At 35.0% G+C, this 283,458-nt stretch overlaps 25 protein-coding genes and 2 long non-coding RNA genes across 70 annotated transcripts; 15 read left to right on the forward strand and 12 right to left on the reverse strand.

Annotated features, from left to right (window-relative positions):
• The first annotated feature begins 7,945 nt into the window (after positions 1-7,945).
• Positions 7,946-15,201, forward strand: LOC111025733 (Tetratricopeptide repeat (TPR)-like superfamily protein). 9 transcript variants are annotated; one of them, XM_088125891.1, is made up of 10 exons: positions 8,592-8,750; positions 9,048-9,076; positions 12,173-12,424; positions 12,514-12,784; positions 13,344-13,494; positions 13,770-13,992; positions 14,078-14,169; positions 14,286-14,421; positions 14,501-14,832; positions 14,917-15,201. In XM_088125891.1, exons 2-10 carry the CDS (start codon positions 9,048-9,050, stop codon positions 15,165-15,167), a joined length of 1,737 nt encoding a protein of 578 aa, XP_087982017.1. In that variant the 5' UTR covers positions 8,592-8,750; the 3' UTR covers positions 15,168-15,201. The 9 variants fall into 9 exon arrangements, with proteins under 9 accessions (XP_087982015.1, XP_087982019.1, XP_087982017.1 ...); XM_088125889.1 differs by lacking the exons at positions 8,592-8,750; positions 9,048-9,076 and adding an exon at positions 7,946-8,066; XM_088125893.1 differs by lacking the exon at positions 9,048-9,076 and having other exon boundaries at positions 8,591-8,750.
• Positions 15,202-17,359: 2,158 nt separating this feature from the next.
• Positions 17,360-22,978, forward strand: LOC111024628 (uncharacterized). 4 transcript variants are annotated; one of them, XM_088125901.1, is made up of 3 exons: positions 17,360-17,549; positions 18,493-19,375; positions 22,279-22,978. In XM_088125901.1, the coding sequence occupies exons 2-3, from the start codon at positions 18,507-18,509 to the stop codon at positions 22,745-22,747; spliced, it is 1,338 nt and encodes a 445-aa protein (XP_087982027.1). In that variant the 5' UTR covers positions 17,360-17,549; positions 18,493-18,506; the 3' UTR covers positions 22,748-22,978. The 4 variants fall into 4 exon arrangements, with proteins under 4 accessions (XP_087982027.1, XP_087982028.1, XP_087982029.1 ...); XM_088125902.1 differs by lacking the exon at positions 17,360-17,549 and adding an exon at positions 17,556-18,130; XM_088125903.1 differs by lacking the exon at positions 17,360-17,549 and adding an exon at positions 17,556-17,917 and having other exon boundaries at positions 17,989-19,375.
• Positions 22,979-24,308: 1,330 nt separating this feature from the next.
• Positions 24,309-28,462, forward strand: LOC111024626 (alpha/beta-Hydrolases superfamily protein). The gene is made up of 11 exons (XM_022302356.2): positions 24,309-24,527; positions 24,626-24,845; positions 25,128-25,210; positions 25,342-25,442; positions 25,676-25,771; positions 25,892-25,945; positions 27,083-27,231; positions 27,483-27,600; positions 27,702-27,789; positions 27,869-28,102; positions 28,198-28,462. The coding sequence occupies exons 1-10, from the start codon at positions 24,407-24,409 to the stop codon at positions 28,063-28,065; spliced, it is 1,227 nt and encodes a 408-aa protein (XP_022158048.1). The 5' UTR covers positions 24,309-24,406; the 3' UTR covers positions 28,066-28,102; positions 28,198-28,462.
• LOC111024622 (uncharacterized) lies at positions 26,928-31,194 on the reverse strand. Of its 2 annotated transcripts, XM_088125906.1 has the most exons (4): positions 30,553-31,194; positions 29,913-29,965; positions 29,183-29,224; positions 26,928-27,065 (listed from the first exon to the last, which is right to left on the reverse strand). In XM_088125906.1, exons 1-4 carry the CDS (start codon positions 30,979-30,981, stop codon positions 27,011-27,013), a joined length of 579 nt encoding a protein of 192 aa, XP_087982032.1. In that variant the 5' UTR covers positions 30,982-31,194; the 3' UTR covers positions 26,928-27,010. The 2 variants fall into 2 exon arrangements, with proteins under 2 accessions (XP_087982032.1, XP_087982031.1); XM_088125905.1 differs by lacking the exon at positions 26,928-27,065 and having other exon boundaries at positions 28,543-29,224.
• Positions 31,195-35,814: 4,620 nt separating this feature from the next.
• Positions 35,815-38,595, reverse strand: LOC111024607 (protein IQ-DOMAIN 21). The gene is made up of 4 exons (XM_022302314.2): positions 38,386-38,595; positions 37,993-38,103; positions 37,157-37,453; positions 35,815-36,720 (listed from the first exon to the last, which is right to left on the reverse strand). The coding sequence occupies exons 2-4, from the start codon at positions 38,071-38,073 to the stop codon at positions 35,965-35,967; spliced, it is 1,134 nt and encodes a 377-aa protein (XP_022158006.1). The 5' UTR covers positions 38,074-38,103; positions 38,386-38,595; the 3' UTR covers positions 35,815-35,964.
• Positions 38,596-48,693: 10,098 nt separating this feature from the next.
• On the forward strand, positions 48,694-54,191 carry LOC111024618 (protein DEFECTIVE IN MERISTEM SILENCING 3). Of its 2 annotated transcripts, XM_022302345.2 has the most exons (8): positions 48,694-48,917; positions 49,218-49,364; positions 49,545-49,659; positions 50,013-50,253; positions 50,931-51,122; positions 51,249-51,569; positions 52,014-52,239; positions 53,765-54,191. In XM_022302345.2, exons 1-8 carry the CDS (start codon positions 48,894-48,896, stop codon positions 53,804-53,806), a joined length of 1,308 nt encoding a protein of 435 aa, XP_022158037.1. In that variant the 5' UTR covers positions 48,694-48,893; the 3' UTR covers positions 53,807-54,191. The 2 variants fall into 2 exon arrangements, with proteins under 2 accessions (XP_022158037.1, XP_022158038.1); XM_022302346.2 differs by lacking the exon at positions 48,694-48,917 and having other exon boundaries at positions 49,224-49,364; positions 50,000-50,253.
• Positions 54,192-57,148: 2,957 nt separating this feature from the next.
• Positions 57,149-63,612, forward strand: LOC111024609 (prolyl oligopeptidase family protein). 11 transcript variants are annotated; one of them, XM_022302317.2, is made up of 9 exons: positions 57,150-57,362; positions 57,843-58,046; positions 58,171-58,213; positions 58,805-59,261; positions 59,454-59,648; positions 60,199-60,225; positions 60,415-61,515; positions 61,888-62,442; positions 63,462-63,612. In XM_022302317.2, the coding sequence occupies exons 4-8, from the start codon at positions 58,806-58,808 to the stop codon at positions 62,437-62,439; spliced, it is 2,331 nt and encodes a 776-aa protein (XP_022158009.1). In that variant the 5' UTR covers positions 57,150-57,362; positions 57,843-58,046; positions 58,171-58,213; position 58,805; the 3' UTR covers positions 62,440-62,442; positions 63,462-63,612. The 11 variants fall into 11 exon arrangements, with proteins under 11 accessions (XP_022158015.1, XP_022158017.1, XP_022158009.1 ...); XM_022302315.2 differs by lacking the exon at positions 57,150-57,362 and adding an exon at positions 57,394-57,717; XM_022302323.2 differs by lacking the exon at positions 57,843-58,046 and having other exon boundaries at positions 57,149-57,362; positions 58,783-59,261.
• A 2,363-nt stretch (positions 63,613-65,975) lies between these two features.
• Positions 65,976-70,728, reverse strand: LOC111024627 (putative pectinesterase/pectinesterase inhibitor 61). The gene is made up of 3 exons (XM_022302357.2): positions 69,729-70,728; positions 68,777-68,913; positions 65,976-66,943 (listed from the first exon to the last, which is right to left on the reverse strand). The coding sequence occupies exons 1-3, from the start codon at positions 70,682-70,684 to the stop codon at positions 66,243-66,245; spliced, it is 1,794 nt and encodes a 597-aa protein (XP_022158049.1). The 5' UTR covers positions 70,685-70,728; the 3' UTR covers positions 65,976-66,242.
• Positions 70,729-89,201: 18,473 nt separating this feature from the next.
• BOB1 (HSP20-like chaperones superfamily protein) lies at positions 89,202-96,786 on the forward strand. Its single transcript, XM_022302354.2, has 6 exons — positions 89,202-89,750; positions 90,443-90,615; positions 90,718-90,766; positions 90,976-91,142; positions 96,326-96,409; positions 96,485-96,786. The coding sequence occupies exons 1-6, from the start codon at positions 89,324-89,326 to the stop codon at positions 96,521-96,523; spliced, it is 939 nt and encodes a 312-aa protein (XP_022158046.1). The 5' UTR covers positions 89,202-89,323; the 3' UTR covers positions 96,524-96,786.
• A 7,373-nt stretch (positions 96,787-104,159) lies between these two features.
• LOC111024606 (uncharacterized) lies at positions 104,160-107,591 on the forward strand. 2 transcript variants are annotated; one of them, XM_022302313.2, is made up of 4 exons: positions 104,160-104,512; positions 105,565-106,068; positions 106,361-106,507; positions 107,195-107,591. In XM_022302313.2, the coding sequence occupies exons 1-4, from the start codon at positions 104,408-104,410 to the stop codon at positions 107,282-107,284; spliced, it is 846 nt and encodes a 281-aa protein (XP_022158005.1). In that variant the 5' UTR covers positions 104,160-104,407; the 3' UTR covers positions 107,285-107,591. The 2 variants fall into 2 exon arrangements, with proteins under 2 accessions (XP_022158005.1, XP_087982176.1); XM_088126050.1 differs by lacking the exon at positions 104,160-104,512 and adding an exon at positions 104,915-105,376.
• Positions 107,592-111,801: 4,210 nt separating this feature from the next.
• LOC111024614 (LOW protein: zinc finger CCCH domain protein) lies at positions 111,802-119,516 on the reverse strand. The gene is made up of 6 exons (XM_022302339.2): positions 118,506-119,516; positions 115,562-116,435; positions 114,132-114,327; positions 112,970-114,046; positions 112,771-112,851; positions 111,802-112,523 (listed from the first exon to the last, which is right to left on the reverse strand). The coding sequence occupies exons 1-6, from the start codon at positions 119,089-119,091 to the stop codon at positions 111,918-111,920; spliced, it is 3,420 nt and encodes a 1,139-aa protein (XP_022158031.1). The 5' UTR covers positions 119,092-119,516; the 3' UTR covers positions 111,802-111,917.
• A 3,865-nt stretch (positions 119,517-123,381) lies between these two features.
• LOC111024619 (uncharacterized) lies at positions 123,382-125,853 on the reverse strand. The gene is made up of 3 exons (XM_088125878.1): positions 125,713-125,853; positions 124,007-124,176; positions 123,382-123,760 (listed from the first exon to the last, which is right to left on the reverse strand). Exons 1-3 carry the CDS (start codon positions 125,789-125,791, stop codon positions 123,743-123,745), a joined length of 267 nt encoding a protein of 88 aa, XP_087982004.1. The 5' UTR covers positions 125,792-125,853; the 3' UTR covers positions 123,382-123,742.
• Positions 125,751-131,310, forward strand: LOC148211000 (succinate dehydrogenase assembly factor). 3 transcript variants are annotated; one of them, XM_088125877.1, is made up of 2 exons: positions 125,751-126,425; positions 131,058-131,310. In XM_088125877.1, exon 1 carries the CDS (start codon positions 125,751-125,753, stop codon positions 126,414-126,416), a length of 666 nt encoding a protein of 221 aa, XP_087982003.1. In that variant the 3' UTR covers positions 126,417-126,425; positions 131,058-131,310. The 3 variants fall into 3 exon arrangements, with proteins under 3 accessions (XP_087982003.1, XP_087982001.1, XP_087982002.1); XM_088125875.1 differs by lacking the exon at positions 131,058-131,310 and adding an exon at positions 128,364-128,706; XM_088125876.1 differs by lacking the exon at positions 131,058-131,310 and adding an exon at positions 128,488-128,706.
• A 5,818-nt stretch (positions 131,311-137,128) lies between these two features.
• Positions 137,129-142,813, forward strand: SPDS3 (spermidine synthase 3). Of its 2 annotated transcripts, none has more exons than XM_022302352.2 (11): positions 137,129-137,402; positions 138,574-138,806; positions 138,924-138,968; positions 139,765-139,841; positions 139,958-140,080; positions 140,842-140,946; positions 141,037-141,109; positions 141,241-141,312; positions 141,601-141,796; positions 142,043-142,172; positions 142,451-142,813. In XM_022302352.2, exons 2-11 carry the CDS (start codon positions 138,605-138,607, stop codon positions 142,535-142,537), a joined length of 1,110 nt encoding a protein of 369 aa, XP_022158044.1. In that variant the 5' UTR covers positions 137,129-137,402; positions 138,574-138,604; the 3' UTR covers positions 142,538-142,813. The 2 variants fall into 2 exon arrangements, with proteins under 2 accessions (XP_022158044.1, XP_022158045.1); XM_022302353.2 differs by having other exon boundaries at positions 137,130-137,402; positions 138,574-138,794.
• Positions 142,814-143,495: 682 nt separating this feature from the next.
• Positions 143,496-149,835, reverse strand: CNGC1 (cyclic nucleotide gated channel 1). Of its 4 annotated transcripts, XM_022302344.2 has the most exons (9): positions 149,676-149,835; positions 149,046-149,174; positions 148,303-148,870; positions 147,565-147,774; positions 146,347-146,627; positions 145,401-145,512; positions 144,828-145,064; positions 144,017-144,728; positions 143,496-143,921 (listed from the first exon to the last, which is right to left on the reverse strand). In XM_022302344.2, the coding sequence occupies exons 2-8, from the start codon at positions 149,072-149,074 to the stop codon at positions 144,027-144,029; spliced, it is 2,139 nt and encodes a 712-aa protein (XP_022158036.1). In that variant the 5' UTR covers positions 149,075-149,174; positions 149,676-149,835; the 3' UTR covers positions 143,496-143,921; positions 144,017-144,026. The 4 variants fall into 4 exon arrangements, with proteins under 4 accessions (XP_022158036.1, XP_022158033.1, XP_022158035.1 ...); XM_022302341.2 differs by having other exon boundaries at positions 143,496-144,728; XM_022302343.2 differs by lacking the exon at positions 149,676-149,835 and adding an exon at positions 149,566-149,644 and having other exon boundaries at positions 143,496-144,728.
• An 8,880-nt stretch (positions 149,836-158,715) lies between these two features.
• Positions 158,716-163,949, forward strand: LOC111024623 (uncharacterized). 4 transcript variants are annotated; one of them, XR_002603375.2, is made up of 4 exons: positions 158,716-159,052; positions 159,663-159,783; positions 161,581-163,020; positions 163,704-163,949. It is a non-coding gene; the product is annotated as an uncharacterized LOC111024623 (long non-coding RNA). The 4 variants fall into 4 exon arrangements; XR_015791933.1 differs by having other exon boundaries at positions 162,912-163,020; XR_002603376.2 differs by lacking the exon at positions 163,704-163,949 and having other exon boundaries at positions 162,912-163,697.
• A 652-nt stretch (positions 163,950-164,601) lies between these two features.
• LOC111024612 (DnaJ heat shock amino-terminal domain protein) lies at positions 164,602-171,760 on the forward strand. 7 transcript variants are annotated; one of them, XR_015791931.1, is made up of 4 exons: positions 164,602-164,764; positions 165,757-165,819; positions 168,457-170,966; positions 171,347-171,760. XR_015791931.1 is itself a non-coding variant. In XM_022302332.2 (4 exons), exon 4 carries the CDS (start codon positions 168,584-168,586, stop codon positions 170,900-170,902), a length of 2,319 nt encoding a protein of 772 aa, XP_022158024.1. In that variant the 5' UTR covers positions 164,602-164,764; positions 165,757-165,819; positions 166,297-166,479; positions 168,457-168,583; the 3' UTR covers positions 170,903-171,288. The 7 variants fall into 7 exon arrangements, 6 of the variants coding, with proteins under 6 accessions (XP_022158024.1, XP_022158026.1, XP_022158023.1 ...); XM_022302332.2 differs by lacking the exon at positions 171,347-171,760 and adding an exon at positions 166,297-166,479 and having other exon boundaries at positions 168,457-171,288; XM_022302334.2 differs by lacking the exon at positions 171,347-171,760 and adding an exon at positions 166,297-166,479 and having other exon boundaries at positions 168,570-171,288.
• A 4,679-nt stretch (positions 171,761-176,439) lies between these two features.
• On the forward strand, positions 176,440-179,333 carry LOC111024613 (abscisic acid receptor PYL8). The gene is made up of 3 exons (XM_022302336.2): positions 176,440-176,990; positions 177,652-177,867; positions 178,710-179,333. Exons 1-3 carry the CDS (start codon positions 176,838-176,840, stop codon positions 178,926-178,928), a joined length of 588 nt encoding a protein of 195 aa, XP_022158028.1. The 5' UTR covers positions 176,440-176,837; the 3' UTR covers positions 178,929-179,333.
• Positions 179,334-180,304: 971 nt separating this feature from the next.
• FTSH11 (FTSH protease 11) lies at positions 180,305-213,044 on the reverse strand. Its single transcript, XM_022302328.2, has 17 exons — positions 212,105-213,044; positions 211,257-211,410; positions 211,019-211,111; positions 210,794-210,879; positions 210,555-210,678; positions 209,717-209,836; positions 188,898-188,948; positions 187,165-187,226; positions 186,135-186,192; positions 185,315-185,440; positions 185,158-185,238; positions 184,700-184,829; positions 184,174-184,322; positions 183,745-184,026; positions 183,579-183,668; positions 183,440-183,493; positions 180,305-180,853 (listed from the first exon to the last, which is right to left on the reverse strand). The coding sequence occupies exons 1-17, from the start codon at positions 212,836-212,838 to the stop codon at positions 180,698-180,700; spliced, it is 2,550 nt and encodes an 849-aa protein (XP_022158020.1). The 5' UTR covers positions 212,839-213,044; the 3' UTR covers positions 180,305-180,697.
• A 12,805-nt stretch (positions 213,045-225,849) lies between these two features.
• Positions 225,850-231,442, reverse strand: PTB2 (polypyrimidine tract-binding protein 2). 3 transcript variants are annotated; one of them, XM_022302349.2, is made up of 11 exons: positions 231,284-231,442; positions 230,130-230,336; positions 229,824-230,033; positions 228,581-228,643; positions 228,416-228,489; positions 228,021-228,116; positions 227,771-227,828; positions 227,419-227,523; positions 227,191-227,272; positions 226,678-226,790; positions 225,850-226,455 (listed from the first exon to the last, which is right to left on the reverse strand). In XM_022302349.2, exons 2-11 carry the CDS (start codon positions 230,313-230,315, stop codon positions 226,171-226,173), a joined length of 1,272 nt encoding a protein of 423 aa, XP_022158041.2. In that variant the 5' UTR covers positions 230,316-230,336; positions 231,284-231,442; the 3' UTR covers positions 225,850-226,170. The 3 variants fall into 3 exon arrangements, with proteins under 3 accessions (XP_022158041.2, XP_087981512.1, XP_087981513.1); XM_088125386.1 differs by having other exon boundaries at positions 227,419-227,535; XM_088125387.1 differs by lacking the exon at positions 225,850-226,455 and having other exon boundaries at positions 226,689-226,819; positions 227,419-227,535.
• A 2,493-nt stretch (positions 231,443-233,935) lies between these two features.
• Positions 233,936-237,829, reverse strand: LOC148211001 (polypyrimidine tract-binding-like protein). Its single transcript, XM_088125388.1, has 3 exons — positions 237,265-237,829; positions 234,913-235,164; positions 233,936-234,438 (listed from the first exon to the last, which is right to left on the reverse strand). The coding sequence occupies exons 1-3, from the start codon at positions 237,622-237,624 to the stop codon at positions 234,157-234,159; spliced, it is 894 nt and encodes a 297-aa protein (XP_087981514.1). The 5' UTR covers positions 237,625-237,829; the 3' UTR covers positions 233,936-234,156.
• A 2,799-nt stretch (positions 237,830-240,628) lies between these two features.
• Positions 240,629-243,687, forward strand: LOC111024605 (pentatricopeptide repeat-containing protein At1g06140, mitochondrial). Its single transcript, XM_022302312.2, has 3 exons — positions 240,629-240,867; positions 240,956-241,035; positions 241,397-243,687. Exon 3 carries the CDS (start codon positions 241,448-241,450, stop codon positions 243,647-243,649), a length of 2,202 nt encoding a protein of 733 aa, XP_022158004.1. The 5' UTR covers positions 240,629-240,867; positions 240,956-241,035; positions 241,397-241,447; the 3' UTR covers positions 243,650-243,687.
• A 614-nt stretch (positions 243,688-244,301) lies between these two features.
• SWEET3 (Nodulin MtN3 family protein) lies at positions 244,302-247,506 on the reverse strand. The gene is made up of 6 exons (XM_088124836.1): positions 247,342-247,506; positions 247,164-247,200; positions 246,278-246,500; positions 245,447-245,608; positions 244,827-244,946; positions 244,302-244,726 (listed from the first exon to the last, which is right to left on the reverse strand). The coding sequence occupies exons 1-6, from the start codon at positions 247,382-247,384 to the stop codon at positions 244,559-244,561; spliced, it is 753 nt and encodes a 250-aa protein (XP_087980962.1). The 5' UTR covers positions 247,385-247,506; the 3' UTR covers positions 244,302-244,558.
• A 6,805-nt stretch (positions 247,507-254,311) lies between these two features.
• LOC148211002 (uncharacterized) lies at positions 254,312-255,880 on the reverse strand. Its single transcript, XR_015791682.1, has 2 exons — positions 255,745-255,880; positions 254,312-254,815 (listed from the first exon to the last, which is right to left on the reverse strand). It is a non-coding gene; the product is annotated as an uncharacterized LOC148211002 (long non-coding RNA).
• Positions 254,766-256,162, forward strand: TRY (Homeodomain-like superfamily protein). Its single transcript, XM_022303685.2, has 3 exons — positions 254,766-255,478; positions 255,607-255,694; positions 255,844-256,162. The coding sequence occupies exons 1-3, from the start codon at positions 255,424-255,426 to the stop codon at positions 255,947-255,949; spliced, it is 249 nt and encodes an 82-aa protein (XP_022159377.1). The 5' UTR covers positions 254,766-255,423; the 3' UTR covers positions 255,950-256,162.
• Positions 256,163-256,945: 783 nt separating this feature from the next.
• Positions 256,946-262,616, reverse strand: MTM1 (manganese tracking factor for mitochondrial SOD2). 3 transcript variants are annotated; one of them, XM_022302359.2, is made up of 11 exons: positions 262,459-262,616; positions 261,979-262,258; positions 260,820-260,909; positions 260,164-260,292; positions 259,914-259,973; positions 259,626-259,796; positions 258,224-258,326; positions 258,056-258,147; positions 257,815-257,964; positions 257,551-257,609; positions 256,946-257,287 (listed from the first exon to the last, which is right to left on the reverse strand). In XM_022302359.2, the coding sequence occupies exons 2-11, from the start codon at positions 262,255-262,257 to the stop codon at positions 257,149-257,151; spliced, it is 1,272 nt and encodes a 423-aa protein (XP_022158051.1). In that variant the 5' UTR covers position 262,258; positions 262,459-262,616; the 3' UTR covers positions 256,946-257,148. The 3 variants fall into 3 exon arrangements, with proteins under 3 accessions (XP_022158051.1, XP_087981752.1, XP_022158052.1); XM_088125626.1 differs by having other exon boundaries at positions 261,979-262,280; positions 262,459-262,574; XM_022302360.2 differs by having other exon boundaries at positions 262,347-262,500.
• A 13,278-nt stretch (positions 262,617-275,894) lies between these two features.
• On the forward strand, positions 275,895-277,376 carry LOC111023926 (ethylene-responsive transcription factor CRF4-like). The gene has a single exon (XM_022301437.2). The coding sequence runs from the start codon at positions 276,210-276,212 to the stop codon at positions 277,005-277,007; it is 798 nt and encodes a 265-aa protein (XP_022157129.1). The 5' UTR covers positions 275,895-276,209; the 3' UTR covers positions 277,008-277,376.
• The last annotated feature ends 6,082 nt before the right edge of the window (positions 277,377-283,458 follow it).

Below are 283,458 nucleotides of genomic sequence, written 5' to 3' on the forward strand. Positions count from 1 at the left end.
AACCCTAAAGGTGCACTGAAAACCCTTTTCTCAGTACTCGTCAAACTTCCGATTATAACTTAGGCATCAAAGCCTGTGTGGCTAGCACCATGTTGCATGCTCACAACTGCGGTGAATACCAGTGCAAGTGTACACTATATTTGTCAGTTATAGTACAAACAAGGTCGATTCCACCGGGACTTAGTGTAAAAATTCAAGATTATGTTCAAGAATACCAAATATTGCAAAGAAATAAAATGGTAAAAAGTTGTATTGAAACTATAAGCGACTAAACATGAAAAAAAATATAGTAAATGACTCCAAGAGATAAGACACAACCTACGAATTCTGAAACAGGAAAAACTCTAGTACAGAGAACAAAATAAGGGGGAACTAATATAGAATTAAGATGAGGGAGACTCCTTAACTTTCACTCAACTTCAGGCTACACTCTAACATAACATTGCTACTGTTGCTCAAATCGACATGGTTCCTTTTGAGACACCCAAACATGAATTCTCAAAATTCTTGTTGCTAGATAACCCAAGCAGTAAAAACGAGTTCTAAACATGGTTAGGGGACCCTATACCTAAGTATCCACGAACCTACTAAAGAAAAGTAGTTAATCCACAAATAGAACAATTCATACTAATCGTATATCCTTCCGGATCATTATAGAAGCTAGCTAACTGAATAAAGTTGCCAAAAATGTTTATCAAGATGAAAAAATACACACATCTTTATTTTACAGCATACAAAATCAGCTAGAGTATTACTTGTTCGTAAGTTACAGCATAGAAATCTGCACCGAAATGAGGTTTAGTTCATGGGGGAGGGGGAAAATGAAATGGGGTAAGTAAAAAAAGCAACACATTTTTAAGAAGAAAACAAAAATGTTGTCTAAAAAGTCCCCAGCCACACGAAACCGACAACTTCCTCTTTTGTTGTCAGCTTCTTCCTAAAAAATGGACGATTCCCTTCCTTTTCATCAGCTACACACAAGGAATGTTTCTCTCTTGGGATTTGTGTGTGTCGGTTGGTTCCTCATTTCCCTTTTATATTGGGCCCTAATTTTAGGGCACTTAACTGGTATTTGTACGGACATGGTAAAAATTCTCGTGTGGGACAATTACTGCGCTGTGACCCTATGCTACCGCATCTAACTATTCCAACTCTGCATGCTTTGACATAATGATGCTTCTCCACTTCTCCTCTAAGTCTGATGCTCTTCTCTTAACTTCGTCCTTCAGCTTTTCTTTCTGCACAAAGGAACCAATAAAGGAGAAATAAGCATAAACTCATGCCAAAACATCAAATTAAGGGATTAGAGCTCATTCTTCAAATTCAATATCAATTTCTTACTCACATGAGATAAATCAGACACACAACTTCATTCTTTTGCACAAAATTACCCAAATCATTACCACAATAACTCTCTTTTGGAGAATTATCACACCACATCGGTGTTCAGTGCTATTTGTTTTGTAGGTTAACGTCTGTTCCTGATTTCATTATTAACAATTGATGCAAATTTGACGGAATCTAGAGAAGCCAAATTTCTACATCAACAACAACGATAAAGATATATGATGAATTTTATTTATAGTCATACCCTAACTCAATTATATGGATGATATATGAAATCCTTAGTTTTATTGTACCATAATAGAAAGAAGGTTGTTCTATCAAAATGGTGATGTAATTACATTTTCATTATGGATGTACAAGTAAAAATAACATCTTCATTGATATGTACGAAAAGTTTTCTATATTTTTTTAGTATGCTGATGCGTGGATTTCGGTCCTCCGGTTCACTACCGCACATCCACCAAACTTGTTGATCCGGGACTAGTACCTGCAAAATCAAATCGAGCTAAACCGGTGTGACTCTAGTCACACGGGCTCCGATGCTTAAGTTAGCAAGAGAATAACGTAAATGTAGTCAACTCTCTTCCCCCTATACCTCTAAGGCTGGATCAATACTTATAGCGTGAAGTTGTTCCAGAATCTTCCGTAGCTAACCCTAATTCACCGTTGCAGGGCCTGGGCGACATCGTCGATCGAAGACGGGGGATCACTGGCTGGGCCGTGGGCCGAGCACGGCTCGGGACCGAGCCCCGGGTCGGGGCCGAGCACGGCTCGGGACCGAGCCCCGGGTCGGGGCCGAGCACCGGGTCGGGGCCGAGCCCTTCGTGGCTCAGTGGGCTTCCCTCTGGTCGCTTTCCTCGTTCTCTGCCCCAGCGTTAGGTCACTCTTTTGGCCGGCCCGTTATGTCCCGGGCCGGTCTTCCCCAATCAGACTTCAACTCCTTGTCTCGTTTCGGGTCATTTTCGTTCTCCATAACAATGGCCCCCACTCTCAAAACAGAAGACGAATAATTGTGTAATGATCTTTGATTTGAGAGTACTTGTCGCTTTGTTGTTACCACGAGATCATTGTATATCAGTGGCTAAAAATGGGAAGGTTGCTAACGCACAGGGCTTCTACCAAAAGCTTTTGATCCAATTTTGGATCTTAGTGCTTGGTTCCTGCCACTGGTTTTGTACCTTGAACTTGTCGATACTATTCATGAATTGGAAGTTTTTCTAATTTTCGTTGACCATAATCAAGCCTCCTGAGCCTGGTTTTATTCTCATCTGAGTTTAAACCATTTTGGCCTTGGGATCTAACTTTAACAGAACTAATGTCGATACCTTTGGGTTTCTAACCTATTTGGTTTTTGCCCATGTTTTATACCTCAGAGTTTACTCTCGGGTTTCTAACCCACTTGGCTTTTGCCAATGGCCTTTATACCCTGAGTTTAGTCGGTACCCTTAGGTTTCTAACATATTTGGCTTCTGCCGGTTTTTTACCCCCAGTTAAATCAACACCCTCGGGTTTTTAACCTATTTTGGCTTTTGCCATATGATTTTCTACCCGTGGGTTTCGTTGATCGGTTAGGCTTGCCTGTTTTCTGTTTTAACCTTGCTGGGCCCGTACGCATGCCTTTCTCAGCACCTCGGGATTCTTTTCCCTGGTTTCACTGATTGGCTTTTAGTTTATCGGCCTGCTTCTAGGTCCGTCCCAATTTTGAGTTCCTTGATTGGTCGTAGATATGTAGATGTTCAGGTCGTAGATATGTAGATATTTATATGATGCCCCCTGCTTGAGAAATTTATTTCAGAATGAACATAAGAACTCAAGTATCACGTCGAACGTCGAATACTTTATTAGTAGGAAAATCGTCATGTCGAAGATTTGGTTACAATAAGCTTAGTTGGTCCAAATAATGGAGAAACATAAAAATGTCCAGAAATATGTCGAACTAGTGGTAGTATCTTTTGAGGTGTTGGGCGTGCCACGGGTGTAGTAAGGCCTTCCCCCGCTGGTCTTCTAAAGCATAAGTGCCTATTCGCACCACTTTAGTGACTTTGTATGGGCCCTCCCATGTTGGCCCGAGCGCACCGCTAGTTGAATCTTTTGTATTGGGCATAACCTTTCTTAACACCAGATCACCTTCTCTAAAGTCACGTTGCTTGACCTTCGAGTTGTAGTATCGAGCTATTCGATTTTTGTATTCAGTCGTTCGTAGTCGTGCTGTTTCTCAATGTTCTTCTAATAGGTCGAGGTTGAGCTTTACGGATTCGTTGTTGTCAAGTAGAGTGAACTGCTCTACCCTTGGGGAGGGGAGTCCGATCTCGACTGGCACTACCGCCTCAGAGCCAAATGATAATGAAAATGGCGTTTCTCCTGTCGAAGTACAAGGTGTCGTTCTGTATGCCCATAATGCGTTGGGAAGTTCCTCTGCCCACAACCCTTTGAGCTTTTCTAATCTGGTCTTCAGACTTCTTTTGATAATTTTGTTGACTGCTTCAACCTGCCCATTAGCCTGCGGATGTGTTGGCGAGGAACAGATGTGCTTAATGCCCAACTCCCTGCAAAATTCTCGAAAGGCAGCATTGTTGAACTGCTTCCCATTATCACTGATAATGGCGTAGGGTATTTCGAAGCGGCAAATTATGTTCTTCCAGATGAAGTCGGTGACCTTTTTCTCTGTAATTGTCGCTAGGGCTTTGGCTTCGGACAACTTAGTAAAATAGTCGACTGCCACTACTGCAAATTTGGTTTGGCCCTTTCCTAGTGGGAGAGGCCCTATAAGGTCTATTCCCCACTGAGCAAAGGGCCAATGACTCATTATGCTTGTCAGAGGCTCTGGCGGTTGTCTAGGTACTGTTGCAAACCGTTGGCATTTGTCGCATTTTTTGGTGAATTGCTTCGTGTCATTCAGCATGGTCGGCCAGTAGTACCCTTGTCGAATTATTTTGTGACTTAGGGATCGTGCTCCAGAATGGCTCCCACAAACACCCTCATGTATCTCTCTCATGACGTAGTCGGCTTCATCGGGCGTTAGACATTTTAAAAGCGGCAACGAGTAGCCTCTTTTGTACAGATTGTCGTCTTTAAGCACATATCTGGCCGCTCGTCGTTGTAGCTGCTGGGCCTCTATCTTTTCAGTAGGCAGGATCCCATCTTTCAAATATTTGATCAAAGGGCTCTTCCAGTTTACTTCTGGTTGCCCTTGATTGTCGATATCCATGGCTTCCTGAGCTTCTATGCTTGGCTCGGGTAGAATCTCGACCGGTACAGTTCTGCCTAAGTCGGTTTCATGAGCCGCAGCTAGTCGAGCTAACGCATCGACGTTGACGTTTTGAGCACGTGGAATTTGTCGAATCTCATATTTTGAGAACTGGTCAAGCTGGTTTCTTACCTGTGAAAGGTATTTCGCCATTCGCGGTTCTCTAGCCTGGAACTCCTCTTTCACCTGACCCACAATCAGCTGTGAATCACTAAGTATTAGTATGTTCCTGACCCCAACGTACCTGGCCACTTTTAGTCCTGCTAGTAGAGCTTCGTACTCGGCTTCGTTGTTGGATGCATGAAAGTTGAATCGCAGCGCATATTCGAATCTTTCTTTATCTGGAGAGATTAGTAGGAGTCCTGCCCCGCATCCCCGAAAATTTGAGGACCCATCTACGTAGAGTGTCCAGAGTTGTTCTTCCTCAACCACTTGTGGGTCGATACTATATACTTGAGGCTCTGTTGGTGTTAATTCCGCTATGAAGTCTGCCACAACCTGCCCTTTCATGGCTGTTCTTGGCTTATAGTGAATGTCGTACTCGCTGAGCTCTACAGCCCACTTTACCAGTCGTCTAGAAGTGTCTGGCTTTTGTAAGATCTGTCGTAAGGGAAAGTTGGTGAGGACCATTATTTTGTGAGCTTGGAAATACGGGCGTAGTCTCCGAGCTGAAGTGACCAGTGCCAATGCCAGCTTCTCCATTGGTGGGTATCTAAGTTCTGCATCTACCATTGCTTTGCTTGTGTAGTAAATTGGGGATTGTCGTCCATCTTCTTCCTTTATTAACGCGGAACTCACCGCAGTGCTGGATACAGCTAAGTATAAGTAGAACTCATCACCCACGATCGGCTTTGCGAGGAGTGGAGCTGCCCCTAGGTACTGTTTCAGCTCCTTAAAGGCAGCCTCGCACTCTTCCGTCCATTCAAATTGTCCTTTCTTCCTTAAGATTTTGAAGAATGGTAGACACTTGTCAGTGGAACGGCTAACGAATCTGTTGAGTGCTGCTATCCTTCCATTGAGTCCCTGCAGCTGCTTTAGAGTTTTAGGTGGATCCATCTCCAGAACAGCTTTGATCTTATCTGGATTGGCTTCGATTCCCCTTTGGTGCACTAAAAATCCCAGGAACTTGCCTGAGGTCACTCCAAACGTGCATTTGGTGGGATTCAACTTCATCTTGTACTTTCGCAAGATGTCGAACGCTTCTGCCAAATCCTCCTCGTGTCGCTCGTTCTTTCGACTCTTTACCAGCATGTCGTCTACGTAGACTTCCATATTTTTGCCAATTAAGGCTGCAAACATCTGATTCATCATTCGTTGGTAGGTTGCACCTGCATTCTTTAGTCCAAACGGCATCACGGTGTAGTAATACAAATCTCGACTCATGACAAAAGAAGTTTTCTCCTGATCCGGTACATGCATCTTGATTTGATTATATCCAGAGTAGCCATCCATGAAACTCAATCTTTCATGTCCTGCAGTGGCATCAACCAGTTGATCTATTCGAGGGAAAGGAAAAGAATCCTTTGGACAGACCTTATTTAGATCCGTGAAGTCGATGCACATTCTCCATTTGTCGTTTGGCTTCTTTACCAGCACCACGTTGGATATCCACTGGGGATAATGTACTTCCCGAATGAAGCCTGTTTTCAGTAGCTCATCCACCTGTTCAGCTACAATCTCGTTCCTTTCTTGGTTGAACGCGCGAAGCTTCTGTTTCACTAGCTTACAGCTCTCGTCGACGTTGAGTCGATGTACCATAACTATCATTGTATTTTCTTTTATTTTATATATTCTTGTTTATATTTTATATTATTATTTATTTTTCTCCTTTTTACTTAATATTATCATTTCCATACAAAACTTCTTTTTTTATATATTATTTTTTCTATTCTATATATTATTATTTATTTAATAATAATAATAAGTTTATTCTTATTACTATCATTGTATTATCTTTTATTTTATATATTATTATTTCTATTTTATATACTATTATTTATATTAAGTAAAAAAGAGAAAAGAGATGATTAATGGAATAATAATAATACATTTATTATCATCGTTATCATTGTATTATCTTTCTTTTTTATAGTCATTAATCATCTCTTTTTTTAATAGATTATTATTTATTTAATAATAATAATACATTTATTATTATCACTATCATTGTATTTTCTTTTATTTTATTTATTCTTGTTTATATTTTATATTATTATTTATTTTTCTCTTTTTTACTTAACATTATTATTTCCATCCAAACTTTTTTTATATATATTATTATTTCTATTATATATATTATTATTCATTTAATAATAATAATAAAGTTATTATTATTACTATTATTATATTTTATTATATTTTATATATTATTATTTCTATTTTATATACTATTATTTATATTAAGTAAAAATTATTATTGTTACTATTATTATATTTTCTTTTATTTTATATATTATTATTTCTATTTTATATACTATTATTTATATTAAGTAAAAAAGAGAAAAGAGATGATTAATGAAATAATAATAATACATTTATTATCATCATTATCATTGTATTATCTTTCTTTTTTATAATCATTAATCATCTCTTTTTTTAATAGATTATTATTTATTTAATAATAATAATACAATTATTATTATCACTATCATTGTATTTTCTTTTATTTTATATATTCTTGTTTATATTTTATATTATTATTTATTTTTCTCTGTTTTACTTAACATTATTATTTCCATCCAAACTTCTTTTTTTATATTATTTTTTATATATATATTATTATTCATTTAATAATAATAATAAAGTTATTATTATTACTATTATTATATTTTCTTTTATTTTATATATTATTATTTCTATTTTGTATACTATTATTTATATTAAGTATAAAAGAGAAAAGAGATGATTAATTGTTATAAAAAAAAGATGTGTGACCAAAGATGGAAAAGATATTAGAATAGCAGTACATCCACTACACCACTGAAAAATCTTTTACATTAAAACTACTAAATAATATATAATATAAAAAATTATATTTTTTTTCCAGAAATGAACCGACCGGATAGTCGTCTCTTGAAGAAACGATCACGATCAAATTTAAAAAAAAATTTACGCAACGCGTCTTCAGTTTTTTATTGTAAAATAAGTTTCAAAATCTAAAATATTTTTAATATTTTCAATTAAAAATTATATTTTTAAAATAAGTTTCATTTACAACAATATTAAAAAAAACCGATTATAAGTCATTTAAACTAAATTTGATGGTGTTGGATTTGGGCCTCATTTAAGGGAAAAGCCCAAACCTTGCTTTATCAGTAACTCGGCGGGTCAAATCAGCTTGACCCGCTCGATGACCCACGACTCAGTGGTCTCCGTCTTCTCTCTTCGTCCATGAGCTGAGCCTTTTCGCTCCTAAACTCTTTACAATGGCGGCTTTCCTTCTTCTCTCTTCTCCTTCCTTCTCCTGCCACAGGTTTTTTTCCTTTTCCCTCTCTTCATTCCCTTCTGAGTTAACATTTCGCAACTAGGATGCCTTCTTTTACTTCTTTCAATTCTTTTATGCGGATTTTTTTCCTATTCCGTTTATGTCTTTGTTTACTGGTTTATTGGTTGTTTCATTTCGTGTCAACTATGATTGACCGCTGGATTGCATTAGTTTGTAGTTTGGCCGTGTATTTTGCTTCTGCTACTTAATTACTTTTTAGCGTCCTTTCGAGGTTGGTGGCATTGCTTTTACCAAAATTTCCATGCTATTTAATTCTACTCGCACCAATTACGTGAAAATATGCCCCAATTTTAGACAATGTATGCGGGTGCTGATCTATTTCCACGAGTCAAATATTAGGATTACAGAGTTATTACGTTTGTTTTCAAGTCAATCTATGCATATCCACAACTATTAAATAGTTGATTAAGATGCTCCTTGCAATTTCAGGAGATAAGTTATTCTAATATCTCTCTTGAACATCTTAGGATGAGCGAAATCTGTATAATAATAATAATAATAATTTAGTTTTTAGCATTTCAAGTCCAGCTTTGCGCCTTTTCATTTTCTTCTTCCTCGCTCTTCCCCTCCTCTAGGGTTCCTCCAGAGTGCCGTCTTTTCGCTCTTCCACACTCTTCTTTTCTTCTAATCCCTTCAATTGCCCCAACCCAGGTAATGATTTCTCTCCCCTCTTCGAAACCCCTTTTTGTTATTGCTCATTTGATTTCATTTTGCATACTGATTTTCTGCCTTTTGATCTGTCTGTTTTTTATTCGATTTCTCCCGATTCATCTATGATTGTGTTTTGTATCCTCGATAGGATTCAGTTCTCGACGTATTTTGTAGTTCCTTTTCAGTATCAGTGTTTTTTCAACTGCGGTGAAGTTTGTTTTAGTGGTCTGTATCGTCACATTCAGCTCATTTCGATCTTGTGATGATTTGTTCTCATTTTTCTTTCTCGTGGTTTAGATGGGAAGGCTTCAATATGACGATACACGGTTGGTCTATGTAACTTTAGCGGTTAGATCACCTGCAGTTGGATTAGTTTTATGACTGCTTGGTTGTGATGTTGAGATCTGGGTTTTGACTCTAGTGCTAGTCCCATGGTGACAAATTTCTTTAGCTCTCTATGCAAGAAGCGCGCCGGGGATGCTCCAACCGCAATTCAAAAAAACTGTTCAGCAAAGATATTACTTAAGATTATTCTTGGATGAAAAAAAATAAATGTAGCCAGTCCCAACTTCCTCCTTGAATCATTTGCAAGGAAAAAAAAAACACCTGCACAGAGAACTTGTAAGGTATCCCCTTACAATATGATATTCAGATTGATTTCCAAAAGACAAGAGAGAGCTTGATTTCCAAAATACAATAGAGAAAGCCTAATGGCATACAAAGGAAGAAGTTCCAGCAGACAAAAGATCCCTTTCTAGGCTAAACTTCCTCCCTATATAACTAACCAGTACAGCAAGGTTTCCTAACCACAAATGGTAGGTGATTTCCCATCCCATCTTACCTTTCCTAGCATAGGTATTTACAATAGGTAACCTCATATTTTATCAGAAGCACTACATGAAATATGATACTTCCAAATGTTATTTTCATCTAAAATCAAGTTATACCCCAGATTCATGAAGTATTTCTAAATTTAAACTTAGGAATACGAAGTGACAGCTTTATCTTTATCTCATGGGGTGGGCATGAGGCTCCCGAAATTGGTGTCTCCTCCTTTAGGAGGCAAATCTAGATCAGTGGAGTTTAGGATCTCAGATTGAGAAACAATTTAGCTCTTAAAATTGGGGAAAGGAAGAATTAGATCTTATCTGGTCAGAGGGTTTAGGAATATTCTCTACGTAACTTGGGGTAGGAAGGACTTCAAACAAAAGTGGTACTGGTCTTGTAGTAACTATCGTGAAATTTGGCCTGCATGATTCACGGAGGAAAACAAAGGCTTGTTACTAGTCTCCACTTTGTTAGAATCTAAGCATTTATAATTAATTTGTTAAAGTTTAATCGACTTTCCTTTGATAACACTATAAAGTCAGCTTCTTTATATAACACTATAAAAATGTAATCTGAATGAGACTGTGCGGGCGTTCTATCCATAATTGCGTGTGAGCTCCAACCGCACAAATTTTAGACCCCATAACAAATTAGGTATATATACTTGATTTTAGGGATTTATGGATAGAACAAGTAGGAAATAAACCAAGGGTAACAAGTAAAAAATGAAAAATAAAATTTAAACATTCTCGTGGTTTATATTTTATCCCCAACAAATTTGGTCAGTAAAGTTTGTAAGGCAGAAATGCTGTAACTGTTGAAAGACAATGACACAAAGCGGCACAAGAGTACAGGAATCATGCCTGTTACCATCAAAGTGAAAACTATCAACCTCAACAAAGGGTGTAAGTGGTTCTACTTAAATTATCCAAAGTTAAAAATTACAATTTTCTTCCCCTGTTCACACAATAAGTACTTTTACTCCGTCTCAAAATGGAGTTGGCTGATAACATATAAAATATTTTATTTTAATAATATATAAAATATACATATATAAAAAAGAAGTTGGGATGAAAAGGATAATATTAAGTAAAAATGAGAAAATGAATAATAATATATAAAAGAAAAGAAAATACAATGATAGAAACTTATTATTATTATTAAATAAATAATAATATATAATAAAAAAAAGAAGCTGGGATGGAAATTATAAGAACCTGGGAAGGAAGGGATATCAGGGTAGCAATACATCCACTACACCTCTGAGAGGTTTTATACATTTAATCTACTGAATAATATATAAATATCAAAAAAAAAAAAAATTCCATAAATTAACATCCGAACGTCCAGACAGTCATCTCTTCAAGAGACGACTATGTGAGATGGTCGCTCTCGAACGACCACACTTCCGTTTTCAAATTTCGGGTAATAAGGAGCAAAAAGGAGCAATTAGGATATAACCTCAACCTAATTATATATGTAATCATTGGCTGAGACTTGGAATCAAAAGTGGTATAATTACAAATTAACCTGGTAAGGGTATTTTACTGAGATACCACTTTGGTATAATTACAGGCTTTACGGATGATTGTTATTTCATTCGGCAATATCCTGGCTCTAATCTGGAAGGTTAGATAATTATGGACTCATTATCCATTGTTTTACCAAAGTGATAGATTAAGTTGTGGAGTCCTAAACAATGGACTCATTATCCACGAGATCAGTTCTAATTCCACTGATTAAAATATAACAAAACATGGCAGTTCTAATTCTTCTTGCCATTTATGCCATTTGATAGTTTGGTCATTTATTTATTTTGGCCATTTCTACCGTCGACTTGGGCTAAGTTGGATGGTGTTGGATTTGGGCCTCGTTAAGGGAAAAGCCCAAACCTTGCTTTATCAGTAACTCGGCGGGTCAAATCAGCTTGACCCGCTCGATGACCCCCGACTCAGTGGTCTCCGTCTCCTCCCTTCGTTCATCAGCTGAGCCTTTTCTGCAACTAAACTCTTTACAATGGCGGCTTTCCTTCTTCTCTCTTCTCCCTCCTTCTCCTGCCACAGGTTTTTTTCCTTTTCCCCCTCTTCATTCCCATCTGAGTTAACATTTCGCAACTGGGATGCCTTCTTTTGCTTCTTACAATTCTTCTCTCCGGATTTTTTCCTATTACGTTTATGTCTTTGTTTACTGGTTTATTGGTGTTTCATTTCGTGTCAACTCTGACTGACCGCTGGATTGCATTAGTTTGGCTGTGTATTTTGCTTCTGCTACTTAATTACTCGAGATTTCAATGATGTTGCTTCTATATTCATTTCTTTTTAGCGTCCTTTCGAGGTTGGTGGCATTGCCTTTACCAAAATTTCCATGCTATTTAATTCTACTCGCACCAATTACGTGAAAATATGCCCCAATTTTAGACAATGGATGCGGGTGCTGATCTATTTCCACGAGTCAAATATTAGGATTACACAGAGTTATTACGTTTGTTTTCAAGTCAATCTATGCGTATTCACAACTATTAAATTGTTGATTAAGATGCTCCTTGCAGTTTCAGGAGATCAGTTATTCTAATATCTCTCTCTTGAACATCTTAGGATGAGCGAAATCTGTATGTGCATGCAGTCATTGCAGTTGCAAAAGGGCATCAAATTCACATGCACCTCTGTTTGTCTCCAAAGACAGAAATGTAATGTCAAGCTTTATGCGGTACCTGTTAGAGCTTTTTCTTGTCACTCTTCCTCAACACCATCTGCTTCTAGTAGAGCTGATTTAAGGTGGGGTCGGAGAAAACATGTTCCTTCAACCTTCACAGCTCCAAATGGTTATCAAAGGTTGGGATCAATTTGGTAATTTAATTACTGTCATTTAGAATGCTGTTAAGAGTTGCCTATGACGTCCAAATAAAATATTGAATGACGGTTGTTTACTTTTTTAGCAGTACTGGTCACGTGCATTACCGAACTGATGAGAACAACATCAGTGAACTTGAGAGTCAGTTGGAAGAATTATTCAATGAAGTTAGAATGATGATTATGAGTGGGAGGAAGAATGATGCTGTAGAGTTACTTGAAGCAAATTATGAAGCTGTAAAAGAACAGATGGAATCAGGTGCTAATGGAATTGAACAAGCTGCTGTCCTTGACATCGTGGCTTTGGGGTATATAACTGTTGGAGACTTGAAGTTTGTTGCTTCTATATTGGATATAGTAACTTCTTTTTCCCTAATCATCTGTACAATAATTTATTTGAAAAAATCATTGCTTGTCAGTTTTGTGCAACAAAGTTTTAACTTCATGGCATGACTTGTTAGGATTGTTTTCTGTTTTAGGCTATCATCTAACCATAATTGCAATCAGGGGGCTTTTAGAGTTTGGGCGATGTAGTGTTCACTTTATGATGGCCGATATGTAGACAGATGACATGCACATATATAGGACTCATAAACTCTATATTCTTTTATCTCTTGATGGCATTTTGGTTCTGTTTTCTAAATTACATGAGCATGTTTTCTGGTGCCTTTATCTTGCTCAAAGACACATGGTCATCTAGTAATGCAGTCTCATCTTAGGTGATTTTGCCGTAATAAAGAGGTAACTTTTAATATTTACCTCATTCTTACGCTCCAAAAGTATCCAATATCTTCTACAGCCAAATTTTAATTGCCGTTGTAATTGTTAGTTGCCCAATCTTCTAGTCTTTAATTTTCTCCCGAGTGGCATTATTATTTTTTCGTTTCCTTCTTCTGATGGGTTTTCGTATATGCAGTTGAACAAGGTTGTTGACAATCTGAAGGACGGTGAACCATTTCTGGATTCAGTGCTTCTGCATATGGGGAGCATGTACTCTACCTTAAAGAAGTTTGAGAAATCGATGTCTGTGTACAAGAGGGCTATTGATATCATAGAGAAGAAAAGTGGTGCGGTAGCTAGTGGGGACAAGTATTTAATTGTCCATCTGATGCTTTTCTTATGATTTTTCTCAAGTTCTCCTGTTACAGTTTACTTTATGATTTTATACATCTATCACCACCTTATATTTCAGGGTCTAAACTTGTAATTTAACCTTTTTTTATAAGACCATAAAAGAAGAAAATATAAGAAGCTATTTTCTTGGGTTGAAATACACTGCAATAATTGGGTTGGTCATTTTAGTTGATCTTTGTCTCGTTATCGTTAGTTCTCTCCTTTGCAGGAAAAGACAGTAGCTTACTTATCACTCCAATTTTAGGGATGGCAAAAGTTATTGGTACCATTGGAAGAACCTCAAAAGCAGTACAGTTTTACCATCGTGCTATTTCAATTTTGGAATCAAGCAGAGGCTTTGAGAACGAGGATTTGGTTATACCTCTATTTAATCTGGGCGATCTTTTGCTCAAAGAAGGAAAAGGAAAGGATGCAGAAGCTTGTTTTGCGAGGTCTCTCTCTCTCTCTCTCTCTCTCTCTCTCTCCTTCCCTCCTTCCTTTGGATTATTCACTAAACTTGTATGCTCTTATCCTTAGGATTGTGAACATATACAAAAACTTATATGGAGAGAAAGATGGAAAAGTTGGAATGGCTATGTATTCTCTGGCTAATGCAAAGTGTGCAAGAGGTAACTTCTGTGTATATGTGACGATACGAGTTCCTCCATTTGAGAGGTCTGTCATTTGTAGCATGTTGTTCATTTCTTGTCCGTCATTTGAAGCATGTTCTTCCACTTGTTCATAGGGGAAGCAGAGGAAGCTGTTATCTTATATAGAAGAGCTTTACAGATTATCAAGGATTCAAATTATATGGCTTTAGATGACAGTGTGATGGAGAAGATGAGGATTGATTTGGCAGAATTACTACATGTTGTAGGAAGGTAAGGTCATACTGATACTGGGATTATTTTCACAGTAAAATTTTGTGTTCATGAATTCCTGGAAATTGGTTTATTACAGAGGAAATGAAGGCAGAGAACTGCTAGAAGAGTGCTTGCTGATCAATGAGAAGTCAAAAGGAAAAGACGATCCTAGTTCGGTGAAGCACCTCGTAAACCTTGCATCATCTTATTCGCGGTCAAAGAACTATGCAGAGGCTGAGCGTTTGTTGCGAATGGGATTGAACATTATGGTTAAGGCAGCTGGAGCAGATGATGAATCAATTACGGTCCCAATGCTGCATCTTGCTGTCACTCTTTACAATCTAAACCGGGACGAAGACGCCGAGCAACTTGCGCTGGAAGCTTTGCGAATACGGGAAATTGCATTTGGAAAAGATTGTCTTCCTGTTGGTGAGAAAACTGAGAATTGCTTATTTTTGTACTTGGTTGGACAATCGTTTTCTGGTGACTTGATTTGTGATGTACTGGACGCAGGTGAGGCTCTAGACTGTTTGGTTTGCATTCAGAGCAGGGTGGGGAAGGATGAAAAGGAGCTACTGAATATGCTGATGAGAATTCTGAGGATTCAGGAGAAAGAGTTTGGGATGGAGGGTAAAGAGGTAATTGACACCCTCAAGAAAATTGTGTTCTACATGGACAAACTAGGAATCAAAGATGAGAAGTTTCCACTTCAAAAACGACTGTCAATGCTTCGAATGAAATTCAAGAACCAGATGCAATACTAAATACTAAATACTAATGGTATTCATCATTCATCCATCTTTCTGAATCTTCTTGTGATTTGATTTATATATTCAATTTCTCATCATTTCATTTTAGGTTATCTTTTCACCATCTTTTCAATCACTCAAATCTCAAGCCTTCTCCCCTCTTGCCTCTTGCCTCTCAATCTCGTTTTCTCCTCCCTTCTTAGATTGTTCATCGTCGGTAGTAGCTACTGGTCCACCACTCGTCGCTGATGTAGCATTAATCTCATCGCTCGTCCCATCGTGAAGTAGATCTTATTGTGTCGTTCCATTGAAAGTAGATTCTCCATCTTCGTGCTGCCTTTCTCCTCCATGCATCTTCTCCATCTCCTCATCTTTTTCATCTTCACATGATTCTCAATTTCTCACGATTTCATCTCTTTATGTCTCTCAGTGCTCTTTCTTTAAAAGTTCTCCTATTCATTTTTCTCAATCCAGATAAAAACAAAAACAAAAACTCGGTTACCCAACCCAACCATAATATTCGATTCTGTCGATTCCTTAATTTGACCAACCTAAAAATTCGGATTGGTCCAAAAAATTATTCTAACCCGACCCAACCCAACCCGTGAACACCCATAAACTCTACAATTAGACTAATTAAGTCCCCAGATTTAATAACTCTAGGTTAACAACTCCACCTTGAGGTTTGATAAATTTTATTGAAAAAAAAAATTCATGCAATTTCGTTGGAAGACTTGGTAATAGTGGAAACGTGCCAAGTGATTACGTGGCAGTTAACGGAAAAGTTGGCATTAAGATGAAACCACGTCATTTTTGTAAAGAAAAAAGAAAAAGAAAAAGGTAATCCCTTATGTCTTCTGCGTGTCATTTTGTTCATTGCTGAACATGTAAGTTTGAGAAGTAATAAGGATAAAACACTTTTTGAATCCAATTAATTTAATTTTTAAAAGAAAATAGACTTCGCCACATCATCATCGACCTTATCGGTTATTTCTTGGGAGATGACTTTGTGTTACAATATTGATAGATTATTTCAATAATAAATGAAACTTAAAATTAATTTTGAGAATAATATTTAACGTTTATAAAATAAAATTTATCTGTCTCGAATTACATTATAACTAATACATTCTACAAAATAAAGGTCGTCGATTATGAGATAGTTGTCAATGACGAACTCTTAGTGCTTTTAACTCCTCACTAGGATAGAAATACTATTAATTAATGCTCTCCACATCCGTGAACATATGTTACATACGTCGTCAAGAGACCCACCTAATAAGTATAATGTGGCGGTGGAATTAGCATGTGAAATTGTCTTGAACTAGTTAGGGGTTTGTATCATGATCATCAGTGTAGAAGGATCGACATCATTCCAGGTCTGAGAAAAAGGTGGCATGTCTTAGACGTGGACGATTTCGCCAGTTCTGGAGCTGACCTTATTATTATTCAAAGGGGAAAGAACATTTTTTTTTATGGAGAGGTTGAGTAAGGAGAGCGGAACTTAAGGCTTCTCAGTGGCAGGAATAGGGAATTGTTGGGAATGTGACCATTGTTTCACATTGGCTAAATAAGAGGAAGATCACGAGTATATAGATGAGGATAATTATTTCTATTGGTATAAGTAAAGTTGTGAGGGTTATGTCCAAAACGGACAACATCATACAATTGTGAAGATACTTGTATTACGAGGGTATCTTTGTCCTCAACAAGTAGTATCAAAACTAGAGTGCCGAACAAAGAAGTGGTGAGAGATATAGTCATTGTATTATTTAGCCGAAGGGAAGAGAAAGAAAGAGAAGAGGAAAAATGAGAAAAAATGACACCAAATTTAAAATAACGTAAAAAATTATTAAATGTCCAAGTCATGATTCACTAATAAAATTTAATTACCAAGATCAAGACTTTTAAACTTGGTGAGTAAATAAAAACTTATCTTCGATAAAAGTGTATTTTACCTTAAATCTAAACTAACTCTGCTAGTTAATTAACAAGTTAGTTAGTTAATTAAGTTATAAATATATTATTTAGTTAAATTAAATTAAAACTAAATCTAATTAACTAATTATTCAAATCAAATCAAATTTCTCCAACGACTTGGATAAGGTTTTGCTCATTTTTTAAATTACTTCCAAACCAATTATATTAAAATAATTAATTTGTTTAATAATAACGCCCCTTTGTATAATTTAGCCTTTTGCGCTGTTTGTTTGGTTGAGCATCATTTTGGGTAGAATTGAAGTATACTTGAGAGTTTGAAATTGCCTTGACGTCGCTGTAATGGAAGTTGAAGCCCCGAAGATTCCGACAAATATAGAGCCATCAGATTTCATTTTCGTCTCTGCTTTGTTTCCATCTCAAACCCACTGCCACCGCCGCCCTCTTCTCTGTAACATGGTAATCATTTTCCTCCAAATTTACGATTAAGAATGTTCTTTTCGCGATTGTTGCTGTATTTATTTCTGTACTAACTCAACTTCAAATGGGTGCTGCTCTATCTTTTCAAAACTTACTGAATTCTGCGAATTTTCCCTTTAGTTTTCTGTTATTTGGGGTTGTTTAGGCTTTGAGCAAATCATGTGGAATTCCCTTCGTGTAATTAGTTCTTAGTCCTAGCCCCTTTTGAATTCTGACACCCATTTCCAGAATTGCCAATTTGTTGTTTGAAATATTTTTGTTTTAATTATCAATCAAGTTGTATATCCATTTTGTCAAAGCTAAGAGAATCAGTTTTCTTAGCCCTAGCCCCTTTTGAGTTTCATGAGGTATGATTCCTTACTTGAGCAGTTCTGTCAAATGTTTATTTTTTTCCTGATATTTTTCCTAAGAAATCCAGGATTGAAGTAAAAATGTGTTCTTCAAGTAAAAGTTTCTGCTCTGAGTTCTCTTCACGAGACACCTCATCCCCATCACTAAATCGGCTGCTTAGACACCGCAAGCATACCGTTTTCATCTGCGGATAAGTTTCTCTTTACCTGGTACCTGCTTTAGAAGCAATCTATTCTACTGATATGTGAACAATATTGTACGGAAATATGTAGTTTAAAATATTGGGAGTAAGAATGAGTTAAGAGCAGTTTATATATTTACCCAACATTTCGTGGAAGTGCTTTGGAGTCTCTAGATGTGGATATTTCATTACTAGAGCTAGATAGCCTAGTTTTTCCATCTGAATTAAGCTTTGGTATTGTGATTACCGAACGATTATTATTAGTGTATTGTGATTGCTTTTACTTTAGTTTTTCCAGCTGCTTTATCTGTAACACAAAGTCTGTGAACTGCTGTGGTTGAATATAATGGCCAACTAACACTTGTCGTCTCCATATAATACTGATCGTAGATGTTAGAAGAGTAATGGCTGCAGCAGAAGCAAAGCCTCCAAAAAAGCATTTGGAAAACCACTTCCCTGCCCAAGATGATGGCTATGGAACTTCAAGATTATTGTCAACCACACCATCTTCCTCAAATTCAGAATGCAATACTTCACCTGATCGTAGAGCTCGTGGGTTTTATTCTCCAACCAAATCTGCTCACGTCCCAACATCCAATACAACAGTTGACATTGATTTGGAGCCTGATGTGCAACCTAGCTTTGAGCACCATAAAGATTTTACAATGAGATGGGAAAAACCCTTGCAGGCTGAAGTGGATGATTTGAGTATTGGGACTGCAGATAAAACAACTGTATCTGGTGAGGAACATCAAAACATAGAAGAACTTGAATATCAAGTTTACGAGAAATATGATGCCACTGAGAGTGTAAGTAATAATAAATCAGTAAACACAAATAAGAAAACAGACTGCATGGATGAGTTTCAGTACATAGAGGATCATTTTACGGACTTGCACACTTTCGACAGTCTGAAGCAAGGAGAGAATGTCTCTTTTGACCTGGAGTCACATTGGACAGGAACTGAGAAGACTAAACCATGGTGGCGTTCTGCTAGTAAAGATGAGTTGGCTTCCTTGGTTGCCCGGAAGTCACTTGAAAGCTTAGAAAATTGCGACCTTCCTCAACCACGAACAAAACACCACAGAAAGGATCAATCTGCCTATCATGAGTGTTTTGATCAAGATTGCTTTCTCACTTCATCTTTTACTGAGATGCAATTCTCCAGTTTGGATAGATATAGCAGGGGAATGCACCGTTCGGTTGCCATGGGTGAGAGACAGTCTACTGTTGGTTCTGTAGGTCACTCTCTGCATCGTCAAGATCATTTCAGGTATTGCTTGAGTAATAATTCTGCAGTTTTTTTTTTCTTTTTTCACTTATTTTATGTTCATTTAAGAAGTTTCTTTGATCAAGCAGTCTTTTAGTTGGTTTACTTGAACCATATGCTGTCCTTTTAGTTGCCTGACTCTAAGAGTAAGTCATCCTTATTATCTGTTAGAGAAAGAAAGTTTTCTACCGCTCTATTCTTTTTATATTTCTTTTTTAAAATGGAATATAAGATATTTGAAGATTGGATGGGATGAAGATGAATCACTAATTGGATAATGTAGTCGTAACTATTATTTGGATTAGAATTGTGTTGAAGAAAGAACAGCAAGATTAAGTGTCAGGAGATGCAAATAAGGTCGGGATGAGAATCCATGCATGCAGTAGCAAGGAAGAAATCAGAAGCTTTAGGCTCCGTTGGATAACCATTTTGTTTTTAGTTTTCTATTTTTGAAAATTATGCTTGTTAGCTCATAATTCTTTTGTGTATTTTCACCCTTCTTAAAACCACATTTGATCTCTTAAATTTAAAAAAATATAAATATAAATAAAATTTTGAAAACTACCCTTTTTAGGTTTAAAAAATTTGGCTTATATTTTAAAAATATTTTTAAAACGTAGATGCTAAACAAAGAAATACATGAGTGAAAGTAGTGTTTACAAACTTAATTTTCAAAAACAAAAAGCCAAAAATAAAATGGCTATCAAACGAGACTTTAATATTTTTTGTTTTCATGAGTATTCTAAATCATTTTATGTAACATGCTCCCATAAAGCTGGTGTCTTTTTTCGAGGCGTTATCAGGGCTTAAGATCAACCGTGGAAAAAGTTCGCTGGTGGGTATTAACTGTGATCTTTCTTTGCTGTCCTGTTGGGCCTCTGCGGTTGGTTGTTCTGTGGGTACTTTATCGACTTCTTATTTGGGTCTGTCTCTAGGCCAAAATCCTAAGACCCTTACCTTATGGAATCCAGTGCTAGAGAAGTTTCAGAAGCGTTTATCGTTGTGGAAGAAAAGTTTTTTCTCGAAAGGAGGGAGATTAACTCTCATTCAAGCGGTTTTAAGCAGGATTCCAACGTACTATTTCTCTCTTTTTAAAGCTCCTGTGGCGGTTTGTGGCGGTTTGTAAGACCTTGGAAAAAATCATGAGAGATTTTTTGCGGGAGGGGGTGGACGAGGGGGGTGGGGCTCACGCAGTTAATTGGGAGACAGTTGTCAAGCCGACTGAGGCTGGAGGTTTGGGTATTGGGAACTTGAGGCATAGAAAGATGCGCTTATGGCTAAATGGTTGTGGCGTTTCTTCTACGAACCTAATGCTTTGTGGCGAAGGGTCATTGTGAGTAAGTACGGTCTTCATCCCTTCGATTGGGTGGCTGGCGAAGGACTAAAGGCTAGTGCGAATAACTCCTGGAAGGCTATTTCCACAGGTTTCCCTTTTTTCTCTCAATTCCTAACTTGTTCAGTGGGGGATAGTCATGATACTTATTTTTGGGAAGACACGTGGGTGGGGGAAAAGCCTCTTTGTCTTGTTTCCTTGCATTTTTCATTTGTCAGACAAAAGGTTGCACTCGGTGGCCTCGGTGTTGGGGAATGGGGGGGATGGGTTGTCTTTATCTCTAGGTCTCTCTCGGTCTTTAACTGATAGAGAGTCTCGAGAAGTGTCTGAGTTGATTCTCTTGTTCTCTACAGTTTCTCTCTCTTGTGATAGGAAGGACTTCCGTGCTTGGTCTCCTAACCCTTCTAGGGGTTCTCTTCTAGTTCATTCTTTAAACTCTTATGCTCCCCTACTGCTCCCCTGGCGGCCCCGGTGTTTACCTCGCTGTGGAGAGTGAAGATCCCGAAGAAGAAAAAAAATTTTGTGTGGCAGGTCTTACTTGGGAAGGTCAACACCATGGATCGTATTCAGAAGCGCTCTTCTTCTTACTTGGGGCAGCAGTGGTGCGTTCTTTGTAAGCGAGATTCTGAGGACCTTGACCATATTTTATGGCAGTGCCAGTTTTTCCAGAACATTTGGGATCGGTTCTTTGAGATATTTGAAATTGCTTGGGCTCGTAATAGAGATTGGGTGTCAATGATGGAGGAAGTCTTGCTGTATTCTCCCTTCCATGAGAAAGGGAGTTTCCTTTGGTGGATCGGGTTTTTTGGGATTCTGTGGGGCATTTGGGGGGAAAGAAACAATAGAATCTTTAGGGGAGTGGAAAGGGAGTGGGAGTTTGTTTGGGATCTCGTTACGTTTAGTGTCTCTTTATGGGGTCTGTTTCGAATTTATTCTGTAATTATTAGCTAGGTCATATTCTTTTGGATTGGAAGCCCTTTCTCTAGGTTGGCTTCCTTTTTCCGGGCTGTGTTTTTGTATGCCCGTGTATTTCTGTTTGGTTTTCATTCTTCTCAATGAAAAGTTCGGTTTCTTATCAAAAAAAAAAAAAAAAAATGCTCCCATAAAGCTGTTAGCCAAATGGTATCTTAGGGGCTATTTGTGTGAATCTTTTACAAACATTTTTGTAGATTGACTTAAAACAGTTTTCTATTGTTTTTTCTTCATTATATTTGGGAACTGCAGTTTTTTCCCTTTAAAATGCCACTTTCTATGTTTCTCCAGGCCTTGTTGCAATTATCTTTATCTCCATCTGTATGTTATAGCTCTCCGGTCATTTCACATTCTCTTTGAGGTCTGGCAAAGATACTTGGCTTGAACATAGAGATTATCTGTTATATTGTTTTCCTGTTGCTTAAAATGTCAAAAGTGTATAATCAATCAGCTGCAGCATACCCATTTCTTCTAGATATTTCCACTGCTTTCATATCTTTGTTCATCAGTTGCACTGTTTGGAAAACAAAAAAGTAATCAACACATCAAGTTTGGTTGATTATGAAGTCATAAAAATATAATGTTCTATCTGTAATTACAGCAGTAGCAGATCTGGTAACGAAGAAAACAACTCAAGCAGTATTGCAAATGTAGATCCTAGCAAAGCCCAGTTGTTGGAAGCACTATGCCATTCCCAAACTCGAGCGCGGGAAGCAGAGAAAGCCGCACAAGAAGCCGATACAGAGAAGAAGCACATTGTCTCACTCTTTCTCAGACAAGCCTCCCAACTTTTTGCTTATAAACAGTGGTTCCAGTTGCTGCAGTTACAGAACATCTGCCTTCAACTTAGGAACAAAGATAAACCAATTTCCGGTGTGTTCTCAGATGTCTTGCCTTGGGTCCCATGTAAAGACAGACAGTTTAATCAACACAGGAACAGAAGGAAGAAACGGGGCAGACCTCGGTATTGGATTACAATGTACGACGTTGCTGTCGCTGTGGGATTGGGTCTCACTGGCGCCGGTTTGCTCCTCGGATGGACGTCAGGTTGGTTGGTTTCCATTTTTTGAGTTATTATCTGTATTACCTTGGATGGTGAAGGCAGCTGGTTTTCATGGGAAAACATAATTTTCCATATAAAAAATCAACTTTTTGTAAATATACCATATACAACCTTTGCATGTGTTAATACAGTTATACTTGACCAACTCTTGTTAAAACTTTATATTGTATACAAAATGGCATGGCCACATGTAAATCTGTATTTATGTGAGTTTGATGATAAGAATTTCTTAGTGTTTTCCATCTTCTCAGCTTGGAAAGTCTAATGATGTGAACCATTTGAAAGAATGTCTAATTTTTGTTAGCAATATACTATGTTGTAATATTAGAGTGAGAAAATAAATAATCATAGCCGATCAGTTCGGAAGATCGTTAAACTACTAATTCTAAAAGTTCAGATTTAAAACTTTCAATTTGCTTGATTGACCTCACAAATTTTCCTACTGTTTTCTATCTACGTGGCAATTAATTGGTGGTGAATATTATATTTAATTGATTGTGATAGCTAGCCATATCAGAGTTTAGAGTTAATTAAAACATTTAAAACTAATACAGTGAAACTCATTCCCTCCTAATTAATTCTAACTCCTTTGGATCAATGGATGGTCGTAGTTATAGTACAATTTGGAAATATGGATGTGTATCTCCTGCTTAAGCAATTGTTGAACTAAGAAAAATAAACAAAAATTTGACTCATCTATTAGCAAAATTCATTTATTTTTCTATGATGATCGAGGTGGATCATCGAGCCACTATATCAAAACCAAGAACAATGTTTTTTGACTGCAAATGGTTCCAACATAATAATAATAATCTTTTTTTTTGGGTCAAAATGAAGCTTTTATAGCTTTTAAGGAGCATAATGCCTTTTTGCACTTTGTGTAAAAAGAATGGTTCATAGAGGATGTTCGACAAATGACATATATTATCGACGATAATATCCAAATAACATGGTTTTATGCTCAAATCCAATAATGAAATCATAATCCAATCTATTTTTCTCTTAACAATTTTAAGTAGACTTTTTATGATTGAAGAAAATACGTAAAGGATAAGATTGAAAGTTTTAAAAGTTAATGGAATGACACTAAAAATTCCTGTCAATTTATATATTTAGCCTATACTACATTCAAAATGAGATTAAAGATAAAAAATATCGTAGAATGGGAAATAAACTCTAACCTTGTTCAATAAATTAAATTATAATAAATTAATACTATTTTGATCATGTACTTTCATTTTTTTTATTTATTTTGATCCATGTATTTCAATGTCCATTAATATTTATACAGTCAAAGTTGGTTCGTTTTAGTTATTTATTGTAGTTTCATTTTGATCTCTGTATTCTTGAAGAAATGATAAGAACAAATATTTAAAAGCAAAAAGATTAAAATAGATAATTTGAAAATTTATATATTAAAATGTTTTTGGATCTAAAAAAAGGGCAGTGTGAATGAAATAAATTTCCGTTTGACTTTGGTCGATTACCGACCTTGTTGACTGGTTCCCAATCAGTGTCTGCCACGTGTTCGCGCCAACCACTGAAAACCCTCTTTGGCTGTTATCAAATTCCGAATTCCCAAATTCCAGAATCCCCAATTCACCAATACGCAATTACATTCTTCTTCTTCATCTTCTTCTTCTTCTTCTTCTTCAGCTTCCAAAATATGCCGTTTATTGAGGTTAACAGCAGCACTGCAGGTTCGGAGAATGCAAGCATCAACTCATCAATCAATCTTTTCTACAGAACTTATGGACGCGGATCAACTAAGGTCCTTCTTATCATAGGTCTCTTCAATTTTTATTCTCCTGCTTTACCCTTTTCATTTCTGCTTTTCGGACTCCATGATTCTGATACCTCTAAAATCGATGAATCCGATGGGTAGGATTGGCCGGAACCCACGACTCGTGGTGCCCCCAAATCAAAGGCCTTTGCGGGACCGATGTGCCCAATGATGACGCCGATCGGGACGTCACCGGTGGCCGGAATGCGGCCGACGCCAGCCAAGAATCCAACTCCGGGGATGGGGGTGGGATCGAGGTTTGTGCATTTGATAACCGGGGCATGGGTCGGAGCTCCGTCCCCACCAAGAAATCTGAATATACGTGAGTTGTTTCATAATCATCAGAGCATTCTTTTATTTGTCTTTTTTTTTTAATATTGATTTATTTGTGGTTTATGAATCAATTTTCTTCCTTGCGCGTGTCTGAGAAAACAAATAAGAATTTTAGGGTGTTGGGTCTATTTTCTGTTCCCTTTCCTCCTTTATAAATTTGAGAATTTGTTTTACCACATCTTTTCTAATACCAAAAATGAAAAGAACTTCATTCTTATTTTCGTTTCTGGCAATTTTTTAGTAATCTGTTTTCCTTTTCTTCGTTGTGCAGAACAAAGATAATGGCCAAGGATGCCATTGCCTTATTGGATCATTTGGGGTGGGAAAAAGCTCATGTTTTTGGTCATTCCATGGGTGAGTGAGTTTTTAACTCTCTTCCATTTCATCACTTCTGAACAAGAAATAGTGAAAGTATCATCTTCTTATTGTTATTAACTCTTCGTTCTTTCATATGATCATCTGAATTTTCTCCCCTATATCAATAGGAGGTATGATAGCTTGCAAATTAGCAGCTATGGCGCCAGAAAGAGTCAAGTCATTGGCCATGCTCAATGTAACTGGTGGAGGTTTTCAATGTTGCCCCAAGGTATCTGAATAAATATTTATTACTGCCAAACTGAGTTGTTTATTTGTTATATAATCTGCAGAAAAATAGCATCAAACTGATAGAATGTTCTTATATTCAATCAGTGCCAGATACCATATGCAACATCAAGAAACAATATAATTCTCATTGACAAAAAAATGCTATTTTAGTTGTGGTGAAGCTGTTTCATAAGGAATAATGATAATCTCTTTCTTTTTACATTTTTCTTGTAGCTTGACAGGCAAACATTCGACATTGCAGTCAGATTCTTAAAGGCCAAGACTCCGGAGCAAAGGGCTAGTGTTGATTTGGATACCCACTATTCAAAGGTAACGAAAAGTTTTGGTGTTTATCTTCTGTTATCTTAAGTAGATTAATAATTGTTAAACATTGTAATACATGTAGACTGTATCTTTTTCTAAGAAATATTGTTGTATCTTATGGTGCAGGAATATCTTGAGGAGTTTGTGGGATTTGAAAAGAGAAGAGCAGTTTTATATCGGGTATGTATGATGGGAGGATCACTCTCAACTGGCTTTATGTACCTTCATAGTTGGATTCTGGATTCTCTTATCTTTTTAACAAGCCCGATCCTACCCCGTTGCCGCTCCCTCTTTTCAAACCACCCTCTCCTCCCTAATCCTCCCAAAAAAAGGAGGGAAAAGGGCAACAATAAGTTCTTTTTTTTTTAAGGCTTCTAAAACTTACTAATGGCGTTCAAATGTAGGGTTGGATTTTTTGCCATCTGTCAACTAGTTAATTCTACCATTATAAGTTGCCTCAGATTTTACTGATCTCTACAGTCTGTAGATAGTTTGGAACCGGCAATATCCTATCATAAAGATAAACATACTTCTGTTTAATGATACAAATCTATATCTACGCACATAGAAACCCAAATACTCATTCGATTGTTTCTGAGATTTGTTTTTCTTTAAGTAAACCTGATATTGAATAACAACAACCAAGTATTTTTTGGCAATGAGCGTTACATTTGGAATCTAACCATGAAGGAAAAGGAGGAGTCCAACATCCCCTCTTACGACAAACTTTTTAAAAACTTCCTCGCAAAAACTACTTTAATATGCAAAGCACTAAGTTACAAAGAACTAATGTCAGTTGTAAGGAGACCTATTTGAGAAAGGTCCATCTTCTCCCCGTTAATCAAGCTCCTTGCCACCACATTTCTGTAGTTATTTATTGAATCCCTATTCTTTAGCATAAATAATTCCCTGTGAATAGCTAGTTGTTTCCGAGATTTGTCAAAGTCGTGAAATCACATGTAGTTGTGTATGTATAAAGGGATGTATGTCTAGATAGGACTCTGCCAAAATGGATGCATTTTTCTTCAAACCATGGCCTCACATTGAGAGGCATCTTAATATTTGAGGAGCTTATTAATAGTTTCAGGTGTATTTGACAGTCTTCATCTATTGATCGTTTATATCAATTCCTTCTGTCTCTATTAACCGTTTTTCTGTTGGCAAACAAATTTGGATCCTTGGTCTCGGAACTTCTTTCCCCAAAATAATATATTATTTGGATCCTCCGGTATATAATCATTACACTCACACTCGCACATCACGCATAATACATTCATAAAGATTTAGAGCCCAAGTCAACCTGAAAAACCATTGCAGGAATATGTTAAAGGTATATCATCAACAGGAATGCAGTCTAATTATGGTTTTGTGGGTCAAGTCTATGCATGCTGGATGCATAATGTGACAAGAAAAGAGATCGAATGCCTTCGCTCTGCTGGAATTCTTGTATCAGTCATTCATGGCAGGTAAACAATCATGTCTCTTATTAGCTATCCAAATCTGCAAAGTAAGTTTGTGGAGATAAACATGTTTCTAACACCCACCATTTATTGCCAATGTTGAGCTATGGGCATAGCTCAACAGTAAAGGGATTTACTCGATCAGTAGTTCAAATCCCCACACTTCCACATTTATTGTAAAAAGAAACCTGCCGTTTATTGCATAAAGGTATTTTACCTTCTTGTTGATTGATGATTGTTTGATTTTCGATGACTAGGCACGATGTAATTGCTCAAATATTCTATGCTAGACAACTTGCAGAAAGACTGTATCCAGTTGCGAGAATGGTAGATCTTCACGGAGGTCATCTAGTAAGTCGCGAGAGAACCAAAGAGGTATATATATTTTTATCCGAATTGGAATACATCTAAATTGTACTTTTCACTATGTCTAGTTGACGACAGAAAATGACAGCTGAAGTGTTTGATTTCTACAGGTAAACCAAGCTCTTCTTGACCTAATCAGGGCCTCAGAAACAAAGATGAATCCACATGACTGGACCAACTTGCCAAAGAAAAGCTCATGTGAGCATTTTTTTCTAGTAGTCCTCTGTTTTTCTTTGTTCCTTTGCAAATGGTGAAGAAAATATCTTCTTTCTAACAGGGTGGATGGAGGAGAGAATGTCATTAGTAACACTGAAGACTGAAGCAGGAAGCAGTGTCTCCTCCAAACCTTTCTTGTTGGAGAGACTACATCTTTGCTTTTTGTATCTCCTTGGTCTGATTCTAATGGCGTTCGAGTATCTCCGAAACGCCTTCAAGAGCTTGAAATCAGTCCGAGTCGGAGCCTCCATTTCATGAACAAGCATTCCATTCCAAGGACTCTAAATTTTTACAGGTGAGTTGTTTTTTTTATTGTCCTCTATTTCCACAAAGAACTCAACAAAAAGAGGAATCTCAAGGTTGGTTTTGGTTTCAACTTTGTTGTTTCAGGGTCTGTCTGTTCATTTTTTCTTGTGATGGGAAATAACCAAATTATCAAAGTGAAGTTGGGGAATGAGTTTTCTTACAATACTGAGGACTTCTTAGATAAACACAAGGGAGAGAAGCCAACGAAAGGCCAATCTTAAAGGTTGGTGATCCCTCCCCTCTTGTAATCTGTATCTAACACACCTGCTACTGTTAACTACTTACCCTTTTGTATAATTTATAAAAATCTTCATTTTATACATTAATTGCATATTGTTCTCAGTTTAAAGTCGTGTTGTATTCTAATCGCTCCATGAACTTTTAAAGTTGTGTCTATCAGGTTTTGTACAAAGTTTGTAATTGATCCATCAACTTTCAATTTTATGTCAACAACTCACTAGGTTAAATTTGTTAGTTTATTGTGTCATAAATTTTCGTTCAATATCCAAATGATGTCAACTTGAGTCTAGTTCAGACATCTATTTTAAACCAAAAGATCGTGAGTTTGAATCTCCACTCTTAAATATTGTACTAAAAAGATACATACCTGAATGAAAAGAGTTAACCATCTTTTTTTTAAAATATATATAATTAATGTTATACTATCTTCAAACGACCGATCAGATGCCTGAAAAGAAAAATAAAACAAAATAGAAGGAGCATTTGACATACAAATGCTTGCATGGTTAAGAATATGCTTATCCTAATATTCTCCTAAAAATAAAAATAAAAACAATCCTACCTCACCAATTTGAGATTTTGGGTCTTCTAGAAATTATGAAATCTAAGTATTAAATCCGTAAATACAACTTCGTATCGAAAAACTCTTCGTTTGAAGACTTCGTGCTTTGATGCTATGTTATTTCACCATTCAACTAAAAGCAAAAAAAAAGTTTAAACCAAGATGAGAGACGAATGAAACGAAATAGAGATGAATTCTAAAGCTCATTTAGCAAACTCAGAATTGTAAGGATAAAAAAAAACACATTCATGAGAGAGAGAGAGGTGCCTGGCTGTTGCGGCGGAGGAGGCTGCCGGAATAAGCATCTGCCTTAGGAAGAAAATGGAGAAAAGGAGAGAAATGGGTGTGGATTATGGAATACGAAAATATTATAAGCAATGAATCAAAATATATGCCCACATGGATACCACATTAATTACCGCTCTTTCTTTTCCCTTCAGCAAACATCACTCACTCACTTCTACCCAACCTCAACCGACCCAAAGAATTGAACCAACTCAAATCGAGTTGCTTTGGTTCGGTTCGGTTCGAATCTCCGTATTAGTTTAGTTGGTTTGGTAGAGTGTGTAAGTGAATCCATAATATATAAAAAAAATTAAAAAACATACTCTGATTCTAAAAATTACTCTCGGAAACTTTTGTCAAATCATCTCTTTAAACTTCAAATATTAATCATTCCAAACCACTTTTGATTATATAAAAACGACCAAAAAAAGTATAGGTAACTAAACGTTAGGATAATTATATCAATTATTATAGGTAACTCGTCAATTCTAAAACCATTCCCAAACAGGTCCTAAAAACATCACTTTTATCCTGACTATGCATGTAACAAATTAAAAGCTAAAATGAAGTGGTCTCGATTAGAGATATCTCTCCAATTATATCGTCTAGTAATATGAACAGGAGAAAGTTTAAATTTATTTTTAACATATACAATTGCAAAGTTAGTTGTAAATTGTAATGGAAGTAATTTAGTTAATTATATAATCTTCACCTTCGTCTCCAACCAACAGTAACAACCTGTTTAAACCTCTCATAGATGCTCACCTGCAATTCAATTCATTCAATTATATCATTAATATATTTGTTAAAATATTTAAATTTTCACTAAAACTCAACGATTATAAAACAATGACACTTGTCATTTTGAAAATAAATAACATAGACTAGTTGGGTAAAAATTTTACAGGCAAGGAGCTGCTTCGTCATGGTGAAAATTTTTAGTACTACGGAGGTATGGTAAATTTTTAGTAGTATTTATGGTTGTGGAATGCCCTAAAAAAATGAGTATAGAAAATGTACCTTATGAAAAATAAAATATCATATTTCAGTTAATGATACGTGAAATTGTAAATAAAAGAGGTATTTATAGTTTAAGTACTAAAAATTTAAACTTTCAACTTCAACCTCAAGGATAAAATAGATGTCATTTACTGTTAAGTTAGGTTGATATTAAATCTGAATTCGATTTATCGATTTGAACTTAAATCTCTCCTATTAAAATCTTATTTAACCATGCAATTAGTACTTTTAATTACGAATAAAAATATTAAAAAATTTAAGACCAAACAACATCTATTTGAAATGTGTTTTGACTAATAAAAAAGAGAGAGGAAATGTTTGGAGCAGTTTACCAAGAAGTGTGATTTTGAATAAGATGAAACTGATAGCAATACATTTCTCTTCCTTCTAAGCCTCCCGCCGCCGCCGCCGGCGACGGCGATTTCCTTACACTTCCTGAAACTGCCCCATCTCTTGGAGTTGGATCCCCCTGCCCTCCTAATTTCCGGGCCGTCGAGCACCGTTGTAGGCGACGGCAGAGCGGTCTGCAGCCGCGGAGGCAGCTCCAACGTTCTCTCTCCCGGCGGCAGCGGTGGCGACGGCGGAGCTTGTGATCCGGCGCATTGGCGGGGCTTGCCCGGCGCCTCCTCCCACAGGAAGGGGATTGAGGCCAGAGTTAAACGCGGCGGCGTGGGCATCCACGGCGGCTCCGGCAGAAGCTGAGAGAGAGATAGCGTCGGAGTAGAGCTCGGTTCCGTCGCATGCGGCGGCTCCGACCACATGAGAAACGACAGAAAAAGAAATAAGAATATATTGGTTCGTACAAAGAGATCTGCGTCTACCCACTGATTTTTTGTGGGGGTGGGCGTCTCATGCTTTAATACACACGCACGATCAATGTTAACGACATTAATTGTTTGACGTCGGAACAATGTGGCTGAAAATTCTACACCGTCAAATTATGTTATATTTTTCTAGTACAACAAATAGAGATTGGGGATCTAGTTAGAAACAGGTGTCAATTATCGTTAAATTAAACTCATATGTGTATGTTATAAATTTGGTCTTACATGTCAATTATTTCATATCATTTTTTCCGTTAATTAACTAACGATCAAATAATGTTAGTGATCATTTAACCATTTTTTAAATGAGAACTAACTATCATTTTTTTACCAAATAGACACTTATCCTCAAATTCAAGACAAAAAAAAAATGTATTTTACACTTTAATATTTCAATTTAAATTTAGTTATTATCATTTGGGTTTTAGTTTTAATTAAATTGGATAGTTTTTAAAGTTTCAATTTTTGATCTTATAGTATAGTCAAACTTATGTCGTGATCCTACGAGGGTGAGCTAACTCCAAAAATCCGCCCTCAGTTCGAATTGTAGGCAGCAACTCGTCGATAACCATCTTTCGGGTAACCTAGCCTCCCATCCCTCGGGGAACCCCGCCCTTAACCCATTAACGAAAAAGAAAATATAAAAAGATAAGGTCATTCCATTTCGACAAAAGACCCACACCACGTATAGTTGTTTTCCATTCGGCTTATATTTGAGCTTAGGATGGAGTAAAAAATAAAAGAAAGAGACGTGAGATTTTGAGGCCAATAAAAAATAATTTGTGGAGTTTAATCAAAACATATGGACTAATTAAAGTTGAAATAAAGCCCAAATCATACCGGCTAAATTAAACCTTAATTTTAGTAACCAATTTGAAATTATATTACTCAAATAGTATGGATTAAATTTGTAATGAAAGATAATTAGATGCTTATCGATATGTTAGGGAGGGAGATTCGAACTCACAACTTCTTGATTGAAGATATATGTCAATTACCGTTGAGTTATGTTCGTTTTGACAGCTATTAAATTTTTGTTGGAAGTTAGCATGCAGGAAATAGACGACCGAAAAGTATCTAAATGTTATTCATTTGTGATGAGCTCAAACCAGCCCGTAAGTGAATAAAGAATGGGAAACCATCAAAAGTAAGATGATAAATTTTCAATTTAGAACCGTCCAATTTATTTTTATTTTACAGTTTTTAAAAATTTAAGCTTTTCAAAAACAAAATAAATTTTTGAAAACTTCTTCTTTTAGTTTTCAAAAAGTAAGATAGGAAATACAAGAGTGAAAGTTTTATTTACAAGCTTAATTTTTTAAAATAAAAAAATAAAATAAGTATCTCTTATTTATTAGAGTTTCGAGATTGAAGAACGGTAGATGTAAAAGAGTTAAAAAAAGAAAAATTTGTCCACTCGACGTTAGAAAATATTTAAATCTTAGTAAGAACGTATCTTTATATTAACCAACACTGAAAAATTGACAGTTCGTTATTAAAAAACAAATTCTCAGCATTTCTATTTCTAAATTATCGCACATTTAACAATAGAAAACAAAATAGATTTTCACCGATCAAGACCTAAATATTTTCTCTAAGTATCAAATTTGTTGATGCAGAAATTTGGCCTCCTAGGATTCGGCCAAATTTGCACCAATCTTATAGAATAAAATGGATCAACGAGACCTGCAAAACAAAAGAGCATTAAAGACCGGTGGCTTTTGCCACACAAGCTCCGATGCTTGAGTCAGAATCAGAGTAGTAGAATAGAAATAATCTAAGTATATTTGTTGCGTAGCAAATAGTAGAGACTTGTGGTGTATTTCAACATACCTTTAGGTTTGGTTCACCCTCTTATTTATAGGAGCCTAATCATTTTAGGATTTACACAAGTCAAATTCTAGTGTGCTTAGGAGATCTGGACTCCTGGTGGGCCTATTGTGGAATCGAGAGTCGAGACAAAGTAGGTTCGGGTCGGGTGGTACATATGTCGAGAGAGAACCGCCATGTCGAGAAGGTCTTAGCGTCGAGCAGTCGAACTCAGGTCGACCGTGGTCGACTCAGACTACTGGATTCTGGCTTATATGGTTTGTGCGTCTGAACTTCGGGCTCATCTCCCCTTTCGTCGCTTGGTCGGTTCTTTTTTTTTTTTTTTTTTATTTTTTTATCTACCCATACCGAAACGTGTAGATGATTGTGATGGTGGGGTGTGGGTCCACTAGTCGGCGGTATTGGAAAATTGAGTGCTTGGAAAAGTCAAGTGATGGAAATGGAGGGGGGTTATTTTTGGAAAAGCAAATTGTTTTTGCACTTTCGGGAAATATAAAATTGAAACTTTCCATTATTATAATTTGTAAATTTACAAGCTTAGAAATATGTCCTATGAATTTGACATCGATATTTTCACGATACTAAAGAAAATCGATAAAATATATATAAAAGAAAAAGAGTTGTTGTATATAATATGATATTTAAAATAGACAAAAGAAAATACATTGAATATTTTAGGAAGGAATCTCTTTCGTTTTAAAAACCTTTTCACCAATGAAAATAGAGTTGATACGTGAAATGAAATGAAAAATTGACGGCCAAATTAATTGGTTGAATTGATGAATACCTTACATTACCCCTTTATGGTAATTATAGGTCACATCAGTTGGAGTTGCGATTTTTTATTCATTGGGAAATTAAATTTCTTTTGATTAAAAATATAAGTCTTAATCGGTTGAGCTATACTTGCAATTTTTATTGAGTTGCTTGCTAGTTTTTTTTGCATACTACTTTTTGGGGGAAAATCAATTTCTTACCCCTAAATTATTAGTTAACGTTTATCAAAATTTTCACTCTAAACTTTCTATCTTATCCTATTCAATTTTCACATTATAAACTTTCAGTTTTTTCAAATTAGACTCTAGAATTAGATAAGTGTTGCAATTTCTACTAATAATTAACCCACTAATTTTAAGAAAAACAATGTAAAATCTAAAAAAATAACTAATTTTTATGAAATCGAGCTTTAATTTGAACAAAATTAAGTTTTATGGACGCACAAAATCGACAATTAAATCCCTCTCAAAATTCATAAATCTCGACAAAAAAAAGAAAAGATTGTTTTTCTTTGTAATTCTTTCCAATTTCCTATTACACATATGTTTTATAATATTGAGTGCACATGAGATTTTTTTTTATATATATATACGAATCTTTAAATAAAGACTTATCATACTGTAAAAATTGCACACACTATTTTTAAGTAATTTAATGTAAAGATTGCAACCTTTTATTAACAAAGTATGAGGTGCAATTTGATGATATTGAAAGTTTCGAGTGGAAATCGATACATCCCGTCTAATTCAAAATAAAAATCAATATTTTCCCTAAATTTGACTAATTATGAATGAGTATAACTTGATGGTTATTCACAAGTTAGCAGTTTGTAAAAGAAAAGAAATAGACCACTGATGAAAATGCATTGGGAGAAGCCAACTTTTGATCTATGCCAAGTTGTCAATTTTTAACCCTAAAATTTCAATATTAAATATTTCATTGAATTGGACCTCAAGTATTACAATTAATTCTACTTTTTACTAGTCTATTATTTGAAGAATTGTTTTAAAAAATATCCTCAAATGTATTTAATAAAATTATATAAGGCATTGTCCAAAACACAAGGGACTTTGAAGAAAGACCACACTTAAAATCACCAAATTGCTAAAATTAAAAAAAAAAAAAGAAAAAAAAAGTTAATTTTTTGTTGAAGCCAGTGAGCATGGGGAAATAATAATAATTAAAATACTATTTTAGTCTTGCATTTTTTACTTTGGTTCATTTTGGTTTATTTTTAAAGTTTATGACTACAAAACCCAAAATAAACCAAACCCAAATGGTATAGAAATTGAATTTGATGACAAAAGTTATATTAAAGATTAAAAAAAAAAAAAAAAAAAGAGGGTGAAGAAACAAGCCAACCACCGACAGCCACAGGATGAAATAAATCATTGGAGGCCTACCAATTTATTTGGTGATAATAATGGATGAGTTGGGCACAATGATTTAATTTTGTACAATTTTTTCCAAAGATCATTGTAGATTGATGGACCCAATTCCATGCCCCTCTTCAATTCTAAATATTCCCCAATTTTTTGCTATTGCTCTTTCAAAATAACTCAAATCCCAAAACCTAACCAAGCTCCATAAACAGGAAAAAAAAATCTCCTTTTTTAAAGTTTGGTATGAAATCAAAGTAGGAATCACAATAGGACAAAATTGAGGTTGATGGTAGTCTTAAAGCTTATACGACTTTGTTGACAGAATTTCTCACGTTCAATTTCTCAATTTCTCTTTACTTTCTCCCTCCTTTCTCGTCTGGTTTATCCATAATATTTTAAGTTGATGAAGTTAAAATTTATTCAATGAACTAAGTATAACGATTGAATAAAATTTTTCCTTTATAAGAAATAGAGGCAAAAAAAATTTCCTCTTATGCCTAAACTCACCAGTCTAACCTTAAACTTTCAATTTTATTGAATCCAACTTTAAAATTGGATAAATAGTAAAATTAATTCTCTCAACTATATTTATAAAAAAGAAGAAAAGAAAAGTTTTAGGGAGCACTTATTATTTGAGTTGAATCTAATCGATTAAATTAAAAATTTAAAGTTAAAATTTTCTAAATAAAGAATAGGAGTAAAGATGCTTTTTTTCCTTCATAATTATAGATGCAATTGAATAATTAAAAGAGAGAGAATTATCTAAAGCTTAACTCAAAAGTCAAAAACTTAGAATTAAATTTTTTTTTTTTTATTGAACCAATCAACCAAATATCTTAGTCTTATGTTTTTATCAACTTCACTCCCAAATCCAATAAATAACATCCTGCAAACAAATATGGGCCTACCATTTCAGCCCATTTTCACAAAATCATCTCCAACCATGGGCTCCAAGTGCAAAGGCCCAATCTTCGCCACTATAGTAATCTGGGTCGTGGCCTGTAATACTACTAGCATTAGCATGTAACTGAGAGTTTTTCACATTACCTTTGGGAGTTGGGCCATATTGGGCCCGGCTAACTGTAGAACTCGACGAGTCGGGAGCCCAACCTTTCCTCGCTGATGGGCTCAAAAGTGGGCTCTGTGGCTTAACTGCACTCAGATTCCGGGCCTTGGCCTTCGCCGATTGAGTTGGGGCCATGTAGCTCGGAACATGGGCCAAGTTTGGGCTGGAGTCCAAGTTCATTTCAACGGTCTTCTCCGACATGTCGTCAAGAACGTGGTATGGCTGAGACGACATCCAGCGGTCCAGCGAACTCCAACCCCATTGTGTCGTACGCCGGCCCTCACCTTCATAAACCGGACCAGCTTCATGTTTCCTTGAAGAAAGTTTTCTATTGTTCTCTGAACTTTGAGCTCCCATTTCATTCTTCTTATGAGTAATATTCCTCAGCTTCTCGTGTTTTTGTTTCCATCTTTTTTCTTCGTCCTCTTCCTCGGCACCTTCGACTTTTCTTTGAAACTTGTCGTGCGCTAATTGAAGCCTACGAGCACGAACTCGAGTCTGTACACGAACTAATGCTTGCATGCATCGCATTGTCATTTGTGCTTGTTTCCGTACGTTGTAGCCTCGCACCAATGCTTGTAGCCTCACTAGACCCTTTAATGCACGCAATGCACATCGAGCCTACAAAAAGACAAGACCAGTAAGAAAAATTGTTACGATGAAAGATTATTTAGAGAAAGCATATATAAATGGAGGAAAACCAAGGATCAGAACAAGTGTCCCAGAGAGAAATTAGTTATATTGTGAATTGTGAAATAAAGTAGCATTTACCTTTACAACATGAGACCAGAGATGTATATATATCTTAACTAATTGTATATTATTTTAAGTGATCTACTTTCATTACATTTACATTTAAAAGAGGAGTGAATTCTACTACTAGAAATAAGTGTTATATAGGAAAGTTTGTTGAAGACCCTACTCAAAGACAAATATTATGTTGTGTAAAAGGTATAATTAGGCGAGAAAAGAAGCATATGAGTGCTTGTGTAAGTTAAATATTTGGTTGGCAATGATATTAATTAATTTGTTAGAATAGAGGACGAGAATACATTACCAAGTGACCTCTATAGTAAGATTGAATAACAGTTGCAGCTCTTTCTTCCCTGGAGAACTGGCGCCCATAGCCAGCCAATCGAACAACTTTTGCTGCCGCTTGAGCCGCCGCCACGGCAGCCTCTGCAGCTGCAGCGGTGGCGGCAGCAACGACAATGGCATGGTTTCTATCTTCAGCTGTTAAAGGAGTGGATGTGGTGCTCTCATAATCTGCAGTTTCAGAAGTATTTGCCAGAAAACTTTTGAAGGTTACTACTTCAGGACCGCCATGTTCTTCACATTTCTTCACAATACTCTCCTGCATCGTGTTTCAAAATAGGCATAAACAAAATCTTCTTTCTACTAAAATATACTTGGAAAGGGTATAATAAAAGATATCGTCTATGGTTGTTCATTTTTATGTACTTCCAAATCGTCTATGGTTGTTATTTTGATCATGTACTTTTAAATCGTCTATCTTTTGTGATGGTATTTTTCAACTTTTAGTTCACCTTTAGTTCCTGTACTTTCGAAATTGGTCCATGTACTTAAAAAAATGATATTTTCGCTACTTGCATTCTTATTTTCTGTTTTATTTCTTTCAATCATAACTTTATCATAAAATAGGTTAATGTGTGTGCATTGGGTATAAATTTTGTATTAATATTTTGTAAATATAGACCGATGCTTTGGCAGAGTATAAGGACTAAAAAGTTGAAATTACATGGACTTTTTTAAAGAGCCAAAATAAAGATTAACAAATTCATAGCTTCTTAATCTCCAATTACACAAATCGACAATAATCCATTCTGATTAGAAACTTGATTCATCTAACGAGTTGAGATTACGAAAATTTACCTTAGTTTGAGGCAGGTTGGGAGGGGAAGGTTTGAAAGCTTTCCTCACAGCGAAGAACCAGCTGCCTCCTTTCTTCCCCATCGGCGTCCAATCTAATTATACATCCTTAACCTACATATATTGCGATAATAATTCTTTAATTTTAAGCAATTAGAGGCTAGAGCCTCGATTTTTGCTGCACTGCAAGGCAAAATGCTAACACTAATTCCTTAATTTTACTTTTGATCTACAAATGATGATGATGTATGCGGAAATCCGAAGTTTCGCAAGTTGTAAGAAAACATTAGGAATGAATATGTATAGTATACGCGCAAAGAAACGAGTACATTTATGAATTGTTTTGATCGGAAGAAAGGAGAAGAAATCGTAAAGCATATGAATCGAGAATGAAACCTGAGGCCGAGCGAAGCTGTTATATTCTCCTCTGTCGCATTTCTTCATACATCTGATGTGCGAAAAAGAAAACGAAGAAGAAAAATATGTTCTCCGACTCGTCTCGCCGGAAACTCTGAATCGGAAAAATCAAAAGCTTAGAGAGAGAGAGAGAGAGAGAGGATCGGCAATGAAAGAAAACGATGAGCAGTAAATAACAGAGGAATTAATCGGCGGCAACTGTATTTAACGAGCTCACGAGTGGAAGCGGCTAAAATTAATATTAAAATTATTAAATCTCAAGCTTTTTTTATTATTAAAATACTATTTTGGTTTCCTACTTTTTACTTCTTTATATTTTCAAAATGTTCATTTTGATTCGATATTTTCCATTTTAGTTTATTTTAATCACTACGTTTTAGTCTATATACTTTTAAAAAATTACCATTTTAGTCAATATTTACAAAATGTAACACAAATTCTGAACATAATGAGAATCTTTTGATATAAAGTCGTGGTTATATTTACTAAGTGTAGTGTCATATTGAAATTGTATTAGAAAAAATTAGATTAAAAAATCACACAGATTTTTATTTTCCTTTTCTAACCCTTAATGAATTTGTATATAGTTTATTTAATTTTTATCTATCAAATGTTTTCCTGTATTTTTTTTTATTGCCATTGAATTTTTTAGTATAGTATTTAATACAAATGGTGTGAAATTATGGACTTTGCTTTAAGTCTATGTGTATCAATTGCTCTCTCTCTCTCTCTTTTCTTTTTTTGTGATCTAAGATGTCTGTTAGTTTTAAGGAAAGTAAGATTTACTTAAGCTTGGATAATAGATTATAGGTTAAAAATCCCTTTTGGTCATGTAATTTGCGATTTAGTCGCTCAACCTTAATCGGTAATTATTAGTTGATGTATCTATAAATTTGTAACGATATAACTCATACACTTTAAAGTTCGTAACAATTTAATCTCTAAATTTTTAATTTGTACAATTTAGTTTTGTAGTTTAAAATTTGTAATGATTTAGTCCCTTATCATAAAAAATTTCTTAAGATTTAATGAGATTTCTTATATGTGTAGATCGATAAAATGATTAAGGACCAAATCATGTGTTTATAAACTACACTAAATCGCTGTATAATAAAAATATATACTTAATTTTGATGAAAATTTTCACAACAAAAATTAAATTATTACACATTTTAAACTACAAAAAAAACTAAATTGATATTTTCGGGAATAAATTTTTACAAATTTGAAAGTACAATGACTAAATCGTTTCAAACTAAAATTCAAAGAAAAAAGTATTTTTGTACCGTGAATTATAATTAGTCACAAAATTCTTATTTTAAAACTTAACAATTGAATGTAAAATATGGTTGTTTGAAAATTAAAATATCAAACCAAGATAATTTAAAATTAAAAAAAAATCAATATCAAAACCACCTGAAAATGCAATTTAGGTCCATAGTGTAGAAATAATTATATTATTTTTGTAGCAAATTTCATTTGCTTGGGAAACAAACATTACCTAATTAGGTCGCGAAGCAATATATGATATCTGTGTGAGTTGGGATGTCGTTTTATAGTATTCCATTGGTCCCATCCCTCATTATATCCACACTCAAAAAGTTAAATTAAACCACATATATTATCAATGACGACAAATTTAAATACAAATTTAATCTCTAAACAAATTTTATTTTAATAAGTCCATGTTTTTACTTCAATTAAATATTAACGAGCACATGGGAGGATGCTAGCTGGTTAAAATAAAGGTAAGTGAACGATGTCAAAGGTAATTGACATATATCTCAAAAATTGGTATTTAAGTAATTGTGTAAATAATAAAGACTTATTAGAATAAAAAAATGATGGAATTCAAAATCAAAATAAAAAGTAAAACCGACACGACAATCAAAGTTATCACTAAATTTATAACCTAATGTTATAACAATTATTAGAACATATAAAATTTTATTGGGTTAATTTAGAGATACACGATAAGTATCCTATACTATTCTACAAAAAATACATATCAAGATAAATAATCTTGACATGCTCCTTAAATTTATTTATGTCCTCAAGGAATCCTATGAGGTGGAAATTTCATGTACAATTTTATAATAGTAACGAGAACAGTGATGTTATTGTCGACTAAGATTATCTTGAAATGTTTATTTTTCAATTAATTTTATTTACTTATTTTTTGAGTTAATCAGTACAATGGATAAGAGGAGAATTTGAAATTTTAACCTACCACACAAAATTATTCTGCTTAACCATCGTCAGAGCTGACTCAGGTGAGATAATTTGTTTTTTAATTTTAATTTTTACGTTAATTATATAATTGATATTTAATAATTTGCATTTTGTTAGTAACACTATATTTATAATATTTTACAATAAAAAAAATTATGATTAGTTGTTGATTAAAATATTTTATAGGTGAAATAATGATAATGCGGGTGAGGGTTGCACTTGAACTTTAGCTACCTAACAAACAAACAAGATATCTCAACTACTTCAAGTGCAACTAAATCCACTAAAATTTTCAACTACCAATTTATTAATGAATTGCCACTATTTACAGGTAATTTGTAAGACACTAATAATATGTAGAAAAAAGACACATGGGATATTGAGAATTAAGCACATGGATAAGGGTCTACTTGACACTTGGAGAAACTAAGCAAAGGAAAGAAATTGACACACGGGGTTAGGGTTATTTAGACATCTCATATTTTGACACCTAAGGTTGGACATATAATTTTGGATAATGTTCATAATACTCCCCCTTAGATACCCATTGTTTATATGAAATATGCCTCGTTAAAACCTTACTAGGAAAAAACCCAGTGGGAAAAAAATCCTGAAGGAAAAAAAAATACATATTTCATATAATCTAACAAACTCAAAGAAATACAATATATATTGCTCACCCTCATGGAAATATCACTTGAGATCTCTGAGCCGCCGTATTCCAATATCGCTACCAATCTTTCAAATGTTGCAGTAGGTAATGCCTTTGTAAATAAATCTGTCAAGTTATCCTTCGAACAAATTTTTTGAATATTAATGTTGTCATTTTCTTCAAGATCATGAGTGTAAAAGAGTTTAAGTGAGATATGTTTTGTTCTATTCCCTTTAATATATCCTCTTTTAATTTGGGCTATATATGTTGTGTTATCTTCGTATAATATCGATGAAAGATTATTAGGAAACAAGCCACATGTTCCACGAATGTGTTGAGTCATTGATCTTAGCCACACACATTCTCGACTAGCCTCATGAATTGTGTTGAGTCATTGATCTTAGCCACACACTTTCCTAATAATATCGTTGGAAGATTATTAGGAAACAAGCCACATGTGAACAAATAACCTGTTTGAGATCTAGCTTTTTGTGGATCATATAAATATCCGGCATTTACATAACCAACTAGGTCAAAATTTGATTTATTTGACTAAAACAAGGCCATATCAATCGTTCCTTGAAGATAGCGGAATATACACTTAACTCCATTCCATTGTCTTTTTGTTGGAGAACAACTATATCTCGCTAATAAATTAACTGAAAATGTTATATCTGGTGTTGTATTATTAGCAAGATACATAAGTGCACCAATTGCACTAAGATATGGTACTTTAGGACCAAGAATTTCTTCATTATCTTCTCGAGGTCGAAATATATCTTTCTTCACATCAAGTGAACGAACTTCCATTGGAATGTTCAATGGATGTGCTTTGTCCATATAAAATCTTTTTAAAACTTTTTCTGTATAAGTTGATTGATGCACAAATATCTCATCTGCTAAATGTTCAATTTGCAAGCCAAGACAAAATTTTGTTTTTCCGGGATCCTTCATTTCAAATTCTTTCTTAAGATACTCTATTGCCTCTTAAAGCTCTTTAGGAGTTCCAATTATATTTAAGTCGTCAACATACACAGTTATAATAGCAAATCCTGACTGTAATTTATTTATAAAAACACACGGACAAATTGGATTATTTTGATATCCTTTCTTCAACAAATATCCACTCAGGCGGTCGTACCACATTCGCCCTAATTGTTTTAATCCATATAACGATCTCTGTAACTTTATTGAATACAGTTTTCGAGAACTTTGATTATATGTTTCAGGTACCTTAAATCCTTCAGGGATTTTCATATATATATCATTATCAAGAGAACCATATAAATATGATGTGGCTACATCCATAAGATGCATGTCAAGACTTTCAAACACAGTCAGACCAATTAAATATCTCAGTGTAATCGCATCAACCATCGGAGAATATGTATCCTCATAATCAATACCAGGTCTTTGTGAAAACCCTTGTGCAACCAGTCTTGCATTATATCTTGTGACCTCGTTGTTTTCATTTCCTTTTCTTACAAATACTCATTTGTATCCTATAGGTTTAATGCCTCCTGGTGTTTGGACTACTGGTCCATAGACTTGACGTTTTGAAAGTAAGTTTAATTATGCTTGGATTGCTTCTTTTCACTTAAGCCAATCTTTTCTTTGTTGACATTCTTTGATAGATTTTGGTTCAGAATCTTCACTTTCAGATAGAATGTCAAGAGCTACATTATAAGCAAAAATATTGTCAGTAACTATATTAGTTCGGTTCCATCTTTTCCTCGTCATGATGTAATTTATTGAAATCTTATTATTATCTTTAGGTACTTAACATTCCTTGGTATTTACATGAGTAGTATGTTGGTTTTATGCCCTAAACTCGTAGTTTATAATCATAAAACAAATATTCATTTAATAAAGTTGTTATTGATAGAATTGCATTAACCAAAATCCAATAAACTAACATCATAGGTTATGTGATGTAACTGGAACAGTATATAGATATACAGTATATATTTAATATACAGTGTGTATATATACAGTATATATTCGATATACAAGTGGATAATGTTCCAATCGTAACCTAAAGTGTCTATCGTGATGAGATGTGAATCCCGGAGCGAAAGCGAACCTTCGTTCATGATTTTTTTGAAACAAAATCAAAGGTGTGAAGAAGTAAATACAGGGGAAAGTCTTTACATTTGAAGAACTTTTCTTCAACGAATTCTACTAAACACAACCAAACGATCTTCCGTACTATCCTCTTGGGTCTCGAGAACACGTTTGTGGGAGCGTTTCTTTGGAACAAGATGGAGTATTGAGAGAGAGAGCTTGAGAAAGATTGGGAGTTCTTCCACTTTGTTATCCCTGTTCTGTGTTTTTGCAGAACTGCAAAAGGGGAGGGATAACAAAGACAGTGACGTGGGAAGTTACCCCACGTCACTTAACTGCCCACTCCCTTGCAGTTTTGCAGGGGAGTTTAATATTAATATTAATATTAATAATTAATATATATATAATTAATTAATTAATTAATTAATCATATTAATTAATTATTAATCTAATTAATAATTAATTTACATATATATATATATATCAAATAATTAACTCTTAATTATTTATCACATAAATAGAATCATATTCTATAACATTTCTCTCGTATAACCTATAGTTCTAATGTACATCTTATACACATTATTTTTAACCTATAGTTTTAATATGAATCTTTTTCATATTAATTTTATTTGAATCTCATTCAAATAATTTCTCTCATAATATATAGTTTTAATTTAGAATTAACTATATATTATAATGTATCAATATACATATAATCCCTTATATAATTTGAACATTTCAAATTATTTCATAATTCTTGATCCTCGTTTTACCCGTTGTGAGCTAGTAAAGAGACCTAATGGACTTACAGATCAGAAGCTCCAACGATATGAGATTAATCGGTCAAACTCATTGACCGAGTTAATCAACATTCATTAACTACGAGTCACTCTACTAAAGACCCGCAGTTGCACTCTTCTCACTGCAGAATGTTTTCGTGTCCACAGATATACGACCATTAATGACAAGTTAATCCTTCACGAGTGCTCGTAACTCAACTTGGGTCAAATTACCGTTTTACCCTTGAGTTACATCTTACTCCTTAAATACCATTGCTCTTCTAATGAACAACCCGGTTATGGTCCGACCAATAACCGGAAGTCCCTCTCGGGCCAATGAGAGGGTGAGACCCTTTGTTCAAGTCCCAGAGTCAGCATTTAAGAGAACACTCATCTACTCCCCTAAAGTCTGAGAGGAGTGAATTTCATCTTGTGAAGTTATGTTCCCAGCTCCTTACTCGGTCTCGTCCCCAAAATGGTAGGAATATTGAGTCGGCAACTTGGGCCACTCTCACCCATACAAATCAAAGGACGAGCCCTCAGGGCAGGAGTCTATAACTCACTCAGGATTGAGAATGAGTTGTTTGGTCATTCTATGAAATAAAAATCTGTTAATCAACGGCGTTACATCTAAAGATTGTCTATTTCGCAGTCCGGTTTTATACAAACTCATTGTACAGGATACCCCACTCGCATGTCTCCACACGAACGACTTGGATCGAGTCGTCTGTAACATTTACAAAGTGGGTCGTATCCATAGTGTTGTCAGGATAAGGTACCCAGTCTTATCCATATACTATAGACCCTTTAGGTTATTCACGGGACATTATCCACTTGTATATTAGGGGTATATCAAATATATACCTCGTATATGGGGGGGTATATCAAATATATACTCAGTATATATACTATCCCGATTATATTAAAATAACCTTGGATGTTTAGTTTATTGGATTTTGGACAATGCAATGCTATGAATTCAACAACAAATTTATTGAATAAAACTTTATTGAATATACATTTGTTTTTACACGAAATACAAACTACGAGGTTAGGGCAACACACTCAACATATAGTATATGGATAAGGTTGGGTACCTTATCCTGGTAACACTATGGATATGACCAACTTTATAATAGTTACAAATGACTTGATCCAGGTCATTCGTGTGGAGACTTGATCCAGGTCAATCGTGTGGATCCAACGTGAGTTATTTTTTACCAAAAGGTCATGAATTTGAAGATCTCCATCGATAGCACAATTGAGTACCTATTTCTAACCAAAAAGGTCCTAGCTATATCACATCTTCTGTATAATGACCTATATAAAAGTTTGAAGATATATTTGAATCCCACCCTAGCATGATGAAAAAAAAATAGTATCCCATCTTTACTATAAAGCTTACATTTTTTTTTCCTTATACTTGTGAGTGTCTGGGCCAGTTAGGATATTAAATCTCTGAGCACTTTGCTATTTATGTTGGTCATTATTGACCACTAAGCCACACCATGATAGTTGTATAAAGTTTACGTCTTTATTTTGAAAATTACTACTATTATGAACAAAAGGATAAATTGTAGCAAAAAAAAAAAAGAAGAAAAGAAATATTTTACCAAAGCAAAAAGTTCAAATATACTTTTTGTTCCCTCGTTATTTATTTGTTTTAATAACTATATGCATCATTATCATTATTGTTTAATAAATAAACAAAAAAATAATATCAAATATGTTTTTTAGCATTTTTTTAATTAAAAAAAACAATAACAGTTATCGAACACAATTATATTTTCATTTACTAAAAATGAATAGATGATAAATAAAAAAAACATGATATTACTAAACGAGTCCTCATATTTCTAGTTCTTATTGATTTAAATAAAGATGATGTATCAACTGTCAAGTTTATCTCTAGAGAGGACAACATGAGCTTAGATCAGTGGTTAAGACAACTCACTCATTTTCTTATAGTTTATCTCTTGAGATGGTGATAAATTTTCTTGGGGTTCATGTTCCTTGATGAATGAACTCTAAACTTAAAATTTGTCTTTCGTTCTGAATTTGACAAAAAGTGTCTAATAGACTGTGAGTTTATTTGACACAAATGTAAAGATTGGAAATCTATTCGACACCACTAGTAAAGTTGAGTATAACTAAATTAGCTAAGAATAAGATGTCTATCTCCCATCAAAAGGTCATGAATTCGAATTCTTATCCCAACTGAAAAAGAAGAAAGAAAAAAACCTAATTTGAGCATAAAGTCTAAGTAAAATAAAATAAAGTTTTGGTTTAAAGTAAGATTTTAAATGTAAAATGTATATATCCCAATTTTATAAAAACATCATGTCAAAGTCTATGAATATTTAAGGAAAAAGAATATATATTTAAATTCACATATACGTATCTTACATTTTTTAAAATGAGTTAAAAATATTTATTATTAATATTACCTCTATACTAGCGAGATTTTATTGATATTTTCTATATTCGATTTAATTGAATCAAAATGGGAGGATTAAGACAAGCCACAAGCACGAATACATATATATGAAATCAGAGGACGAAGATATCTGTCAATTACTATTGAGTTATACTCTCTTTTGCTAAATAGCTCAATAGTTACAATAAAATGATTTTTATCATGTACATAATTTATATAAAAAAGATTGGGACCAAAATAATTATTTTTAAAAGATTAAAATACTAGTTTGGACTCTCTACTTTCATCTTGGTTCAATTTGGTCCATGTACTTTCAAAATGCAACTTTGGTTCATTTTTGTTTTGTACTTTGAAAAATTTTCATTTTGTTCCCTGTACTTTTAAAAAGTGAGCATTTTAGTCCCTTAATTTTGTTTTTAATCTCATTTTTTTCTATCACAATTTCAATACAACGCTACGATAAATATATTTCTTAAAATATAAACATTACTTTATACAAAAGAGTTTCTGTTATTTATAAAAAATTGAGTTAAAATTTTGTAGAGAGAGGCTAAAATTATCACTTTTTAAAAGTATACGTACCAAAATGAAAATTTTCAAAATATAAGAATTAAAATGAATCAAAGTTAAAAAGTATAGGGACCAAAATGAACATTTTCATAGTACAGGAATTAAAATGAATCAATGACTTAAAAAAATGGAATAAAATAATACAACTCAACATAAGAAAAAAAAGAAATAAAATTCAAACCAAGAATGGCAAAAAAGAGTTGAAGATTGAAATATTTGAGTTATGATTTTAAAACTCGACGGCTGAAGTTCCATTCTACCTTTGCACTCGAGGGCCAATCTCCGTCTGGCCCGAGGAAGCCTTTGCACGCCTCCATTACCTTTTGGGAGGCCTACGCCCCATAGAAACTGTCTACCTAAGACTGTCCCTTGGCCCGTAGGTCGTGACACAAGGTTAGAATTCTAGCTTTTCTAGAGTGGTATCTCACTGATGGCTCGGGCCTCGGAAGGGGACCTTCTTCACCCTCTACCTAAGCTGTGCAGGAAAGGCCCAAAGTCAATTTTAGGGAACAGTGAAGCTTCATAGGGTCTTTCTATCTGTAGTAGATTAGGAAGATGGTGTGAATTAAATTAGTTAGCAATTTTATAAAATTAGAATGAAATATTTTGAATGTGAATTTAGAGAAAAATAAGGAAAACGAAAAAAATATCAATTGAAATTTTTTATTTAAAAAAAAAGAAAAAATAATGAAGATAGATGACAAAACGTAAATAATAAAAATGAAGGAAGAAAAGTAACAAAAAGAAAAAAAGTGGAAATTAAATTGTGTACCGGTAAGAAGAAATAAATAAATGACGAAAAAGTAATTTTTTTACACACAACCCCATATTAGAATAATAAATTTTCCAAAATGCGGTCCCTTGAACTAAAGTCGTTTAGCCCAATTTCCCAAAATTAAAGCCAATATTTTATAATATAGAAATCCATAAAAAATGAGAAATTATGAACCGGCTAGTTTTCGTTTTACTCGAATAACCCACTCTCAAAAATGGTTTTTTCTAACTATTGGACTATTTTAATTAATTTAAAAATAATTGAAATTATATTTGTACCCCTCAAGTCAAAAAAGATTTCTCCCTCCCCATTTTCCCCTCTTTCTCTTCTTCTCCTTTTTCGTTTTTTCATCTCCGTCTTCTATTTTCTTGAACACTGAAAGCGTCTGAAATATTGAAAGCTCTTCTTTTATGTGAAAGTCGTTTTCTTTGTTTGAAACCTGCCTTGAATAAGAATTGAACACGTACATATTAAGTGAAAGGTTTACATTCACACCACCGAACCATAGATAAATTCATGTATATTATGACAGTTAGTATATATTAATTTAAATTGACTTCGACCTCTATTAGTCGAATTTTTCTGTTCAAACTTTTAAAGTTTTTAAAATTATATTAAGGATAATTTTGCACTTTCACCTGTACTAACATGTCATAAAAAGTTGTTTTGGGTAGAAAAAAATAATTTTGGGTGGGTCATTCGGTCAATTTGGTCAATTTCCCGTCGAAAATAACATTTTAACCTAAACATTAAAAGAAAGAAAGAAAACAAAAAATACGAAAGAGAAGGAAGCATCAAATCGAGTTGGGCGTTTGACCTCGACTGTTACAGAAAACAGACCGAAGCGACGAAGACGAAAACGAAGACGAAGATTCATATATCTGAAATCCGCAGCGCCTTGGCGCCAATTCTTTCATTCTTCACTCATATCAGCAGTGACCTTTCTCAATTCTACACTTTCCGAACCAGCCGGCCATGTATCACGCAAACGATATGCAGGCATCTCTCTCTCTCCCTCTCTCCTACTATGTCTGTTTGGTTGCTGTGAAAATGTGGCGCAATTTTCCTTCCTAGGCTTATGTACTCGTAGAAGTAGAATTTGCAGCTGACTTGTTGAATTTCCCCCCTTCCCCTGCCTTTTTTGGGAACTTAGTAGCGCAGTGAGGGGCTGTTGTTGTATCCCTTAGTTTATGATGATTTATGAAGAAATTGGAGCTCGAGAGCTCGTGTTCTTTGATTGTTTGTGATTTTCCTGAATTCCTCCTCGGCGTTGGCCTCTAATTCTACTCTCTCTGGCAGCTGGCTATCCGGATACCGACATCGCCCGCCGCCCAAGATTCTACACAATATATGCAAGTCGATCAGGGCGACAAGTCTTTAGTTGTAAGGAACGATATGCAAAATGGGGGTTTCCCACATGCAGAATACATCATCAACTACTCCAAGGTATTATCATACTCTTTTGGGGGATCTTTCTCTCCCTAAATATGTTGCTTTTCAGATTACGGTTATATGGAATACATGATGCAGAAACGTGGGGGCATTTTTAGACTCTTAGTTGACTATGGTTTGCTTGAATTGGCGAGTGAATTACGAGTCTCATGGAGGATGACTTGATTCTTGCAGAAGCTTGAAGAGGATCTACAGACGTTCGGAATGAAAATAAAACAGCATGAGGACAACATTAAATTTCTCAAGACTCAAAAAAACAAATTTGACGAATCCATCCTTGATTTGCAAGGTATTTTATTTATAACTGCTGGGAAGTGCATTTGTCCTAAAATTGAGAGACATGGGCAATATGAAGTGCTTGCGGTCGTTTGTCATTTACCATCAAGGTCATTGGTCTTGCAAAGCATTGCATTAAAATGCATCTACTAATTTTGGTGATATTATAATATATGTGGTTTGTGGGTCTATATAATATTAGCCAAAATATTCTACACATTCAAATTCCATGCATGGTGTGATTCTTACATGATAGGTTCTTAGAAATGCAGTGTAGACTTTTTCTTTCCTCGCACTATTTGTGTTAGGACTTATATGTATTCCCTTTTCTTTCATTTTTTTTATCCAATTAGAATGTTATTTCAGTTGTCCTAGGCAAGTATCATTCTTCTGGCACAACACCTGTGGCTGAAAACGAGGTTCATTCCCATCCTCAGAGTGATGAGGAAACGATGGAACAAATTATGCGACAGGAAAACTCTGCTGCTGGCATTTTGTGTAAATTGAGCACACACCATGCTATTCAGGCTTACAACCTCATGTTCACCAAGGATGTGTTGGGCATTGTTGCTCGACTTGGAAAAGTAGATGATGATAATCTTAGCAGGTCTATCTTACTTCTAATTTAATTTAATTTAATTCTATCCTCAGTAATCTTATTTGGGAATTCGGGGGCATAGGGGAGGGGGTTGGAATTGGATAACATCATATTTGTACATGATAATGAGCTTAACTTTCCAAATGGAAACCATGGCCACATGTTTATGTGTGTCTGCCTAGTGCATGTGTTGTGTGTCTTGATGGTTTCATCTTCAGGGAAAGTTCAGGTACTGTAAAACAACTTTTGGGAGGTCCAAATGGATCAGATGTTTTTTAAATTGTTGTTGGTCGTGTAAATCAGAACATAGCTTTATAGCTTGAGTGGATAAAGATACCAATTACCATCTCTAAGGTTGATGGTTCGATACCCATCCTACAATTGCTAAAATAAAAAAAAATTGTTGATGGTCGTTAAAATGTTTGAAGAGTAGATTGATTTTCGTTGAATTTCTTGTGAAGATAAAAATGGTGAGGATTATTATATCATTTTGTTTCTATATGATATAGGGAGCTTCTGAAATGCACTAATTATCTGAAATCAGAAGTTGAGGATTGGATTACCTTCTGTTCCTTCTGTTATGAATTGCTTGCTATTATGAGATACACTCATATTAAATCATCAAACAAAGAATATAAATAGTTTTGCACTCAATTTTATGTGATTTTTTAAATTTTCGTTTGCAGACTACTCTCTGAGTACTTGGGAATGCAAACTATGCTGACAGTTGTCTGTAGAACGTATGATGGAGTTAAGGCGCTAGAAACATATGACAGGGAAGGTTGCATAAACAAAAGCTCTGGCCTTCATGGTCTTGGTGCTTCAATTGGGAGGATCTTGGATGGCCGGTTTATCGTAATTTGTCTAGAACATTTGAGGCATTAGTCTTACATGCTGTCTATGTTTGAAATTCTGGAGTTTAAGTTTGTAAACATTCTTCAGAGATTTTTATTTATATATATTGTTTTAACTGTGAGAATTCTAAAAGTACTTATTTTTCGCAGACCATATGCTGGTGGTTTTATTGCTAATGATCCACAAAGGAGGCTTGACCTTCTAAAGCCAAGGTTACCCAATGGGGAGTGCCCACCTGGCTTTCTTGGCTTTGCTGTTAATATGATCAATATAGATAGCACGCACTTGTTTTGTCTCACAGCCAATGGATATGGTCTCAGGGAGACCCTGTTCTATTCCCTATTTTCTCGTCTTCAAGTATATAAAACAAGAGCAGACATGCTGCAAGCTCTCCCTTGCATAAGTGATGGTGCACTTTCTTTGGATGGAGGAATAATTAAGGCTACTGGTGTTTTTTGCTTAGGCAATCAGTATGAAGCTCTCTTTCAAAATCGTATTCAAGTTTGCTTGAATCATTTAGTCTATTTTTTATATGTTAATTGCCTTTTGTCAGTTGATCTAATTGAATGCCCTATATATTGGTTGGACCATGGACCGAATCCCATTCTCGAATTATATAAAATATCTTTAATATTTTTGCGCTACTCTAATGTTTAAGATTCCAGCTTCCAAGTGACAATTCCTTCTTTAATGATATTGGTAAAAAGTAGGATGAAGTGTTATCTATCATTTTCTGAAAATCCCCCGAAACTGCATAATAGTGCTAATAGTGCTAGGCTTGGCCTTAAATGACACATGAAAGTAAGAACTTATTTTTTCGGAGGATTTTGTTGATTGTGAATTTATTTTCATTGTTCAATGAAAAGTTGTATTTCCTTTTGTACTAATCACTGATTTGACGTGTCTGATGTCAGGGAAGATGTTCAGTTGAGATTCCCAAAGGCCTCGGTGAAATCAAGCCTACCTGAAAACTACATTGAATCTGAGAGGCAGATCAAAGAGCTCAAGTGGAAAAAGGAAAAGGTGATTGAAGATATAAAGAGGGAACAAGCATTACTGGACAATTCTAAGCTCAGTTTTGATAGGAAAAAGGCAGAGTTTCTAAAGTTCCTGGCTGAAAGCTCATCATATGCAGCTCAGGTGAGATCTAAGATTTAAAAAAAGAATTATGATAATTGGTTTATGGAAGGAACTTACGTGCCTCTAATTCAGAGATTAGACTGAAGACTTAAATGTTCTTAAAGCACAATATTTCAAGCCAAATGGATTTAATTTATCTCTCCTTTGAGATTTTGACTCTCCTTATCTGTATTTCTCCCTTTTTCATATTCTCTCTCCCTGTTGAGTAGGGATCGCAGTTTTACCAAATGGTTAACTGAATCATTGATCTCCTATCATTTATGTTCATTTTTCTTTTGATAAGAAATGGACGATTTCATTCATAAAAAGGGGCCAGTGGAAGGGGAACCCCTTGCCCAATAAGAATTAAGAGGTTACAAAAGCACCCTCAATCAAGGTTGGTAAGGGACATTCAAAATTGCAAAAGAGATTGTGAAGAGCACTCCAATCAAAGACCATAAATTGTGCAATATCCCAGCTCTATAGATTTTTGTTTGTCAGTGAAACGCTATGATTCCTTTCAATGCAAATGGACCATTTAAGAGCTCTAGTAGCATATCTCCGAAGCACTCTAGCTCTATTGTTCTACCACCGTAAAAGAATCTCCACTAGCCAATCTGCAGCATCTCTTGGAAAACAGAAGGGGACCCCAGATTTAGTGAGGAGGAAACAAGAAGGAAATGTTAATGGCTCTTGGGTTTGCATTTTTTGAGGGCCTTTGTTATTTCTTTTGTTCTTTTTTGGCGGCCTTGGTTTTCAGCAGATTTGCTAGTTTTATTTGAGCTTTGAATTTTCCTTGTTTGTTCTTTTCGCTCCTCCTCAGAGCTTGTTTCCTTTTGATATGTCTTGTTTCTTGTTCTAAAAAAAAGGGAAAAAAGAAACACCACCTCCTCATTGCAAACAAAGTCATTCAATAAACAAATGGTTCATCTTTTTATATGAAATGGAAAATTTAGGAGATAGAGATAACTGAGGATTTCTTTTTTATATTCTCCATTATTGCCTTGCGATTTTAGGCCCTCTTAAGATAATGACCATGTGAAGAATTTAATTTTCTTTGGCACCTTACCACCCCACATTAACTTTCTAAGGGAATAATTCGTTAAACCTTGGCTGTCAGATTAGAATTTGCAGCAGGCCCCTTGTCTGAGTAGGTTTTTTAGTAGTTTTGGAGGGCGTTGGAGCGACCTCTCGCTCGAGTCTTCATGAATTTCTCTTCCAGAGTTTTATCCTTTGGGAAGTGATTTAGGAGCCGGTCTTGCATTTAGACGGATATGGTTTTACCTTCAGCGGCTCTTCAGTTTTGCGGTTTTTCTTCTGGGATGATTTGGCTTGTTTGTTTCTACCGTCGATGTTTTGTTCTTCAATATTTTATTTTTGCGATTGTAATTTTTGGGGACTTCTGCTTTATTGGTTTGGTTGTTTGTTCTTATAACTCCTTTTGGGAGCTCGCATCCTTAAACTTTTTTCTGTCATTGTTTTAATGAATTGTAACCTTTGTTTCAATGATACAATTCTGAATGATATTGTGATGGTGAAATGGCAGCAACAACTCTCAGCCAAGCCGGAGAGGTTGACACCACGGTGAAATTTGCCGCAGAGAACCAAGTCTTCCACTGAACAACCTTAGAGGAACAGTGAGAGCAGTCAGCTACAATATTTACATACTGTGAAAATGCATAAGCTTCTTATTGCATTTGGGAGGTAAGGTAATTTTATCTCATGGCGAAACTGAAGAATTTCAAGGAAATGGAATAGGCTGTGGCATGATCTCTTGTTCCTCACTAGAATAGGCATTTTTTAATGCTTTCTGTCCAGATTTATTGAAACTAATGTTATTAACAGAGGAGATAATGGTTCTCTTGCCTTGAAGTATTTTAGATGATTTGTGGTGGTCTGTATTGGTCACCTTTATCCTCAGTAAAAAAGGGCCCCTATTAGTATCTCTAAATGTAAGAGTTGTTTTGGTTAAATTATACGTTTCTGAACTTTGAACTTTTGAAGATTGTGTGTAAAGAGTTTCGAAACGTTAAAAGTATCTAATAAAGAATTATTCGACGATTTTTAAAGTTTAGGGACTTATTAAATACAATTTGAAAATTCAAGAACTAAAAGTTGTACGACAGTGTGAGAAGTCTTTCGTTTAAACCTTTAGGTAAGCTTAATACGAAAATTCTTGATGTCTTATGAGTTTGGGCCTTGGGGCGAATGTAAGTGCTTTCATTAAAAAAAAAAAGTTCTTTTTTTTATTAAAATGTCTTTGGATAACTATCTTTGTCTGAGAAGAATTGAAGTTGTTGAGTATAGTTTATTTGATAGATTCTAATGCTTAGAACTAAATCTTTATTGAAGTATTTATTGATTGATTAGTTTGTCTTAATTTTTTTTTAAATGATTGAGGTTGTTTTTCTTTTCCATCATTTCAAACTTATGCTCATAAAGTTAAAAAATATTGTAAATGTCATTATATTGTCAAGCTGACCTGGCCTTGCATATACCATCTCATTGACAAAACATTTGCTGTGGGACCTCATTTTGTCCCATTCAAAATCTACCCTTTTAATTTTTTTTTTCCCAACCCTTCAGAAAAAGAGAGAATAAAAAATAACTTGATGACAATGAATCTATAAAAACATACTTCCATCCCAAATCAAGTGTTACCCTCATATTTCGATTTTCACCTCAAAATAAATATTCAATTCAGTAATTTATCATTGTCAATTTAAGACGATCTATATCATGATAACATGATGGATAGGTCTTGAGCGGATATCTATTCAATCCTCTTATTTTGATACCATCAATGCAATAGTTTGAACTCAAAAAAGAAAAATCAAGTACTCTATCATTACTTAAGATTTCTAAATAAATGATATTAAAAATTCCAAAAAAATGAAGAAGTTTACAAATTGTGAAGTTTTTGTTCTTCACCCATGGAAATGTGTATTGTATAGATTTGATGAGAATATGAAACATATAATTGTAATAAATTATAAAGGAATGTACAAGTTTTAATCCATGTGGCACAGCTTTGTTGGGCTGTGAAGATGTGTTGGATTGTATAATTTCATATTCCTAGTGAGTTATCAAATTTATATCATAGGTCTTTGTTGTCACATTATCCATCTGCTTCACTTATTATCATACTTCAATATATACCCACATTGAATAATTTCTCTCTTCTCCGAATATTGAGGTTTTTCAATGAGAGCGAAAAAAGTGGGAGGGGGTGGCTAGTGGCCGACTCCCCTCCTCTCCTTTTTCTCCCCGTGAATCAGTCCTCTGGCTAACCTTCTTCCAGAGGGTGTTCCTCTTTGTTTTGTTACAGTTTTTTCGTGGTCTCTTTCAAGTGGTAAGTAGCATGGATCGAGATATTATAGGGACCTCTCTTACTGTTGTAAAGGCGACTTTCAAAGAGGATCTTTCTTTCTCGCTAGTTTCTATGATGGGGGACGGTGCCCAAGTGTTGGGGATCTCCCCGTTGGATGCTGATAATGTTGTTGCGGCTGACAAAATCAAAGCTGACGTTGTTATGTATGGTCCATGGTTTCGTCACTGGGACATTTTGAAGAATTACCAAGCACAAAATTGGAGAGGGCTCTTGCCTATGATCTCTTGGGACGACTCCTCATCTTCATTGCATTCTTAGGAAAACTTCCATAGTTCAGAGGTGGGCAACAATGGAGGTGTGGCAGCGGTCGGCTCAAACACCATTATTGGAATCTGTGGAAGCTATCAGTGTTACTTGTATTGAGATCCGTGACTAGTATGATTTGAGGAATTTACCTAATATTTCCTTACCTATCATGGTGGAGAATAAGACAACTTTGTAGGCAATTATTTCCCTTCAAATCCTAAATAGGAGTATGTTGTGAATTTGGAGAAAGTGTTCAGTGTGCTAAAATCTGTTCATATTTCTAGTTTTTGAACAGGAAATCTGTTTTATTGGCCAAATGTAATGATCGTTTTTCCGTCCCTTGGAATAGTTGTGTTGGCACCATCTTTTGATGTAACCCTCAGTGGTCCTTTTTTTTTAATGTAATGTTTTTTTTGATAAAAACAAATACATACCCACATGCAAAATCGAATTACTCATGGTTTCAAAAGAGAAAAAAAAAATCACCCATATATTAAACAATTGATAAAAGAAATAATAAAAGAAAAATTTATATGTAAAAAATTTATAAATTATCAATAAATAAAATTATGCAAATTTGAATAGTATATCTATTTTAGCCATTATAACTAAATTCACAATAATCTAATATTAATTTACCAACCTTTTTAGATATGTAATGCAGGTAATTTAGCCCATGGTTTTAAATATTAATGTTGATATCTCCCTTTTATGAAAATATTGATGTTGATAAATATTTCTGAGAGAATGATAAAATAAAAAAATATATAAATTAAAAAAGATATTTTATCTTTTAAAATAAATTTTATAAATTATTATTATAAATATTAGGCATATATTAGCAATATTTTGGTACATTTTCTTTTTACGATATTACGGAAAAGAGAGAAGAAAGGCCACCAAAGACCACTTAATTATCTTCAAGAAAAAATGAAAAAGACAAATATCACCCTTTCAAAATAAATTTCAAATTATTATTATAAATACTATATCTATTTTTTTTATTGAAATGCTATATATATTTTGTTAGTACATTTTTTTTAACAATATTATACACGTGTCATTTAACTTCTCATGTCGATGACGTGGAATGTATGTACATATAAAATCATATGAAATACGCATCTTGTTTGTATATAATATTTTTTTTGACCCAAGAGAGAGAAGAAAGTTCTCCAATGACCCCTTAATTATCTTCAAGAAAAAATAAAGAAAGGACAAATTAAAACTTCTCATGAAATTGCTATTTATATAAAATGGAAGAAAGCAAAAGATTTAAAAGGAAAAAAAAAAAAGGAAAAACAATCACTCTTTCTTGTTACTCTAGTTCTCTCCTCCTTCCCTAGTGTCGTTTCTTTTCCTTTGAAGCAAAACTTGTTGGAAATTTCGCCTCTTTTTGTATTCTGTATGACCTGAGAGAGGAAACACAGAGACAGAAATTTTCTATATCTTGTGATTAAGATGGATAATCAGATAATGGGTAATCAGAAAGAGACTTAAAAGAGAGGTTAGTGGAGGATTTATGAGCTTATTTTTCATTTACCAATCGCCATGGCCATGATGATCCTTAATTCTTGCTTCTCTGCAGCAACCCACAACCACAAACCCCTCTTTCCCACGAATCAATTTTGGGATTCCAATTGACCATTTTCTTCACTTTCTGTTTCTCTTTTCTCTGAATTTCTCTCTGTTCTCAAAGTCGTGTGCGTCATTTTCACTTACGCTGTGCGTTTACTAGTTCCTGTGGATTTGTGTGCTTTTTCTTCTTCTTTCGTGTAATACTTTGAAGCTTTTCACTGATTACAATCATGGGTATCTTGTTGTTCCACGAATCGTAGGTTCTCAATTCGGCTTAGTCAAACGTATATCCCCAAAGCAAAATATCTCAGTTTCCGATCTCTTTTCCCTGAATCTAGTTCCGATTCTTGAGTCTGGAATCTTAATTCTCATCTCAGGTCTGTCTGATCATTTTCGATTTGCTTCTCAGGTCTGCTGATCGATTGGTTCGAATCGAGGCCTTGATGAAAAAGTGATGTTGGGTTTCTGATTTTTGTCATTCATTCCAAAGATTCTTATTCGTCGTGGATTTTGTTCCCACTGAAAAAAGTGTTGGGTGAAACTTTCACCGCATGTGATTGGATCCAGTGGATGATCTCTTAACCCATTTTTGACTCTTGAAGCTTCTTAAAATGTAATAATTTGATCGTTAAAGCCATTCATTTTGTTTTTCTTTTACCTTACTTTGGCTGTTGAGGAAGTCAGAAGTTTAGGGACTACAAATCTTTAACTTTCCATTTGTTTTAATTTTGTCATAGGTTGTGGAGAATCATGTTCCATCTAAAACCGAATTTTGGAAAGGTATCTTATTGAAATTTCTGTAAATTTTTGGTTTGCACTATCATGTGATTTTTGCCCCATTAGTTGGTAACTAACATGAGTAACAACTAAAAGTTTATCCATTTTGAACTTTACTTGATTCCTTCTGCTGCTTTTAGTTTTAAAAGTTCTGCTTTGAAGCTAAGTATCAAGATAATCTTTAGCTCTACGAAATCACAGTTTAAAATGACTAGGTAGTTTTGTATCTGATATTGGGCAAACTGTGTTTTAATCCTCTTTAGGGTCCTTATATTTGATTTCGAATCTGAAGATTCATTTCAGCCTTCTTCTTTTGCTTCCCTGTATCAATCAGGCATTCTTTCAATCTTTCTCTCTCCCCCATTTGCTTCTCTCATTCTTCTGATTGATGTATGGATCCTTTCATATCATTTGAATACAAAATAAAAAAGAATGTGTTTCTTTCTTTTCATTATATATCATTTTCACTGACCAAATATAGTCAAAAGCAAAACATATTTACTTACGTCAGTTCAACTGGCATTTTATTAGATTATTTGTTTCTTCTTTCTTTCTTTCTTTCTTTTGGTAAGGTTCAGTTTGGTTGTAATCCAGTATGTTCGGTGTAACACAATCAGTTGACGAGGACAGGAAGCAAAAGAATCTGAAACGTTCAAGGCCACTTCCGTACAACATGACTGTCACTGACTCGAGTGTTGCACAGAGTTTGGATGATTCTTTCCTTTTCCCAGTTGAAGAGATTGTACAATATCCACTACCAGGATATGTTGCGCCCACTTCGATAACTTTCAGTCCAGATGATAGTTCAGTCACTTACTTGTTTAGTCCCGATTGTTCCTTGAATAAGAAGGTTTTTGCTTTCGATATCAAAACTTCCATACAGGAGTTGATTTTCAGTCCTCCTGATGGTGGGCTGGATGAGTGTAACATTTCACCAGAAGAAAAATTGAGGAGAGAAAGATTGAGGGAACGTGGTTTGGGAGTAACACGGTATGAATGGGTCAAATCAAGCACCAAAAGGAAAGCAATTATGGTGCCTTTGCCTGCTGGGGTTAGCTCTTTTATCTCTGACTTTTCATGTCAGTTTTCTACTAATATTTCGTATCAAGATGCCCTTCTAGTTCTTGTTCTAGGGATATATTGAAACATAATGATAATGAACCATTCATTCTTTAATACTTACAAGCACCACAACTTGGTATGTTTAAATATCCATGTACTTGACATTCCTTTCGTAGTGCAGATTTATATTCAAGATTTTCTTGGCTCAACACCAGAGCTTAAGCTTTCAAGTAAACCCTCTTCACCAATCATGGACCCACATCTTTCACCAGATGGGTCCATGCTTGCTTTCGTGAGAGACGGAGAGCTTCATGTCATGAATCTATCAAACACTGAAGTGAGACAGTTGACTGTTGGTGCTAACCAAAACATTGTGGTAAATATGTCATTCTCCATGAACTCTAATTTTCTTTTGAAGCCTATTCCGTCATCTTTCTGCTTTTGTCTGGCTAATTATCGTAGTAAATCGGACGTGAGTTGATGTTTATGATGTAGAATCCTAGAGCTTGGTTATATTTTCATATTCTTTACCACCCTTCATCTGTGCTTTCTTATTGATAGCTTCATTTTTAGTTCTTACTATTTAGTAATTAGCAATATAAATTTTTCCTGTTACCATTGTCTTGATGTCTTTGATTCTTCCTGTCAAAAGTTGTAAGAATTTGCTTTTAGATAGATATTAAATTATTATAAGAGGAAAAGGAATCTGGTTATGTTTCATTTGGCATCTTGGTTGAAGAAGTTTATCATTTAACTGCAATTTTTATCTAGATTGGTATGAGATGGTATTAATTATTATATAAAGTTTTGGCCCATCTGATGACCATTTTGTTTTTTTGTTATCTATTTTTAAAAATTAAGCTTATTAACACTACTTCCTCCCTAGAGGCTAGAATTTGACACTTGCGTTTTTTTCCAAACTGCAGCATGGCATTGCAGAATATATAGCTGAGGTGAGGACACCGACATCTGTTTTTCACACGGCTTCTTCGAATTATTCCTGCTTGGGAGCCAAAGGAAGTGAATTTTTCAATATCGAAAGAGAGTAGAAATAATCAGCAAGCTTCAATGATGCCTTATCTTGTTTTTCCGATATTGCATTTAGATGTATCTCACATTTTTATGAATGTTTGCTTTTTCAGGAGGAAATGGATCGGAAAAATGGGTACTGGTGGTCACTAGACAGCAAATTTATTGCATTTACACAAGTCGATACCTCAAAGATTCCTCTTTTTAGAATCATGCATCAAGGAAAAAGCTCGGTTGGTCATCCGGATGCACAAGAAGACCATGCTTATTCATTTGCAGGAACTTCCAATGCTGTTGTTCGTCTTGGCGTGGTATCCGTTGCTGGAGGCTCGATTACTTGGATGGATCTTCTTTGTGGAGAGATGGAGGAGGAGGAATATCTGGCCCGAGTCAGTTGGATGCATGAAAACATTCTCATCGCTCAGATTCTAAATAGGTTACATACCAAGCTGAAAATTGTCAAGTTTGATATCAAGACAGGCCAGAGAAAAGTTTTGCTGGTAGAAGAACAAGATTCATGGGTTAACTTACATGATTGTTTCACACCATTAGACAAAAGTATCAGTAAATATTCTGGGGGATTTATATGGGCTAGTGAAAAAACTGGATTTAGACATCTTTATCTGCATGATGGTCATGGAACATGCCTGGGGCAGATTACTGAAGGCGACTGGATGGTCGAACAAATTGCTGGTGTAAACGAGGCAACCGGGCTTGTTTATTTTACCGGAACTCTTGACGGGCCTCTTGAGTCTCACCTTTACTGTACCAAACTAGTTGCTGCTGGGAACACACCCTTGGAGCCACCAGTAAGAATGACTCATGGCAAAGGGAAACATGTGGTTGTACTTGATCATCGTATGGGAAGTTTTATTGACATTCACGATTCCCTTGATTCTCCTCCAAGGGTGTTGCTCTGCTCCTTGAAAGATGGAAGTGTCATTTTGCCACTTTACGAGCAAACATTTACAATTCCAAGTATTGAAAGCCTTCATCTTGAGCCTCCAAAGATTGTCGAGGTGCAGGCCAGTGATGGGACATTGCTATATGGAGCTTTATATAAGCCTAATGAGACGATATTCGGACTGCCACCATACAAAACTATGATCATCGTGTATGGTGGTCCGAGTGTACAGCTAGTCTGTGATTCATGGATAAACACAGTCGACATGAGAGCTCAATATCTGCGTAGTAGAGGAATCTTAGTGTGGAAGGTTGGTGCTTATTCATTTATTTTCTTTGCCTGATTTTTCTTTCTATCAAAGCCGAACGATTCCGATGTGTTGGATGCCATGCAAAAATTGTAAATCTCGGTCTTATTGATCTTTAATGCCCTGACCATGTTCATACCGGATTCTAGATTAGGACTTCATGTACGTGTAGACGAATAACATTAGGACTGCAGCTTCAACTCTTGCTCGAGTTAGTTTGTCTGTGTTTGTGTTGTTCAAAAACTGTTGATCATTAGTTTTTATTCTTTGAACATTCAGTAAGAGAGTCTAATATGTGTTCATACTATAGATTTTGATCCAAATATGCTGTGAATTTCTTGTCTGATGCCATTTTGAATGGTTTGCTGGTTGCAGTTAGACAACAGAGGATCTGCTCGACGTGGACTGAAGTTTGAAGCTTCTCTAAAATATAACGTCGGCCGTATTGACGCAGACGATCAATTGATTGGAGCGAAATGGCTCATCAGACAAGGTTTAGCAAGGGCTGGGGAGATTGGTTTATATGGATGGAGCTATGGTGGCTACCTCTCTGCAATATGCTTGGCGCGGTTTCCAGATGTCTTTCGATGTGCTATATCTGGTGCCCCTGTTACATCCTGGGATGGGTACGATACATTCTACACAGAAAAGTACTTGGGATTACCGTCTGGGAATCGAGAAGTTTACGAGCGCGGGTCAGTGATGCATCATATAGACAAGATGGCCGGGAGGCTGTTGCTTGTGCATGGAATGATTGATGAGAATGTGCACTTCAGGCACACTGCAAGGCTTGTGAATTCGCTCATATCGGCTGGAAAGACGTACGAGCTACTGATATTTCCAGACGAACGGCACATGCCTCGACAACACCGAGATCGGATCTACATGGAAGAAAGAATCTGGGAATTCATTCAGAGGAACTTGTGAGAGGTAATCTTCTCTCTGTTCATAATCTTTGTTGGTTGCTATTTATTAGTGCTTTTGAAATAAATGATGCTTAATCCTCTGAACCCCCATAGTTTTTGTTTGTTTGTTTGTTTTTTTTTTCTATGTGAAATATTATATGATAGTTTAGTTTCTTTCTTGGATTTGTACAGAATGGAAATCACCCCTCTTGATCTGATTTGTCCCTTTTTTTAATTTTATTTTCAAATTTTGTCCTTAGTTCTTAAACTTTAAAATCTTCAATTTTGTCTAACTCTTATTTAGTTTGAGCTAATTAGTGGAATGTTGATGTGATAAGTTAATGGACATGTCGCATCATGATAATAATTAAACAGAAACATAAGTTTAATAACATAATTTTTGTTAAGTTCAATATCTAAATAACATATATAATATTCAAATTATGAAGACTGAAGCCTATTGCTCTTATTTATTTTAAGAAAAATTGCATGAAGCACCCATAAACTCTAACACTTGCATCCCTATGAATAAGAACTTTTCATGGATTTGAAAATTGGTCATCTCCCAAAGTTATGAAATAGTTAGCATTAGTTGCAACAAATTTGCACAAACTACCTCCGAATTAAGATTATTACAATCAAACTATAGAATTGTTACAATTTAATTTAAAAACTATAATATTAATCATAAAAATGTCATTTTAAATCCAATAACCTCAATATTAAACTATAATACCAAGCAAGTTATAATTTCATCAAGCAAAGATGTGTGTTTGAGGTAGGGTTATAAGTGGGTCAGATTATATTGAATCTTTGCCAAAATCATCTATTCAAGAAAACAAAAATATTTATGGCAAAATAGATTTTCTAATAACCGAATGGTCCAACCATAGATTTTTGGTTGGGCACTTGATTTGGTTTTTAAAAAAGCGATTTTCACAATAATTTATTTATTTTTATTATTTTTTCTTTTTTAGTTTAGGATAGGATTTGAACTCACGACTTCTTTTATAATGTCACTAACAACAAGGTTTTTGGTCTTAGTACAACTACAACATATAGGGATGGGCACTAACGACAAGTTTAATGTCCATGACTTCGGAAGTTTGAGGGCTAGTTGGTCAAATTGAAGATTTGAGACTTGATTGTAGCAGATTCTTAGGGAGCTTTTGCAGATTCCCCACCGCCTTTTTTTTTTTTTTTAAATATATTATATATATATTTGGCATTATCCTTTGTACTTTCACTAAATTAATGATATAGTTCCTAAACTTTAGTCTGTAATGATTTAATCTTTGTATTTTCAAATTGATAACAATTTAGTTCTTAAACTTTAGTATGTAGTAATTTAATTCCTATAATTTACAATTTGTAACAATTTAGTTCTTATCGTAAAAAATCTTATCGAAAGTGTCAAGTTTTTATTATATAATGATTAGTCATTATATTTTATAAACACATTTGGTCTCTCGTTGATTTTTGGAGGTATATGCTCAATTTGGTCTCTCGTTGATTTATCATTCTACATATGTAATAAACTTAACAAAAAAATTTCATGATAGGGGCTAAGTCATTACAAACTTTAATTGAGCTAAATTGTTACACACCAAAGTTGAGAGACTAATTGAATTGTTACTAATTTGAAAGTATATGGACTAAGTCATTAGAAACTAAAATTTAGGGACTAAATCACTACTTTAACGAAAATATATGAACTAAATATGTTTTTAATTTTTTTTCCATCAGTCTCTTATAGTCTAATGGAAAAAGAAATGAAAATTGCTATAAGAAAAGGAGATGGAGAATTTTATTTTTGATCCAACATGATCTTTTCTCATTTCTACTAATAGGTTACAAAAACACAAACCAAAACAAAACACATCTACGAGGCAACATGTCAACTATAGATCATAAAGAGAACATGGGTGAAAAAGAAGAAAAGATATTTTTGCAAAAGAAAAATTAGAAACAAAAAATGCATTCTCCATTTATATTGATAGATAAAAACATCGTATATAAAAAGTTGACACATCGAAAGCAAATAGAGAGCGTATCCTCAATCCATCCTCAATCCTAATTAATGGATTAGTCTTTTCATCTCTAATGACAAGGTGATTAAAAATGAAAAGGGAATAAAGTAAATCATTATTAGCTATACCGTGAAAGTATCACTAATACTATCACGAAAGAGTCGTTCTAAATCAAGTTTTTTGAATCTTACGCAAGCTAATGCTTTTTTCCATAGCTACTTCTTTTTTATTTATATTCTTTGTATCTATATCAGCCTATGAAAAATGTCCATGTTGCTTGTAGATAGGCAAAAAATGATAGAAGTATGAGAAGATGAAAAACATAATTTTCATCCTAACACTATGGAAAAATAAATTACAAAAATCACTCTTAAATAATAAATGCATCCTCGATCCAAAACCGTGCTATCGTTACGAAGCATGGCGATCGATTTTTTAAAACATTAATTTATTTTAGAAAAGAAAAAAGAAAAAAGAAAAATAAATGATGGAAGGGAAGATGTGGGTTAGGGGTTGTGACGAAGACATTGAAATTATTCATTATTGGGTCCTTTAGCCCTGCCGACGGTAATGAAGAAATTGAAAGGGTTTTTTTTTTTTTAAAAAAAAGTTTTTATATCATTATTATCATTATAATAATTTCATAAGTGATATTCCATTTGCAATTTTGCACTTATCACTATCAACCAAAAACAATTAAAAATAAATAAAAAGAAAAAAAAAAAACCCCACTTGTGTACCCACCAACCCAACACTAACACCAATGGATAAGCTCAATTTCCAACATATGAAATGACACTATTATCCTCTCTCACAAAACTAATCATCAATACAATCCTTCATCTTTTCAATTTCCAACATATTAAATGAGTCTTTTTCGGTTTAAATCTCATTTTGATAATTAACGTGTAGTTGATGTTTGTTTAACAATTATCACAGCTTTATTTTCTTTTCAAGTTTAGGTTTTAAAATAGAATAATTTTGAAAGTTTAGAAACTAATACGAGAGTGGAACAAAATTTGAATCAAAACAAGCATTTCTTAGCGGTAATTGACATATATCTCCAACAAAGATGCTGTAAGTTCAATATCCTCATCCTCCACATGTTGTACTCAAACAAACAAACAAAGTTTGAGTTGATTTAAGATATTTGTTCAAATTTCGAATTCATGAATTCCCGCTCACTCAATTTGTCAAATATATATAATTCGTCCCATCAACAACATCTTACATCCTCACGTATGAGTATAATATTGGATTAACAATAAAGCATCAGTTGAACTTGTTGTTGACCAATCAGATCTAGCCGACATATAGACTATGAATTTACTTTACAAATGATGAATCAACTTAAAAATATTAATTATACAACGTGAACTTTATAGAATTGACAATTCAAATAAGATGACGACAAATATGAAAAGTAACATAATAGCACACGCTAATTTGTGATGATCAGTATATATATCTATCGATGCTATATTTATCATAATCTAAAAAGTAGAAACATTTAAAAGGACATATATAATTAGATTAAAAAGAAAAAACCAATTATTATCTTTTCAAAATATATAATGTTGGTACAAATACAATCACAATATAAAAATATAATATATATGATCCCTCCCTTAAACACCCTAATTCTGGGGCCCACATTTTTATCTTTATTTTGATCAAAGGAATGAGGTTGTACACGTGTCATCATCATCCACGTCCTAAAAATAAAAACAATTTTGTAATTATTTAAATACACTCACCAGTCACTCCCAAGTAAAATTATTTTTTTTTTTTGTTTTTAGCTAGCAGATAAGCCGGCGGAGAATGACACGCCGGTGGACGGCAGCCAAGCGGAGCCGTATATAAACTGCCCAACCGTGAACTTGCCCGCTTCAACGGTGGACGTTATGACCCGATAACCCGGCCACTTGACCCGTTGCCCGACCGCTGCACCAGGTCCAGAATTCATGTACTCACCGTAGTATAAAGTATCGAGCGCGAAGGAGCCCTGCCACTCGAGCCAGCCCCGCGGGTGGATGTGGTCACCCATGGATGATACCATGTAGACTACCCTAGAGTATAATTTCCACGGCCTCCCCAAGAACGTCGGATAACTACCTTTGGAACCTTCCAGATCAGATGCTGCAAGAATCTTGCAGGCGTGGATGGAGATACCGGTGTTTTGGTTCGGGTCCTTCCGATCTTGGGCGGTTATAGTGTTCTTCTGGCCGGGCATCGGCTTTCGAGCGTAGATGTTGCAGCTTTGGAACACCACTACGGCGTTTCCGAAGATGAAATCTACAGTACCATATATGTCACACTCGCGGTAAAATTGTCGATTGGAGTGTACATAGAGAGTGTCCTGGTACCCAATGATGTTACACCGAAACACGACCGCGTGGTCCGCACTCACACGCAGCGCCACCGCTTGGTGCCTTCCCGGCCCTGCTGTGTTCTCGAATGTCATGTCACGAAGAATGATCCCCGTCCCAGAAGCCGCTGCTCGCATCAACATTTAAATAATAAATTTACCACTACACTAGCTAATTATACTGAAAAACAAAACAACGTTGGTTGTTGCTTTTTTTAATCATTTTATTAAATCTTATAATCTCATCAAAATCTCTCAAACACTCTCTGAGTTGTTTTTTTTATTAGTTGGACGATTTTCCCATTTTTTCTCCCTCCCTAAAACTATGAACAATAAATTGCAGAAAGCCTCCCTCTAAAATTAGAATATAGTAAATTCGATAAACTTGAGTTGCATAAAGTTTAAAAACAAAATGGAGATAAAAAAATTGAAAAAAAATGTGGTTACACTCCTCTTCTTCAAGTTGAGAAGAAAATGAAGAAGATAGAGAAAAAGAAGGGAATGAGAAGTTGTACAAAGAGAGAGAAATGGGAGAAAGGTTGTCCAACCAATCTAAAAAATGAATTCAAGGGGAAGATTTCAGAAGATTTTGATGAGATTATAATTATCAAGATTTAATAAAATAATTATTAAAAAAAAACAACAACCAACACTTGTCTTGTTTTTGTAAGGCCACTGAGGGAGCATCACAGGAGCCAAATTTTTTCTTTATTTAAATATTTCAAAATTCAGAGACGAGTATTTTAACTAATAATCTCTGATGGGACCACAATAGATTCCAATGAGAGAAAAGGAAAATATATATCAATGTAAGCATGATGCAAGAATATTGAATACTATGTATTATCAAAATCACCATGAATGATTGTGAGATTCCATGCTTTTATTTTTGTCACACATCAAAATCCTTCCTACTTCATCCATCTTTATTTAATTCCTCCCCCTTTCTAAAAATTTCTAGTCTTATGATAATAATAATTATTTACTGGGACCTATTTCTAAATCTTCCCTATAATATTATTTATAATAAAGTTATACAAAATTATTACTCGTAATAGCAACCAACTAATATATAAAACTTGCTTAATTATTATATGGTACCATCTATCACGTATTTTTCAAAGATGATAAATTTTTATAATGTTATTAGAGTACGGAAGCGTAAGTAAGTCATATAATTAAAAGTATAAAATTTAATTAGTGAGACCACTTTACTAGTAAATGCACCACATAATCTAATTTTTGAATTATGATGGTGGGCATATTTTTTCCCCCTACAAAAATAATGATGCATTGATATATGGCAGTTGGCAAACACAGCTGGAATCTACTCTTTCTCATATGATTATTTGGATAAATCCCACAATTATTTTTGTAGCCCAATAAATGCTACAAAAGTAGCTTAATTTGTCACCATCTTCCCTATATATATATATTTTTTCTTTTTCTTTTTAATCTCTAATTATTATGTTTTTTCTCTGCCATAAAAAATATGCATCTAAAAAGGATAAATTAATATATACAAAGTCATTGTCATTGCTTCTAAAATTTATAATAATAACTTTAAAAATATATATTTTTTAATACTTACTATTAAAATTCTCTCACTCAAAATCTATAAAAATCAACCTCTACGTGACTCTAATACCAACACGTACATTAGCGAACATATAGAAACTCAAATTATTTATTTGTTAGATAACAGATGATAAAATGACATACAAAAACTTTGAAATATGACTAAAATATATAAGCTAAAAATTATATGTAAAAGTGGTGGGCAATGGCATGGCCACATTTGGTTTTATGACCAAGTCAGTCCTAGATATCCGGTGTCAGAAGGAGAGGGTTTTTTCCTGGACACGTCATCTTTTATTTATTTATGTCCAAAAATTGAAAGAAAAAAAGAGTTGGGAATAAAAAAGAAAAAAAAAAAGGAAAAAGAGAGGGAGAGTATATACCAAAGGTGGCGGTGCGAAAAGTGGTAACTTTGTCAAAAACACTTTTTCCACCTGAAATGACGGTTATGCCCTTCCCATCTCCCACGAACATCAAGTTTGTTTTCTTCCTTCCCACCTTCAAATTCTCCTCTACGTACCTGCCAAATTACGTTAATCTCCCTCCTTGATCCCATCCCAATTTCAATTATTATCAAATGCAAAATATTTCTCCTAAAATGTCGCCCCGTAACACTTGTGATTGATCGATAAACGATTTATATGTTAATATGAGTATAACTCAATTAAACTTAAAGAAAAAAAGAACGATCTTGTATTTAGTACGAACTTCACATCTATTTTTAAAATCTCATACGAATAAGAAATTGGACTAATTTTAATTATCATATATTAAATTGAATGTATTTAGTAGGAGAGCAACAAAACTGAAAATGACCTTAAATTAATATATGAAGTGACATTATTATATAGTTTTGGTTATTAAATAATTATTATGAAAAATGGACGACTATGGTACCGCACAAATTAACAGCTTTGCATGATTACGACACTGAAGTCAATGAATAAAACATCATAAAAAAGTTGTTTAAAAGAAACTTTAATTGGACTTGAGAAGATTAATTATGGCCTAATCACAACCATTTTCTTTCTTAATTTCCCAAGCAAAAAAAAAGTTGAATTAATTGATTAATAATCATTAAAGTGTTGAATAAAAACTCAAAACGACCCACTCTAATTTTTAAACATTTAAAAGAAATTACTTTAGCTCCATTACTAGTTAAGAATAACTTTCCCTCAATGCTGCTACTAAATATTTGACGGTTCAAAATAACGAATCGTCACATATTCCATGGTAAGAAAGAAATTACTTATTAAGCAGCTAAGCATTTTCTTCTATTTTTAAAAATACTATTTAATTAAAAATTTTGAATATTAAAAAGGTAAAGTGAATTACTTTCCAGCCTTGACGTAGATGACCGTACGGCGGCCACTGGACGACGGAGCCGCCGCGATGGCCTCCGCGACGGTCTTGTACTTCCCGGTGCCGTCCTTGGCGACGACGATATCGGCTTGGATCGCCGAAATCGGAGAACCCAGAAGTTGCCTATCCTTCCGGCTGACCCATTCCGGAAACTCCTCTCCGCCATTCTCCTGCGGCCACTCCGCCTCCATCAGCCGCCGCCTGTTCTGTACGGGCACACCGGAGAACTCACCCGTCCCGCCGCCGAACCCGGAAAATATGGCCAACGAGTTACTAATCAGCTGCGACAAGTCGGCCAGCTTGGCAGTCATCTGATCCTTGACCTGGCCGGCGCTGACGTCAGCAAGGCCCTCGGTACACGTGTCGTGATAAGTCAAGGCGGCGCTGAGCCAAGTGAGGACGTCGTGATTGGAGGCGGCGGTGGAGAAGAGAGAGCGGGAGAAGGCGTCGACGGCGTCGTCGAGAAGCTCGATGCAGTCGGCGAAGGCGGAGAGGAGGAGGGGGTCGGAGATTTGGGAGACGGGAATTTGTGAGGAGGAGTAGAGGGCCTTTGTGAGACGCTGCAGAGTCACATTCAGGGAGATGTGAACCAGGTCGTGGACGTCGGCGGCGAGCGCGCCGGGGAACTCCACCAGCGACGACACGCACACGGCCGGGTACAGGGTGCGACTGCACGCCCGGGAGATGGCCTGGCTCGGCTTGTGAGCCAGCCCGAGGCCGCTCTCACCGCCGCGGCCAATGTGAGAGCGGACAAAGACGACGGCAGAGATGGCAGAGGCCATGATGAGGAGGATGGAGAGCAAGGAGAGAAGAACAACTCTTGTTCTTGTCCGCCGGTTGGGGGAGGAAATGGATGAATTGGAATTGGATAGTTCGAAGTTGGCCGGCGTGTCGCCGGAGCTGGTGGAGTGGAGCTTGCCGTAGTTCATGATGATCGAGAATTAAATGAGTGATATGGAATTGCATGGCCGGAATTATATATATATATATATATATAAGAAAAATATTTTAGATTCACTCAAGTCGAAAATGCTAGCTCCTTACAATTTTGTATTGTCTTAATTTTACAGAGAGAAAAATAATTTTACATTAAGAGAGAAAAATGTAAAAGTATAATTTTTTTTAAAAAAATAATGAGTTATTAAATTTTTTACGTGAAGTTTAGATTGAGGGAAAGCACAGTAACATTTATTTTGCGTACTCATTCCATTAAATATTTGATAATTAGAAGGGAGAAATAAAAAAAAATATATATAATTGTTTTTAAATTTATTACATATTAAATTTTGAATGATCCAGAAGATAGAGATAATTGTGATCACTTTAAGTATTTTTATTAAGTGTTCAATGTTGACAACTAAAGAAAGGTAAAAATATAGATTTTTCTTTTTAAATAGCTAGTGAGGTGGTAATTTTTTAATGGTGGTCAAAATAACGTCAAAAGAGTCAAGTATTTTTTTAAAAAAATAATAAACTCAAATTTTCAATAATAATTTTCACCGGTACTGAGTTTTTTTATATATAAATTAGGAAGAGAGAAAGAATGTGTTCAAATCACTCATCAATCCAAAAATTTAATTTAATTAAACTCTGATACTATATTAAATTATCGAACGATCCAAAAAATAATTCAATAATTGTAATAAATTTAATCATTTATAGATATATTAACACACGGAGACGAAAGGGGTTGGTTGGGGGTCGATGTCAAGAGAGTTAGCTGGAAACGACTTGGAGAGTATCTCTTCTATTCTTCTCTTTTTTCTTTTTCTGTTGTTTGTGTGCAATATTTGCTTCCTTCTTCCACTATTATTATGTTTTGTTTTGTACTGTGGGGTTCCTTTTTTTCTTCTTCCAAATTCTTTCATTTCCCTTCTCAATCTTTCTACTCAATAAAACCTTTTATTTTCTGTCAATATGTGTAGGGGTTGGGATGCTTTCCCTACCTCCCAACCCTCCATCAATTATTTAAATATATCTCCTCCTCGTTCTCTCCTACATTATGACTCGACTCGGTAAAATTACAAATTTAGTTCTTCAAATTTTAAAATTAAAACGAGCATATCACAACAATAATTCTCCAACCAAAATATCCTAGGTTCGATCTCCAACTCTTACATGTTGTACTAACAAAAAAACTATATTTAATAATAAATATTTATACTAGCTTTTAAAGTTATGACACTTTTAATATCTACATATATTTTTTAAACAATTTAATATCTATATATAAAGTGTTTAATAGTTCTATTTACTTAAAAAGGTGTTTCGATTATGTTAAAAAAAGATGTTTGGATCTATTAGACATAAAATTGAAAGTTCGAAAACTTATTGATACTTTTTAAATTTTTAGTAACTCATTGATTTAAAAGTTTAAAAATCTATCTAGGAAAAAGGGAAGATCCATGAGATTTATAAGTATAAGACAATTATCTTTTTGGGTGAAATTAAAAGCAAAATCATGATAACTTATGTCAAAGTGAACAATTTCATACAAATTATCATCGTGGAAATGTGCACTATTGATTCCTAATAAAAACAAACTTTGAATTGATTGCTAAAGCGAGCTTAGCTCAGCAATTGACATGTACCTCACACCAAGAAGTTGTGAGTTCGAATCCCCTATTCAACGTGTTGTACTAAAAAACCTTGAATTGATTAATTTTGGAGCCTTTTAACTATGAAATAAATTTTATTCAAAACTCAAGAGATTAAGAGCATATATATGCGCTATCAAAAAAAAAAAAAAAGCATATATATACACTTTTTATTAGTTTAACATATATTTTGAATTTAAGGTTTTGGCGATATTATAATGTTTTTGTTCTTATACTCCATTTTATTATTACTATCATGCAATAGTTGAATTTACATATAAATGTGTAATGATTTTAGCATTGGATGACGTTTACAAATCTCATTTTTTTTTTATAATGTTGTTGTATCAAACGTGGATATATAGATTGGGCTATAAAGGGTTCGTTGATAACGTTTCATTTCTTCATTTCTTGTTTCTAATTTTCTTAAGAAATATAAGTATTTTATAACTAATTAATTATGTTTTCTTGTTTTTCCTTTTTTTTTTCGGAACACCCTCAAAACTGTATGGAAGTTTTAGAATTAACTAAAACAAGTTTAATTTTTTCTTTTTCGTTCTCATTTCCAATTCGTTCCAAAACATAAATAAAAAGTGTTTTATCATAGTTAAATTCATGGATGTTGGAACCACACAATTCATTTTTCTTTACTAGAAGTTAAGAAACATCAATAAAAAACATTGACGTTACCAAACAGGCTCAAAATATCTATACTATAATTATATGTTTCATTCATATGACTTGATTACACATAAACTTTCTATAAATATCAAAGACTTAAATAGAAACTTTATAAAATGATGTTCAATGGTGCAAAAATCTTTTTTTTTTTTTTAATGATACGGAATCAGACGATTGATTAACATTTTTCACTACAACGCGAATGACCCAGACTTGAGAGATATCAAATATTTTCGTATTATGCCTCATCCATAAGTTTGTATTGAGACCTCTAAATCGATATGATCAAGAGACTCCAAAGACGTTGCCAACAAAACAATCCCTTAGGTCTAAATGTTGCAAAAGTTGACCTATGACGCGACTAAAAAGGAGTTGTTCCATGTCTTCAGTTTTAATTAGTGACTTAATTGTGAAATAGACTAATTTGATCACTCCTATTCCAAAAGATTTTGGTTTCATATAATTGTCATTTATATGCATTGCAACCCATGTGCTACATCACCATCATGTTTTATTGTGTACTTTAAATTATATATATATCCTATATTATATGATGAATGTAGAAGATTATATCCCCCTCCTTCCATTTAATATTTTTTAAAGTCCAATTGATTGATATATATATATATTGTAAATATCAATATTATGAAAACATTTGTTGTTTAATAAAGTGTGAAACAAGGCATAAGATCTCATAAATTCATTCCATGTAAATAAAATGAATAATTTTATATCTTATTTTGGGATATTTATATTAGCCCCCAAACATTCAAACATTATGTTTTAGTTTTCAAAATTTGTACCAATGTTTTAAGTGCTTGAGGGTAATTAATTTTTAATAAATTATTTAACAAAAATACTGATTTAAAAAATATTTTATTTATATATTTACTTGATAGCGGAATGTTTACGCGTAAAAAACTATTTGATGTCATTATTAAAGAGGTCAATTTATAAGTTTTGTGTAGCAATAACAACTTTTTTAGTGAGGACCTACCTTAAGTTAGGCGGGAGAACTCCTCACTTTAATTAGGTTCGGAGGCGCAAGATTTTCACTCTCAATTTAAATTTCCATGATGAAAACGCGGAGTACATATATTATCTACACCGACTTCGTCTTTGAACCAAAAATCTTTTAGTTACTTATAATAGGTTAATTATCTTGTATATCTACATTAACGCAACAAAAAAGAATATAGGCCAATAGTAACATATAAATATTTTTTTAGAAATAAGTTTCTCTAAAATTTTAAAGTTCAAATGTAAAAAGTAAAATATATAGAATTTTATGTATGGAAAACTCAATTTTCAAAATATTGAGAATTAAGGTTAAAACGAAAATTAAAATTACTGTGATATCAAAGTTAGAAAAGATGACATTCCTACCCTACCCCACTTTTATATATATAATTTCTAATAAAACATTAGGATTAACCTAAGTTTAAATAATTAAATGAAAAGGGTTTAGAGGACTAATTGAGTCCCCCATTTGGTATAGTTTTGAATTTGAAAAATGGGTATTTTTTAAGCAAAAGAAAAAAAAAGCTTTAGATAATTAACATTAACCTTCCAAAGGTAGTTTGGTAGGGAATGTCACTTCCAATATTTCAAATTCAAGTGGAGCCCATTCTTTTTTGCCCTTTTTTTTTTCTTTTAACCATATTTATGGTTAATTCACCTAAATAAAAAACTAACCGATTATGATATTTTTAAGTATGAATAAGAACGATTAATACTAATCCTTTTGCAAAAAAAAAAAAAAAAAGGATAATACCAAATGGAATCATTTTGAATATAATTCCAAAATAGTTTTAAGTGTGTTAATACCTTTTCCCATTACTTTTTTGATCCCTCTTTCCAAATTTATTGTTTTTCTTAGCAAAGCCAACCCTATAAATCAAATTATTCGTTTTTTCCCATCAATTAGACATTAGGTGGATCAAATAAAAACAAAATTTTGCCACATCAGAAGGAAAAAAAATTGTAAATTTTATAAAGCAAATACAAAATATACTTTTGTTTACTTTTCTCTAACTCATTTGTAGAGTAATTTTTAATGAGTAAAGTATGTTCTTTTTGTATCCCAAGTACTCCGAGTATCTCTACAATGGTATGATATTGTCTGCACGGCTTTGTTTTTGCTTCCATCCAAAAGGTCTCATACCAATGGAGAGATAATTGTCTTCACTTCCCTAGCCAATGTGGGACTTTGTTTGCATTCCTTACAAACCCAACAGAATGAACTCGCATTAAGAAGCATTTTCCTGCCATTCTAATGCCTCGTATATGGTGTTAGTGGATTTTAAGTAGGTGGCATTCTTCAGATCACTATGCTACACTTATGTCGGGTAGCAGGTCATGGCAATTTAATCAGCATATCTCATCTCATTCTTGATTTGTCTGAGTTGAGGCCTTGACACGTATTTTTAGACGAGTGATCCACATGATAGACTCGGATTCCAAATTTATGTTTCAGTTCCTATTAGTGAGGCTTTTTCTTTTTCAATAATTCAGTCTCCATTACATAAGACTTGGCCGACCATAAATTTATGTAGCATGATACATGGTAAGTTGGAAAAGATTCTGATAATTAATTAGATCAAAAATTGAAATTTCTTCCGCTGTTTAAGATTTTTGAGGAAGAATTAAATATCAAAGTCCTATCAACTCAACATGCATGCGCTATCAAAAGAGGAATGAAGTTGAAAATTTTTAATCAGACTAAATTGAAAAAAGAAACACAAAAATAGAAACTAAAACATATATTTCGGATTTTCACAATATTTTAGAAACAAAAAGAGCTACCGAAGTAAAGAGATATTGTCTCTTAATTCACATCCATCGAAAATAAGTGGGAGACATCATTATATGATCATTTTATTTTCCTTTTTCCTTTTTTATTTTTCATTATGGTAGCTAAGTATTTCTCTTGATTTTTATAGTAAAAAAAAATGGTATTCAATTCTGTCAGTTAAGAAAATTTTCAATCAAATTCATACTACTTAATAGTGTCATCAAAATTTGAAATAATGAATATTAAATTTTTCACATTTGGAAAACATTAGCTAACATTTTTTTTTACGTAGAAGTAATTCACCAATTAACTACGTGAAATTCAAACTCATGACTCCTTGATTAGAGATAAGTGCTAATTATCGCTGAGCTAAACTCTGACCATTAGTATGATTATTGATCTTACCATTTATTTGCAATGTACCAATCGGATTGAAATTAAAGACTAAACAAAAACAATATTATGGATGAAATCTATAGATGTAACTTGAAAAAACACCCTATTTGGTAGGGGCCAAGTGGGGAATAATTCCTAATCAAAAATAATAAAGAGGAAATAATTCTCTATGGGAACTCATCTCGGCAAATTTTTCGCAGGAAATTCCCACCTTAGCCCTACAAAATTTGTGAAGATTTTTTGATTTTTTGATTTCTTTTTTTTGGGAGGAGGGAAAATTAAATGGGCGAGTAGAGACCGAAAAGTCTCTCTAATCCTGCCCCGCCCTGTGAACAATCCTAGTAGAGGGAGACCCAAAAGGTTGAATAGTATGTCATAGCGACAAAGGGAGGGAAAATAGGACTTGCTTTTTTATGGATCATGTACTTGCAACCCTACAACAAGTTGGTTCGATTACACACCACACATATTACACAATCAATTCTCAAGCTTTAAAAATATTTTTGGCATCTCTTTTCCCTACAAAAACATATCATATATTAAATGACATAAAATATACACACAAAAGAAAAAAAAAATGGAACCTATATTCAAATCCACACAAATTTCAAAGTGCAAAAAAGTACCAAGTTGATCATTAGGTACAAAGATAATATATATAAAGATTGGAGAGAAATCATATTGTATACAAATTAAATATGTGGTTGTTGGTGTCATATGTGTACTTTGAATTATTTTTCTTCTCCTTCATCCCCTTTTTAAAATTTTTCTTGTCATTTTAATTGCTTACTAGTTACGAACTTAGAAAACAATATATACTTTGCAATCGACAAATTTTATCTCTAAAATTTTTCAAAAATTGATTACTCGTCTTTATATTCATCTCTCTATTTTCGTCAAAATCAATTATGGGTCCAAAAGATTGTGAGTTCGATCCCCGTCTTGAAAAAAAAAACAAATGAAACAAACCAAGATGAACAAGTTAGTACATCCCGTTTTAAATATGTATAATAAATATAATATGTATGTAGTATAAGAGGTAGACTGGAATTTATAGTTGTCGATATGAGTATAACTAAACTAGTTAAGATATCAATCTCCGACCAAAAGGTCACGAGTTTGAATCTTCACCTCTACTTGTTGTACTATAAAACATTAGAGTTTGAAGTTATCACATGAGTATAGTTCAGCAATAGATGTCATCTCTACATCTTTCTTTAAGGTCGGAGGATTCTCATACTCTAATTTGTTGTATTAAAAAGAAAAAAAAAGGTTTAAAGTTGGAATGGAACGATGTCTTGAGTGACTAAACCATTTTTCATTAAATTCAGCCCTTAGTTTTTCTTTAAACCCAATAAATTTTTCCATCGTCAACTTGAACATAGTTCAACAGTAATGGACATCTTGACCTTCCCACTGCCGACTTGAACATTGTAATTTAACCGTAATTAACATCTCCTCCTTCTCTTCAGTTCAACGGTTCCAACCTCTAATTTATTGAATTAAAAAGAATTAATTTTCTCCCTCTTACTGTTAATTAGTTGAGAGAGAGAGGCTTAAAGATGTCACAAGTGGAATTGCCAAATCAATGAAGAAATTAACAGGCATGTGAATGGTTATGATGGTAGGGAACAAAGACCAAAATGAAACCATTTCCATCACATCATATTTTGAAGAGTCCAAATTAAAAACCCACAAAATTTAATTTAATTTATTGATGTTTTTTTTCCCATGCTTATCTCCATTCATTTTAAGCCCAAGAAACTTGATTTGATGCTAATTAATTGGCTCTCTACATTCAAACCACCATTTTCCCATCAAGATCATGACTTTAATTCTATTTATGATTTGTGGTTTACATGTATATAACAATTTTTTTAATTATGCTTATCTTAATCATATCAATTATTAGCAACCCTTTTTATTAACTATATTAATTTATTAATTAGAATTTATGGTAGTTATTTATTGATTTTAATAAGAAAATATTACATAAGAAATCATTTATCTTTTATAATTCTAAGAATATTTTACCTTTTTTTTAAGACAATTTATTTTACTCTTGTACTTACTTTAAAATTTAACCTTATATTTGTAATATCATCCCATTAAATTCTTAAATTGAATAAGTTGTAAAATTAACACCTCTGCAAAGTTAAATTATTGAAGATCAACTAACCAACTAATAGATTGCATAAAATTCAAACTAACTGATGAGCATACACAAATATTTGAACCTAGCCATATAAAATATATACGACTATCAATTAAGTAAAAAATAAGTATCAAAATTTAACAATAAAATGTCTAAACCCTAACGAATGGAAAACATACAATTACATCTGTCAAAAGAACTCATTATATCTACGAAACTAAGAAAAAATAGAAACTTCCTCACCCGAGAGGATTTATTTTCACCACGTATTTAAATTCATATTTAACTCAATAGAACTTAATTAAAGTGGTTAAAATTGACTAACCGAACCAAATATACAATGTTAGAAAAGAAACACTATTCCTAAATTTTATTTAAGATTAAATCATTAATCGATCGTTAGGACGATCATCTTGTTTTATTGTTTTATTTTTCTTTTAAAACTCAATTTTAAATGGTTGTATTCACAAGTGCTCCTATATTCATCAGTCAATATGTAAGTCAAATCATTTCTATTTTGTAAAGAAAGCTTTAGGAAAAATCCTCCCACCTTCCTATATCACCATCTAAAATAAAGTCAGTTTCCTTTCTTTGACTAATGGAGTTGTGTGTGAGAGAAAAAAAAGCTTATTATTGTCTCTAAATGAAGAAATTAATCAATAATATCATAATAATTATACTACTTGTGATTAGTCAGTACCCAAGTGTTGTTAACTTTTCTTAATATGCTTATCAATTGACTAATAATAAATTACGACATTCACAAGACTTCAAGAAGTAATTTTCATTTAATAAAAATAGTTTAAGTCGGGACACCTTTTCTCCACGTCTCGAGGTTCTAGATGACCATTATCTCAAAAAGAGTCTATTTTGCTAATCGTCTTAATTAGAAAGTGAACTTTTCACCCAACATATGATCTTTTACCTCCGTTACGGAGACAAAAGTTTCAAAATCAAATTTGGGAAACGCCCTTTCAAGAGCTTAACATGGAACTTAGGACAACAAAAGGTTAGGATTCTGAAGCTCGATTTGAATCAAAATTACACCTTAAGAGTGACGTTATTTTTCTTAATTATATTAACAAGTTAGAGATCCGAATTACGTGGTCCACAAAATGACGCATTGTGACCTCATCTAACAAATTTTTAATCCAAATAGTTGTGTTTCATGTGGGGAAGATTTTGAGCTTAGGCATCCCCTAAAAAGTAGTACCCTTTTGGATAAGTTTGGTATATGCTTATTTGGAAGTCACTATTATTCAGACTTTTCTTTTTCATCCCAAGCCAAATTTTAGCCCCAACTCCTCCACTTGCATGAAATAGACATCGGCCGTAGGTCACTTTGAACCATTGAAATAGGGTACCTTGCCCTAAACTTCCTCTAAATTTCTCCACAAAAAATAACTTTTGGAAACTTGTGTAAATATTTGATGGCTCAATATGTGTGGTCGTCTATGTATAACATAACACCGAAATATCATCAATTGGGCGTAAGTGTGAATATTTGGAGAGGTATATGAAAGGTATGCAGCGGAGTTGGTGAGGGCACCTCGTTTGAAATAGAGTCAAGGTCGAAGATGGAGATATTTAATGAAAAAACAAAGTATATTTCAATACGTAAAATACTAATTTTTACTATGCACTTTTAATATATTACTTAACTTATTTTAATTAAAAATAAATACGAGCTAGACAGTGACTTTTGTTTTGTTTTGTTGTTTTTTTTTTTTTTTTGCTGGAAAGCTTTTTTATCATCAAACAATTGGACGGATTGATTTTTCAAATTAGAGAATGAGAAGAACGTATAAATTAGGATATGCATCTGCAGCTTTGTCACATACGTTTCATTGCTATATCCATAACAACTCGATGTGTATTTCGATTGCAGTTGACAAGTACATCGATCTCACCTCGTCCCATTTCTATCCATTAAGAATTGATATGTATGGAGGTGACCTCAACTAATATGACTACACCGAACCACAATTCAATGATTATAAGAAAGGCTATTGAGACCCACTTTAATTTGGTGGGTTGTAGAGCCCATGCATTATGAAAATTTCCCTTCATTCTAAACTTCTCTAAGTCAATTGTGAACTAATTTAGCACTACCAAACCAACAATAATGTTTAAAAATCCCTATTCCAATACCATGCTCTCTTTACCCAATTTGGTTCCACTTATTCACATTTCTTTCCTCTTTTTTTAATTAAATTATAAATTCAGTCCCTAAATATGAGTTTTGTTTCTTTTTAATATTGAATTAATTAATAAGAGATTGATTTTGGCATAGTGTAGTAATAGCTAGGTGCTAGAAGAGTAGACCAACTCGATAAGACACGGAAATTTAATTAGTCTGATCATGCGTACTCTGGTCGCTCATCTTATCAAATTTTCGTCCTATTTATTCTTATTTTATTTATTCAACTATCTACTCTTGTGCTATCTTCGTGTTTGATCCAATTATCAACTTGTCACGTCAACAATCGACCCAATGTGACAAGAATTATTTTGAACTTTTTTTGGAAACTTAAGACATAAGTTGTTACTTTTTAAAACATGGGGCCTAACAAAAATTATTCTAGAAAACGTAGAGATTAAAAAGGTGTTTATACCTCGAAACAACTTTGGCCTTTTAATCAAATTTTAGTTTGATAATAAGTTCAAAATGTTGTCCATCTACTTTTGATGCCCTATGTACCATTTTGTTATAACAATAAATCTCAGCATAATTGTCAAAACGAGCATAACTCGGTAGTAATTGGCATATATCTTCATCCAACCAAGAGATTATGAGTTTGATCTCACACTCCTACATATACTAAAAAATAAATAATAATAATAAATATCAGCATAATTTAATTAGTCAAGATACTTTCTAAAGCTCGCAAGTTCAAATCTTCAAACCATTATTGAACTAAAAATAATAATAATGATAAACATCTTCGAATCTTAAAAATGATATGAACTTAAGCTTACGCATTTTACTTTTAGAATCAACGTAAAAGATCTCATATTATTAGAGGCACCCTTATTATTATTATTTTTTATCTTAAACCTACTTTTTACTAATTGTTTCCATTTATATCCACATATTTATTAGATTTTATCTCAAAATCAATTGATAATAGAAAGAGATGTATGTGTATATATTATAAACTTTTGTTAGGTCACTTTTATTCTCGTTGGATTCTTGTATGATATTATTTAGGGACAATTGCAAATATGTGATATAGCACTTTTTTTATAAAAAAAATGACAAATTTATTCAAATGATATACATCTATAATATAACTATAATATATCTTATTATTAATATATGTATGTGATATGCATCTGATATACTATTGATATGAGTGTCTGATATACTTATAAAATGTATATGATATACTACTGATATGAGTGCCTGTGGAATATGTATGTGATATACATCTAATATACTATTGATATAAGTGTCTGATATACTACTGATATAAGTAAAAATTTTTACTATATATAAAAAATTTTAAAATAGGTGACATATTTTAAAATACATAAAAGATTTTTGCTACCCACCATAATTTCACAATTATTTATTTTGGACGTGAAACGAGGTTTTAAATTTCTTACATCAAAATGATGAATGATTGACATAAAAAAGTAGCCATACTTTCATATGGAACAATTCCAAATTGCCTTTTAAATCTTTCCACCACTCATTATTGCAACTCATTGAGGTTGCTTTGGAGCTACATAAAAATAAAAATAAAAATAATAAATAAAGAAAAAAAAGATTAAAAATAATAAAAAAGTTTCAATTTGTACATCAAACAACATAAGTTTTGACATATTCCTAAATTTTTTTTTTTTTTTTGTCTTTTTATCGTCACATCTAATCTAATCTACTATTGTTTGTGTTGAAACTTACTCCTGCACGACGTCGTTGAGTCAATCTGGTGATGATCATCATCAAGCAACCCAACCAACAAGATTTGCAATATATATATATATATAAATTTGAGAATATTTTTTAACTAACTAAAACCGATTGGCTAATTCATGCATGCAAGATCAATGGTGTCTTGTCACGTATAATTTAATCAATTTTGAAAAATATATACTTTTTTATTTGTAAGTCTTGTTTGAGACTTCGAGACGGTTCATTTTAGTCTCTTGACTTTAACATTCAAATTTATTGTAGTTTTCAAAATGTTTATTTTAGTATTTAAATTTTAGAAAAGAAAACTTATCATTACTTTTCTATTTATTACTTAACCTAAAGATCCTTTAAAGTTCAGAGGACTATTAGACTCAATATTCAAAGTCTGATGAGCTATTAAATAATTTTCAAAGTTTAGAGGCTCATTAACAAATAACCTTCTCCTATACTAAAATAAATAAATAAATAACCTTCAAAGTTTAGAACCAAACTGGTGAAATAAGTACAAATTAATTTTCAAGGAAAGCTCACATGTGCAACTCACCTTTAAAAATGAGAAAAATTTGGACTTAAATATTATTATTTTAGTCTCTGCATTTTTCTTGTTTGATATATTTTGGTCTTTGTATTTTCAAAACGTTTATTTTGGTGCATGTAATTTAAATTTTTAATCATTTTAGTCATGTGCTTTTTAAACATCAATTTTGATCCCTATATATTTTAAAAGTTACCATTTTGTTTCTTAATTTTCTTTTTTATCTCATTTATTTCGAATCCCAATTTTAACATGACACTTAATTTACTAACAAAATTGCTCGGAATGTAGACATAAATTTATGTTAAAGGGTTTCCATTGTATTTAAAATATATGTCAAAATTTTACTAATAGAACCAGTTTTAAAAAATACATGGCCAAAAACAGATATTTTGATAATACATAGATTAAAATTAACAAAAACTGAAAGTGCAAGAATCGAAATAGATGTTTCGACCAAAGTATAGGAATCAAAATAGTATTTAAATAAAAAAATTTAAAGTCTATAAGATGGCGCTACTATAGTCAAATATTAATGATTTTGGAGATGATAAACATCTCTTTACTTACCAAACAAAATTGACTATTAAAATTTAAATTTTTTATGTAACAAACAACCCAAATAATTTTGTTGCTAACCAATGAAATGATTCTATCTTTAGTTACCTTGGTATGAAGGACTAATTACCAACTAATTAGTTGGATTAATAATTGTGGGACCCCAAAATACATAATCCCTCAAAATTGCCTAAAAATTACAATTTTCTAATAAATTGGTGGCTATAAAACAGAACATATGGATAATGGATAATGGATATGGCCTTTCACCAACAAGCAACTTTTATGTTTTTCTTGCACAGCAAAAGAAAAAAATAAAATAAAATTATTGAGCTAGGATTTGTATCCAAGCTCCACCATCAATGCTAAATTGGCACATCGGTATGATGTTAAATCTAATATACTCTGATGTCTAAGTTATCAAAAGAGTTCAATTGACAGTGTAGCTAATCTGTTATGATGGTTTAGATTGTCCAAACTTGATCGAGTTCAATCTACTCTATTCTAATTAACTGGGTTGGTTGGTTCAGTCCAGACGATTTGACGTGGGAGCTTGACCTATCTTGCTACCTTAACTTCAATTCAATGGAACCTAGTAGGTAATTTCACATGTGTATCTATTAATTTTTTTAACTTGCCATCATTTTTTTAATTTTAATTACTTTTTAATTATATCTATTAATTTTTGTGTATTCATGCCCAATAAAAATTACTTAACATTTGTATAAAGTTGATGACTAAAAATTATTACATTATAGAATACTAATTTACTCTAAATTTTAACCTTAAAAACGTTTCTTTTATGTTATTTAATTTTTAATAAAAATTTAAAAAAATTACGGAAAAAAGGTGAGAAAACTTTCTTTGGGAATAAATATTTTTTTCGTTACCTTATGATACTTATTTTTAAAGGGTAAGTTATGTTTTTTAATATGTTGAGATTTGGATTATAATTTTGAGATTTTAAGATTTTGAAATCTAAGAAGAAATAAAATCGAAACTCACTAGGATTTGTATCAATCTTTTTCCCATTACTCAAAAAGAACTACATATCCAAAATACTCAATAAATATACTTCTTCAATCAAACTCCAACAACTCCAAAGAAATAATATTTCTCTCTTTAAAAGCAGTAAATTTATCGCTTTCTTTTGTCCATCCAGCTAAATCAAGAGTTATTTTTTCGATCAATTATGTTTATGCAAAGGTCTGCACAACACTGTTTTACGAATCGAGCTCGAACCCGATCCCCGGCTCGACCTGCACAAGAGGGTAAACACTCCGACGCTCAAGTCGGTATAGGTCGGACTCAGTATTTAGCTCGATGTGAGATTCGATACCTGAGCGTGAAATGAGGCCCTCTATTTATAGGTGGTGGATCCGACAGTACTTACGACCGGCGGTTACATGTTCTTTTCCTCATGTCGAATCTGTCGGGTTCCGAGCAAATCGAACCCCAATTAGGTCGAACTTCGACATGTATACTTAGCCTTTTTCCAATGGGCGAACCAGACCTCCTCGACGGGTTCGAGGTGGACCTCGGATATTTTAATCATTGAACATCAATAAGCGTCCTCCATGTGTCCAAGGTATTTTTACCTCCAAACAACCATTATTTAACTTGAAATATTTATAACTATTTTCAAGAATTATGTAGTCTGATTTTGAAACTTAAGAATTAAATAGAATTTTAAATTAAAATCTAGTGGCTAAAAGTCCAAAAGGTAATATTTTCCATTTTAAACTAAAGAAAAAAAAAAGATAGTTACAATTAGTACAGTCAACCCATGACCAAGAAGCCTAGCCCATCTAGCTCATAATTAATGGGCTTGACCCAACTTCTGAATAGATGAATAATGAATCATATTTATATTGTCGGTCAAATTAAATAAGTTTTTAACTTTCAATTAATTTGGGCTTCTTCAAATTTCAAACTATGCAAGTCTCTTTTATGTCCTAGATTTAGACCCCGTTTAGTTACCACAATCATAATGGGAATTTAATTTGAATGAAAATCAATCGAACTGAAATAAATCAGAATGTTAATGTTATTCCTTCGATGTTGTTGAAATTTTCTGGAATCATAATTAGAATTTTATTGATGTTGTTTGCTAAAATTGTTTGGAATCGGAATTAGAACAAAATATATAGTAATTACTAACATACCCCTTTCTCATTTTTAGCTAATTACAAATACATTATTGTGCTAATTTTTTAAATTACAATAATAATAAATTTTAATTAATTTATTACTATATTATTGATGGTAAATATTTTTTATTATAACAATTGATTTAATATTAATAAATCATGAATAATTAAAATAACACTACATGAATAATTAAAATAAAATTACATCAAATAATATCTATTGATATTAATTAATACAAATTTATAATATTATATAATAAAATCACATCAACTAATAAAAATTAAAGTGTAAATGGTGAAGAAATTATAAAAGTATAAAAAAAATAATTAAAAATTGAATAGATCTAATTAATAGATGGGAGAAAAAGGATAAAAGTTGTAAAGTAATTATAATAAATATGTGAGGCCCACAGAATAAGGAATGAGAATGAGATTGATTGGGTTGTAAAAATGTAAATGAAAAACAACATTTTTTTTATTATATATACGTTTGAAACCAGAACTATCTAGTTACGAAGAGTTCCTTTTTTGAAAGCGAATAACTACGCAAAATCCTATAAAATAAAACTATTGTTAAATTAAGACAATTGACACCTTAAATTATTATTGAAATAAATGAAAATAATAATAAATACATTACATATATAAATATTAAATAAACGAAATCTGATAATAGAAATTTTTATTGGAAAAGCTCAAATCCCTATTTTGTTACCTTTAATTAAGTTTTATAATTTAAAGATAAAAGATTATGAGATTAAGTTTGAGTGAGTCTCACCATTTAATTCAATTCCTACAATTTGGTAAAACCGTCGAGAAAAAAAAGTTTTTATTACAATTTCTTGATTAGTTGCCGTAAGTAAACGTGACCTTAGATTATATAATCTCTTTTAAGTCTTAATTAGTTAATTTTTTTACCTAATTTATTTTGTTAGTACAATTTATTCATTTTATTAATTGTAAGGTTTATTTGTTATAAATTCGAGACTGCACTCTTGTACTCGCGAAAATTCTAACATCTCTGTTCAATTAAAATAAATGAAAGAGTGGATTTATAAATTAAAAAAATAATAATAATTCTACATAATACAGTAATAATATATGGCTAGATATAAACGGAGGGAGTACTGACTATAGAGAGTTGAATTTTTTTCCCATCAGATTATTATTATGTGCCTATAGTTATAATAATCCTAATCACATGGTATTAAATATCTGTCGACATGTTCATGTATCTATGGGTTCGACATCGACATAAGAGGTAAATAAACTTTTCTATAATATTACAAACAAAATCGACAAAATGTAAAAAGTTCAACAAAAGTTCCTAATGTAGACATAATTTTAATTTTAATCATTTTTAACTTATTTAGAAATGGTGAAATTTTTATTTGTTAATCGAAAAAATCGACAAGATGTAAAAAATATCAACAAAAATTCAATAAGACATAATATTAATTTTAATCATTTTTAACTTATTTAGAAATAGTGAAATGATTATTTGTTAATTTAAATATATATTTTTTAGTTTTTTAGTTTTTTAATTTTATAACTTTTCCAGAAATATCCATCAACATCGACATTTCTATCAAATTGAGACCTCGACAATCAACATCCGACATTTAAAACTTTGCTTGATTAAGAAAAACTTAAAATAATTTATAGTTACTATATGTACCAATAAAATTTATTGATCGTTCATAGAAACTCTTAAATAAAGTGTACTTGGTTTGGAGAAATCCTATATTGAGTGACTTCTTAAGAAATTTTCTAAGAAACATGTGATTAAGGACAAAACATGCTAAAAAGATTTGTGTTGGTTTGGTAAGGACAATCTTCACTCTCAAAAATAGCTCAAGTACCCCTTTGTCACCTACACCTTTGCAACAAAATTTTGGACATCCATCCTCAACATCTTTGGATGGTCCACGGTACTGCCATCTCCCTATTCGCATAGATTTCTTCAAAAAGGAAAAGGCTAAACTATGGGCAAATTTTATTTACACGAGCTTTCTTATGGACTACTTGTGAGAAATAAACCAAAGAACCTTCAATGATAAACCACAACCTTACGAGAGGTTTTTTGATGCTGTAGTTTATTAAGCTGTCGCTTGGTGTATAAACTCTCCTATTTTTCATCATTATAGCTACACTTCCCCTCTAGCTAATTGGGAGTGCTTCATGTAAACCCTACTTAGGACATTTTGTAATTTCATAAATCAATGAAATTGTTTCTTTCGTTAAAAAGAAAAATTAAATAAAAAAAAAGCAGCTCAAGTCAAACAAGTGGCCCGTCTAAGTCACAAAGGATGCACAAGAATGCAAGAATGATTAGTTATTGAATCTGGATTTTGAAACTTGACCTAATTCATAAACTTAGGCTGTTGCAAATCCTATCAAGGGACCTTTCCGAGTGCTACTTGGTTCAATAACGAATCATGAAAAGTTAGTAGACATGTGACACTTTGTAGTGAATGATCTAACATCACAATGAGAGAGATCCCAAGGCAAAACATAATTGATAATTATTACTTATATTAATAATGAAATAATGAATATCTTCCCTTTTCAGTGGCTCATTCATAGACACTTAAAAGTTAAGTGTGTTTGACTTTAAAAAGTAGGTGATGCGCAAAAATCCCCTACTTCTACTGCGGGAATAAACTGAAAATTTTAAAGAAAACAATAAAATAAAAAAACACAAGAATTAACGTGGAAAACTCCAAACCGAAAAAAAATATCACGGCCCACAAGGAAAACTCCACTATATGAAAAATTATTATCGTTCAATTAACTAGAATTGGTATACCAAACCAAAGTATTTCAATTGAGATGATTAAAACCCAAATCCATGCGAGTAGTTGGAACACACTTCCTCCTTGTAACTTTTATCTGAGACAACTTCTACTACTCTCTCGTTGTATATGTGAGAGAAACTTCAATTCTAATATTTGGCCAAAACTCAACAAACAAAGCATGCTAGAAGCATTTGTATTGATTTGTAAAGACAATTTTCATTCCCAAAAGCAACTCAAGAAATGTCTGTGCATATCGAATCCAATTTTTGATTCTAGGTTTCTAACAGTCAAATTAACAAAATTAACATCTTATTAGGAACATTATCAAATAAAATAGATGTCCAACCTTAGGTGTCAAAAAGAAAGATATCTAAATAACTCTAACCCCATGTATCAATATTCTTCATTTGCTTAGTGTCTCAAAATGTCAAATTGAACCTCCAAGTGCTTAAATTCTCAATGTCACATGTGTCTATTTTCTACGAATTATTAGCGTCCAATTATATCATCATCTCATGGTTGTACAAATTGCCTATAAATAGTGACAATTCATAGTTCCAAAATGTTAGTGGAATTTTTTGATGAAAAATCAATGTTGAATTTTTAAATTTATGTTTTCTATTTTTCAATTTTCAAATTTCAAATTTATATTTGGTTGAAATCTCATATTTATATTTTCTCGATCATTGTTCGTGACTCTGATGTCTCATTTTACTCTATAATTTTACCAGAGATCACACCCGTTAGATACAAAATAATAGAAAATTGAGGTAATAAAATTACAGTTGTAACCTAAAATATATATTTAACCGAAGGAAGAACGAGGGGGTTCGAGAAATAAATGGAGCTTCTAGAACTGTCTGTGCTCCACGCATAAGGCATGGAAATTTTCACACACATATATAATAGTCGCTTGAAAATCCATCTCTAAACCCTTGGACTGATCCTTACTAGCGATTAGCGAGCCGGCCAATTTCTGTCCGCCATGGCGATTATCTCCGATTACGAAGAGAAAGAGGAAATCCCCAAGCCCAAGAAGCCTTCCTCGTCGTCTTCATCGGCCAAGCCTTCTCAGTTCAATGCCAACTTCGATCCTTCAAACCCTCTAGGGTTTTTGGAGAAGGTGTTCGATTTTATTGCCAAGGAGAGCGACTTTCTTTTCAGGGATACAGTCGAGAAGGAGATCGAGACGGTAGTGCGTAGAGCTGTGGAGAAGAGAAAGAAGCAGGAAGACTCACTTGAGCATAGTAGAAAGGCTGAGAAGAGGGTGAAGGAGGAGCCGAGGACTGTCAAGGAGGAGCCCAGGACCGTGAAGGAGGAGCCGCAGACTGTGGCATCTCTGGCAGAAGAGAAGATTGATGTGAAGTTGGAGCAAGGCGCCGAGGAGAAGAAAGAGGACAATGGGCCTAGAGGTGAGCATTCTTTCACCCCCTTCCCACCTCCCCGTCCTCTACTTGTTTGCTCTTGGATTGGCTGTATTGATTTTCTACGATTCGAAAGAGTTAGAGGAAGGAAAACATTGAATAACTAAAATAATTGCCAGTCAAATATGGCAAGATTAAACTGACAATGGTGCAGTTAATTGGCAAGATTTAGCTTTTGGACTGATGATTTTTGCATTTACTTGTATACTCGTTTGGTTTGGATGTTGATGGTAGGTTTCTTAATTTTTCATTCTTGAGATAGTTTTAGCTTCAGTTCAACCAAGACAAGTTAGTTCAAATTTTTGGAAAGTTCGAATCTGATACATTTCCGATGTAAATTGAACTTTGTGGAAGATATTCTTTTGATGGAGAACCATGCCTTCATGGAGAAACTTTAATGGAAAATGTCACCGCTCTATGGAATGTTGATTGTTGAGTATTTATTTTATCCTCTAGAGGCGACCATGTTAATCTCTTCATGAATGATGAAGCTTCATGGTTGCAGTCTTTTTTTCATAATATATCTTCAAATGTGTCTAGAATTCCACCGGCATTTGGAACTCAGTATGATGATTACCCTACCAAATTTGTGAAAATAATATTTTTTGTCTTTTGAGTTCAACTGCTAGAATGTGTAGCTGTTTCCTAACTTTGTTTCTTACTTCTTATGGCACTTACAGTTCCCAACCACGGTAATGGTCTTGATATGGACAACTACTCTTGGACACAGACACTCCAAGAAGTGAATGTTAATGTACCAGTACCCAAAGGAACCAAATCCAGGTTTGTGGTGTGTGAGATCAAGAAGAATCATCTCAAAGTTGGACTAAAGGGTCAACCGCCAGTGATAGATGTATGTTTTTTTTTGCACCAGCTTGTTTCATCTGCGGAGATATGTGCACAAAGAGTTGCTTTTTTATTTTTCAGGTTCTTAATTATCATCACATGCTTGCAGGGAGATCTTTGTCAGATTGTCAAGCCAGATGATTGTTATTGGAGCATAGGTACGTCTGTTCACCAAAAAGAAAAAAAAAGTGAATGATATTAATATATTTTTTAAAAATATATGGCGTATTCTGATGCTAAAAGTCCTTGGAAATATGTGATAACATATATAAGAAGATAGGGGGCGTATAAAGTTAGTTGAAGTCACTTGAGTGACAAAGTTATTGCGTTATTATTTGTTTATGTTTTATATTCATACTTGTTGCAGAGGATCAGAGCATGATCTCTATTCTTTTGACCAAGCACAACCAAATGGAGTGGTGGAAGTATTTAGTGAAGGGTGAACCTGAGGTTGATACTCAGAAGGTTGAACCTGAGAACAGCAAACTGTCTGATTTGGATGCAGAAACAAGGCAAACAGTTGAAAAGATGATGGTATGTATCTTGATCTCCTGTTTTCTATCAATTACACATATGGCTTATTATGTCAAGGTTTCCTCCTTCACATATATTCACATGCTGTTCTTTTATTTCTTCCGAATAAGAAGCTTCATTCACATGCGCACAAACATGCAAAAGAAAAGCACATTCAAGGTTGAAGTGGAGGATAAACCATGAAACACTTTCCATTGCATGTACGAAAACTCACAGACATAGTTTGTACACTTCCGTTGGTTCTTAGCACACACTCTGTTGCACACAAAAACAAAATTTATACACTCCATTTAGGAGTTTACAAAAAAGCACCCCAATCAATGTTTAATTACTTAAGAAGTGTAGCTAAGAAAAGAACTTGAAGAAGTGCAGCCAAGAAAAGAACATGAAAGGATATGTAGGATTTTGCTGTGTCCATCTCCTCCCAATCTAAACACTTCCCTTCATAATTTCATACCAATCTCACGTGATTGGCTTCAGATCATTAACCTATATCACTTTAACCATACTCTTTGACTTGTGATGGAATAACAATCGAAGAAGATTATCCATGGCTGACTTATGAAGGATTCTTTAACAACCAAAGGGAAGAAATAAAGAAGTGTGACATTTCTGGCTACAAAAACAGAGGGGCCTCTTATTTGCAGATAGAATGTGCAGCAGCTTGGTCTCTGAGCAATAAGGGGGCATCTTATTTGCAGCCTATCAGCAGTATTCGGACCTTCCTTACTAACAACCAACACAAAAATCTCCACTGTCTTGGGCCCATTCATTTGCTATGCATTAATGATTGTGATTTTGTGAGCTCCCTGAATAGATATTTCAGTGAATATTCTCAATGGGTGTAAGAACACCTTCAATATAAACCCATAAACCGTATTAGTCTCTGATAGACCTTCCTTTAACTCCTCTATATTCATATAATTAATTTGCTCCTAGAAGTAATTCTCTAATGAAGACCTCCTTGAAGCACCCTTTATGGAAGCACCCTTTATGGAAGTTGAGATTTGGTATGCTGTCAAGGATCTTGGAACCAATAAGACCCCTGGCCCGGATGGTTTCACTGTTGAATTCTATAAAATGTATTGGAACATTCTCGAACAAGATACTTTGAGAGTGTTCCAAGACTTTTTTAGAAAAGGCATCATTAATGCAAGCCTCAATGAAACCTATATCTGCTTAATACAGAAAAAAGTTGATGCTCGAACAGTCAGTGACTACCGCCCCATAAGTTTGACTTCTTGTTTTTACAAGATCATAGTGAGAGTCCTTTCGGAGCGGCTTAAAAAGGTTCTTCCCTCTACCATCACTGAATACCAATCTGCCTTTGTTGCTAATCGACAAATTCTGGATGCATCGCTTGTTGCCAATGAACTTGACATGAAAAAGCTTTTGATAAAGTTGACTGGGATTTCCTTGATAGCATTACAGAAGCTAAGGGCTTTGGGCTCCTGTGGAGAAAATGGATTAGAGGTTGTGTTTCTTCAGCAAACTTTTCTATCATCATCAACAGGAAACCTCAAGGCAAGATCAAGGCCTCTCTGGGATTAAGGCAAGGTGATCCCCTTTCACCCTTCCTCTTTATGAACTGCTTTAGTAGAATGTTGATCAGTGAATCTGCTTACAAGTCTATTGAAGGTTTCTCCATTGGTACTCCATCTTCAATTTGCTGATGACACTATTCTTTACACTATTCTCTTCTCTATCAAGGAGGGTTACAAGGTAACAAACCTCTTCAGAATCATAAAGTCCTTCGAAGAAGCGTCTGGCCTTAACACCAATGTACAAAAATCTGAAATGTTTGGTATCAATTTAGATGAATCTGTCCTTCAGTCTTTGGCAACCAGATTTGAATGTAGAAAAGGAACATGGCCGGCATCTTACCTTGGCCTTCCTCTCAATGGCAAGCCTCATTCTGCATCTCTTTGGGACCCGGTCATGGAGAAAGTGAGGAAAAGACTTAGTTCATGGGATCACTCCACCATCTCGAAAGGAGGTCGGCTCACCCTCATCCAAGCCACTTTATCCAATCTACCCACATATTACTTATCCATTTTCTCTATCCCAACAAAAGTGGCAAAGGATTTGGCAAAACTCATTCGGAATTTTTTGTGGAAGGGTACAAACAACAATGGGGCACAAAACTTGGTTAGATGGGAACAAGTCCAGAAACCAATTGAAGAAGGTGGGCTGGGTCTTTGCTGTATTAAGGACAAAAATCGGGCTCTTTTAGCCAAGTGGAGCTGGAGATTCCTTTTGGAAGAAACTGCCCTTTGGAGGAGAGTGATTTTGGCAAAATATGCCTTCTCCGACCACCGGAATTCTCACCCAAACCGGATTTTTGCATCAACTAAGGGTTTATGGAGAGACATTGACAATCAGAAATCCTTGATCTTTTACAGAATCACTTATAAAGTGGGTACAGGCTTCCTCCCAAGGTTCTGGATTGACTTCCACCCAAGGTTCTGGATTGATGTTTGGCTCACTAGAGAACCCATTTGCCAAGCCTACCCTGTTCTCTATACCTTACACACCAGAAAGTTGGGTTCTGTACAAGATTTTTGGTCCTCATCGAATAATAATTGGGACATCCAATTTCGAAGGCATCTAAAGGATGCTGAGATTGATGAGCTGGCATCTCTCCTCCACTATCTTTCCTCCATCAGCCTTTCTACCAATCGGGATTTTATTATTTGGAGTTTGGAATCACATGGACAATTCACCACCTCCTCCCTCATTAAAGACATCCACCAAACAGCAACTACACAGACATATTCCTCTCTGTACAATTCTATTTGGAAAGATCACTACCCAAAGAAGATAAAGTTCTTCCTATGGGAAACTAGTCTCAATGCTATCAATACATGGGAAAAGCTCCAAAGACGTATGCCCGAATATTTCTCCTCACTGGTGCACTTTATGCAAAAAACATGGTGAATCTAGTGGTCATGTGTTTGTCTCTTGTGATTTAGCCTCAAGTTATTGACAAAAGCTCCTTTCTCTTTTGGATCGTCGACGGGTTTACCTACCGATTTATCGATGCTTCTGGACTATACCCTAACCGGTCACCCCACATCTCTTATTTGATTCTATAGTTTTCTTGGTGATATCTTGGTGTAAATGCTCCCCTCTATTTCATCACTATAGTTTCGCCTCTCTCTTATCTAAGTGGAGAGCTTTTTTGTAGCCCAATTTGAGCCCCTTTTGTTATCATATTTCATATATCAATGAAATAGTTTCTTGATCTAAAAAAAAGTAATTCTCTAATGGAGAAGTGCTTTCCTCCCAAACTTGACTGATAATTGTATGTTTCAGCACAACGAATGCATAAAATATGGGGAAACCATCATGGGTTAGCCTGGTGGTCAATAAGGGCCGATGTAAATAGTATATAACTTAGAGGAGGAAATGAGTTCAAACCATGGTGACTGTTTACATGGGATTTAATATCTTATGAGTAACCTTGACAATCAAACCTAGTAGGGTCCAGGTGGTTGTCCGGTGAGATTGGTCGAAGTGCGAGCAAGCTGGCTCGTATATGGATATAAAAAATGGATACAATATGGGGAACCTTTTAGAAAGTGATTGATTTCCAGCAAATTTATCTGTCCAAAATTATGTCCTTCCAGTTCCAACCCAATTTTTGGCATATGCCCTCTCATTTTCATGAAATCAGGGGGTGAGAATCTGATTCTTCCAGTCCCATTAGTTTAAATTATGGAGTTTTGTTATAGAAACTCTACTAAGAGAGCACCATTTAGAAACAAAATTCTTCTTAAAACCTACAAATTTCTTGGACACATCGGTTCTTTCAAAAGATCTTAGCCTATCCTTTGAAATGATAAAATCTTTTAGAATAGATGGCCAGCATCAAAGAAAATTAAATGAATAGAAAAATCTTATTCCCTCCTGACAGGTGTGGGTTAAAAGCATAGTCTTGTTCCTCATTCCTTCTCTTGCATATCAGTATAACACACATCAGTTTGGGGCTTAAGCTTGCTGCGTGGTTTCTTCTCTAAATAATATAGACTATAGGGATTTACTCTTTCCTGGAACAGCAAGCGAGCACATGGAGATTTTGATCTTTTAGGAAGCCTTGTATTTTTATAGCCTCTTGGTCATAACTCTTGGAATAACCTCTGATTGGAGGGTATTGAAAATTCAATCACGTGAGAAGACCCAAAATATTTATATTTTTTAGATAAAATTGTATAGAAATTTTGGAAACAACGAAAACAAGTTTTTTGTTTCTTGTTCCCGTTTTCAATTTGTACTAAAACATAAATAGAAAATATAGTTTTATCATTCTTGAATCATAGAGGTCATGCCATTCTATTTTTCTTTATTAAATACGAGGAAATAAAAACAAGAAACCGGAACGGTCGCCAGACGAGCCATAAAAGTTTAGGAAACCCGAAGCACAATGGTATGTTTCTCAGCCAATAGTGCTCTGATATCTTATTCTCCTCCCAATTTGGATGTTGCCTGCACCAAGACCCCCTTCAATTCAAGGAATGGACACTTCTTCCCACTCACTAAATGATTGACACTCCAAATCAGAGCTTTTTCCTCAAGAAGCTCCTCGAAAGTTTTTCAATGTGCCTGCCCTAGTTTTCTAGGAGATCTTAAGAAACGAAAAATGATATGATGGGACATTGGTAAAGAGTGGGTTGCATGAGATTCAATCTTCCCCCGAGGAAAAAAAGGATTCCTTCCATTTTGGCAGCTTCCGAGTAACTGTCAGTCAGAGGAAGCCACAACTCCTCATACTCGACTGTCGAAGACTCTTGTCAAATTGCGGACTGAAGAGTTTGGTATTATTATATTTAGGTTGTTTTGACAATATGATAAAAGGGTATACATTCTGTCAAATTTCAACTCTATTGTATCAACTTAGGAGCTGACGCCCTCATGCTGATGCTAATAATAATTCATGTTTGTGAAAATTTTATTTTATGATTGATCTGTAAAGTACTGTAAATTAGATCATGCATTATCACCATGTTCTTGGCATCCATCCCCAACTTCCAATAAATCTAAACCCCCATGCTTGATTATGCTACTGATCTCTTGTCATTCAATGATATTATAACTTTGTTCTTTTGCGGAATATCTGGTCAATCTAGTTTGGTTCATATTTAGCTACGCGTGCAGTCTCTAACCGTATTTGGAACACTGTACAGTTCGATCAAAGGCAGAAGTCCATGGGACTCCCAACCAGTGATGAGATGCAGAAGCAGGAGATTCTGAAGAAGTTCATGGCTGAGGTGATTATTTGGAAACTGTGTCCTTGTGTGCTTGTAATGATTCTCTCTCTACTGACTGACTCTCTGTAATTGCAGCATCCGGAGATGGACTTTTCAAGGGCAAAGATCTCATAAGCGGAAATTTTCTGGCTGATTCTACGACATATAGATAATAGAACCCCAAAAACAAAACAAAAACAAAAAAGCAAAAGAAGTCAAATAGATTCTGTTTCAGAGGTGGGAGGATTTTTTTTCCTTGTGTTTCTTTTTGAATTCTCTAGTTGGTTTTCTAATGTTTTGTTAGGGGAGAATGAGGGCTTTTAGAAAACATGTTCTCATTCATTTACTTTGCTACCATGTATGTACTGAATTAAGGTTTTACCATTTTATTTTTTTCACGATGGGCTTTCTATGATTGTGGGCCAAGGTCTATTCAGCAAAGTAAGATACAAGTTGGGCCTAAATGAAAGGCCCATTAGCCCAGCGTCAAATTCTGGGGCCATGGCTATGTCCAACAGGCAACAACTAAAGTAACTATTCTAAAATAACTCTCCCTGTAAGAGTGAAACTGTTTTTAAATGTCTTAAGAGTAGTGGGGAACAATCTATTAAATCTTTTTTTTTTTTTTTTTTTTTTTTTTTGTAGTGCAACGAGCGCTATTCAGTTTGGCCAATTTAATGATTTTTTTTAATCTCTCTTTTTTAAAAGGAAAAATTTATGAGATGTCATTTAGAAGATTGATCACACAGTTGATTGTTTGGAGAATCTGGTAATTCCCGTCAGACATGTTAATGTTTTATTACTTTAGAATTGTATTACTTTCCAGCATTGTCTTTAGACTTTTCAAAATCATTTGGTATCATGAACCTTGGTAGCATGATAGGAGTATTGTCATTCTAATTCTACTCTTGTTTCTAGCCGAGATTAGTCTAGCCACGTAGGGTCAATAATGAGGTAATGAAAGGAACTTTTGGACAAGATAGCCCTAGCCATTGGCCTCATCCTAGAGATATCCGCGAGGCAGTCACGTGACGACACGTGTCAACTTGTGCCACCCTGTGGCATGCCATTGGGGTCCTTCTCAGTGCCCTTTTCCAAGAAAAGGTAAATGGGCCTACAGCCCCTTTGTCATTATTGTCTCTTAGGCCCACAAAGGCCTATCAATGAAATGATTCTGAGTAGTTAAAAGGACCTCACATTCTGCAATCTGTTGTGGCTGTGGGGGACCTATAATTCCCTCCCATGTCTGAGGGACTCCTCTTCCCCTCTAATTCACTTTCTTTTGTTGTTTTCTGACCAATCCAACCAACTCTTCAAACCCAATAATTTCCATTGCAATTGTTTCTCTATTGTACCCATAAAATCCCATTTATGTGCCACTTCTTTTAAGACCATCTACCCCAAACTATGGCTGCAAATATCCTGTGCTCCCAAAACAAAAGGGGTTTTGAAGGTTTAGCTTCTAGGTATAAAAGTTCCTTTTTTTCTTCTTATCAAAGGAGAAAAAAGAAAAAGAAAAGAAATTATCATCAAGATTGAGAAGGACATGTTCTCACAAAACTTGACCCAAAAGAGGAAGAATTCCCCTGCAATCCTTGTGAAAGCTAGCTCAGATTTCCCCTTCTTCATCCTCTTCCATAGTGCGAACACCCACATGACAGTGACGTGGCATGCCACTTGTCACTCAAACTTTCTACCCTTTTTTTTTTTTGGGGTTCAAAATTGAATTGGCTCTCCACCTGCACTGGACCAACCCCAAGACAATGAATGAGTCCTTATCTAAAGCGATGGCAGAGGCCACTTTCTGCTTAATTTTTGGCTCAAACAACTCTTTTCTTCCTCATTGTTCTTTTCCAAGATGCGACGAATCATTTTTGTACTAATCTTGTACTGCAGGAAAAGCTTGTAGCTTTGCTTATTAACTAAAAAGCCCATTTTATTGACAATTTTTTCAGCCTGAATATCTGTCTAAATCTTGGTGTGTCAATGGATTTCAAACATCAGAATTTTGAAAATCTCTTTAAATAATGGAGAGTTCGATTGCCAAGATACCCTCCAGTTAAAGTGGACAATATCATATCATAAAATTTCTTTGTCTCTTCGAACGTTCAAGAGATAAATAAGAGAAACCAAAAATAAAAACTGAACTCGACAAGTTTTTGGATCTTTTCTTTGAATGAGGCAGCAACCAAAGAGAGGAAATTATGGAAGAGTAGAAGGGTTTTGTCAATCTACAGTTACAGATTTGTTTTTATCTATTATTAAGTCTTCAAATCTCTCTTCTGAAACCTGATGCAGACATCTAATGAGGAAACCAAAACAAAAACAAAAACCATACAATGGTTATTTTGCATAAAGGAAGTAAAAGAAGTGATATAAATCAGGTCATGATTGGAGATTTTGATCAAAGTAAAGATTTTTAACATGAAAATAGAAACCAATTTGTTTATGATCTTTTACAAAGCACAGAATTTGGGGTGTTTTGACTTGAATCCAAACTCTTGAGCTTCATCTCAGTGGCTTAGAAGACAGAAGTCCTGCATGGCCATGGACAATGACTGCCACTTCATCCATTTATGTCCATGTCAGCAACAATTCAAAATGTTGAGTGGGGCTCAGCAACCCAAAGCCAATTCACTTAAAATTTTCTCCAAAACAGACAAAATTTTGCATTATGGGACAAATCCCACTCCAGCTGTTTCTTCTTTGAGGCCATCTTTTTCTGTTTGCTTTGTTTTTTGGGCTTCCTGAAATTCTAACTTAAAAGTCCCACCAACGGTCATTATTTTTCTGCTTTGAAACTTTCTTCCCACCCTTCATTCAGCTGAAATGAAATAAAAGTCAGAGACTTTAAACACAGCTTCCAAATTCCACTCACTGTTTCTCTAGTTTTCTCTTGTTTGTTCTTTGTGATTTCTGCTAATTTGTTGGCCCCACAACGTGGGGATTGAAGGCAACATGATTTCATGCCATAAATTACTAGGAATAGTCTTTCCATGTTATGCCTAACTTTTTGTTCAACAGAACCCCGACCCTGACGTTTTGGTTGGTGATATATGCTTAACTTTCTTGTAAATCTACTCGCATGAATCATGAGGAAATATCTCTTTTCAAGGCGTTTGATATTCACAAACAAGTGCCTTGGTCTCAAGTTTTCTATTCTTAGATTTCTAGGTATGATGTTGAAATACCAAACGCCATTTCAAGAGTGAAATCCATGGAAGAAACTAAAAAAAACAAACATTTTGTTAGGACAACGAACCTAAAGGGTATGATGCTATTCACTTCAACCATATGAGTTAGCTTTTGGATTCTACTCAAACGACCTTATATTGATAAAGATACGGATCTTTACTTATATACTCAAGATCTTTCCCACTTCTAGTCGATGTGAAACTATGCCTCAAACATGTTTGTCTACCTTAAATGGACTATTTTACCAAGTGGTCAAGAGAAAACTCACTTCTTTGGAACTAAAAAGATAATGGTGAGACTTATTAGATGTCATATAGAATGCAAAGATGGCTAAGATGATGACCAAATGCACTTAATCTCCTCCACTAACAACATCTTCCTTTCATTCATTTATAGCCAACCAACTAAATTCAAAGTGGGTTTTCAAATTTGGCTTCTCACAAGGCTAGTTGGCATTCCCATTCTTTTCCACCAAAGGGTACTTTTGTGCAAGTTTTACAAGTCTCCCTCTCTTTCTAGATTTTTGCATCATTGAAAGAAAAGAAAACTGAAAAAAAACATGTGGAGATATTTGAGTTGAAACTCATGTTGTAATTAGGTCCATCAATGAATAGTCATAAAAACCGCTCTCGAAGTAGCCGAAGTCTTCTCGAGAATTAGTGAGAGTATACTATGAGTATGATATAAGAAATGAGGCTCTTGAGTACACTTGATTATCAGAAAACGAACGATATAAGGTATGTCTTGTACATGGTTAAATACTAAATGCATGGTAAACAGAAAATATCATGGAGAAAAGTTTGAAATCAACAATTTCAAAAGAAAAAAGAAAGAAACAAAGGGGAATTCTTCACCATTCTGTTTCTCACACACATAAACACAGAACACTCTGGTCCACAAGACCTGTTGGGATTTAATGGAAATACACAAAAACAAAGAAAAATGGATTCTTTTGGTTTCATTTAGTATCTCAAGTCACAACTGTACCAACCAAAATGTGACACGTGTAAGCAGGGAATTGGCTCAATCTCTGCTCCCTCTAGCAGCCATGTCATTTTGTGTGCAAGTTTCACAAAGTATCATTCTTTATTACAACTTTAATTTAATTTGTTGTTCCTTTCCCAATTGATGAATTTTTTAAGGTTTTTTTAAGTGTGCTTTAGAAGCCCCAAAGAAACAAAACAAAGAAAAGAAAGAGAAAAAAAAAAAGGAAAGAAAAATCTTCAAACTATTTGACTTCTGATAACCAATAATCAAACCAACTTCAAAAGTTAAATTCTCAAGTGGGATTCACTGTTTAGGTATTACTTTTCATTTCATACTGATTCTCATGTAAGTTATGGAAATTCATTTTTATTGGATTTCAAAAGTCATTAAGTAGTAATCATACTCCTTAATTTTTTGACAAATATTTATTTTTTTGAAAAAAAAAAAGAAGTCTCTTCTCTCTCGCAGGTTCATTCTTCTTATCTTCTACCCGTAAAAAATTTAGTGGTGAATAGTTGAAATTAAATCTCCTGCTATTCAATTAATAGAAAAGTATTTTTATTAGATGAAGTCTATGTATTGCTTTAATGAGCGGATGGTCCAACCTTAAGAACATACTACAATTCTAACCTTCCAGGTGGCAAAGAGTTGACAGCGAAATGTCAAACCTTCCCGTCAACGTTGAAGAGATATTATTATCATTATTATTATCTCTAGAATAAAGTTTTGAGTTAGAGGTTGTTTTTGCTTCTCTCTCATGTCCGAGTGCATTTAAGAGAGACATATTCTTTGAGCTTCACTAAAGGACAAGAAAGAAAGTTGGGTGGGACCTTTTTATAACTCAAATCAAAATTCCAATGTGGAGGAATAGGACTCTCCATATTGATGAAGAATTTTAACCATTTTTTTTGGCCAAATAGGAAGAATCTCTCTCTCTTTGATGACATCTTGTGAAGTGGGCATTGCATTTATATTTATACAGTGAAAGTTCTTTGCTAACTCACATCAGTGGACAAAACTAAGTAATTAACATTAAACTTATGGCCTTGAATTATTGTAATTAGGTTTAAGATGAGGTGTGTGTTTGCAAAATATCTAACTTTTTTGTTCTTATATTGGGTCCAGCTAGCTAAAACCCATGTCATTTCATTACAAGAGACCAGCAGATTTTTTACCTGGTCCTTGAGAACATGACATCATATTTTTTATCAAAGTTTGTCACAGTCTCTTGGTTTTGGTAGGCATGTTGTTATATTTGGGCAGACAGTCAACATTTCCTAAACTAATCTTCTTTTACCCCTTTCATTTTCCCTTTCCTTCAACTGCACAACACCTGGGGAAAGATTGGAAAATGCCTTTTAACATATTTATGTGTATACCGTAACGGATTAGCATGATCCTCCCAATAAAAAGAGTGATCCAGCCTGACTCGTTGGTGAAGAGCGAGGTAAATATCGTTGCAAACGATCAGCAAGTGAAGGACTAGTCCTTTTGCGACAATATCGTTGCAAGACTGGTACTTGGCCACTGATCGATCAGGTTGCCCATCACTCACTCGCTCTCCTTTGAAGGTCGTTTCTATTATCTTTCTAGTATGACGTTCCTCTACAAGAATACCGAATCTCCAATTTCACATAGACTTTTCGATTTAACCATGGTATGAGAACAAGAAGTACTGTGTTCAAATATCTTTGTAATGTCATTTCCTTCTTAGTTAACAATGACAATCATATATTGGGCTTTGTGCTAATTTTGGAACCTACAATTGAGAGAGCGTGTTAAGAATATAAATAAATAATGAAAGATGTTCTCTTTTCGATCCCAACCCTGTAATAGAATAAATCGAAGATATTTTTACTTCAAATCGCTATCTAACAAAAGGATGAGATATGTTGTTTTAACATTTTGGTCTAAAGATATTCTATGGAATATACTGAATATGTAAGCATAGAATTTAATTTTGGGAATAAGTTTTCAGAATTGTTGTTCATGACTTAAAAAAGGAGGTGTCATGCACACAAATTCAAATCCTTGGAGAAGGTAGTGGCCATCATAGATCTCAAAGTTTTATTATATTTTTATCACTACTTAATAGCTCTTAAATTATTGTATTGCATTTTTTTAGTGTACTTAGGCTACTTGATTTGATTTGATCTACTTGAGAGAGAGAGATATTATTTTAAAATGCCAAGTGTTAAAAATTATAATATTATATCAATAAAACAAAAAGAAAAGGAGTTTGTAATTAAAATAAATGGTAAAGTAAAAAAAAGCTTGTTGCTAAAGGTTGGGTTAGAGAATCAAAACAAAATAAGCCTGCCAAAAAAAATTGTTGACTTCGACTATTTCTTTTATCTGGATGGAACGTAATGCTAGAATTCATGTGGGTGGGATGAGTCGGTCTCCTTCTACCCTCTTGCGTGCTTTGAAAGCTGAGGTCGGTTGTACTACCTGGTTTGTGAACTTCTGATCTTATGTTTATCTTGGTCCGAGATTTGTTTTTTTTTTATTTACTTTTCTGTCTTCTTGTTTTATGTTTGTCCTTTGGGTTTTGTACCTTGATGAGATCCTCTGTTTTTTTGTTTAATATATTTACTTTTATCTTTTATCATATGTCGTGTTGAATCACTCAACATTTATTCAATAAACATGTTACATCATTACTTAGTTAACGATAACTAAAGTGATATTCTTTTAAGGTAGAATTTAAGGAAGTCATTCATACACCACCAAATCAATCAAATTAAATATCGACTAAAGGAGGATTGAATCTCTTCTTTCTTTACTCACCTTTTTTTTTTCTTTTTTGTCTGGGTGCACATAAGAAAATCTCATTATCACATTCTTTCTATTCTCATCCCTACCAACTTCTCCATCAAACATGGAATCAAATTTGTTCACTATTTAAGTAATAAATCTAAAAAAATATTTTGGTAAAAAGATAAAATTATGACTTTAAAGTTTAGAAACTAAAGAGACACAACTATGAAAATATTAATCAAGCTTAAAGAACCAAACAAATTAACAAATCAGTGTTGGTTTAATCTTTTTAATTATATATCTTGTCTTTTTTTTGCTTAATTTTTTTTTTAACTTTTACTTTTACTTCCTCAAACTTACTGCATTCCAAAAAAGTAAAGTTTCTTCATTTAAGTTTCTGCAAAATATTGAGAAAGAAAACAACAAAGAAAAGAAAGAAGGCAGATTGGAACTCATCAAATGCATAACAACGAATGTAAAGACAAAATTTATAAAATTAAAAAAAAATCGAGAAATTTGGGGGGGTGGAATCCACGCGCTCCCATGGCGCGTGGATCCTGTGATATGGGACCTGTTCATTTTCCTGACCAGCCCACAAACTTTTCCCCAGCATTTTGGCTTGGTGCTGAATGCTGATGCACCCTTTGCAAATTGCAAATTAAATAATCAAAGAAAAACCCCCAATAATTTTTATAATAATTAAAAGAATCAATTAAATGAGACATTGCAATATAAAATAATGATCAAGTTATTTTCTTGCTTTGTCTTCATATATGTTTTTTATTGCATCATCATCATCATTAGAAGGACAATATTTCCACTGCTTTTCTATTAATTTTCCTCTCTGTTTGATCTTTGATGGGTTTTTATTCAATATTATAACAGACCATATAAATTTGCCTTCTTTTTTTTCTCAGTTCCAAATCCCAAGCTTAAATACAAAACCCCCCAAAAAAAATTTCACCCATTTTGGGGCTGCTCTCCTCAGCTTATTATCTCCCATTTTCCTGAGAAACTGGAGAAGGGCTTTTCTTTTCCAAAGAATAGGGACTCGTTTTGCTCTCCCAGGCTTTGGAAATGTATGCAGAAACTGAGCATTTGATTCCTTACTTCCAGAATTTCTCTGATGAGTTTCAACTAGCTAGGGAATTCTGCAAAATCCACAAGCTTGACTCTCCATTGGTACTCTCTTTTTCTCTCTACTTTGTTTTCTTCCTAACCTTTTGCTGTTGGGCTGCATTGTTTTGGATGATTATGAACTGGGTTTGAGCTGAAACTTTCTACTGCTTTAGTTTTTGGTCTCAACTATGTGTTCTGGTAGTTGTTTGTTGTTACTTGATTTTCCTATCCACTGTTTGGTTCCTGAGAAAATGGGCGAGAAAGACTCAGAAAATACTTGCTCTGTTACCATTGTATCCCAGTTTTCTCAAAGTGCATAGGGAAGTCGTTTTGAGTTAGCTTTACATGCTGGATCTACAAAAGGATGGATGGAAAAAGGCAAAGAGAAGGAGAGTGGAAGAGATAACAGTTTCTTTTTAAGTTCCCTGCTCCAATCATTCTTCCTTTTTTCACTCATCTTTTGAGTTGAACCCATTATTCCACTCTTGTTTTTGCTTAACCTCCATGGAAAAAGGGTTTTAAGAAAGCATTCTCTCTCTCTCTTTTTCTCTCTCCCAAAACCCACTAACAATTTCTTCTGTTATAAGAAAGCTGGTGGTGCTCAGCTTCTTTTCACAGAGATTTCCAGTGATGGGCAAATTGTGTTTTGTATTTGTAAATGGTTGTTTGTGAGAGCATTTTCAGTTCTATAATGCCAGAAGCCAGCTCTCATCAGAGCTTTTCCACCATTTTTTCTCAGCATATAAATACTTGGCCTTATTAGCAAAATATTCTTTGTTTTTCTGCTTTTGCTTTTCTCCAATGATTTCTGTTAATTTGGCTGAATTTTGCAGGATCCTACAACTTAACATCCACCTTTACATTAAAATTATTTTTATTCCTTATCTTTTCATCCAAGAATATGTTCACCTGTTTCCCCTCAAATTAGTAAGCTCCTTTTGCCTTGGAACCATGAATTTTTGTTGAAAAATCACTTCTATTTTGCATTTTTTGTTAGGCATTAGTTTGATTTGTTATTAGGATTAAAGTAAGTTGGCAAAAGAGCTCTTCTTTCTTTTCCCACCTTCAGATTGGTTGGTTTCATTTTCATCATTCATCTCTTTCGTCTAATACAGAGTAACATGGTTCAAACATCAATTGTTTGTGAATACAACATGGGCGGTGAAGGCGACCTATTCAAAGCTCCAGAGCCAATTATTGGGGAATCGTTTTCAGGTCTCGATCCTATGACTGCAATTTCGATGATATCCTGCGGGGAAGCAGACATCTCCTTGGAAGGACTTAAAGATGCGGATTTTGAACCATTTCAAAGTGATCAGCTCTTGAGTGAGGTTTACTATGAGTGTGGGAAGGATCTATTAGAGAAAGCAGCAATACAAACACCACTAGTTGAAGTTTCCGACCTTAAGGATGCGATTATACAAACGAATGAACACCAAATTTCGGAAAACAAACCAGTTCCTGATGCAACACTTCAGAAGAGTGTCAGCTCAGGATGTTTAAGGTCAATGGACTGGATGCAAGGCCCTGCAGTGAAGTCCAGTCTTTTGGATTTCAGCGGAATGGATATGAGTGCTGTCTACGGGATGCGACGGGCATTTAGCGAAGGAGATATCAAGGTCAGACTTCATTTCTAATGTTTCAGGATCAGTGTGTTGCAAATTTGATACAGAAACTGACACAGGGAAGAACTGAACATTCATGACTCGAGTACGATAATAAATGTTGGGAATCTCAGGTGAACTGTTGAAAGGCTAACTAATAATCAGAAACGCATGAGCTAGAAATAAGTGCTTCCTGAGGAGTGAATACTTCTCGCATTATGATATATTTATATAGAAGTGTCTCGATGTTGTTTTTGATCATTTTACAAGTTGGGATTTTGTTGTTGATGCTAAACTTTTCTTGCAGACTCTTAGCAACGGCAATGGTAGCCAGTTCCATTCTCCTCTCGAGCGGCCGCTGCTAGTCAGCAACTGCACTGCTGAAGAGCGCAAAGAAAAGCTCTCAAGATACCGAAATAAGAAGACGAAAAGGAACTTTGGCAGAAAGATCAAGGTAATATATTTGACAATCAATGTTCCATAAACATGTCAAACGAGTTCGCTTGCGAAAACCACTTAAGATTTTAACATAGTCACCTTTTTTGAAAGTGCACAAGTGGAGCTTTACATGACAATGGCATGGACTCTGACATTTTACACCCTTCATGCTTTAAAAAATTCTTTGTAATGCAAAGTTACTAAGACTTGTTCATTTTTGATGTATTTTGGTAAGAAATTCCTGTCATTAGATGTCTAAGTCAGCCTCTTTGCATCTATAAACTACACATATTGCACCATGCCATATTACCAACCATTTTTCTTAACGAAGTTAGGAAGAACATTTTTAAAACAATTAAGGCTGTGTTGGAAGTATTCAAAAGTACTTTTACCGTAGCTAAAAGTACTTCCAATTCAAAATCATGTTTGAGAGTAATATAAAAATACTTAAAATCACTTAAAAAACTTTTTGAGAGAGTGAGAAAGTCCTAGTGAAAGCGCAGGTCTGACTGCTTGACCGGAGTATACTTAAAAATATTGAACCAAACATCAAAGTAGTTTGTTATCAAAGCACTTTTTACTTGTTAAAGCACTCTTAACCACGTCTTACACTTAAACATTAAGAACTCAAACGATCGGAATAAAAAACCGACCTTTAAGATCATAAGATGAAGGATAAAAGGAGAAGCTTTTTTGTTGTCAGTATGCTTGCAGGAAGGCCCTGGCTGACAGCCAACCAAGAATCAGAGGAAGGTTTGCCAAGACTGAAGAATCTGAGATGAAAAGGCATTGATTTCTATGATGGAAAACCAGAGGTTAGAAGAAGAATTTGCTGTTAGTTTCTTTAGAAAGGCTGGGTAGAACATAGATTTGTAAATAGTGTTTGCTTAATAAAACAAAAAGAAGAAGAAGAAGAAGAAGAAGCAGAAGTTATTTGTTCATATTAATGCTGCTGCTGCTGCTGCTCTGTAATGTTGATGTTTGTATTTCCTAATTCAAGTGTTATGATCTGTATCACTTACAGTTCTAATTATGGTACCAGAAACATTGCCTCAAACAATGTTCTGAGTTCATTTTATTTAAAGCTCCAGATTTGATCATGAGGTTCTATATTTATACTTTCAAAACGTCTATTTTGTTTCATGTACCTTTATTTGATTCCTATTAGAAAATTTTATATACAATGAAAACTCTTTAATACAAATTTATGATTACATTTTAAGGCTAAAATTATTATTGAAAAAAATGAGATAAAAGAAACATAAAGGACTATCACTTTTTAAAAACAAACCGAAAGGAGAAAGGATCAAAATGAACAACATCTAAATAAATTTAAACCGAGATTTTACGATCTAAAGTTTGCAAGGTATAAAATCAAGTAATCTGTGTTGGAGAAATTTTGATATATTATCCTTCGAAGAAATTAATTGTTTATATTCGAATGGAATCTCTCTTTTTAGTTTTAGTTGAAGATAAGAGATAATAGTGTTCGTTAAGATTTAGATCAAAACTAATATTCAAATTGTAATTTGATAAGATGGTGATTAATTTTCAAAAGGCATATATATTTATCCAAACTTTTTAAAAGTTAGTTAAATTATACTAAATACCTCTTATCAACTTTCTGAGCTCTTGAAAAGTGGAAGATTCCAGTCTTCATTCTTGGTTGAACTAAAAAATATAATAATAATAATAATAATAATAATAATAATTAAAATTAGTTCGTTTCAACAAGTTTTACTCGACTCTTTCATCAACTTCCCTCTTAAAGTTAAAAGGAAGAAAGGAAACCGTCACAACGTTAAGTTATAAGAATAGAGCTAGGTGGTAGGTGCCAGGTGGCAATGAGTTTAAAAATGGAGGTTACACTGATTTGTAAAATGAGCCCTTTCGAGTTGGTCACGAGGCAACAGCCTCTGACGCCCCATACCATTGCAGTTGGAGGGGTCTTGCCCATCAACCTACTCTGCCAAACGACCTAATCCAAACCCACGACGATGAAGCTGCAAGGTGTATGAAGGGAGCGACCTCCCTTTTTGAAGATCACTCCAAAAGATTGACTGGATTATGACATGTTTAGAATGATCTAATAATGTGAGAATGATCCATGGTATTTTAAACGTGTTTTACTATTAATTTTATTCAATAAATTCAAAAATAAAAATCAATTTACATTAACTTTGGAAAATAAATCACAAAGTAGAGATGGAAAGGAAATACTACCAAGTGGAATTTACAAATTTCTGTCAATTTTACTATTAGACTTCATTAACTTTATTAGTTTATTTTTCTAAAATTGATATGTGAATTTAGCATTAGTTTTGAATAAAAATCAAGTTAAATTGATCTATTTGTCCTTACAAATATTTAATAGAATGAATAACATGAATCTCAAATGTAAAATAGAATTAATAGTTAGATTATTTCGTGAAGTAAAATTTCCTAAAATATAAAGGGTTAGTTAATTGAAGAATTTCAAGTAGATATATTCTATGAAGATAGAAATTAAAGAATAAGGATAATATATTGAAAGAAGAGACCTAAGAACTAAGAAAGGCAATAATACCCCCCAAAAAGTATATATATCCTTCACCCACCATCGGAATTATATAATTTTGTGAATACATAAAAGTCACAACTTTTATTTACAGAAGAATTAACAACTAAATAAACAATTAAATAATTATTTAAAGTAATTTACTGTATCAATTATTGTCTTATGGATCTGATATAAAGAACAACCAGATAGATTATAGGAAAAATACACTTTTAGTCCTTGAGATTTGTGGTAGGTAGCTATTTGGTTCCTAAAATTTGAAAATGAACGTTTTTGTCCCTTAGATTTGAGAAATGGTTCTAAATGGTCCTTGAGCTATACTTTGACCGTTGGATTGTTGAGTGTATTTTGTTAAATATATTAATTTAATTTTTTGGATGACTGGATCTTTTTTTATTATATTATTAAAAAAACATACAGTCAGCAAAAAAAATTTAATTATTAAAAAAAGATCCAGTCATCGAAAAAATTAAATTAATATATTTAACAAAATACGCTCAGCAATTTAACAGACACGTCATTTTAACGTTAGTCAACTAATGATCAAAGGATAGTTCAAGAATCATTTATAACCATTTCTCAAATATAAATGACACAAATAGGCATCTACCACAAACCTCAAGTACCAAACGTGTATTTTTTCCTAGATTATATGTACTACCCTAGCGTTTCATAATATGGAAAGCTATGAGTAAGGATACTATGTTAATATGTCGGAAGACCAAGTAAAACTATGTATTTGTAATATATTTATTCAAGTAGCAAACACTCGACTTGGATGATTGATGTCAAACTCAGACATAACTTACTTGATAAAAGAATCGTGAAGCTCTTTAAAAATGAGAAGTTTAAATGTCCATTCTTATCCTTGTTGAGAACTCGAATCATTGTTTGATGGTCTAACTATTTTAACTACCTATTTACTAAACCAAAATGTAAATTTTGAGCCCTCTTAATTATATACACTTTAAGTTTTCACTAATTAAGTTGGAAATTCCTCCAATCCTTCTTACTCGAAGAAAACTTTTTTTTTTCTTTTGAGGCAACTCAAAGAAAACTAATTATTTAAATATAATTTTTCAAAATTTCGTCATATATATATATAATTTCTCAAAATCTTTTTAAATGAGACAACATCATGTCTATCAGACTTTGATACTCGATGAAGAAGATTTTTCTTTTCTAATCCTATGCTATGTAATTTGAGACTATAAATTTTATTTTATTTATATAAATATGAAATGTTATTCTCACAATGAATTAAAATTTTTAATTTATAGAAAAATTGAAAATAAATTTCATTTATTATCAAAATACTAAAAATAATGAATCAAAATATTAGTAATTTAAGGAAGCACTTCAAGAGAGAATTTTGATCGAAGTAAAAACTGCCACATTTTGCAAATGTTGTCTCTGCAAGAAATTCTTGTTTTGCCTGAACTGAAACTACAATATTTCAAAAATTAATTTTAATAATTATATTTAAATAATGTGTTTTTTTTTTCACAACGTTAAATATTATACACAATTTTCATACATTAGAAAATTAATTAATTAATAATAAAATTCTTTTATTTGAAAATCTTTTTAGTCTAAAATTCAATCTCCATCCTATTAAAAAATGCTTTTGTTTTAAACCCTAGGTTTAATCTTCTGCAATTTGTTCCATCTCTCATTTAGAAACCCATGACTTGTATTTAAAAGCAAGCAATCAGATGTTACTATATTTGGTCATAAATTAAGGAATCAAGTATAAAGACATTTTTGTAACAAGCAGATATAAACTTTACTCGGACTTGGTAATTAAATATTTTTAAAAAAATTACAATCAATGATAATTTTCTTTTAATTATAAAGGACTTTCAATTAAATTATAGGTTTCCTTGTACATCTCTAGTTTAAGAAGTAAAAGAATACCCCTATATTTCTCTATTTTAAGAGCTAAAAGAATTCCCCTATATTTTGCATAAAATCTGAACAAGGCTATATGAAAACCAACTATATCAGGTATATAATAGAAATTTCAAAGAACCTTTTTGAAATGTGACCTTTATAAGTATCACTGTCATCTTACTATTATAATTAAAAAAAAATAGAACTTAGGAAAATGCTTTCGATCACTTTAATCCACCATTCAATTCAATACCTTTTTTAATAGGATTACAACAGAGAGATGTTTAAACTTTGTTTATAATACCAAGTTCCGACCATTTTTGTTCATTTTGGTTCCTGTACTTTTAAAACATTCATTTAGTTCATGTACTTTTAAAAGGTGAAACAATCACTTTCTTAAAATACATGGACCAAAACAAACGTTTCAAAAAGTTGAGGAACAAAAATAGACAAAAATGTTGAAAGTACAAAGAAAAACAAAATGAACATTAAAAAAGTACAAAGACTAGTGAAAAAAACAAAAAGTATAAAAACCGAAATAATATTTTAACCTTGAAACTTATAAAACTTTAGAACTTGACTGATGACACCAAATTGGGACAACGGCAAAAAGGAAATAAGATGTTCTCTAACACTACAACCTGAATTTAGATATTACCTTAGCAGGTTGAAGTTTCCTCAGCAACTCAGCAAATTTGTTTGGCTCCTGAAAATGGACAATTTGCTTGGAGAGAATTATTTACTATATAACCAAAAAAAAAAAAAAAAAAACAGAGGAAACTTCCATTTCTGGAACTTATGAAGCATAAAAATATAAACTGAGGAAAAAAGAAAAGCACGCTCAAGACAAGGCACCAAGGTGCAGAACAGTAGGAAATTTTATTCCTTGCAGGAAGAAGAAGCAACAAGAATCGAAATATCAATAACTTAAAAACTAGATAAGAAATAAGAAAAGGTGACGGATATTAAAATTGTTTCAATGTGTACTTTCAGGAGAATGATGTATCCTATTCAAAATTAATGACTCAGACCCAATTGAAATAGGCATAGGCATCAAACCCTCACAAGTCTCGGGTATTTCATCCGCAAAAGATAAAGGACCACTCACAGTCACTGCATTGTCAAAACAAGAATCTTTGCCATTCACAATCCCCTTATCGGTGTCATTGACCGATACATTGTCGCTCGGTTTGACAGTATCCTTTTCCACGTCTAAGTTCACCTGCTCCTGCTCCAAATCCATCACATCCATTTCTGTTGATTTGGTAATTGGCAATGTCTCCTCTGAGTTTTCAAGACACTTCACCTCCTCCTGACTGGCAGTTGAAGCCAAATCCTCCGATTTCCCCAATGCAGCAGTCGACTCAACGACTGCTTTATCACCAGTGGCCAATATGGGCGGTTGCACCATTTCCGCACCAACAGTTGAAACAGGAACCTTAACTTCTTCATTATTGAAATTCAAGCCTTGCTCTTCAAGTCTCCTCTCAGAGGATGCCAAAATACCATCCAATTTTCCCCCAGAAACAACTTTCATTTCCTTCATTTCCATTCTCTGCTTTTTGTACAAGTCCATTGCACGCTGCAAAATTTTCAACACCACAATTATGAAGTGCTATATAACTTCTGAGCATCATTCACAACCATTAATATCTTTAACATGTACAAGTCAAAGTTTTACGAACAAAAGAAGCATAGAACCAATCAGGACGATGATCAAATATCATAAACTATAACTAAAACAACAGTTATGTAGCCGTTCAACTTTTGAACACATGAGGAAAACGGACACTTATAATGCTTACAAATAATGCAGCCATGTATTATACCTGAAAACCTGGGTTCTTGTTTGGATGGGAAAGAGATTGATGCACACCATTTGAAGAGATGAACACGGCTCTCATGCCCCCCTGTCAAGAAGATAATAGTGCAATCATAAATAACAAATTAAATTCATATAATCATTAGAAAGGCATAAACAGACATAGGTGGTATTGTGGCATGATGAAACTTTGTCCAGGACTTTACCTCGAGAACTATGTAAGCAGCAGTTTCCTCATCTGCAGTTGCACAGTTCTCAATATCCATTAACCTCTGACACTGGTGGTACAAATCAGGATGTGCAAGTTCTGCGGAAATCTTAAGCTTAGAAAGGTAAGAACAACTAAGTTTAGAATTATCGTCCATTGACCGTCTAACTGGAGCCGGTGTTTCAGAGAGAAGTTCAGGAGTGTTGGGACTTTCTTTTGCAGAAGGGATATTAGGCCTCATTTCAACAGTTTTTGTCAAAATAGTATTGGTGCTCTCATCACAAGCCTCTCTACTAGATACATCATCAACAGGATCCTGCACCAAACGCTCATCCTTCTGGAATTGGGAAGGCAATTCCCTTTTCGGGCCACCACTCTGTCTCTTCCACATGTCAGCTTTGGACTCCCATCCTCGACCATTCACCATCTGCCTGTTCTCTTCCCATTCAGCTCCACCATAAATGTGAGATTCATCCCTAAAGATACCATTGTTTCCATCCCATCCATGTAAGTGAGAAGGGCTTGAACCATCCAACATATTCTGCCACCCTAGTGGATGCATGTGACTGGAAAATCTTTCAGCATCAGGCATCCGATAGGGAATTCCAGAGTGATTGATTTCAAGTGGAGGTCTGATACCAAACAAAGGGGGAGCTGGAAACTGTGGCATCATTGACTGGAAACTTCCATGAGGAGGAGGTCCGTGCTGGAAGGGGATAAAGCCATTTGGTAGTGGTGCTGTCCAGTTTGGAACACCTCTCCAAGTGTTGCCATGTACTCTGCCCAAATTTTGATCATTATTCCTTCGGAAACGACCATTAGAATTGAGTCTACTATCATCTTCTAGTGAACCATCAAAAGGACTGTCAAGTCCACCCCTAAAAGCAGGGCGTGGATGGAATGGTGATGGATGGCTCTGACTAGCTTTGCTATAGAAGGACTCTGCCTGAGGTGACTCATCCATCAGAGGCTTCTCTCCTGGTAAATCCCAGCTAAGCCTATCCTTATTAGAAGAGAGGTCTTTGTTATCAATTGAGGTACTGCACCTTCGTCCACTTTCTTCAATGTCGATATTCTGCAAAACATAAGATCTGTTAGCATGTCCAAGGTCATTCATCAATGAAAGAGATCTTTCCAATGAGCTTGATGGTGATAGATACCTTAGAATTTAAAGACCTTTCTCGTGACAGCTCAATAGCATTGCCACCGTCTGCTTCACTGGGTTTCTCCACATATGTGTACTTGGAACCCTTTTCTTGTACTCCTGAAAAACCACTTTTATCTCTAGTAGAAATGGATTTGGACCTTTCTTCTTTCTTAGGGTATCGGTCTCTCAAATCCTCCTGATCTTGATGCCTAAAATGGAGAAAAAATGGATAATATTGCTTTGTTAACTATTGCAATATGCAGTCAAATACCCACTTACAACAAACCAATTAGAATCCTTAAAAATATAATAAATCCTTTTGACTAACTCATGACAAAATTAATCAATGAACTTTTATGGCTGAGACATAGTTAAGGAGTTGAACAAGGACGCATAGCACAAAATCATGTCGTTAATCGTTGCACCGTTTCATATCAAGAAGAAATCCTTTGGGAAAAAAAGGAAAAAGAAAACTCGTGCCACAAGATGTAAGGCACAAAGAATTTTTCATAGACAACAAGGAACCCTGTCTTTTCCTACCCCAGATCCTAACCAAGATCAAGAATAACACGATGCAGGAAGATGTGGTAAGAACTCCTTTTATAAAAATAAATAAATAAATAAACAACAAAGAGCTTCTTTATGGTTTACTACAGTGAGGACAGAAAGTTTCACTACTACTGTCTGTAAGGCACCCCCTTGTCAGTACCTTTTCGGATCCAACTAGTGTGCATTAATTCCTTTGCCTTTCACAAGGAAAAATAGAAAAAACAAAAGTTTTGCTCCATTTTTGTGGGCTTGACATGTTCTTTGTCTTCTCTCTGCTCTTTCTCTTGATAAAAAAATTAAAACTCAAAGCCAAGAAAATCCAAACAGCCTAGCTCTTAATATGGAACCTAGCAGGAAAAACTACCAGCTATTATAATTAAATCCATAAAAACAATAATTATTAAAAAAAAAAACACCACATAATCATAACAGATTTACAACTACAACCCTTTATCTTAACGCAAATGAAAATATGTTGGAGAAGAAATTGCTCAAAATATTTTGCTTTCTCCTTCTTTTGAAAAAATTCCTCGCTTGAAAATTTTACATTTGTCAATGACAGACGACCAGAAGATAAGTTATCAAATATAACTGAAAGAAATTAGAAAAGTCATTCTATTGCAAAAGCATAAAAGATGTGAGGTACCAATACATAGTTGCTTATTAACCTATCAATGCAGTACAATGAAGAATGTAATACATAGAACAATAGAAACTAGCTAGAGAAAAATAGATGCAAATATGCCTTTTTTCATGCCAACACGTGACAGAGAACTTCAAACAAATAAATGAAGAAACATCGTTGAACAATTTTTTTCATGCAACAAGGACTTCAAACACACCATATACCTAGAGTTACAATAAAAATAAAATAAAATAAAAAAGTGCTGCAACCTGTATTCATCCATGCCAACACGTGACAGAGAACTGGGTGAATTCTTCCGTCTATGGCTGCTTAAACTAACATCTGCATGACGTGATCGCGATTGAGATCTTCCTCTCTCAGCATCTGAGTCCACTTTATCATTGCTCAAAGACTTCTTTTCTTCGTTTGAATGGTGACTATTCTTCAAACTCTTAGATCTAGCATCAACAGAATCAACGTGATCATTTGGAGATCTTTTCCTTCCCCTACTATCAGCATATTTTGTGTATTGATCCTCAAAATGTGAACCATCACGGTCAACATCACATTCATAATCAGAGTAACGGTCACGAGCACGACTTCGACTGCGATTTCGCCTCCCATCTCGATCATAGTCACGGTCACGGTCACGACCACGATCGCGGTCGCGTCTACGCCTACTCTCTTGATCATGATCACGATCACGTTCATATGCATGATGGCGATCTCGATCGTGATCTTGATCACGCCTAGCATCTAAATCACCTTCATGTTTGGCCTTGGTTACCTCTCGATCAGGATCACTATCTTGAGGCTTGTTTCTCTTATGATGCATATCTATAGCATCTTTCTCATCTCTCAGATCTCTGTCATTTGACCTGCTAATGTGATCTTTTACAAGTTGCTCATCTCTTTGCTTGCCATCCCTATCAGCATCTTCCCGGTACTTCTCCCTATTTCTCTCATCCTTGTGCTTCTCACTCTTTCGTCTACCATCCTTCACAGCATCATTCTTTGAAGAAATCTGTCTATTTTCAGCATCTCCTATATCATCTTTATGCTTATCCCCATCAAAAGAACCAGCTCTCTTCCTAACTCGTGTCTCCAGGTGATTCTCTAGTCCAGGGCTCTGCAACACATTATCTGCATTTAAGGTGCAACACGTCACAACTTAGATGGTTTACACAAGTTTCCATAAAATGATAATAAGTTGTAAACTAATGCTCAGTTAATGATACAATGGTATCAAAGAAGATATAGACCATGGGAAGAAGTATAAAAAGAATAGTTAAGACTTCTCCTAAGTATGAAAACCAGCACTAAAAATAGAGCATTTCAAAAAATGTAAACAAATAATACCAAATTCATACGAGATTACTTTTTAAGGGTAATATTTCAACTAAATTTTAGAAAAAAGAACAAATAAAAGATGAACAGCTTGATAGGAGATATTTAGCATGACATGTGACTCCAAGTTGCCTAGGAGCCAGAGTATCATAATGTTAAATAATGCAAATGATAATTTTTTTCAAATAAAATTAGATTTCTTTGACCAAAACGAATTAGATTCCAAAAGGAAAATAATATTTCCAATAGAGCCCCAAACAATCCATCGATACCATAAGCAAATGATACCAAACAGGCACAATCAGCTCCGGCTAACACAAAACCTGATAAATAAAACTTTTTCACCTATATCCTAGTGCAGGAATATGTGCATGAGAGAAAGAGGGTAATAATTGGTTATCCTGATATATGGAAAGTAGGCAAAGCTGTAGAAGAAAATGCAATTAATTAATCCTTCAGATCCGAATTTTGCACAAAATTAAAGCACATTAGTACAAATTGAAATTAAAAAAAAAAATAACAATACTTCTTCGAAACCAAGTATAATCCAATCCCTAAGACTAACCAATTTAGCAAATCAGGAACATACACAGCTCAAATATGATGAATATTGATCAGTTTGTAAAGTGACAAAATTGAACATTGATCAAACAAAATCAGAATTCTACAGCCCCAATGAAATGCAAGGAAATAGAAATTGAAAACATAGTTAAAAGGAGAAATAGAATTTAGACTCTTAAGCTGTACATTATACATTACATTAGAAAATTGAGACATAAGAAGAAATAGAATAAAATCTAGAAACTTATATCCCCACTTAAAATTAACTCAAAAGTCACCGTTAATCAATCAAACCATTATGTGTGCTGGCATAAGGTATGTCAAAACCTGAAATATATGGTGCCATTAACAATGACACGATTGTAGGCAGAAAAGCTGTATACTAAGAGAAGCTTTCATGATGACTTACGAAAGGGAGGGTAGGGAAATTCCTTTGTATTTTTGTAGGATTGAACACACAACCTTTGGCTCTAAAGTAGTTGTGAAAGAAGGGGTAAGATTGTCGAGCTAGAGGAGAGGAGTAAATCATACAGATCCAAATTCCCTTGGTAGTGCTTGCAGTATGGGTGGTAGATTATTTTGCTGACCTACTCACTCCCTAGAACTTGACAGGGAGAAGACACTCTTTGGGTGCAGGACTCAAACAGACAGAGCTTGGTTTTCTATGTGAAGTTTCCTGCAAGAAGGAAAAGCAACCCAAGGTGTGCCTTTAAACCATTCACGACAGACAAAACTCTTCTTTCCCATGGGAATGCAGAGGCGGCCAGAGGGTTGGTTGTCCTTCCGTAACTCCTCCTCGAAGTTTAAACAATGGTATGATAGTCTTCACAGCAGAATCTCACCAAAGCACACACTCAGGAGACTTTTACATTCATACTTCACCAAATCAGCAAATGAGAAGATCTTACTGTAATCCTACCATCCTTTTTAACTCCACACCACGTACAGAAATCTAGGGGACGGGGTGTAAGACCACCCCGTAAGGGGTCGAGGAGGTTACCATCATAGTATCCTAAGTACCCAAAAAATAATGAGCATGTAAAGCCTAAAATATGGCAGCCTAAAAACAAAAGTACAACCATATCAGTAAATTATGGAACCAACAGAGAACACTACAAAACCAGCGTCAGCAAACAAATCAACCCTTTATACCCAGAAGCGAGACTTAAAGAATCGTGAATGCTAATCAGTAAAGATAAAGAGCATGTTCAATGGAAAAACGCATGGATGCTTAAGTTGGGAAGAGAAATGGATACATGAGTTGCGACTGTGATGATAGAGTTAACTGGTGATTCGATGCCTGACCTGTGTTCTTTTCCACTTGCTTTTCTACACGGTGTTCTTCACTTCTGTCACTTCTCCCTTCTCTTCCTTTCCTTTCCTTCTCCTTCTCCTTCTCCCTCTCCCTCTCCCTATCCCTATCCCTATCCCCTCCACCATTCCTGCCCTCCTTCCGGCTGGACTCCCGATGCCTTCCCTCACCCTTACCACTACTCTTCCTGAGTTCTTCACCATCACACTGCAGCAATCCCACACTCTCGTCCCTTCTCTTGCTCTTTGAATCCACCGATGGTTTTGACTTTTTAGAAGGAACACCAAGCTCATCGTCGCTTCCCCCATTCCACCTATCAGTGGTTCCCTCATCATACCTTTCCTTGCGCCGCTTGGAATGTCCATGCTCTTCCGTCTCGAGATTCTCCGAAGCGTAGAAGTCTTTTGCATCCTTTGAATCGAATCTGCGTTTCTCACTAGAGGCCGAGTCCTTGAATACCCTACTCCCACTCTCTTTGCCCTTCCGATCCCTCAGGCTTGAATCATTCTCCGAGTCGGAGGAGTCCCTAGCATCCTTCAAACCATGCCTAGTAGATTTGTGCCTCGAACCCCTCGGCATATTGAATCACACTGAAAACCCTAATTCGAAATCCCAACAAACACCAAAAGAACCCCAAGTCAAATTTTTCCCCCCCGAAAAAACCCTAAATTTCAAATCTTCCAGCGGTATCCCCCACTCAACTGCGCAATCAAAACCCTAACAGCAACGCATTACCCACAGTAAAAGGAAAAAAGAAAGAACAGCCGAATCAGGGATTGAGAGTGAAACAGCAGAGATAACCCGGCGAAGACGAAATGCAGAAGGAAAGAGAAGAAAAGAGAAAGGGAAGGCGTAGAGGAGTGGATCTCGGAGGAGGCGGCGGCCGGAGGTAGGGCAAGGGGCGGATGACGGCGGAGAAGAGAGGAAAAAAGCGAGCAGTTGGTGGGGGAGTAATTAGTATTGGATTTGGGTTATGTCTGAGTCTGAGTCTGAGACGAGACCCGGAGAGGACTAGCGAGCGGATAATTTGGTCCACGTGATTCATTCTAATTACTCTCCTGCCATTATCCCTTGAATTAAACCATATATTTCTGATAAAAAAGAACGTGAATTCTAATTTTCATTCCCACGTGTTATAGTCGTTATTTTTATTTGAATCGATTTATAATTTCATGAGTTTCAATTTATAATTAACATAAGATTTATCATTTATTGATTAAAATGTAACCGTTTGAATTTCAACTTCACATGTTCCTGAACTTTTTAAAAAATAGTTATTATAACATAGCTCAATGCGTTAATTTAGGTATATATTTTCAATTAAAATGTTCGGAATTCGAATCTTCACTCTCATATGTTGTTGTATTAAAAAATATATATTATTTTAGTTGATTTGTAATTTCAAAATAGTTTTCGTTTGAAATACCTAAGGTTACAGCTCTATTTTGATAGAAAGGTAAATGTTTCAATTTGTAACTCCACATGTTGCTAAACTTACAAAAATAATAACAAAAATGTTAAAAAATATATTTGGTAACTTTTCCTAAAGTAACAATTTAGTCCCTTAACATTAATTTGTAACGATTTAGTGTATGTAGTTTAAAATTTGTAATAATTTAGTCCATGTATTTTCACTGAAGTAACATTTTAGTCCCGGCCTTAACATTAATTAGTAACAATTTAGTCCCTGTAATTTAAAATTTGTAATAATTTAGTCTCTATCGTAAAATTTTTTATTAAAATTAAGTGTCAAATTTTATCCTATAACGATTTTATCTCTCTAATTCATAAACATATTTGGTCCATCTTTAGTTTATCAATCTATACATACAACAAGAAACTTAACAAAAAAAAATCACAATATTGACTAAATCGTTATCAAATTTAAATTACAATAACTAAGTTGTTACATTAAAGTTCAAAAACTAAATTGTTACCAATTTGAAAATACAAATACTAAATCGTTACGAACTAAAGTTCATGGACTATATTGTTACTTTAGCGAAAGTACAGAGATTAAGAGTGTTTTTTAACCTAATAAAAAAAACTTAATTTAAAAATTTTCAATTCCATCTTTATAATTTTAAAAAAATATTCTCAAACTATAGAGGACAACATTTATAATTTAACTAAAAAGTATACTGCATTGATTATTCATTTAGGGTCTATATAGAAATATTCTCATTTAGTTTTTTCTTTTTTGTTTATGGTTTTTGTTTTTCTGTTTTTTATTTTTTGTTTTGTTTTTTTTTTTTTGTTTTGTTTTTTTGTTTGGCTTAAAAAAAACTGGATTTGGGCAAGGTTCCCATTTATTCTTTTAAGGAAGAAAAAAAGAAGCATGTTTGGTAGCTTTTTTGGTTGTTTCCTTTTTATTAAAAAAATAAACTAAAATATCTTCGGCTAACATTTTCCAATTTTTTGTTCCCACGGATATTAAAATTAAAAATAAAAATTTTATATGATATTAATTTGTATAATAAAATATACAAAAATTTTATGTTGTATTTAATCTTTTAGCCTTTTTTTTATGAATTTTTAAGGAATGATATGATAAAATAATGTTATTTTATAAATTATTTATGTGTTCGAAAAACAAAAAATGAAAATCAGAAATTAATTTTTGTTATTTCTAAAATTTATATACAATACTGGTAATATTTATTGAAAATGAGAAATGATAAATAATTATCAAATATTAGCATTTTCCAAAAACTGAAAACAAGAAAAAAAATTATCGAACCATCCTTATATATTATGTAGTTATAATTCATAATAATCACTTATTAGATTATTATTGATTAACCCTAACCACTAATTTACATATTCTTATTTATACTATTTTTGTAGTATTTATCTAAATTATGCTAAATTTATTGAATAGTATAGTTAACGGCGCATCTGTTGAATAATCGCTGAGTTATACTTATGTTAATACGATAACATATGAGATGAAAGTTCAAACACATGATATTTTAGTTGACGATATATGTCTTAACCAGTTGAGCTAAGCTCAGGTTAATTATTCATTATTAGTCTATTAGAAACTTTGCTACATCGTCAACTACCACAAAGATTGTCAGGAGCTTTATGCATATCTCATTTGAACAAAGTGAGGTCATGTTTTTTTTTTCGAAGATAAATTATATTGCAAGAAAAAGATGAATCTCACCGTTTGGACACAAAAAAATAAAAATAAAAAATACTGCACAAACACGAAGAAGAAAGATTAATCTTACTTCAAGACATTATAGACTTAGAAGGTTGGATTCAAACTATTAAAAACTCTCATTTTCTCATTGGGTATTTATTTTACCTTATACATCTACATGAATGATAAATCTTGAAAATAGGGTTCTTATTTGTTCAAATCTACAAATTTGAGCTACGAGAGGTCAAATTTCTAACCTCAAATAAATGTGTAAATGTCAATTACTGGTTCATGTTGACTCACAGTATATACAAGATTAAACTTTGACCTCAAGAAAAGTAATTGAGATTTTATTCCCCTATGTTGGAATTGACAGTAATTAATTAACTATATTGTTGATATATAATTTACTAATCTCGGTATTTTGATTTTATTATAGTAGTCATAATTGTTTTTTAGTGGTGGTTTCTTTTTAATTTTTGTTTGAAAAAAAAAAAATTCATTAAGCAACCAACGGTCCTGCTTACCAAACCATAAAGCCAATCAGAAATAGTTACATCCCAAATACCATTTTCTCGTAAATTGCAAGCTCTTTTTGCAATGAAATGAGCACATACATTTGTTGTTCTATCCACCTTAACAAAAGACAAAATGTTCAAATATTTCTTGCATACACAGGATTTCATTTACCACCTACGTAATTTTATGCGAAGTCTTCGTTTTCATTATATAGCAAAGATATTACTTCTAAAGAATCTGATTCCACCCGACCAAATCGGGTAGGCAACCATGTTCCGAGATTGATTCAGTTCTTCCAAAATCGCCAATGCCTCCAGAATAGATATATAGTACAACATGTGGGGTGGGAGTTTGAATTCATGACCTTTTGGTCAGAAATAAATGTCTTAACCACTTGAGTTAGGCTCGGTTTGAATGCCTCCAGAATTTTTACAGCAGGTTGTGTCGTGTGGTGGTTTTTTTTTAATGTTTTGCTATTCCGTGTACTAATCTTAAAATACCCCCAAAAAAAGTATACAACTAATTGAGCATAGTTCACAGTAATTGACATATACTCCTTCGTTTGAGGTCGAAGATTTGATCCTCATATCCCAAATTGTTGTAAAAGAAACAACTATTTGATAGAACATAAAAGAAATCATGTAACGAAGAGGGTCCGTATTTGCTTTGCATTATTAAAGTAAGAACAAATCAGTTTAATAGTAAATGAATTTTTAACCAGTTACTTTAATTAGTTTTTTGTTTTAGTTAAATTATTGCAAGAGTGAGTCATCCAACCAATCAATCCTTTGAATGATATTAAAGTGCCCATTAATTTTATGAGCTATATCCTCGGTTAATTTAATAGTTGAAATGTGTTCTGAACCACGGTGATTTGATTTGTTTCAACTTTTAGAAGGGAGAAAGTTACTTTATGCTCACTTTTGTTACATGGATTAAAACAAGTATATTTTAAACTACAAAACTCATATTCCATGGATCATTTCAGCTCTATTTTTCTAAAACTATTTTAGAATGCATGCATATATATTTCCCTTAATAAAGAAAATAAAGAAAATGAGAAACGGAAAAATAAGAAACGAGAAACAAGACGCTATCCCACGAGACCTTAAACCATTGAGCAAGTCCTTACAGACCACACACAGAGAGGACAGTACCTGCAAATGCATTAACTTCTGCCACAACTTGTGCACCTCCCAATATTAGTGATTAAATATCACACCATTTTTCATTTCATATTTCATGTAGAGAATCACTCATTGTTGTAGCTTAAGAAATCTTCCATGGATAAATTATGAAAAGGAGACAAGAAAGAAGGTCGAAAATGTCTGCTCGGAGTTTCGAGCAACGAAATGGCCGTTTTGTTCTCCACCCGACCCGGGGCGGGTGATTTAACAGTTCCATACAAGAATAGAATCTACATCGAGACGATTCTGATAACTTTCTAGGTGAATGCAAAAGTTTGCCACAAATGTATGGGTCAATGTCTTTGGCTAACAACTAAACCGACCCAGATATCGAACGATCACTACGCTTTCTTTCCACGACATCTGATGGAAAAGATCAAAAGCATCCACCCAACTGCATTGTTACAAAACAAAGCAAACAGAGAAATCATGGGTTTTAAAAGCTCAAATGCTTTAAAGTACAGTAATTGCCTTTGTGTTTATGCATGTTAGAGTCAGAACCAACATATCAGAACAAACATCAAATATTTCGAACCTGCTGTTCGCATTTGAATTCAAATGGATCTTGCAGTGTTAACTGATGTCATAAGATTTGTAAATTCAGGAATCATATCGACATAAGACAGACTAGTTTGCTTACCAATATGGCCTCTATCTCTCGGTCCGAGACAGGCGTACGCTTTGGCAGGAGTGATGCTTTGCCTCCCACGGCAGTGTTTTGGGGTGGTGCTGGCACATCGGAACCCGAAAGTGCATAGTAACCAATGTCCTTAATTGTGGAGGGGTTGTTCTGAGCCTGGAAAGCAGAACCTAAAGAGAGAAATTGTAGGACTTGTCAGGCTAGCAAAATGAGCTAGAACTTGGCATGAGAAAGCATCTGCAAACGATTACAAATGAACTTGTTTTGAATTTGCGATAATGATTGCAAGCAAGTGAAGAGAAACTCGTCAATTGTGATCGATCATCACCATTAGAGTTGAATGCAAGGTAATCCAACAAAACTCATTCAATACAAGCACTAAGTGGAATAAATTCATACAGCAACTCTTATTAGAAAGAAAACGTATTTTGTTAAATTACAAGTTTAGTCCCTAAACTTTCAAGGTTGTGTCTATAAGTTCCTCAACTTTGAATTTTGTGTCAAATAACCATTGACCTATTCAACATTTCACGGTCCTACCAAATACATTGACTTTTCAATTTTGTGTCTAATAAGTCCGTAAAGTTTAGAAAATATCTAATAGGATAGAGGTTTATTAGACACAAAATAAAGAAATTCAAGGACACATTAGACATTTTTAAAGTTTAATGATCTATTTGACATAACATTAAGAGTTTAAGGGCCTATTAGATAAAACTCTGAAAGTATAGGAGCTCAAGTTGTAATTTGACCCAAGTATTTCTTGGAATTTGCCAGCAATATTCTAAGAAGAAACTGAATATGACACTTGATAAGAATTAAGAATGTTCTGTTCATATTAACATGTTGGGAATGCAAACTAGTCCTCCATTGAACCAACGTAAAAGTTCGAACATTTAAATCGGTAAAACTAAAGGATTGTACAGAGTTTACTTCCATCAAGTAAAACTGAATCTGTCCCAAATTTTCTAACCCAAAGAGTTTCTGTTTCTACACGACCAAACAGACAAAATAATCATCCACAGGAACAAAAAAAAAAAAAAAATTGCCTCAGTTTTTAAACCCAGTGAGTTTCAACTTCTTTACAACAAAACAGACAAAAGTCTTCCACAGGAACAAAAAAATTGCCTCAGCTTCTAAACCCAGTAAGTGAATTTCTGTTTCTACACAATGAAACATACAAAAAAAAAAAAACTTCCACAAGATCATAAGTTCTTAACCCAGTAAGTTAATTTCTGTTTCTATACAACTAAACAGAAAAAATCTTCCATAGGTACAAAAAATTTAACTCAGTTCATAACCCAGTAAGTGAATCTCTGCTTCTACACAATTAAACAGACAAAAATCTTCCACAGGAACCAAAATTTGCACCAGTTTCTAAACCCAGTGAGTTTATGCTTCCATACAATCAAACAGTCAAAAAAACCCTCCACAAGAACAAAAAATTGACTCAGTTCATAACCCAGTAAGTGAATTTTCTGTTTCTATACAACCAAAAAGACAAAAACAAATCTTCCACAGGAACAAAAAATTGACTCAGTTCATAACCCAGTAAGCGAATTTCAGTTTCCACTCAACCAAACCAACAAACAATCTACCACAGAAACCAAAAACTGATCCAGAAGATGCTAAAGCTACAGACAATGTTATGAAATCCAGCTCATAAACCAGTAAGAAAAAACTTGAGAACTGAGAAAGAAAGATGCCTGAAGCTGAAGATTTCGGGTGTCTTTCTGGGAATTTAATGCGTGGAATTCGCTTCAACACATGCCCTTCCACTCCCATCTTCTTCTTCTTCTTCTTCTTCTTCTTCTTCTTCTTCTTCTGCTTTACTCTTTCTCTTTTGGGTTTCTTTGCTTTTGGTTTGGCTGATTGGCAAATTGGCAATAAGGCCGCGTTTACTATCAAAAGAGTTTGGTTTTCAGCCAAAAACGGCTCAAGCCGACCGTGTGGAACAATGACACGTGGTGGTTCCACTGTTCTACACGACGTCGCATTGCAGCTCCATAAATTCCCGATTCCCCCCACCACCAACCGCCGGCCGTTCGCAGATCCGATCGAGCGAAGAACAATGTCGAGCAATCTCAGCCGTTTATTCTCGTCGCTGCAGAGTCTCTCAGCCCTACCGGCGGTGAGTCGCGTCACTTCCAACTCGTTGAGCCGACTCGTCAGCTCCTCGGCGAATCAGCAGCCTTCTCGTTCGCAGCAAGGCGTCCCCGGCGAGGAACAACGTGAGGCCGGGAAAGAAAGCTTGCCAAATCAACACGAGCCTGCGGGAGATGAGCAAGACGACGACGACGACGGAGGAGTTGATTTGAATGAAGCTACCGGCGAGGTCGGTGGACCTAAAGGCCCTGAGCCCACCCGCTACGGCGATTGGGAACGAAACGGCCGGTGCTACGATTTTTAACATTTCGAGGTTAGATTCTGAAGAAAATCATAGGATTGATTGATTGATTATTATACGGTTTCCGTAACTCAATTTCATGGCCTTTTCTTTCCCGAATTCTGGTTCCTTTTCTTCTTTTAACTGATTTCCAGTACTGTATGCATGCATTTTCGAGCTAGAACGGAAATTAGAATAATGTTAATAATCTTTTCTATGAGACTTGATTCTGGTTTTCTTCTTGTATTGGGGTTTTGTTTTGGCCAGGTTGTATGTAATTCTGTCAAAATTTTGCTAGGAACAGTTCTGAATTGTTTAGCTAGTTGAACAAAATTTCCAAGAGAGTGAAGAAATGAGGTTTATTGATTAGTATGGTGCAAAGATCTGGTTGATCTGTTATTATCAAACAACCGTCGGACAAAATATTTGGTGTTCTGTTACAGAATCATTATAATTGTTCAAATCTATTTGAACTGTTCTGTTCTTATATCATATCAACTTCGCAAAAGTTTGATTCAAGCTCATTGTGATGATTCAATAGATGGTCCTTATTTTAACTGTGTACTTCTAGCAAGCTAGTTCATTTTAATTTCTTCAAACTTCATATCTTCTCCAAAATCAAACTAAAAATTAATCAAAACATTAACTATCTGACATAAGGGAACAAAACACCCAAATCTAATCACAAATATGTCCAAATTCAGCTACAAAAGCACTCAATTCATCAGACAACCAAAAAAAAAAAGTTCAACCGAACACCAAAACATCAAAATCTAGCAAAACACATACTCAACTAACTGAAAAATCAACACACAAAAATGTCTTTTTAAGCTGCAGGAATGTCTTTTTTTTTTTTTTTGTCCTTCTTTTGAAAGATACTAGCCTCCTTTGAAAGAATACAAAGGGCATATAGAAGATAGCCTTAGCGAGAGGAGCCAAACTAAACCAAAAAAGGACTAGATAATTATAGAAGTCCTTCACCACCAAATAGAAATATGAAATCTAATTAAAGACTTCCTCCTCCCAAGATCTCTTATCACTTAAAATTATATTGTTTCTCTCCATCCACAAATCCTTAAAATTCTATTGTTTCTCTCATCCACAAATCCTATAAAATAGTACAAATCCCAACGAGGCAAAGAGAATGCCCCTTATCACGAAAGAGTGAAATAGTGAGCAACTCCTCTACCAGTGCACTACAGTCTCTAGGATGAGCAAGGCTGAAACCAAGCTCATAAAAATATATATATTGAAAAGAAAATTTCATATCAAGTAGGCAAAATGACATCTCCAATGATCAAGATCCTCCGCCACCCTTTACAAAGAATACAACACTGCGGCCCTATCAAGTTAGTGATAGTATCAACAAAGATGACTTCCTCAAAATTTTAACAAGCTACAAGAACGTTCAAACCTGGCCACATAGTATTAATTCAAGGTGCGGGTTCTTGCCAAAGTTTAATGCCTCTTTTTGAGGTCTACGTGTAAGGACTTCTGTTATCAAGGCCCTGTTCTTTTGAATTAGAGCTTCTTTTTAGCTTCAGCCTCTTTTTAGCTAGTTAAGTCCTTGGGTGTTGCTTTGATTCCCTATCTTGGGCTGTGATTTGTGTAAACTCTTTGTTAATGAAAGCCTGGTTCTTCATAAAAGATATTGTTTTGAGTTTAAAGTTGAATTTAAACAAGGGACAGAGAGTCTTGCTGATGATAGAGGTGTGATATTACACACACTTCTCCTCAATGTAAGGAACATGTAGGAGAGAATGAGGATTGCTAGATGAGTTATAAGATGGGAATTGTATGCAAAACTGTCAAACAAATTGATGGCTTACGGGTTGGAGTCCATTTTTATAGAGTTAGTTGTTTGGCTCCTTTGATTTCGAGCTATTTTTCGTATCTCCTTTAGTTTGTTCTCTTTCATTGTTTCTCAATAAAAGTTTGGTTTCTCGGGTTGAGAATGATAATGAATTGCAGGGTAAGAAATAGCTGCTATAAGATGAGAACTTGAGAAGTGTCTGCTAGATAGGTTGTGAGATGGAAAATGACTCCAAGAGGGTTATGAAGTAGATGGCTAGAATAATTGCACCATTCATTTCAGGATGTCAACTTGTCCAAGCAATATTGTCGAGATGCCTATGTAGGAGGCGTAGCCATGATGCTTCGGGGCGATGCCCCAGATCCCTACAAGTAGAGTATGATCAAACCCGCTATGCTAAATGGAGTTGGTAGTTGATATATAATTGAAAACAACTCTTCTGAACAATGGTAACACTTTTGGTTTTGGTAAACTTAGAATAAGTTGGGTAATCTTTTCGTTTATGATTTCTCATTTTTTTAAGAAATGTTCCCATAATTTTATACTAAATTTTAGAAATAACAAATCAAGTTTCTTATTTTTTATTTCCGTTCCCAATTTTTTTTCCCAAAACATAAAATAAAAATTTTATTTTATCATTATTTGACTTACAAAATAAATATTAAAAGTAACAATAATATAAAAAATTAATTTTCATATAAAATTTTTATCTTTTAAATTTAAAATTTAATGGTTACCTCCTTATAGTTATTAAATGTAATTATTTTTTTTAATTATAAAATAAGAAATAAGGAACGAAAAATAAGAACATCAACGTTATTTTCTTTTCTACGCGTAATGGTTGTTTTTTTTAATTTTTTTTTTTGAGAAACACATATTCTCCCTATTTAAGTTTTCGACTAACGGCCATTTAATATGCCACCTGGATTACTTAAGAAAAAAAATGGGAATATTGGCCCAACTCCGATCGCTCATTGTTTATAAATCATTTTACATAATTATTTTTTTTTTGTTCATTCATATGATAGAACCATATATGAATTAGAAAGTGCTATTTTATAGTTAAGAATAAGAAATATTTATTGCTCACTTTCTAGCATGTGTTTAATCCTTTATTTTTCAACTTAGTTAAGTTAAGACAAATAATATTCCCAACTAGAAAGTAATGAGTTCGAATCTCTACTCCTATATTCACATGTTATCATAATAAAATAAATTTTCTAATCATCTAAGTTATCATCAAACAAAATTTGAATTATCGAAATATTCTTGGAAACTTCAACAATTGAGTCAAATATTCAAAAGAAAGAAAGAGTGGGTGAGAAAAAAACAAGTAAATTTGAATTATCGAAATATTCTTGGAAACTTCAGAGCCAAATATTCAAAAGAAAGAAAGAGTGGGTGAGAAAAAAATGATGAATTAAATCAGGTCAAACACGCAAAAGTAAATCATTTTGAGAATATATGAAATCATTTTGAGAATATATGGACTTCCAAGTTTGCTCAAGAAATCTTTAGAAGCCACTAGGTTAGGTGGTTTCCCAAGCTTGCTCAAGAATCTTTTCCGTGAGAGTTTAAGCAATTAGAAGCTACGTGGCAAATATATAGCTACTAGATCATCATCTATCCAAAGCTAATATATGGCATATTTGTAGTCGTAGAAATCCGTTTGATGAGCAAGTATGGATTCGGCACTCATGCTTGACAATCCATCTAAAAAATCTTCAATTACAAGTGAGCTAAACTGTGAGTGTGAGACTTGGTGATATAAAAATAAAGAGAATTTATTCTCATGAGAGATTTTGTTCTCTATAAGAAAGCGATAATTTGTAATTCCTATATTGAGTGGAATTCTCCTTTCTTACCCGTGGTTTGATTTTCCACGTAAAATCACCATGTCCTTTTTATCTTCTTTCCTCACTACTTCTTCTCAATACATTTTAACTGTGATCTTACTATATTCGGTTCCAATCCTTTTTATAACGAGAAGCATCCATTTCACTTGGCCAAAAAAAGGGTTTTTTAGCACCGCTAATAGTGTAAGGGTTTTTTTAACATGTAACATCATAATCTTATAATAATAAAAGAAAGAGAGAGAAATGAAATGATATTAGATGCTTACTATTTTGACACATGAGTGTAAGGCTGACGTGAAATAATATGGAATCGAAAAAGAATTAAAACACAATAATATGAAAATAAAAATTAGAATTTGTTGATGCATGATTCTAGACGAGGTCATGACATGTTAGTTTCATATTCACGGTAGACGTTTGATTAGTCGAGCTGAGTACTTGCACAAGGAACTTTTCACTGGTATGATACTCAGCCATGCATACTCTGAAATTTAAATTAACTGTATTTCGTCCGAGTTCGTGTCAAGTCGTACTTGGTTATGTTGCATAGAAAAATCGCACCTTTTGAGAAGGAGTGACTTTGCATCTTATAAGGAAACTTTAGAAAGTTCGATATACTATTCTGATGTCTCATATCTTGCGAGTGGCATCCGTTATCTCCAAGTTCGCGATGAGCTTCCGCTAGACTAGTCGCACGTGATTTAGTCTGTCCAACTTTGTCTTCAACCGGTCATACGTTAAGGTCCGGACACTTGTTACCAAGTGAGTGGTCCATTATGAACCTACCTATAACATAATTTACTCCAATTAATTAGTTCCCTTGTTCTTTTTACTGTTTGATATGAATGAATATGTTAATATGGTATATTTTAATGATATTCTTAAAAATATTGTACTTTTTAAGTAATTAAAGAAAAATGATACATTTTTAAACACTATCTAGAAGAATATTGTAGTTTCGATTAGATGGGATATCTGAATTTGTGAGGTTTCCAGGTCGATCAGAGGTTCGGCTTGCTTCTCCCCCCACCTTTTAGCGTTCTGGGTCCCTGAAAAAAGAAAGAAACCCGGAGTTATTGTCTATCATTGGCCTCTATGGTAGAATCAGTCGGGGGCCTGAGAGGCGGTGGTTTACCCTGTGGCGAATTAATCGTGTGGAGAAACCGTGTCTTGATTCATGACTTTTAATTAAAATGGAATACGTGGATGATATGAAATGAAATTTTCTTTCAAGACCTATTTTCATCATTTTCAAAAGAACATTTCATTGTAATTTCATCCACACGTTACCTTGTTCTTTTGGTTTGTTTGTTTGTTTTTTTATCTATAAATCATCTTTTCCATAGTGGGAAAAGTTTCAATCAATTTGAATAGACAACTTCATTTGTTGACAAATACTACTATAATTTTACATTTTGATTACGAGTGGTTTGAAAAACACTATATTTCTGCCGTTGTGTTTTAGAAGTAGATACTTTTTCACCATATCTTCCATGAATATTTGGGTAATTTATATGTGTTTTGATTGATTTAATCTCACAAGGATAACTGCTTCAGCTTGTACCTCATTATTGTTAATAAATTCATATGATTTCTCATTTTATAATGTCACATAGGAGCGTAATATTTTAATTTTATTTTGTCTTTGTGATGATATATTAAAAAAAAAAGGTGAATAGATTTAAATCCATTATGAAAATCATTACATAATTATTAAATAATAGAATAAGTTGGCCGTTTTTTAAATTGACCAAATAAAATATTATTTCTCTCTGGGTCGTGACTCGTGCCCTTTGAAGTTGACAGTTCAGACTTTTTTAAAGACAAATTTGGATTATTTTACACGAAAAATGAAAAAACAAAAAAAAACCCTAATTTTTAAATTTTATATTTACCAATGACGGAAATAAACTTAAAAGAGAGTAAATAGAACTTCCATAATTTGTGAAATTATTTTATGATTCCTATGTTTTCAAAATTTCAACCAAGTTTTGGAAATTTAGACACATCGGTTTGGTAACTCATTTGATTTCTTAACAATATTTTAAAAATAAAATAAGTTTTTTAAAACTATTTTTTAGTTTTTAAAATTAGACTAGAGTTTTAAAATAGTTTTAAAAAATAAATAACAAAACGAAAAAATATCTAGATGGAAATAATATTTAAACGTTGGTTCTTGCATTTTCAATTCATTAGATTCTTACACTTGACCCATTTTTAAACAATTTCATAATTAAAATTATATATATAGATGAGACTGGAATGTGTTATAATTTATAACCAAATTATTAAATTATCATAGATAGTTAATGGACCCAACATTGTTATCATTTTTATTATATCGTACAAAATTTAAGAAAATATTAAAATAAAATAAAAATATTATTAATATATGCATAATGTTACTAACAATAAATTTTAACTTGTTTTAAAATCGCGAAATTTAAATATTTTTCAATGAATAAATTGATATTTTATGATTTTCTAGAAATATATATCATCATCAATATTTATTAAAATTGTGGCATCAACAATTTTGTCAGTATTGTTCAGCATTTACATCTAAAACTTTGTTAATCTAAACATCTAATATAAAAATAAAAATATTAGGCTTTTTTTTCTCTCTCTCTCCTTTTCGTTTTCAGAAAAATCCACTTAGTTTAAGTAAATTGCAGGTTTGGACCAATCACGAATTGACAAATCACAAACTTATTATTATTATAATTATGTTTCTCCTTTTAAAAGTAAACGTGCTTCAGATCTTGCCACGTATACATCTTACCTTTCACTTTTTTTTTTCTTTTTTTAATGAAGACTAGAATTTTTAAAGATGTGCGGTAACTTTATTTTATTAATTTTTTACTCTTACTCAGATTATGTTCTAGTTAACCTACAATATTAACTTATTACCCCTCTATCATGTAAATTTTAAAAAATATTATCAAATAAAAAAACTTTAAACATTTTGTTTAGCTAACCTTAATACTTTTTTCTTTTCAATTTAATCCAACTATAGAAAAAAAATAAAACTTTTAAAATCATATGAACTAAATTAAAATCAAATTCAAAAGAGATTATAATATTAATTTAACGAGATAAATAAATAAAAAGATTTAAAAGAATAAAATAAGATCCATTGCCCACGAGATGGAAGGTGGACTTAGAATATTTGCTTTTAAAAAGAATGTATTTATTTTTTTAATTTTTTTAAATAATCTATTGATGCTATATAGTTTAAGAGTTTACTTTGTCTTTACTTTATTTTTTCTAAAGGACCATTATACTTTATAATATTATATTCGTAGTGTGAGATTGATGTTAAATTTTTTTATTATTGTTGTTGTTATCGTGATTTATTAAACGTTGTGTGAAAAACAATGGCGATATTATTTTATATGCGTAAAAAATATAATAAATTAAGTGTGATTTTAAGGTTTAAAAACACTTTTTGACTGACAAAGCAAGCATAGCTCATCGGTATAATAATTCTAGTCAGGAGGTTGTGAAGTTTCATCTCCCACCCCACATGTTGTACTAAAAAATAAAAATAAAAACACTTTTGGCTAGGACACTTTTTCATTGAAGCAAGGATTTCATACTTGTAATAGTAGTTTAGTCCCTAAATTTTATTAGGTAACAATTTAGTCTGTGTAGCTTAAAATTTGTTACGATTTAGTCCCTATCATAAAAAATGTTGTTAGGAGCATTTAATAGAATTTATTATACATGCATATAGCTAAATTGATAAGGAAGCAAGTGTGTTTATAAATTGCAAATATTAAATAATTATAATCGACACTTAAATTTGACAATATGCTTTTTGCGTGACAGGGACTAAATTGTTTCATATTTTAAATTTCAGGGACTAAAGTTTTACATGTTAAAATTCGATGACTAAATTATTACCAATTTAGAAGAATAACAATCAAATCAAATTGTAGGAATTAAAGTTCATGAATTAAAATGTTACTTTAATGAAAATTCAGAGAAAAAAGGGCATTATTTAACCTAATTTTAACTATTATTAAATAATTTTAGATAGTAAATCTATAAATATTAGCTACAATTATATATATTATAATGTTTCAAGGCTGGCCACTAAACTTTTGCAATTGTTTTGATTTAGCATTTACAGCTTTAAATGTTTTAAAAATATTATTTCAAACTTTGCAAAAGAATTTGTTCTTGTCTTTATTTTTATATTATGTTTTGCATTAAATAGAAATATCATATGGTATCATATGATGCTATATTTTAAACCACACATATTGGATTTGATATCTAGTTGGGAAATAGATGAACTAAGATTTATAATATTAAATATAGCAAAGAGAATAAATAAAACAATAAAAAAATTAAAAATATGCAAAATTAAAAATTAAAATATTTAGAAGTATAAATAGTAAAATGAAATAAGCGTGAAAATTACTAAAAATATAAATTGAATTAAACTTTATCGGCTCATAAGGTAATAAAAGCATGAAAATGTTAGGCAATTTTGGCCGTGTGCTTAAAAGCAAATATTTTCGGTATTCATCCTTTCATGAAGTCGAAAAGAAAAGCAAATACTTCGTTTGTTTGGAATAAAATCCCGTGGGGGAGGGATTTGCTTAATGAAGGAATTCAAGAGAGAATGGGAGATCGAAGTAGTGTGTACTGGGATGCATAATTGGATTCCTTAGTGGGGTGAATAGGAACAAGCGAAATGAGAATCTGATAAGTAAATTATTTTACCCTACATATGCCAGGAATATTTCATCTATCCTCTAGCGAACAAAGGTTACAGATGTCCCAACATGGGATGAAATTAACCTGATATGAATTGGAAACCTCCATCAAACTTCATCGAAGATGTTAATTTCAATTATTCTTATTTTTGTTAGGGCTAAGCCTTAGGCCTTAATTTTTTTATTTGTAGGACCAAGTTTAGTCGTAATATTATTGAATTAGTTTAGTTGATTATTTTATTTATTTATACCAAAATACATTAGGATTAATATTTGTTGCCACTTAAGTTATTTTTATTGGTAGGCCTTAATCATTTTAGGTTGTGTGGGGACAGTTCAGTTTTAATGGAAATTTGAGTCTTTGAGCCGTTTCTTTGAAGCTAGCCAAAAACGTTGAATTTTGCAATCCTTGATCTAGGTTGCAATCCTGGATCTAGGTTGCAAACTTGAACATTCAAGAAGGGTTTGATCAGCCTCTCTTGTGAGTGTTCAACATCGAGTAAGAAACTAGTTCTCCTTGCCTCGGGGTCTTCGATCAACAGGGTAACCTACATCTAATCTTCCTTGGGATTGTGCTAAATTGATTTTGGGGGATTTTAGTGTTTGTGAATTAGGGGTTCATATACCCAAAGATTTCCTAAGTCCAATTCGCTAGGGTTTCCATACTAGAACCTATTATGTAAAGAGTGGTTATCATGTTTGTTTCTCTCAAAAAGATTAGACAGATCAATCGTATAGTGAAGAGATGAAGAAGTGGTAGTCTTTTTTCAAGCACCTCCAAATTCCTTCTAAAATTAAGATCTTCTAAAGTGGATTTTGGGAAGAAGGGGAATTGGAGGGGCTAAAAGGTGCGAATAGTATGGTCATTTTGGAGAAGATTCTATTTGTGCTTTGTGGTTGTGTAACTATCCTCCGGAAACAAATACCTTTTTTTTTTTATCACACTTTATGACAGGAAACGATTACTACCCTATGGTTCAAGGATAATCTGGAGGAACGAAATTTCAACTGCTTTCTAATTATGTTATGGACCATCTGAAACAAGCAATATATTTCTACCACTTTTAGAGTGTACAACCAAAGCTTTGAGGTTGATGTGATTGAAGCAACGACAATTAGAGATTATTTGGACATGACGATTGGAGCTGGTTTTGGTAGCATTTTGGTGGAAACAGACTCATGGCGGGTCTATACGATTCTTCGAGCTAAGAAGGAGGAGAGATCAGAGATGGGAACCATACATTCAAATAATGGTCGCTCTGAGAGAAATTAACCTCATGCAATGTCGGAGAGACGGAAATATAGCAGCTCACGCGGCTACAAAAATGTCGGTGGAGGCGGTCGTTGATGGTGTTTGGCTGCAAGAAGCACCACGAGATTTGGAGATGCTTTTCTCGCGTGATTCTAGGGCTCAAAACCCCATTTCAAGTTTGATTTTCTTTAATTCCTATTGTAGTTTTCACATTTCAAATAAAAAAATGGACATGCTAAACCGAATGTAATATATTCCGTTATTTTTTACCCCACAAAATTGCCTATTGAATAAGTATCTTAAAATTTGTAAATTTAAATAAAAGTATAACCATCGACATCATAATTCAATAAAGGTATATATTCATTTTCTTGATATCAGAATTACACATCCCTAACGCATATTAGTTGTACTAAAAAAAGTCTAATTCTAGCGACTTATTAATTACCTGGAAGTTCCATTAATTTCAGATAAAAGGTGCAGCAATACAGCTAATAATTTTATATGATGGAAGACAAGGTTAGAACATTACATTTTTAAGACATATTTTTAACTTAAGTTAGTTTTTTTTTAAGAGAAAACTGAGGACAATTACTTCTAAGTCAATTTTTTTAAAATAATCACCTCTCATGTTTCTTAAAAATATATATATTTTTAGAAAGATATCTTTTTTATTTAATTTATTACCAAACACCACAACAATTTTTCAAAAAGCATATGTAGTAATCTAAAATCATTAAATACACTAAAAATGAGTAATTCTTTTAAAAAAAAACTCTAAAGACAAATATTTTTATTTCAAAATCAACCACATCCAGTATAAGTATCTTAATAAGTGACTGTGTGATAATATATAACTATAATTTCGATAGAACAATTTTTTTTGAAAATGAAAGTATCATAGTAGTTCGAGATAATTTAGATACAACTCGACCATAAAAATATATATCTTATTTAAAATTGAATCCATAAATCTTTATCCTTCAATATTTGTAATATTAAAATCAATTTTATTCGAACTCATGTTCTTCCTTATCCATATGGACAGTTACAATTACGATTGAGTTAAAATGGTGCTGCAAAAAGCAAGGCAGGACTCGTCGTTTCGTGGCACATTTTTCTGATCCGTTCATCGAATCACAATCTCTCTCTCTCTCTTTCTATACGATGCCTTCAAAATCCAGTCCCCCAATTATATAAATATTCCCCAAATCGCCATTTTCGCCACTCTCTCTGCAGCAATCAAAAACCAGGAGGCCCCGTAGCCCACAGAGAGTTCTCTTGGTCCTTTGCCTTCTCTTTCCTGCTCGCTCGCGTCTTCCCCTCTCGAGGAAAGTTTCCATTTCCAGAAATTAACGCCTGGTGATCTCCCTCTGCTCTGCTTTCGTTCTTCTTGCTCTGTAATCCATGTCTATCTATCTCTCTGCTTGCTCTGATTTTTGCTTGATCATTGCTTAAATGCATTTTCTCCTTCTCGAAGCTTCTGGGTTCTTGAGTTTTGAGGTTTTTTTGTTGAAATTTTTTCCTGATTGGCGATATGGTATGTATTCTCTCTCTCTGTACATTTTTGTATGCACATGGTACTTCTTCTTGTCTACAAGCCACTTAGCTTAAACCCACTTGATTCTGCTCCAAAGCGAGTGTTACGTTGAGTTTAATATTGCGATCATGTTTAAACTATGCCATTATTTTCAATTTCTTGGTCTCCAAACGAAAACGTCTGGCCGTATAATGATTTTTTAAAAAAAAAGTATCCAAAATTTTGGGATTACGATATTTTGTCCCTTTTATTTTTACAATCGTAGAGCCGTATCGTTTCAGAAATTGTTGGTTAATATTATTCTATTTCTGTATTTAGCGCCGGAAATATACTTTACACATTAAATATGGTTTTTCAAAGATTGGGCCCAAGAGACTGATAAGTGGTGAAGGCAGGGTGTCGTATTCCATATCCAGTGTCCTAATTTGTTGGGTTCAATTTACTTGACATATGTGGTTCTTTCGAACGAAAATTCGGACGGAAACTCGTATGGGGAATTATGGAGAATGAAGATTTCATATAATATTGTTCATAAATAGGGGATTAATGTTGTTGGTTGACTTGAACCCATGATCTGGAAGTTATTATTATTTTTCCATTCGGAGAAGATTCACCAAAGTTTCCTTTTACAACAATGGGTTATTTAGATAAAATGTTAAAGCCTTTAACTTTCATTTGGGTTTGGGTTTATGATTAGCTGGTATATTTTCTCAACCTCTGGGTCTACGTTTTGATCAATCTTTCTCTTCACTCTGACTTTATTGTAACTTGGTTGTGCCAAATTAATGATTTCTTAGAATTGTTGGCTTTATGATGAAGATCAATGCTCGTATCATTGTATGTACTACTAACTTCTTACTCTTTATTTAGCTAGTTGGTTCTTTTAGAAGCCATAGCTATATGTAAATGCTAGAACCGGATGCAGTGTGTGTGAAATTATTCACAACATTTTTGCATTTAGTACCCTTCTCATGGATCAATTTGAATCTCTAGAGACTGGAGCTCGAGAAGAAAAGGATCATTTATGGAGGTCGACGCAGGAAGAGGTTTGGGATGCCAGAAGACTATGGATGGGAAGGCGAGTAACGGGTTTGTTTCAGATAAGGGGATCCCTTCTTGTTGCTTAAAGGCTAGGGCTTCAGCCCCTGAGCTCGAGGCAAAGTGCCATTCTACTGTTGTCTCTGGGTGGTTCTCAGAACCTCAGTCCGTTTCTGGTCATTATCTATGTTTGTTTCCTTCTTAATTTAATTTTGGTTCTATGTTTCACGTGCTCTACTGAACTACTTGATCCTTTATTGATTTTTTAAATTTTTTTTTTTAATTTCTATATCCTCTAAATTCAGATAAGGGAAGCAAAATGGTCTACTTCAACAATCCCATGTGGCCCGGTATCCTTCTCTAATTTATCCTTTATCTTTTAATATCTTATGTTATTGCCTAACTGATGAATACCATTATCTCTATTAGATAGAAGACTAAAAGCATTGTGGGGGAGGGTGGTCGGGGGAATTGCTACAGTATTGCATATATTTGGTATTAGTAGCAATATAATGATAAGTAGTCAGTGTTGCGATAGCCTGGAAGAAATAACATTGACATTCTTGCATTCCCCTAGGGAAATATAAACTGTTGATACTTTTCTTCATGATGGTTCGTATTTATAAATTAGAGTTAAATCATATTTTAGTAACTTCATGCCCATTCAATTTTTGTACATAAACTTTCGAACAGTCTGTTTTGATCTTGAACTTTGCCTAAAAACTTGTCGTAGTCGTTAATTTTTCATTAAATCTCTAATAAAATACCAATGTGACATGTCCTTTATTCATTTACATGATAAGAAGATGTATATAATAAACAAGTATTTGAAGGCTGAAGCCACATTCTGTGTGTGAAGTTTTGGGTTACAAAATGAGTCAAATTTCTATCAAATGATCAGTATAAAATTAATGGTAAGGATTGAAATAGATTTTTGTGTCCACTAAAATATAATATTTTAATGTTTAGGGACTAAAGCAAAATAAATATGAAAGTTTAGGGGTCAAAATAGAATTTAAACTAATAAATTATCAATTAATATTATGTTAGTGGTTGCTAGAATATTCTAATTGAAAGTTAATCTAAGTTTTGCATTCTTACCTTAGTGTATGACAATATGGTGTTTTTATTTATATTTGCTTTTAGGGGAAGCACATTCCCTCCAAGTAGAGTCTATATTATTTAAGAGACAGTCGGAGTACCAAGAAGTGGTCGTTTTCAAGGTATACTTTCTTTTGCTTATCGATATTTTTTTTTGCCTTAAATGCATAAGATTCTATGATTTCCCAAAGGAAATATTACAGTAGAGCTAACTAATGCCGTGGTTTTTCATCTACAGTCTTCTACATATGGAAAAGTGCTTGTTTTAGATGGTATTGTCCAGTTAACCGAGAAAGATGAGTGTGCCTACCAGGAGATGATAGCTCATCTGCCCCTCTGTTCAATTCCATCTCCCAAAACGGTGATTTCACATATTCAAACAATAGTGCTTTCACCAGTTTTAATTCTTCCATTTTCTCATGAACAAATGTCAGGAATAGGATAATGGTATATTTGTTGTTGAGAGTTTTGATTTCATAAATAAATCATGCCCCCATTGACAATTATTCGAACCAATCTTCTAATTATTAGGTTAAAGGAAAAAGTGGGTACTAGTTTTGGTGCATAAATCATTATCAGGTTATAGCTGCACTGAACATTTTAAAACGAGCTGCTAGAAAGGTGGTTTGATAACTAGAAGTTAGCTAACATTTGCCATCTGATTTGTTCCAATTATATTCCATAAATAGCAAATTGCGAAATGGTAATTACAGTTGAATTTGGGATTTGCTATTCAGTCTGAACTGTTTTGATTATTTTTGTTCTCTGTGTTGATTGTTATCAAGGGTTACATAGTTGACTCGATAAGCACAGTGTTGGCTTTTTCTTTCTTTTGAAATTTTATATTACGTATTTGTGTTTAGCAGTATGGATTTTTTCTGCAGTTGCAGATTAAGTTATGTTAAATGAAATAAAAGATTGCAGAATAACCAATCTTTAGAAAACTAAAGTGGCGAAAGAGACTCTTCAATGATGATGTATACAGCATCCCTTGTTTTTTTTAAGTATGTCATCTGTGACGGTCTGTTCCTTTTGATTTAAGCATTTTCTGTTGTGAATTTTTCATTTCTTATTGAATGGAAAGTGAAAAGGAAAATATAAACTGATGTTTAAATGTTGCAGGTTCTTGTTGTTGGTGGTGGTGATGGTGGAGTTCTAAGAGAAATCGCTCGCCACAACTCTGTAGAGCATATAGATATATGTGAGATAGATAAGATGGTCATTGATGTATGATATGTTATCATCGGCTTGTGATAATTTATTACCATGTATTCTCTCTAGTTAACGACCTCGTTGCCCTGGTTTCTTCACCTATAGGTGTCTAAGGAGTTTTTTCCTGAGTTAGCTATAGGATTTGAAGATCCCCGTGTCCACCTTCACGTTGGTGATGGTATGTCCAAATATTGTTTATCCTTTGTCTTATTTTATTTTTTCAATTTTCCAATATTAACTAATTTGACACACTTGGAGGTTAATATGCTATATGCTCATTGTTATCTCTTATTGCTGTGATCCTTACAGCTGTCGAATTCCTACGGCATGCACCAGAAGGGAAATACGACGCAATCATTGTTGATTCCTCGGACCCTGTTGGTACGTTTGTACTTCATTTGACATGGCATTTGTATCACTCATTTGTAACAAGTACATGCCGTTGTATGCTCACAAATATTGGAGGTTTTTGGGTGCATTGGAGTATTGGATGTGGGCTTGGTAGAGGGCTACAGTATACCTTATTCTTTAATTTCCCATTACTTTATAGCTCAAAAAGAGGGTTTTTTTGGAAAAAAAATTAGCTCACTGCTCTATAAATTTAAGTGTTCTAATATTTTAGTTTATGCCAGTCCACTTGTCACAAGGCTCCTTTTACTGCTATTTCAGGTCCCGCGCAGGAGCTAGTTGAGAAGCCATTTTTTAATACGATAGCTAAAGCATTGAGACCTGGTGGTGTCCTTTGTAATATGGCAGAAAGTATGTGGCTACATACACATCTTATTCAAGACATGATCTCTATTTGCCATGAAACTTTCAAAGGATCTGTTCATTATGCATGGGCGAGCGTTCCGACTTATCCAAGGTCACGATTTGATGAACACTCGATTTAACTCTCTGCTTTATGCTTTTACTGCTTTTCAATTTCTTCTTTTTTATTATAAAATCCGCCTGTGGCATAATCTTAATTTTGAGTGTATTAAGTTGAAATGTACGTGAAACTAAACCTTTATGTCCAATTTAAAAATGATTCATTTCGATATTACTGAAGATAACTAAATTTTCAAACAGTTATTGCTCTTTATCAATTCTGGGTTTTTGTATTCTTCAGTGGTGTCATAGGTTTTGTGCTGTGCTCAACTGAAGGGCCACCTGTTGATTTTAAGAATCCTATCAATCCCATTGAAAAGTTGGAAGGTGCAGTCAAGCATAAAAGAGAACTTAAGTTTTACAACTCAGAGGTACATTTACGTTCTGATCAACTGCTTGCAGTCACTTGTAGCATAGAACATGTGTCTAAATTCAAGCACTTGAAATCAAACTCATATCTGAAATGTACTTTGTAAAGATAGGCCAGTATTTTAGGTGGAAAATATCTCTTCAAAGAGAAAAGCACATGCAGTTCAACTGATATGAACTGTTGTTAGAAATGAGCAGCAGACAATACCATACTTTTAAATTCCTACATCCCTTTATTTCCAATTTGTTAGTGAGCAACAAAAACGTTTTTATTCAACAGATGCACTCGGCTGCTTTTGCCCTGCCATCATTTCTGAAGAGGGAGGTGAAGGCGCTTGGTGATTCTCCGAACCCTGCGCAAAAATGAGTATGTTATAGGAGGCAACATCGAGTCATTTTCTGTTCAGTTTTTACTAGTAATGAAAACGATCCTACATGGCAGAGTGTATTCTTGGTATTTACGGTACTCGGGGATTAGAAGAAGCCCCAAAACTCTACTTTTGTGGCATTATTATAACTTATCATAGTAGTAATTATCTTCTTTGAGGATAAAACTTGTGTATGACAACTTATTGCTGAGTTGATTGGTGATATGAGGTAATGCATTTAAAATATAAATGTCTCTCTCTGTTCTGCTTCTGCATCATTTTGTGTTATTCTTTGGTGAATGGAGGATATTGTGGGACTTTTTCCAACAGATCGATTCAAAGGATAACATGATTTTATGTTTGCTTCTCTGCATTATTATGCATGTCAGGATGATGTTTTGCTTTGGCAGGCTGCTGAACTTGATAACTTTTACCATAGGAACTCATGATTGATGAGTGGTATGTTTGATGGTATGATTTAATAGATGATTTCGTTGAAATCCATGGTATATAATTTTTCTCTTTTACAATTGAGAGCCAACAATTATTGAAAATTGAGTAGTTTGTTTTAGAGTAAAATATACTTTTGGTCTCTAAAGCTTAGACTTAGTTTCAAATTGGTCCCAAAGTATTCAAAACCATCATTTTTATTTTTGAGATTTGAGTTGAATTTCTATTTGATCCTAACATGATTGGTCACTGAAACTGTGACCTGATGTGGCTGTTGATATGTTGATGTGTATTTTTTAAACGAGTTAGACAAATTTTAGTATTCTTTATTCGTTTGAAACTTATCCATTTCTGTAAATTTACTTGCACCAGTCCCTTCCTCTTGCCCTTTTCAGAAAGAGGATCAATCAATTTTTAACCGTGTATTAATAGTCTAAAAAACAAAATTTCTACTATTAAAGCATTCCTATGAATTATGCAAAAATGAAAGATGGGATAATTCTAAAGTAGGGAAAAAGAAATTCCTAGTCCTATATCCAATTCTTTTGGAGAACTGAACTTCATCTATTACATTACCAGAGAGAGTTTGCAGATCAAGAACAGAAGTTGCAGGACATTTACAGGGAATGGAAGTCATACAATTGACTAAAATCTTACTGAAACCCAAAAAACCTACTAATGTGATCTTCTAAAAGAGGGGGAGAGAAAAAAAAGACCATCATACAAAGAAAAACATCGACCTACACGGCACTGACCATTTTACAGTTACAATTATAAATATTCACAAATCTTGTTCGACGAACTCGTAGCGAACTCAACAGCATGAGATCAGCAGCCAGGCATCTATCAGTGATCCCAGATAAACTTGTAGTTCAGGCAAAATGACCATTTGCTTGGGATTCTGCCTAATTGTGACCTCAGGTGGCTATCAAGCTATTAATGATACAGTGGCAGAAACATTCTCACATTCTGAATGCCAACTAGTAGTGATGAATAGAATAGACATCAATTATGTATGCAAGAAATACCTTTGTTCTATCAACTATTCTCCTCAGAGGTGAAATCAGGCTCTGCTGGTTTCTGCAGCAACAATGGCGGTATTCTCTCCGGTATCCTGGCCTTCCGAGAACTTGTACGTCGAATTGTTCGAAGGATGTTCGCTGCAAATCTGGATGCATAGATGGTGGCACCTAAACTAGGAGAACTCCCACCTGTCTTGGCCAATGCATCTTTCAACCTGTTCTCTTCTTCCAAGAGAGACTGTTCGAGCTTCTTTCTGCTGTATCGACGCCATGCTGCTTGTATAAAGCACGCTGCCCATGTTCTCCATTGCTGCGAATAAAACCTGAAAGTGTGCCGCAGCTGCTTGCTGTGAAGCCGTCGGAACTGTGAGGCTACAAACTTTAAGTTGTCGGCCTTTAAAGCAAATGCTTCAACTTCAGAAATGGTTAGAACAGTTCTCGTCGAAAGTGGCAGATTGGACGAGGAATGTGGATCCAGAGCCCATGTCAGTAACTCTTCACCACAGAAATCGCCCGCCTTGAGATGTTCAGAATTAAAGAAACCAGTTCTTCCACCGTTTGTAGTCACAGAGGACAACTTGCCTCGCATAATGAAGATCATCTCATCTACTGGGTCTCCTTCTCTAACAATGTAACTTTCTTCCGTGTATAGTACCGGCTTAAGACGGTCACACATTGCATCCAACAATTGTTCATCCATTTTTTCAAATATGGGTACCTTAAACATTGAAAAGGGAGAAACAAATCGAGTAAAGCATGGAAACATTTACGTTTGATGATGGTGACCATGAACGTAGAGAAGAGAGATATTACTCACCCTCATTAGCAGAGACAAGCAGAGATGGCGTTTTATGTCCCTTCTGAGATCTTTGGGAAGATTTCGAACCAGATTCTCTTCATCAACACCTCTTGTTTCCTGCCATTTGTACTGTTCGTACCTCCTGATTCGCTCTCGGAGGCTCTCGGGGAGTAAACGATGGGACATCCACTGTTCTGCATCCCTCCTTCTAACCCTCATTTCTTCCAATCTTGTGGTGGTTGATTGCAGATATGTCTGTTTGAAGCAGGTAAAGAATGAGGAATGTGAAAACTTTGTAGCTTTCTTAGTATGTTTTAGATGGCTTTTGAAAACAACGCTTTTAAATAAAAACACTTCTTCTGTAACCACTTTTGGAAGAATTACTAATTTAGAGTGTCTAGTATAGGTTCCCAAGCGAAAGAATTCTAATGTATTTAAAAAATGCTGTACTGATCTTGCATTAAAAAAGAGTTTGCATATGATCAATCTCACTAGGTGTTAACATGAAGGTTCAAATTTTGAATTTGTAAAAAGTACATATTCCCTATGAGAAATGAAAATAGTACAAGTGATATGGACAAAGATTCAAACCTGCATGTTCCCTATGAGAAATGAAAACAGTACTAAGCCAGAGATGGAGATGAAAACAGCAAAGCAAATTTCCCATACGTATGTGCTTGTCTGGAGATTTTGACCCAGGGAACTGCATCACAATAAGTACAGATATAAAAGCTTAAAATGCTTGTCAAATGAAATATGCTTCTGATCAGATGAATGTCCACAGTATACAACAAAATACACCAAGAAAAGAGAGAGAGAGAAAGAGAGAGAGAGAGAGAGAGAGAGGATCCATGCAAGTATGAAAAGCTCGGAGGAAGCAGTAGAAGCCAGTTGATGTGGCTAGTATGAGGCATTGATTTTCGTGTTTACTTTCATTCAAAATGGGGTCAGGTGAGAGTATGAGATTCTAGGAATAGAATAGCAAGCATCCATCCAAGTCTAATGTTTGAGCCTCTGGAAGTTGGAATTTGCATTCCAGAAAGTGTTTCAATGGTAGAAAATTTTCGAATGAGCAGGTTTTTTAGTCTTGATTTATAGCTAAAGATCAGATCCTTCAAAGTCATATTATAATGGCGTGTTCATGCAAGGACTTGGAAGAAATCACTCTTTTTGCGCATTGCAGGAATTTCAACAGGATTCTCCTTTCAAAGTGGATGACCTCTACAACAATTTCAAGTTTTTGTCAAAGGATCATTAGATCAAGATATCAGTTCCAACTTAGTGTGTTTGGAGATATGGGGAAAAAAGGTGATGGGAGAGTTTTTGGATTACACATAGGAAGTATTGATACAATAATAATCAAGTATTGGAATTTGGTTGAGTTAATATATACTCATATTTCTGTTTTGTCTGTGATTATTCCTTTCTTCATTCCCCATCACTCTATTTTCTTTCTCCTCACATGTCTGACATCACAAGATGACATATATACTAAAGACAAATTTATAAATGAATGAAGGCTGAGCAGCGCAAATACCTTAGATTTCTCAGACCCCACCAGAAACAGTAAAAGAACTTCTGTGGAAAATCCATGGACTCCACAACACCAGAATTGAGAGCATCAAGAAATATTCCAAAATCAAAAACTGTTTTGTCTTCATCTAGTATAGGACACGAGCTATTCAAAAATGAGTTATTTCCTGGTTTGACATCACAATACAGTGAAGTAGGAACACAACCAGTGTGATTATGACAAGCCCTCTGCCAGCATGTAGTTTCCCGTTCTATAGAAAACAAGTACCAGAATGCTCCAAAGACCTGAGAACACGAACAACCTTAAGTTCAGAGAGCTCTGTGATGACGTAACAGCCCATAATAGTTACAATGTTTAAATACTTTTTTTTTTTTTTTTATAACTGGGAGTTGGAGCTTTGCTCCCCTAGACCCAGAGGCACCCGCGTCCGCCCCAAGGCTCGGACTAGGGAGACATCAAGGGTTTTTGGTATTAAGCTCACTAGAAGATTGGAACTTGAGACCTTTAAGCTAGAGAGTTTAAATACTATTTTATCCCTGTACTTTCAACTATAGTTCGTTTTGGTTTCTATGCTTTCAAAATATATCTTTTTTTTTCTTTTTGGAACAAGAAACAAACTTTTCATTGATTAAAGAAAAGGAACAGAAAATTGATCAAAGACTCCCGAAGGAGTGAAAGAAAAAGCGAAACGAAATAACAGAATTTTAGTCCCTGCACTTTCAACTTTTATCCATTTTAGTCCTTGTACTTTGAAAATGCCTACTTTGGTCCTTGTATTTTTTAAAAGTGAAATTATAACACAAAATCTAAACACAATGAAAATCCTTTAATATATAGTTATAGATACATTTCAAGAAATTTATTGAATGTGTTTCCATGCTGAAATTGCGATTGAAAAAATTAAGATAAGAAAGAAAATGAAAAGAGACCAAACGGTCACTTTTTAAAAGTACAAGGACTAAATCAAAGACTTCGAAAATATAGGAACTAAAATGAGAAAAACCTGAAAGTAAACAGATTAAATGGACGTTTGAAAGTACAAGGAACCCATAGATGATTAATCAATTGATACTTGTACTATGCCTTATATAGAAGGATGCTAATTTCTAACCCGTATACGATTAATAAAAGTCAATAAATTAAAATAAAGAAAGACATTTTTCTCCCTCACATGTACTTTATGGCATATTTAAACAAAAAAGATCACAAAGCAGAACTCACATGACTTGCCAGCATGTAGAGAAAGAGGTTAAATGCAGCTCCAGCCCATGCAGTTTCAGTGAGTACAGAAGTTCTTGTAACTTCCTTATATAAAGGATAGATTCTAAGAAACCGAGGCACATATTGGAAAAAAACAACAAATTTCAGCAAGTCCTTGGTATTCAACGATCTCGGGCCTCCCATTTTTGGAATAATGATCAGAATCACTATCTGGCATAACTCAGTTAGTTAATTTCAAAAATTAGTATTAAATCCAATTGCATAAAAATTGATCTAGAACAAGTTACTTATATAAGTTGGGAATGGGAATGTACAAGTCCATAAACAGTGAAATAATGTAAAAGGAAACTCTTGATTGCAAGATTATGTTAAAGTATCAGAAAGGAAATAGTGAGAATATTATTAGAAACATTAGTGGAGACATATTTGTAATTACTTGGAAGTTGAATTGTGTTGACGATTATAAATAGAGGGAGTTAGAGAGAGAGAGTTCAGTGTAGGAAGTTTCTGAAAATAGTTTGTGGGAGAATCCAGGACTCTCGAAGTGCTTGAGATATATTGTAATTTTCCTTCTTAATACCAATATTTTTTTCGGTTAATTTTCATTTTGGTTTCTGGTTCCTATCAGAATACTAGTAGAAATTTAAGATAACAAACAATCAAATGTTGCAACAAAATTCAAAAGGCAATGCTCGTGACAAACAAAAGTTAATGACCATTGAGAAAAAAATGACATACTTGTGGAAGTGGGAGGACTGCAAGAATGTCAATCAGAAAGTACGATGACAGATATCTCTTTGCTATTGCCCAAGCATCTTCAACTAAAACACCTCTTCCAAATACTCGAGAAGAAGGAGCAATAAATCCCGTACGAAATTGGAAAACAATATGTAAAATATAAAATATGTCTGTGAAAGAACGCAGCACACTAGCTGTAATCTCCATCTTCGTGTCCAGCCCCAGACATTTCTTCTCATCATCAATCACAGGGACATAAAAGAACAAAGGATCCAACGAGACTGCAATTATACAAGACAGCACAAATATCTTATTCCACTTTTGGAGAAAAGACCCCTGTGGGTCAAGTACTTTTTTTCCGGTTCCAAAACCTCTGGACATAAATTTATTGAAAGAAGATGATTTCAAGGATTTCTTAATTCTATTAGTCCTGTAAGAACCAGTATCCAAGCCTTTGTGAGGTTTTTCTGAAACTAAGTCGGCCCTTGTCCCATTCTTTCCAGAATTTAAAGTGTTATCTGTAGAATATAAACCCCTTGAAGTTTTATCTGAATTCCAGTCCTGAAACCTGAAGGAAAAAGCATAAAATTTATGAGTAAATATGAATGTAATCAATCTATAGAGAATCTATCTACGACACTTAAAAGTTCATTCAACCGAAGCAGTATTCGACAGAACCTATGATTTGTAACAAAACGATTCTGGTCACCATCACCACTCTGTAACCCGACGTAATAACTAACCTCACAATTTTCTCTTGCAGATAAGTCATGATTACTATCTGAATTGCAATGTCAGATGGAAAAATCAACTTTGGAAACTCATACAGTCCAAGTACTTCCTTAAGTGACACACGTTACTTGTAGGAACTCCTGAAAAGGGGGAAGAACCGTTAGAGAACTTCAAGTAAGAGAGCCACTGTACAGTAAAATTCAAGACAACCTTCCAAAAATTCCAGAGAAGGGATGTGACCATAGATTCAAAAGGACAACAACCGAAATCTAAATTGCTCAATTGCCATCAAACCATCAAGAAACTTTAACATCCCAAATAATCAAATGGGGTTTTCACAAAATCAAACAAGATATTCATTTGTCGGAATGTCCAAATATCTGCACAACCCCAAAAGTCCAATTCTTAAAAAGTAAAAACACAATTGAAACAAAGACAATTCGATACCCAATTTCTTCTCGCTTATCAAAGCAAGTTCAGACACAGATGAACAAACAAGACAACTGAAATAGAGAGTAAATTCAGTACAACCAAGGGAAAATAACACCCAAAGTGAAGCAAAGAAACCCAAAACAGGAACCGTAAAATGAGAAGTAACTGAAAAAGAGGATTGGGTTTGGGAAGAAGGAGAAGAAATTTACCGAAATGGGAAGAGGGGCAAGGAAGAAAATCGGAGAAGGAGCGATGATTGGTGGGTATTAAATCAAACAAAGCAAACAAAAAAAAAGTTTTTTGGAAGAGAGAAAATTGATTGAATCCAGCAAGAGAAATGCGACTTCTTCCACTTTATACTACGAAACTTCCCAGAGACTTCATCTTGGATTTTCAATATCCGTTCATATTTACGAATAATTCACAAAAATAAAAATAAAATAAATATTTTTTTTTATTTCTTTTGTTTTTTTTCCGATGAGAGATGAGTTCCATTGGTGCTGTTGGTGTCTGACGCTGACCGCGACGAAGACAAAGACTTATAAAATCCAATATTTTAATAATAATAATAATAATATTAATAAAGTTCAAAAGTAAAATGATTTTCAAAATAATTTTATAACGATATTTAATGTTTAGAAGTTTTTTTCTTTTAATTTATGGCAAATTGACTTAATTAATATATTTAATTTTTTCCCATAATATTTTAAAAATTTTCAATATAGTCATTCGTTAAAAAACAGTTAGAATTTATATACGAGAAAAACACTTCGTGTCATTAATTGATGTTTATTTGTTTGGAATTTTTGGTGATTTGAAATATTGACAGATTTCAAATTTGTTGCGTTTTTTATGATCACATGAATTATCAGTTTAACAAAAATTTTGGTTTAATTTTGTCATATTTTAACAATCTAGTAATTAATTAAGATTAAAAAGCATATATTAAACAATTTTTGTTTCTTTTTGAAAAAACATCCCAACAAAAAAATGTAATTACTTTAATTTGAAACAAGATAAAATTATTTAAAATTATTTCTTAAAGTTCAAATCACATAATTTAAAATCATTTGTTAAAATTTTCAACCTTTTTAAAAATTTACGAACATAACACACAAAAAATTAATAGTTTAGAGTTTTATTAGACACAAAAATCATATTTATATCATATAGATTCAACTTATTAAACACTTTTAAAGTTTACGACAAAGTTTAAAGACCTATTACACACATTTAATATAGATTTATTGGACACGAATTTAGAAGTTCAGATACTTGATTTATAATTGAACCTAGCTTTTAACATGTTAAAAGTAATTTTTACCCTTCAAAAGTTCATTGCAAATTTACCATGGTAAGGTTTAAATCATACGGTTGAGTATATGCTATATGTTTTCGTACTCATTTCGTTTTATCTCTAATCAGATGTCCTACTTCTTAGTAACAAGTTTTCATTAATCAAGAACTCAAATTCAAATGAAAATTAATAGTATAGGAGAATTCAAATATTTGTCCATATAAATATTTATTTATCGAATAAATAAAAGAAAATATCTAACTATGTCAAAGTTTCTATTTATTAATTTATTAAAAAAACATGGCTAATAATTATTTATCGAAATAATAAATAGAAAATATCTACCTATGTCAAAGTTTCTATTTATTAATTTATTAAAAAATACGGCTAATAACTAAAATATTTGCTAGGAAAGGTTCAATAAAAGCATACAAACTAAAATAAAGTAAAAATAGGAAATAACCATGTTTATACCGGCACTTCATCTTCGAATAAAAAATCGTGAGTTTGAATCCTCACCTCATATCGTACTAATATATATATGTGTGGCTTAATAATTCACTGCAATATAAAACAACTGTTATAATTTTTACCAACATAATTATAATGCTATATTTATTTTTAAAAATAAATTTTTAAATATTAAAAACATCAAATTGGGATGAGAGAAACCAAAATAAAAATTTTGAAATGTGAGAACATAATTAAATACAAAGATAAAAATGAGAGATCATAACTATATATTTAATTTTCTTAATAAGAGAGTAATTTTTTTAGGGTAAAATATATTTTTGGTCACTGAGTTTAAGGATAGGTTTCAATTTAGTTTTAAGTTTTAAAGAGTGACAGTTTGATCTCGACCTTTAGAAAATAATTCTAAAAGGTCCCTCGAGTAAACTAATTAACAGAATGCTGATGTGGCAATGATGAGTTTGATATTTTATAATATTTATATTATTTTTAATTATATGGATTTTTTAATCATTTTCCTCCTCATTTTCTTTCTCTCTCTTCCCCCATCTTCTATTGTTTTCCCTCCCCAATCTTACAAAATATCTTTCCATGAAAACTAACTTCAGAGATGTGTAATGCTTGAAAACGAACTTCCTTTATTTTTCTTCACTCTCTATACCTCCTCTAAGCGTTCAATAATCAAACTATATTCGAAAACTTCTCTTCCATTCAACTTACTCATCACTTTTTTATGACTCGTGAAGGGATGGGTTATCTTGAAAAGGATTTTAGGGTAGATGACGACAAATTAGCCGGGAATCATTTTGTCATTTTCTAAGTTATTATATACAAGTGAATTAATATGAAATGAAACCAACTTAAAATTTACAAATAGACGTCATGGAATGATATTTTTGTAGAGAGAAGGAAAGATAGGGGGAGGGGAAACAGTTGGGGGGAAGGAGGGGAAGAGAGAGAAAGAGGGGAGAAATTACTGCATAAAAAAATTCCATATAAATAAAATAATATAAAATTTATAAAATATCTAATTCACGTTATCATGTTTAATTTCAGGATCTTTTAGAACTATTTTTAACGGTCGAAATTAAATTGTCAATTTTTAAAATTTAAAGATTAAATTGAAACCTATATTCAAATTCAGTAACCAAAAGTATAATTTGTCTTGTTTTTTAGCTGAAAAAGGGTGAAATTCGAATTTCCTATAAGAAGTGTCTTAATGTCGGCTATAAAAATAATGGCTTGAAAAATGTGGATTTTTCTTAAATTATAATTTTTAATAAGTTGGATTTGTAATTAATGAGATGGAAATAGTGGAAAGGATACCGATGTGGAAAAGTGGATGCCACGTGTGAAACAAGGATTGGTTGAGGGAGAAAATTTAGGGAATTTGGAAAACCCGTGAGCATGGTTTCAAAGTCAAAGGGTGTTTAGGTCATTTCACTATCTCCCTTTCATGACTTTTGTCCCTTTTTTCATTTTTCAGTATTATTTTTAAAAATGATGGTAAAATTAAAACTAAATATCATATTTTTTGCAAATCTCTGCAAATATAGTGCTCGAGGTAATTTTTTGGACGCCATGGGTCTGCGAATCATAGATAGGAAAGTATTGAGTCATCGTAATAATACAAGACCAAATCTTTAAAGAAATAATAAACAACTCAAAATTTTGTAAAAGTCGAGTCGATCGATCAATGAAGATCTCAATAGCTTACCCTCGTAAGGGACGAGTTAAGGATCACAACATTGCCTGGTACAAACAGGCAACCATGTCATCGACAACGTATCATGATTTACATGAAGGTTATAATCGCTCCCCAAACAATGTCGAAAACCAAAAGCTTATAAATAGAGACTCCAGTTTACTTTTGAGGTACGTAAAACTATTATCTCTTTGGGTATAGATCGAACTTGACCTAACTTGAGTGTTGGAGCACTATTTTCTCTTTTTATGCAGATTTTATGCGTTCGCTAGTCTTCAGATTTCGAGCTTCGCAGTATTGGTCATTTTTCTAACCAAACATATAGTAATTTTTTTCTTCACATTTGATATATATATTTTTACTATCATTATTGATAAAGTATATTAATGATATATCATTTATGTGATATATGTATCGTCAATGTTTGGGGGTTGAAAATTGTACTGCCACGTGGAGGACAGAAAAAATGTCCAACTTTGGAGGTCTTCCCTTTGGTGGCCAACCTGAAGTGGCTGACTTGAAGATATTCCTTTTGGTGGCCGACCTGAAGTGGCCGACCTAAAGAGCTCCACTAAGGGTCGACCTAAAGAGCTCTACTGAGGGCCGACCTGAAGGCTTTGCCTAATGGCCGACCTGAGGCCTTCCCTAAAGGCCGATCTGAAGGTCTTCCTGAAGATCATTCATGGGAGGAACGACCTTCCATACTTAGTCAAATTCCAGATGACAAGAGTATGAACTGGAATAGCTACTCCCGACAGGCCGACCTTGGTCCCGACATGCTCAACTGCTGGTCGGATTCCTTGTCGGGTACCTCAACCTATAAATAGAGCACTTCACTCTTCAGTCAGGTTTCGTATTCTAGCTCGGCCTCCATACTAAGGTCGGACTCAAAACTGACTTGAGCGTCAGAGTGTTTGTTCCCTTGTGCAGGTCTTTCCTCGCCAAGTGGCCTTTCAGCTCATTCTTGACACCAGCTCATCCCAGTCAGCCGACTTTGACCCTTTGAGCTGGTCATCCCTTTCCAAGGAAACCCAAGCTCTTCCCGCAGTCATACTTGAAAAGCAGGTCATGCTCTCCCGACGGTCATACTTGGAGTAGTTTGAGCTCTTCCCTGTGGCCGACCTTGACCAGGTCATACCCCGTCACATTTTTTGCATAAACAGTCAATATACATAATATATAAAATATATCATTAATATACCTAATTTAAAGTACTTTACCTGAGTTCTTACGTTTGTGTCATTTTTAAAAAATGTTGTATCAGTTGACAAATTTGCTATTATTTAGGCTGTATTTGCTAGCAAAACTCTTATTATTTTGTCGCCAAATTTATACAAATAATTAGGTTAAATTATAAGTTTTTTAGAGTTTGTATATTCGGTATTTGTACTTAAAATTTTTTTTAATAGCTTTCTTAACTTACAAGGTTATGTTTATTTAGTAAATCTTTAGACAGTTTTTAATAAGTCTGTAAACTTTTAATTTTTTTTTGTGGTAAATGTATCATTGTTATTAATTTTGTTCTGATATAATACTTGTATGGCCTATTGACTGTTATATTTAAAAATTATGTGACAGTTGGTTATGATAGGTTTAGAGATTTGGCTGCTTAATCGTGAAACCAATAAAATTAATTTAATAATGACACAAGATTGAAAGTTCAATTACGTATTAGAAACTTTTTAAAGTACAACTTAGACTAGATGAGTATAAGGTTGAAAGTTTAGAGACTTATTTGAAACTTTTTAAAGTATACCTATGAAATAAACCGGATCAAATATTATGATTTAATTGCTTACTTTTATGTGATATGTTATCGGATAAAATCAACGAAGCAACATGGACACTGCTACAAGGCCACATAGGCTTGGGCTTGAGCTCAGGCTGATGAGAAGAGACCTGTGTCGTGCAATGAGCAGGTCAGTTCGATCCCTTCGTTGGAAAAAAAATTCATTCAATGAGACGATATCCACTGACATTATGCAATGATGATTCTACTATTAGAATATCTCCGGTGGAAGATCATATGGCTGATGGTGACGAGTACGAACTATGAGTATCCAATCATGCACCCCAAATATTCCTCCTATAGGAAGGAGAGTCAAACTCTTGTTAAATGTAGGGGTGTAATAGTTAAATAGACAGAGATAACAAAAACTTTAATATAGGATCGTAGGCTAAAGAACTATAATTTATTTCGAATTACCTAGATTCCAAATTCTTATAGCAATATCTGCGTTGTTTGGATCTTTCTCAACTATACAGCTTTAGATCAAATTGACAGTTTTATTAGAACAACATATTCTGACTACGAGGGATATTAATAACAACATGACAACAACGTCCAAAATTATTATTTTCTAAATTTGCAGGGACTAAAATAGATATTGTCAAAGTTCAATAACTAAGATGAAATATGCTTATAAATTCAATTATCAAAATAAATTTTAAGAGGCAAATTACGTTTTTTTGACTTGATGTTTGACCTTGATTTCTATCTGGTCTCTTAGATTTTGAAACTGATGCATGTGATCCTGAGGTTTAATGTCATACCTCAAAGACTAAAAAAAGGAAAGTGTTTGGTTTTGAAATATTAGGAGCTAAATAGAAATAAGTGGAACTTTAGGAACTAAAAGTGTAATTTGACCAAATTTAGGGCGTGGGAGTCATGGTGGAACTAAAAGTGGGAATCATATTTAGAAAAAAAACAAATTTAAGTATAATTAATTTTTTAAAATATTTTTTTAGTACATCAAATGGAGGGAAGATTTGAACTCAAAACTTATTGATCACAAACCAATTACCGTGCTACGCTCATGTTGGCTCAAATCACTATCTCAAAAGATATAATCTCGTTAATCTCCTACATATTTATCAATCTCAATCTTATCTCTTATTTTGTTTGCCACACACCTTTTCAATAATTAATTTACAACTTTTACTTAGGTTCTCTCATCTCTAATGAGACTGAGTTAATTGGTTTACCGTTTTATTTATTTAAACTATTAATAATTTTTCTTATAATAAAAATATATACAACTTTTTTTATATTAGTTGATGTAATTTTATTACGAAATATTACAAATTTCATTTAATTTATCAACCATTAAATTTTTCTTTACTTTTATTAATTAATATCAATAAAATTGAAATTCGAATTCATTATTATGAAATATTAGAATAATACTATCTTATATTAATGTTGTTGTTGTAATAAAGAATTATTTTAATTTTTTTAGTTAAAGTAATTTTATTTTAATTATTTATCATCGGTTAATAAATTGTTATAATAAAAACTATTTACCATGCCAAGATAAATATAATTTAACTTATTAATGCATGTGAGTTCAAATTCATCCTAGACATATATATTTACTATAAAATAGTAATAAAATGATTTAAAATTTATTATTATTTTAATTTAAAATAATATTAACTTTCTCCAAAAAAAAATTATTAAAATATATTTTTCAATTAATGTATTTATAATTAATTAAAAATAAAAGAAGATAGACGAGTAATTATTCTATATCTAATCCTTATTTAGATTCAAGATACTTAGTAAATAAGTTTTTTTTTATTTCGATTTTAGAAAATTTATACTAAACAACATAAAAAAGAATTTCAATTCTTATTTATTTTTATTATGATTTCATCATTCTAATTTTAAATGGGCCTAAATTTGAAAAGGTTGCAACTAAACGCGATCTTTGCGGTTACCGCTCTCTAAATTAATTTCTTATTATTCTTTGAATGAATCAAATATCTGTTTATTAAATTGTTGGACTGTTATAATTCAATCTACAGTTTACCCAACCAGAGTTGGCTACTTAGCTTCCATTTGACTTTTTTTTTCCCTAAATTTATTAAACAATCTTTGGCTGCTGAATAACGAAAATTAGAACTTTTCTTTAATATAGTATTACAAATTAGGGAGTATATAATCAAACATTTAACCTATGAAGAATAATATTATTAAGGTGTTTTTTGTTTTGTTTTATTTATTTTTGTCGCTTTTTTAATTGAAAAAACAAAATTATATTTAGTAACGGTTTACTATTTATTTTTTTAAAAGAGGAGTAAGAAACATATTTGGTAAGTATTTTTTTTCCGATCTCTAAGATTCTAAATTAAAAAAATTAATTTTTAAAATTTTGTATGTTATATTTATCTTTTTAATATTTATTATACAATTGATTGGTCAAGAATATCAAAATAATACTTTTATTTATGTTTTTGAAAAATTTAAAATAAGAGACGAGAAACTTGATTTTGTTGCTTCCAAAATTTCTATACATTGAATTTTGAAAACGTTTCTTAAAGATGAAAAATGAAAATAGAAACAATACTGCTTTTTTGATAATGATACTATTTCTTGTTTCTCGAGAAAACTTATGATGTGTTTGGTTCGCGATTTGAAAACAAGAGATTTAATGGAAAACAAAGTCGTACTTTTGTGTTTCCAGTGTTTTCAAATATGTATTTAGTAGCAAATTTGAAAATTGAATCTTAAATTAAAAAATTTTGTTATGAGTTATTAAGTAATATATTTGTAAAGCAACAAGAACTACAAATTAAATATTTAGTTAACTTTAAAATATGATTGATTAATTAATTAACATAGATGTTATAAAGTTTGTAGAATTATTATTTTACAATATTATATAATTTATAATATATAATTTTTACATATTTTAATTTTAACAAAAATAAAAAATAAAAAATAAAATAAATTTATAACATGAAATATTATATTTATCAAAGTTTTCTTTAATGTAATTCTGCATTTTAAAGTTTCAAATTTAAAATTTGATAACAAAAGTAGAAATGAGTGATTGAACTTTCGACCCCTAGGTAAGGAATCATTTGTTAATTTCAAATATAATTTTGAATTACATATACTATATCTTATGAAACTAAATTGCATTTTGCAAACTATAAACTCACCGATCAAAATATATTTTATACAAAATATTGTTTCTTTACATATGAACATACGTTATGAAAACTATATTATTTCTCAATTTTAGACTTCATAAACTTATTTCTCAATTTTAGACTTCATAAACTCAAGTTTATAAAAATCGTGAATCAAAATTCTTCTTCTTTTTTTTTGAAACACAAAATTATTTATCTATAAATAATGTTAGTGAAAAGTATTGATAATAGATAGACGTAAGACTATGATTAACTCAAATGTAATTAAAAAAAGTCATAGTTACGTTATATTTGGAAAAAAAAATCTATGATACTTTTTTTAGTACAAATCTATGATACTTTTAAAACGGATTTTTTTTAATAATGTTTTTAATTAAACTTATTTTTAAAATAATAGAAAAAATGGAAAAAATACAACTTTGGAAACTTATTCCAAGAATATTGCTGGTGTAAAAAAAAGGGAATTTGGTCGTCTCTGTTTTATCGCCTAGATACGACCATCTACCAGCGTCAAATTTTTTTTTAAACAGAAGTGTGGTCGTCTCTTTAAGAGATGACTATCTGATCGGTTTCATTTCTGAAAAAAAAAATATTTTGTTATATTATATATTATTTAGTAGTTTTAATATAAAAAACTTTTAACGGTCTAGTGGGTGTACTGTTATCCTATCAACCCTTCCATCCCAAGTTTAAATCTTGAGACACATGTTTATATCCGTAAAAATGTGCATAGTTTAATAGTAATTGATATATATCTTCTATCTATGACCAAACGATTTGGACCTGGAACCAATCACGTGTGGTAGTAATATAATTTTAGAAAATTGAAAATCACAAACTTCAACAACAAATGGAGAAGAAAAAAAAGGCTAAATTTGAAAGCGGTTTAGGAAGGAGAAGCCATCCGACGATTTATTTTGCTACATCAAAGCGGCAATCTCCCTACGCGACCCGGAGTATGTTTCTTCAGTCCCTTTCGGCGGCAAGGTAATTTAATTTCTCTGTTCTGTTCTATGCCTCACAATTGATATATTCTTCATCTCTTTCACAATTTAATCCAATTTTGCCGTTCCTCCGTTGATGATATGAATTCGTGAGAGCCCGAATCCAGGAGGGGCTTTAGAGACGGTGAATGGAGTGAGAAGCTGGTTTGAATTGGATTCGATATTCTAATGGTGGGTGCAAAAAATTATGAGAGTTTTGTCCTCTATAGTTAATCCACTTTCACTCGTTTTCTAACTAGAAAATTAGCAATTTCGTCATCGCGTTGCTTGATTGTTTGCAAGGTTCTTCTACCGATCCAACTGCAAATTACGTGGGTTCTTTTATTTTTTATTTTTTTTAATTTTGTTTAAATTGTATTTTGTTGTCCATGCAATTCAGGTTTTCCATTTGGGTGTTTGTACTTTCGAAATTTTCATTTGGGCAAAACGTACATTTTGGTTATTGTGTGTTCAAAACATTCATTTTACTATCTTTACTTTTCTACTTTAAAATGTCACTGGTACTTTTTTGAAAAGTGACTATTTTGGTCTTTTGTTTTTTTTTATCACTCAAACGCTACACCCAATGAGTTTCTTGAAATATTGTCGTAATTTTGATTTAAAAGACTTTAATTGCGTATAGAATGTGTTATAATTTTGGTCCTATTTTAAGAGTAGAAGGACTGAAAATGGACAAAAGCTGAAGTGCAGATCAAAACAGATTTTTTTTTTTTTTTGGTATGTGGGTTATGGATTAGGAACATGTCTTCTTCCATGTCAAGGTATAAATTTTCCATGTCAGGCCATTTTAGAAGGATTGCAGAAAAATGTTAAGGTGGATTTGAAAAAGTGAAGTGGAGCACTTTTTACTTTCTTTCTGTTGCAGTTTTCCCCACCAGCCAGTAGCCATAACAGTATTAGATGTGAGTATTTCTGTTGTTGATTTAACTTTACATCCTTTTTGCTGATTTCAGTTCCATCTTGTCTACTTATTGAGAGCATGAACTTTTTTTGGATTTAAAATGAGCTGCTCATTCACTTTGGACTGCGATAGCTCTACATGGTGATCTTAAACTTAAACCAATCAATACCGATGAGGTTAGAAGAGAATTAGGTGCTTTTTAAGAACAAATGAAGGTTATTCGGGCTATTTTGAAGATAACTCAACCGAAAATAACTTCAAAAGTTTCGTGATTTTATAAGGTCTTCTATATAAAAAGAATAAAATTGTGTCATTTATTTAAAAACTTGAATGAAACCTTTATTTACACCATTTCAAAACCACACGTAATTTACACAAGACTAGTGGTTCTCTTGTCTGTTCAGGATTTACTTTGTCTCTTTGAATTAGCATTTCTCAGCATGTTTTTGGTTATTTGAGGCCCTAGTTGTAGTTTTAAGCTGGGAACTTTGTCATTTCATGGAATATTGGAAGAGGCATCTTGATGGATTATCAATACTAAGAGAATTAGAAGTTTCTTGGCTTCTTCTTGGGGAACCAAAAGAGAAAGGAATGGTCCTTTTGCATATTAATCTGTGGCAGGGCATCCAACATCTTTTCCTCCATTGTCCTTTCATACTATCTATTTGGGCAAAGATTTTAGCTATCTTTGGCATAAGCTGGTGTTTTCCAAAGAAAATTGAGGAGGCCCTAATCCAACTTCAAATTGACCCCCTTGTTATGCCAGCTAAGCTTCTTTGGTTCAATGCTATCGTGGCAACCTTTTGGAGAACTTGGTTTAAGAGAAATCATAGGGTCTTCAAAGAGAATTCTAATCTTGATACCCTTTGGTTGGGACTCGGGCAGACTCTTTGCATCCATCTAGTGTTCTATTTCTAAATCTTTTTGTAATTATGATCCAGTTCAAAATATGGCCAATTGGGAGTCCTTTTCTTACCTTTTGGCTTGTGGCGATATCTCATCTCCCCTTTTTTTGATCTTGTTCATTAATACATACCTTGTTTCTTCTCAAAGGAACGGAAAAAAAAAAAAAAATCTGTGGCAGGACATCCATCCTTCCTCATTGGAGTTGACAGTAAATCTTCATTCCTCAAAAGATTTACTTAGCTGCTTACTTTGGTGATATGTGAAGTGAAGGATCAATACATGGCAATATCCAATAAGAAAGTGCATTGCAAAAAAATTCAAAGTGGGGGATCTCTATAGGCTTTTTACCTTCAGTACTTCATTATGTCTTAATCTCTAACCTACAGAAAGGTCTTCTTCAGCTGCTGGCTACTGCAGTCTCTCCAAACCTTCCACTTTATGTTATGTGCCTTTGATTTTTATCTATCACAATCTGGCTTCTCTATGACAAGCAACAAGCAGCAATATTTAGGAAAAAAGTGTCGGTGTTGCACTGTTTTGTGATTTGTTTAATTGGTATTAAGTGCTGTATTCTGTTAGGATTTATGTAGACAGAAAATTGATCTATGTAATATTTGGTGCATACTGTATTTTGAGCTGCTTTGTGGCTGATGACTGTTGGATCTCGTGTTCGATAATGATGCATCGGACTTACATTTCTTCCCAACATAGATAATTAATCAGAGATTCAGTGGGAATTTTGAGTCGTGGGCTAGATTTGTATAGTGTAGAATTGGGAGCTGGAGCTGGTATATGGTGTCAAGTTTACTTATTCTAGATTACGAGTTTTCTGATTCTTCAAATATGGACTACATAAAACCAGTCTTTTGAACTCCATTACTGTCATTTCTAGGCTTTGCAGATTCCAGGTTCTCATAGCATTCAACCATCCATCAGGGTGGGGCCAGAAATTTTTAAAGGGAGCAGCGAAATTTCACTTTGGAGCTTTTTTTTTGTACAATCATTCACTCATCTAAGTTTAGGGGGTACAAGTTAGAGATAAAACTTTGAAATTTTTGTGTAGTTTTTTTCTAAACTAAGATGGACTGTTACCCCTTCGACCCTTTGTACGCTTCTTTGCTCGCTCTGTCCCTGCCATCCTTAACTTATATGATAAATGTTAGCCCCAGATTATTGGTATGAAAATTCCAGTGAATTGGGATTAGGAATATATGAACCCCTAATTCACAAATACTAAAACTCTCAGATCGATTCGATTTCAACCCTAAAGTGGGTTAGACCCAGATTACCTTGAGATCAAAGCTCTTGAAATAAAGAACCGGTTCCTTGGTTTAATAGTTGAACACTTCACAAGATAGGATGATGAATCCTACTTGGATGTTCTTGACATGCAATTCAAAGAAACAAATTGCAAAAGGTTCAAGCTCCCCACTAAACTAGAAAGGAAAAGCTCGATGGCTAATTCATTGTTAAAACTGATCTATTTGTAAAACAACCTAATGGCAAGATTCTAGTTAGCCTCCCAACTAATTCCGAACTGCCACATCATAAATCATATCAAAAAGAAAAACACATCCCTTCTTAATATGCTCTAAAAGGATAACAGTTAGAAAGCAATAAAATTTCATTAAAACTATTGAATAAAACATAGATAATAATTTGAAGTCCTACGAGGGCTCATATCAATTACTGTAAGGACAATATATCCTAACTAGCTATGGAATCCATTATTAAACTAACATGAATTGATCTAACATTTCTGTGTTTTATCCCTTTTTCAAGAGAAATTTTGCGGAAATTTGTATGATACTATTAAAGTAAAAAATTTGTTAGCCACAATTTGACAAAAGTTAGCTAAGTTCATGTCAGTTAAAATGGATTCTAAAGTTGAGCTAGAATCTATCGTCGGCATGTTACACCCTAGGTGGTATGGGATAACTTGGGGCGGGTGTGTCATTTGCCTATAGCACACCACATATCTTTATATCCTATATGAGGCCTATATGAGTTTTTATCAAAGAGCAGAGGAATCTATGCTCAAGTTACATCAGTCTTCTCTGATAGCAATACACCAGAAACACATGAAGTGCATTTTGTGTTTGGAAAGATAGATAAGAAGGTCCTTTCTTCTTGTCCAAAAACTCATTGGGTTACAAAAATCATATGCAAAATCAAGTTAGCTTTTCTTTCATGGCGGTGTTGAAAACATTGTAATTTATGCAGTATTCAGGATCAGTTTATAGCGGATTAACTGGAGGACGAGGTGAAAGATGCTGCTCGAAAGCGGTTCGAGTTACTTTCTCTCATGGCAACATTGACAACATAGAATCGAGTATCCATTCTCATTAGCTTCCAAGATGAAAGTTGATATGGTTTAACAATCTAGATCTTGATAATAATTTCATTTTGAAGCAGGTGGTCCATTTTCAAAATCTAAGTTAAATTTCGAAAAAAAAAAGTAGTTTTTGATATATATATATATTAATTTGATTTTGAATTCAAATATGTTTTTAAGAAATGTGAAACTATACTGAAACAATTGTAAATTGTAAAGAAGTAAGTATAATTTTTAAAACAAAATCGTTATCTAGGTCCTTCCAAGTTAGATATGAAGCATTAAATAAGATTATTCTCTTCTCTTCCTTTTTAGTTTCTAAATTTGGTATGAAATTTGTGAACACCATAATGCCATAACCAAACAATCATGTGCTTAGTTTAATGTTCTTAATTCTACCATAAATGTGGTGAGAATTTAAACGTTATCTTTCCTTTTCTTATTGAGTATTGTTATATGTAGTGAAATTCAATAAACTTTTCGTTTTCTTTTTCAAATATTTTATTATTGTTGTGTTATCCATATGTTTTATTCAAAATTAGAGATTCAAGTCAAATTTTTTGGTCCATTTTTTTCTTTTTTCTTTTTAGTTTATTCATCTTTTTCTTTTTTGATAAAAAGTTTATTCATCAATTAGTTGAGTTTCTTAGGGGATTAAAGAAAATGATTTTTTTTTTCAGTGCATTGATGTTTTGAGTAAAGAAACAGGAAAGTTCCTTTCTCTAAATCTCATGGTGTGAAGCGAGAGAGACTTCAAAACTTTTGGTGGCGGTAGAACTTATAAGTACAGTTGACATAAGTTTTCATTTAAGATTTAAATCTCTGTATCTTTGTATATCTTTTGTAGAAAAACAAGTCATTCAATAAATTGAATGTTGTAAATGAAGTTATTATGATAGTAATGCACTAAACCATTTTCAAGATTATGAATTTTGAAATATTTTCGATTACCTCCTATAATAGAAGTGGAACTTGAACCATTCTTTGGTGCCTACACGAAGAGGAACAAAATGAAGTTGCCTACTCTTGTAACATCTCATTTAGACGTTATCAACTCATTTTTCCATTTCTTAACAAATTTGCCTAAAAAATGGAAATGACCAATAAGTATATGCATTGTATGTGTGCGTTCATGTTAACATACACAATGACACATTCATACCTAAAATTTAATAAAAAAAAAAGTAAAAGTTAAAAGTTAAAAAGGAAAAAAGATGGAAGAAAATAAAAAACCAAGGAACAAAAGGCAAGTATCCTTGGAATATTTTGGCATTATAATTTTCACTAAATTTATTTCCATGATTCTCTAATAAATATAAAAAAAAAAGAACAAGAATAAATTTATACTTTAAAAATTTATTTTTTTCCCCCTCCCACTTTTATAGGGAAGAAAATACATTATAGATGATTAACCATATTTAGCATATTACAAACCTTATACTAGAGTTAAAAGTTAACTCTAGTTAGGAGAGGGTTTTTTGTTCTCCCATAAAAAAAGTGCATCATGGTTAAACCAAAAAAAAAAAAAAAAAAGAAGAGGAGAGAGAAAAGTTAAATATTAACCAAACCCATACTTGCCAATTTTTTGTCTCCCCCAAAAATTCAGTTTTTTTTGGGGCATTTGGAAAATCTCTCAGGCTCTCAGGGGGTTTTGACAAATGGGTCACTGTACATGGTGATGGTCTTCTCAGATTCAAATCACTTCAAACTCGGAGCCCTTCTATTTTTTCTTTCGTATTCGGTAATCTTTCTACCATATTCAAATGTTTGATTCGTATGGAGTTCAGTTTCTGCATAAATTTTTGGTTCCCTCAATTTCCGTTGTTCTAGGGTTTCATTTTCACTACTGGATTCCTTCAATTCAAATGGTCTTACTGAAATTTGACCGTTAAACCTCGTGTTCCAATCATTTGCTCTTGGATCAGTCGTTAGCTGCTTCTTGTTTCGATTCTTTATTATTATTATTGTTATTATTTTTAACTTTCGTTTACTGTTGAGTGGCGGTCAGTTCGGCATCTTGATAATTTCATTTCTGATTTTGCGATGGAATTTTGAGGAAAATGTGGGTTTGTAGTTGTAAAGAATATTGTTAATTGAGAATTTAAAACTATTGATGTAATGTGTGATGGTTCGACTGGTAGTTTTGCTTTGAAGAGTGTCTAAGGCGTGTGTGAACAACGGGACCTCCCTAAAAAGAAGTTTTTATCTTGTAAGAATGGTTTTGTAAGTTAATCTGCATCCGCAGAGACTTCGTGTCTTGGTTGCATGTATGTAAATTGTAATTGGCAGTTTGATTAGTCAATACAATGTTTTACGAGCTGTAATTCATTTTCCTTTCAATCTTGAAATTTTAAGGTTGAAGATTAAGATATTGAATATAGGAAATAGAGGAAATTATCCGAAGATCCCAAGAACTCACAAAAAATTGTTCCAGTTGAAGTTGTTAAACAAGAGGAGGTATAATTTAGAGAAGATCTGGATAGGTTGCATGAAATAGAAGCTTAGGGTTCTGCCATGTTGTAAGTCTCTTCCCAGTTTCTACAGTGTCTTTGAAAATCCCTTGGTTACTCTTTGGCCATGTATCCCTTCGCTTAGCAGTGTCTGTATTCTTCCACAGGATCTGTTCTTTCGTTTTCAAACTCTGCCCACAAGTGATTTTCTCAATTAAGTCCCAGTTTTGTACGGAAAAATGAACTTATAAAAATACCTAAATAATCTTTTCTAACATTTCAGGCCGAAGGGACACTGACCAAACAGATGCTGCACTGTCTAGCTCTAGAAAGATGAAGTCCTGAGGTGAACAAGAGTGTATTATCTTTCTTCAGAATAAAATGATATGCATGTCTATTGTATCAATTTCATGACGTTTTTGTTGTGTGTAATAGGAAAATAAATTGAATAGTATATTAGTAAGTTCATTTTAAGAACCTTGATCTCCATCATCTGGCAATTTAAGGATCTCTAATGGTACTCTCAAACTCGATATTCGAGTAAAATAGTACTTCAGTTTTAGACTTTGCTCTGGAACCGTGTGGTGTTTTAAATAACAACCAAATAATTAATAACTATATGGAAAACTTAAGGACAGGACTATAAGAAAAAGTATCCAGTTTACAAATAAAACAGTCTGGGAAATAATAAACTTTTTGTCCTTGGACTCGGTCATCATATGGGATGTTGGCTGGCTTGGGTGGTACTAGAGAATTTGGGGAGAAAATTTTAAGACTTAGATCTTCAACTGAACTGGTTTTAATTCGTCATTTGTAATTGTAGTGATTGAAGGCTTTGAAATGCAAACTTATCTTGATGGAATCGTTGGATGATGGTGATGTGATCATCCTATAGATGTTTCTAAGTGGGCAATATTTGTCAGGAGACAGATGGATGGAATAAAGATAAAACCTAATGGTGGGGGTTTGGGCATAAAGGTCTAAGATGTTTAGATTACACTAAAAGGTAATGTCAAAAACCGGGGCCACCTACCCATGGAATATCATCAGTTTTTTGTCTTCCAATGATTCTATGTACTAAATATGCTTCCCTCCTAATTTTCACTTCTTTGATGTGGTGCCCAAGTGGATGTCATGTTTTTTCCTCGTTACATATTTATTTTGTTGACTTTTTGATTGAGAAGAAGAGGGGACAGAGGGAGTGTGCGAAGAGAAAACAATGATATCTACTTGAGTTGAATACTGTCAGCAAATAATGAGGAGAGAGTTGTGTTTATATAATTATCAAATGTGGTTATATATACATATATACATATGCCTTTCAAAAAAAAAAAAACATACATATATACATATATACATAGATCTATAAATATACACATACATATATACATACATCTATACATATATAAATAAAATATATATATATATATATATATTTTTTTTTTTTTTTGATAAGAAACAATTTCATTGATGGATGAAATTACAAAGAAAGAAAGGAACGCACAAAAAAAACAAAGGAGTTACAAAAGACTTCCCCAATTGGTTAATAAAGAGTTCATACTAAATGAGTGAAAATAGGGGGAAGTTTTACACCAAGACATAGCATGAAAAGTAATATTGTCAAAAAGATTGATGAAAGGCAACTCCTTGTCTAGAAAGAGTTTATGATTCCTTTCATTCCAAAATGTCCGTAGAAAGGCTCGAATGAAGTGCTTCCACATGATCCCTTTAATTTTCTTGAAAGGGTGGCCCACTAGAACAAAAGTAAGCAAGTCTTGGATGTCAATGGGGAGAACAACTGTCCAGTCAAATGCATGGAGGATCAAGTTTCAAAAAGCCTTGGCGAGAGGGCTTGTGTGAAAAATATGGGAGAGGGATTCCCCATCTTTTTTACAGAGTATGTACCAATGTGGGGAGAGGACCATGAAGGGTAATCTTCGCTGCAGCCTATCTGATGTGTTGATACCCTTGTGGGCAAGTTCCCAAATGAAGAACTTGGTTATTTGGGGTATAAATCTTTCCAAATGGCTTTAGCAAGTGCTGAATGCAGAAGAGATCTCTTTGGAGCCATGTCAATGAGAAGAGAGTTGATGGAGAAGGAACCATTTTTGTCTAGTGGCCAAACCCATGAGTCCTCACCTGCAAGGAGGGTGGAATCTAGTTGATTGGATAGTGTTGCCCAGTCTGCTATTTCCTCTTCCTTAAGAAAGTGCCTATAGCCCAAATCCCAGAAATTAAGATTTGGGTTTCAAATCTCTTTTACAGAGGCTGTTTATGTATGTATATATGTATATTTATATATGTATAGATGTATGTATATATGTATATACGTATATATGTATGTACACACACACATATATCTATATACATATATATATTTGAAAAAATCATGAGAGATGTCCCTGTTAATTTGTTAAATACATGAATATAATTTGCCTTTCTCCCAAAATTTTGAGCGACTTGTATGCATATTGTCGAAATGAGAAGATGTATTTAAAGGTCTACTACACGCTATTTATAAATTATTTCTCAAGATATATCTACATTTATTTAGAATCTTACTGTTTGAGGGAGTCATAATTAATGTTTGCGTGAGGTTCTCTCTGATGAAAATGGAGGTAAAATTGATTGGAAACCACTTTATTGCTGAATTTTCACTCTAGTCAATCCCTTAAATAATCAGATTATGTTATACTAGATAGGGTTGGTTTTATCATTAAATGTAGCCAGGAGTAAGAAAATTAAGGGAATTTATGATGACTAATAAGATGTATCATAGAATTCGCCTGTCATCTGAGTTGAATTTTATTAGGTATGTGCATCATGATTAATGTCGATATACATATTAGTGCACAAATGTAATAAATCCATCTCTAGGTTTCTTTAACAATTCTCTCTCCTCAACCTTACCCCCCAAAGAAGACCCATTGTACTGCTTACTCTTGCAGGTTTACTTATAGCTTTTTATTTGATTTTGTATCAGGTATCTTAACTTCTAAAGTACTGCCTACTTAGAGCAAAAGTTTCTTGAGCTCTAGAACCTGATATTATTGGTTGAACTGAAGTTTTATACATAGTTGTGGTACTTATATTCAGGTTATTAGGTTATTATGGAGTGCAACAAAGATGAGGCAGTTAGAGCAAAGGAAATCGCTGAGAGAAAATTTACAGAGAGAAATTATTCTGCTGCAAAGAAGTTTATATTGAAGGCTCAAAATTTGTACCCTGGACTTGATGGTCTCTCTCAAATGATGACAACTCTCGAAGTGTATATCTCTGCAGAGAATAAGATAAATGGGGAAATGGATTGGTATGGAATACTTGGTGTAAATCACTTGGCTGATGATGAGAATATTAGGAGACAATATAGGAAGCTGGCTCTTGTCCTCCATCCTGATAAAAACAAGTCACTTGGTGCCGAGGGTGCATTTAAATTGGTTTCAGAGGCCTGGAGTTTGTTATCTGACAAGGGGAAGAGATTGGCTTATAACCAGAAGAGGGATTTGAGAGGCGGTCGACATAAGACTCCTACTCACACTCATAGTACTTCAGTGCCGCCAAGTGCAAATGGCTTTCAAAATTTTAATAATGTTGCTTCTAATGCTAGGAATGTGCAAAGCAAGGTCCGGGTAGGGCCCACCTCATTGCAGTCTTCTCATAGAAAACCAGATACTTTTTGGACTCTTTGCAACCGGTGCAAGACACATTACGAGTACCTTAGAGTCTATCTAAATCATACTCTCCTTTGCCCTAATTGTCATGAAGCTTTTTTGGCTGTAGAGAAGGCTCCACCTCCAAATGTGTTCAAGTCACCTAGTTGGTCTTCTCAGCAGCAGCATCAAAATTCTAAACAGCATAGTGTTAGTGGCAATGTGTATGGTACTGGAAGAAATGCTAAAAATCCTGATACTGGGCATTCCGTGGGTGGCAATTCAGTTGATAATACAAACTTTCAGTGCGGTCCTTCCTCCAGGGCAGCTGGTGTTGGTAGCAATTTTTCATCAGCTTCCGCTCATTCTGCAAATGTGGTTCAACAAGCAAGTGAGAAAGTGAAGAGAGATCGTGATGAAACACAGCTATCGGCTGAAGAGAGGAGCCACTTGCCTTCTTTGAAAAAGAAAAGAAATGATGACAGAATTAGCAGCTATGGGGTCCACATGGCAAATCAAATGGCTAGAGGAGATGGATCAGCTGGTGTTGGTTTGCATGAATCAAGGAAGAGTTATCCTGAAACTCAAAAGTTTCATGGTCTTTATGGTCCATTTATCAGGGCCAATAGCCAGAGAGAGTTGTCAATCTTTGAAATTCGAAACATGCTAATTGAGAAGGCTCGAACTGAAATTCGTAAGAAACTTGAAGTATGGAGCTCATTAACTGAAAAATCAACTATGAATAAACAGTCCAAGAAGCAAAAGAATGCGGCGAGTGACGAAACTCATTATGTAAAGGTTAATGGTAAGTCTTCTGCAAATAGTAAAGGATGGCATGACAGGAAGAAGCCTGAGTCAGGTTCTTTAGCTGATAATAGTACAGGCAGTGAGAACGTACCTGTTTCAATTAATGTTCCAGACCCAGATTTTCACAATTTTGACTTGGACCGAGCTGAGAGTTCATTTGGGGACGATCAAGTTTGGGCTTGTTATGATGATGATGATGGAATGCCTCGTTTCTACGCTCGAATTTACAAGGTGATTTCCCTAAGGCCATTCAGAATGCGTATCAGTTGGCTCAACTCAAGAAGCAACACTGAGCTTGGCCCTATGGACTGGATAGGTTCAGGGTTCACAAAAACCTGTGGGGATTTCAGGATTGGAAGACATGAAACCACAGGATCATTGAACTCATTCTCACATAAAGTTTGCTGGGTGAAAGGTTTACGAGGGGCAATTAGGATATTTCCTCAGAAGGGGGAAGTCTGGGCGGTTTACAGGAACTGGTCTGTGGATTGGAATAAAGATACACCAGAAGAAATGATACACAAGTACGATATGGTAGAAGTGCTTGATGATTTTAATGAAGACCAAGGCGTGTCTGTTGCTCCTCTTGTTAAGGTTGTTGGTTTCAGGACAGTGTTCCGTAAGCACATGGATCCAAAAGAAGTGAGGAAGATCCCTAAAGAAGAGATGTTTCGCTTCTCCCATCAGGTCCCCAATTACTTACTTACGGGAGAAGAAGCTCAAAATGCTCCAAAGGGTTGCCGGGAATTGGATCCAGCAGCAACACCTTTGGAGCTCCTCCAGATTGACACAGAATCTAATCAGGCAACAGCAGGGGCGACGGTGGTAAAAACTGAAGAAGAGATATCTCATATTAACCAGGAAACTGTAGCTAATGAGGTGGAGGACAGTTTGGAAGCTAGGAGAGTAGAAATAGTAGCCCAGGACGATGAACAAACTAAGATATCTGATGATGTCTCCCAGGGTAGCTAAGGAAAGCTGTCATGGCAGATGATGCCAACAAAAGTAAATCAACTAAATGTGGAGATTGCTCGAGGTATACCCAATAGGTGCATTTTTTGAATTCTGTCTGACCAAAATTGTAGAGAATTTCTTGCTTTTGTTTGGACTGGATCCATAGTTGCTCCAATTGTTTATTGGTTTTGTGGCGTTGTACTTGGGACAGTGGAATCTCTTTAGTCTTATCGAGAAATTCATCGATGATGACCACCATACTTGGGACAAAATTGAGATCCAACTTTTCTCTAATTACTTGAAATTTTTGAGGGTCCAGTTATATGTGGCTCCTTAGCACTTAACTGATCAAGGCCCAGTACTTAAATGCTTCATTTAAGGCCCACGTTTATACTTTTGGTTCATATTCCTTTCTCTTGTAAGGATCGTTTGAAAAGTGTTTGTTATCTCTTCCTTTTACAGTATCTTTCAGACAATATGCAGAATGAGAGCTCCATCAGTATATCTCTTTTTGTTGGTTAATGGCCTTTTCCCCTTCTTCCTTGCTGGAACTTAGACTTACAGATGGGGGTGATTAAGTTGAAGTAAAAATTTAAAGGTACACACAAACCAAAATTAGGTTCAGAAAACCTTCTTATTGAGGCAGTCATATATTCTCTGTCATTTCTTCAGGATTATAGTTATTGGCATTTCTACCAGAAAGAGCAACTGTATGGGTATGTCCAATGATTTTCATGTACAATATGTACATATGGTTGCATACGCATGTAATAGTCGTCAATTTACATACAAATTTATCTATGCATAAATGTACTTACCTGTAAACTATTCATGTGATTGGTACAATATAGTCTAAATCTATGTTTTTAGTTTCTATTGGATGTTTTTTCTATTAAATCTCTGTGGTTTAAAAAGTTCCAATTTTAGTCTCTTACGTTTTAGCAACTTTCATCAATATCCTATCCATTAGTGGAGGTTAAGGAGGGGAAAAATGATTTTTTATCAACATCCTAGAATTTAGTGAGGAATTAAAATTTTTCTTCTAGTATAATTGAAACATGTTAAAACGTAAGGATTTAAGTTGGAACTTGTTAAAGAAATAGGGATGAAGTTGAAAAAAACACATATTTTTACCCTTCAACGTACATACACACCCACATGCCTCCTGTCTGTGTACATCCAGACGGGGAATTTATGAGCTTTGCAGGTATGTTTCAATTCAATTGGCTTCTTGGGGGTCGTACGGAGGGGAAAAGGTAAGAGCATCTTAAAGGATAGCCAACAGGCAACCTTCAGAATAAACTATTTATCTTCAGCTAATAGGAGTGGAGGAATTACATAATGGCTCTGTGGCAAAATATCTTTATGTTTGTGACTGCATGTGTTGTACTGCCTATCTTTCTTTATATTAGTTAAATACCAAAATCTTCCTTTAGTACAAATTATGACACGTATCAGTTTTTGTTGGGCACTTTACACTAGTAATCACATGGATGAAGATTTGCAGGGCTTATAAAAATTGATACTGATCTCACTAGTTTGTATCTGATTGGTGCTGTGAACTGGAGAATTGATACTTAATCTTTGTGCGTTATAGTGATTGTCCAATTAGTCACAGGCATGAGAATCATAGAATGCATAGATGATTTGTTGCTTCACATTTTCTATATGATTGCAGAGACAAGTAGTCAATTCAAATCCAGTGTTGTAGATTTCCTTTGAGCGAATCAGCTATCTCTTTGGCTTGAATAACCAAGTATTGGCCACCGTGTTGATAGCATTTTCTCTGCCTTTTTCAATAGTGGCTTGTTCTCATCTGTGCTCTTAATTTAATATGTTATTCAGCTTAGATTTTTATGCATTTGCTGTATGTGGTAGTGCTCTGGTAGCTCTCTTTTGCTCCTAAATAATACATGCAATTATTCGTTCAGCATCCATGCTAATTCATCAAAATCATTCAGGTGTCGATCTGAATCTGAGCATTATGCAACTAGTTGAATCATGTATCATCGACCAAAAGGTTAAAGGTTTGAATCTCTAACTCACGAACTAAAAAAAACCATTCAAACCAGGCGTTGAATATTGTGAGAATTTGTTTTTTTCCCTTCTTTTCTGCATCTTATAACAAAATAAGGCCAAATCATTTACATTTGTATCTTTGGGAATGCTGTTGCTCTTTAGTTTTATTAGAAGAATTGCACTGGATCATTCTATTTTGGATTGTTGCATGTATATTATAATGCTTCTCTCTCTCCCTTTGATATTACTTTTTTGATACTTGTGAGAGTGGAATTGCTGCACTAGTTTTTGTGGAAATTAGAGATTGACAGGTGGCTGACATGAGGAATTTGAAGTACAATAATGAAAGGGTTGGATTTTTATTGTTTCTTATTATATATTAGTGAAAAATGCTTCATCTTTAACTCTGGAGAATGGTGCTTTTAGTTCTGGTTGGAGAAGAAGAGTGAGGATATATGGCAACCTCCCTTTGTCTGGGGAGCCATGCCTCCAATTTCTTGGTAACATTGATATGACCATCCCTCTATGCATTAAAAAAAAGTAGGGTTTGGTTGTTTTTTTTAGCTGTCCTTTTGAATTTTTTTATTCAATTTTCTAAAGCCATTTTGATATTTTTGGCAATTCCGATTTCATTGGTGGTTACACTTGCCATGGTGGGACCTACATCTAAGGTATCTTGTTTATATGAGAATTTCAGGACGTTTGGTTTCTTTTTCTTCTTTCATCTGCCTAGATACTTATGAATGATTAAAGGAATCCACGACTGACTTAGTTTATTGGATATGACATCTATCTTCATATCAAAGATTGATGGTTTAATTTATTATCGGCAATGACATTCTACTTTGTCTCGTGGAAATGTCTACAAAATATAATTGACAAAATATCAGTAATATTAGTATAGATAACGGCAGCATATAAATATTGACAGAATATCAGCAATATGATATATATAATTGTGACAATTTATATTTTGTCTAGTTTTTATGTATTAATTCAAATAAATTTTTTTATTCTGGATTTAAAAACTTTTTTTGGGTCTGATGACATGTGGTGGATCTGTGATAGTCCAATTTTTTTTTCTCTCTTTCCGATTGTTGCTCGTCTTCAAAGACGACAACCAAAGAAAGGGAGTGGTGTGAAGAAGAAGATAGAGAGGGAAGCGGCAGCTTGGTGCAAGTAAGAGAAGAATGAGGTGCGTAAAATTTTGTTTTCCAAACGAGAAAATAGATGATGTCACCAAGAAGAAAAATAGTATATACTAGTATATATTAAATAACATATTGGAAGTATATTATTATTATACTATAAATTAGATAAAAAGATATATATTATATACCCTGTTAATTCATTATATAACAATAGAAAGTATATCTTATATAATTATTTGGAGAAGTATATGTTTATTCATACCGTATATAAGAATATTTTATTAACGGTTGTTGAAATATATTATATAATCTAATAGTTTAGTATATACCAACAAAAAGTATATTTTATATAACTTTTTTAAGAGTATATATTTATCATACTATTGAAAAAGAAATACACGCCGGAAAAAAGAATAATAAAGGGAAAAAATAATTAAAATATTTTGAAGGAATATATGTTTATCATACTTAGAAAAAATAATATACGCTGAAAAATTCAAACAAGAACCGCGAGAAGATTAAACAAGAATAAATTTGGAAATATAAAATCTGTATAAATAAATGTAGGAATATTTTGTCTTAATTGAAAAAACACATCAATAAAAATAAACAGATGGTTGAAATCAGAAGAGAGTAATATGGTCCCAAAAAATGTTGGAAATTTAAAAGTGAAAAATTTCATCTAAATTGATTGTAAAATAATGCTCTAACAGAATTGCTGTTGTATTCATTTACATTTTGATGGACATCCTAGATTATATCAGTAATCTTTCAATGAGTTTTGTAGCATCAACTTTTCCCCACTTTCATAATTGGACCTTTTTTTAGAGACTTTCAATTGGACCGCTATCTCTTTTTATAGTCCCAATTTTATTTCCTACCATTAAAGATATTTAGTTTTTTATTATATAAAAAATAATATGCAAAATCTCAAACCGAACATAACTCAAATGATTAAGGCATCTATCTCAAATGAAGAGAGTATATACCGTGTGAACATTAAGGTCTCATTTCACAACCATTTTATCTTTTGTTTTCTGTTTCTAAAAATTAAGTTTATAAATACCACTTCCACAAATGTGTTTCTTATTCTTTTTTTTTTTGGTAACCTACTTTTTGAAAATAATTTCAAAATCTAAGCCCAATTTCAAAAACTGATAGAAGTAGTTTTTGTTTTTGACATTTGGCTAAGAATTTAAATGTGTTTTTAAGAAATGTGGAAAACGTACCAATGAAATTGTGAAGAAGCAAATATAATTTTTTAAAATCAGAAAACTATAAACAAAATCTTTATCAAATGAAGGCCTAATTCTTTTTTTTTAATTCAAAAATAGAAAATTAGTTTTAGAAATTAAAGTGGTTTATAAAATACACAGATAAATAGCCTTGGACGGGCGCAGTGCCCTTAAATATAGGGGAGAAAGCTCTTACTCCTAGTTATAAAAAATAATAATAATAAAATAAACTAAAAGATACACAACTAGATATTATTTTGATATCTGTACTTTCAACTTTGATTCATTTTGGTTCTTATACATTTAAATTTTGGTCATGTACTTTCAAATTTTGTTCATCTAAATCAACGTACGTTTGTTTTTGTCATCGTACCTTTAAAAATTGACCATTTTAGTCCTTATTTGTTAAATTTAACTAAAATTTTATACACATTAGAAACCTTTTAATATAAATATATGGCTGCATGTCAAGAAATTTAGTGAGTGAAATATCATGTCACAATTTTGATCAAAATAAATAAGATAGAAATGAAAAATAATCGCCTTTTAAAAATACAAAAACTAAAATAAATATTTTAGGAGTACATAGACCAAAATATACGTTTTAGAAGTATAAAGACCAAAATAAACCAAAATCTTAAATTCAAAGTACGGAGAATTAAAATAGTATTTAAACTGATTTAAATTATAATTTGATTTGAAAATAGCATAAAACTTGACCAAACAAAGCAATTTTACGAAATTAGCAAAAAAATGGCTATTTTCAAATAAAAGAATTATGTAGGACATTAAAGAAAACAGACAAATAAATATCTCACTCAAAAGAAAATATCCAACTGCATGGGCTGCAACTGTGTCAAAACGGCGCCGTCTGGGCGACGGTTGCAACTTCAATTAACTGCCGACAAGAAAAGATTTTTCTTTTTTTTTTCAGTTAAAAATAAAATTCAACTTTCTATTTTTACCCAACGGTTAAAGATAACGACGAAGCAAGTCAGGGGCAAAAGCGATGGCATCGGACGTATTAAATGAAAAATTCAGGGGTAGTTTTTGGGAAACAAAATTTGTTGTCATTAGCAAGAGATTAATTAATATACAAAAATAGGAAGGAAAAAAAAAGAATAGTTAATAAAATTAATAAATTAATTAAGAGAGAAAAATTATATGAAGCGGTGAGAGGAGATGGAGGAGAAGAAAAAGCTGTTTGAGGCAGAGTTCGGGTCGGTCGTCTATGGCGGTGAGTCTCCGGTGGCCGTTTCTCGGTGAGGCCAAATCTCGTTTCCGTATCTGACGGCGATTTTCTGTTTTCTGAGAGTCTTTTATGCCGGCGATTGGATCTTCCGGTTGCCGGCGATTGAGGGGGGAGTTGGGCAGTATAGGTTGATGTGATGGTTTGACCTTAGTTTCATTGTTTATGGTTCTACACAGAGAAAGAGAGAGAGAGCTGAATTTTTGCAATTTTTGGTTAATTATTAACGAGAAGGAAGGAGAAACGAGGGAAGACAAATTGGTTTAGCTTTTGCGGTGGTCTTTGATTTTGTAGCGAGAATGAATGGGCATAGCTCAGTGAATCGGAATGGGAATGGAGGAGGATTCAGTAACGTGGAATGGGAGCTCATTCGGAGGTACCACAGGAACGAGCCAGCTGAGAATCAGTGCACCTCTCGGCTCGTCAAGCGGATTAAAGCTCCTGTTCATCTTGTAAATCATCTCCTCTCTCTCTCTCTCCCTATCCATTTTAAATGTCTGTTAATAAAGATGACTTGGTCTGGTTCATTTTTTGGTTTAATGTGCGTATTTGTCGTCTCTTCGGAGACATCTGATGTGCCTAATTGTCTTCTTCCTTTTTTTTTAACCCTGTTTTACTTCTCACCATAATGGTCTAGACGTTCTCCATTCTAGAGGATGTAGCCGATTGGTTTGGCATCAATAAGTGCTGTGTCAATTCATAATTTTTTAGATTGGCTTAATTGTTTCTGTTGGTTTCTGGCATGGCATTCTTGAATGTTTATATTGAAGTCTGAATGTCTATAAGGTCAAGTGAACGGATGGCATTTAATTTGAGATGGAGTTTGGCTCCTCCAGGTAGTTTTTGCAATAGAAAGTGAGGGGTTAGTTTTACACTCTACCAACCTCTAGAAATAAGTGTAAAGACATTGTATCACTAGCGAACTATGATTGCTTTATGTTTTCGTTTGTTCTATCTCTGATCATATGGAGGGTTTTAGGAATTATTCAAACTGGAAAGTGAACCATTATAGAAGGTTGTACGATCCTATTGAATGATAAAGATTATCGTAATTTGTGTTATTTCTTTCATGCCTTAGTGAATTGTTTTCTGAATTGGATTATCTCCCTTCAGGTATGGTCTCTGGTAAGGAGGTTTGATCAACCACAAAGATACAAACCCTTTGTTAGCAGATGTGTTGTGAAGGGAAACCTTGAGATAGGGACCCTCAGAGAAGTTGATGTGAAGTCGGGGCTTCCTGCCACAACAAGTACAGAGAGATTGGAACTTCTTGATGATGATAGACACATCCTTAGCATCAAAATCGTTGGCGGAGATCACAGACTCAAGGTACAGGTCTCAATGTATTTTTAGTCTCTATTTCATTTGGGAATTCCATAGTCCTGATATTGGCTGAACATATGCGATTTTTATCTATCTTTCAAGGTAAAAACAATTGTCCTAGGTGTTCACAAACCAAAGTAGGTGTTCATTTTATGAGAATATTTTGTGATATTTATAATTTTCTGAGCCAATCATATCCATACTGATATTTATCCTTCAAAGTTTGGAGCCTAAAATGATCCAAATGTTAATCTAACTTATTTACAATGACTTCGAATCAGTAGTTTGAGAACTGTGATTTCATATAGATCAAAAGGAATAACTATTAGAGCATTTCTTATTGAAAGTGCACTATCACCTATAACAACGAACCCTTTTGTGGATTTGAGAAAAGATTTTATTCAAATGTGCTTTTTATAGTCATTTGTGCCCATGGATAATGCAGGGGATTTCCAAGTTTAAGCCAAGTTTGAATATAGTTTTTTATTATCCATGTAATGTCAACTATTTGTTGTGGCATGTGCTTTGGGTACAACCGTACAAGAATGATGAGTTTCTCATGATACCATTCGTTTGTCTGTCTGATTAAGGGTTTAACATGAATCAAAGCTCTACCATGGCACCAGCTTTATGATTGATGAATGAAACTGGAAATTTTACACAGGCTTTTTGCTTCTACTATCATCACTTATCGGTTTCTGTACTAGCAATTAAAGACTCATAGTTCTTACTTTCATGCTTGGGGATGCCTAGTTAAAGGCTTCATTTCTCTTTCTCAATTGGGCGATCGATCTTTTCTATGTGACTAAATCAGTAACAAATCTAAATTACCGAAATCTTTCTTTCAGAATTACTCTTCAATCATATCCCTGCATCCAGAAATCATTGATGGAAGACCAGGGACTCTGGTAATTGAATCATTTGTGGTGGATGTGCCTGAAGGAAACACAAAGGATGAGACTTGCTACTTTGTGGAAGCCTTGATCAAATGCAATCTCAAGTCACTTGCTGATGTTTCGGAGCGGCTTGCAGTGCAAGATCGCACTGAGCCTCTTGATAGGATCTAAGAAATGGGAATAGTAACCGTGTGATGCATGCAAGGGCTTGCCATGAATGAAGCTTCCTAGGCTCTCATATCTTGGAGGCTTTGGAGATGGACTGGCAAGAGGGGGTATATTGTACACACATTAGCACCATCTTGTATCGGTTGATATTATTTTCGTTTTTATTTAAGTTCTGCAAGTCTTATCTAGTACCTGGAGCACCGAGGGTCTTGTAAGGTTTGAGAAACTCTTTGAAGAATTGAGCTACTTAGAGAGAGAGAGAGAGAGAGAGATAGAGCAGAGAGGGACAGAGAGAGGGGGAAATCTACATTCCTTCATCTGATTTCCAGGGTTTTGTCCATGGTGATGTATGCTTATTTTGCTGTGTATATTTGTGATAGCAATGAATGGTTTCTGTATATTCGCTTCCCTCTCTGTTTCAGTTTTACAAGCAACAGTTAGTTGAAATCTGATGAGAGGCTATGTTAACTTGAGGTAATGTAATGCTATTTCTTGGTGGTGTTCTGTGTTGTTTCTCTGCTGTCTTCACATCACCACAGGGTATTTCTGACGATTTGACATCAAAAAGCTCCCTGTGAGCTTACACACACATGCATTACTATTTACTACCGACTTATTATAAATCCATCTATCTGCCAATGTCCCCATCTTCCCTCTGAAGAGTGTGTAATAATGTTAGCTTTGTTGCATTTGTTGTTGCTTCTACTGTACATACAGATTAAATTATGATGGTCATCAGTGTCAGAAGTTCATGCATACATTATAATGTCCAAGTTTTTTAATTTATATTAAAAACTATGTATTGGAATTATTTAGATATCTGGCGAGGGTGAGACATTCGAACTTCCTTCAGAAGGGAGTGGGACAAATTGTTGCGGCTTGGATTTATGCAAAATATCAGGCTAATTGGCAAGTGTTCGGGTCAGAGTAGATATTTTTGTGGGTCCAAGGTGCAGCTCTCTATCTAACCAAACCCAATTCAATTCACTTGACCTATTTTTGCAGGTGCAGCAATATAGATTCTATGACATCACTGAAGCTTTTCTCTCTCCATGAATCTGTCAGGTTTCTGGGGGACTGAATTTACACCATGTTGTCATTACAAGCCTTGACGCTCGGCTCGATAGCAGCAAACTGTGAGTATTTACTCTCTTTCTAGCTTTCTGTCCTCTGAGGCGTGCAGAATCTAAAGGGACTGATTCACAGCACATATACCAACAAATATAGATACTTTGGAACACCCGACAGTGGAATAATAATAATAATAATAATAATAATAATAATAATAGTAATAAAAGAAAAGTTTCAAACAAGTTATAATTCTAAACATTCATCTTGGTGTTAATAATCTTTTTACCCTACATAAGAAAGAAGAAAAGTGAGAACACCATGATTAATCTGGCTTTATTAGAGATCTGATAGTTAAATCGATATCAAAGAAGAATAGATTTTATACAACAGTAACATTGATGACTGAACATCAAAATTACGTGTGCTGTCAGAAGAAAAAAATGTCAAATATTACAAAGCGTTCTTCCTGAAAAGAAATATATTAAGAAACTGATTGTTGTGTTCAAAAATTCGCCCCACTTGTGGAAAGTGGCAATAATACACAATCTGCCTGAAGAAGTTGCTAAGAAGATCCTACATTTACTATCTATAAACCCATCATATGTATCGGAATAAATTATAAAATATCACCTCTCTTTCTTGGTTGATTCAGGTACTTTACAGTGATGGCAATGGGCTGCTGCAACGTCAGTGAACTTCAATCAAGCCAACACAAGATCCCCTTGTTCTTCTTCTACTTGTTGGTCTGGCAACGGCCCTTCTCTACTATAAGGAAGTAAAATCCTCTTTATTTCTTCTGCATTGAGTGTCTCACATTCTAAGAGGGCATTTGATAGTGCATGTAATGCCTTCTCATGCTGAAAACAAGAATGCCAAACATTAGAACTTCAGCTAAAGTTGTGTTAAAATGTAAGACAGCTGATGTTTAATGTATCATTAAGGGATTGAGATTGTGTACCGTTTGGACAACTTCTTTGTAAATTTATCCCATATTGATTAGTACCGATTCTTGGACTTTTAAAGTTGGTTATTTTTGGATTTTAATGTATTCTAACCTAATTTTTCAGATCTGGTTTTGTAACATGAAATCCATATTTTCCAAATTGTTTTATGTGAAAAAGTATTTAAAATTAGGTAGATAAGATTTGCTTAGTAATTAGATGGATTTTAAATCCTTGTATAGGATTTTAGAATTTATTTTAAATATTGGTTGTATTTTAGGCTTCTAAAAAGGTTCACAAGTATTCAAGGAAGAAGTTATTTTCGATAGAGGTAAGTAATTTGTTGCATCTCTCCTAGAAATATTATAAATTTGTAAGTAATTTTCCATATACCTTCTGAAAATTTGTGATTCCCACAACTTTCAAAAATGGAAGATTTATTATGGTTTTGATAAGTATTTTTTTAAATTGACCTTTTATTTATTTATGAAATATTTTAAGGTATATTTGGTATGATTTGATAAAGTTTTATTTGGAATTATTTTTATGTTTTGAAGTGGTTTACTACTAAAGTATATATTTGTGTTGCACATCTTTTAAAGATATTTTAATTAATTCGATAGGGCTATCAGGATATGCGATTTTTGTTTTGAGAATGTTTGCTTATTAGGTTTAATAGCCTAATTTGAAATATGGATTTCTGTTATGAGTCTCCGACTTATTTGTGGGAGGCACTTTTGTGGTTTGACATTCCTTGGGAATGAAGATTCATGTGTGTGTTATTCACTCACGTGGTCTCACATTGAAGTAATCATTTTGATTGTTCTGGTCATATTAATTACCACATTGAAGTAATCATTTTGATTGTTCTGGTCATATTAATTCGATAACTCTGATTGAAGCTTCTGATTGATTGATTGGTGTTACCAATAGATAATCATATATGATCTGTAAGCTACCCAAATAATGCATCTTCCCATTCTGATTTTGGAAGTATGAATGAATGAAAGTTTGTTTTGCATGATTGAATGATTTGATCTCTTGAAAGTTGCGATGTTTGTTTTATAAGGACTTTCGTAACTCCGTTTTGTTTGTATTTCGTGTCGTTTGTTTTGCAGGAAAAAGTGAATTTTAATGTTTGATATGAAAATCACTTATTGAGTATTTTTGTATTCATTTTTGTTTTCTAAATGTTTTCAAATGGAGGTTCGAGTGAATGTTCGGATAGTGATCGAGGAATAACATGTTTTGGTATGAGTTATAAATCTTTAGTCTTTTCAATATTTTTGTTAGATTAGGAGAACTTGGATTATGAGAACTTTATATCATTCTGCTAGTTATTTTTTTTTGTCATAATATAGGTTTTCTGTTTCGAATTTGGACTTGTCCTTATCTTTAGTTTTTAACTTTAAAGTTTAATAAAGAAGTCTTTCCTTTGATATAGTGTTTAATTATTTACACTGCTGCATTATTATTTAAAATGACCATATTAGAAAATAAGGAGTTTTACACTAACTAGCAGACCTATATTCTCACACATTCTCTCCCCTGGCCGTTGTGGCTATAGGCCTCCAATTCTCCTTTTTACCCCTTCTAGCGTAGGTACGAACGATAGGGGCCTTATATAAACCTAATGAGATCCCACGTGGACTCCAGGGACCTCTCCATACCTTTAATTACGATCCAAAGTGTTAACCTTCCCATGTAAGACCTGCCACCCAGAATTTAATTTTCTTTGGAATTTTGACCTCCTAAAGCGAAGCGAACACTCTACGTATGGAACATAGAACTACATGAAACACCCCCTTAAAATGGCTTGGGGACCAAACCCGAATATCATTTACTCCCTCACGAATATGAACATCTGAAAGCAAAAGGAGCAAGGTCGAAGCCTCCATGGACTCTATCTGTAAAGGGACAAAGAAGACCTAAAGAACAAGAAGGCGACGACAAGGAGCACCATGGACTCTATCAGTAAAGGGACAAAGAAGACCTAAAGAACAAGAAGGCGATGACCCACTGTCCCTCGACTCTAGAATCGAGGCTACTGAATCTAACCTCTTATTGGAAAGGTGGTAAAGACGAGGGGATAAAAGACAAAGAGGATTGTCTCCCACCCAAAAGTCCTCTCAAAAGTAAGTATCAGAACCATCCCCAACAAAACATCTCGAGCGGGAAAAGAAGGGAAAACTAGATGAGATAGCCTTCCAAGGATTTCTAGCACAATTCAACTGACCACCTGCGACTTGCTTGCGATAACCTTTCACCACAGGGCGTTAGGCTCTTGAAAGAACCACCATAACTATTTAGCCAACAAGGCCTCATTCCTTAGCCTCAGACTCCCAATTCCCAAACCTCCCCACCTCAACAGGATAGTATCGAAAATTTCAAAAAAGTGATTTTAACTGGTAAAAAAGTACTCTTAAAATTTTTAACCTAATAATTAAAAAAAACACATTTGGACCCCATTTACTTTTATCAAAGTTCAAATGTTAAACGAACCTCCTTTAAGAGGGCTTTCACACGGTCATATGCATCTCTAAGGAGTTTAACCACCTGTAGAACAAATAATACAATTTCAGGTTTCAAAGGAATTTGCTTGGCCAGATCATTCAAAGGGCAGAAGGTACCAAAAACATACTTCAGCATCGATACGGGATTGCAGTTCTGAGCTCGGACGTTCTTTGATATGAACCGGTCCAATTGCATCACTCATCCCGCAATTTGACACCTTCATTGGTATTCAAGAACAGCATTGAGGATAAGAAATAATGTAATAGTTTTAGAAACACAATCTAGTGAAGTACCATATATTGGGCAAGTTCTGTAGCTGTGTGAAGATCACTACTTGCTCCAGTGGTGATATGGTCCTCCCCAAATATGATCTCTTCCGCAACTCTTCCTCCCATACAAACGTCGAGTCGTGCTAATAGTTGCTTCTTGCTAATAGATGTCTCGTCACTCGAAGGAAGCTGTGTGACCATTCCTAGAGCAGATCCACGAGGCATGATCGTTGCCTTATGAATTGGATGCGCACCCTCGGTATTAAAAGCGACAATTGCATGACCACTCTCATGATACGCAGTGAGCTACAATGAGAGATGTGCATCATCAAGCATCCATATACTATTTGGGAAGATAAAACATCATTTGTCGATGAAAAACACTATCTAAATGTAGTTGAAATAACTGAAAGTGCTAGTGACAAAGAAACCAATTTCTTCAGAAATTTATACCTTCTTTGACTCTTCTGATAAAAACATTGTTTTCCTCTCAGTACCCATAACTATTCTATCTTTTGCGAATTCCAACTGCGTAGAGTTCAACTTTTCTGCACCTTCAACTGCAGCTTTAATGGCTGCAATGTTCACCAGATTTGCAAGATCTGACAAGGAAACAAAAGTTGGTTGCTAAGAAAATTCAGCAAGAAAAGGAAGATTTAAGTCGAAAGAATTTAAGCAGTTTTTGCGATAATAGTAGATCAATAGTAGATATATTCAGTGATGTATTTTATATTAGATATATTAGTGAACTTTAAGATATGTATTAAGTATATCAATCCATAGTACAAGAATAGTACATTTTCAAATTATTTTTCCGTGTAACAAATTTGGAAATATTACAAGTAGTTTTGTCACCCATTGTAATTTTCCATTGAGTAATCATTCCAGATACTTCTCTGTACAAATAAAAAATTTTGCTTTCCTATTAATAAAAGAATTGGAATAATCATACTTAAGTTACACACAAGTGAAGACTTACCAGCCCCATTAAATCCTGGTGTACCTCGAGCGATTGCTTTAACATCTACATCATCAGCCAATGGTTTATCTTGTAAATAGAGCTCTAGAATCTCTTGGCGACCGCGTACATCAGGGTTCGGGACAACAATCTACAAATAGCTGTTTGTTAGTTTTAACTACTGGAAGAAACTATAACAGTATAGAAAACGGATAAAATTCAAATATTGGCTTAGAATGATACAAATCCTGCTTTAAATAAAGTGATTCAATATAGTCCAAAAGCACTATAATTTTTCTTGAAGAGAAATAAAAATTTCAACTAAATCAAATATCAATAAACGTCACTATAATTTATCAACTAACTATGATACAAATCACTATTATTCAAAGAATTCTGCACTTCATTAATAAAATGTCTCCGACTTCTCTAAGAAAAGAAGGGGAAAAAAAAACTATGACAGCTTCAAAGGAACTTACATGCCTGTCAAATCTACCAGGCCGTGTCAAAGCTGGATCGAGAATATCTGGCAAGTTCGTAGCAGCCATCAATATGATACCCTGCATAAAATAAAATTAAAACCGACCCCTTAATGGATAAGAAAACTCACAAATGCAGCAAAGTGTTTGGATGAACCTCATTCTGTTCAAAGCCATCCATTTCAACAAGCAGTTGATGCAATGTTTTTTTTGTGTGGCCTTCCCACTGTTTTCTAGTGGACCCAACAGCATCTATTTCGTCGATAAAAATGATGCAAGGAGCCTGCAGAGGATGGGGACAAGATAAATAATACAATTGCACTTGGATGGATGTTTTCACCCTAAATCTGTCTATCGATCAGACATTTCCATTTTTTATTTTTTATTTTTAATATAGGAAACCAAGCTTTTAATGAAAAAAAAAATGAAAGAATATAGGTAAACAAAAAACAAGGAGTACAAAAAAAACAGCTTGTCAAGAGGACCCAAGCCTATAGTATGGGGCTCCAATCCAAAAGAATAACATCTAACTTGATAATTACAAAAAAACCTTAGAAACCTCATATTAGACATTTCTTTGAGTTTACATGCCCCTTCAAGTTAGGTGATTAAGCCCTCGTTTGAAGACTATTAGCTTTTGATTTTCAGTCTTTTAAAGTTGGGCTATAAACACTATTTCCACCCGTATTTCTTTATTTTGTTATCTACTTTGTAAAATCATTTTCAAAATCTAAGCCAAGTTTTGAAAACAAAAACGAAAAAGTAGTTTTAAAAACTTGATTTTGTTTTGTCACCAAAATAAAAATAGATAGTTGATTTTGTTTTTGAAATTTGTCTAAGAATTCAAATATCTTTATAAGAAAGGTGAAAAACATACCAAAGAAATGGTGAGGAAACGTGCATAATTTTTAAAAATAGAAAATTAAAAACAAAATTATTATCAAACGAAATCTAAGTCATCACTAAGAGAAACAAACCTTTTTCTTGGCTGCTTGAAATAATGATCTTACACGCCGAGCACCAACACCAACAAACCTGCCAATTGAAGACATAAGAGTCAGCATCACTAATGCTAAAGTAATGCTCAGATAATCCCACAATCCTACAGGCTACAGCTGATAGTCCCTACTCTACGGTAGACATGCAATGCTCATTTATTTCTTCATTGTCTGTTTGCTTTCTGCATGGTCTTCTCTCCTGTTTGTGTTTGATTTAGCGATTTTCTTCCATAGAAAGTGGATTTGTGGCTTGAGCTTAAGGGGAAGTTTTCTTAAGGGCAAAGCTAAAATCTTGTGGCAATTTGCAGTGAGGGTTATTTTTTTGGATGATTAGGGAAAGAGAGAAATTAGAGGATTTCTGAAGATAAACTTAGCACAGTGGATCATTTTTAGAGTAAATGTAATGTACAACATATTACATCGTGGTAGTGTTCAAACCACAAGAAATTATGTTGTAACTACTTCTTCACTATTATAAATGATTGGAAGACTTTAATGGTTTAGTTCTCTTTTGGGAGGGGATTATTCCTCTCTCTCTCTCTCTTTTTTTTTTTTTTGATATTTCAGCTTTGGTTTCTTGTCAAAAAGAAAATAAGAAAAATAAGAAAAAGAATTAGGAACCAAAATTGAAAATAAAAGTTTACAATTTACATGTATAACCAAACATAGTAAATAAGTTAAACAGTTCAACTAAAGTAGCAACTCATTCACCTTAGTTTATAGGTTTAAATCATACTTTGGTGTATGAAATTCCATATTTTCTTCTTTGGTCCTTAAGCTTTTAAATATTCTTTTTTAATCCCTGCACTTTGCATGAAAAACTATTTTAAACAAGTTTTTGTTAAACATTTGATAGAAATGACACTACAAGGCAAATTCTCGTTAATTCTTTTAATTAACTAGACTATAATTACATGATGACGTTAACATATTCATGCCTCACTCCAACAAGGAAAAAGGGATGTTTTCTAATACAAGACCACCAATACAATAAAAAAATAAGGCTTACATTTCTTCAAACTCGGATCCTGCTTTATAGAAAAATGGTACACCAGCTTCACCAGCGATAGCCTTGAGGACACAAATTATATCAAGTCATCGTACAAAAATAATTAGACGTTGTAGATTGAACAATTAACTAAAAAAGGGAAAAAAAAAGTCTTGTATAAAATTTTCTGAGATGATAAAGAAACCAATACAAAAATAATGATATCATGAAACTACCAAACAAATGAAAAATCCTTAAATATATCAATAGTTTCAAGATTATACACGGCAAGTAAATCTCCATTAATGCATTAATAGGTCAAACCTTATATAATTATGCAAGCATAGATTGTGCTGCCATTTCTTAAAACCTACTCCATATAGAACCTATAATCCAGATTGACTAAAGAATGAAAACACAAGGAGGTCGCTGAGGATTGAGGAATTTGAATATGGCAAGAAGAAAGATAAAACCAAAATTTTAAAAGGAACTAAAATTGGGGTTGCCCTAGCATCCTAAGTTAGTATGAACTGACTTTGAAGTTTTCACTCCATTCAGCTAAGCGGATTGATTTACCCACTAAACTGAATGTAGATGCTCTTAACCATAATGACGATTATTTGGTGAGTATGTTGGACACCTCAAGGGTTTTCCTGTTTGTTTTTTCCACCCTAAATGGCTCCTATCCAAAGCTGGATAAGCACCCAAATAAAACCCTACTAAATTCTTCGTTTAGTCCTTAGATTATAAAAGCCTGAGAATTCAAGAAATAATATGCAGAAAAAGAATCCCTACTAACAATTATGCTCACGTTTGCTTTTACTGATTAAAAGGTAGGAAGACCATGGACCATTTATCCACATCACACTCAGTTTGCTACCCAAGCGTTAGAATGTTATTTTTCAAGTTTTAGGTACGGCCTGGTGCTATCCAAAGGATGTTTCTTCCCTTCTTCCTGAAACTTTTTTTTTTCTTCTGGATATCCGTAAGTGTCTAGGTCAGCTTGCTCACACCTGAAACATTTTTCCATTGGAAATTCTTTTGAAAAGCTATGGTTTTGATGAAAGCCTCTGCTCAGTTTGATCTGTACAACATAACTTTAAATGACTTAGCAGGCCCTTTGCAATTTTTCAGAGCTGGTACAGTATATAGCCTCACCGCTGGAATTTTGTAATATTCTATCTTTGATCAACTAGGACTGGTGATGATTCTTATAATAAACCCTTGTCCCTTATAGGGGGCTCCTTAGCTCCCATGTCCTTTTTGTAAAACTTCCCTCTTTGATGATTATCTCATTCCTTATTGAAAAATCGAAGAACTTGTTGGGTCTTCTTGCAATTCCAAGCCCACAAGTGAGAGAAAGTGTTGAGATATCTATATATGAATTAAATTTACTCGACCTATCAGCTTAAGCTTTTAGGTTGAGTGGTGGTTTATTCATCCTTAACAACTATTTCCCTAATCTGTCTTCTGTGATGAAAACAACCAGGTTAGATCATGAAAAGAAATATCTTTTCTAAGAAAAAAGAACCATCTCGTCATGTCTGGACCTTCTTCTAAAGTACCTACTATAGAGATCTTATGAGAGCGGACGTCCACGTTACCAGTCAGCTGTCAGCCAAAATATTGAACAAATTGTCCAACAGAAGAGAGCAAATGAAAGCCAAAAGTCATGGATAGAACATAGCATAGATGACAGCAATTCTAATAAAAGAACATAATATTTCATATAGGAAAACTGAGTGAAGATTTACCTTGGCAAGTAAAGTTTTTCCAGTTCCTGGGGCTCCTGTTAAAAGAATTCCCTGTAAATAAATATTTTAGGCAGGTACCATGTGAAATAAATACAGCAAAGATCATCAAAATAAGCAAGACCAGACGAAGAACTTCTTGTCAAGAAGTTCTCAAGAGGGAAAAAGTTACTAAAAAAAACCCAGAAAGAAAAGGAATAAAGGATATAGAATAACAAAAGCATCAGACAGCCCATGATTTTCTAATGAAAAAGGTTGCCTTCTTTTTTAGTATGAAAAGAAACCAAAGTTAGGCCCTGGAAGGAGCTCGCATGTGCTCCAACCATGGTTTAAATGTTCAGTTACAAAATCTATGGGTCTCAAAAATAAATAAAAGGAAATGATTCATGGGGATCTTTTTGTGGAACCTCCCTAAGAAGGCTAAATTTTTGTGGAATTGTGCTTCAAGAGCTCTCCTATGGCATCTGTGGTTGGAAAGGAACTCCTGTAGGTTTTTTTTTTTTTAACAAGAAACGAACTTCTCATTAAAATAATGAAAATGAACATAAATGTTCAACGATACAAACTCTCGAAAGAGTGACAAAGAAACAAATGCAAAACACAAAAACTAAAAATGGGAACAAAAGCACCCCAATTAGAACAAATAAGGGTAGGAGAATAATTCCCAAAAAGATTAGACATAGAACACCATGGTGATGCTTTAAATTTAGCTATGCTAAACCGATCAAACAAAGATTTACACCGGTCCTCGAAAATTATAAGATTTCTTTCAAACCATAGAAAATTCTTTCTGAGATTAGACATAGAAAATCCGAAAATCCAGTTCAGATTGACATTCAAATCGAGGTAGCCAAAAAGATATTTACACCAAGTAACAACCATGAAAACTATAGTTCAAAAATATGGTCTGTAGTTTGTTCTTTATCTTGAAAGATCCTGACGAAGATTCTCTTGATCAAAGTAAGAAAATCTTAATCTGCCTTTATTAATTGAAGAAGACTCCTATATATAGGGATTACAACTAGCAAAACTAACAAACAACAGTAACTTGTAGTTACCACACGGTAAAAGGATTTAAAACCTACGACTAAGCTTATATCATTAAAGCCTTTTTTAAACTACCCAAAGCCATAAACGGCTACATCAATTTCCCCCACCTAAGAAAAAAAAACTCGTCCTCGAGTTAAGCCGCTAAATCAAACTCATCAGGGGGGTGGAATGGGTGAATATCCGCTACATTGAAGACCGGATTGATATTATAATCGCTTGGGAGGCTAATTTTGTAAGCATTCTCCCCAAACCTTTCCAGTACAGTAAAAGGTCCTATCTTCCTTTTCTTCAACTTGTTATAAGTTCCCACTGGGAAGCGATTCTTCCTTAAATGGATCATAACAAGATCTCCCACTTGGAATTCTTTGAATCGCCGCTTCTTATCCGCAACAGCCTTGTACTTAGCATTTGATATCTCCGATTGTTGTCGAACTTCCTCATGTAGTTGAGTAATTCGAGCTGTCATTTCCTCGGCCTCCACACTAAGATCAACAGAAAGAGGAATATTAGCGAGATCTACAGTTAACCTAGGGAGTTTAGTATATACAACCTCAAATGGGCACTTCCCTGTTGTTCAGTTGCTCATATTGTTGAAAGCAAACTCGGTTTGTGCAAGTGCCATGTCCCATTGTTTTGGACGATCCCCACTAATGCATCAAAGGAGGTTGCCCAATGAACGATTAGTTACTTCTGTTTGTCCATCTGTTTGCGGGTGACTCGTAGTGCTAAATTTTAGTGTAGTATCAAACTTTTTCCATAAAGTCCACCAAAAGTGACTAAGGAACTTTACGTCCCGATCGGATACAATGGATTTTGGTATACCATGTAGGCGTACAATTTCACGAAAGAACAAGGTAGCAATGGAAACTGCATATGAAGTTCTTCGGCAAGCTATAAAATGGGCCATTTTACTGAACCTATCCACAACAACCATTATAGAATCGAAACCTCTTTGGGTTTTAGGAAGACCAAGTACAAAATTCATCGATAGATCCTCCCATATATTTTCGAGAATAGGTAAGGGTGTGTATAACCCCGTATTTTGAGATGTCCCTTTGTAGGATTGGCAAATATAGCATTTATGAACAAAATTAGTAACATCCTTTCTGAGTTGGGGCCAGAAAAACCGAGACATAACAATTGTGATTGTCTTGTCTCGACCTAAATGGCCTGCTAACCCGCCTGAATGTATATCTTTAACAATAGCTTCCCGAAGGAATGTATGAGGAATACATAGGGTATTTCCTTTGAATAAATAACCATTGAAAATATGATAATCAGGTGAAGCTATATGTTGTGTACAATTATGCCAAATATCCGGAAGATGGTCAAAAGCTATGATTTCACCTTTGAGTAATGTAAGGAGGCTATGCTTCCTACTCAAAGCATCGGCTGCTTTGTTGCTACTTCCCGAAGTATGTTTAATGACAAAGTCAAATCTATGTAAAAATGATAGCCACTGTGCATGCATTCTACTAATAGATTTTTGGGTATGCAAAAATTTTAATGAAAAATGATCGGTGAGAAGGACAAATTCTTTCCCTAGAAGGTAGTGTTCCCATTGTTTTAAAGCTCTAACCAAAGCATAGAGCTCTTGTTCATATACTCCACTTTTGTCTTGAAGGACTTAACTTTGCACTAAAATATTCCACTGGATGACTGCTTTGTGAGAGAACAGCCCCTACCCCAATACCTGAGGCATCCACGGATACCTCAAACGATTGGTCAAAGTTCGGTAATGTAAGGACAGGACTACTGCTTAATTTGGCTTTTAAGATTGTAAAGCAGTCGGTTTGGGGTGGTCCCCAAAGAAATGGTCCCTTTTTTAGGCAATTAGTTAAGGGGACAGCTAGAGAACTAAAGTTTCGAATGAATTTTCGGTAGAAGGAAGCAAGGCCAAGAAAACTTTGGACATCTTTTAGAGTTTTTGGTTCTGGCCATTCAACTATAGCTTTAATTTTTTGCTGGTCCATTTTTACAGTATTGTGTCCTATAAGGAAACCAAGAAAGGATATCTCAGATGTGACAAAAAGACACTTTTTAAGGTTTATGACTAGCTTATTAGTGGCTAATACCGAAAAGACCTGATGTAGGTGTGTGATATGGTCAGACATAGATGGGCTATATATAAGTATGTCATCAAAATAGACTACAACAAATTTATTAATAAAAGGAAGTAATACCTGGTTCATAAGGCGCATAAAAGTACTTGGTGCGTTGGAGAGGCCAAACGGCATGACAAGCCATTCAAACAGACCTTCATTTGTCTTGAACGCGGTTTTCCATTCATCCCCCGGCTGTAGTCGAATTTGATGGTATCCACTCCGAAGATCTATTTTTGAGAATGTTGTAGCGCCACTAAGTTGATCCAAGAGGTCACTGATGCGGGGAATAGGAAAGCGGTATTTTATAGTTATTTTATTAATGGTTCTACTATCCACACACATCCACCATGTGCTATCCTTCTTAGGAGTAAGCAAAGCGGGCACAGCACAAGGGCTTAAACTAGGTTGGATGTGTCCTTTATCAAGGAGCTCTTGGACTTGATCGTGTAAAATTTTGTATTCCTGTGGATTCATTCGATAATGGGCTAGGTTAGGCAAGGTAGCCCCGGGAAAGAATTCAATATTGTGTTGAATATCTCTTAAGGAGGGCAAGCCCTTAGGAGCTTCTGTAATGGTCTTGAATTCAAGAAGTAATTGTTCCACCTCGGTTGGAATAGAGTATGGTTGTTCGATAATTCCAAAACTTTTGACTATAAGACCAAGAACAGGCATATCTTTATGTAATATAGTTGTTTTGCCGAGGATAGTGTTAATAAAGTACTGGTTTTTGAAATACCGTCTGTTGAAGGTATAGGTTTAGATGGAGGGAGAGGTAATAAACCCACCCTTTTTCCCATCCAACAAAATTCATACGTATTATCGCGTCCCCTATGGACTGCTTGTATATAGTATTGCCACGGTCTACCAAGTATAATATGGCAAACGTCCATATCCAAAACATCACACACAATTTGGTCCTTGTAACTAGCTCCAATGGACAAAGGTACCGTACATGTGTGTGACTTGAGCCTCCCCACCATTTTTTATCCAAGAGACTTTATATGGCACTGGATGGGGATGTAACGTCAAATTTAATGTTGAAACTAGTTTACTAGCCACAATGTTTTCAGTGCTACCACTATCAATGATTAAGTTACAAACTTTACCATTGATAGTGCATCGAGATTTGAATAAAGCATGTCGTTGGTAAGCTGGTTCGACTTTTGGAGTGAGAAGGAGGCGTTGGACAACGCAATTGGTCTCACCTTCATCAGGACCTATGTATTCAATGTCCTCTTCTGGAGTTTCTTCCTCACTATAATCCGGTTGGTCCTCTTCTTCGATGAAAGTAACAGCTTTTCGTTGTGGACATTCATTCGAAAGATGTCCCACCTGCCCACATCGAAAACATTTGCCCAAGGTTGGGCGGTTATAAGTATTACTTACTTTCTTTCCAACAGTAGGGTCCGTGGTTTTGGTAGCCGGAGAAGTGTCGTTGGCTATTTGTTTTCCTTTGGACGACGTGCTCACAGGTGGTGCGGTAGGTGTGTCCGCAGGGATGGCATTTCTTTTTGAAGAAGCCCCTTGATCCCAAGTGTTTCGCTGTGCATATGTTTTCTTATACCGGTTGTTAATTTGTTCTTCAATAGTTGTGGCAGTAGATATGGCTTCATTGAGGTACCCAAGAGGCTGCAATGCAATCTGTTCTTTAATGTCTGCCCTCAAGCCGCCAACAAACCTTGCGACCAAATACTGCTGGCTTTCCAAAAGATTTGTTCTTGCACCCAGGTGATGGAACTCCTCCGTGTATTCAGCTATGGAACGAGTTCCTTGTCGACAATTTTCATACTGATTATATAAAATCTGCTCAAAATTGATGGGAAGGAACCGTTCCCTCATTAGTTTTTCATACGTTCCCATGTCCGAATAGGGCGCTTACCATATCATTGTCAATTGACCTCTAATTGATCCCACCACGCCGATGCGCCACCTTTGAGTTTAAAAGCAACAAGCCGTACCTTCTTCTCCTCCGGGGTGTTCATGTAAGAAAAAAAAATTTCCACGTTCCGAACCCACTCCAAGAATCCCTCAATTTCCATCTTGCCGCTGAAGGATGGGAGGTCGATCTTCATCTTAAAATCGGGCGCCTCATGGTGCCTAACCTGTCGCTGTTGAAAACCCCGTTGGTTGTCATCCGTCTCCAAGTAATCATCTTCTTCATCACTAGAAAAATCCAAGTAAAAGTCTTGGCGTCTTTGGAACAGAGGGTTGAGGTTAACTTCTTGGTGATGCTGATGATAATCTTGATGTAATCTTGGTCCTCTGTTATAATCTTGATGAACTCTTTGAGGTGCTGCCAGCTTTTCTTGGATACGAATACCTTGTCTATCATCCTTCCGAACATCTTGACTGAATCTTGGAGGCAAAGGTTGGTCATTGTTTGCTGAATTCTGGCTCACATTCAGCGTCTCCAATTGCTGATGAATCATCTCCAGTATTTGCTTAATCTCACCCACATCACTTTGTAGATTCTTGATCTCTCCGTCAACCAACTGCAAGCGTTTGGTGACTGTCCGTGGTGAGAGAACGGCTGGTAGATCCGCTTCTTTACTTGTTATGGAAGAGTTGTCTCCCATTGTCGGTTTCTTTCCTGCCATTGAGTGCCCAGCAAAGTTTTGGGAGCTCTGATACCAATTTGACGAAGATTCTCTTGATCAAAGTAAGAAAATCTTAATCTGCCTTTATTAATTGAAGAAGACTCCTATATATAGGGATTACAACTAGCAAAACTAACAAACAACAGTAACATGTAGTTACCACACGGTAAAAGGATTTAAAACCTACAACTAAGCTTATATCATTAAAGCCTTTTTTAAACTACCCAAAGCCATAAACGGCTACATCAGATCCCGTGATTCCTTTTCCATCCATATCAACCATAGCAAAGCTCAAACAAAATGCATCCAGAGGATTTCCTCCTTGGCAAAAGGGTGTCCCATGAGAGAATAAGCCAAGAGGAGGCTTGTATCAAGGTTGCCGAAAAGATACTGATCTTAAGAAGATTTGAAAGCTTCCCTAGAGAAAGGGTGGAGAAAAGGATAGTTTCATCAATGAATTGGAAATCATGTCATCAGTTCCCTAGAGAACTGATGCAAAACTTAGGTAGGTTAATCATTGTTCATCCCTCGTGTTCTCTCCGTGAGGTGATTAATCCAAGTCCGCAATTCCTATGGCTTGCTCATCCATCTTCATCCCAAAATCCAAGTCTGCAATTCCTATGGCTTGCCCATCCATCTTCATCCCAAAGGAAATATTTTCATCGAGTGACTGTAATTGCTATGCATATTCTCCACTTAAAAGCCCTCAAGGAAGCCATAATTATGACCTGATTAAGCATTTAAAGAAATCTATGATGAGGGTAAAAATAGAGGGAGAAAGGGAATTATCCCAAGTTTTGCCTCTAAGCCTCCCATTGATAGTAATGGACAAATTGACACCAAAAAATGCAACCCATGATCCAAGATCTGTACCTATGCCCTAAGCATCCTGTTTCACCTTTCAATAGCATCAAAGTAACTCCAATAAACCTTATTGAAAGGTTGTTTCAACATCAAGCTTAATAACAAGACAACCATAAAAATTTTCTGAAATTAGATACCTTTTAGTCTAGACAGAGGCAATAAGATTAAAATTCCTAGAGTTTTGATCTTCTTCATTGGCCATTTGATTCCTACTTCTTGGTCTCCAAAACATTTTTTGCTCATGAGGTCCTGAAACTGAGATCTGGAGAGAACTTAAGGGTTCTTTAAGAGTTGTTCCGGGAGAAAGATCTTCGGAATCAAGGGCATTAATTCTGGTAAGGAGGCCATCCTTGCTTCTAAAAGTGCTGTCAAAGTTTAGCTTTTCCAGTTTTTGAGATAGAGAAGTGTCCCAGTCAACCAAAAAACGGAAGAAGATTCCAGCAATGCTGAAGAAAAGGAAGAAACTCTCTGTGGTCAAGCCACATATTTTCAAACTTAGAAGAAGTGCTACCCTATAAGCAGAATAGAAAAGTGGTTAGACATAGATCTTTCTAACCTTACAAATTTCAGCATTTTGGAATTTATCAACCCACATAGGAGAGACAAGAAAATGGGGATTCAAGTAAAGGTGGGGTTTTCCCTCAAATTAGGCCAAGTGAAGATGGCATTATCAAGGGGAATAATCGCCAGAGAAAGATTGCTGATGAGGTAGTTGAAGAGTCTCATGCTTCTAGTAGAAGTAAGTGACTAGATTACTCCAGGAACATCTAGCCACAAGTCTCCACCAGACCCAACAATAAGCACCCAAGTTGTAGAGGTTTTCAATTTTGGACGAAAAGGCTGCTTAAAGTTAGGAGGCCTTGAATTCCAGAAATCAACAAAGAGGAATCGTATGTCAGAAAAATTTGAAGAGAGAGTGAGAAAGAATCTTCCACCACTTCACCATTGGAGAAATGGGAATCTTTGCACATAATGAGAATACCCCTTAAGAACTATTGCAGTCAAGAGAGGCCTAACCAACATCTTTGGAACTCCAAATAGATTTGATGAAGGATTGATAAAGGTTGCTCAACTTTGTTTCTTAGAGAATAACAAAATCGGGCTTGCTTTTGAGATAATACTTCTAAAAAGGGCTCATATTTTCCAAGCATCTAAGCCCCTGATATTCTAGATAAAAATAATCCATGAATACAAGGATGGTACCCTCAGATGGAGGAAGGACTGACTTCACTCATGGATGATCAGCGAGCTTCTTAAGTTCTCTGTACCCTCTGGAGTGCTACCCCTTTTCTTTTTACCCGCTAGAATTGGCCTGGCGCAAAGGTCCAATAGTTCTGAGCCATTGAATGATATCATCCAAGGAGGTGTTGATCATGTGATAAGTCAGAAACTTGATCAATAGAGGGGATGTCAAAAAATGTAGGAGAATGCAAAGAGTGCACTTCACGCTTAAAAAACATTGGGTGGGTCGAAAATCCTTTTTTTATCATACATTCGAAGTTCTATTTTAAACATGAGCATTCATGTTTAAAAGATTTCATGGTGTAATAAAATAAATAAAAGATCTTATGGTAGCCTAAATCCAAGCAGCATAAAGAGGAAAAACATCTATTTTTTTAGAAACAACGCTTTCATTGAGAAAAATGAAAAGAGATACAAAAAGTACAGAAGAGGGCCTACAAAAAAGGGGCCTGCAAAAAAGGGCCCTAAGACAGGAAGTCCTCTAAAGAAAAAGACTCCAATCCAAAAGAATGAGGCCTAACGGACAATTACAAAAGGCCTGAGAAACCAAGTCCCATAACGAAGTATCATATCTAAAATGAGATCCCATACATAGTTCACAGATTTCTCCACCCCCTAAGCAGTCTATGATTCCTCTCCAGCCAAATACCCCGTAAAGTAGCTAGAAAACAAACCTGCCACAAAAAACGTCCTTTATCATGAAAGGGAGGGTATAACAGCACCTCCTCCGTCATCTCCTTACACTCCCTAGCACGAACCCAGAACATCCCAAAACACGTAAAGAAACAAGGCCATAAATCTTGCACAAACTGACAAGTCCACAATAAATGCTCGAGGTCTTCCAAGGAATTCCTACGGAGAACACACCACTGCGGGTCCAGGCAAAAGGAAGACCTCTCCTAGATACGATCCAAGGTATTTACTTTCCCAAGTAAGACTTGCCACCCAAAGAACTTGATCTTCTTCAAAATTTTAATCTTCCAAAGAGAGTTAACCAAGAGGGACGATGGGGAAGAAAAAGACGGAACATTCAAAATATAGAAATAGAAACTACCAAACAAACCCTTCGAAGGGCTGGGGGTCCACACCCTCACATCCTCCCTCCCATAATAGAGGGACACTTTAGACACCAGAACAAGTAAAGCAGACACCTCTAAAGTTTCTCAATCCGTCCAGGAACGAGTAAGGCCCAAAGAGATAGAAGGAACCGCTCCCCTAGGGTTCAAGAACTCAACCACTGAAAGAAGCCTCTTCTCAGAAAGATGGTAAAGTTGAGGCAACGCAATGCACAGAGGTTTCTCTCCTACCCAAGTATCCTCCCAGAAATAAGTGTTATGACCCTCCCCCACAACAGAATGTAAAGATTGAGAGAAAGTGGGGAAACACAAAGCAATAGCCTTCCAAAGATTGTAATTGCCTATCTTAAACCCACCTACCGAGACCCAATCAAACGGATACGACCCATACTTACTCACGATAATCCTTCGCCACAAGGCACTAGGTTCATGGAGGAAACGTCACAACCATTTAGCCAAGAAAGCCTCATTCCTAAGCCTTAAGTTCTCGATGCCAAAACCCCCCACTTCCAGAGGCTTAGAAGCCTCTTTCCAACTAACAAGATGAGCTCCACCCCCCTCCTCCACAGCTTCCCAAAGAAAATCCCTCATCATCTTTTCTAAACCCTCACTGACTGCCACCGGGATTTTGAAGAGAGAAAGGTAGTAAGTCGGAATACCCCTCAAAACAGCTTGGATTAGAGCGAGTCTCCCTCCTCAGAGAAGAAAGCACTCTTCCAAGAGGAAAGACGCTTCTGAAACTTCTCACGCACCGCCATCCAAAACGTCACACTTCTAGGGTTATGGCCTAGAGGGAGACCGAGATAAGAGGAAGGAAACTCACCAACTTCACACCCAACCAAGGTCGCCCAATCTCTAAGCTTACCAATGTCATAATTAACCCCCAATAACGAACTTTTACCTCTATTAATCTTAAAGGCCCGATAAAGCTTCGAAAGAACCTAGGAGGCAGTTCAGGTTATTGAACACACTATCTTTACCGGAGCAGAAAAAGATGGTATCATCTGCAAATTGAAGATGAGAGAGGCACACTTTCTCTCTTCCCACTTCAAAGGCGTCCAGAGCCCCTTTCTCCACTCCAACGGAAATTAATCTACTAAGAATCTCTACTACCAAGATAAAAATGAAAGGAGACAGAGGATCACCTCGTCGAAGGCCCCTTAAGGTCCCCTAGGTCTCTCATTCACAAGGATGGAGTAATTAAGGGACCTAATGCAACTCCACATCCAAGCTCTCCATTTGAAACCAAAGTCTTTCTTCCACAGAACCTTATCTAAGAAGTCCTAATCCATGTGATTGTAAGCCTTTTCAAAATCAGTCTTAAAAACCACACTCTCCTTTTTGCTCTTTCTATAATCCTCAATCACCTCATTAGCTATCAACACTTGATCCAAAATTTGCCTGCCTGCAACACAAGCCCCAAGCCCCCTGCGTCTCTTAAATAGTAGGAGGTATGACAGCGAGAGTTTTAGCAATAATTTTATAGAGGTTTGTTATCAAGTTAATAGGTCTAAACTCTTTGACTCTGACAGCATTCTCCTTCTCTGGGATGAGACACACATACGTCTCGTTCATGAATGCATCAATCACACCCCTCATGGAACTCCCAGAACACTTTCAACTTTAAGACCATCCCAGTTATCTTGATAAAACGCCATGGTAAAGCCATCCGGACCAGGGGATTTATCTCTATCAAACCCAAACACCACTTGGCGAATTTCTTCTAAAGAGAAGGGAGCTTATAGGCTAACTTTCTTCGACACAGAAATAGGACTCCAATCCAAACCTTCCAAGAAAGGCCTAGAACACAGAAACAAAGTGTATCATAAGGGATTTGCCTTTTCTATTGATTCCTACCGATTGGATCAAAAACAATTCTTGGATGAGGTATTCAACTCCAGGGATGCGTAGAGATTCTTAAAAAACGAAATCACATCCCTCTCAATCTGTTGATCCATACGCAGCACCTCACAAACCTCATTAACCAAAGAAGAAATGACATTCTTATTCGTTCTACCGTTAGCCAAATTATGGAAAAACTTGGAATTACAGTCCCCTTGCTTAGCCCATTTGAACTTAGTTTTCTGTCTACAATTTTGATCTTCCTTGCGGATCACCTCCCCAAATTGAACTTTCAATCTAATTTGAACTTAGTTTTCTGTCTCCAATTCTGATCTTCCTTGCGGATCACCTCCCCAAATTGAACTTTCAATCTATTTCTTTCCTCTAACTACTCCGGAGATTCCACCTCGAGACTATCCGGGGTTTTAAGCGTCTCGAGAATCTCCACCTTTTCCAACCTAATGTCACCTTTTCCTAAAGAGGAAAAATGTTTACCCTTAAAGATATTCCTCATACCAAACACGTAAAATTTTAGCTCACAAGTATGAGGAATCTCCTTCCAAGTGGTTTACCGGTAGCAATAACTTTTGTATCTTGAGAATCCTGAGGTTCAACATCACTACATGGAAAAACCTCTTCTGCCAAGCTTACTCATCCAAAATTCAGTCAGATACTATAGTCCCTTTTTGGGAGGATTTTGGAACCTTACTCTTCCATGCTGTCCAGATGTCACCCAAAATTTGTGGTATAAATGCTTCTTGGGCATGGATTTAGGAACGAACTGAAATTCTTTTTTGGTTGGAGAAATACAGGCATGTTGCTTAGTATAGGTGTAGAAATGTGGAGGAAGTTATTGATTCTATGGTATTCCGTATTCCTATCTCTAGTCTAAATGTTATTTTACTGTTTCTTTCTCTCTAATTCAAATAAATTAAAGAAGCTCATTACAGTTTGGGAATCCTGTACATTTTTTTCGTCTTAATCAAAGCTTGACTTCTTATAAAATAAAATAAAAATAAATAAATAAAAGTTTGTTGTGATTCCTTACTCTCCCATTTTGTTGTACATTTTTTTGTGTTTCCATAAACTTATCTCCTTTTTAACCACTTCTTATAAGAGACAAAGAATATATTAATACAAAACAGCAAAGATATAAAACAGCTGATGGAAAAATCATTTCAAATGCCAAGGGAGTCTGAAAAAATTCTCCCAATTAGCATTAATATAAACGAGGATCATAATTATCTCATTTTCAACTTAATTTAGATAGTTAAATATAATGCTCATTTTTCTAAAGAAGTTCAATGATCTCATGAACCACTTTGTTGAGTCATGAGCTATTTCTTTAACTCAAGTTTAATTTTCAGGTTTTAAATCTTTAAGTTTCTTTTATTAGATTTAATTTTCTATTTTTCATCTTTTAAATTTCAGTTTCATGACTGGTAAGTTTTTAGTTTTTTAATGTTGTTTTAAATTGTATGTTGGTTACTAAATAGGGCCAACTATTGTCCCTATATGAGGGTGAACTTCCATGAGAAGTTTGTATCACTAAGATTTGTATCAACAATTTTGTATCACTTCAATTTGAAGTTGATTTTTTCATCTATTGAATTCCACTCTCACATTTCATATTTCTTCATTATTCATCAAACATTGAGAATTTTATTATTTCTGCTGCAGTATTTTATCTCACTCTCATTCTCTCAACATACTTGAACAATAAGTACTACAAATAAATTCTACAAACCAGATAGTGTTGAGTTGTGTTAGAGTATATATTAGTATATTTTATATTCTTGTATTAATATTAATTTGTCATTTACCTTCTCCTTATAGGATTAGGTCAACCTTGTATATTTGTCTATATATATAGACTTTAATAATGAGAATACTGTACATTGGACTCTCTCCAACCTTAGTCTCTACATGGTATCAGAGCCCAAAAAGCTCAAAAGAGCCACGATCTTGAGGGGAGATCAAGGGACCTAACCATGGTTTATAATAGACATTGGCTACTCATTGCCAATTGGTTTTGAGATAGAACCCTATGAACATTAATATGCTCCTCCAATGTAGCAGCCCACCAACCAGGATGAGACAAAGCTTCATGAACAGTTTTAGGAACAGATACAGACTCAGGGGATGCAAGAAACGAACAAGTAGGTGAGGACAAATGGTTATACGAGACAAAAGAAGAAACAGGATAAGTACATTTACGCTTACCTTTTCTAAGAGCAATTGGAAGGTCATCACTTGTTCCTGGATCCTCGGGCGAAGAAGCTGCTGGTATAGGGCATGAGTCCGTAGGAGGTTGCCGACGAGAATAAACTTGAGTCTGGTGTTATCTTACTGGTTGTATATGTTGATGATATTGTGATTACTGGTAATGATTCATCAGGCATCCTATCACTCAAAACTTTCCTTCATAGTCAATTTCATACGAACGATTTGGGAGTGCTGAAATATTTCTTAGGAATTGAGGTAATAAGGAGCAAGAAGGGGATTCTCTTATCACAGAAGAAATATGTACTTGACCTGTTAACTGAAACAGGAAAGTTAGCTGCTAAGCCGCGTAGTACCCCAATGATACCTAATTTACAACTTACAAAGGAAGGGGAGTTGTTGAAAGATCCTGAGAAGTAGGAGATTAGTAGGAAAGTTGAATTATCTTACGGTTACGAGGCCAGACATAGCTTATCCAGTTAGTATTATGAGTCAGTTTATGAGTTCTCCTACGATTGACCATTAGATCGCATTGGAACATATTCTATGTTATTTGAAAGGTGCTCCTGGACGTGGTTTATTATATAAAGATTACGGTCATCTTAATATTGAATGTTTTTCAGATGTTGATTGGGCAGGTTCTAAGGAAGATAGAAGATCAACCTCAGGATATTGTGTATTTGTCGGAGGTAATTTAGTTTCTTGGAAAAGTAAGAAACAAAACGTGGTGTCGCGTTCGAGTGCTGAATCAGAATATAGAGCTATGGCACAGTCGATGTGTGAATTAGTATGGATACATCAGCTTCTGACTGAATTGGGATTTGGCATCACCACTCCAATAAAACTTTGGTGTGATAATCAAGCAGCTCTTCATATTGCATCTAATCCAGTATTTTATGAACGAACCAAACACATTGAAGTTGATTGTCATTATGTACGTGAGAAAATACAGCAAGGATTGGTGGCTACAGGGTATGTGAAGACTGGAGAGCAGCTAGGAGATATCTTTACTAAAGCATTGAATGGAGCACGAATAGATTATTTGTCTAACAAGTTGGGCATGATTAACATATATGCACCAACTTGAAGGGGAGTGTTAGAGTATATATTAGTATATTTTATATTCTTGTATTAATATTAATTTGTCATTTACCTTCTCTTTATAAGATTAGGTCAACCTTGTATATTTGTCTATATATATAGACTTTAATAATGAGAATACTGTACATTGGATTCTCTCCAACCTTAGTCTCTACAAGTTGCATTGACATTAATAGAGTTATTTTTTTTTATAAGAAGCTAGAATTTCATTATCAAAGAGGAGGTACAAAAAGGGGAGATGAGATATCCCCACAAGCCAAGGAATTACAAAAAGGCTTCCCAATTGGCAAGGATTTGAGAAATACTATGATTACAAAAAACTTTGTTAATAGCAGGCCAAGAAGACACAAAAATTCTAACATTCTCCCAAAAGACTCTTCTTTCTGACTCTTGGCCCATGAAGCACCTCTTGTGGCATTCAAACCACAATTTCTAAACCAACACAGCTACCCCCAAGGGACCAAAGGATGTTTGCTTGTCCTCTAAAGTGTGATCCTTGAAAAAGCTGTAGGAGCCAGGAGGGCGTCAGAGGCTGTATTTGGGAAGCACCAGCTTATATTGAAAGTTCTGAAGAGATCCGACCAACAAGCTTCTTAAGAATGAATAAACTACCACCAACCCAAAAGCTTAAGCTAATGGGTTGGGTAAATTTAATTCATTTATATGGATTCTAACACTCCCCCTCACTTGTGGGCTTGGAAAACAACATCAAGACCCAGCAAGTGGAAATCATAATAAGTGGGGAGGAAACAACTATACAAGGGTTCGAACATAAGACCTCCCGCTCTGATACCATCTTAAGAATTAATAAACCACCACTCAACCCAAAAACTTAAGATAATGGGTTGGGTAAATTTAATTCATTTATATGGTAACTAACAAAGCTGAGGCGAAGGGGCAACTAAATAGCAAGTGCCAAAGGTCTTCTTCACTGTTCTTTCACAAGACACACCAGCTGGGGGAGAGGCACGCACTGGGCATCACCTTTTGAAGTCTGTCACAGGTTCTTAATCTCTCATGCATCATCAGCCATAAGCATATGCCAAACAAATTTTCCTTTAAATCAATCTATCATATGCCAAACAAATTTTCCTTTAAATCAATCTATCCTTGAAATTTGCTGAAGGAATCTTATCGAGAGAGTTCTGAAAAAATGCCATTGCTTTGGAGAGACCACACTTTTCTATCACATAAATTTTCTTTTTTGGATAAAGAAACAATTCATTAGATAGAACGGGGACAAAACAGCCTAAGGGACAGGGGCCGAGAGGACCCCCTCCACAAAAGAGACTAACACAACAAGCTCTCCAATCTTGTAGTATCATGGAGATGTTGTAGTTACAAAAGAATTTCATATCCTTATGGCACCACCAAGAGGCCGTGATATGTACACTATTACAAAAAGAATCAAAAGACTTAGACTTATCTTCGAACAAGCGAGAGTTCCTTTCCATTGAAATATTCCATAACAACGCTCTGAAAGCATGCTTCCACAAAATATAGGCCCTTCCTTTGAGTTGCCAACCATAAAAACATTCAATCAACCAGTCTTCGATGTTCCTAGGCAAGCAGATCGAGACCCCAAAGATCTCAAACAACACCAACCAACCTTTATCAGAAAAAGGGCAGCAAAGAAACAAATGATCTAAGGATTCTGCTTCTCTCAAGCACAAACAACAGACAGAAGGGGATATCAACCAATATTGACATTTCTTCTGGAGCCTCTTAGATGTGTTCAGTGCTCGGTAAGCTAAAGACCAAAGAAAAACCTTAACTTTCTTTGGGATAGCATCTTTCCAAATAAAGTTAATAAGGGTGTTCTGAAGCTTAGGGGAATTGATCTCCGTGAGGTTCCAGAGTGCTGATTTAGTAGAAAAATGTCCATCTCCTTCTAGGAGCCAAACAGCCTTACCATCCCCCCCCCCCCCCCCCCAACACCAAGGATACCAGCTTCACCCATTGCTCAAGCTCCCTATCAAAAAGACCTCTTCCAATGCCTAAATCCCATGTTTGATTTTCCCCATTCCAGCACTCTTTGACAGAAACACTGTTTAAAAGATAAGGCAAACATATCCAGAAATTCGTGCACTAGGGGCAAATTGCTAGCCCATTTATCCAACCAAAAACTTAGGCGACTCCCTTGATTAGCCAACGCCTCTTTAAAAGAAGCACAGTTCTTGGCAATATCGAACCAGGGCCTCCCTCTTGCCTTTCTTTTAGGAGTTTTTGTCAACCACCCGAACTTGTCAACTCCATAGATGCTAGCTATAATTCTCCTCCAAAAGGCTCTATCTTCTTGAGTAAAACGCCAGAGCCACTTCGTTAACAAAGCTATGTTCTTATGCTGGAAGGCACCAATTCCCAGCCCTCCCAACTTAACCGACAGAGAGGTAATATCCCATGATTGCTGCAACATCTTAGGGGCCTCCACTCCAAAAAAAGTCTCTCACTATCTTATCCATCTCCTTCGTAATGCTCACAGGAGCCTTCAATAGCGGGGTAAACTATTCAAGACTGATTGGACCAACGTCAGTCTGCCTCCTTTAAACAGAACAAGTTTTCTACATTATTCTAACTTTGCTTTGAATTTCTCCTGCTTTGGATTTCTCCACCATAGGCCTCCAAAACTCAACCACCATATCACATAAATTAAATGGGACAAAACCAGCAAGAAGAGAAGATAACTCTGCCCATTATTCCGCTTCCAAATATGTCAGGTTCCTCCTGAAGAATAAATCCCATCCTCTTTTCTCTTCTGACCAACAATGAGCTACTGAATAGGACTTAGAATGAGCCACTCTATGGAGTCTTGGAAAAATTCTAGCCAACGACTCAGATGTCAACTAGAAATCATTCCAAAAAAGCATTTTGTCCCTTCTCCCGACCTTCGTCAGATACCATTCATCCGCTTCCAAACAAGGAGGAAGTATATTAACCCAAGGCCCCTTGAACTTCCTTGTGCCTTTAATCGCAGGCCACCATTCCTTCTCATTAAGGTGATATTTGCTTGTAATCACCTGTCTCCACGACGCCTCACTCTTCAACATGAATCTCCATCCCCATTTAGCAAGTAATGCACGATTTTTGGTATCCAAGTTTTCAATGCCCAACCCTCCTTTTGAAGCTTAAGCTTCATCGGAGACTATCTCCCATCGAATTGGGTTAGGGCCACCCCCTTCTTTTCTTGCTTTCTAGAAGAAATTTCTAATCTGCTGTTCAAGATTCAAGATCACAGTCCTCGGGCATTTGAATATGGAGAAATAATAGAGAGGTACTTAAAACAGATTTAACCAGAGTAAGTCTACCCCATAGACAAATGCAAAGAGTTCCACTTAGCCAATTTTCTTTCCACTTTCTCATCTATAGGCTGCCAGAAGGACTTCTTCTTTGGATTCCCTCCCAACGGCATTCCCAGGTAGAGGAAGAGCCACTGCCCAGCTTCACAACCCCAACTATTGGCTCTAGAGGCAACTTTAACTTCGAGGATGTTCACACCCGCCAGTTGGGACTTGGCCAGGTTAATCTTAAAGCCTAAAATGACTTCGAAACAGTGTACCATTTCTTCCAAGTTTGAGAGAAGAAGATCATCATATTTGGAGAAGATTAAAGTATCATCGGCAAACTGAAGATGATTCACCTGAATCTCATTCACTCCCACCTTGAAACCATCAAGACAGCCTTCCAACACACCTTTATCTAACATTCTGCAACAATAACAAACAAAAAAGGGGCCAGCGGGTCTCCTTGATGCAAGCCTCTTGAGGCTTTAATGCAACCATGGGGCTTACTATTTATAATTATGGAAAAAGAGGTGTTAGAAATGCAGCCTTTAATCCAGGAAATCCATCTATGCCCGAATCCTTTTCTATTGAGCACTTCAAGAAAAAAGTCCCAATCAACCATACCATAAGCTTTCTAAATAGAGTTATGTCCAGTGTCCACCATTTCTTTAATAATTTGTTGAATTTGGATATAATGAGTCTAATAGGTCATTCATCGACAATTGTGTCAATGGATGACAAACTGTAATCCATTTCTTTGGTTATTTGGTGAATAACCTAAAACAAGAAACAAACTTTACATTGAATGAAAAGGAAGAAAAAGTTATACACACCCCTAAAAGGAGCAAGAAAAGAAAAAAAAAACAACAAATGAAGAACGAAAGTCCAAGAGAAAAAAAAAACATTGATGAATAACGCATCTAAGAACTAGATAAAAAGGCACACCGAAAGAATCAGAATCACTTTCTTCAAGTTGAGGCAAGGTAAAAAATGAGACCGGTAGAATGGACCACATCAACAATATGAGAAGAATCCATAGCTCCAAAAGTTGCAAAAAAAATCTATTGGCTTACACGAAAACCATCTTCAAGGACTTTTAACATTAGATTCAAATTCGACTAAAACTGGGAAACTCTTCGAATTTCAAAATGACTCTTCGTGGAGAAAAAACATCCTTGGACAACGGAAACGTTTAATGACCCTTGGAAACTTAATATGCTTGATATGGACTTTAAAAACACTTAAAAGTCATGAAAGTCGTAACAATAAAACCGGCAAGTAACCTTTCAGCTACAAAATTGATGAAGAACAGTTTTTTTCATGGAGGAAAACTAAAAAGACTTCTCATTAATGTCCTAACATACCAATTTCCAGAATCAACTCAATAACAGCCCCAAGCAAAGTCTCGGCTGCTTGATTTTCCAAGAAAGTGACTTCAAAGAGGCTGCTAAAATAATGCGGAGGAGTCATGGCTTGGAAGAATAAGAATCGAGAATTTGATTGGACTCAATCAACTTAGAAGGCCTCTGAGAAGAAGATAAAGGGTCATCATTAATGCTTTTTGACTTGGGGAAAAATCCCTCTTGGAAATTAGGACCGCTTTCTCCACATTAAACTCTTCATCATAACTGATTTCATCTTCTTCATTAACATCGGGAGAGAGATGTTCTGAATCACAACTGCTAATACTTATTTCAGAGACATTATCTGAAACTTCTTCTTCGATGTAGGATGATCTTATATAATTGAACCCATTGGTTGAATAGTTCCTAATGAAAAAACAGCCCCCTTTCCAACTACTACTGACTACTATTGTTCCATATGGTTATTTCCACCATTTTTGTAATTGTTGAATTTGGTTATTTGGTAACAGATCCTTCTGCAACCAACCATCTTGACCACGAATGTCATTAGATCCATTCCAATGGACCATAATAAATCATACAACTGTTCTGCAATATAGCAGACGAAAATAAATGGCGGACACAAACTATAACCCTTTTTCATAGAATAGGAACTATTGTAACCTATTTTTGTTCTCATATACACATGCTCCTCTGTGTGAGAAAACTTCCGAAGGTAAATTATCCTTTATCTAGGTGTAAAATTAAACAATGGCATTTCTTATAAACCATAACAAAAAAGAGAACCTTTGAAGGAATTTACTCTAGCACAGAGCCCCTGTCTTCTTTCTAAAGATTTATGTAACTATGATCTTTTGCATCTTCTCACTTTTTTTTATAAGAAACTGAGAATTTCATTATCATAGAGAGCTTTTTATAAAAGAAGAAGCAATCCCCAAAGAGCCAACGGTTACAAAAAATATTTTCAGTTGGCATTAAGATTCACAGAGCTGTAACAAAAAACTGTCGACGAGACACCACGAAGAAGCAAAAGTATGAACACTCTCCCAAAAACACTCAGTAGAAAGTTTCTTTGCCTATGAAGAGTGATGTAGCTAACCTCTTATAAGTTAGCTTGCTGTTTAATCCTTTTATTACTTGTTTTTTATGGGTTGTTAGTAGTTACTCTATGGTAACTTGTTGTTACCGTGTCTTATCTGTTTGCCTATTTAAAGGCTGGTTTATGTATCCTTTAAGACAGACTGCTATCAATAAGAATTCAATTTGATTTGTTGCATCAAAGACTCTTTTCATTTGCATATTATTGCCCGTTAGGAAGCCTTTTTGTAACCTTTTAGCTATACAAGAATATCATTCCCCTTCTTGTATAGGTTTTTTTATTAATATATTCTCCATTTCTTTGAATATTTGTTTCTTTTTTATCATTCAATGAAAAGTTTGTATCTTGTTCAAAAAAAATTAATATAGGCTCCCTTTCTTATCAAAATAAATAAATAAACCATAACAACAAAAGATGTATTAGAAAAACAAATGACACAAAATTAAATTGTCTAATAGTTTCTGGCTAAAACTGCCAACATCAAGACATTAATATGGACACACAAAACTTAAAGTTTTCTTTTCAAGCTCCCTCTGAAATCCCAGGGTACAATGAAGAAAGTTTTCACAAAGCAAGGTGAAAGACAGGAGTACTTTGGTGGGTTGTTCCTTAAAGGAAAAGCTCAAACAGTCTTGAACTGCAAGCTCAGCTTTATTATGGCTTCTTTTGAGGGAGAGGAATAGTAGACTTTTTGATGGAAATCTTTTTTCCGTGGATTCTTTTGGTACTAGTGTACAAGGACACAGCTTCTTGGTGGATAACAAATCACAAGAAATTTTTGTGCAACTATAGCTTTAATTCCATTTTAAATTACTATTGTTTAAGTATTGAGAGGGGGTTTTCTCAACCCTCTGCCCTTAGGTTGTCCTTTTTTTGGTGCAGTTTTAAATATAAATGTCTTTATCCCAATAAAAAATAAAAAATAAATAAAAAAGCAACCACAAATTCAAATCAAGACAGGGAATGACGAACACAAACCTTTGGCAACTTTCCACCAAGCCGAGTAAACTTGGAAGGGTTTTTCAGGTACTCCACCACTTCTTCCAGCTCTTGCTTTGCATCATCACAACCTTTAACGTCCTTAAATGTCTTGACATTCTACAGGGGAAAAGTTATCCCGTAATTAAGAACAAAAATGCTCCAGAAGAAAGGTAATGCTTACAAGTACAGAAAATAAAAAATCTTGAATCACGTGCTTTCAGTCCAAAGGAAGTTTTTTTTTTTCCCTGTCAATTACCTGCATAAAATAAGAGCGTACTAAAATGTAAGACCATCTATACAAAGAAAAATTACGCATAAAACAAATAACTTCTCTTCCCACACTAACCCACCTTAACTGACACCTAGCCTAGGAGTCAAATCATGTTAGAACTAAACCAAGATCCTATATTTCTGCCCAGGCTGATCAAAACTAGAACAATAACAATCTTTTTCTACCCATGTCTCTACGGAAAAAGGAAAAAAGCAATAATAGTGGAGAACTGTTTAGAAAACTGATTTCACTGTTTTTGTTTTCAAAACTGTTTCTTAACAAATGGCTTATAAAACCTAGTGTTAATGTGCATGTTGAAATCACTACTCACAAATTCATGATTTTATAACAAATGACAACATTATCTTTTTCTATAAAAAATTTTAAAAAAATATATAGGCATTTATGAAAATGCAGTAAAAAGAAGGCAACTTTAATACATAAATAGTGTTCCAAAATGCAAAAAACCATTTTGGAAATAGTTTCCAAACAACCACCAACTTTTTGCAACATTTACAATATTTATTTCACATACAATCAGCACGTAGAATACTTTGTATCTACCTTCTCCGGCGTAACTTCTTTATTTAACTCCTTTGGTGCATATGAAGAACTTGAACCAACGCCTGAGGTTCCTATGCCCCCCAAACTCCCTATGTACTTTTGAAGTGCAGTAGCACCCATAAACCTGAAAGAGAACTTTCATTTAATACAATTGACAACTAAAAGAACACAAAACCACCCTAAAATCGGGGGTAGGGGGAGGGGAACAATGACAGAGATCATGAGGTAAACGCTAATACCATACTAATCCAACAGCAACTGTGAAAAGTATAGTGGAGATAAGTTCTTGTATGAAACGAGACTTGTTGGGCACTTTAGGGTCAACCTTCAGAAGCATTTCAACTCACATATTAAAAATTGGGGGAAAAAATAGTAATTCTCATAGAGCAACAAAACGAATATTAAATGATAGAGGAGGAAAAGTCCAAGAAACACCGTATCCTGATGAATGATATGATACTTACCATTACTACATGCAATGGTTGTTTCTCAGAAATGCCAGGGTTCATAAAGGGCTCATCCACATTTCCTGAAGCACGCTGCTTCAACTCTTGTAGCTGTGCATTTTTTCTCAATTAGAAGAACAACATGAACAACTAAAAATATTGATAAGAACAGACCAAAGAGCAATTAATTGAAGCGTGTTCATACAAATTTGAGATCTTTTTAAGAAAGGAAGAGAAATCGGGCAAGCTTGAGTACCAATGTAGGAAGAGTGGACGGTCTTCCATTTTCAGAATCTGGAAGATATTCAGCAATGGCATTGGTGACCACAAGAGCTCGAAGATACTCCACTACTCCTCTACTGTCTACAGCATGATCCCTTTGTTCAAAACGCCTAATGACAGACTCAGGACTGGAATTGGAAACACACATTACATAGAGCATGAAACAGTAAGTACCGGCCAGTTAATGACATGTGAAATCATAATTCCAAACAAAAACTACTTGAAGAAGGCATTGTTATAATTAATTCTTTTAACCACAGCAAATGACAAAGGAAAATGGGATGATTCGAATCTAAAAGAGATAGATAAAATTACATGGTCATTGAAAACTAAACAGGCTGTTTAGAAACCAGTTCTCACCATTTTTTGTCTTCAAAATAGTTTTTAAATGAATTGCTAATAAAAACTAGTGTTATTTGTATAAATTGAAATCACTATTCACAAATCCATAGTTTTTAAAGAAATAACAACTTTATTCTTCCTAAAAATAGGCCATTGGTGAGGGAAAAAAACAAGGAAAAACAACTTTTACACGGAATTTGTGTACTACAAGACAGAAAAGTACCGTCCAGTTAATGACTTGTGAAGTCATAATTCCAAAGAAGACTCCTAAAGAAGGCATTGCAAGAATAAATTCCTTTAACCTCAGAAGGAAAAGGTTGTAGATGCAAGAGGAAAATTACACGGTCATTGCTATTTCGAGAACCTTGATTCTAATACAAACTTGAAATTTGAAAACAGTATCAACTAAATCTTCTGCTGCCGCAAAACAGAACCAGTTGGCAATCAAAAAAAGAAAAAAAAAAAGGTTCAGAACATAACCTCTGCTTATTCAACTCGGCTAATAGAGCACTCTGCTTCGCCGCATCCTTCGGGTTCGCATCTGCCTCTGCAGTCAACCGCTCCAGCCGCTTCTCCTGCCGCCAAAATGGCCACCAACTGTACCAGTCCATTACGATTTCAATTACCTTCTCAAATTTCCTTCTGGTCGCTGCCCACAATCCCATCAAGAACACCACAAACGGCAACCTCCTCCACTTCCTCTCTTTCTCGGTCTGAATTTCACTCTCACTTCCCACCATTTCCACACTCAATCCAGAAGTATCCAACACTGCCTCGCCATTATCATCATTATTCATCTCAAATTCGGAGGCCCCATTTCTGGCGCCATCGCCTCCACCATCCTCCAACTTGCCCCCATCGAACCTCACGCCCTGATCGCCGAACCCATCAATTCCCAAATCTTGAGGACCAGAACCCATATAGCCGCCCGCCGAAGAAATTGATTCTGAATTGAAATTCCCATACTCGGGGTGCAATGTACACGGAACAGAAGAAGAAGAACGCGACCCAAATCGTAGATTAGAAAACGAAAATGAGTTGCAAGAAATGGAGCGAGAAGTGTGCGGATAGTGGAAAGGCAAAAACAGAGAGCAGGGAATCCTCTGCCTCGCAGCAGCAGAAGAAGAAGAAGAAAGAGGGGGGCGAGGAGGAGAAAGCAGAGGCAAGGGAGAAAAAGAAGGATTGCAAAACAAGGAAGCTTGAAGATTGACCATTACGCTGAAAACTCCCTCTTCCCCAAATGGGTTTTGGAAGTAAAGTGGATGAAAATGGGGGGAAGAAAAAGAACAACAAGAACAAGAGAGAGAGAGAGAGAGGAGTGAGAGAGAGGAAATTGAAAGGAGAGGCCAGAGGGCGAGGGGAGGCCTTCGCCTTATCCTAAAATAACAACAAATTTTGCAGAGCTCTCCTTTGGCGCCGGCTTTTTCACTCACCGAGTCACTTGATTTTCCGAGTTCAAAACTTTAAACTCAGTGAACATAACAGTCCTCTTTTATATGCTCCTCTCAAATGCAATCTTTTTTTTTTAGGTTTAAATTTTTTTTTTTACATTAACTTTTTTTTTTAAGAGAGAAAAGATTACCACTTAAATGAATCCAAGTTCATTTTGAACTAAATTTTCCACTCAAATAGGGATATTGAGACCCACCCTTCTATTAAATCCTCCTTCAACGCCCTCTTTGCTAAGTCATGCGCTACACTGTTTGTCTTCCTCTCGATGTGAGACATTCGACATCGAGATTACTATGTTTTCTCCATTCCATCTGTTGAGCTTCTTCCACAATTCATGTGATTTCAAAATGATCTTGTGTCTGTCCATTTAACAATTGAATCGCTTCGAGAGAGTTATAAACGAGATAACAATTTCCATCTTGAATTGCTTACATTTTTAATTCACTTTAAATATAAGTTTAACTCTCATTTTATTGTTCGTCACTCAGACATTGAAAATGTTGATTTTAGTTTCTAAAGTTTTAAAATTACTATTTTAATCTTTCGACTTTCAAAAAGTGATTATTTAGATCATTGTTGTACTATTTTGTTGCGTAAAATTTACTTACCCAATACTTATTTTTTCTAACTTATTTGGTTTGAATAAAGGCCACGATAACTTTTTTTTTTTGAGAAAATAAAATACTTTTATTAAGAAGAAATAAAGTCCTGAATCGCCACAAAGTTTAGCCAATCAGGGATACAAGTAATCCAACATACACTTTCCTCTAATTTGAAAACCGTGGATAGTGGGTGCAAAAATTACCATCCCTATGTATTTTATTAAAAGAGATACGCCACAAGCATCCTGAAGATGTAAAATTTATTTAACTACCCACGTTATTTTAGTAAGATCTTTGTCTTCTCAATTACGCAAGACTCACCCAAGTCCTCCTGCCTATTGAGTCTCCGACCAAGCCATATTAGTATTCAGTGTCCAAATCTAAGGGGGAGGAGGGGTCCAGGGAATTCTTGCCTTGATGACTCTGTTGTTATGATGTGTTGTTAATGCACTGGTGATTTGTTGGTCCAATATTGGCTTGTTTTCGATAATGACTTTCCTTGTATTGTGAATTAGGGTCTCCGTATTATGGCTCACCCTTTGGAAAAGCACATTTTTTCTTAGGCGTCCAGATTACTCACGAACCAATCATCATCTTCACTTTCTCTGTTGTCGCATTATCCAGCATCTATTCCCAATAGTCCCAAATTTTCCAGTTGCACCTGTCAAGTGAATAGAGATCCAAATAACACGTTAGTATACATACTTAGGCCGTTTGGTTGGGAGTTTACCCCGTGGAAATGGACATGTACTAGAAAGTCCTTGTTTATTACACAGATTTGAAAACTTTTACTTGGAACAACTAATTCTCGGACATTCTCGGACATCCCTTATTCCCATAGATAAGGGTTTTCTTTGCCAGTCCAATTTCATGAATTTTGTGTCAGACTCTTATTTTATTCATTTTCAATAAATTATTTGTTTAATGTAATTATTTACTTTATTTTATTCGAATTAATTAATTAAAATTAGTTAAAATATTTAAATTAAATTTCTAATGGATAAAATAACAGCCAATAATGTATTGAATTAATTATTTTATTGTAATAAACTAATTTGTTAAAGTATATACTTAATTTTTGTAACTAAAAAATGTAAATTTTGTAACAAAAGAAATGTAATTATTTGATGCAATTAATAAGATGAAAATGATTAATTTTGTTAAACATATAAAGATTGATTGCTAAATAAATCAACCCCATAAATTTAGATATATTATTAATAATATATTTATTAACTAGTGAAACTTAAATTAAAACATAATTGCTTAAAATAATTTTAATATTTTAACTTAATAAAGATAAATTAATTATTGGAAGTTAATTTTTTTTTATTTTAAAGCTTTATACAAATATATCATTTTGCTAAATATGTATATATTGACTTTTAGTTAAGTAACATCTACTACTAATTGTTCATTTGATCATTGTATTTGTTATGCATGGAGCAATACGATAGAAGATTGGACTACGTCAGGAAGGACAACCGGGTCCATCGACAAGCAGAGCCAGCCCAAGACACGGAGACTGGTCCATCAAAGGGGCCGACCCCACCTTGGCGCCGATCCCTTCGACCTTCGACACCCTCCTTTTTCCCTTTCGATCCCTGTTTCAAGCGTATAATGTTCGGGCCCCAAAGCCGAGCCCTGTACCTATTCATCTACCAACGCTGGAGGTATCTCGGCCCAAAGCCCACGAATATCAAATCTAGGGTTAGTCGACTGTGAAACCCTAGGGGGCTATTCGATTATAAATAGGGAAAGGGTCACCTCTCAAAGGTAAGCCAAAATCACACACTCAAGTGTTTTACTTGTTTAGTGATCTCTCCTCTTGCTGACTTAGGCATCGGAGCCAGTGTGACTGAGGTCACACCAGGTTAGGGTTTTGTTCGGTTTTGCAGGTGTTTGGTCCCGAAGTATTCGAGTTGGTGCGCGGAGCGCAAAGAACCGGTATATTAGAATCCCAGCTCAACATTTGGCGTCGTCTATGGTAAAGATACAAGCCAAGAGTCGAGACGAAGCCCAAACCCGAGGAAGGTCGGAATGAAGCGAGTTGATACAAATCCTGAAGGTCAACAGTGTTTCGAAGAAGAGAGCCTCGAGGTGGCAGCCAACGGCCTGGGAGAAATATGCCCGAGCCCTGATCATCAACCAAACCCGACCACATTTGACAAGGGAGAACCAGTTGGAGGGGTAGAATCCATACCCCTGACACCTGGAGATAGAGCAGTCGACGGCTTGGGAGAGATATGTTCGAGCCCTGATCAGCTACCAAGTCCAACCATCTTCGATAGGGGAGAGCCGACGAAAGAGGTGGAATCCATCCCCTTGACATCCGATGATCGTCGTGTCAACATTGGAACCAGGTTGGGGAATAAGAAGAGAGCGAGCCTTATAAGTTTCCTTAGAAGCAACACTGATGTATTCGCATGGTCACATGAGGATATGCCCGGAATCAATCGAGGAATCATGGTCCACCAACTTAACGTCAACGAGGGTTGTAAACCAGTAAAGCAGAAGCATCGCGCTTTCAACCCGGAAAGAAACGAAATCCTGGCTGAACAGGTGGAGGAACTACTAAAAGCGGGTTTTATTCGAGAGGTCCATTACCCCCAATGGATATCTAACGTGGTCCTGGTAAGGAAGCTGTTAGGGTTGACTTTTTACTGCAGAAACATGTGTCGGTAGCCCTGTTTGACCACGTTTTTGACCCATTTCCCATTATTATTTGCCAAAAAGAACCACATATTCTTAAAGTAGAACATACATAGATTATTTATGAATAAAATTCAAACTATGGTACTTTAGGAAAAATATGAGATAAATGCGGTCAAAGTTGGAAGAAAATAACAGAATTCTGTCTTTTGCAGAATTGCGCCTAGCGCATTTTTGGAGGGCAATTTGTTAAAACGCACGTTTTGATTAATGAAGGGCAAGGAGGACATTTCCCACATGTTCAAAACCGTAAGTCCAAGTCCAAGTGAGGTGGTTAGGTGAATCTCAACCCTTTTCCACCTAAAATGGAGGGGAGTTTCAACCAACCTATGGTGCTATAAAAGGAAGCCATCCATCCCTCAGCAAATCATCCCTTCCAAGCTTCATTTCATCTTCTTTTAGATGCTCTCTAGTTGTAGAACACGTTTTTAGGGTTTATATTCATGTTTTAGTTGTTCATTTCTTTGTTTTTCACGCTTTTACCTTTCGTAGTGCTTTTAATTCGAGTTCTTACTTCCGTTCTTTGTTCATTCTGTTCTTTTAAAGTTCTTTAGCGAGTTTCAACTCCCCTCACGCTCGAGAGAGAAGAGGGTTAAGCTAAAACTTCTTGTACGACTTATTTATTCATTTAAATTCAATGAAAAATACTTTCTCTATGTTTTCGTGCATTTACTTTCATTTAATCATGTTCTAAATTAGTTATCAACCTCCTTGTAGAATGCCTTAGTCAAATGATTTGATTTTCAACACGCTAGGGATTTTGGCCAGATTACGCCTGGCACTTTTTTGGGTTGGTTTCTAAAAACTTCTCTTTACGTCTTTTTTCCATTTGGCCAGTGGAAACTTGATTTATACACCAAAGCCCAACCTTGGGAAAGGTGAGTTAGGTAAAATAATAGGAAACCAATATGGGATGTGACTTAGGAATAAGCGCATAAAACATGGTCCTAGGCATAGGCCCTCTGACCCAAATGAGTTGGTAGATATTCTCTAGGATTGTAATCACACATAGGAATATGATTGTAGGTTACCCTAGCCTCTGTAACAACCAAAAGCGATAGTAAAAGAGTAGAACTCAAATCCCAAGAAAAGTTAGGAATTGCGCCTGGTGCATTTTCCCAACATAGTGTGTTTTCCATGTTTTGCATCAAAACTAAGGTAGGAGACAAGGAGGTTGAGTTTCATTAAATTGCTTGATAGTTAAAACCCCAAACAACAACATTTCACCATTATTTTCTTCCTAAATCACAATTGCGTATTTGAACCATTTCACTGCATTACTTGATAATGAAAAGCAACAAGTCCCTGAGGATTCGACCTTGGATTACTTCCGAGTATTACTTGTGACCGTGTGCGCTTGCACGAGTCTCTAATCTTTTTAAAGGTAGAGAAAATCCCAACAGAAGCCAAATGGCAAATGGCGAATGTGCATCGACTTTACGAACCTAAACAAAGCTTGCCCAAAGGATTCTTTTCCTTTACGTCGTATAGATCAACTAGCCGACGCCACCACTGGACATGAAAGATTGAGTTTCATGGATGCCTACTTCGGGTATAATCAGATTAAGATGCATCTATCGGATCAGGAGACAACCTCCTTTGTCACAAATCGATGCCTATATTACTACACAGTAATGCCCTTCGGGTTAAAGAATGCAGTCGCGACTTACAAACGAATGGTAAACTGAATGTTTGCGACATTGATTGGCAGAAATATAGAGGTCTACGTAGATGATATGTTAGTAAAAAGTCGGAAAAGCAATCAACACGAAGCAGATCTGGCAGAGACATTTGTGGTTTTGAGGAAATACAAGATGAAGCTGAATCCCAGCAAGTGCACGTTTGGGGTGACCTCAGGGAAATTCCTTGGATTCTTGGTACATCAACGAGGAATTGAAGCCAACCCAGAGAAAATCAAAGATGTGTTGCTAATGAGTCCCCCTATAAATTTAAAGCAACTGCAAGGGCTTAACGGAAGGATAGTGGCACTCAACAGGTTCGTTAGTCGCTCAACCGACAAATGTCTGTCATTCTTTAAAGTCCCAAGGAAAAAAAAAAGACAATTTGAATGGACAGAAGAGTGTGAGACTGAGTTCAGGGAGTTAAAGCAATACCTAAGGACAACCCCACTCCTCTCAAAACCAGTCACGGGAGATGAACTCTACTTGTACCTAGCCGTATTCGGCCCCGCGATAAGTTTGGCATTGATAAAGGAGGAAAACAGGCACAATCTTCAATCTACTACACCAGCAAAGCAATGGTTGGGGGAGAAGTAAGATACCATCAAATGGAAAAGCTGACATTGGCATTAGTTACCTCGGCTCGGAGACTACGCCCATATTCCCAAGCCCACAGGATAACCGTCCTCACCAACTTCCCTCTACGGCAGATTTTGCAAAGGCCCGAGACTTCTGACCGACTGGTAAAATGGGCTGTGGAGCTCAGCGAATACGACATCCACTACAATCCGAGAACTGCAATGAAGGGGCAAGTCGTAACGGACTTCATAGCAGAATTAACACCGATAGAACATCAAGTATGTAGCATCGTTCCACATGCCGATGAAGCAAAGCGGCCCTGGACCTTGTACGTGGATGAGTCCTCAAACTTTAGAGGCTGCAGGGCGGGACTTTTGTTAGTTTCCTCAGATAGGGAGAGGTTCGAATATATGTTGCGATTTAGTTTCCACGCCTCCAACAACGACGTTGAGTATGAAGCTCCACTAGCGGGATTGAGAGTAGCCAGGTATATCGGAGTCACAAACATATTAATACTTAGTGATTCACTGTTGATTGTGAGTTAGGTGAAAAAGGAACTCCAAACCAGAGAACCACGGATGGCGAGGTACCTTTCTCGAGTAAGAGACCAGCTCTGACAATTCTCAAAATACGAGATCCGGCAGATTCTGCGTACCCAGAATGTCAATGCATTTACATTATCACGGCTGGCGGCAGCCTATGAAACCAACCTAGGAAGAACTGTACCAGTAGAAAATTTACCCGAACTGAGCATAGAGGTCCAAGAGGCAATGGATATAGGCGAACCAACCCGAGAAGAACTGGATGAACCCTTTGATCGAGTATTTAAGGGATGAGACCCTACCTGACGAAAAGGTAGAGGCCCAGCAACACCAATGGCGAGCAGCTAAGTATGTGCTTAAAATTGGAAGCTTGTATAAAAGAAGCTACTCTTTGCCACTTTTAAAGTGTTTAGCACCAGAAGAAGCCGACTATGTTATGAGGGAGATAAACGAAGGCGTTTGTGGCATTTACATTATCATGGGGCACGATCCTTGAGCCACAAAATCATCCGACAAGGGTATTACTGGCTGACCATGCTAAGCGATGCAACGCAGTTCACGAGGAAATGCGACAAATGTCAGCGGTTCGCAACAGTGCCTAGGCAATCGCCAGAGCCATTAACTAACATAATAAGTCCCTGGTCATTTGTCCAATAAGGAATAGACCTCATGGGGCCCATCCCACAAGGAAAAGGCTAGACAAAGTTTGCAGTGGTAGCAATTGATTATTTCACCAAATGGGTTGAGGCTAAAGCCTTAGCGACAATCATCGAGAAGAAGATCACCGACTTTATTTGAAAAAGCATAATTTGTCGCTTTGGGATACCCTACACCATTATCAGTGATAGTGGAAAACAATTCGACAATACAACTTTTCGGAACTTTTGCCGAGAATTGGGTATGAAGCACATCTGCTCTTTGCCAGCACACCCACAAGCTAACGCCCAGGTCGAAGCAGTTAACAAAATCATCAAAAGAACTCTAAAGACCAGATTAGAGAAGCTTAAGGGGCGGTGGGTGAAAGAAGTTCCCAGTGCGCTATGGGCCTACAGAACAACACCCTGCACATCAACTGGTGAAATACCATTTTCATTATCGTTTGGTTCTGAGGCAGTAGTGCTAGTGGAAATCTGACTTCCTTCCCTAAGGGTAGAACGATTTAGTCTACTTGAAAATGACGAGTCTATGCAACTTAACCTCGATCTACTAGAGGAACATCAAGAAGTAGCACAACTACGAACGGTCGGGTACAAAAATCGGATCGCTCGATATTACGACTTAAAAGTCAAGAAGCGTAGCTTCAGAGAAGGCGACTTGGTTTTAAGGAAAGTCATGCCTAATACCAAAGACCCGACCAGCGGGGTTCCCGGACCGACATGGGAGGGCCCATACAAGGTCACCAAAGTGGTTCGGACAGGCACCTATGCCCTAAAATATTCACATGGAAAAATCCTACCTCATCCATGGCATGCATAGCATCTCAAGAAATACTACTATTAGATTGCTGACGCATTCCATTTATTTTATAAGCGACTGTTGCATTTGTTTATGTCAAACGACTGGTTATTTTATTATATTAGAACAATTTTCGTTTTAATGAAAGTTTATACCATTTAACATGATACTTAAGCTCTTATGTTTATGTGAAAACAACTTTCTCAAGTAGGGGGCATTATGCATAAATGGCTATACCGGTCAAGAAACTCAAGAGGGGACAGACCAAAGAAGCAAGCCAGAAAAGGTTCAGCATGGTCAAAACAAAGGCAGGCGAATAGGGTTAGGATATAAAACCATTTGGCGGATGCCAAGCATCTTGGAAATCCAAAGACTTCGACACTAGCCCTTCTAAAGTTAGATCCCAAGGCCCTGGAGACTTGATCACAACCAAGCAATTCGACAAAACATGAAAATCGAAAAGACTTCCAATTCATGAGACAACTCGATGTTGGTACACAACTAATAACAAAAACTGGGCTTTTAAATCCGAAAGCTGGATACAAAAGTTTTTGGTAGAGCTCAGTAAATTAGGAACCTTGGCGTTAGCTAAGAATTTTGTACTAATGACACATATGAACTATTTTTCAAAGCAAGCCTCGTAGCAACCACTGATAATGAATACTCTCAAAACATGAATCTTACTGTGATCACAAATTTCATATTCAATTTTGAGAGTGGGGGCTATTGTTATGGATGGAGAAATACGATAGAAGATTGGACTATGTCAGGAAGGACAACCGAGTCCATCGACAAGCAGAGCCGGCCCAAGGCACGAAAATCGGCCCACCAAGGGGGCCAACCCCACCTCGGCACTGACCCCACCTTTGCGCCAACCCATTCTCGGCCTTGGTGCCGATCCCTTCAACCCTCGACGCTCTCCTTTTTCCCTCTCGGTCCCTGTTTCAAGCGTATGACATTCGGGCCCCAAAGCCAAGCCCTATACCTGTCCTCTACCGACGCTGGAGGTATCCCGACCCAAAGCCCACAAATATCAAATCTAGGGAAGAGGTCACCTCTCAAAGGTAAGCCAAAATTACACACTCAAGTATTTTACTTGTTTATTGATCTCTCCTCTTGCTAACTTAGGCATATATCAGAGTCAGTGTGACTGAGGTCACACCGGGTTAGGGTTTTGTTCAGTTTTGCAGGTGTTTGGTCCCAAAGTACTCGAGTTGGTGAGCGGAGCGGAAAGAACCGGTATACTAGAATCCCAGCATCAACAATATTATCTCCAAGGGATAGCTTAGGTGGCTCAGGGCTTTAAAAAATATTATTGAAGTATTGGATACAAGTCACATGGAATGCAAATGGCCCCTTAGATACTACAATAGACATTTTAATAGTTTAGTGATTACAATGAAACAAACTCAAAAGTTCAAAACACATTTATTTTTTTCACAACCTCTTGGTTGGAGATATATGTCAATTACCGTTGAGCAATGTTCACTTTGACGGTGTCAATCTTTAATGTTTCATCTATGATATCTTCAATACAAACACCTTATTCCACTCCGTTTGGGTGACAGGGACAAAATGTCATATCCCCACCTCTTAGGGAGCCTAAATGAAAACTTCGCTAGGATGGCACCGCAAGGAAAAAATGAACATCTTTAAAGCACCCCTACTAAGAAAGTTCATTCTCAGATGGGTAACAATTCAATCAAGTAATCAGCTTTGTACCATATCAACGTTTTTGATATGGTTGCAAACTATGCAAGGTTAATTAATTTAATTTGTACCCTAAACTTTCAATTTCATCCATTCAAACTCTATGTTTATTATGTATATAAAAGGGTTATATGGAGAAACTTTTTCTGTTTATCTTACCCTTTTAATTTAAACACTTTCATATTTATTTTGGGATAAATTTGTCATTCGATATAAATTTTTCTCTCTCATTTTCTTTCCTCTTTTTCTCTCCCACTCCACTTCTCCCTTTTTTTTCTTTATAAAAATTTTATCTACTTAATGTCTTGTGTTTTCTTATATTTTAGTTTGATTGTTTGATTGAGCATTCAATTTTTAGTTTTTTCTTTTCCAATACAATGTTACTAATTGTTATTTTAAAAAATACTTGATTACCTACAATATACAAGTAATTTATTAAAAAAGTTTAAGAGATGACAAACTTGCTTTTTTTTGTCATTTTATTTTTCAATGACTAAAATAAGAAATCAAAACAAAGGAAATTATTGTTATTGTTTAGGGAAGAAAAAGACGAAAAATCCACGAATATGTGTTTTCTTTATAGAAGAAAATTTAAGTAATTGAATAATAATATTTTTAATCACACTAACTGGATCATGGTGAGAATTATTGAGACGTCTATTTTGTGAGATAAACATGGAAAATACAAAAAAAAAAAAAATCGGTGAGGCAAATAGTGAGAGATAAAAAAAGTCAAATTATATTAAAAATTTTAAAAATTTAATTAATTTTTATATTTTTAAATATTAAAATAAAAACTATAAAATTTCACGTACACCACATGTATGGTATCATTTAAAATTATTCTATTTTGGTCCATAAATTTTTAAAATATTTTTTTTATTTATAAATAGACATTTTGAAAGGTTGAAAATTACAATAAAACAAACCTGAAAATTGAGGGACAAGGACCAAATCTATTAAACAAAAGGTAAAATTCGCTCATTTTAAAGAAAGTCAACACAAATTCAGGGCCCAACGAATTATTACAGAAGATCGATCGTTCAACCAAAACTAACAAATTTCGACAAATCTAACTTCAATGTCATCTTTCTTTAAAAATCCATCATCTTTGTATTAAATATGTATTTGTACTTCATTGAACATACTTGTAGATATTTTTTTAAACAACTTTCAAACAAAAATTTAAAAATTGTAATATTTATATAGTCTAAAGTCGGAAATTCAAATTTTATAGTAAAAATTGATTTACCTTCCCAAGGTAAAATTATACTTTTTCTTCTTATTTCTATTAGTCAATCCCACATAGTTTAGGTAATTAACATAGACATAGTTTTTTTTTTGTTTGACTACTAGATACAGGAGGCTTTGAACCTGAACTTAGGTATAGTTGAATGATCCAACTCCAACTTTATTGAGCTCAAAGAAAAAAAAAAAAGATGGTCCACATACTTCAAGTAGTCAATATTTTAATCTGTCTCTTTTTAATATCATAATTCCAAGTTTCCACCCTTTAATATAAATTATAATATAATAATTTTGTGAAAAATATTTTTTATTCTTTTCCACCGCTCTATACAAATTAGAATTATTGTGTGAAAATTTCACGGTTTGATTGGATGAAATTTCTCCATTACTAAAAAAAATGATGGAATAAAAGTATCTAGATTAATAGTAATTTAATCTCAAAATTTTAATACATGACAATTTAATCCCTATAATATAAATTTTGTAACAATTTAATCTCTATCCTAAAAATGTGGTTAAGATTTAATAAATAACCAAATATACTTATAAATTACAAATATCAAATCACTATATAAATAAAAATCGTTAAAAAAAATTCATTAGAGATTAAATTGTTCGAAAATATAAAAATTTATTACCTATTAAAATTTAAGAACTAAATTACTGCAGATTAAATCAATTATCATTACAAATTAAAATTCATAAACTAAAACATTACTTCAAGTGACCTTAACTCATTGAAAAAAAAAAAAATAGTAACTGCAAAATCTACTTGCAGGTCTCATCCAGAAGCATATATTTTAGGACTTGTTTGGTTGACCATTGTAGATTTGTTTTCCAAAATTGTTTTCAGAAACATTGTAAGATTTGTTTTTTAAAACTGTTTTCTTATAGATTTTTAATGTTTTCAGATTTTTAATTTGAAATTTTAAAAGGCATAATTATATTAAAATTATATAAAAATTTTGATAAATATATTATTTCAAATTATAAATTCATTTAATTTGTTTGTTAAAATTAAAACATGCAAAATATAATATATTATATATTGTAAATTATATAATATTTTAAAATAATAATTATATAAAATTTATAACAAAATTTTAATAAATTAATTAATATTGTTTTAGATTGAACTTAATGTTTACAAATATATGACTATTAAACAACGTTTAAGAATTTTTTAAATTGAGATTCAATTTCCAAGAACACATATATAAAAATTAAGAATGTTAAAAAAACCAAAACTCAAAAAAGGATCAGATTGGGTTAGATAAAGGATCCCTTTCGATTGAGTTAAATGTCTGTGAATTGATCAACTCAATTCGATTTGCATTTTCAAATCGGTTTTGAATTTCAATATATATATATATATTAACATTATTGTTTAAGTTTTAGGGTTTCCTTTCTCTTCATTTCTGCCTCTTCCATCTCCTCTTTCAAGATTTCCTCTCATCTGACCTCTTTCATCTCCGATTAGATCTCCCGATTTATTCCTCTCATCTGCCATCTCTATATCTATCGTGTATGTGTGAATTGTTAAGTTGGGTTTTATTTAATTAATGCGAGTAGATTTTACCTCTTGTTACTACTGTAGGTTTGTTTGGATTGGAACTTGAAACTAAGATGATTTCTTTGGAAATCTTGAAACTGAGATGACTTTTTTGGATATGGAACTTAAAACTAAAGGGCTTGTTTGGATTGAAACTTGAAACTGAGATGATTTTTTGGATATGGAACTTGAAACTAAAAGCTGCCTGGATGATCTAGAACTTGAAACTAAGAGCAACTCATGACCCAATCCAACCCAATTAAAAAATTTAAGATTGGGTTGGCTATCATATTCAGTTCCACCAATTCTCCAATCTAATCATCCTGCATCGATCTATCTAAACAACCTCCTTAACCCAATCAAACCCATGAACACCTCTGCTGAAAACACTGAAAACAAAACAAAAACATACTCACACATCCTTAAAATCACCAAGTCATATCTAATCCCAAGTTTTAGTTGATCAATCATAAATCATCGAATAACTAACTCAACTTCTATCTTGCATTCAAAGAACAAACACATTTTCGGATTAATATAAAATGTCCTTCCACATACAACTTTTCATCAGCTCATGGGCAAGTAAACTAAACAGTGCCCAATTGCTCCTCAGACTCGGGTTTTCGACAATATAGCCACAGTTGAACAGTATAGAACGTGGGAGGGGCAGGGATAATTATAGAAATAATTAGAATGAGCAAAGGAAGAGACTGATAAAACAGTATTCAAGTATCTGAAGACAATCGTCAATAACGACAACCGAGTTTTGCAAGTCACTCAGCTTTAAAGAGGGGTGGGCACGGTTTTTTTGCCCTCGGGATCTTACATTCATTCAAATCCCTTAAAATAAAAGGGAAAAGAATAAAAACTGACCTAATTAGTTCTGGACAGTGAGAGTTCACGTAACGGTTGAATTTAATGCACATTTTTCTCGGCCAAATTGCTTGCTTTAGTATTTGAAGAAACTTGGTTTTCTTGAATGGACATTCAGCTATTAAACATAAGATCATATGTGCTATTGCCTGTGATCGGGGCGATAGGTGTGTGGTGGTGTTGGCATGTAACCGGGATTGTGCATGGGCATGGAGTAAGGTGCAGCAGGACCACCCGATCCCCATCCTGAAGAAGGCTGAGGCTGCACCCCAGGCTGCTCTGCGGATGGACCATACTGGTTTCCGTTGTATTGATGGGCAGAAGGACCCATCATTTGACCTGGTTGCTGCCCCACGATAGGTGGTTGAGAATTCACCATGGGAGGAGTATTGGGGATTGTATAGTCTCGACTTCGGTCATTATTCACCTACGACAATCACATCAAACTTAGGAACATTCTTCTTTCAATACTGTCAGATTGCATCATATAAGATAGAGAAAAGAGCATTATCTATTCTTGTTTTCTAAACAAGATCTTCACATTTGGTAAAACGGGGCCACAAAGAACACTATTTTAAGCAGAAACATGCATATTATCTCCTCTGTAAAGAGATGTTTGGGGACAAAATTCACCACAGGTTCTTATTACCTTAATACTCAAATCAGTGTGGCGTGAATATGAGATGTGAAGCTTGCAAAACCCTCCATCATAAATACAGTGCCCCTCCAGGGCTTCCTTGGCAACTACCGCAGTCTGAACATCTGTCCACGTGTGGTCCATTATTGATTAACTATGCTTTTTTTAAAAAAGGGCATCATTAAAATAAAAATGAAAGAATACAACGGAACAGCCCTTGAAAGAGGAGCACTATGCTATATACTTCAATTGTAAAACAATAATAAGAATAAGAATATGGATGTAGATTGGAAAATTGAACCACATTAAATACATTGTTATGCCCGTCTTCTTACTTTTTCTTAATATTTCACTTCAAAGTTACTCTCGCTGTCTAAGCATCTAGTTCTTTAGGATAATTTAGCTAGCTTGCAGATTTGAAATTAAAGAATACGGTTGCTACTTATTAAAAAAAAAGTCTACTGTACATTTACACGTAACAGTAAATATATTAATTTCAACAAGATTTCAGTTTGAACGCACTACCTGGATACTGAATCAAGGCCTGCACTCCCCCATTCTTATCAAACATAGCAATCTTTTGGACAGGTCCAAATGCAGAAAAGACCTGCCAACAAACAGAAAATTGTTAGCATAATATAGTAATTTGAATAGAATTATAAGATATGAAGTAATATTTATTAAACACTTTTTACTTATGAAGTCCACAAAAAGATCATTATAATCTTTAAAAATTTCCATATCATGCAATACCATGTGCAAAACATCCAAGGTGACTGCATACTGCATATTCTCAATGGAAGCAAGAAGAACATTACTCTCTGGTTCAAGCTTTTTTCCATCCAATCCCACGGTGAACTGCAAAGGTGACTGACGGCAAATTCAATCAAAGGATGAAAGGGATTTAGAAAAAATAATAAGAGAAAGAAGAATGAAAGAGGAAATGGATGCCAAGTTTTGTACTGAAAGGTGATAGCCAGCACTTGCGTGAAATGTACATCATCATTTTAAGCAATATCTTTTATCACATGCACCTACCTAATGTATGGAAAGGAGAAAATTTACGGGCACAACTCAACAACATGCCACCTAATGCATTCCTTACCTGACCACTTCCATCTATGGCCGATGGAGCAACAGGAAGATAAGGATTAGTGTAGTCCCTGAATCAACATATTATCAGAAGTAGAGAGAGAAAGAGATGGTTATAAAACAGTCATTTAAATTACAAAAATAGATGGCAAAGCAAGACTTTAGCATAAGGTAAATATCAAATAGTAACAAGTGGAATTGTCTTGGCTAATGTGAAAAAAGAACACATTCATAGCCAAATAGATGGAGAAAGTTGGGAAAACCTGCTCCGATGGCTCTGAAATTTCACTGTCAAATCAGTGTGGGCAGAGTATGTGATTCTAAGGGAACATGGTCCAACATTATCAGGAAGCAAATATCTGCAGAGTACCAAAATGAAATAAGAATTTATTGATGATGCCCTATAAAAAAGGAATATTGACATGAGAGAACATAGAACCTCAGCTCTAAATATAGCATTAGTTTAAGTAAGAAGGTCAAATACTACTTGGCAATAATATCACATTTTCAAATTAATTATACAATGTTTTGATCACCAGAAACAAAAAGAATCATAAACACCGGGCTAGTGCATGTGCAGTAGTGCACCTCTTCTACTGCTATATACTCCATAAAAGAGGAGCAAAAAACCATGTCAAACATTCAATACAATTGTCACCTAGGGATGCTTCTCCCATCCAAGGCATTCTTAGCAGACGAGGCAGTCTCAGCATCCGAAAATTGCACCAATGCCTAAAATGATCACATTATCTGAATAAGTTTTTCCCCAAACTCAGAAGTAATAATAGTGCAAATACTAAGAAGATTACAAATGTTATCAGACCTGAAATCCAGCTGTTTTCTCAAAGGTAGTAATTTTATGCACAAACCCAAAGGCTGAAAAGACCTGCATAATACTGGATAACCTTCAGAATGCAATTAACCCAAATGATATCACACCATTCATTACTTTTTCAGGACATAACATAACTATTATATTATTAAAAATTTGCAATCATGCAAATTACTTTACAATTATAACTAAAGCATATATACCAAAATCTCCAAACATTGACCTATAGGGCAGTGGAACATCTATTTAGAAAGCTCCAACTGCCAAACATAGAAAACTTAAATACCAACTCTACCACCGAAAACTAAAATGCTGTTGCAAAAAACAAAAGTAAATGGAGAGCCCTACGGTGGATTTTGCTTCAAATGAGCTTGTAAACTTTTTTCAAGAATAACGTAGAAGTTAAAACTAATATCAAATAATAGGAAAGGCTAAACATATAATGGTATTTGACAGTTAAACATCAAGAAGTACATTTCAACTCCTCTAAGAGAGAATACATGATGAAGCAAAAACACAAATTCAAACAAGTCAGTAATAACTGACTCTCTCAATTGAGGAGAGAGCAACAATTAGTTTGATATAATTACCATCTGTAGGTATAATCTACCCTCCAAATAATCAAAGAAATAAGCTGCAAAATAATTGTTGAAGGGCTCTACAAATTTAATATTCAGCCTATATTTTTGAAACAGAAAAGGCAAAACCACCCCATAAAATTAAAATGCTAAGCCATAAGGAATATCATCTTATTAGTCTTCCATTTAAATCCTCAAATGTTTGTCCATTAGGGCAGAATACTTATATACCGAAAACATATAATCCAAAAATTTAGAGTAAAAATTTCCTATGCTCTGAATCTAATGACTGGATTTACACAGCAGTATCACTGACACATCATGCAGAGATGATAGGGAGAAGGATGCACAAGAGAGCAGAAATGATAATATCCTAAACTGAGAAAGGTAGGAGGAAGTTGAGGAAGAAAAGAAGGGAAGAGAGAGGTAGTGTTAAGGAAAGGAGAAAGGAGACAAACACACATGTGCTCTTTCTCCCGATGCACTAAGCTGCCATCAAAGATATTGCCTTGACAAGGGCCTGCTGATTCATTTACATTCATGTCAAACAAAAGCTTTTGTAACATGACAAACTATAACCTAATCACCATAATTTAATCTTAGTGCCACAGAGGTTCACCTTTAACTGCAACAAGAACGTACTACAATCTGCTTACCAAGTGTAGAACATCAATGCTGACCAGGCGTGCATCAGAACCCTCAATTGTTACCAAAAGCACATTTCCAGGAACATCAGCTGTAGTTTTGTTGTTTACAATCTCTTGCCTGTTGGAATATTGCAGATAAACTGTTTTCCCTCTAACTTGAGCAGGCTCTGAGGATGATGCATAATATGATATCATTGCAATAGCTTGATTTATGTCTGCCTGTAATTTTAAACTTGGTTAAATATTAATCATAATGACAAGTTAGCAAAATCCATTAAAAATGGAAAACAATAGATGGGAAGATATTGCACTTACAAACTCGATAAAAGCTTGATTTCTGTTTGCTCCAACATTACATTTGGTGTTCACAACTTTTCCAAATGGCTTCCCTAGTTCAATCAGTTCCTCTTCAGTGCATTCCCACGGTAGATTCCTCAAATGGAGAACCTTTGACGGAGGTTGGGTATAACGGAACTGTGGCTGACTAGAGACCGAAGCCATTTTCCAAGTAATAAGAGTAAGCTGCAAAATTATAGGCAGCCTTAATATTGTTAAAACTTATAATTCAGTAAACAAAGTTGATCACGATATTCCACATTAACTTATAATTCACTGTGACCATCAACAATTGTATCATGAAACATTTAATTCTACGTTGATGTTAACAAATTAACATCTTCTAGTTAATTGATGTACAAAAGAAGAATATGAGGATGCATAAAATACAACCACACTAGTCAGTGAATAAGATTTTTCATCTCTTAAGATAAGAGCTTCCAGCCATAGCATAAAAATGCACATTTTAGCATCTTCAATTCAAGAGCAAAAAATTATGCGCTAGCACCACAAAGATGGAAGAGGTTTTCGTACATAGACATTGACCAGATAGTAAAGAGAGCTTCTTATTTGGATGTTATTCGGGTCTTAGCTTGCATTTCTATATCTTGCTTCTTCTTCTACTTTTTATTATCCCTCAATTTTAGCGTATGCAATAAAAGTTGAAAATAGTAACAAGGACCAAATAGTTTACATCACTGCAGGTCCAGGGACGAGCAATCGTAATTTCAAAAAAAGCACAAACCAATCCACCAGATATAACAGTGAAAGCAAGACAATTAAGATCAAACCGTACAAAACAATCAGAGTAATTCATAAACCATAATCAAGAAAGCACCTGAGAGATCAATCCAACGATTCAAGCTACATCGCAATGCCATTTATCGTCCACATAATAACAACAAAAATTCTCAGATGCTTAATCACACAAAACAAATAGAATACAATCGAGAACGAAAAAGCACAGCAACAAACACGCGCACAATAAAATCTTTCGAGAAATACGCATGCAGATCGAAAACCCGAAAGCGTGAACCTCGATGGAAATAGAGGTCCTGACAGGTCGAAATACCGAACAATAACGAAGAAACAAGAAGCGATACACGCAAAGATCGAGATTGCGAACAGAATACCTGAGATTGAAAAAGATAAACCTCCGAAAAAGCAAGGAATTGGAGAAGCTGTGGAAGTTAGGGTTTCGCAGAGGCAGAGAGGGAGAAGTTTTCGATGGGCTTCTGCTGCATAATCTAAAACTGATCGAAATAAATTTGCCTCGGCTTGCGGCTATTCATATGGCTTGGCCTTTCAAGGGGTAAAATGGTCCTACCAATCTTGGATATGATATATGTGTGAGAGGATCATTATTGTTATTAGGCTTAAATATTATTTTCGTTCCTCCTCTCAAAAAATATATATACTATTTTCGTTTCGGGCCTTCCATTTTAATTATTCTACTTTTAAAATTATTATTTTTAGGCTTAAATATTATTTCGCTCCTCCTCTGTCAGAAAATATATATATTATTTTCGTTTCGGGCCTTCCATTTTAATTCCTCTATTTTTAAAATATCTATTTTAATATTCTAACTTATATTAAAAAAATTTCATTGTGGGTCAGTTTTGTGCTAAAATTTTACAAGTACGATATTAAATTAGTCACTATTTAAGAATATAATGACCAAAATAAATATTTTGAAATTATAATGATTAAGACGAATAAAGAAAATAAAACAAAAATACAATAACTAAAATAGTGTTTATACATTAATTTTTATACCAACTAAATTTTGCAGTTTATTTTATTAGTTGGAGGGGCTTTTTAAATCCATATCTCAAAACTTATGAGTAAGGGAGGAGAGGATCTATGTCAAAAACTTATAAGTAAAAGAAAATTGACTCTAACCTTGTTTTTTCTAAACCTTATCAATTTTATGTCAAATATATGTTATGCAACTCATTTGACATGTAAGAAAATATTATTTTCAACAAATTTATTCATGATTAAAATTGATATTTTTCCATTTATGAGATTAAATTTTAGAGCTGTCAATTACCAATTGGGTGGAGTGAGGTGCATGTTTAAAAAGTCCAACACCAAAATAATCTATTAGTGAAAATCATATAACTAACCCTAGTTTGGACATGCAAATCATATTGATTTTTAAATGATTTCCGTTGTTTGGTGCAAAAAAAAGGGAAGGAATTTGAAATCACTAAGTCATTTAAAATCGATTTTTTGTCCAAAAATTTTCCGAGAAAAAATAGATTTTCTATTTTTCTTTTTTAATTTATTCATGTCACTCCACTCTACACCTATATAATTATTTTCTGAATATTTTTTCTATGCAAATTGTCAAGTATACTACAACTTTTTTTTTTCTTTTGTTTTTCTACCTATGTCTTTTTGGATCACCATGCAATTAAAATCCAAGTTCATTTTCTATTTTATTTGATGGTCTTGATCAGATTTATTTTCTTTTCATTTCAATTTGTATAAGACTAATTAGGGTCAAAAGAATTTCAGTTACAAAAAAGATGGATTTGCAAATAGATAGGTAGTTTGATGCATTTAAAATTTCTCTTTCATTTTTTTAAACTAACTTCTTTTATATATATATATATATATATATATATATGAAGTTTTGTAATTCTTTGTGCATGTTATTGTGTTTTAGTATGACATTTGTTATATTCGTTGTTTTTAAAATAAGGAAGTATGAGCACAACAGTCAAAAGAAAATAAATGAAAAATACGAGGGAAAGTGAGTTAATGGTTTAAATTTCTTTTAGTTATAAACATATTGATTATTTTCGTTTAGATTTAAAAAGTTTTTTGTTTTTTTTAATTTAATTGAAAGTTTTAATTTATTAAGTTGATTTGATTAAATGATTATATTTCATACGAAAATATTATATTATTATTAATATAATATTACAAAATTATAAGGGCATAATAGTCAAATGATATGCTTTCTTTTCAATTCTCGTGAACATCCAAACAAGAAATTTTTATTTTAATTATTTAGAATCAATTTGGTTCCAAACAGAAGGAGGAATTCAAAATCATTTCCTACCAATTCCAGAAACGAGCATAAAAATATAATTTTTTCGAAAAGTTCTTATTTTTTTAGTTCAAATTTTGTTCAACTTGATTTCTCCAGTAAAATTTCAAAGAAAGACTGTTGACAACCAGGGGAGACATCTATTTCACCTGTCTTAGTATCTATATTATAGTTTTGTTTTTCCTATTTATAATAATACTTCGAGATACACTAGATGATAAGAGTATTTTTTATAGTCGACAAATGTAGGTGTAGAAATTTAAACCTTTCGGCCTGCTTTAAGAGCTAGCTAACGTGACAGTACTGAAATTATGCCAACTTAGATGGATCATCTAATTCACTTCATCAATTACTTAACTTTAGTGCAGCTGGTTGGTTATCAAAATATAAATATAAAAACAATGGATTAAATAAATAATAACAATGAATTAAATAAATTTTACTTTACCAAAAAAAACATTAACAACACTTTCTCAACAACCACAAAATGATTTCCTCTAGTCGTCATGTCCATCGACATGAATGCCAAAGTCGTGTCACGCCATGCTTACCGTTATAATATCTTAAATGTGTCATGTGTAGAAGATTTTGACCCGAAGTTTATACATCCAAAATGCTTACTAATCTTCTGACCCCCATTTCACACGTTCTTGGCTATGACCGTATCATATCTAAACTATATTTGACATTAGGGGACATAGATAGAGAGAGAGAGGGAGAGAAAGAGAGGCAAAACGGCATTGATTAAGACATCAAAACAAAATTTGAATGTCCAAACAGAAAACAACCAAACGAGATCAGATATATCAACAAGGTTCATACCACTATGGACCTGCTCATAAATTTTCGTGCAAATGCACACAACATTCTGTAACCATGCAGAGCTTGAAGTGCAGTTGCTGGTAGGGTCAGCCATGGAAGTGGAAGAGAGAATAGGATCCAAGCTCAGGAGGATTGACCTACAAGAACATCTTTATAAGGGGTTGGTCCCATGACTTGCCTGCCTTTTTCTTCATCGGCCTGCCGTTTTCTCCTCCTTTGCTCCTCTAGAATTAGCGGAACCTGGCCTTCTCTTTCTCCAAGAAGCCGCTCGTATGCCCCTCCTCGAAGCTTTTCGAGTCGCAGTCCGTCGAGCTGCTGCATCTTGAACACTTTAAGTACGTTTGCCCATCCGCCTAATATGAGCGATAAGCTCCCGAAAATGCCTAACCAAACCCAGTTTCTGCCCTGCATTCACATACTCATCATTACACGAAGCTTCTGTAGAATGCCATTAATTCTGGAGCAATATTATGGATCCATTTGGAAAGTAGAGTACACAAATTAAGTACTCATCAGAATGTGCAAAAACTGCGATAGCAAAATTAAAAGGTATAGCCATATTTCCTTATTTTGTTTTAGTAAGACACAAAGTGGAATTCCCGTATGACCTCTTGGTCGAGAATATATGCCTTAATTAGTTAAGCCATGTTTAGATTGACACCATGACATTATATCATTATTATTAGTTCTAAACTTCAAAAAAAAAAAAAAAAAAATCTAGATGCATTTAGATGAAAATGGATAATCTGCTAATTCCATGACAAGAGTAGCATAATAATATAAATGTAACCTAGCATTAATTCTATCAAGTATATGCAAGAGATAACATAACAAACATCATCTATTAGACACTAAAATGAAAATATTCATTTCACGTACCAGAAGCCTAAGTCCATGATGGGCTAACCCAGCCTGCTCGTAGCTATTCAGAACTGCAGCAACGAAGAACAGCAAGCTTCCTATTAAAAATGGAATATGGACACTCTGTTGCAAGATTTGAACATGCCCGTCGGCCCTCTCGTAGATTTGGCAGGAGTTGTGGATTGATCCAAGCATCCATAAGGCGGGACCGGCAATAAGCATATCGCAAGCACACTTTTCTAGTTTGTAATAAGCATATCCATTGTGTTCCTGCATCAGTGGATTGAATAACAGCACTTATAAAGGGAAGAAAGGAGGAGAATGCAGTATTCAACTTGGAGAGAGGAAAAAACACGAACCTGTAAGATATTAACATTAAGAATGGAAGGAAGTTATCAAATAGTCTCCCTAGAATGCAATCCTCTATCAGAATAACTAAATAGGTGATATTGTATTATATGTAGTTTACAATGATGTTGCTGAAAAGATTAAAAAAAATCTTGATTTAGATTGTACTTTAGTGGACTACCATACTTACTTTCAAATGTTCTCTTTCTTTTCTTATATCAGTGAATTTCCTGATCACAAACTTACACACCTGAACTAATTTCTTGTTACCCGCCTGACCGATCAACATTTAGTTGCCAAAAAAACTTGTAGGATCTTAATATCATAAATAGACAATACTACTACCACGTTTGGATCCATTTCTCCAACGTCCTATTACTTTTTACACATCATTAGTGTTTTTATTAATTATTTAAACCCAAATTTGAATTAATTTGAAACTTGATAGTTAATCTACATGTAGCATACTTGATCATGTAGAGACATCAAATTAGATAAATGAATGAAAAACAGAGAGTTTTTGTTTAAATAATTAAAAAGAATACATATAATGAAGATTCTTTAAATTGTGGAATTAAATAACAGAAAGAAAAACTTCAAATAAAGTTACCTTCATCAGTTTCATGAAACTATATCTAAAAGGTGTGTCAGTGTGTTTGTGTGTTTGTGTGTCTGTTTATATTGGCTACACAAGCACAAGCTCACTACCGGTTGAGATGTTAGATAAGGACGAAATGAAAACTTTTAATCGATCATGGACCAAATTGTAAAAAAGACCTAAACATTTGGAATAAAATATTTATTTAGCTTGAAAGAATCCCGTCAATCATATTGTAGTTTTCCCACTTGTTCTCTCGCATTGACAGATCCTCATTTGCAAGTATAATCAGATCAAGGATTTTCCTACCCCACCATAGCAACTGGTTTTCAGAAGTGGTTTCCTCAAGTACCCCTTTTCAAGTTTCAGTCTCTTTGAAATTTAGTACTCCAACTAAGATATTTTTAGTGCTGGTTAAAAGGATGATCGAGTCTGAACTAAAAATCCACACTAACGTAATGTCCCTCCTAAAAACTCAACATATATAAGTCTCATTTAGTATACTCTCTCGCTAACCTGACATAGCTCAACTAGTTAAACTAGTTAAGACACCTGAGGGATCCTGAGTTATGGGTTCGAATCCCCACTGCCACCTATTGTCCTTAAAAAAAATAGTATTCTCTCTCCATTGAGGCATGGTCCTACTACTAGAAAAGCTACGGAATGAAGAAAAGAGTGTTCAAATTAGCTGTTAGGCCCATTGCCTTATTCCCCTCCCCCCACTCCTTTTTGGTATCCTTGATTTCAAAAATTAAGGGGAAAAAAAGCTTGGTAGTTTTGAACATGATTTCACTCTTGAATCACACAAGTACAAGAAAATTCCACCTTCGATCATTCATACCGATAAAAAGCCAAGAGTTGGAGTTCAGTCACGTCCATAAACTTTTAAGATGATGTCTCTTAAGCCTTTATAGTCTAATATGTCCTGAACTTTCAAAGTTGTGTCTATTTAGTCTCTGTAATCTCTATAGTCTGAAATGTTCCTAATACCTCACTAAACTTTCATCATTGTGCAAAATAGATTTCTTCCATTATTAAGTCCATATTTTAACATTTATGCAGGCTAATTTTAATTTTAGGCAGTTTCAGGCATTTGGTGGTGTAAATGTGTTAAGCGCTTATTTTATAATATCTTTAAAATATAAGGACTAAATAAACAACAACCTCTGAAGTTCAAGTACCTAATAGAATATTTTTAAAGTACAGTGACTAAATAAACACCATCCTAAAAGTTAAAACTAAAGAACAAACTGAACAACAGCAAATTTCAATAAAACCAAACCAAATGCCCAAATGGTCACTCCAAAGTAGCGATTTGAGCGCGAAATAAAACCAAAATCTAAAATCGAGGGTTTAAGTGAGATCATGCCTGTAGGAATTGAATCATAATCAGAGGAAGGAAATAGGAAACGATGAATTGGAACCTGAATTAGAAGAAACAGAGCAGCCAACAAGAAGAGCAAGGCCCCAATCGCCTGAACAATGGGAACCGCAAATTCAACAAGCGCAAGCTGGGGATCGTACTGCACCAAGAGCGGCAACCGGTAATCGATTCCGGCGAGATGTGCGAAGAGATCGTGGAAATTAACGATGGCAATGAGGGCGGAGGCGAGCAAAATTAGGGCCAAACCGGATTTGGCCTCTCGCGAAAGCTGGGCAACGAATCCGCCGAGTAAAACGACGGTGGCGAACAAGTAGAGGCCGGCGTTTATGTACTCCGCTCGGCTCCGAGACCGCCGGGGACCGTATGCCCGGAAATCTCTGGCGGAAACTAGCTTCACCATCACCGTATGATATATAGATTCCTAATTTTAATAAAAATCGATCGAATGGGAGATTTTGCAAGATGAAATGAATTGCTTTGCTGATCTTGGTTTTGGCAGAAACTTGATTTGATTTTGGTGAACAGGTGAATTGGGGAATTTCTGAATGGAAGAGAGAAGGAGAGGTTACGTGGCTGCATGCATGGAGGTGTAATGGTTTCAAAGTTAGAGCAATCAACCATGTGGCATCTCCCCCTCCTAACTTTTCAACTACAAATAAAAACATAGCGAACCGCAGCATATCTCAATACTAATTTACCCCATTAGTTCTATCGGGATTGGAGTTTCGATCTGTATTGGAAAACTACAATTAAATTGTAAATAATATCTCTAATTTTTCTTAAGTTTGAATACACGTTTCAAAAGCGGATTTCCATTAATATTTTGAATCAAAACTCAGAGGTATTATAAATCATAATTTTGTCTTAAAAGATATATGGATTGCTTTTCCACTGTCTACTCGATCTTGTACTAATCTCCATTTAAAAATGATAGTCTTTCTTTTGCATTTTTTCTATTTTCAGACTTAATCAATAAAAGTTTTTACATTAATTAGTTATAAATTATACTATGACAACTTTTCATTCAAATATTAACTAATATTTGTTTAAAGGATATTTTTAAAACGTTTGTGAACGTGAATGCCTAGTGTTGATGTAGAAATTTGGTCTCCTAGTATCTCGCCAAATTCATACCAATTTTCTAGGATAAAAGAGATCGATGAGACTTGCAAAACAGAATAACATTAAGACCAGTGTGGCTCTAGCCACACGAGCTCCGATGCTTAACTTAGGGTTTGGCTTACTGTTGCGTCCACACAACTGTGATGACAATACGTGCAAGTATACACGAAATTGTCGATTGTAGTACGAAACGAGGTCGAATCCACGGAAACTTTGGATAGTATTTTAAACGATGTTTACAGATACCAAAAGTGTAAAAATAAAGGAATATAGATGTTGTGTCGTAACTAAACAATAAAATAAACAAAGCAGTAAACAAATCTCAGTAGTAGACACACTTCATAGAGTTGATAACAAGAAGAAGAAACAACACATAATACGAAAACGAGGAGTTAATGGATAGAGGAAAGTAGGGGAGATTCAACATGCATTCACAGACCTATTAACCAACCCTCTAGCTCACAAATATTCATTGATGCCCAACTCGACTTGGTTCCCTTTCGAGACACCTAACATGGATACCCACAACTCCCGTTGCTAAATTTCCAAGCAATAAAAACAAGTTCTAGGCATGATTAAGGGATCCCATTCATGAGCATTCACAAATACTATATAGAAAAGTACTAATCATTAATGAAACAAGTCTACAAACAGTAAGCCATTTCGGGTCAATACAGAAGCTAGCATACAGAACAAAGTAGTCAATAATGCTCAATAAGATATAAGAAATAAACACAGCTTCATTAAAAAATGAATATAGCAACTAAAGATTCAGTTCATGATAGTTACAACATATGAATCTCCCATGAAATGAGGTTTAGCTCATAAATGAAGTAGAAAATACAATGGGTAAAAGAAGAAGACAACTCATCTTAGGGAAATGACAGAAAACCGAAGAAGAAGATGATGACAGCTCGAAACTGCCGTGGAATATCCCTTATGTCATTAGCTTTCTGTCCCGAAAGTGGAGAGAATCCTCCTCCTTGTCGTTTCAGCTTAAAAAACGTGCTTCTCTTGGGATCTGTGTGTGGCGGCTAGGGCAACATGTCCCTTTTATATCGGGTCCTGTTTTTAGGGCATCCAGCTGAAGTTTGTACGGACACGGTAAATCATTTGTCTGGGCTGTTATTGCGCAGTGAATCCATGCTCCAGCTCGGCTTCGCTCTAGCTTTCGTCTGCCCTGACTTGAACATGCTTCATCCACTCTTCTCTAGGTTCAACACCCTTTTCATACTTTATCTTCCTTTTCCAAACCTGTGCAATTACACCAGAATTAAGAGACTTTTGCGCACTTTTTAGCCAAAACATTCAAGACCTGGGACTTTGGCTCGATATTCGATTTATAAGATTTTTTTAAGAGCTAAAACTGACACACTTTGACAAATCCTTGTATAAAACCACTCAAATAAACACTAGAATAACTCTCTTTTGGAAAGTTATCACATACTTCCCTATTTATAAAAGTTGAACCTTGATCCCTCTAGGGACTGTGGAATTCGAATCCTGATACATCTAGGAAACCTAGTTATCTGGGCCAGCGTATCTTATTATGGGCTTGTCGTTAGATTAACAGTTGGGACGCGATGGGTTCGGGCTGGCATGCATCGCGGTTGAGTCGAGTCTTCTAGAGTTCTCAATCGGGGAGTCGAGAATTGCTCGATGCCGACCATTAGTCAGTTAGGGCCGGCTTGGGTCGCCGAACACTAACCCCATTTTTGGTTTGTGTCTTCTTTGACTCAGTATTAAAATTTTTAAAAGTCTATATGAATATTTTTTTGAAGGTGGAGACAAATTTCGAGTGGTTTCTTTTTCGTGTAATTTAATTAAAAAAACTATATTTGATAACTATTTATTGTCTATCGATCTTCCTTTTAAGTGGAAAGAAAAATTATAAGAAAGAAAAATTATAATGGTGCGCAGTCCATGGTCTAATTTTAAATAAAAGAAGTAGAAATTTTATACGAAAATTAATTTTATAAATGATCAAATTTTTTATGTTATAAATTTTTTAATATTTATAATGTATTTATAAATTGTCATGGAATGCTTCCCAGGACACTCGAGCTCTTAATGCCAAGCTGTATTCTCATTATGGATAAAATAATATTTTTATTAACGTGAATCAAACTGTAATAAAAACAGTCGAACCGAACATAGTTGATTAATAATTGAAATATAGCTCAACTATTTTATCCTCTTGACTACTCTTGACAGCTCCATCAATTTTTTAAAATTTATTTTATTGATGAACTTATTCCAGGAGGGACATTTCTGAAATTCTCATTTACAAATTTGATTTTCGAAAAAGCCGTTCCATTCTCTAAAACCCTTTGCCCAAAACCCTCGCCATTTCCTCTGCGCACAGCAATGGCGGCAGAAACACAATGAACACTTGGTTGCATCCAAACTCAGTTTATCCAGCGCCCATACTCCTCGACTCGGCTGAATCACACGCGAATTTGGAAAACCGGCTGCCATTTCTCTGTCTTCGAAGCTTTTTCGAACATCCATCAACAAACGAGTAGGATAAAATTTGAAGCATGAATCTTTCCATTTTCTCATCCCCTTGACTGATATTCATCTATGCTCTGTAAATTTGCGAAACCCAGTTAATTCCGTCGCCCATAGTTCTCGTTTTCATGCACGCCATTGATACAGCGAAGCAGAGGCTTCACATTGAGGGGGAGAGGTCAGTTTTCTTATAATTAACACACACCATCTACTCATAGCAGAGACTTATTAGGATTGGTTGCGGTGGAATAACAATGCAGAAGCCTTAAGAGAAGGAAGAAAATAGAAACAATAGCTAGTTCCATTCTCATTTCTGGATTCATAGTTTAGAGTTAAGATTCACCTGCTTATTTAATTACTATATTGCTATTGTCTGTGATATATAGTCATATTGATGAGAACTTTTGGTCATCTGTTCATTTGATTAGTAAGTGAAGTTATCTCAATTTATCAATTAAGATAATTATTTGGTGACCTTGACTAGATATTTCATGTTTCTATCACTTAAATTATTGCTTCACATTTTGTTATTTAACCAGGCACATTTTCCGGCTCTATGATTATAAGTGCCGTTTCAACCTCCATCAGAAATGTTGAGGGTGTCTTCATCATTTGGAACATGGAAGCATAATCGTTGGAAAGCTAGTTTGACACTATTTCCGACTATATTTAAAAGTTTACATACTGAAAACTCCAGTATCATTTCTACCAATATTTGTATAAGTCGTCATGTAAGAAATGGTCGTCTTGATCTTGCTCAAACTCTGTTCAATGAAATGCCGGTAAGAAGTATTGTCTCATGGAATGTCATGATTTCTGGATACTCCAAATTAGGACAGTACGGTGAAGCTCTCAATCTGGCTTCAAAGATGCATTGCAACAATGTAAAATTTAATGAGAAGACTTTTTCTACTTTGTTGAGTAGTTGTGCCCATTCAAGGTGTACATTTGAGGGAAAACAACTTCATTGTTTGGTTTTGAAATCTGGGTTGCAGATTTTTGAGCTTGTGGGAAGTGCATTGTTGTATTTATATGCGAACATCTATGACATCACTGGAGCTAAGCAGGTTTTTGACGAGTTGCATAATAAGAATGGTTTGTTATGGAGCTTGATGCTTGTGGGGTATGTGAAATGCAATTTTATGGACGATGCTTTTGATCTGTTTACAAAAATTCCGAAACGAGATGTGGTGGCATGGACTACATTGATATCGGGGTATGCAAGAAGTGAGAACAACTGCAAGAGGGCATTGGAATTATTCTGCTACATGAGGATGAATGGTGAGGTGGAGCCTAATGAGTTCACTTTTGATTGTGTTGTGAGAGCTTGTGGGAGACTGAGAGATTTGAGTCAGGGGAAGGTTGTTCATGGGATTTTGACTAAATATGGACTCCATTTCGATCATTCAATTTGTGGTGCACTGATTTTGTTTTATTGTCAGTGTGAAGCTATTGACAATGCCAAGGCAGTTTATGATAGTATGGAAAGACCATGTTTAAATGCTTCAAATTCACTTCTTGAGGGACTGATATTAGCAGGAAGATTTAACGATGCTGAGGAGATTTTTAACAAACTAAGAGAAAAAAATCCAGTTTCATATAATTTGATGCTTAAAGGGTATGCAATCAGCAGCAGAATTGAAGAATCAAAGAGATTATTTGAAAGAATGACCCATAAAACTACAATTTCAACTAACACTATGATATCCGTGTACTCCAGGAATGGTGAAATTGAAAAAGCTTTGGAATTGTTTGAGTCAATGAAAGGTGAAGGAAATCCTGTGACCTGGAATTCAATGATATCAGGCTATATTCAAAATCATCAGCATGAAAAAGCTTTGAAACTTTATCAAACCATGTGTAGAACATCAGTCGAGCGTTCTAGATCGACATTCTCTGCTCTGCTTCAAGCATGCACATGCCTAGGATCTATTCAATTGGGTCGATCACTCCATGGCCATGCAATCAAGACAGCCTTTGACTCTAACGTTTATGTTGGAACATCACTCATAGATATGTACTCAAAATGTGGGAGCATCTATGATGCTAAAACCTCGTTCACCAGTATCTACTCCCCTAATGTAGCAGCTTTTACCGCCCTAATCAATGGATATGTGCAACACGGGCTTGGGATTGAAGCATTCTTAGTCTTCGAGGACATGTTAAAGTGCAAAGTTGTGCCAAATGCAGCTACTCTTTTGGGGATTCTTTCTGCATGTAGTCATGCTGGTATGGTAAATGAAGGAGTGACACTTTTCCAATCAATGGAAAAATGTTATGGTGTGATTCCAAATTTAGAGCACTATGCATGTGTGGTGGATCTTCTCGGTCGATCAGGACGTCTGTGTGAAGCTGAAGAATTTATCAGAAACATGCCAATTGAAGCTGACGGGGTGATTTGGGGAGCTCTGCTAAATGCTTGTTGGTTCTGGATGGACTTGGAATTGGGTGAGAGTGTGGCTAAGAAGATCCTTAGTTTGGATCCCAAAGCAATATCTGCCTATGTTATTCTGTCTAATATATATGCTATATTAGGCAAGTGGGTTGAGAAGATCAATGTGAGGAGGCGATTGAGGAGCTTAAAAGTGAAAAAGGATCGTGGATGTAGTTGGATCGATGTAAATAATAGAACTCATGTATTCTCTGTAGAAGATAGATCCCATCCTAACTGTAATGCAATTTATGCAACTTTGGAGCATCTGTTAGCAAATGTATACTCTATAGCTCAATTTGACTATGTTCCCAAGTCAATTTCGGAGGATTCGTTTTCGAATTCAATACAATCCCTTTGATTAGCTCCTTATATATATATATTTTCTTCATTCAATCACCTCGAGAACATGTTCGACCATTACGTTTTTCACATTGAGAACTGTCCTCCTAGTGAAAGTGAAGGTAAGGTCCTGTTTTCCTTCTTGGAGTGCTCCATGAATTATATTAACACAGTTTTGGAGGATGTATGATTTCTTTCCCACACGTATGATTCCAGACAGTTTTAGTATTCCAATTCAAAAAATTTCTGGTAGACAACATTAAAAGAATAACATTATCATTTTGATTGAATTCCAGAAAATTTTTGGTAAACGACCCTTACACTCCTTACTTTTGTCTTACAAACGTATGATTATGAAGGTCGTGAACTATTTAGAATTTTAGCATTAAATTCTTCAATAGTCTAACCATTTATTTATTTTTTAAGAAAAGCAATGAAGAGAATTTTCTCTCTCTCTTAGTACTTTAACTAATTTTTTAGACCTAAACTACAATTCACTTGAATTGGTAATTTTTTTGCTTTAAAGTTACCCTAAACCATAACATCGAGTAACAATAATTTCATTGCAACACACAATATTACATCGCGACTTCACTAGTAAGTGGAGAAAAACTCTAAGAACCAAATCTTTATTTAAACTATCGAAAAAAAATCATACGTACAAATGCGTATAATTAGAAGTTTGAAATACTTTTAATTTCTCGAGAAGACATTCAACTGATACTTTTCACCTCTACAAGAGGCACTCGTAGAAGAGAATAAAAGTTCTAAATATCAAAACTATATCTAAAATACACGAAAAAGAACCGTCAAGTATATATGTAGACCCGATGTACTTTTAGCTTCTAGGAAGATGATCTCTTCTTGAGATTAGAGAGATCAAATTGTTGCACTAAACTTTGGGAACTATTTTGGAATGTGGGTGTGATCAAGCATTATTATTATTCTTCTTATTTTCCAAGTCCCAATTGGGCAGAGGCTCTTTCACATCTTCTTCTTCCTTCTTCACAACTTGATGTTGTTGTTCTTTGTTCCTATAGATGCAATACAGCACAATTTGTAGCAACCCTACTGGGCTTCCCACTAGATTTGGAGACTGCAAAAAATTAAATTAAAAAAGTTTCACAAAGTTTGCTAATTCTCAGTTTAATTTGTATGGAAAACAAAAAAGAGAGATTATTTTTGGTAATACAAACCGCAAGGAAGAGATCATGGGTGAGGAGTCCATAAGCCAACCACAGGGAACTCGCGGAGAAGGAGAAGAATGAAAGATAGAACGGCATGTACTCAACACTCTTTGTCTTTATTACTTGTCTCTGAAGAAAGAGATCGGGAAAAGAAAAGAGAGATCACCATGGTGACACTATACAAATTAATAATTTTCGGCAACAAACAAAAACAAAATTGTCGCTAAGAATTGCAACGACAGCGACGTAGACTTTTTATTGATGGGTTTCGATTTGAACCTAAAAAACTAGGCAAAATAAATATTTTGAAGAAAATTAGTTGCTTGCAATGTGTTTGAAAAATAATTTTAAAAAAGCTGTATAAAATAAAATGTTATTTCTTAGTGACAAAAATATATAGTTGGTCTCTTGCACAGAAAATTTCAAGTGTGGATATATATTACTTTTATTGATTGGGCGTAGCTACATCTGCATCATTTAATAATGACATGAAGTCTGCTAACATTAAATAATTATTTTTAAATGAAAAGTTATGATGTAAATGAACCGTACGACATTTCATCATTGAGTTATGATCAGATTGACAGATAGATCGAAACGAGAGATTCACACAGAGATTCGAGGATTACCATGGCTACCAAGGGAGAAGCATACATAGCAACAGAAGCAACAAGGCCAATGCTTCCCACAAAGAGCTTACGAAGATGGTGAGTGTGGAGAACAAAAGTTGAGATCATTCCCACACAGCAGAAAACTGTAACAACTGCTCCAAATTTCAATGCCACCTTCTTCTGCAAACAATTTTCAATTCTTTACAATTACTATATGTTTTCTTTTTCCTTCTTCTTCTTCTTCTTTTTTTTTTTTTTTTTTTTGGCTACAAAATGCATAAGATTCATTGTTCCATTGTGGAACTTATAAAAAACATTTTATCTTTTACTTGATTATTTAGATAGCGATTTGACAAAATTGTGATATAGACTTAAGAAAAGAGCCTCGAACAATTCTGGGAAAATTTGAATCTTTCACTTTCCCTGACCTTTATTGCCACGTGATATAGCTTTAAACTTAAAAAGCTTGTTCTTTTTTCAACCTCCCAAAAAAACACTTTTCTAAAGTTCAAGAAAACAAAAAACAGAAGTTTAAAGACTACTTCATTCTAGGGTGTTTAAAATTAAAAATTTTTAATCCTCGTGCTCTAACCTTCATTAAAGATCTAACGAGCATTCAATTGAAAAAGAGGATCGACCAAGATTGGTGAGCCCAATAATTGAAGAGCCACCATCTTGAGGGGCACGTTAAGGATCGTAAATTGAAAAAAATCAAAGCCCGAGCTAATAAGATTTATAAGATATATACCTGAGGTACTAATTTCTTTATTAATTAGTTTTGAGATAAAACCCCACGAATATAATATTATACTAGAAATGGAGGGATATATATAAATTGGGAAAACTTGCCTTTCCTTGAGCTGAAGTAAACCAGAAGTAGATGAAAATGAAGGAGAACTCAAGAAGAATTCCAAAACCATTAATGGTGACAACAAGGAAGTTTTCCCAGCCATTGCTTACAACTGGTAGGCCATACCAAGTGTAAAGAAGACAATTCATTAGGGCAAGAATGTAAGGAACACATGAAAACTCCTCTGTGCTCTTCTTCTTTATCACCCTCCAAAAAGTCAATCTACCAATATATTCACAAAAATTTCAGACCAAAAAAACCGAAAACAAAACAAAGATCAGCTTGTCTACCTAAGAAGTTGTTTTAAAACGATCCGTTGTTTGTTTTCGTTTTCGAAACCATGATTCAACGACGACTTATAAAGTTAATGTTATTGCGTAGGTCAAAATCACTTTTATCTGTAGTTCATATATTTTCTCAAACGTTCACTTATCCTACCCAAAAAGAGAAGTTTTAAATTCTATTTTAATTCATCAATTTTCATTTAAATTCTATCGTAAAATTTCTAAAATTTCTATTTCAATCTCAAACAAATTTGTAAGGAAAAGCTATTTTAGTTGTTATACCGCCTTTAACTTTAACAAAAATTTTGAATATGGTTTTAAAGACCGAAACCTAACTCATTAGATGTGCGTGTGACTTCAAAATAGTTCTATTAAATGAATATAAAAGGTAAGGTCACTTCAATTGTTTTTATCAAACAATTTATGTAAAAGATGGGATAATAAGGTCTAAAATGATTTCTTTTATATAGTTTAAAGGGATTATAATAGAATAGACTTACAAAAGAGTTTGGAAAGTAAAATAAAATTAAACAATAACCCAATTATATTTCTCTATAAAATTTTGTTCCAAACAATAGAGTTGGGAAGATTTTATTATTACATAGGAACAGCATAAAGTATCAAAGAAGCAGCATTTCCTGCAGAGAAAGAAACCCAAAAACAAAAACAAAAACAAAAACAGAAATGCTTTAGGAAGAAGAAAGAAAAAAAGACCTTTATGATCTCTTCATTCATAACTTGAGCATAAAAATTGAAAAGAAAAAAGAAGTGGAAATTACCTATGACCCCAACAGCCATGCGAATGCTATGGAGAGATCCCATGATGTTTTTTTTTTTTTTTTTAAGATTTTAAGGTAATGTCTTGAGAAAGAAGACAGAAAAATGAAGGAAATAGAGAGAGCTAAATTTCCAACTCAAACCCTTTTAAGATTTTGTTTTGCAATCACAGTTTAAATAGAGAGTTGAGGGAATAAAAAGAATAATTAAACATGAGAAAGAGAGAGAGAATAAAAAAAATTGAAGGAAGAATAATGGAGAATAGCTAGTGCTAGTGTTGTCAACATCTTTACAAACTTTAATCTGTGGATGAAAATTAATGGGTTGCTCTTCCAAATTTATAGTTGTTAAATTACATATAATAATATATAATATATAATGAATTTGTATGGTTTATTTTTTTGGTTCTTTTGTTTAGTGGGTATTTCTTTGGCTAATTGGCATTTCCGACCCAAATGAGTTCTTATTTGGACTTTTGACTCTTTTTTTTTTTAAAAATTTGGGTTTACTTTTGCCATTTGTGAAAATACTAATTTGTCCACCTACGACCTCAAGGATATTCTTTGGGGACACGATAATAGATGATTCTCATGACTCTCCACTAGAGTTTTAATTATTTTTCAAAATTTGAACACCCATGTTTTTCTTATTTTTGGCAATTCCAAAAAATAATCCACGTTTTTCATCATTTTCTCTTTTCATGTTTTCAAAATTATCCCTACATTATCCAAGCTTCGATCCAACAGTGACCCACATTTTTACAAGGTATGCGTTCTATGTTTTTAATCTTTAAATTGTTGAATTTCTTTGAATCATTGCTATTTTTTGAAAACGAGGATATCTTAGTTCGTATTTTAACAAATACAGATAGTGAACCGGGGTAAAAAAACATGTTGGGTCAAAAAAATAAAATAACCTTTGAAGAAAGAGGTAAAAGAATCCAAAGCCAAAAACTTTTAGGGTAAAACATGTCAATTTCTCCATTTTTTTTTTTTTTTTTTTTTTTGGTAAAACTAATCGATTAGGAGGCAAGTGTTGTTTATTATTATTATTATTTTTTTTTTTTGAAATGAAGTATTGTTTATTATTTAATATGATTGATAGTTTTATACCATTTAATATATAAGAAAAAAATTCAAGAAAATATATTTTTTAATTAAACGTTGAATAATTTTTTTCATAACGCATTTGAATTTTGTCTAGGTTTATGTTATTCTTAATAATAATGTATAAATTGTCCTAATACTACTTGTGATGTAGGTGTGTTTTGTTATGTTGGAAAGTAGGGGTTTGTTTGGGAAAATGGTCTTATATGTTCTTTTAGGGAAAAAAAATCAAGCGAAAATATGAAGGATATATATATATACTTTCCTAATTCTTCTTTTTATGAGTTCTTACACGATTTATTTTTTTGTTAATACGAGCATAATTTGAGGTTGGTAATTAGAAACGGAAATATCCTTCTAGTATATAACATAGGGACAAGAAAAGCTTTTATGGATAGAGTTCAAAAGCAAAACCGTATGCTAAGTCTAAATTTAAAGTAGACAATATAACAGAATTATGAAAATATGAGAGGTTTATTGTTCCAATAATTTTACCCTTTAATTTTATTAATTTTATCATGGAATGAACTTTTTTTCAGTAACAACAAATGTGGAGTACAGAGATTTGAATCTCCGACTCAAAAGAAGGGAGTAGATGTCATATTTTATGGTTGAGTTATTGCTCATATTAACTTATTATCAAAGGAATTGTTCATATATGTAAATATCATTAAAATATCTCTAACTATAGCCAATCTGATTATAGCTCAATTCTTACCCTCTGTTTAGGGTCAAGAAAGTTGAAGAAATGATTTAAATTATGTTATTTGAAATCCGAGAAATGATTTTAAATTTTTTATTTTGTTTGGAACGAAATAAATTAGATTTCTTTGTTTGGATGTTTACGGTAAATGAAAAGAAAATAAAAATCTTACTGAATTGAGTTTTTAGTCTAAACTTATTAATTAGAAATTAAAATATGACGAGGTTAAATAAGTAATTTACTTTGAAAGTCTATGAAATCCTGCAAAATGCGACCATTTTGATCCGGAAATCTTTTTAAGTAAAAATAGGATTTGAAATCATTCAAAATCACATGGTACCAAACAATAGAATTCATTTGAAATCCGTCATAATTTTGAATTCCTTCAAAATCCATAGACTAATTTAATCTGATGTGAATATAAATGAAAAAAAAAAAAAAAAGTCTAAGAAGTCATTAACTTAGAGAGAACTTTTAAGCTCGAGTGTCAAGAAAAAGTAAGAAGATTGAGTGTATTCCAAGTTTAACAAAGGATTCACACAAACACATTACTTTTAAAAGTTCTTCAAATTGATGTTTCATATTTAATTAAGCTTCCAAAGTAAATGAATAATTCACAAGAATAGCATATTTGCAAGTTGTTTAAGTACGTGAATTTGTTTAATTTAGTCTCTATACTTTAAAAAAGTGATCAATTTAGTTCAGGTTTACATAATTCTCAACACAAATTTTATACATAACAAAAACTCATCGATGTAAACTTTTTCAAGAAATTTATTGAGTGTATTTACCATATCGAAGTTAAGTTATGATCGAAAAAAATAGCAATAAAGGGACCCAATAAGAGCAAAAAACTAAAATAGACAAAAACTGAAGGTATACTAAAATAGACAATAACGCTGAAAATGAAGAGACATAAATATGAGTGACGGAAGGAGGAAGGAGAAGTTCCTATATTGTGAGAATTTTGTTGTGAGAAACAAGTGATGGGAAGAATTTCTTTTGTGGAATCCAAAAAATTCTTGCTTTTAGGACTAAATTGTTGTGCTTTTGGGAGAAGATAGAGAATTAAATGGAAATCTAATTCCAATTCTTATGCTAAGATGTTCAACAACTCATGGTGTGTTGAAGCAAAATGGCTCAAAATGTCACCCTTTGGAATATAATTAATCAAAAGAAATCCAAAATATCATCCTTGCAAAATGATGCATACTTCAAAAACCAAATGCTAAACTTAAATAAATTACTTTCTTAACTTGGTAGAAAAGTTTTCAATTTTATAAAGATGCATCAACTTCTTCTATCTTCCCCACATGATTAACTCTGATCGTGAAATCTCGTTTCAATGTACTTCAATCAACGTCAAATATTTTACTAGAATACAATTTGCTAATTTGTTGTCCACATTAATTGTGATTGCTTCGTCTTGCACAACTTGAATTGCCTTTATAAACATATTTTTTAAACAAATTTCGCAACCAAACATGTGATGTTGTCGCAACATATCTGATCACAATTGCTTCTTCTTCCACAACTCTAATTGCCTTATAAGTAAACTTCTTAACGACATGTTTACATAACAATCACATGATGTTATAGCAACAACATAGTTTAACCTTTAGGGATTGGGTTTCAAAGAAGATGATCCAATTTCTTAATATCTAATGCGTATTTAGGTGGACGTCCACATCTTTGGGATCATGTTAACTATAAACTGTCAATCTGAGCTTAATTTGATTAGTTAAAACATATATATCATCGTCTGTCCCTCCTTGCTGTTAGTAACTAAATGATCTTTATAACAATTCATTAACTAAACATCTCTATTAAACATAAGTAGCTACCAACTCTTGAGTGACATGCATGCTAAATTTTCTAACTAGTATTTTGTTGAAACTCATACCAAAGTAAGTGAGATTCCCTTTTCATGTTAAAATTCCAAATAAGAAGATTTAAAACCTCAGGATCTGTTTGGTAACGTTCTTGTTTCCAATTTTCTTAAGAAATCTAAACGTTTTACAACTAACTTTCTTTCTTGTTTCTCCTTTTTTTTTTTTTTTTGGAACATTCTCACAATTTTATAGAAATTTTAACAACCAAAACAAGTTTCTCCTTTCTTGCTCCCATTTTTAATTTGTTCCAAAACATAAATAAAAAGATTGTTTTATCATACTTGAATTCTTGAAGGTTAGAATTATGCAATACATTTCTCTACATAAAAAATAAAGAAACAAAAACAAAATACAGGAACGTCACCAAACAGACCCTTAAAAGTCAACACAAAGCATATGCATCATCTAAACCTAAAAAAACTTAATTAAACAATATTAAAATTTTGTTAATAATGTACTAAATCAATTATTCTATTATAAATGCTAACATGAACATAGCAAAGAGGTAATTGACATGTACTTCTTCTCCAAATTGTTGAACTAAAAAAAAAAAAATTCTATCGTAATAAATTAATTTATTAAAGTATATACTTAATTTTAAAAAAGGTATAGAATTGAAGCATGAATGAAAATGATTAATTTTGTTAAACAAATTTATTTTATGATAATTATTAAGATTGATGACTAAATAAAATCAACGATATAAATTCAGGATATATTATTTACAGTAAACTAAAATTAAAACATATGACTTTTAATAATTGAACTTAATAAAAATAAATTAACTAATGTAAATTAATTATTAGAAGTTGATTTTATTACTTTATACATTAATATCATTTTTCTACGTATATATTGGATTTCAGTTAAATAACATTCATTATTAATTATTCAATTCATCATTGTACTAATTGTCAATATAACTAAAATTTAGAATTTAGAATGTTCATATTAAATAATTAATAACTTAAAATAATTTAATCTGTATTATTTATTTTTAAATTAAATTTAATAGTTATTGATCAATGTCTACGGTAACATAAAATTTATATATCCAAAGTAATCACACGAAATAAATAAATAAATATAATCCAATTATCTCAAATTCCCAGACATCTTAATCTAGATCTCTTTTTGAAACCTCCAACCAAAACGGTCTATTATTGGATGAGTTACAGGATGAGTATTTGAATTCTTACCAAGTACCATTACAAATATGAGCTTCAATGATATCTAAAGAATGTCACAAATTGATGCTTTTTGTCAAATTTTAAACACCCACGAAGGAAAGAGAGAACATTTTAGTTGGTTCATTGGTTTATGAAAAAAAAAAAAAAAAAAAAGCTTATTAGACTAATTATGTGATTAAGTGTAATTGTGCTTAATATCCATCAAATTTACAAACGTTAGTCCCTGTGCATAGAGCTACATTCACATCATGCACGTAGGTTTGCTTGGTTTTTTACTCCAATTGATAATGTATTTGACTCTAAAGAGCTGTATGTATAATGTTTGGTATGTTGAGTCAGGTCTTTTTATATTTTGATAGCGTGTAGTTTTAAAGTGGAATTTATCCTTTGTTTTTTCCTTTCCATCACTCGAATCTCTTCCGTTTCATCGATTTTGTCCGGATCCTCCTTTTCTTTCGAAAAAAGGGAAGGAGAAGTATCTTCTTCGGTGGATCCCTCTTGTTCCTGTTTAGTCCCCTTCGTTTCGGAAGTGGTTTCTATTTCTACATCTGTTTCTTCCTCGCTTTCCCCCCTTTCCTCCGTTTCCTCCGTTTCTTTTAGTTCAAGGGCCCGTTTGAAAACCATTTTGTTTTTGTTTTTAGTTTTTGGTTTTTCAAAAAACAAAATTGTTTGATAACCGATTCATGTTTTTGTTTTTCAAAATCTGATTTTTTTTCTTTTAATATTTAATTTTTTTCTCTCTCATATTTATCTCTAAAAAATTATTTCTCATTTTAAAATTTTTTTATTTCTAAATTTCTCTTTACCAACCTTATTTTTCTCTCTCTAAAATTTCATCTTTTATAATTTTTCTCTCTTCGTAATCTATTTTTCTTCTGAAAAATTATATTTTATTTTCTCGTTCAATTTTCTTTCACGGGAACTTTTATTTGTCTTTGTATTTATTTATTTTCTCTAAACATTATAACTTGAATCTTGTTTTTATTTCTAAATTTATTTCCACTATATTTTTTCTCTTTCTTTATAATTTTTTTTTCTTTAACATCTCTTTTCCTCTCAACTATACTTTTTTGTCTGTTTGTCTTTAACTTTTCTTTCCCTATTTTTTTTTTCAAAATCGTTTTATTTATCTCTCTAAAATTTATCTTCCAAAAGTTTATTTACACCTCTCCAAACTTGTATTTTCATGTCTCTATGTGAGGAGATAGACAAAAATTTCTGCAGGATCATGTCCCAAAAATAGGAAATGCATGTCCTTGACCCTGTCCCCGGGACATCCCTGTCCCGATTTCATTTTTTAAATAATTAATATGTATTTATTACACTTTTTTATACCTAAATTCTAAAAATAATTAAAAACAATTATAAACCCGATAATTTTTCTTGAGAATATCTCTCGAACCCAAGAACGAGGTGGAGACGAAGACTAAAAATTTTCACGAGCACGAGAATGTAGAGAGCATCCTCACTCGCACTCATATCATTGTCATCTCTACTCTGTATAAAATTCTCTCTCTAATATATATTATAAATTTTATAACTTTTTAAAAACAAAAACAAAAAATGGTTATCAAACGCATATGGTTTTTGCTTTTTAAGAATAGAAAGCCAAAAACCAAAAACTAAAAACAAGAACAACAAAAAACCAAAAACTAACAAACGGCCTTACGATATTTGTTATCATTTGAAGTAATGAAACTCACATTGACAAACCAAATCACCCAACAATTTTCAGATTATCCTTTAAAGTAAATATGTTATTTCAATAGGCTAAGGCTTATTATTTAGACTAAATTACAAAAAATAATAATATAATCCTTTCGTTTCAAAAGTTTCAATACTATCTTTAATACTTTAAATGGAAAGGCAATTGTGGTAGAATCTGAAACGGTGCAAGAATTATCAATGAGTTCTCACACATTAACTATCACGTCGTTCTAGATTTTGACATGAACATTCCCATCTAGATTTTGACATGAACATTCCTATTCGAAATATTAACAGATATTTATTCAAAAGGTATTTTTAAGGTATTTTTGAAACTTTTGAAAGAATAAATATATATTTTTTAACAAATGGTAAAAGTTGAAGTATTTTTTACTTTGGATCTGCAAATCAGTGGAAGACATAATTGAGCCTTGTCCAATTGTTGTCTTGCAAAATGATAAGAATGCATCAAAACCCACCAAAAACTTGGAGAAATGGAGAGGTAATCGGCAAGATAATGCATGTAGAGCATGGACATGAATAATTGAGGCTATGGGTCTGCTGCAACTGACTCTTCCTAGACAACACAGAAAGGAGAGAGAGAAGCAGAGTGAATTTTGAAATGGTAAAAAGGCCTACAAGAGTTGTCTTTCTTTTTGTCTTGAAGCTTGTGTGGTACCACTGATTTTGACATTATTCTGCCTGCCTTCACCTTTTCCCACTGTATGGTAATGCCTCCATAAGTCCATATATTGCTTGGATTTCTTCAAGGTGACACTATTTACTGTGGATCAATCCTCCCTCTCTCTTCTCTATTCTCTCTTCTCTCTCTAGGTGTGAAGTAGAGTGAAGGAGGGAAAGATCTACACATGTTTTTTCTGAAGAGACAAAATAATTTTGTATTCATTGGCATGTCCTAGCTGGGAGGGGGGGCTGGTGCAATTGGAATACTGAGCAAAAATTCAGGATAAGATGTGTCATCTGTGTGCAGTTTTGTGAAGAAGGTTAGCTGAACTCAACAACAGAGGGGGCTGGGCTGTAGACCAGTTCCTCAACTACCAGTTGAATAAAGCCTAAAACAAAACAATCAGAGTGGAGAAAGAAGAAAGAAGGTGAGATTTCAGAGAGTTTTAGGCAGCAACCCACTCCAAGTTTAGTTGTTGGTGCCTATCACAGCTGTATTAAACCTAAAAGAATGAAACTACTAGATGACCTTCCTACAACAGCTCTCTCTCTCTCTCTCTTTCTCTCTCTAAGATTGCAATATTTTAGTCGTCTTTTATCCTTGTGTAAGTTGTCAACTACAAGTCTACCAACCCAACAAGTCAACCAACAAACTTACTTCCTAAAGTTTGGTGGGCAGAAGAAAATATAGGCATTCACAGAAACTTAAATTTCCCTGTGCAAGCTTCTAACCTCTTCCTCTCTATCATAGTTTTTCCTAAAATTCTTTCATACCCAGTTTTATATCTTCCTTTGGGAAAACATGGACAATCATCGTCAACAGAAACAACCTAAAATCACTCCACTGGATTCTGAAGGTTTCTTTTATCAACTTAATTTTCTATTTTCCATGCCCAATTCCTCACTTTTTTTATGATACTGTTTCTAATCCCCTTTTCTTTTCTTTTTTTTTTTCCTTCTGAAATTTGCGGCTTATATCTAGCAGAAGTCAGCAGCACTAGGTGGCAGCTTATAACTATGACAGCACAAGAGGAAGATCTTATCCATAGAATGCATAAGCTGATTGGAGACAGGTAGGCTGAGTTCAAGTTCAAGGCAATAAAGATTTAAAGAATTGTCTCACCTTTCTCTACAAGAATGGAGATAAAATCTGCTCTCTTCCGCTATCTCCTTCGTTGCTTTCCAATTACTTCTGGCATCTGAGTTTATAGCTTCATTTCAGGTGGGACCTGATAGCGGGTAGAATTCCTGGGCGTAAACCAGAAGAAATAGAGAGGTATTGGATAATGACTCACCTTGAAGGATTTGCAGAGAGAAGAAGAGAATGAAAGTGACGGAGACAGATACAGGCAGCGAGTAAAAAGTCAATTAGTAGTCTTCAATGACTTCTGATGGGTTCTTTCGTTCCCTTTATGTGGTCTCCCTGCTGATAAGCACCTCCTAATAGAGCTTTAGTATTGCAAGTTCCCTTTTCAAGAACACATGGTATGGAACTGAGCTGCTATTTATCATTCAAATAACACAGTAAAGTTTATGATTCCCATCGAAAGTAAAAGTAATAACTCACGCAAAGACTGTCCCTTTTTCTTGTGTGCTTCTGTACGATTGTAATTTAAGCACATCCAAATATAATGCACGAGGGTCACTGTTCTATTTCTAACACAAATCGACAAGTAGAAAAGTAATAAAGATTACCTAAATATGTAGACAATATAATTCCTATGCCACTGTTTTAAAAGAATTATATGAACAGTTGATTTCATGGGCTCAGATGAAGGAGATCCGCTTCGTTCTAAACATCTTAATTTAATTGGCATTTAGAAGATTGTTTGGAAATGGTGATTTGGTCAACCAGCTCCCTTTAAGACTCTAAGTTGCTGTTGGATCTAATCTCAAAGCAAAAAGAATACACATAAATCTCCAATCATTAGCTTTTAAGATGCAAAAAAGATGGCAGACAGCAGCAGTGCCCAAAAGTTCAGTCCGATAAAAGCATCTCTCCAGAACAACAGAAATGCCCAACTCTGAAACAACTCTGCTTTATGAGTAAGGAGGATATTTTATATGAATCTATGGAATATCTCAGTACAAACACTTTAATAAAGGCAATAGAAGTGAAATTTTACCATGATCTTAACTTTTGCCCAACTGAGATCAACAGAGGAAACAAAAAAGAGAGAGAAAATAATATTACTTTTGGGAATGAATGAAAATATGTCACAAAAATTTTCAGCTCCATATGAGCAACTTCAAATTAGTCTAAGCCACCAAAAATTTGTTCACCCCTTCTATGTTTTTTCTTTATTGTCTTTTTTTTTGGGGGGGGGGGGGGGGGTGGCGCGCTAGTTCTTATTCTCTGCACCTATTGGACAACAAGAGATCTACAAAACTGAGTTGTATACTCAATGTACTAATTCCGCATGTTACGGCATCCACAATAAGTCAAAACGAAAAAGGCCATCTGGTCAACGAGTTCCTCCTATGCACAGCTTACACGAGAAGAGGGTAAGAAGCAGCTCTTACCCTGTCATGAAGCTGAAGTTGGATATTGGTGATGAAGAACATATTTCACAACTTCGTAAAATGATACCACAATTCCAACTGAGGGGCCTGCACGGCCAACACGAGGTCCAACTCCTGCAAAAAGTCCTCTCAACCCACCATCCCTGGTTCAAATTTAATTCAATTTCAGTCGCAGACAGCAAATAGACAATCATTTGACTTCATTAATTGAAGCTAAAAACCAAAGCTACTTTAGATGATATCTTCGTTGCCATAATCAATATGGTAGCACAAATTTCAATAGAGGTGCAATAATGGAGCACTATTTCTTGCTTGATGGCGTCTTCCTAGTGAAAGAAATTTAAGAATAAAAGCATCTCTATGAAAACCTACTACAATTTAATGTTCTGTCCAAGTAGTGAAATACCTCCAAACCTCCATTAGTGTCTGCCTTGTTGTCATTCTCAGTGCCCTCACCGGATCCTTCTGAAAATTTCAAAAGAATTAAAATAATGGATTTATATGGGTATGTGGGAAAAAAAGTCTATAATGGAAAAATAATCAGAATCAGCGTCAAAATCCCTGCATAGATTGTTACGTCTTCAAATGTGGATAACAGACCCAATTACTTAAACAATTCCACAAGTTCTTAAGACAGGACAACAGGCAATGTATTTATAAGGGAAAAAACCTCAATCTGTCGTCGTGTTTTTGCAACATCCAGGGGACATGTAGCGGCAGCAGCAAGACTTCCAGCAACAAAACCAGCAGAAAAGTTGGCACCAAGCACACTGGCTGCGTTAGCTTCATCACCTACCAATCCAAGGAGTTTCCTTCTGACCTATATAGATGACACAAGCCCAGTTAAACATAGAATACAGTAGGTTAAAGAATAATTAAACATCCCCACAGCTGAACAGTTAAATTCTCACTGGTTCAAGGGTTGACCAACAAATTGCTGAGAAGGGAACATCACGTGCAAGCTGCGCCCCCATTCCAGTCCATAGGGCACGGTAACTTTTTACTGCAAAAATTTCACTAAAATAAGTAAAGAATCATTCTTAGAGAAATTTGTATACATTCAATATAAGTTAACTTACAGGCGGTTTCGGCATTAGTTGTGCTCTTGACATTGGAGACGACACCTAGTAAAGTCTGCCAGATTCCAGGTGGCTTCTTGCCAGTTTGCATTTCCTTAAATGCCTATACAAAAGCAAACAAACCATATCATTCATTGAAGCCACAGTGCGAGGAAAATTCCAAGTTCCAACTTATAACTACTCAAGCATGCGAAACACAAAACACATAAAATATGCTAGCACTATAAATAAGATGAAATTATAATCAAATCATGCATGCATCTTGAAGTACTTATACTTTTTTTTCTTTTTTCTTTAATAACCGGGAGCCGGAGCTTTGCTCCCCTATACCAAGGCCTGGACCCAGGAGACATCTTGAAGTACTTATACTGACGTTTTAATATGTTCTAATCCTGACTAAAATGACATTCTCAAAGGGAACTGTATGTCCAGAATCAAGACACAGTCTAATAAAAAGTAATCAAATGCGATTAGGCACCATCAATATAAACAAGAAAGATGGGATAATACTATAACCTCCTCTAGAAATGTATAACCAACAAACAGTTAAGTGTAAATATGATAGCAAATTTTCACTTAAAATTATTAAACAAATTCAAATATTAAGGTCCCATATCATAACATTTTTTTTAATTCTGTTCATTGTTTATAAAAATTAAGCCTGTCTACTACCAAATTCATTGCTTTATCCTTTTTTAATAAGATTTATTTCATCTTTTTAATTTTTAAAAATATCTTTGGATACCTAAGAAGCACATACACTGTGGGTAACGCCTGTAACTGACACACTAACACTTATTCAACACATATTAACTCAATATACATGAGTCATACACTTGTTGTATGAAGTGAATATAGATTTGACACTTGTTAGGCCCATATCGAACACTTGTTAAGCATAATAAATAGATACAAATGGATACAAATAGTAATATAGCACAGAATAATAAGTTTTAAGAACAAAATACATCAAACTCATTTTTTAAGCATAAAAATGCATAAAATTTATTAACTTCAAATTTCCTTCAGGTATAAAACTGATATATATATATATATATATATATATATTTTAATAAACGTGCCCTTGTCATGTTTGTGTCCTAGATTTTTTGAAAATGACGTGTTGTCGTGTCCATATCGTATCGTTGTCTCGTGTCCGTATCCAGGCTTCTTAGTTAGATACCTTAGCCAAATTTAAAAAGCAAAACATGAGTTTTTTAAAATTACTTTTTTAAGTTTTAAAATTTGACCATGGTTTTCATTTTTCAAGATGGTTCTAGAAAAACACGTAAGTGGGTTGTAGACTGAAAACAGTAAACAGTAAACAAAAAAGTTACCAAATGGGCCCAAATGATGGGCAATGTCTTAAGGTATTTCAGTTATGCTTCCAGGTGCTCATTACCTGCATGCGAGTTCTAGCAAGCTCAATTGGGTAACAAGTTGCACAAGCCAAAGAACGTGCTAATGCCCCAGCAACTAAAGGAACATAAGGAGTTGTACTGGGAGCATTCTGGGAAGTGATCTCTTCTAACCAGTTCCGGAATATGTCATAGCAAGGTAGGTAGATTCCCACCTGTTTTTTAAAATTAAAATAACGTTAATCATTACCGAGATAATGATATTCATGTCCATATACGTATTCAGGAACTTTTAGACAGTGGGAGAGGTGGCCTTTAATATGAAGTCATACCGTTGGAACAGCAAGAGCTAGGCCTGCATTTGTGCCTCTCCACAACCTCGCAAATCCTTCCTGTGAATTTCATCATGTATAATGAACACTAAAATAAACACATAGTTCATAACTTATTTTAATTCACAGCCCAACTTATACTAAACATCTATTCTACTAAGCATCAGAAGCTGAAGCAGTCCTCAACCAATAAATAAATGAATCACAAGTTCATCCATCTTTCGCGATTAACAAGAGAAAACTGACCAACCTGTCGGACAATTTTGTAGAAGACGTCCAAGGTTCCTTTGTACTGAAAACAATCAGGAGGACATATTGCTACTGTACCATGAATCCCAGCACGTGCACATGATGGAGAACACCTCAGGTCAGCAAACATCTGGAACAGTATATAGCAATCAAAGATTAATTCAATATCAAAGAGAGAAATCATGTCCAACAACAAGAAACTAGAAGCATAAAACTATTACAAATTCCAAAACAATACAAAATATTAAAATTAAGAATCTAAGATGATAATATGATAATATGATAATATAATGATAGGGCATCGCCATTCCTTCCCTCTCAGAACATTGCAGTCCCTAAAGGCATAAGAGAAAGCAAGAGAGCAAATTCAACCGACATGCCTAGAGTACTTCTTTTTTATCACCAAAGTTATCAATTCAAATAATAAACTTTACTACAAGAATTAGAAGGAAACAAAAATGAAGTAATTAAGCAGCCATGAATGATCAAATATAGATTACATAACTCTAACAACTTATATCATGCTGCAAAAAGATCAGTAAAAGTAGAAGTTTGAAATACCATTAGATTCTACACAAATCTAGATTCGAGATAGAAATAAAAAATGAATCTGACTTATAGGCTTATGACTTATGAATAAGAAATAATAGTACAAACCGTGTTAGGTCCAAAAAATGCCATGCGACTGGTCCAATCACTCAGTGGATGCGAATAAGGAACTCCTGCAGCTTGAGCTTGCAACCTCGTCTGATAATTAAAAAAAAAAAGAGAGAGAAATTCTTTAGATTGTAGATTTGCAGAATATGATGGGGAGGCCCATTATATATAATTAAGGTTGCAGTACAGATAGGAGAAACAAGAGTAGTCACGTGTAAATATATCAGACCATGGCAATGATTCAAGGTCCAAAAAAGTAGATATGAAAATTTACAGTATAAAAATTTACAGACATACCAGAGTACTTCTACTTTTTAGGGCCAGAAATTTCATCTAAAACTATAAAATTAAAATTAATTACAAATTTAGTCGGTAAACATGAAGTTTAAATTTTGATTATAATTTCAAATAAGCTCTTATTATTAATATTGTTACTTAACTATTGAGATGGCACATGAGACTAACGAATGATGATTGACATGATGTGACACAACAAAGTAGGTCAACAACATAGATAACAGCGGAAGAACATCAAGATAGATGACTTATTCCCTTGTGCCAAAGTGTGTCAAATCATCATTTGTTAGTCTAATTTGGACAACATTTAGATTTAACTGCATGGACTAGTTAGAATCGAAAGTGGAAGTTGAGGAACATAATTAGAACTTTTGAAAATTTTCCAGTAAATAGACCCATTGAAGTTCAAAGTTCAGACGGTTAAATTGTAATTTAACCTAAAACTTAACAAAATTCATTCTATATTTCTCCAAATTTTTAGTTATTTGGATGATTATCAAACTTGAGGAGTTGAAGAACTATCGTGTCATCTTAAACAGCCTTGCAGGAAAGAAACGTTTCCTAAATCAGCTATTATCCAATTCACCCAGACAAACTTCTCTCAACCAAAAACGAGTCGTTTAATCCAGGCATATAATATTTAAGAACATGAATGCCCATGGACATGGTGTATAAAACCACAACAATATGACCAATAAAAAGAAAAACATAAAGAGTAGCCTCATAACTTGTCCCCAAAGGTACTTATTGACCACCCTGGGTACCATCAATTAAAACCCTACTACGTGTTTCGAATAACTCCCAAACAATTCAAGCATTAAGAACATGATTAGTAACAAAGAAAACTCTGATTCAACATTACCTTGGCAACATCAAGAGGATTTACAATTATTGCCGAAAGAAAGGCGGCACCAGCGGCAGAGACAGCGCGCTCTCCAAACCCCAATTTACGTTCAGAAGTATTCTCGTTCAAAGGCAGAGACGGAGAAGGCGAACGCCGCAGCCCATCACTCTCAATAACCAACATCGAAGAATCACGGCCGTGCGTGTCGATTGTGTGAGCTTCGTCCTCGGCGGCAATCCAGGAATCACGCCCATGCCCTGGGTCCGATTTCACCATCCTCCCCGCAAACGAGTTCATCCTGCAAAATCAAACACCCGCTTCTGAAATGGAAAAGAAACAGGGACAATTATCGCCAGCACAAACAAACAGCCATGGAAAGCCGAAACCTGATTGGATGTTGGCATGGCGATTGAAACACGCATTCGGAGATTGGAAAAATGGAAATGAAAGCAGTTCTCCAAATTGCTTGGAGAGAAGGAAAAAGGAAGAAAATCTCACCAGAAGCAGAAGAAAGCGGAAGAGAAGGGTACGGAAGTTGGTGTGTGGCCTCTTCTGGCCTGCGCCTTAGGGCCACTCTTTGTTGTGACCTCCTAAATTTCTTACTAAAAACCTAATAATTTCTCAAACCACAATTATATTATATTTTCTTTTATTTTCCCCATGAATTTCTTTTCTTAAATTATAAGCTTACCGCAAGAAATTTTTTGACTCAAGTACATTTCTCTTTAACTTTCAACTCCCGTACTCCAGTCTAATCGACTTTTGTCTGTGAAATTGGTTGAATCTTCCGCCTTATTTCATTGTACTAAAAAAACTATTAAAATTGTACTTATATATAGTTGATTTTAAATTGATTTCTATAATTTTAAAAATATATCCTTTAGTTGTCAAAGGTTGATGACATTATATACCCTCTTCTCTCAAAATTGTACAACTCTATCTCTTTAATTTTTTTTCTTTTTCGAGAGAACTCTATCTTTGATTTCAACGAAATATTTTTGTTTTGTACCGTTGAACATTACGAAAAGTAGGAAATTCAAATCTATCAAATAAAAAATATATTAACCAATTGAGTTATATTCATATCAGTAATTGAAAATTCCACAATTAATTAATAAAATAATTTGTAAAAGTACCTTTAGTAGTAAAAAACAGGATTTGAAGACCGATCAAAATATAAATCAGTAGGCATATATCCGGATTAAAAAGTCAACTGTTCGAATAAAAAACAAGAAAAAAAAAAGTGTTTGAAGGGAGTGTTTTATGGTGAAGAATTTTTGCGTATGGTGAGGGGTGGAAATGGCCCCAAAGTTTAGGTGGTCAAACAGCGGCCGCACACTTTCTAGAACTTCTCTAATTACGTCTTCGCGTCTGTCACGGGCATCGAATTTATGAATTTACAAAATCAATGCTATTTTCCATTTATTTCTTTTTTTTCCCCTCATTGATCTAATATTAATAATTAAATGCATTAATTTCTTTCTTTTCTTAATTAAGGGTTGATTGCCAATTTATTCGGTTTTAAATTTTAATTTAGTATCTATAATTCGATCAAATTACGTAAATTATCCATTACATCATACTAAATATATGACATTTTATTCTTCTTTCTTTTTTTTCTTTTTACACAACAACATAACAATGAATTAAAACAAATTTATAATTTATCGATGTGGGGTTCTTAGCATGTCACGATATTTGTTTAAGTTTATTCGGTGTTGGGGGATAAAAAGTGGCATGACACGTGGACTAATAAGAAGAGTTGAATGTAAGCTGAGGTAAGAAGACTTAGACCTATTTTTCAAAGATTAATACATCGGCCATAAGAGATAGCTCGACCATAAACTACCTCGACCGTAAGAGATACCTCAGCAATAAACTACCTCGGCCTTAAGAGATAGTTCGACCCAGGAGTACCTCGTTCTTGATTCATAGCTCGGCCACATGGTACCTTAATCTTAAATTATAGCTCGACCAAGGATGAGATATATCACAAAACCAATCAATCGTCTTTCCGACAACACGACGTGATTTATGAGATGGTCGTAATCGCTCCTCAATCGCTGTCCTGTAAACTTAGGTTTTCTCGATTTGAGCATGGAAGTGTATGGCTAGCACCACACCAGTGTGTAATCTTGATGTAGATTAACACAGGACCTCCCGCTCTGATACCATCTTAAGAATGAACAAACCACCACTCAATCCAAAAGCTTAAGCTCATCAGTTGGGTAAATTTAATTCATTTATATGGATTCTAACAAATTTTAATCAAATTTATGCACCAACACAAATTATTAAACAAATTTTTATCATTTCATCCGAAATTCCAAATATAGATGGGGTGTGACATATGATAAAAAGAAGAGTTTACAGGAAAGTGGCTTCCAACTTCATATGTGTTTGGGGAAGAGAATACCCTGGACACGTGGAGGACCCCTATTGGTGCTCCAAGATGACTCATGAGTCATGCCCAGTTCGGACCGCCGAGATCACCACCACTAGCGTTTACAGATGCTAAGTATGAGGGCCGAGGTGAACCTGGCCGAGGTCCGATCTACTGGGATGCTCGGTGGGGGCCGATGTGAGCTACTGTCAGCGGCGTGATTATCGGGTGTAACCGACGGTCCCGAGATTACCGGGTGTAACCGTCGCGAGATTAGCGGGACTACCACCCATAAGTAGAGGACCTCACTCCACGATCAGGTACGATGATTTCTGACCTCGAACTAAACTGAGAATCTGACCTATACTGACTTGATCGTCGGAGTGCTCACCTTTTTGTGCAGGTCCGCTCAAGTACTCAGATCGGTCCGGAGGCCGAGTTCGAGCTGCAATCTGAAATACACTGTCGTGCATATCCTTGCATAAACATTTGGCGCCGTCTGTGGGAAGGACAATCTAAGTCATCCCAATTCTTTTAAACCAACACGCAAGCGAAATGGTTCAACCCGCAAACTCGACCAATACGGCAGATCGAAGGACCCTAGCTGCCGGCGATGCCCACCAGAGGGAGGTCGGAGCAGTAGTGGTAGAGGGGCAAGGTCACGACGGCCTAGCAACAGAACCCCTCCGCAGGTCGGCACGAATCACCCCTCCTGTTCTACCACCTGCGCACCCCCCAAGGACATCCAAGGCCACCCGTGCCCGAGGTGGAACCTCTAAGAAGGGCGCCCGGGGTCCAGCCCCGGTCCCGACAAGTGAGAACTTGAACGCACTCCAGAGAGAAATGGAGGCAATGCGCACAAAAATGCGGTCCATGGAGGAAATGTATAACGAAATGATATTAGCTGCAGGCGTAGGGTCCCGATCTGAGAACCGAGTGACGTGCGCTGGCATACGCGAGCAAAGGGGTTCCCACCTCGGCCCAGTCGAGGAGGAACATCCCGAAGACAACGAGAGCGAGGGACACACTCGCCAGAGAGGAGACCTCTGTGAACACCTCAACAGAAAGCGAGGCTCATCTCTCCGAAAAGAACAGTCACCATCCCGCTCACACAGGAGCTCCAACTAGCAGGCTGAATCCTCTCGCAACCCAGCAACTCCTGCAGGAGTGATTACAAGGGAGGAGTTCGACCAGCTGAGGGGCCAGCTCGACGCTCAGGTGGAGGCCTTAAAGGCCAAATGTGAGCAGAAAGAAGGTCCACTGAACGATGGCGACTTGGGAGAATCGCCCTTCACCTCGGACGTTTTGGAAGCATCGATCCCTCCGAAGTTCAAAGCTCCTATCGTGAAACCTTATGATGGGTCGAAGACCCCAAGGATTATGTTGAGGTCTTTGAAGGCCTCATGGATTTCCAAGCGGCATCAGACGCAATCAAATGCCGCACCTTTCAGATCGCGCTTACTGGCAGCGCGCGATTGTGGTATCGGAGACTGCCATCCAGGTCGATTTCAACCTACTCTCAGCTGAGAAGGGAGTTCCTCGCCCAGTTCTCTTCTCGGCATTATAACAAAAAGACAGCGACCCATCTCGCCACCATCAGACAGAAGGAGGGTGAGACGCTGCGAGAATATGTCACCAGATTCCAGGAGGAGCAATTGAAGGTCACACACTGCTCCGATGACTCGGCCATATGCTATTTTCTCACCGGTCTAGCCAACGAAGCCCTCACGGTGAAACTTGGAGAGGAGGCCCGGCCACCTTCGCCGAGGTGCTTCAGAAGGCGAAAAAAGTCATCGATGGACAGGAGCTCCTCCGAACCAAAACCGGTCGACCAGAACGAAAGATCGGCCGGGGCAGAAGTGGAAAAGATATAGAAAAGGCAGATCCCAAGTCCAAGGACAAGAGATCCTTTTCCAGCGGCCGAGCTGAGTATCGAAGGGCGGAGAACGGACCTACCAGGAGCCGGCCTTACGAACGCTTCACCCCGACCACGATTCCAATTTCTGAGATCCTAACGAACATCGAGGAGTCTGGAATGGAAAAACTACTCAAACGTCCTGAGAAACTTCGGGGAGCCCCGGAGAGGCGCAGCAAGGACAAGTATTGCCGCTTCCATCGGGAGCACGGCCATAACACGTCGGACTGCTGGGAGTTGAAGCGCCAAATTGAGGACCTAATTCAAGATGGCTACTTCAAGAAATTTGTGGGAAAGCCCAGGACCAGCTCGGCAGAGAAAAAGGAAGAGCGGAAGCGTTCGAGGATGCCGCCCCGGCGCACTAACCGACCTGCGGTCATCAATACCATTTTCGGAGGGCCAAGCGGGGGTCAGTTCGGACGTAAAAGAAAGGAGTTAGCTCGTGCAGCTAGGCGCGAGGTGTGCATCATCAGGGAGCAGAGACCGACCTGCCCAATCACCTTCGACGGTGCAGACTTGGAGGAGGTCCACCTGCCCCACAATGATGCACTTGTGATCGCTCCCTTGATTGATCATGTGGTGGTCAGGAGGGTGCTGGTAGACGGAGGCGCATCTGCTAACATCCTATCCTTACCGACCTACCTCGCCCTAGGATGGACGAGGTCACAATTGAAGAAAAGCCCGACACCGCTGGTTGGGTTCTCTGGAGAATCGGTCATCCCAGAGGGTTACATCGACTTGTCGGTCACGCTTGGGTAGGACCAAACTCAGGTCACCCAAATGGTCGAGTTCGTGGTAATTGACGGTAGATCGGCCTATAACGCCATCTTTGGGAGACCAATCATCCACTCATTTCGGGTCATTCCCTCGACACTTCATCAAGTTTTGAAGTATTCCACCCCCAATGGCGTGGGCACGGTCCGAGGAGAACAGACCGCTTCGAGGGAGTGCTATGCCTCCGCACTCAAAGGCTCATCGGTCTATGCCCTTGAAACTCTCGCCAGTAGGGATGGGACGCTCGAGTTCAAGGCCGACCTGCCGAGGAAGGAGTTTGCCGCACCCACTGAGGAGCTCGAGCTTGTTCCTCTGCTTAGTCCCGAGAAGCAAGTAAGCATAGGAACCAAGCTGAGGGCCACCGACAGAGAGGAGCTAATCCACTTCCTCAGATCCAACTCGGACGTCTTTGCGTGGTCTCATGAGGACATGCCTGGCATTGACCCTAAGATTATGACGCATCGCCTCAGCATAGATCCATCATTCCGACCTGTAAAACAAAAAAGAAGACCTATAAACAAGGAGAGGAGTGATGTAATTGTTGAGGAAGTTAGCAAACTTTTGAAAGCTGAATACATAAGAGAAATTTCGTATCCCTAGTGGCTCTCCAATGTTGTATTAGTTAAAAAATCTAACGGAAAGTGGATAATGTGCGTAGACTTTACGAACTTAAATAAGGCATGCCCGAAAGATTGCTTCCCACTGCCGAGGATTGATCAGATCGTGGACGCCACAGCCGGGCACGAACTTCTCACTTTCATGGATGCCTATTCTGGGTACAACCAAATCAAGATGCATGTCCCGGATCAAGATCATACCGCATTCATAACGGACCAAGGTCTGTACTGTTACAAGGTCATGCCCTTCGGTTTAAAGAACGCAGGAGCGACCTACCAGAGAATGGTGAACAAAATGTTTGCCAAGCAGATCGGCCGGAATATGGAAGTGTATGTGGACGACATGCTTGTCAAGAGCAAGCAGTCTAAGTCGCATCTCTCCGATCTGACCGAAGCCTTCGAGGTTCTGAGGACATATCAAATGAAGCTCAACCCAGCTAAATGTGCCTTTGGAGTCTCTTCGGGAAAATTCCTTGGCTTCATGGTGAACAACCAGGGGATCAAGGCCAACCCCGAAAAGATTAAAGCCGTGCTCGAGATGGAGGCACCTAAGATGCTGAAACAGCTTCAGTGCCTCAATGGCAGGATTGCGGCCCTGAACCGGTTTGTTTCAAGATCGACAGATAAATGTCTTCCTTTCTTCAAAGTCCTACGAAAGAAAGGGCCGTTTGAATGGACAGCGGAGTGTGAGCAAGCATTTCAGCAGTTGAAAAGTTACCTCTGCTCGGCACCTTTGCTCGTCAAACCCCTGCCAGGGGACAAGCTCCAGTTGTACTTAGCAGTGTCTGACAGTGTCGTCAGCTCGGCCCTAATCAGGCAAGAGGAAGCGCGGCAAAACCCGGTCTACTACACAAGCAAGGCTATGACCGAAGCCGAGACCAGATACCCTCAAATGGAAAAGTTGGCTCTTGCTTTACTCACCTCGGCCCGACGGCTTAGACCATACTTCCAAGCCCATACTGTGGTGGTGCTCACTAACTTGCCCCTAAAAAACATCTTCCGTAAGCCAGAAGCTTCAAGACGCCTGATGAAGTGGGCAATGGAGCTAAGTGAGTACGACATTCAGTTCGAACCCAGAACTGCGTTGAAAGGACAAGCAGCGGCAGATTTCATAGCCGAACTCACACCACCTTCTGAGCTGAGCGAGTCCGACCTACCATGGACAATCTATGTCGACGAATCCTCCAACGAGAAGGGGTGCGGGGCCGGGGTCCTCTTGCTCGGACCAGGAGGCGAGCGATTTCAGTATGCCTTGAGGTTCGGCTTCCGGACTTCCAATAACGAGGTTGAGTACAAAGCATTTGTTGTCGGCCTAAGAATCGCCCGAGCATTGGGGGCCTCTTGTGTTAAGATCTTCAGCGACTCACAGCTAGTTGTGAGCCAGATCACGGAAGAGTACCAAGCCAGAAAACCCCGAATGGAGAAGTATTTGGGCAAAGTCAGATCGTACCTCGCCCAATTTCGAACTTACGAGGTAAGCCAGGTTCCCCGAGCAGAAAATTCTAATGCCGACGCCTTGGCCAAGTTAGCATCAGCGTACGAGACCGACCTGGCCAGGTCGGTCCCCGTCGAGACCTTAGATAATCCCTCGATCTCAGAGCCAGATCTGATGGAGATCGGCGCTCCAGAGTCTTCATAGATGGACCCGATTGTGGACTTTATTGGGGGCAATTCACCACAAGACCCCAAGGAGCGCAGAAGATTGGCAGGCAAGCAGCTCGGTTCGTGGTACGAGGTGGAGCGTTGTACCGACGTGGCTTTTCCCTGCCTCTATTGAAATGTCTAACCCCTGAAGAGGGCCTATACGTCCTCAGAGAAATCCACGAAGGAGTGTGCGGCAATCACTCAGGCGCCCGGTCGCTGTCAGCCAAAGTGATCCGACAAGGATACTATTGGCCGACCCTCAGCCAGGACGCCAAGAAGTTCGTTAGAACTTGCGACAATTGCCAACGCTACGGAAACATAATCCACCAACCTTCCGAGCTGCTCACCCCTATCTCGGCCCCGTGGCCATACGCGCAGTGGGGGGTAGATATCATTGGTCTTTTCCCTTTGGGCAAAGGCCAGACCAAGTTCGCTATGGTTGCTGTGGACTGCTTCACAAAGTGGGTCGAGGTCGAAGCACTCTCCCACATAACGGAATCCAGAGTCACGTCCTTTGTATGGACAAATATCGTATGTCGCTTTGGTATACCGAAGGCCATTGTGACAGATAATGGGAAGCAGTTTGACAACGCGAAGTTCAAAAGCTTTTGCAGCGAACTTGGCATAAGTCACCTTAGCTCGTCCCCCGCACATCCGCAAGCAAATGGGCAGGTGGAGGCAGTCAACAAGATCATCAAGCGAGACATCAAACTTAGACTGGACTCCAAGAAAGGCAGGTGGGCCGAAGAATTACCAGAGGTTCTATGGTTGTACCGGACCACCCAAAGAGAATCAACAGGTGAGACCCCATTCTCCCTAGCCTTCGGCTCCGAAGCTGTAGTCCCGGTTGAGATCGGCATGCCATCTGACAGAGTAGAGCGTTACGAGCCTGCAGCAAATGAGGAAGAGCTGCTTCTCAACCTCGACTTGTTGGAAGAAAGAAGAGCAATGGCCCAGCTACGCCTGGCGGAATATCAGGGCAGAATGGCCAGACATTACAACGCCCGCGTTCGACCTCGGACCTTCCAAGTCGGACATCTGGTCTTAAGGAGGGTCCAAACCCATGTGGGTTCCCTTGACCCGACCTGGGAGGGGCCATTTGAGGTCAATGGAATAGTCCGACCTGGGACGTACATATTGGCCGATCTGAAAGGAGACGTCCTCGCGCACCCGTGGAACGCGGAGCACCTGAAGCGTTATTATCCTTGATTTGCCAAAAGGGTTTTCAATGGATCTGTAAAAACTGTTTCAAAAAGAATTATGATCAGAATAAATGTGATGATTTAATTTCATGATTCCGAGTTCGACCAGAAATTAAATGGGGGCCATAGACTCTCACACGATCACATTCCAGCAGTCGGTTAAAATCCAATCCTCCAAAACCTAATGGTACGAGGTGCGATGCCAAAACCACTGACGAACTTAAAATTCAAACCTTCAAGGTAAAGGGGCGATGTGAAAAGTTCAAAATGTTCAAGCCTCCGAACTTGAGGGTACGAGCTCCTTCACCGTCTCCAGCTCGACAGTCGCATGCTTCAGCTCCTCCTCCTTCGCTTCAAGCGCCTGGAGCATGTCGTCCTTCTCTTTGAGGAGTTGGAACTTCTCCTTCTCCAAGCCCTTGGTGATAACATGGGCAGCTCGGAGCTGGGCCTTGCGTCTGTCCTCTTCCTTCTTCAGCAGCTCGGCTTTGGCCTCCACCTCGGCCTTCAAAATTTCCACCTCAGAGTGAGCTTTCAGCAGCTCATCCTTCATGGTGGAAGAAGCAGCCTCCAAGGCAACAGAGAACTCTTCTTTCTCCCTCACTGCCAGAGCTTCCCTCCCATCCAGCTCGGCCTTCACGGCCAGAGCCGAATGAATGGAAGCAACAAACGCCTGAGAAAAGGTACAAAGAAGAAAGTTAGATCGAGCTACCTGTTAGGTAAATTGAGCAAAAATGAAAACACCAATTTTACCTCAGCGGCGTAGTCGATGGTCCTTTGCAGGACGGACCCCGGGTCACTTACAAATTTGGACGCTCTTCTGAGGCAGCGGTCCAAACTTGCAGCCGAGATGCGGGACACCTGGTCCCTCACCCAGAACTTGACGGCTCGACTCTGAACTGTGCTGTCACGTCGGACGTCCCGCCCATCCTGGCCTCAGGATCGTCCACCCGATCTGCGAAGCTCGTAGGCAGAACCTCACGAGCTCCGACCTCTAAGGGGGAGGTGGTCTTCTTCTTCTTCCTCCTTCGCTTCAGAGGGACTTCCTCCCTCACCTCCTCGCCCAAGGGCGAGACGTCCACCGCCTTGGTCTGATCCCTGGGGCGCTTCTCCCTCGAAGGACCCCCAGAAGACTCCAGCTCGATCACTGGGGCTGGATCTTCCAAGGCTGGCCCTACCACAGCAGAAGTGGCAGGTTTTGAACTCTGGGCGGCCTCAAGAGCATGGGCTCGGCCCTTGGACTTGCGCTTCACGTTGCTTGCAAATCTGCAAACCATGGCTGCAAAACAAAAACAGGAGTCAACACAAAGTTAGAGGAAAAATTGGGGGAGCAAGCTCGGCATACCAAGTTCGGAGTTCGGCCTTGAGGATTCAATGAGACGAACTGCAGGGTTGTAATCTAGCAGCCCGGACTCAAGCAGCAGCTTGTCGGTCACCAAGGTTCCGACCTTCCTACCCCTCGGAAAATGCTCCTTGTAATATTTCAACGTGTCGAAGGAGGCTTGCGTGAGCTCGGGGACTGGTCGGATTGAAACTGCACAAAGACAAAATCCGAGTCAGACCTGAATAACAAGAAAGAAAGTTATCACAAAAAGTAAGAGCTACTCCGTACCTAGGTTCCCAAACCTAGTGGGAACGTCAAAGAAGGAACGACCCGACTCGTCCTTTGCAAGCCATTCCCCGGAAGCGTAGAACCACTTCCTCACCCATCCTTTGATGGAGGTCGGCCCCTTAACTATACCGCCTGCGCCTTTCCTTGCGCACATATAGAACCGACCAGGCTTCTTAGCTATCCTTTTCGCTTCGAAGCACGCGAGGAGCTGGTCTACGTCCAACAGCTCGGCATCTTCGCTATCCCGAGCTCGTAGCCAAAAAAGGATGGCCAAAGCGAAAATGACACCCCACCCATTAGGGGCCACTTGAGCCGGAGCCAACCCAGTTCGGAAGAGAAATTCTTGGACAAAAGGGTGAAGGGGAAGTATGAGGCCGTACTCAAACATTTTTAAGTAGAGAGTGACCCATCCCTCTGGAGAATTGTCAGCTCTCTCCCCCTCCTCCGGAATCCTAAGGAGGATGTTCTCAGGGATAGCGAACCCCCTACGAAGGGATCCGAGGTAGTGCTCAGGTATCCTAGAAGGGTATTCCAAACCCTGACCCGAGGTGGAGGCATCACTATCCTCCCCGTCATCGGAGAACCTAAAGTTTTCTATCTCCTCAAGCTCGGACTCCAACCTACGAGCTAAATCCTCATCGGATCCTAAGTCGCTGTTAAAAGAGGATGACATGGCAACTACGTTCGAAAGAGAAAGTGAGGGAAGAGACCGACCTACCAAGGGTTCGAGCTGCCTTCAGATCGAACTCCAAGAATTCAGGAAACGTAAGGTATGACCTGAAGGATTGGGGGTATTTATAGCTCGTCGGAAAAATTTCCCCACCGTACACGTGTAATCAACGAGCGGCTAGGATCCTCCTGAAGATCCGAAGCGTCGGAATATTTGAATAATCCGACGATAAATCCACTGCAACGGTTATATTTTCCCACGAATAGGAAGTCGCCACGCGTCCAAAGCAAGTCGAATGAACTTCTCTGCCAGGTCGAGATCGGACCAGACAGAGAGGGGGCCAATGTTTGGGGAAGAGAATACCCTGGACACGTGGAGGACCCCTATTGGTGCTCCAAGATGACTCATGAGTCATGCTCAGCTCGGACCGCCGAGATCACCACCACTAGCGTTGACAGATGCTAAGTATGAGGGTCGAGGTGAACTTGGCCGAGGTCCGATCTACCGGGATGCTCGGTGGGGGCCGATGTGAGCTACTGTCAGCGGCGTGATTATCGGGTGTAACCGTCGGTCCCGAGATTACCTGGTGTAACCGTCGCGAGATTAGCGGGACTACCACCCATAAGTAGAGGACCTCACTCCACGATCAGGTACGATGATTTCTGACCTCGAACTAAACTGGGAATCCGACCTATACCGACTTGATCGTCGGAGTGCTCACCTTTTTGTGCAGGTCCGCCCAAATACTCAGATCGGTCTGGAGGCCGAGTTCGAGCTGCAATCTGAAATACACTGTTGTGCATATCCTTGCATAAACAATATGAATTTGGAAACAAAATTGTTTCATCTTAACAACAATAATAAAGATGTTGAATGATGGGAAATAACTACGAAATTTAAAAGGTTCCTTCTAAAATTAAGATGGAAATTTCTAAGAAATTTGTTCACAATTGCATACCTACAAACATTGAAATTACTTGGAATAAGAGTCTATTAAGTATTTTAGTGGCACCCGTCAAGCAAAAGAAAAACTGGAAAACACTATGGATCATATCAACATGTTACTCAACATGTTACTCGAGTATAATTATTCCTCGTGACAATGATTATAGTTGTTTGGGGGTTGAAAATCGTACTGCCACGTGGAGGACAGAAAAAATGTCCAACTTAGGAGGTCTTCCCTTTGGTGGCCGACCTGAAGTGGCCGACCTAAAGAGCTCTACTGAGGGTCGACCTAAAGAGCTCTACTGAGGGCCAACCTGAAGAGCTCCCCTGAGGGCCGACCTGAAGGCCTTGCCTAATGGCCGACCTGAGGCCTTCCCTAAAGGCCGATCTGAAGGTCTTCCCTGAAGATCATTCATGGGAGGAACGACCTTCCATACTTAGTCAAATTCCAGATGACAAGAGTATGAACTGAAATAGCTACTCCCAATAGGCCGACCTTGTTCCCGACATGCTCAACCGCTGGTCGGATTCCTTATCGGGTACCTCAACCTATAAATAGGGCACTTCACTCTTCAGTTAGGTATCGTATTCTAGCTCGGCCTCCATACTAAGGTCGGACTCAAAACTGACTTGAGCGTCGGAGTGTTTGTTCCCTTGTGCAGGTCTTTCCTCGCAAAGTGGCCTTTAAGCTCATTCCTGACACCAGCTCATCCCAGTCAGCCGACTTTGACCCTTTGAGCTGGTCATCCCTTTCCAAGGAAACTCAAGCTCTTCCCGCAGTTATACCTGAAAAGCAGGTCATGCTCTCCCGACGGTCATACTTGGAGTAGGTCGAGCTCTTCCCTGTGGCCGACCTTGACCAGGTCATACCCCGTCACATTTTTTGCATAAACAATAGTTAACTTGCGTAACTTGTTAGGCGATTTAGAATGATCAAAACAATATCGTTCAGAATTAGGTAAATTCTAGATATTATTCTTGTAGATAGTAGTTTGGATTTATTCGTACCATGAATATTTTAGGATTTGGATTGCACTCTTAATTAATAGCAATATGAGTTGAATTTCCTTTGAAAAAAAAATTGAGTTGAATGGGAAGATATGAATTGATGAAGTTAAATGTTTATGCTGCCTAAAAAATTCGAATTCAAGAAAAATATGTGTAGGAAAAGTAGTTTATTTTGTTTTTTTTTTAAAATCATCCCAAATATACTTTTAATGTTTTTATGTTTTTAAAAGATACTTTATATGTAGCTCATGTTGCAAAGTTGGTTTTCATTAATAAAGTTTTGGTTTAAATATTATTTTGTAAATTTCAGTTTGGTTTATTTTGATTTGTAAAATGCATATTTTGTCTCTATACTTTTAATGTTTATTCATTTTATTACATGTACTTTCAAAATGTTTTTTTTTTTAGTCTTTGTACTTATAAAAAGTAATTATTGTCATCTTTCATTTTCAATTTTATCATTTATTTGGATCATAATTTTAACCTAACATTTCATTTACTAAATTTCTTGAAATGTAGCCATAAATTTGTATTAAAGAGTTTTAATTATGTTAAAATTTCACAAATAGGTACACAAATGGTAACTTTTAAAAATTAAAGTACAATGACCAAAATAAGTGACTAAAATGAACAAAAGTTGAAAGTATAGTCACCAAAATTGACGTTCGAAAAGTATATGAACTAAAACGAACAAAATTTAAAAATATATAGACAAAAATTGATGTTTTGAAAGTATACAGACCAAAATAATATTTAAACTTAAAATTTTTTTAATTTCGGGTACTACTAACCTAAGCCTAGCTCACTTGTCGGATCAAAAAGTTTATATTTGAACCCTACTCTCATTGTGTACTCAGAAAAAAAAAGTTTTCAAATGGTATGTTTTAAATGATAAACAAATTATATAATTGAAAAAAGAAAAATAGATACGTGAATTGCTTCCACTGGACTTGACCAGTCGCGAACTTGCAACATGACAAACATATTCATTAGCTATGTTTTGCTTTATTGATTTAGCCATTTGTTTTTTTTTAATTTTCTAGCGTGTCTTTTGAATGTTTTTTTAAAAAATCCAAACAAGATTTAGAGGAAAGAAAAAGAAATCTAATTTTGTTTTCTGTCTAAGATTACCAAATGAGGATGTTCGGACATGAACACTACATTTATATAAACAATTACTCATCATACCCCTTCTCTCTCTCTTAAATTTTCCATTATTCCAAACGGCAAAGAGAAAAATTTCCTGAATTTTGGGGTCTGCAATTTCCATGAACAAAATCCCATCTCTCAAGATCAAATCTTTTTGCTTCCATGGCGGCTCTCTCTCTCTACTGTAAATTTTGTTCCATGCCAGGCTTTTTCTTTCCACTCTGATACACTTCCTTTTCAGCCGCTCTTAATTTTCCCCTTCGAGTTCTCTTCTTTTCTTCTTATTCCATCTCTCTCTCTCTAGAAAGATTCCACCATTAAACCTCAGCTTTCATGGATGTTCCGACCAACCTTCGCAGAAAACCCACCACGAAGCCGCCGGAGAACTCCGCCGGCTCAAGAATTGTTCGGATTTCCATCACCGACCCGGACGCCACGGATTCGTCCAGTGACGACGAACCGGCGATGCTTCTCACGCGCCGCCGTTTGAAGTGCTACGTCGATGAGGTCACCATCGAGACGGCGGAGACCGGCGGTGGTCGCCGGAAGCGTACGGCGAATGGACTTGTTCGCCGGCGGAGGAGGATGAAGAAGAAGTCGCCGGGTAATGTGGGGAAATTTCTCGGCGTGCGGCGGCGGCCGTGGGGAAAGTGGGACTCCGGCTGCCGCATACGGCTGTGGTTTGGGACTTACGACACGGCGGAGGACAAAAACGCCGCAATGAAGTTCCGAGGGCCGGCCGTGTTAACGAACTTCCCCACTCCTCCGCCGCCGCCGCCATTTCCCGGCGAGGATTCATCTTCGTCTCCGACGTCGGTCCTCCATTACGGAACCCACTTCACCGAATCAAAACCAGAGCCGCCACCGTGTCGGACCACCGCAACTTTCGGCGTCGTGGCCGAATCTCCGGTGGTCGACTTCCCCTGCTCCGACGACATATTTAAATCAATCCTTTTCGAATCGCCTCTGTTTTTCGACTACCAAACAAATCTCGTACCGGAAACTCCGTGGACCGACGGCAGCTCCGGCGAATTTTTGTACTCGGCGGCGGCGGGGTCCGGCCAGGGAGGAGAGGAACATGATTTCTTCGAGGAAATTTTGATGGGGTCGGATCCTTTGGTGGTCCTATGAGAAATCAGAGGGTGACGCAGAATCATCGGGAACCGTGCCGCCGCCGCCGCCGACGGCCTGCCAGTTATCAGGCAGATTTTCTTCCGGCCGCCGCAATGGAATCTATTTCTGATGATCGGACTTTTTTTTTAAGTAATTCCGATTTTGAAGATTACTTTTCTTTTCCATTTTTAGATTTTATCTTTTCTGCAGCGTGAATTTCTTTTTTGAATACAATCGAGCATAGGGAGGGGGTTACCATCTCTCTGAATCCATGTAAATGAATTAAATTTACCCATGAACTTAAGTTTTTGGGTTGAGTGGTGGTTTGTTCTATCCTTAATATGGTATCAGAGTAGTAATTTTTTTCTCTCTCTCTTGCGTTGTACGCTTCTCACCATGCCATCTGTTATTGCGACTGTTCCAGATCCTTCCCTTCTGACTGATCCACCAATTCCATTCGATTCTTCTTCCGATGATTTACTCCAAACTGCATCTGATTCTTCTTCTTAGAATCTATATTATCTCCATCACGGTGATACTTCCAACTTAGTTCTTGTGACGGAATTGCTCACCGACGACAATTATGTTTCTTGGAGTCGCTCGATAATAATCGCACTTTCCATTAAGAATAAACTTGGATTTATTGATGGAACCTTGCCGAAGCCTTCTGGTAATCTTCTTGCTGCTTGGACTCGTAATAATCATGTTGTAATTGCTTGGATTTTGAACTCTGTTTCAAAATCGATCTCGGCTAGCCTGATATTTTTCGATTCGGCCCGCGCTATTTGGCTTGATTTGAAAGAGCGGTTTCAGCCTAAGAATGGTCCTAGAATTTTTCAACTTAAGCGTGAATTGACGACGATTACACAAGAACAGCAGTCTGTCTCCATGTATTTTACTCGACTTAAGAGTGTTTGGGACGAATACGTCACTTATCGACCTACTTGTTCATGTGGAAAATGTTCTTGTGGAGGCAATCAATATTTTAACAATTTTGGAAAATGTTTCAACCGATATATAGACAAATATTATTCATCAACTCTATATTAAATTTTCTCGAAATTTTTTCTTTATTTTACATTTTCCTAAACAAATCTTTTTAATAATGGATGTTCAAAAAAATAATATATATCTAAAAAAGCGGATGGTTATTTACGAAAATAACTCTAAATTTAATCCAAAAGCAAAAAGGTGAGCAAAAGGGTTAAAAAGAAATTAGCAAGAGAATTTAATGAAGAATGAGTCAAGGGAGATCTAAAAGGATAAAGAATTAATTAATTAATTAATTAACTAACTAAACTTAATTAAGGAGGATAAAATGATGATTAAGTGAACATGATTTGCCTCTATGTATAATTACAATTGTCATTGGAAAGTGTCAAAAGCTATAAGTGATCAAAGAGAGCCATATGAAATAGTTGGGCACTTACTTCACTGTTACTCAAACAAGCTCTCACATAGTGCTTAACAATTTTGTCCCAAAAATTGATTGATATTTCCATGTTTTAGAGATTCTAGTACTTGTATGGATGATCCTGTTCACGGATTTGGTTAGGTTAATGCACTTTTTAGATGCATCCCCATTGTTTTAGGTTGCGATTTCTTAAACTCCAATAATATAATCTAGTTAATTAAGTGATGCATCCAATCTCACCTAACCATAAAATATATATATATTTGAGTTGGGTTGATTCACGTAAGTATCGAGACTTTTGTTCCTGTTTTAATTTTTCTTTTTAAATAGTGAAATATTTATCCAGTAAACATTTATTTACTTATTTTAAAATATTTAAGGTCAGGTGTGATACGAGTCAAGTCACTGAGTAACTACATGTATCAAATGAGTAATTATTAGAAGAAAAACAAGAAAGATTCAAGAGGCATTCACACTATATCTTCCAGAGCTGGTTAATGGACAAGAACCAACAAAAAGTTTTGAGCCCAAATTTATTTATAATGTTACTTCAACGGGAAATTTTGTCTATTTTGAGAGATGGACGAAGGACAAAAAAAAAAAAGTATGTTAACAGGTGCCTTGACATATTGCACCTCCTAGAAGTTTTTGAAGTCAAACTTATCAAATCTTATTCAAATGTGAAGCGCCTCCTACAACACACGTTTAGGACAATTTAGAGCATGCCTATTCTGATCCACATTAGGCTTCTAGAGCATGCCTATGCACAAGATTTAATTTGCATGTCTTATTTTCTTCAATTTGCATTTCATATTTTTTTGTAAGACTTTTGCTCTTTGAACGTCTCTTGGCCTTTTAAAGGCTTGTAATGTTCGAGATTGTTTAGTTTTAGCATATTCAAATCAAGAACTTTTGTTCCTTAACACATTTGGTGTTGTTTTCTTTCAAATCTTGCTTTAGGTTTGATGTTAAACCGATTAATTGGATTAGTCCCGATCAAACTAATTCTGGAGTGAATCGTCTTAGGATCTAGGAGCGACCATCATAAATTGATCTAAGTGTGATTTATCCTTCTAATCCTACTCTTGATTGGAATCATTCGGTAAGTTAGTTACTTTTATGAATGTTTGTAAGAATCCTATAAGAAACTTTAGCTTTGTAAACCCAAGCAACCTTGGTGCTTATCAAGGTAGCTCGTTTATTAAAAAAATAGCTCAAAAGTTTTATTTTATGAAAATGTTATAGTCCAATGGTTTGAGGAATTATTTTCTAAATATTTCCTAAAAGTAAAAAGTAATTACAAAAATAATAGAATAAAATGAAATTAAGATAGAATATATATTATACGAAATCTTATTTTAATTAATAATACATCCGAGTTCGTTCTTTTCTCTTTTTCCAACATGTTGTACTAAAAAAGAATCCGAGTTCGTTAAACTCCACTCAAATTAATTTTACCAAATTTACTCATAATATTTAGTTTTTAATATGTTCGGCGACCATATACTCTTTATAATATGACATAGTCATAGTATTAAATATCCGTTGATAAGTCCATCGACATTTTCCTGTATCCATTTGTTCGACATCGACATGAGGGGTAAATCGACATTTCTATCATATTACAAAAAGATAAACAAAATAGGAAAAATATCAACAAAATGTTACTAATATATGCTTATTATTGATATGGATCCTTTTTTAACTTATCTAGAAATAGAAAAAATTTTATTTGTTCATTTAAATATTTTTTACGATTTTTTTATTTCTCTAACTTTTAGATAAATATCTATCGACATCAAAATTTTATCGATATTTCTATCAATATTTTCATGAAATTGAGACCTTGAAATTTCCATCGACATCGACATTTAAAACCTTGGACATATCACATTTGTTGCAACATTTGTGGTATACTTTTAGCTTTCAAAATATATCCAAAATATACATCCATTTTACATTTCATTCATATCAAGATTGACAGAGAGAAATTGTTGGGTGTACAATCAAGTCTCCCACCTTTTGCTGGACAAAAGAAACATCATGAGTATTTAAGTGAGTGAGGGACAACATCTTGTTTAGTACGAGACCTTTTGGGTGAAACTAAAATTCATCAAGATTATGTCCAAAATGGATAAATATAATATCATTATAAAAATGTGGAGGGTTCATTGTCATTAACAAGCTAAGTGGTATGAAAGTTATGCTTCTAACTTAACCATTTTAGTACAATCCTTGAATCTCGAACAAAGAAGTTGAAAGCCTTAAAGACATAGATTCGTGATCCAGTTGTATCGGACAAACGGTATGCTTCAAAGACAGGAGTTGGCTAGATTAAAGGTGATATGCTCAAGAAACATGGATGCATGGATGACTATTTTAAGGGGAAGCTAGTGACACATTGTTTGAGGATAAAATATCAGGTGTGCAACCAAAGTCTCACATTAGTTAAATAAAAGGAAAATCATAAGCATATAAGTGAAGGGACGACATTTTTATTGGTACGAGACATTTTGAGTGAAACAATCGAAAGTGGACAACAGTATATCATTGTAAAAATATGGAGGGTTAAGGATCGTCGAGAAGGATCAATTATATATTCATATAATAAATCCTAAATTTTGAAAGAGAGAAAATAACATATGGAGAGAGATGAATATGATTGGCGGGAGCATGGGGATGGTGATGGGAGAATTAGGGTTTGATAACGGCTGCCGGTTGGTACAAGGAATGGGGATTGCAAAAATTATAAATCCATCCCATGTGAACAAACTTTGTCTCCTGTTTGGTTTTCAAAATTCTTATTATTCGCTTTCACTTTTCTCGGTTCATAACTGTCATTGAATCTCATATTTGTTGTAGTATTAGAGTTAGATATTTCATCTCTATCGTTTTGTGATTTGGGGATAGTTCTTTCTTTTTTAAGATATGAGACTTCCAATTGTTGGGTACTCTGTCCTAACACTCGTAGTTTGTAAACAGTGAACATTAATGTGAGGTTATTCAGACAAATGTTGTTAAATGAAAGTGAATTTGTTTTTTTAATAAATCTAATAAACTACGAACCCTTGGCTATTATAATGAGTACTTGGACTTTATGTGGAGACAAAAACTGGATCAAGTTCAAGTAAATAGCCTAAACAGTCTATAGTACATGGATCAAGTTGGGTACTATTTCCTGGAGACACTATTGAATATGACCCGCTTTATGATTGTTACAAATGTTGTAAAGTGTCATAAACGAAGTGATCCTGATTCGTTCGTGTAGAAACATGTGAGCGGGGGTGTTCTACACAATGAGATTGTGTAAGACTGACCCTGAAATAATCACTATTACGTATTAACACCGTTTACGGATAACACTAATTAATTTCGTTTATCGATGACCTAAATAACTTGATCTAAATCCTGAGCCATCTATGAACTCCTATTTATTCAGGATTCTCCCTTGATCTGCATAGGTGAGAGTAAGCTCATCAGCGCTGCTCAATATGCCTCCCATTTCAGGGATAAGACTGGGTAGATAGCTGGGGACATAGAATTAGCAAGATGGAATTCACTCCTACCCGATTTAGGGATAGTAGAGAGGTTGTTCCCTTAAGGGCTGATCCCGGGTCTTCAACAAGGGGCCCCATCCTCTTACTGGCCCGAGAGGAATTGGATTTAGTGATTTGATCCTAAATATATTGTTCATTAGAGGGATAGTGGTACTTAAGGAGAAAAGATGTAACTCAGGGGTAAAACGGTTTTTTTTTTTACCTAGCTGAGGTTACGAACGGCCTGTAAAGGATCAACTTACCGATGACGGTTATATCGAATGGACACAAATATATCTACAATGAGGGGAGTGCATCTACAGGCTATAGTGGATAGTCCTATTAGTTAACGAATGTTGATTAACTAAGTTAAAAAGTTTGACCGGTTAGTCTCGAATCGTTGGAGCCCATGATCTGTAGGTCCAACAGGTCTCATGCTAGCTCATAAAGGATAAAATTGATGAACTAGGTGAAGCAAGAATTTGAAGTGTTCAAATTCGGTTTTTAAGGGAATATTGTATTTTATATGAGATATAATATATAATCTAATTGACATTTAATTATTATGGAGAGTATGACTTATTTAAATTAGTTTTAAATAAGTTCAAAGCATGAAAAAGAGTTGTAATTTGATTAATGTGATTAATCAAGCTTAGGTGTCAATGACCAATTAATATGAGATATTAATTTGGCTTGGTTTTTGTTTTAATAGAAAATTGATATTTCAATTTTTGTTTTTATAAAAATTAGTTTTATCAAAGTTGGATTTTCCCACTAACTAGTGGTTTTTGAAGTGTTTCTTCAAGGCAATGACACCTATCTTTTATATGCTAATGGAGTTTGAAGTGGAAGGCATGCAAGACATGTCTTTGCATACATTTGGTCTTTATATAGGTGATTATATAGGTGATGAAGATCATTTGGATAAGGCTAATGCTTACTTGCATAAGTGCAGAATTTTTCCACTCAAATTTCTATTGTCTTCTCCTAGCCATTAGTGTTTTCCGTTTGTTTTCACTCAAAATTCGGTCCCACAACCGTGTTCATCAACCCGAGGATAGCACGGATTTGTCGTTGGTGGTCCCATTGAGTTAGGAGAAGAAGTTATAATGGAGGTCTTCAAAGGTATAAAGTTAATCTTTTTCTCTTTACCTTTTTCATCTTTTTTTCCAAGCATGCTTATTTTAGTTAAATTGCTTCATTAGGTTTATTATGATCCTTAGCTTCCGTTCTTCCATCACCAATAACAAAAAATTTTAGGGAGTCTGGTCGTTCTCCTCCCTCTTTGTGGTATGTGATAGAAATTCTCGCATCTTTATTATCTAACAAAATTTAAGGTCATAAAAGATCTGATTTAGTGATAGGATCTAACTCAATGTCCGATGTGAGCGAGATCGACAAATTATTAGTTATTTTATTGATAAGCCTCATTCTCGAACTAGTTCTCTAGATGAAAAGACTCATTTCCAACGTATCCTTCCAAAATCACGAAATAAGAATGATGGGGAGTTAGCTTTTG

This window comes from Momordica charantia, assembly GCF_013281855.1.
Source record: "Momordica charantia cultivar OHB3-1 chromosome 6 unlocalized genomic scaffold, Mcharantia_2.0 BLBB01000006.1, whole genome shotgun sequence".
NCBI lineage: Eukaryota > Viridiplantae > Streptophyta > Magnoliopsida > Cucurbitales > Cucurbitaceae > Momordica > Momordica charantia.

What these genes read in the sequence shown, in the direction of transcription:
- LOC111025733 (XM_088125889.1), top strand. Translation starts at nt 8,020, where the DNA reads ATGGCGGCTTTCCTTCTTCTCTCTTCTCCTTCCTTCTCCTGCCACAG. An exon ending in CAAAGGTTGGGATCAATTTG is followed by an intron (nt 12,425 to 12,513) that starts GTAATTTAATTA and finishes TTACTTTTTTAG; the next exon opens with CAGTACTGGTCACGTGCATT. An exon ending in TAATGCAAAGTGTGCAAGAG is followed by an intron (nt 14,170 to 14,285) that starts GTAACTTCTGTG and finishes ACTTGTTCATAG; the next exon opens with GGGAAGCAGAGGAAGCTGTT.
- LOC111024628 (XM_088125901.1), top strand. Translation starts at nt 18,507, where the DNA reads ATGGCTGCAGCAGAAGCAAAGCCTCCAAAAAAGCATTTGGAAAACCAC. An exon ending in CATCGTCAAGATCATTTCAG is followed by an intron (nt 19,376 to 22,278) that starts GTATTGCTTGAG and finishes CTGTAATTACAG; the next exon opens with CAGTAGCAGATCTGGTAACG.
- LOC111024626 (XM_022302356.2), top strand. Translation starts at nt 24,407, where the DNA reads ATGCCGTTTATTGAGGTTAACAGCAGCACTGCAGGTTCGGAGAATGCA. An exon ending in TAAGGTCCTTCTTATCATAG is followed by an intron (nt 24,528 to 24,625) that starts GTCTCTTCAATT and finishes TCCGATGGGTAG; the next exon opens with GATTGGCCGGAACCCACGAC. An exon ending in GAAGAGCAGTTTTATATCGG is followed by an intron (nt 25,946 to 27,082) that starts GTATGTATGATG and finishes AAACCATTGCAG; the next exon opens with GAATATGTTAAAGGTATATC.
- LOC111024622 (XM_088125905.1), bottom strand. Translation starts at nt 30,981, where the DNA reads ATGTGGTCGGAGCCGCCGCATGCGACGGAACCGAGCTCTACTCCGACG. An exon ending in ATTCAAAATCACACTTCTTG is followed by an intron (nt 29,966 to 30,552) that starts GTAAACTGCTCC and finishes ATTGAATTGCAG; the next exon opens with GTGAGCATCTATGAGAGGTT. An exon ending in ACTGTTGGTTGGAGACGAAG is followed by an intron (nt 29,225 to 29,912) that starts GTGAAGATTATA and finishes TTTCTTCCTAAG; the next exon opens with GCAGATGCTTATTCCGGCAG.
- LOC111024607 (XM_022302314.2), bottom strand. Translation starts at nt 38,073, where the DNA reads ATGGGGAAGAAAGGAGGCAGCTGGTTCTTCGCTGTGAGGAAAGCTTTC. An exon ending in CCAACCTGCCTCAAACTAAG is followed by an intron (nt 37,454 to 37,992) that starts GTAAATTTTCGT and finishes AACACGATGCAG; the next exon opens with GAGAGTATTGTGAAGAAATG. An exon ending in CTTACTATAGAGGTCACTTG is followed by an intron (nt 36,721 to 37,156) that starts GTAATGTATTCT and finishes GTCTTTTTGTAG; the next exon opens with GCTCGATGTGCATTGCGTGC.
- LOC111024618 (XM_022302345.2), top strand. Translation starts at nt 48,894, where the DNA reads ATGTATCACGCAAACGATATGCAG. An exon ending in GATGATGATAATCTTAGCAG is followed by an intron (nt 50,254 to 50,930) that starts GTCTATCTTACT and finishes TTTCGTTTGCAG; the next exon opens with ACTACTCTCTGAGTACTTGG. An exon ending in GCTCATCATATGCAGCTCAG is followed by an intron (nt 52,240 to 53,764) that starts GTGAGATCTAAG and finishes GTGAAATGGCAG; the next exon opens with CAACAACTCTCAGCCAAGCC.
- LOC111024609 (XM_022302323.2), top strand. Translation starts at nt 58,806, where the DNA reads ATGTTCGGTGTAACACAATCAGTTGACGAGGACAGGAAGCAAAAGAAT. An exon ending in TGGTGCCTTTGCCTGCTGGG is followed by an intron (nt 59,262 to 59,453) that starts GTTAGCTCTTTT and finishes TTCGTAGTGCAG; the next exon opens with ATTTATATTCAAGATTTTCT. An exon ending in GTGCTAACCAAAACATTGTG is followed by an intron (nt 59,649 to 60,198) that starts GTAAATATGTCA and finishes TCCAAACTGCAG; the next exon opens with CATGGCATTGCAGAATATAT.
- LOC111024627 (XM_022302357.2), bottom strand. Translation starts at nt 70,684, where the DNA reads ATGAACTACGGCAAGCTCCACTCCACCAGCTCCGGCGACACGCCGGCC. An exon ending in ATCTACGTCAAGGCTGGAAA is followed by an intron (nt 68,914 to 69,728) that starts GTAATTCACTTT and finishes GTAATTTGGCAG; the next exon opens with GTACGTAGAGGAGAATTTGA. An exon ending in TTTTCGCACCGCCACCTTTG is followed by an intron (nt 66,944 to 68,776) that starts GTATATACTCTC and finishes TGATGCGAGCAG; the next exon opens with CGGCTTCTGGGACGGGGATC.
- BOB1 (XM_022302354.2), top strand. Translation starts at nt 89,324, where the DNA reads ATGGCGATTATCTCCGATTACGAAGAGAAAGAGGAAATCCCCAAGCCC. An exon ending in AGAGGACAATGGGCCTAGAG is followed by an intron (nt 89,751 to 90,442) that starts GTGAGCATTCTT and finishes TGGCACTTACAG; the next exon opens with TTCCCAACCACGGTAATGGT. An exon ending in TGAAGAAGTTCATGGCTGAG is followed by an intron (nt 96,410 to 96,484) that starts GTGATTATTTGG and finishes CTGTAATTGCAG; the next exon opens with CATCCGGAGATGGACTTTTC.
- LOC111024606 (XM_088126050.1), top strand. Translation starts at nt 105,251, where the DNA reads ATGATTTCTGTTAATTTGGCTGAATTTTGCAGGATCCTACAACTTAAC. An exon ending in ACCTGTTTCCCCTCAAATTA is followed by an intron (nt 105,377 to 105,564) that starts GTAAGCTCCTTT and finishes CGTCTAATACAG; the next exon opens with AGTAACATGGTTCAAACATC. An exon ending in TTAGCGAAGGAGATATCAAG is followed by an intron (nt 106,069 to 106,360) that starts GTCAGACTTCAT and finishes CTTTTCTTGCAG; the next exon opens with ACTCTTAGCAACGGCAATGG.
- LOC111024614 (XM_022302339.2), bottom strand. Translation starts at nt 119,091, where the DNA reads ATGCCGAGGGGTTCGAGGCACAAATCTACTAGGCATGGTTTGAAGGAT. An exon ending in GCAAGTGGAAAAGAACACAG is followed by an intron (nt 116,436 to 118,505) that starts GTCAGGCATCGA and finishes CCTTAAATGCAG; the next exon opens with ATAATGTGTTGCAGAGCCCT. An exon ending in CTGCTTACATAGTTCTCGAG is followed by an intron (nt 112,852 to 112,969) that starts GTAAAGTCCTGG and finishes TCTTCTTGACAG; the next exon opens with GGGGGCATGAGAGCCGTGTT.
- LOC148211000 (XM_088125877.1), top strand. Translation starts at nt 125,751, where the DNA reads ATGCGTGGAATTCGCTTCAACACATGCCCTTCCACTCCCATCTTCTTC.
- LOC111024619 (XM_088125878.1), bottom strand. Translation starts at nt 125,791, where the DNA reads ATGGGAGTGGAAGGGCATGTGTTGAAGCGAATTCCACGCATTAAATTC. An exon ending in CCCGAAATCTTCAGCTTCAG is followed by an intron (nt 124,177 to 125,712) that starts GCATCTTTCTTT and finishes TTCTCTCTTTAG; the next exon opens with GTTCTGCTTTCCAGGCTCAG.
- SPDS3 (XM_022302352.2), top strand. Translation starts at nt 138,605, where the DNA reads ATGGAGGTCGACGCAGGAAGAGGTTTGGGATGCCAGAAGACTATGGAT. An exon ending in TGATTCCTCGGACCCTGTTG is followed by an intron (nt 141,313 to 141,600) that starts GTACGTTTGTAC and finishes CTGCTATTTCAG; the next exon opens with GTCCCGCGCAGGAGCTAGTT. An exon ending in AGCGTTCCGACTTATCCAAG is followed by an intron (nt 141,797 to 142,042) that starts GTCACGATTTGA and finishes TGTATTCTTCAG; the next exon opens with TGGTGTCATAGGTTTTGTGC.
- CNGC1 (XM_022302344.2), bottom strand. Translation starts at nt 149,074, where the DNA reads ATGACTTATCTGCAAGAGAAAATTGTGAG. An exon ending in TGGGGTCTGAGAAATCTAAG is followed by an intron (nt 145,513 to 146,346) that starts GTATTTGCGCTG and finishes ATTGTGATGCAG; the next exon opens with TTCCCTGGGTCAAAATCTCC. An exon ending in TTCTCATAGGGAACATGCAG is followed by an intron (nt 145,065 to 145,400) that starts GTTTGAATCTTT and finishes TGCTTCAAACAG; the next exon opens with ACATATCTGCAATCAACCAC.
- LOC111024612 (XM_022302332.2), top strand. Translation starts at nt 168,584, where the DNA reads ATGGAGTGCAACAAAGATGAGGCAGTTAGAGCAAAGGAAATCGCTGAG.
- LOC111024613 (XM_022302336.2), top strand. Translation starts at nt 176,838, where the DNA reads ATGAATGGGCATAGCTCAGTGAATCGGAATGGGAATGGAGGAGGATTC. An exon ending in TTAAAGCTCCTGTTCATCTT is followed by an intron (nt 176,991 to 177,651) that starts GTAAATCATCTC and finishes ATCTCCCTTCAG; the next exon opens with GTATGGTCTCTGGTAAGGAG. An exon ending in GCGGAGATCACAGACTCAAG is followed by an intron (nt 177,868 to 178,709) that starts GTACAGGTCTCA and finishes TCTTTCTTTCAG; the next exon opens with AATTACTCTTCAATCATATC.
- FTSH11 (XM_022302328.2), bottom strand. Translation starts at nt 212,838, where the DNA reads ATGGTCAATCTTCAAGCTTCCTTGTTTTGCAATCCTTCTTTTTCTCCC. An exon ending in GTTGCTGTTGGATTAGTATG is followed by an intron (nt 210,679 to 210,793) that starts GTATTAGCGTTT and finishes GTTCTCTTTCAG; the next exon opens with GTTTATGGGTGCTACTGCAC. An exon ending in GGATCCGAGTTTGAAGAAAT is followed by an intron (nt 186,193 to 187,164) that starts GTAAGCCTTATT and finishes TTCAATTGGCAG; the next exon opens with GTTTGTTGGTGTTGGTGCTC.
- PTB2 (XM_088125386.1), bottom strand. Translation starts at nt 230,315, where the DNA reads ATGGCTTCGGTCTCTAGTCAGCCACAGTTCCGTTATACCCAACCTCCG. An exon ending in TTTCAGAGCCATCGGAGCAG is followed by an intron (nt 227,829 to 228,020) that starts GTTTTCCCAACT and finishes ATGTTGATTCAG; the next exon opens with GGACTACACTAATCCTTATC. An exon ending in GGCCTTGATTCAGTATCCAG is followed by an intron (nt 226,791 to 227,190) that starts GTAGTGCGTTCA and finishes ACACGTGGACAG; the next exon opens with ATGTTCAGACTGCGGTAGTT.
- LOC148211001 (XM_088125388.1), bottom strand. Translation starts at nt 237,624, where the DNA reads ATGGTGAAGCTAGTTTCCGCCAGAGATTTCCGGGCATACGGTCCCCGG. An exon ending in CTCTGTTTCTTCTAATTCAG is followed by an intron (nt 235,165 to 237,264) that starts GTTCCAATTCAT and finishes CCACTGATGCAG; the next exon opens with GAACACAATGGATATGCTTA. An exon ending in ATCATGGACTTAGGCTTCTG is followed by an intron (nt 234,439 to 234,912) that starts GTACGTGAAATG and finishes ATGTGAATGCAG; the next exon opens with GGCAGAAACTGGGTTTGGTT.
- LOC111024605 (XM_022302312.2), top strand. Translation starts at nt 241,448, where the DNA reads ATGTTGAGGGTGTCTTCATCATTTGGAACATGGAAGCATAATCGTTGG.
- SWEET3 (XM_088124836.1), bottom strand. Translation starts at nt 247,384, where the DNA reads ATGGGATCTCTCCATAGCATTCGCATGGCTGTTGGGGTCATAG. An exon ending in CTTCTCCCTTGGTAGCCATG is followed by an intron (nt 244,947 to 245,446) that starts GTAATCCTCGAA and finishes CTCTTTCTTCAG; the next exon opens with AGACAAGTAATAAAGACAAA. An exon ending in CCCATGATCTCTTCCTTGCG is followed by an intron (nt 244,727 to 244,826) that starts GTTTGTATTACC and finishes AATTTTTTGCAG; the next exon opens with TCTCCAAATCTAGTGGGAAG.
- TRY (XM_022303685.2), top strand. Translation starts at nt 255,424, where the DNA reads ATGGACAATCATCGTCAACAGAAACAACCTAAAATCACTCCACTGGAT. An exon ending in CACTCCACTGGATTCTGAAG is followed by an intron (nt 255,479 to 255,606) that starts GTTTCTTTTATC and finishes TATATCTAGCAG; the next exon opens with AAGTCAGCAGCACTAGGTGG. An exon ending in CATAAGCTGATTGGAGACAG is followed by an intron (nt 255,695 to 255,843) that starts GTAGGCTGAGTT and finishes GCTTCATTTCAG; the next exon opens with GTGGGACCTGATAGCGGGTA.
- MTM1 (XM_022302359.2), bottom strand. Translation starts at nt 262,257, where the DNA reads ATGAACTCGTTTGCGGGGAGGATGGTGAAATCGGACCCAGGGCATGGG. An exon ending in TAGCTCTTGCTGTTCCAACG is followed by an intron (nt 259,797 to 259,913) that starts GTATGACTTCAT and finishes TTTAAAAAACAG; the next exon opens with GTGGGAATCTACCTACCTTG. An exon ending in TTGCTAGAACTCGCATGCAG is followed by an intron (nt 258,327 to 259,625) that starts GTAATGAGCACC and finishes GCTTTTGTATAG; the next exon opens with GCATTTAAGGAAATGCAAAC.
- LOC111023926 (XM_022301437.2), top strand. Translation starts at nt 276,210, where the DNA reads ATGGATGTTCCGACCAACCTTCGCAGAAAACCCACCACGAAGCCGCCG.